Below are 259,380 nucleotides of genomic sequence, written 5' to 3' on the forward strand. Positions count from 1 at the left end.
GAACATAGAAACTTCAGACCTGTTTAACATTCTTCTACTCCTAGCTGACCAAGTTGTCCAAGCTTTGGTTTGGTGATAAAGTTGATTATTGATTAATCCATAGCCAATAAGTCTATAAAAACACTAATATTTCTGTATTTCCTCAATATCTTTGTAAAAAATGAACATAGAAACTTTGAACTTGTTGCACATTCTTCTAATACTAGCAGACCAAGTTGTCCAAGCTTTGGTTTGGTGATAAAGTTGATTATTGATTAACCTATAGCCAATAAATCAAGAAAAACACATTTTCCAATATTTCATCAATATCTTTGTCAACAATGATCACAGAAACTTCAAACTTGTTTCACATTCTTCTACTCCTAGCTGACCAGCTTGTCCAAGCTTTGGTTTGGTGATAGAGTTGATTATTGATTAATCCATAGACAATAAATCAATAAAACACCAATATTTCAGTATTTCCTCAATATCTTTGTCAAAAATGAAAATAGAAACTTCAGACCTGTTTCACAGTCTTCTACTCCTAGCTGACCAAGTTGTCCAAGCTTTGGTTTGGTGATAAATTGATTATTGATTAACACATAGCCGATAAATCAACAAAAACACCAATATTTCAGTATTTCCTCAATAACTTTGTCAAAAATGAACATAGAAACTTCAAACTTGTTTCACATTCTTCTACTCCTAGCTGACCAGCTTGTCCAAGCTTTGGTTTGGTGATAAAGTTGACTATTGATTAACACATAGCCGATAAATCAACAAAAACACCAATATTTCAGTATTTCCTCAATAACTTTGTCAAAAATGAACATAGAAACTTCAGACCTGTTTCACATTCTTCTACTCCTAGCTGACCAAGTTGTCCAAGCTTTGGTTTGGTGATAAATTGATTATTGATTAACACATAGCCGATAAATCAACAAAAACACCAATATTTCAGTATTTCCTCAATAACTTTGTCAAAAATGAACATAGAAACTTCAGACCTGTTTCACATTCTTCTACTCCTAGCTGACCAAGTTGTCCAAGCTTTGGTTTGGTGATAAATTGATTATTGATTAACACATAGCCGATAAATCAACAAAAACACCAATATTTCAGTATTTCTTCAATAACTTTGTCAAAAATGAACATAGAAACTTCAGACCTGTTTCACAGTCTTCTACTCCTAGCTGACCAAGTTGTCCAAGCTTTGGTTTGGTGATAAAGTTGATTACTGATTAATCCATAGCCAATAAATCAACAAAAACACCAATATTTCTGTATTTCCTCAATATCTTTGTACAAAATGAACATAGAAACTTTAAACTTGTTGCACATTCTTCTAATACTAGCAGAACAAGTTGTCCAAGCTTTGGTTTGGTGACCAAGTTGATTATTGATTAATCCATAGCCGATAAGTCAATAAAAACACCAATATTTCAGTATTTCCTGAAATATTGGTGTTTTTATTGACTTATCGGCTATGTGTCAACTTTATCACCAAACCAAAGCTTGGACAACTTGTTCTGCTAGTATTAGAAGAATGTGAAACAGGTCTGAAGTTTCTATGTTCATTTTTGACAAAATAAAAACACCAATATTTCTGTATTTCCTTTGAGGAAATACTGAAATATTGGTGTTTTTATTGATTTATCGGCTATGTGTCAACTTTATCACCAAACCAAAGCTTGGACAACTTGTTCTGCTAGTATTAGAAGAATGTGAAACAGGTCTGAAGTTTCTATGTTCATTTTTGACAAAGTTATTGAGGAAATACTGAAATATTTGTGTTTTTGTTGATTTATCGGCTATGTGTTAATCAATAATCAACTTTATCACCAAACCAAAGCTTGGACAACTTGATGATGATGTGCAACAAGTTTTAATTTTCTATGTTGATTTTTTACAAAGATATTGAAGAAACATTCTGTCTACTCTTTTACCCCGGTCCCTAAATATGACGCGGAGCCTGAACGGAGGTACGAATATGAATGTCTGTTGAATCTCGAATATGAAACTGATTTCACCTCGGTCCTTAAAAGAGAGATGGAAAAAGTACGCATCCTTCACTCAAGTAGAAGTACGGATACTCATGTTTAAAAAGACTGGTTACAGTTCAAGTGCTGACTACACTTTTTCACTCAAGTTCAAGTAAATGAGGGCTATGGGCTCTGATATATAATACAGGGCTCTCAGTCTTAAGTCTCACGGACTTGCCATGAGACACGCTTCAACCTTTTCTCACCTACACACCTTGTATTTCTCACGCTGAGAAGGGATAACTTTTTCCCACTAAATCAAATTAATGGATGAGGCGCTGAGGGAAGTTTTTTGCAGAGTTGATAGCTGTCTCGAGAAACGTTTTTTCGAAAATGTTCCAACCTTTAGAACATATATATTTTTTTTTTTAAACATACGTAGACATACTTGAAAGGTTCCTCTGCTAGCAATCTAGAATTTCTGAAGAGCAATACAGCAGTTTATGGCTCACACACACATCCAACCGAGCAGTTTAATAAAGCATTCATTGTAATTTATTTCAACATATGATACAACAACAAATCTCATAGAGATGTAAAACCGTGCTGTTCACCAGACCAGCCAGATTATCAGCTTAGTGTCAATTCAAGGGGGTTCTCAGTCATAATTAGCAGCCTCAAAAAGCTACTTCAGCCATCCCTGTCAGATGCAGCTGTGTGTCTCACTCCAGACGAGCGCCCCTGGCCCCTGTGGCGTTCACGTGGCAGACCTCCACATCTGCACCCAGGCTGTGCAGCTCATCCAGCCAGATCTGTTGCTTCTGGGACAGCCTGTCGCTGGGCCCCTTCACCTCCACCAGCTGTAACACAGAGAGCCCTCTCCAGTAAACAGTGTACAACAGACATTATTTACTTTGCACTGGTTGACATAAGTTGGGGATATAACTATCACTACAGGGTTAAACACAATGTAATTGTGAGCTCACCTTGTAGCTGTTGTTCGAGGTGTTCCACACCACCAGGTCAGGCAGACCAGCGCGACAGTGTCGGTAATCCTTTGCCATCCGAGCGATTATCCCTCCCAGGAAGGTTCCTCCCATACAAGACACAAGACTCTGCCCAGATGTAGGTCATTTAGAATTGGTTAAATCAGAACGTCTTCAAAGCGCTATGGTGTGTCACCTACCAAAATGTTACTAAATAACTGACACTATCATTACCGTGTAATTGACAAGACATGACAGGGTAGTCGTAAATCACTGTAACTACCTTGAGTACATAGCAACCCTGTATGTAATCATTCAAGAGGCCTGTTGTCGTTACCTGAGCTTGCTCCAGAGAGGAGAAGCGCTCCCAGCTGACCAGGGAACATTCCCTTCCTTCCTGTGAGGTCCAGGTGTCAAAGAGCAGGTTGTGGAGCGTATCCACAGACGCCTCGCGAAGCATCTGAACACGAGTCTCTACGGCCTCCCTCCGATTCTCATAGAAGTGGTCAGTGAAAAGGTCCAATGGACAGGTCTGTCATATGAGAAGGTTCAGACAAATTTCTGCACGGATATCTAGCTGGAGATGGCCATTAGTGTTGGACGTGTTTGTACCTACTTGGTAGGGGTTTCGGAAAACATCTGGAATCTCATCCATGAAAATGATGTCCCACATCAAGAGACCAAACAGGGTAGAGAATGTCGATCCCTCTCCATGAATGCCTACATAGAACGAAAACATAAATTAATCCACACATAATTACACTGACTAAAAAAGAAGATTATTACCAATGCATTTTTATACAAAGATGAACAACTTGCCTTGGTCAAAGCCTTTCCGCCTGTAGTGTGCCAGTGACAGCTCTTCCACAGAGCACATGACAGTCGAGTCTCCCCCTTCCTCCTCAGTTGGCAGGAGAAACACAGATTTCCCCGTACCTCCCTCATGAGGGAACAGCTGGCCTCGGATGGTCACCTAGTGGCAAAACGAAAACAATATGACTTGTTTTAGAGCAGTGTCTTTTTTTCTCTCAAGGAAGTTTAAAGCGTAGAACATCTCAGTGGGACTTACGTGAGTGACATCTTTGACATGGATAGTTGGCAGGTCTTGGAGTTCAAGGCGGTACTTCTTGAAGCTGGGAGACTCCTTCATTCTGGCGGCTCTTTGGTGGAGGGAAAGTTGATGACCTGTGCGCACCAGAGGGTCTGACAGACCCTCTCTGATAGCAGCAATGGCCTGGAAAACAGACATTGGCATTGCAAAAGTCTAACTAAGGGGGCTGGTATGCCGGGGGAGGGAGTCTGGACAACCAGCCAGGACTGCTTTTGTAGAGGTTAAAAAAGATTGCCACAAACCTGTTTAGGCTGTTTTAGGTGCTGCTGCAGGTTGAGCGCTATCCTGTCCCACCATCGCCCCCTGCTGTCAGGACAGTATACAGACTGGCCCAATAAGGAGCGCAGCTCCTCCACTGCTTCCTAACACAAGCATGACACACTCCAACAGTCAACAGAAACGACAAAAACATAATCCAGCGACTTTTTAACCCTTGTGCTGCCTTCGGGTCACGTGACCCAAAGGTTCATAACGAATCATTGTTGTGTTTACCCAATTTTACCCCATACAAAAACAAATAAAAATAATTTTCTTTTAACCATTGCAATGTGGGGGGTCTGAGACAGCCCAACAGTTAAAAGAAAATGCTTCACTTTGTTTTTGTAGGAGGTAAATTTGTCGCAATACGACGGTGGGTCACAATGACTGATGGGTCAGAATGACCCGAAGAGAACACAAGGGTTAAGACATGTTCACGAGAAGCACAATCACCTCTCTCTCTCTCTCTCTCTCTCACCTCATAGCGGCGCAGCCTCTGTAGAATCTCCACGCCTCGAGACAGCACGCGAGTGTACGCCCATCCTGTGGTGAAGCAGCGTAGGAACACCGGCAGGTTCTCCTCATGACTGCTCATACAGAAAGTCAACAGGAGTCAACAAGCAGCCCTCTGACGTGGGACTCTGAGAAAGCTCATAAGCACCTCTGGGTGAATACGAGTCGTGTGGTACCTGAGGTCGTGTGTCATCCTCAGCTCCTGCCAGACCGCTCTGGCTGAGGTGTAAAGCACCCGAGCGTCGTCCCAGTGGCCTGCCTGCATGGCTGTAATCACCTCCTGCAGGGTGCGCATGACCGCCTCGTACCTGACATGATGGATGGCAACGTCTGAACACTCCAAGGCACATTTGCAATAACAGAGGAAACGAAACGTGCCCTGACGTAAAGATAAGTGACAACAACAACAACAAAAAACTGACTGAAAAGGACATGATAGGGAGTCAGTTGGCTGAGCGGTGAGGGAGTCGGGCTAGTAATCCGAAGGTTGCCAGTTCGATTCCCGGTCATGCCAACTGACGTTGTGTCCTTGGGCAAGGCACTTCACCCTACTTGCCTCGGGTGAATGTCCCTGTACTTACTGTAAGTCGCTCTGGATAAGAGCGTCTGCTAAATGACTAAATGTAAATGATCACATTGCTGTCCGTGTCTCATCATGACCCATTCTTCCTCCGAATCTGACCTGATGAGGTCTTCTCTGTCCCGGAACAGCTTGGTGCGGCGAAGCACGGTGTAGTCAGGGAAGGCCAGGCGGCCAGAGTTGACCAGGAGGATGGTGTAGAGCTGACCCCCGGCGGTCATGTCTTCCTCCTCCATGGCGTCAGTCAGAGAGAACAGGAGGAGAACCCGAGAGAAGACAGCTCGAGGTCCTCGGTGGAGACGCACGCAGGAACCGGCCAGTTGCTTGGCCCTGTAGGATCAAATGAAGACAGAGGTGAGCAGAACATAGGTCGATCATGTAGGGACGCCATGATAAATAAATCACCAGAATCGCACGTTAACTAATTTTGATGTATTCACTTTTTGAGAATGATTGCCCCGGTGTTGTTCTGACCAGGAGCCAGAGCAAAGAGAGACTTCTGTCTGCTCAGACGAAGAAGCCCGTCCAGTAGCTGCTGTTTCGGAGTCCCAGACCCTCCCAGGCGGAAGCTCTTAGCCAGGTTCCGGAGCTCTGGGACGGGCAGCAGGTCCAGAACCTCCCCGAGCTCCTGGAGGTCATTTTCTGTCATACAGAAAGAAGGACTTAAGTATAGATTTTAAGTGATGGGAGTGACTTTCCAAAGTGGACAACCTCAAGTGACAGCCTCCCACCTGTCTCTAGGAAGCTGCCATCAACCAGCTCTTGAACAACAGGACTCAGGTCAGCGCTAATTTCAGCATAGCCTAGCTTGTTCACTTGGAGCCATTTCAGCTTCCTCTGGAACAGTCTCACGTACAGTTTCTGTCCAGGCACTAGAGGAGAAAAAGGTACAGCTAAGAAAACATAACAAAACATATATACCTAGGCAAGAATAGCCAATTAGAGAAAAACACATAGCTATAACATACACAATAAACAGATAAGTGACATTTCAACACACCTGAGAGCCTTTCAAAGATGTGTATGACAGACAGGTCATCCTGATTGAACAGCTCCCTGTCATCCTCATTCTCCAGTACGGCCTCCAGCACAGTCCGAAAGTTACGGAGGTAGTACGATAACCGCGGTGGGTCTGAGGTGTCTGCTTCCTCAGCCTCGCTCCCTGCACCGGGTTCAGTCAGATCATCACCGTCCAGAACTACAGGGCTTCCAACCAGAGCCTGCTCTGTTCCGCTCTTTAAAGAAGAGTCACAAGACACATCTGAAGTCGGCTCTGATCCTTGTCGGCTGCAGTCAGAAGCCCCTGTTGTGCGTTTGCTAGATTCAGCCTCAACTGGCTCACTGTTCTCCACATATCTGACTTTCTTACTGAGTGCCGAGGTCCTCTGTTCTGAACCGCTGTCGCCAGATCTCTCCCCTTTCTTCCTCTTCGTTAGTCTGGCGGCAGCCAGAGAAACCACTGGAGGAAGATGACCCCCATGTTTCTCTGATGGACTCTCTACTTCAATAGAACTGGTTGATTGAGTGGCTAATATAATTGTTTTGTTGTCACCTGTAATTCCATGGTTCTCCTTCTGTGAGCTGCTCAGCTTCCCAGAGTCTTCCTCCTCTGAAGAACAAAGCTCGATCACATTCGATGGCCGAGAGCCATCCGGAGATTTGAGGCCTTTACTGGATAACTTGGAAGACAAGCTGCCCAGACTGATAGTCCTGACCACACGCTTTCCTCTCACTTCTCGTGATATCTGCTTTTTGAAATAAGGGCTTGTCTTGGGCTCTTCCTTTGCTTCCTTGGAAAGGCATGTGACGTCCTGGTCTGGGGTCTTCGGGGTATTTCGAGGAGGTGACAATGGCAGCTTAGACACAGCAGTACTACTGAATGAATCCGCCTCGTCATTGTTATCCCTTTGAAAGTTCTGGCATTGTGAATCAATGTGCTCATTTACCTTAAACCTAGGGACCATCTGGCCACACAGAGGACAGGGCAGTTTAGAAGGTGGGGTATTGTTGAAGAATGAGGTGATGGTACTCTTTCCGGTCCCTCCATTTTTCAAGATTCCTTTTTTCTTTGAGGCAGATAGACTTCGCTGATGTTTAGTTTTGTTTGTGTTTAGTCTCTCAGCCATGGTGGCTCAAGCTAGTGCGCTGTCCCTCAGGTTTGACCAGGAAACCACTTGTATAGGCTTTCCATTGCACCGAGAGGCCCGGCTATTGTCTGCAGCTGATCTCTGCAGCCGAGGTTGACATGATTCAAAAGTAGTCACAGTAGCTATTTAGATTCGCTTGATGCTAGCTATAGCGGCTAAATCAGAGTAACTGTCGCGCGCCTATTAGCTAGCTAGCTAATCAAAGCATAGTGGTTACTAGTCTTATCATGTACATTACCTTGGCATATGGTATCACATTTTGACACTGTGCACTTTACAGTTCACTATAGCGAACTGTAAGATGTGTCGTCTTGTACAATGCATTTGATTAGCAATTAAAATCTAATGCTTGTCCGCCTTTTTTCGAGATTCTGCGCTCAGAAGGCTGAAGCAATCGATCAAAATCCGTCCGACTAGAATAATAGATCTCTGACGGATCGATTTCAATCGGTTCTGTTTCTGATTACCCCCCCCCCCCCCCCCCCAGTGAACCCGAAGGTTCGTTCTCATTAATGCTATTCGAAATATTGTACATTAAATCCAATCATCATTATTGTTATCCAGGAAAAACAGCCTACTGAATTGTCTTTTTAGTCTACGTTTTGCAAATCTATTCTTTTTTTATGTTAAATTTTCATGTTTAAAAATCAGCCACATTCTGGTTTGAATTGATGCGGAGTTTCTCATCTAGGCGACAAATGTTATATTAATCAAGTATGCCCACTCTGTGCTATAACTAGCATTTCATCACTTCATTATTGTAAATATTAATACTAGACTATTTTATTTAATTCAGAAAGACCGTTATGTCATTGTAGGTACGACATTATCTTACGGTGCTGTCCAGGGAAGAGAGAAGAATAGCGATGTGCCTTTCTTACACACGTTCCAGGGCTGTGAGTGTTTTCTTCAAAAACCACCAGATTCCGGGGCAATCTCTGTGATCAGAGATAAACCAGCGTTTAAAGGGAGCCATACCTTTACCCTAAGAATTGATGTTGGTAAGTATCCTATAATTATTTGATGTTCAAGGATAGAGAATTTGCTGTGTTGGCAGATCAATCTTTCAATTTGTTTTAGCTCATATCCAACGATGAGCTCTGGGGCACAAAAATTGCATCTCAGACCCAAGCCATAACATTCATCATCATCAAGACCCTTAGCATGGTGCAGTCTCAATGAGATATCATTAAAATGAAGGTCGTTGAATTTTTATGTTTGTCCATGTATCTGGTAAAACCGTAAACCTGGACCTTGGTAAGCTAAATGTGATGAAATGATGTGGATGATGGATGAATATGTCACTATGCGATAAGGTTCGAGACAAGAAGAAACGGTTATCTTCAGGTTATAAGGAATGTAAAATCGTGCACACTTGTGTGAGGGGGGTAAGGGACAGTATATCTATAGTAACACCCCCTGCAGTTGCGGCAAAAGTTTCGCGTAATGAATTATCATCTGATTATGTGAAGGGCTCTGGGACAATCCGTCGTGAATATGCATTCAAAATAGAAGTATATCTAAATCAAAGATGTTATCACAAAGCCCTGTGTGTACATAAGATAGTCAAGCTAATTTGACAGTTCAGTACCTTGGACAGTTCTGTTTTAGTGCGCATTTTAGTGGGTGGGGGATGGGGTTTAACGGAGGCGTGCTCAGGTGTTGTTGGGTAGAAATAGTTTGGCTAAATCATCTATTTCGAAGAGCACGTTCTCTTTCAAAATATTTTGCGTTGTTTTTCATCACAGAACATGTTGTTTATTTATATGCATGTTTAATGTGTAATTCTTTAATTGTAAAAAATGTCCATTGTGTCTCTAATCTACTGTAGGACCAAGAATAGAGGGGGGATTACCAGAGCCAACCATGGCTTATGGAAAGAGACCAGGGACTATTACCAAAATACTGGGTGCCAGTTCTCCCTCCTGCCCAGGTCCTGGCCCTGGATTCACAACGTATCCAGGTGAGGAAACACAGGATTTGAGGAGTGAATCCCCTCCGCCTCGCCACCGCAGAAGCACAGAGCTGTATCACAACAACCAGCCAACCCCCCCTGGCCTGGCTCGTGTCCGTCCTCTGGCCTGTGACCGGAGTACTGATGGCCTGGACGAGGAGGACACTTGTTCTGAGTACGACAACGTGGGCTCCGACGTGGAGCAGCACTCTGATGAAGTGCTGCACAGCGCCGGAAACGGAAAGGGCGTGGACGTGACGTACTACACTCACTTCCGCTCCGAGGAGGGCACGTATGTGGAGACCGTGGTGGACGGCACTGACGAAGGCTGCAGCGTGGTGGGTCGTCGTTCGCCCAGGGAACAACCCAACTCAGAAATACATGAGGGACCACCGCAGGACAAAGAACCTCCTCACTTCGACCGGCAGTTTAGTCCCTGTCCTGCCCCCGTGCCAAGAGGCAAAGAGAACGAGGATGAGCCGAGCCAGAAGCAGGAATATTTCCCTGATGAACCCGAGCAGGGAGAGCAAGATGAGGCCGGACACACAGAGGACGATACGGAGGGTACGGTTCAGACCTCCGTCACTCAGCAAGAGAATAAGGGAGAGAGGATGAGAAAGAGAGAAGGAGAGGATAGGGCTAGCGAGCCTAATGAGGTCTACTCTACAAGGAACTGTGTTATCCCAGAGAGCAGTAAGAAGTCAGCTTGTGAGTCGTCTCTCAGAAGCACTAAAGAGAAGGCGAGGCACAGCAAGGGAAGGGGAAAACTGGAAACAGGCGAGGATGTTGAGCTTACAGTGCCCTGGGCGAAGGGGTGTCCTAACAGCCCCACTCATCCAAGCCCAGAGGCCCTGAAGAACGGCAGACCAGCAGCCATCAGGCCAAAACCTAGATCCAACATCAGTAAGCCGCACCCTCCCCCACATCAGCATCCTAACAAGACCCAGATCCAGGCACACCCCAATCCACAACCCAAACCCCAGCCACAGCCACAGCCCAAACCCCAGCCACAGCCCAAACCCCAGACCAAGACCCAAAACAAGACCAAGACCCCTGCCCCACAGACCCACCAACCTCAACAGAGAAGAGGGGGTCCCACCAGACCCACGCCAGAGAAGAGCCAGCCCAGAGCTTCCAGCCCGCCTCAAACGCTGCCCCATATCACCGAGCTCCAGAGGGTGCCCTCTGAAGACAGGGAGGTGTGGGCAGAAACAGAAAGGCCATTGCACACTGAGTCCGAAATTCGTATCCGAAATGTTCGCACGTTAAAAAATAAATACGACCTCACGTTACGTCAATCGCGCTTGCACACTGCCTCCGAAACTTTCGTCCGTCAAAAAAAAGTTCGGATCGGGTTTGATTTTCTGCGTTTTTCGCATCCGTAGCCAGCATTTTGATAGTTTTTTTGGGCAATTCAGAGCCACCGAATGTTGAGGCTGACGATTGCGAAAAACCGCATACGAAAATTTCGGACTCAGTGTGCAAGGGCCTTTTAGTGTTACAAACGGGACGGGGTTTGCTTTGATATATTTGCCCTGCATGTCTGATCATCTGACAGTGTGGTCCCTGCTCACTCTGTTACAAATTTATGTCAGAGTGTCGCAGAGCAGCCAGAGATGCCTCCCTGCTCCCAGCCTAAACCACCAGAGGACAGCATTGACCAGGTGAAGGTGAATGCTGAGGTAATTGGAATACAGCTAACTAATTGTTTATGTCAATTATCCACATGTGAACGAATATCGAATGTTTGTTTTTTTCTTTCCAGCAAATGCAAGAAAAGGCTTCTTTTCCAAGCTTTGTGGACGGTAAATATATTTCTCATGTGGTTTATGGATTCCTTATGCTGTTTGGCGGATGAACAACTCATCAAGCTGGTTGTTTCAGTCCCAGGTCCCTGTGAACCAGAGGACCTGATTGATGGGATCATCTTTGCTGCTAACTACCTTGGCTGCACTCAGGTGCTGTCAGACAAAAACCCCTCCAAAGCCATCCGCATGGCGCAGGCCCAGGAGGCTGTCAGCCGTGTGAAGGTAGAGCACCTTGTCCCGGGGATTCACATACCAAATCCAGTTCTTAATGCAAGTGTGGGCTAAAAACGCTGAATGCGCAATCATTTGTCAAAACACAGCAATGCCGCATCATGTTTAATTGATTGCAGCCGCTGTTTTAGAGTACACTCTAGAGCCACATGGTAGAGCTCTAACATGTTTGTTTTTTTACCTGCCCACAGTGTCAAGACGAAGATTCACAGATGGTGACTGAAGTGGACCTGTTCATCTCCACCAAGGCTGTCAAAGTGTTAAATGCAGACACACAGGTCTGTAATGGTCAGCCCTGCATCATAAAATCTAAAAGGTATTCCGAAAGGGCAAATGTTTACATCAAGAACAATAGGATCATCATCTGTGTCTTTTAATCACGCAGGAAACGATGATGGACAGTGCCCTTCGTATAATCTCCTATATTGCGGATATTGGGAACATTGTGGTTCTGATGGCGAGGAGACGCATGTCTCAGGCCACCTCGCAAGACTGCACCGAGGACCCTCTGCCTCCTGTTGAGGGCCAGAGGCAGTACAGGATGATCTGCTACGTCTTTGAATCGGAGGACGTAAGAATTCAAACCCTCTCTCATAAGGCCTGGTGCCACATCCAAATAGAACATGTCACCTCAACCTGAGCGGTTTCTCATGACTGCATTGTTCACTGGAGCAAAAAGGTTAAGTAGTTCTTCCAAACCAACCCTTCCCTTCCCGCAGGCACAACTCATTGCCCAGTCCATCGGTCAGGCTTTCAGTGTGGCGTACAGAGAATTTCTCAGAGCCAATGGAATCAACCCCAAGGACCTGAGTCAGAAACAATACAGTGACATCATCAATTCCCAAGAAATGTACAATGATGACCTGATACATTTCTCAAACTCTGACAACTGTAAAGAGGTGTGCTATTTTTTTTAAATTGCATATAAAATTATAACGATGATGCATTTGTACGGAAACATTAACCTGTGTTGGCAGAGCCTAGAGCCATCTGTGACCATCCCTAACCACACCCGGTTTATACCACCCTTATGCTCATCCCTTTAACCCTTGTGCTGCCTTCGGGTCACATAACGAACCATTGTTGTGTTTACCCAATTTTACCCAATACAAAAACAAATAAAAATAATTTTCTTTTAACCTTTGCAATGTGGGGGGTCTGAGACAGCCCAACGGTTAAAAGAAAATGCTTCACTTTGTTTTTTGTATGCGGTTAAGTTGTCGCAATACGACGGTGGGTCACAATGACTGATGGGTCAGAATGACCCGAAGATAACACAAGGGTTAATATAAACACCTTTACGATGTCCTCTCTCTCCCTTCATGTGAAAGCTGCACGTGGACAAGCAGAAGGGGGAGAGCCTGGGGGTGGTGATTGTCGAGTCTGGCTGGGGATCCATCCTGCCCACCGTGATCCTGGCCAACATGCAGAACAGTGGCCCCGCTGCCCGCTCTGGGAAGCTCAGCATCGGAGACCAGATCATGTCCATCAACGACACCAGCCTGGTGGGGCTTCCGCTGGCCACCTGCCAGGGAATCATCAAGGTACGGAGCTCCGGTCAAGCACCGTCAGCATGTCAGTAAGCGATCTGACCTTTTCATCCCTGCTCCCTGTTGTGACTGGTATAGGTTAATGGGTTTTTACCAGACAGGTCTCAGGGTCACAGATCCATACTCTTGTTTCAGGGCCTGAAAAGTCACTTGCAGGTGAAGCTGAGCATCGTGAGTTGTCCCCCTGTCACGACGGTCCTCATCAAGAGGCCAGACCTCAAGTTCCAGCTGGGGTTTAGTGTTCAGAACGGCATTGTGAGTGGGATTTGCTTTACTCCTTTACTCTGTCTGTGTGCTCCGTAAAGGACAGTCCCTGAGAAGGGTCTGTTTACATTAACATTTAGTCATTTAGCAGACGCTCTTATCCAGAGCGACTTACAGTAAGTACAGGGACTTTTTCCCCCGAGGCAAGTAGGGTGAAGTGCCTTGCCCAAGGACACAATGTCATTTTGCACGGCCGGGAATCGAACTGGCAACCTTCAGATTACTAGCCCGATTCCCTAACCGCTCAGCCACCTGACTCCTGTTTGGCTCTGTGTGCAGATCTGCAGCCTGATGCGGGGTGGCATTGCAGAGCGAGGAGGGGTGCGTGTCGGCCACAGGATTATTGAAATCAACGGCCAGAGCGTGGTTGCCATGGCACATGAGAAGATTGTCCAGACCTTGTCTGTTTCAGTGGGTGAGGTGAGCAAACAAGTTCAATCATAATTGTAATGCCTAATCTACATTCAAAATACAAACAGTGAATTTCATTGTTTATCATATCTTATCTGGGCCCTCACAGTAACTCTGTGATATGTTTATTCATTTTTCAGGATTTGTAAGTCTAGGTAGTCTATAAGTAAGATTTCACATTAGTTTAAATGAAAACCAAAATAGCTCACACCTGTCCTCTTGTCTCTCTCCCCGTCAGATCAACATGAAGACCATGCCTGCTGTGATGTTCAGACTGCTAACAGGGCAGGAGACTCCCGTCTACATATAGAGTCTTCATGGAGCCTTACACGCCTTCTGCATGTCCAGAATGACCGAGTGATACATTAAGTAATCATTTCACTCTAGTGTCGTCTTACTATCCTGGAAGGAATCTCTTCAAGTTTTATCTTGAACTACCAGTACATTGTCACAGTGGATGATGATGTGTAAATAAGCTTCTGATAGTGTGTGTGGATGCAATACTGATGACCTGGGAGAATGTGAAGGGAATATGAGACCATGGTTATTTTCTTATGAAAAGAGATAAAGTAGTACATTTTATTTTTGATTTTGTCCTTATTTTTTATAATATACAATGTTATACAATGTTGTTTAATTACATATAGTTGAATTTACTGGCATTTGAACTATATCATTAGCATTGGGTGGGCCAGTCAATAATGGCAGATAAGTATTGGGTTTTCAAAGAAGGTATTGTGCTTTGCTGGATGAGGAAACCTAAATTATGAGGCAAACTAGGGTGTTAACATTTTGGCAAAACTAAAAGCCAAAGATTATGACTATTGCGATGTGTTCTAAGATAAACATTTTGCTGATTGCCTTCTACAGGTAAGAAGAATTTAACAATTGTACATTTGTTGTATGAATGTAATACCCCCATACTAAGACAGCATTGTCATGGCTGAACCCTTATAAAAGCATACAATTTCCTAAAGTGTTTTAACAAAGTACCCATATGACATGCAAAACTTAAAATAAAGAGATCAAGTTTGATATGTGCATGTATCGGAGGACAACAAGATTTTCTGTAATTAGCACATTTATTGATGCAATGGACTGGGAAACAGACAAATTGAGATGACAGCACACTGTTCCTTGGACAAAAACCTGGCTTGCTGGTTGCGTACTGCCTAGTCCTTGAACACAACACAGTATAAATCCTTCACATTTGTATGTGTTACATTATTGCGACATGCCAAGGACATGGTATTAAATATAAAACAACAAATTCATTAATAAACAAACATAAATGCTATAAAGTTTAGGCTATGTACATTATTCACACACTTAAATACAGGCTCACAAATGTCATTATGCTTGGTCCTTAATAAAGCACCATCTCTTTCTGGGCTGGGTGATCTTCATGTATTGGCGGTGTGCAATGGGCTGGGTGATCTTCATGTATTGGCGGTGTGCAATGGGCTGGGTGATCTTCATGTATTGGCAGTGTGCAATGGGCTGGGTGATCTTCAAGTATTGGCGGTGTGCAATGGGCTGGGTGATCTTCATGTATTGGCGGTGTGCAATGGGCTGGGTGATCTTCAAGTATTGGCGGTGTGCAATAGGCTGGGTGATCTTCATGTACTTCCTAGAACACAGAGATTTTTTTTTTTTTTTTTGACAGACCAATAAACTTCCTTATTGATCAATCAGATCAATCAGAGAGTCAGAGACTTACAGCAGTGTCAAAGCCGTACACTCAGGGTCATTTCTTCAAGGAAGCTGGAATTAATATATCCCTTGCCAAAATTAACCTCATCATCTTCAGAGCTATCCATGTCGACACTAAAAGCCTCCCTTATCTTCTCTGGGATCAAACAATCCAACAGCACCACCATAACACCAATCACAGCACACAGTACTCCTGGGGAGAGGTAAGAAATGTTGCAACAATCAAATATAGCATAATAAGATTCATTTTTCACAGTTTCACTTGACACAGTTTTCTATGTGTCAGTATTTAGGTATTGACTTACCTGTGGCAAGTGCCAGCCAAAAAGAATGGCTATAGCTTGTTTCTAAGGAGCCTGTCCCTATAGTAAAAGTGCATGAGGGCAAGTTCATGATTGTGGAGAAGGACGCCATGGAGAAGAAGATGAAGGCAGCAGTGGCCACCATCATGTACCCGGCATAGAGGATGACTGGCATAGAGAAGAGGATGTTGGCAACCAGCCAGCAACAGAAAGCAGTCCTGTGGAGGCAAAAAAAGCCATTGCCTGGATATTTTCATGCTGTATGCATTTTACATTTAGTCATTTAGCAGACGCTCTTATCCAGAGCGACTTACAGTAAGTACAGGGACATTCCGGCCGGGAATCGAACCAGTAACCTTTGGATTACTAGTCCAATTCCCTAACCGCTCAGCCACCTGACTCCCTATATGTATGTATGCTTGTGGATTAGAACAGAGAGTCAGGTGGCAGAGCGGTTAGGGAAGCGGGCTTGTAATCAGAAGGTTGCCAGTTCGATTCCCGGCCGTGCCAGATGACGTTGTGTCCTTGGGCAAGGCACCTCACTCTACTTGCCTCGGGGGAATGTCCCTGTACTTACTGTAAGTCGCTCTGGATAAGAGCGTCTGCTAAATGACTAAATGTAAATGTAAATTAGAACGAGAATAGCCTTCGTACCAGAGGGTAGCAGAAGCATAGCGGCCAGAGAATCTGTACTGGTAGATGAGGCCACAGGGGCTGTGGAGGGTGAATTTCTCAGCGATGTAGAGGATGGGGTTGGGCAGGCCCTTCTCCAGGGCCTCTTCGTAATACTTGTCGATGGTATCCTTCCACTCGAACATCTCATTATAGTCTATGGTCTCGTTGAGCTGCATCACAGGATTTCCTGTGAGATAACCAAAGATGAAGCTCATGCGTTCCTAAACAACCCCTTGACAAATATGGCGACCGTGTAAACTCATGTTTCGATTCAAGGAAATACTAGGCTTGAACAAGGTTATGACCCATCAAGAAAATGTATCTGTACTTGTTGACATAAGGATGGGGATATTTTATTCGCCCAGTGAACAAAGGTCTCTCTCAACATTATAACATAAAGTATATTGAGGCAACTGATAAAAAAATGATTTTCTAAGATAGCCACTATCTGTTTCCCCAGTACAGGACTCACCTTTCAATGTGATGTTGATACCATATAACCCCACATGTAGGCCCACCTCAGCATTCACTTCAGCATTGCTAAAAGACTTGTAGGTGGCATTGGTGACGATTCTGGCCTCAGCCCAGTCACTGGTAAAGTTTAGTGCTGGGAAGGACCATAAAATTACTAACATTTACATTTAGCAGACGCTCTTATCCAAAGCAACTTACAGTAAGTACAGGACACAACGTCAATTTGCACGGCCAGAATCAAACTTGCAACCTTCTGATTAATAGCCCGATTCCCTAACTGCTCAGCCATCTGACCCTTCAACAGGAGGTGAGACTGCATGTCAATCAACCAAACGTTAGTTTGGGTTTGAGGTATTTGCATTCATAGGTGATAGATACATAACTGAACACTCACCTACTATCACAACGCCGATGAATAAACTGATGATTATTCGGCACATCCAAAACACCCTCTGAAACAGGACAGAACAGTCCGGAAAAATCAACCTATTTCAGCCTTCTTTATCATCGATAAAATACACAGTAAGACACATATTACGTAATGGACTGCAGTTGCACTCACCGATTTCCCTCGTATGCCTGGCAGTATGAGAAGGAAACTGACTGTGATCACCAGGAAAACCAGAATAATGGTGAGCAGGTGGGTACTAAAGATGAACGAGGTTCTTTGTAGAGGGTAGAATGGGTAAATGTCATTGTAGAAAGTCATCTTTCCTCCAGATCTCACGCGTGAAGCTGAAACCAGACAGCATGACAGAGAAGACAGTGTTAGCCGTGGGGCTCTCAGTTACTTAAAGATTCAGAGATAGGAGTTCTCCCGCAATGCTCTGTGGATGTACAATCATTTAATCTGCACAAAATGCAGATGTATCACTTGAAACAAATATTAGACCTGAACATGAATTATGTAATTATAGGAAATTGCTGATTATTTAATCACTTGTAGGCTACATGTCAGATCACTTGATAACGAATCAGAACATCTGTAAGTGGATACTCTTGAACTCTTGACTTCGTGGGCCTAGACTATTACGTAAAGACCCATTTCAAGTTTGACCAGTAGCCTATTCTGTTCAGACAAAAAATGCTTTCAATTAACCATTTAACGGGGTCATACGTGCAGGAGTATGGCTATGTTAACATGAAAGGTCAATGCTTACCAGATCAGCAGAAGGATGAACAGTGCGAGTGAATCTTACGGGGTCAAAGCTCTTCTTTTATAGCTCCACCATCATCCTTGTGTTACTCATTGTTGCATTGATTGGTATTCTTTGGAAAGAGGTGTGTGAATTAGAGAACCATTCCCTCTTTGGGTGGGAAAGGGACATATCTCAGTTTGTGGCAGGCACGAGATCATCCTCTAGCTATTGTATTACTCTGATTTATTTGTCTTGGACATCTGTTCGCTGAATACATTTCATCCTCATAATTGGGTAAGTTGCTACTAAATATAGGATATATGGTAGCCTATATAAAATAACCAAAACAACGTTGTTTTTATATTTGCTAATATGATCCCATTTCGCGCACAAACATTTCAAGCTGATGTACAAAAACTGACGATTAAGAGACGCGATTACGCTACTCGACACCTCAAATAGATGCGCTCAATTAAAAAAATGATTTATTTTAAATGATCTCGATGCACATTAAAAGTTTCCCTACCGTTCTATTTCCAACGAGAACTCCTCCTCGACTACTCTTGACTGAGCGGGAGACTTGGCAGCTCAACCATCTCTCGCACCAATGGATTTACGTACATGGATCTGGAGTATCCTAAAACTGGTAGTGTTAGCGGCTATTGTTGAAGGTAAGTCTGTCCCAATACCTTATTTAATTAGACAAATAGATTTGTTATTTGGTGACGTAAAAGTGTATACTTTGCTGACAATGGACTGAATATCAAAAAGGACTGTTAAAATTCACCTGTACAGATTCCCACTCCAAAGTTACCTGGGAAGTTCAACGGCACGACGGTTGGTATAACAATGTGGCATATCACAGTCGAGGAGCTGTTGGTAAGTTTCCTTCGTTTTGTAAGCAATAACTATTTTAAATATTTCATAGTTAAAATTATTGCTTGAGAAACGAATTACAATCACCGCACTATTGACATTGACAGTTGGATTTACTGTATGCCTGCAGGTTCTCATCTTGTGCGTCTCCTGCCCGCGCGCTATTCTGACGGCGTTTATCAGCCTGTTAAACAGTTGCCCAATGCACGCAGTCTGAGCAATGTGATCTCGAACGGTCCATCAAGCCTACCGTCAAAACACAACCGAACTGTCCTCTCCGTGTTTTTTGGTAAGTAGGATACTGCACACCCAAATCTTTCAGATTTTTTTCAAGTCTACTTTAAAAAAAAATCACCGAATGTTACAGAAACTGCCCATAATGTTATCAACAGTCAATCGACTTACATTTTTCTTTTCTTTCACTTCGACTGTCTAGGCTACCATGTTTTGTTTGAAGTCCTTGACTCAAGACAACCTGGCTGCCCGCCTGAGTTTATGAACATCCCAGTTCCAAAAGGAGATAGTGTCTTTGATCCTACCGGCACTGGTGAAGTTAATCTCCCATTCCAGCGAGGTGTCTGGGACAAAGACTCCAGCCAGAGTCCTAACAACCCCCGCACACAGGTAGCCTACTGTTACACAAGTGCACTAGTATCAGTGTCAGTCCATTAGGACATTAACGGAATCCCTGTTATATCCCCATCATGTACCATACAGGTGAACCTAGTGACAGCATGGATAGATGGCAGCTCCATCTACGGACCGTCCAGTTCGTGGTCAGACACCTTGAGGACGTTCAAAGGTGGCCTGTTAGTGTCTGGGTCTGAGGGCAACATGCCCAAACGGGGTGGGCCGCATCTCCTCATGTGGAGTGCTGCAGACCCTTCAACAGGAGAACACGACCCACACGGGCTCTATGGTAAAACTCCTGCAGTCTTTACACAAGTTGACACTGAAGATTGACTGTTTCAAATCCGTAACGTAGCATGAATTGGTGTATAGATCTGTGTTACCAAATACACTGTAGAAAGGAATATCCCTTGGAGAGTCGCAAAGCAGTGCAACAAGCCGTGCGTTATGCATCTGTATTTTGTGGATGGATTGTTATCCTGAGAACTGTAAATCCTCCACACTTTGCAACACAGAGAATGGAGTTTGACTGTTGAGAAAGCAGTACTACCTGAACTTTGTTTTTGTCATGGGCGGTGCAGTCTCTCTCTCTGTGTTGCAACCTGGGAGGGAACCACTGCTGTATCTTCAAAACAAACACACAAAACATGACTCAATCAATGATCTTCCATGCACAGCGATCCTGTGCATTTCAGGCACGTTCTTTTCGGACAGTATTTTGTAGAACCTCAAGAAAGGTTTTCCTATCCTGGAGTTGTGAGGAAATGGCATGTGTCTTTGTTTAATTTCCAGAGTTGGGAAATGCCTGGGCCAACGAGAATCTGTTCACAGTGGCCGAGGGGATTATCTGGTTTCGCTTCCACAATCACCTGGCTTCCAAACTGTATGAGGACAACCCTGAGTGGTCAGATGAAGACCTGTTTCAAAATGCCAGAAAAACTGTTGTGGCAACGTTCCAGGTACAAGGACAATTCTCTTTTAATCCATTTTCTAGCCAGGTGTTCATTTAATTTATGCCCTGAAAAGAGTGCCGTTGCATCACCACCAGGTGGTTGTGATTGTATGGATGAAATGGTTTTAGTTTAAGGCTGAGTGTGTCAACTGTCACTGAGTTTAGAGCAGCAGACTGCCTACATTCCAGTCAATTAAAGTATCTTGTCAATAACAATAGTGTTATTTTTAACTGGTTATTCCACATATAATTGAATTGTTATTTGGAAAAAAAAACATCAGGATTTGTTTATTTATAATTTTGCATCTCCAACAGAATATTGCCCTTTATGAATGGCTACCTGGATACCTGGGAAACAAGACACTACCTTCATATCCAGGTGAGAGAGAAGAGTGGGTTAGTGTGTATGCACATGACTGAGAATGTGAGGGAGCAAGGTAATGCACTGGTGACCACAAGACAGCCGTTGTTAGGTGAGCTACCTCTTGTGGTGTTGTCCAAAAACACGCCTCGTCAACAGAGTGGCCAGGTGTTCTGTTGAATCAGCAGTTTCAGTTCAAGGAGGTTGGTGGACCATGAGCCGGAAGAAGAAAAATCTGATCAGATCAGATTTTAGTGTCATGAATCACATTACGTTATAGCTTCTTGGCGATTCCCAGACAATATAAAAATATATTTCCTGTACCGGACTAATTGGGATTGGCACGTAACCAATGGTATCATCCAGCTTTTCATAGTTATTTTATTGGGTGTGTTTTTTATGGCATATTCATAGGCTACCAGAAGTTTGTAGACCCGGGAATCTCCCCTGAGTTCCAGGCTGCTGCCAGCTTTGCCTCCACTATGGTGCCCCCTGGTGTCTACATGAGGTAACACCTAGCCACGACTTCACATGAATCTACAACTGTTGGATGGATTTTTCTATTTTCAACAGAATGTCCCAAATTCTGAAGATATTTTTCAGTGGTTTCATACTATAACAGCATGTATTAATTAATGTTTCATCCATTCCTGCGGAGCAGAAACAGAACCTGCCACTTTCGCGAATTCAACGACGACGGGATAACATCCCCAGCTCTGCGTATGTGCAACAGTTTTTGGAAGCGTCAGGTAAAAACATTTTAAAATATAAATGACCCCTGTGTACAGTGCACGGATATATTGCATGTATGAAAGGTTTTGTCGTGTAATACACTTGTCAATTCAAGAGAAGTATACAGTATTTATACACAGATACTTATGGTTTATTAATTCAATAACTAAAATAAAACTGGATTCTAGAGCCCCAACTTGGAGTCGGGCCAGGACGTGGATGACCTCATCATGGGCATGGCATCCCAGATTGCAGAGAGAGAAGACAACATCATTGTGGAGGACTTAAGGGGTAAATTGAACTTTCGGTCTTCATTTCCTGTACGAGAATGACATATCCAACATTAACATTTAAAATGAGTCATTTAGCAGACGGTCTTATCCAGAGCAACTTACAGTAAGTACAGGGACATTCCTCCGAGGCATGTAGGGTGAAGTTCCTTGCCCAAGGACACAACATCATTTTTCACGGCCAGGAATCAAACCAGCAACCTTCTGATTAATAGCCTGATTCCCTAACCGCTCAGCCACCTGACATCAGTGTGGTTCTTCCATGTCCCTCACAGACTACATGTATGGCCCTCTGAGGTTCTCACGCTCAGACCTAGTGGCTCTGACCGTCCAGAGAGGCAGAGACCATGGCCTCCCGACTTACACCCAGGTCAGAGAGGCCTTGGGCCTTGATCCGGTGCTGGCCTGGGCAGACATTAACCCAGAGCTCAACAGAACACATCCTCAGGTAACACAACCACAACCAGAGGGCCTCGAAGCACTAACCTTTAGCAGACGGATAGAACTAAGATGATTTGTGACTCGACCTAAATAAAAAAAACTTTTCTGTGTTCCAATGCTTTCACAGTTGTTCAAAGATCTGGCAGACCTTTATGGGGAGGACATTTCTAAACTAGAGTTGTTCCCCGGCGGTCTCCTGGAGTCTGTTGATGGTCCAGGTCAAGTTTTCACCTCCATCATCTTGGACCAGTTTGAGAGAATCAGAAATGGTGATCGATTCTGGTTCGAGAACAGGCAGAATGGGTAAAAGTGATATGCGAACAGCAAGCTAGAAAGTGTTTCATCATCTTTATAATTGATTACGGCATTGAAACATGCAATCATCATCCGACCATGAGCAACCACTCATTCATGTTTGGTGTCTTTGACATAGCTTGTTCAATGATACGGCTATCCAGGACATTCGGAAGACCAAATTTCATGATGTCCTATCAGTCACCATCGCAGAATTTGGGGGCGTGCAGGAGAATGTGTTCTTCTGGAAGGATGGTAAATTCATTCAGGATTGGTATATGACATCACATGTGTGATGTCATAATGACTAAATGTAAAAAAAAAAAAAAAGACTAAATGCGTGGTGTATTACATGAAGGTGTGACTGGTCTGTGGGATCACGTGTATGTGGTGTCTACCTTTCACCCGCAGGTAACCCCTGTCCCCAACCAGCACAAGTCAATGCCTCTATCCTCCACCCCTGCATCAATGTTACCACGCTCAACTACTTTGATGGACACAAAGTGGGCTTTGGTGTCACCATTGTTGCATTATTTCTTTTCCCTGTTGGTCAGTGTACCTACTTGATGATAGCAGTTCTGTTGAAATAGCATGTTGTCATTTAACCGTATTGCCGGATGTCTGTTCGGTCGGGATCACTGATAAGTGCATAGCAGGTGGAAATAATATTATTACATTATAATGAATTATTATTACAATACATTATAATATAATGCTGATATGTTTCCTTCTTTATAGTGAGCTTTCTAATGGCTAATGCAGTGGCCGGTTTCCGCAATAACAAATTTAAGAAGTTCCAGAGGAGAGGCAGGGCTGCTGACAGCGCTGAGGAGCCCGCTGTAGGACTCACGGGTGTGTTCACGGGGGCCCAACCGATGACACGGTCCTATCATCACCTACATCCACTGCCATCTAACTTGCTACATTCCCAAACTTTAAATGGCCCAGTTAACTTTGTTTGTTGATGTGCAGTCTAATGCTCTACGGCTGAGCTAGACCCATCCCAGCTTACAACGTTACTCTGTCTCTCTCTGTCCTGTAGCGTGTGAGTGGCAGGGACCAAAGATGCCTCTGCGCCCAGTTAGTGTGCACGTGGACGACAGGAAGAGGCTGCAGATGTTTGACGGCGACGGGCCTGCCCTTCGCTGTCTCAGTCTTGGAGCACAGACCAGCCTGGACGTCCTTCTGGCCAACGATCGATCCTGCAGGGCTCTGCTCCTCAAAGTCCCCAAGGAATACGATCTGGTGAGTGCCGTCAGAGACAGTGAACAGGAAGGATCCTCACCTTGGAACCGTTGAAAAACCACGTAACTCTGCTCCATGTGAATCAACTTCCTTTTTCTTATGCTGCAGGTGTTGTTTTTTGACGATGAGTTCAAGCGGGCAGAGTTTGTTAATCACCTGCGCTCTGAGGGGACTAACAGTGACAGACAGATGACAGTGACAGAGACAAGTGAGAAGGAGCTTCTCAGAGAGGCCGTAACCAAAGAGCAGAGAGCTCAAATAGTGGAGACCTTCATCCGACATGCCTTTGCCAAGGTAACGCTGCACCTGTGCTATTATATGACTGTAATAGTCATATGATATTACCTGTATTAGTCATATATTAACCAGGTTAGGCAATCCAAAGGAGATAGACTTCAATGGAGTTGCCAAAGGCAATAAGCTTCTGGTCACGATAATGGCATGCGTGACTCAAGTACTGTATATCTCGGTTGGCACCAGTCGGTATCCATCGTACGTGACAATCAGTATAATCAGAGATGTCACACAATCAAGATCAAGATCCGATTATTACATTTGGGTTGGGTAGGTCCTGGAGATTGACAGGTGTGATGCTGGTGATGTGAGAGGGACGTCCAGTAGAAAGACCAGGGAGGCCCTGCAGTGCGAACTGGCAGGAACTGAGTTTGCAGACACCCTCGGACTCAAACACGATTCACTCTTTGTGGACTCCATGTTCACGCTGGCCGACAAAGATGGCAATGGCTACCTTTCTTTCCAAGAGTTCTTCGATGTCATTGTCATATTCATGAAAGGTAATCCCAGTGGATTTCAAACACACTAACATCAATGCCATTCACTTTGAAGCATGCCCTCTGTTCGGTAGCATGTTACGACATGATGATATGAGTGCTTTTATCCTGTCTATAGGTTCCCCAGAGGAAAAATCCAAACTGATGTTCTCAATGCATGACATTGACGGCAACGGCTTCTTGTCTAAAGAGGCATTTTCCAGACTACTCAGGTTAGCCACTCAGGTTGTAGCGTCCCACCACACCTGTGGTTGTCCCGCTCTCACTCACCTCACCTGTGTGCTGCAGGTCCTTCATCGAGATATCAAGCGGTGCCCTTAGCAAGAGCCAGGCAGAGGAAGCTATCAAGGCCATGCTGGAGGCTGCAGGCTTCAACAATAAGGAGCGCATCACCTGGGAAGACTTTCACTTCCTGCTGAGGGACCACGAGAAAGAGCTGCAGTTTGCTCAGCTCAACATCAAAGGTGATGAAGGACGGGGGCAAATGGAAGACCTGAAATGAATTCTGCATTTTTTTCTCTCCACTGTATTTCCCTCAGCCCACGTACTGTATGTTGGCGTGTTGTGCCTGCAGGTATGGAGATGCAGAAGAAGAAAAAGATGAGTCGGGACCAGCGGGTGTCCTTTATCGTCCCTGCGAAAGCCAGGTAAGTGGGGGTCAGGTGGCTGAGCGGTTAGGCTATTAATCAGAACGTTACCGGTTTGATTCCTGGCCGTGGAAAATTACGTTGTGTCCTTGGACAAGGCACTTCACCCTACTTGCCTCGGGGGGAATGCCCCTGTACTTACTCTAAGTCGCTCTGGATAAGAGCGTCTGCTAAATGACTAAATGTAGGAAAGAGAACGGAGCGAAACAGAGAGAGGCTCGGCCTTGGCTTCTTTACAACCATTTCCAAATCAGAGGGCCATCCAAGTCTGTTGGTGTATTTAACGATCTTATCATCTGCACCTTCAGTCCATCTGAAGGGGATCAGCAGTTGGGAGACAGCAGCATGGAGAAAGAGGGATCGGAGCTTCGCAAACGACATGGGAAAATGTAGGTTTTTGCTTATTTGTTTTTGTGGTTCACCACAAAAGTGTGATGTAAGTGTGATGCAACCTGCCCTCTGTATGACCTAACATTTAATTGTCCTTGAGCCTTTCAAATATGAGGGTTATTGTATGCATGGTGTTTTAAACCAACTTTAAAGCACTACCTGTATTCTCCTTATCCTAGGCCAAGCAACCATCACCCGAAGGTCTATGTTAAACCCAAGAGGGACAAATACAACAGGAATCCAATTCAAAATAAAATCCAGCAGTTCAAGCGTTTTGTTGAGAACTACCGTCGCCATATTGTTTGCTCCACTATCGTCTATGGCATCACTGCTGGGCTGGCTCTGGAGAGATGCTATTGTGAGTTCTGGTGCTCAATCCCCCCCCCACCCCTCACCCCCTCAGAAACCTGTCAAGGACTGTTAGTGTCATGAGGGTTACCTGCTCCAAGGCATTGACAAGCCATTCCCTCATACAGTTGAAAACAGGCAATGCATGTTTGCCTCACAAAAGCATCTACTATTTGTTAAGTATGTCAATTCTTAGAAGTAACTAAATCTCAAATTGAATTTGAGTGAACTGCTTGAGCCTGCTTGAGAGCGAGCTTGAGAGTAATAGCCCCTGGACTAACATATACAAACCACTAGTTCTGTGTTTAGACTATGGTTTTCAGGCCAACTCGTCCGGGTTCCCAGAGACCTCGGTGGTGGGCATCATCGTGTCCCGAGGTTCTGCCGCCGCCATCTCCTTCCTCTTCCCCTACATGCTGCTGACTGTGTGCAGGAACCTCATCACCATGTTCCGAGAGACTTTCCTCAACCGTTACATCCCCTTCGACGCCGCCATCGATTTCCACCGCTTCATGGCCATGGCGGCCATCGTCCTCACGGGTAAGGTGGAGGCTCGCTGCCTGAAGACGTGGATGATGGGAAGGGTCTTTTAATGTTCGTTATAGGTACACCTATATGTCTCCAGAAGGTTTTCAGAACCTTTCACTTTGAGAATATTTTATTGTGTTTAGTTTTTTTTTACATTACACACTAAATTCTACACTAAATTAGCCATCATTACAAGGTTTTTAAATATAATTTTCGGTAATCTTTCATTTACGTGCCTATTCAGACCCTACAGTTTGGCAAATAGGTGTAGATTACTGGGCCCCAAAAACGTTCTGAAGCCACTCTGACTTCCTTGTCTCCTTTCTCTGAAGTTGCTCACAGTCTGGGTCATGTGGTCAATGTCTACATCTTCTCTATCAGTGAACTCAGCATCTTGGCCTGTCTTTTCCCCAAGATCCTGTCTAACAACGGGTAATGTCTTTATATTCTAACAGTTACTTTTTTCATTGAAATATAATTTAATTTAATATTTTTCCTGATTGTGGATAATTTTTTTTTTTTTTTACTATCTTCAGGTCTGAACTTCCTATGCCGTGGACATGGTGGTTCTTTCAGACTGTCCCAGGTACTCTGGAGAATAAACCAAAACGAATCTCAAAAAACGTAACGTTGTAGCACAGAAAGTGAATGGTTCCATCATGGATGCATCTGTTCTTGTTTCAGGCCTCACAGGCATTCTGCTTCTCTTCATCTTTGCCTTCATGTACGTGTTCGCCTCCTTCTACTTCCGACGAATCAGCTTCCAGGGATTCTGGCTTACACACAACCTCTACGTGCTTGTGTACATTCTGGTGAGCGCCCCCTCCTATCCCCCCCCCCCCCCCTTCCATCTGTCACTGTGTATAAAAATAAATAAATAAAATAAATAAACCCCTCGTGCACACCATTGTGGTGTTGCGCTGTTAACATGGTGTGGTGGATCCTGACGGAGGTCCCACAGTGGAGTGAGTCTTGGCTGTGTGCTCCTCCATGACAGACGGTCATCCATGGCAGCTTTGCCCTCCTCCAGGAGCCCCGCTTCCACATCTTCCTGATCCCCCCAGCCCTGCTCTTCCTGCTAGACAAGCTCATCAGTCTGAACAGGAAGAAGGTGGAGATCCCTGTAGTGAAGGCTGAGCTGCTGCCTTCAGGTACCCCCGCTTCTCCCAGCCAATCAAAGCTTAGTATAGGACTACAGTAGAGACTACACCACACCAAAAGACTTCTGTTGTAGTTGGATATTTGATGCGTGTTCTTATTATTATTGAAATAAACAAATTGATGAACAGTTTCTGTCCCACACACAGCCATCTAATTCCACAGTTATCATTTATTATGATCATCAACATCATCCTGTTCATCTTAATAATAATTCACAATCAGAGAGGGTTATCTTCTTCCGGTTCACAGTGTTTATAGTAACGTCACATGTTGGTTTCACCGATCCGTGACTGCTTTTCCGCAGGAGTGACGTACCTGGAGTTCAAGCGTCCGCAGGGTTTTGTGTACCGCTCAGGCCAGTGGGTCCGTGTAGCCTGCCTGGCTCTGGCCACAGACGAGTACCACCCGTTCACTCTGACTTCAGCCCCACACGAGAAAACCCTCAGCCTGCACATTCGCGCTGTGGGGCCCTGGACGAGTCAACTCAGAGAGCTCTACACTCCAGAGAGCCTTGCAGAGCTGGGCACCTATCCTAAGGTATGTCAGCACCTGTTTGTTTGTGTGTGTGTGTGTGTGTGTGTGTTCATGGATGTTTGTGTGCATTTGTGTGTTTGCTGTGTGAATGCTAAGCTATGTTTCCCTGACTGTTTAATGACACCTTCAGCTGTACCTGGACGGGCCGTTTGGAGAAGGGCACCAGGAGTGGACAGACTTTGAGGTGTCTGTTCTGGTCGGGGGGGGAATCGGAGTCACTCCGTTTGCCTCCATCCTAAAGGACCTTGTGTCCTCAAACAAGTCTAAGATTCAGTGTAAAAAGGTACAGTGCCCCTGAAACAGATCTTTACCTGACCCCTGTATGCCATCTCACGTCATACTAATCACCACACTGACTGATGTGTTGAAGGTCTACTTCATCTGGGTCACACGAACACAGCGCCAGTTTGAGTGGGTGTCTGACATCATCAAGGAAGTAGAGGAGAAGGACACTCAGGACCTTGTGTCAGTCCACACCTACATCACACAGCTGCCTGAGAAGTTCGACCTTCGCACCACCATGCTGGTGACTGACAGGAAATATTATTGTAGTGAACGGAGTGATTTGAGTCTTCTTGATGAAGGAACTGTGGTCTGTAGAGTATGTACCGGTTACGTAAAGTGATGTGTGTGTCTGTGTGTGTTTGTGTGTGTCTTTGTGTGGGATGCGACTGCAGTATGTGTGCGAACGTCACTTCCAGAAAGTGCGGAACCAGAGCCTGTTCACCGGCCTGCGGTCTGTCACCCACTTCGGTCGTCCCCCATTCGTGCCCTTCTTCAACTCGCTACAGGAAGTTCATCCTGAGGTCAGTGACTGGTCCCTCTCTCTCCATGCATGTCACTTCCTGCTCTGTCACTTCCTGCTGTCACTTCCTGCTCTGTCACTTCCTGCTCTGTCACTTCCTGCTTAGCAGCACCTCAGAACATTCCTCTGCTTCCTTCTATCTATAGACTAGTGAAATCATGTGGGGTGGTGCTGGTGGTGTTTGTGATTGGCTGGTAGGTGGCATGTAACTCTGTATAACTCGAGATGGCTATCAACTCTGTGTCTCACGGTGAATGTGTGAAGCTTGAGCACCTTTCAAAATAAAAGCGCACCATCTGAAGTTTTTTTGTGGGGGGTTGCGACCCACCAGGGCTATCTAGATATAGCAAGATGGTTGACAGTTGGAGTTTTTTTCTTCTCCTCCCTGAAGGTGGTTAAAATCGGTGTGTTCAGCTGTGGACCTCCTGGACTCACCAAGAACGTGGAGAAGGCTTGCCAGCAGATGAACAAGAGAGACCAGGCCCACTTCATCCATCATTATGAGAACTTCTAGCCTGCCTTCACTGTCAAACAGTCCCTTTTTTTCAGATGTGCCAGATTTTTTCTATTTTTATAAATGGGCCAGAATATTATACGTATAGTAATCATAGTATGTGGTATATGCGGATTTATTCAATTTAAAATAAAATTGTGATATACAGTATCTGTTTATGTAATGCATTGTCATCTATAATTATTCGGACAAACAAATACAGAATTTAAAAAGTCACATCCATAAGTCTTTTTGGTTTTTCTTGAACTGGGTCATAACATATTACAGTAAGGTAAAATATTTTGCCATAGACAATTATTCAGCTAAACGCCCTGATGCCAGTCAACAGTGTCGGACAAAAATGTACTGTAACTTGTAACTTAATCATGGATTAAGTTACAATCTTTCTCGATTGCTAACACACAAAAATGTGTAAGCCATCCTCACAAAACCATTTAGCCAACTCCCAGCAGAAAGACCATGCACCCCAGTCTTTAAACACAATTTACAATTTTTGACACATTTCTAAGGTTAATTCACACTTCTCTGCAAAAGTCTAAACACACCTCTCACTTTAAGACACAATTGTCACCATATGTTCAAAGGAAATAGTCTAACGATTCAGTGATAGTAAATCCCTGGGGTTGTGTAATTAGACAAACCTATCATAAGGGAGTCAGGTGGCTAAGCGGTGAGGGAATCGGGCTAGTAATCCGAAGGTTGCCAGTTCGATTCCCGGTCATGCCAACTGACGTTGTGTCCTTGGGCAAGGCACTTCACCCTACTTGCCTCGGGGGAATGTCCCTGTACTTACTGTAAGTCGCTCTGGATAAGAGCATCTGCTAAATGACTAAATGTAAATAAGGAACAGCAGATAAACCAAGTCATGACGCAGGCAAAAACTTGCCAAATTGATTGTGTGATTTATGGCAAGTGAATTTATCATTGAATCATTGGCCTTCCATTTGCAAAGTGTATCTTTTGTTTGTTTTTGTAACACACTATTGCTTGCAACATACTGCACAATGCAATCAGACTGATTGCTTCTTCTAGTGTTGATTCACAAAACTGAGTGTAAACATGGCTGTTATACTGTGTTGACAGAGGTAATCCGTTTCATAGCAGGTTGCTAAATGTTGTTTTCTGCAATGGCCTCATTCCCTCTTAATACGAAATTAACAAAGCTTACTGGCATGTGAACAATGGCAATTCTTAATATTGTTGGGGAAAGAGATTATAATAGAGGGACACTTATATTCTGAATGATTCATATGTGCTGGAAGTCATGCACGCACCTGAGTTGGAATGACCTTTATGAGAAGTTAACTGTTGTAGTCATGGGCTTGGGCTTTTATGTTGAACCCTCTGGGACTGGTTACACAAATATTATTTGATTTGGCACGTAGACACCTAAGTTAGTTAGAAGTTCTTAAATTACTTTACATCCCTTGTGTGTCTTTGGTGGCCTCTAACTAGATGACTCAACAGATTTCTGAACTTTAATGAGGTAAGGCACCACAGGATACAATACAGTACACCAGTAGGAAGATAAGCTGGCATCAATAAATATAATTGTGTTTCCTTGTATCAGACCTCCGGTTAGTAGATGAATAGCAGTTTACATTTACATTTAGTCATTTAGCAGAGTTTACCATAAATATTTGTTGTAGTACTGTAAACACACATACAAAGGTGTCAAAATGTGTAAAGTATGGAGTGGATGTGTAAACTATGCCCTGCACACACAAAAAAAACTAAATACAAGTGTTTAGGAGTTACTAACTCCCGTTAAGGAGTAGCGTCACACATATGTGATTCTGAACATTCCAACCGACTATTTTCCGATAGACAAAAACTATATGACAAACGCTATAGTATGGCTTCAAAATTTACAATTAGGAGGCTAACAAGTAACACAAGCAGGTAGTAGCATTGCTACGAGTATTATGCTAGGTTGCTAGGTAACGGAAGCTAACTAAAACTAGCTAGCTTCCGTTTTGGTAAAATAACTCACTCCTTAAAAGGTTAATGACACTGTAAGTGTGTAGTAGCTGCTTTGTGTGCTTATTCAAATGATGGTTTGTGTGCATCGTATTGACGCAAAGCATAATGTTTTCAAAGCTTTAGAAGAGTTTTCCAAGAGTTGTTGGTTTATTGTAATGTGTTCCTGGTTTGGTGTGAGGTTTTGTGGTAGAGTTTAGTAAAAATTGTTAATAGTTTCAAAGATAGTGCAACCAGACAAAAAACTGAAAATTGCTCCATCTACTGGTGAAGGAACAACAATTTACCTGGACAACATGGACTGAGACTCGAGGTCAAATTGTCTGAGCAGTGTAACTTTACAGTAATATACATTTCCACCATCCCTGTTAGAATAAACAGTACTGTGAAAGTGAAATTATAATTACAGATATTTTTCCTCCAAGTTATTAAACACGGAAGCAAATCAGTGACATAATGTTTTTAATTTTAAAAGGCATTGAATACTTAATATTGAAATTTACACACCTCCGAATTTGTTGGTTTTGAATTCACCTCTTTAAAATTGAAATATAAATGTATTTCAATGTAAAAAAAATTCTGATCCATTAAAATCAAGGTTCAGAAATTCAGGTTGCTCATATTCGAATGGTGAAATTCAGATCCCAAAAATTCGAGCTGAAATAATTTGAGGCGAAAATACCTACCAATCCCAGATGTTGCAATCTAAATATTTTCGGTTGCTCAAATGTAAAATAAAATTGCCTAAAAAATTCAGATTGCAACATCAGGGATACCAAAGATAGGTATCAAATTTTCTTTCGGCTGCCAAAATGCTTTAAAAAAATAAATAAAATAAAAAACTTTTTGTGTCACATTCTTTAGGCTCAAATATTTTGGGATCTGAATTTCACCATTCGAATTTGAGCAGCCTGAATTTTTTTCTATTTGAATTTCTCAAGCTAGAATTTTTTTGATTGAATTTTGGGGATCTGATCTTACTAACTGTTAGAATTTGAGCAACCTGAATTTCTGAACCTAGAGATTTTTGATCAGATTTATAAAAATAAATTCATGAATTTATAAAAGAGGTGAATTCAAAACCAACAAATTCGGTGGTTTTTAAATTTCATTATTAAGTATTCAATGCCTTTTAAAATTCAAAATATTATGTCACATTTGCTTCCATAAATATCTACTATAGGCATTATGTGTAGTTCTGGTCACAAACACTGGAGATTGACTCATTTATTTCATGAGCGGGGAGGAATTAATGAAGGCTAGAATCCCGAACTTTGACAATCAAAACATGAATGGATTATTTTTAGTGTCGAGGCAGTGTTTGAGAATCAATTGAGTGGCCCAGAGACAAAATGTCAAGTTGTCCAAGTACGTCTCCAGTGCAGTGAACAGTTTATAGTAGTCCAGGCCTACTTAGAGCACGGTAATCCTCTTAGCTGTCTGTAAGCACCAGCCTAGGAGTCTGCTGCGATCCAGACTGTCAATTCCTACCTCAGACACTCAGGAGACCACAACAAAGGGGGTTCTGGGACATTTGTGGCATGGTACCCTCACAAGAATGAAATATGCACCTTCCTCTTCTTGGCAACTTTGTTGACAGAGCAGTGGAAGAATTTTTGGTCGGTCTCCTCAACGTCAAAATGTTTGGAAGTGGTACCAGGAAGTGGTTTGTGAAGAAGCAGAAGAAGCCGCGCCCGGGCAGGAGGCCGTACAACAGGAGGAAGAAAAAACGAGCCACCAAGATCCTAAAGCAGCACAGAGAAATGATACTGAATGAACTGGATGTCAACAGAGTGCTTCCGTACCTGGTGTACGATAAAGTTTTCTCTCTGGGGGAGTACAAGGAAATACTAGGCCAGGACTCCAACGACAAGAGGGCTGAGATATTTCTGGACCAGTTGTCCTTGAAGGGGCCCGCTGCATTCTGTGCATTTTGTTCTGTTCTGGAGGAAGTATGTCCCCACCTGCTAACCTGCTTTCTGCTGGATTGTGAAGGTACAGACATTAATTAACCACTAGTTACACCTAACAAGCAGTTTACAGTAGGACCCTGAAAATGATATAAGAAACCAATGGGCCATAACTGGGCTGAGTGTGATGCTCTGCTCATTAGTCCTAAGGTGGCGTTCTGCGATCAATCACTGTGGTGTGTTTACATGATGCAACATCAACAGATTTCACATCTTATTGATCTGTAATGGCTTTTGGGTTGTTTAATAGTTTTTGTCATTGGATTTCATCCTGAACCTCACAATATTTTCAAAGGGCTTGAATTCAATCGTTGAAAATATTAACGTAGCTACTTTACAATAAGCCAATACCTCTCACTAAGAACCAGCAAAAATAACCTCCTAAATCTGAAGGGCTGAGGAGATTACTAACCAGCCGCAAACTGGCGAGTAGAAACATATGGCCACAACCTGGCTATTGTCTACTGTTTACACACCCTCTAGACTGAACAGTTAAAAATGAACATGTAGAAAATAATCAGTTCACTGTCTTAAATCGGTTGCTTCAATATTTTCTTGATTGTTCACAATTCTCAATCCAAGGACCCATACAAATCACATTTAAAATATTTTCAGCTAGTGTCTTTCCAGACACATAGTCCTGTCTAGACAGACTCTTCTTAAATTTACCCATATTCAGCACCTTAATCCTGTGCCCCCTCCCCTCTCGCCCCAAACACACACACACCACACACACCACACACACACCACACAACCTCCTGACCCATCCTCACCACCCACCCCTACTCCTCAACACCACAACTCTTAAAACAACACAACCAGCGATATTGTTGTGTAACAGATTAATCTCTCTCCCCAGATGGCCCCCCTGGGCGGGGCAGGAAGGGGGGGCAGGCTGTTCCCCGTCATTGTCAAGGTGGCTTGCTGTCCAGGGAGCTGGAGACGTTGTGTTGCCCTCCCATGTACACAGACCCCCTGTTTGACACCAGGTGAGTCACTTTATTCACACACTCCTCCATTTCTCCTCCAGTTTGTTACCAAATGGTAGAGAAATGCTGTTTTTACAAACACAAAGTAGTGATGAGCTGCCCCAAAGCGACACGTTCTCTATCAAACCTTCATGGCCACTCTTAGTCATGTGTTTCGTTTTTTTTGGGACAAAAACACCACAAATCTTGTTTTTTGCACTTCAACTTGTACTGTGTTGCAACAGAGTACTTAAGAGATGACAAATGAATACATACCAGTGAAAAAGAGTACTGTATTCTATTGGAACTCCCTGGGATCCCACTGAATGCACAACCAAGCAGGGAGCCCAGTGGCTTCAGACCACCAGCGCGTGTGCTGTTGTCCCAGCGTGGGGTGATAGGTGCTGGGAGGCAGGGGAGGGAGATGCCCAGTGAGCCGCCACTGAACCGATCTGGGAAGCAGCTTTTGTCCCAGCGTCAATTCCTGTCTGAGAGCGTGTCATTCTCGATGGTATCTTTCTGGGCGTGTGTAGACCCCTGGAGGGTATCCTTGGCTGGGTGCAGAGAGAGGGGGGGAGGGGCGGGGGTTACCACGCTTAGATGTAGTGCCCGAAGTGCAGGGGACGGGAGAGCGGATTGCTCTCTAGACCGTTAAGGAGGCCCTCTTTTATGTCTGACAGCCAAGTCAGCATGGAGACAGTCGTCCCAGCAGTCTGGCCCAGAGCTAGGACACAAGTGCACTGACACACACAGACAGGCCGTCAGAAACAGACCGACACACACACGCACACATGCACAGCACAGCAGCGTACACCGCCAACACGCTCACACAAGCCTCCACAAGGGATGCAGTACGCTAGCAAGGCAATGTAAGTCGCATTTGATTTTCCTCTCTCATTTTGGTGTCTCAGATTTGGAGTATTCACTGCTGAGCTTCACTTCTGAATTTAGGAAACTACACACTGGCCCTGATGGGTCTGTGCATTGATGAGGGAATGACTAATTGGGATAACTATGTTACTGCTGAAGGACTGAATGGGGACAGAACAGCACTTATAAGAGCAGGGTTTGGTTGATCTTTTCCTGAACAGTTTTCTGTTGACTGGCTGTTTTGAGAGCTTTTTTTGTGATGATCTTAAAAAGACTAACGTGCTAGTAAGGGAGTGTACCTTGGTGAAATGGCTTATCTGTTTGTTTATTCAGTCTGCAGAGAAGTAGGGCAGTCAGTGCCTCAAGAAATAGATGCTTGATTCTGGATTTTGTGTGCCTGTGCGTGTGTATTCAACTGAGGACTGAGAGTGGATGTGTGTTTAAGCTGCAAACACCAAAGAAGTTCTATCAGAATCCAAGTGTGGACCCAAAAGCAGACTCCAAAAATAAGCGTCTTAACTCCTTTTATTGGCAGTATAAATTATATACAAAAAGCAGATAGTCAAAAAAGCAAAATCAAGAAACTCTAACCCTGTGGCATGTGAGAGAAAAACTAAGCACAGAACTAAGAATCCAAGCCACTTAAAAAGCACAGAACAAACAAGGCACAGGTGAAAACAATATGTCATAATGACAACAGATTAACAGAACCAAAAACAAGAAAACACAGCGAGGGCTTCTGGTGACCAACAAAGGGTCACAACCCTGACAAGTTCGTCCTCACGCTGGCATTTGAAGCAAACTGTTCTGTTCATGTTCTGCCACACATGGAGGGGATGGAGTGTGTCCTGTTCCAATGACAGAGGGCTGCTGTGTTTATCAGGTTGGCTCAGTGCATCCGCCTCTGCTCAGTATCCTGCTGGCTGAGGATGAACATGCAGCACTTAATCACATCTCTAGGCTTGTGTCTTGAAGGACACAAAGGACCCATCCGAGTGAGAGCTGGATGAAATTGAATTGAAGCTGAATGTTTAAAGGGTCATTGAGAGTGACTGTCAAATACAGATTTTTTTTTATAACCTACAATCGAACAACAGTATACATCTTGCTTTGGTGTATCTTATAAATGTCATTGACACTGTTATAGTTTTTCTGTAAAATCTTCCAATGTCAGTGCGTCTGATGTGCCTATGATAGTAATGACCTCCTCTTGCTTTCACATATGGTTCCTGAATACAAGATTAATGAGTTGGTGTGCTTACTGTACATGCCTAATGAGACAAAAAAAATATGGAATTCATAATTGAGTCTAATGCAGAAATAAGGGTTAGTGTATAACATCAGTCACCCCTCAGTGGAACTGTGCCCTCATATGGCATTTGATTGGCTGGTCTAAGGAGTCTTGTGGATAGTGTGTTTGGATTGGTGTGGTTGTCTACATGCATAACTGCAGCGTTTCCGGAAGGTGCTATGCCATTCTGCTGGCGACAGATGAGGGGTCACATGAGAAAGTGACAGGGTTAAAGAGGATGGAGGAAACATCAGCTGCTGGGTTCTGCTTCCTTTTCTCAGATGACTCACCTCACGGCACACAGAGAGAGCACTGCGACAGCACTGAGGTGTGACTGTGTGTGTGGGGGTGTGTGTGTAAGGGTGTGTGTGCGTGTGTGTGTGAGGTGTTGCCCCTCCGATCCTCTTGGTGCAGTGCATTCACATGGAGAGGAATGCTACTGCTACTATGGCCCTGGCTAATAGAATGCTCTCCGTCTCTCTCTGTCTCTCTCTGTCTCTCTCTGTCTCTCTCTGTCTCTCTCTGTCTCTCACTCCCCCTGCCCCTTAGCCCCACCTGGGCAAGAACCCTCTAAGGACTGATCTCAGGTCAGATTCACGCCGCCTGAGCTTGCTGAACAGTGGAGTGAGGGGTGGGGGGTCAGCAAAATTATGCTAATGGTCGCTAATTATGACCTTGGAGACTAGCTTGGCTGCCAATTTATCTACTTAATAAAAGCCTTCTTTTTAATCCCTACATCACTACATGGAGAGGACTTTCTCTCTGAACTTCTTCTCTTTGTTTGCTGCAAAAGTCATAAATCACGCTGTTACAGCAGTAGTGGTTCTGAGGGCTCACGTCCAGGTTTGTCTCCTCTTGTCTCCTCGGAGAACAGACTCTGAGTCCTACAAACCAGGTTTGATGAGGTGTTTTTGTACTGGCAGTGGACAGGAGAGTGTATGAGAACACAGGAAAGAGGGCAGCTCTGTCTGTCCTATTTACTAACTGAAAAACAACCCTTAAGTGTGTTATTGGTGTGTACAGATGTTGTTTGGTCTATATGTTTCGGGAAAATTGCTTGACAGGCACACAAGGAAACAAGGAATGTGGTAGAGGGAAAACTGTTTATATGTGTGTTTGTGAGTGTGTGTGTGGGGGGGAGGCGGGTGGGTGGTTGCGTGTGCCTGCTCTTGTGTGTGTGTGTGTGTGTGTGTGTTTGTGTGTGTGTGTGTGTGTGTGTGCAGCAATAAAGGACGTCAGCAGTGGGCCCTCATGTGAGAAGGGTAATGATAGCCCAGGCTCCTGTGACCCATTACTACGGGGAGGCAGTGGGGGATGCCAATGTGAAATCTAAGTGCTGCAGTGGAGCACAAGGATGCAGCAGGCTCCAGACTGCAGTATCGTCACTGACCCACTGCTGTCCCATCCTTTCCCCACTGACACAGTCCCATGCACTGTTCCTGCTGTGCCGTGTGTGTGTTTGTGTGTGTGTGGGCTCAAGTGTGTGTGTGTGTGTGTGTGTGTGTGTGTGTGAACGTGTTTGTGTTTGTGTGGGCTCGAGTGTGTGTGTGTGAACGTGTTAGTCTCCCTCTGCTTACATGTGTTTTAGCCAACCAACGTCAGGCTCCCTGAGGACGCTAGTTTGGGTTTATATCTGCAACAGTAACATTTTTGTAAACGGGCTAGGGTGCGATGACAGCGACTGATTCATGAACGTTGTCGTGTCTCATCGACGTTGCTGTTGATCTGAGATGCGTCAGGGTGCGTTACTTGTGTTTTTCTTAGAGCAGAGGTCTGTTGACATGATCGTATTAGAAGGTGCATTAGTCAGCGTAGACTGGAGAGGAGCCTGCTATAGCAGGAAATAGTGACATCACTGCTGTGAGAAGCCAGGCCTCGCCAGAGGCCTTGGGTGAGTTCAAGTTCCTTATATGCCCTGGAGCCTTGCTGCTTACAGTGAGATGAAAGAAGCCGGGGAGCTGGAGGGTCGTGACTGCGTTCCAGCGAGGAGAGAAGGGGTTGTCACTGCCTCGTGCCTCCCTCTGTGCCCACGTGCTGCTTCTGCTGAGGAATATTTCAGAAACATGTTCTTGCCATTAGTCCACTGGGTGATCTACAGTATGATAAAGCCACCTGGTATTAGGTTTTATGTGATATTTTGGACATTGGTCTATATATTGTATCATGTGGAAAGATGTTACCATTCATATCAAACATGCTAGACATCATAATCATTATTTGTGCAGGGCTGGCTGGTGCTATATTGTTTACATTTACATTTATGCATTTAGCAGACGCTTTTATCCAAAGCGACTTCCAAGAGAGAGCTTTACAAAAGAGCATAGGTCACTGATCATAACAACGAGATAGCCCCAAACATTGCAAGCAGCCAAAACATGAAGCATACATTGTGGAAAACCAAATAAGTGCCAAAGGGAAGAACCATAAGAGCATGCAGTTAAACAAGTTACAATTGAACAACATGAAACTCCCCACAAGAGTGCAAGAGTGTACCTGTAGAAAAAAACAGTTGTTAATTGTTTCAACGTGAGGCATTACAGCGCATTGTTTTATTTTATTTTCCACATAGGCCTAAGTGTTCCGACTTATTAAGGCCTGCGGTAAAGCTTGTGGCTTACTATTTGAGATTTAAGATCAAGTGCCTAAATACGATTGAGTGACTGCTTCCCAAATCTGCGTTAAGCTGCCTAATTACCAGGAGGCTGTTTGACATCTTTACTTGAGGCTGTCTGATCTCCACGGTAGAACCGTCCATCTATGCGACTAGGTGAGCTGGAAGTTGAAGGTTTACGAAACATGGTCCTCTTAAAAAACAAACGCTGGACTAATCGACTTAATGAAGCACTCTCAGTCTATTGACTCGAAAACAAGCCCTCTGTTTTGCGTATATGTAAGACACAACGTAGCATTCAGTCTCTTCATCAAAAATAGGTTTATGCAACTTTTACATTAATGACACTACACATATAACGTACAGAATACCCGATGGTCTGCGTGTGAAATGACTGCATTGGCGTAGCCTATTGTAAGAAATTGTATATCTAGCATTTTTACACTTAAACAATTTACATAAAAACTGTAAGGAATTGAAATGTTCTTCTATCTAAATGATAAGGTTAATGTAAAAAGCCCATCATGTCGGAAACTCTTAAGCGTCATTTTATAAATCAGAGAAGTCTAGTTTGCCGAGTGTTGATTTCCAAGTGGCTCAGCTTTTTAACCCTCTAAGTAGATGCGACAAGAGAACATCTCAAACGTATTCATTAGTCCCTTTCAAGTACCCCCTCCCTCCGACTCTCTCTCTCTCTCTCTAGCCTCTACACTACACACACTCTCCGCTACCTCACGCACGGACGATTGGACGCTGCAGCGTTTTCAGAGTGTTTTCAGCAAAGTGCCGCGAGGAGGAAGAAAATAATGTGTAAATCCTGACTAAAATCAAATGGATTGGCGATCTATTGTGAGTGCTAATACGATTAGAGTGTCATTGCAGACATGGGTCGCAGCGGTATGGCACCTTTCATTCAGCTCCTTGGGGAGTGTTTTCCCTGTCAGTCCTTCAGCGCTGGAAATGGCGTTGTGATGCTGAACAAGGAAGACGCAGTGAAGGCGGATGCCAAGGAATAAAAAAAAATATATGATTACCTATGCTTTTCTTTGGGTTGGATTCTTAGTAGCGGTGGACAATACCATGGTGAATTACCAGAAATATATTACTGTTATGCAGCTGGCTTTGGGGGTGACCGCCTCCAACAAAGAACATTGTCTTCCTCCCAGGAAACGTATGTGGTGAGTATGAATCTTAGTGCGGATGATTATATGATGCAGGTTGAGAGGATGAGGGCACGAGCCAAGCTGTCGCCTCCCACATATTTTAAGATGAAAGGGTCACGGAGCTATGGTCCGGTCCCTTAATCTGCAAAGTGAACATATTCTCTGTGACATATTTTTGCTTCTGTAGCTCACCGCAACCACCTTGCACCATGTTGCAATCATCACAACCTACTGTAGTCGATACTGTAGGTAACTCCGCATGCTGTGAGTTTGTGTGTGTGTGTGTGTGTGTATGTGAAACACAGAGAGAGAGAGAGAGAGAGAGAGAGAGAGAGAGAGAGAGAGAGAGAGAGAGAGAGTGCCCGCGCTACCGTTACTCCATATCAAGGGCTGGTGGCGCCATATCAAAGGCCGATTAGTTTGGGAATCTGTTGAAGTTACATTTCGTGAACGCATAGGATGATGTAAGAAAATGTTCATTGCTTGTAGTCACTCAGGCCTACATGTGCACATTGCTGCTTTTTCATATACTTTCATTGAAACTAATTACATAGTCATGTGCTAAATCATTATAACCCCGTCTGTAATGTACATAATGAATAAACTTTTGAGCATGAAAAATGGCCCTCTCCTGTTTTCATTTTTTTCCATTCAGCTCTAAAGTGCGCAGGCCCTGTGTCCATCCTTCCTCTCATGTACATTTTCATTAAACGTTCTTCATGCTTCACACTATATGCGTGTCTGTCTTTTCATCCATTCAGTGTCTGTCCTTAGTGCGTGTGACGTTGTGTGATCACTCTGTTCCGTCTCATGTTCTCTGTTACATTTAGTCATTTAGCAGACGCTCTTATCCAGAGCGACTTACAGTAAGTAAGTCCTCTTTACTGTCCTGTTACTGTCCTCTTTGTTTACCATTTACATAAAAGTACTCCTCGCATTAATTTTTGCCAGATTGCCTCTTGGGCTGGGGTGGGACATTGTCACACTAATTACAACGGGATTATAATCGAGGGGATTACATTATTATCATTTAATAGAAAACAAGACTATCAGTCAATAGCAGCCACACACAGTGATGTGTCTGATGAACCCAAAGTGAACACGGAATCATATTTTCTAATATTATAGTCACAATGGCATATCTGATTTAGCCCCTATAAACCCATATTTCAACAAGGGTAGTATGAGATAAAAGTTCCCTTATGTAATGCAATAATTTTGTTAATAATCTGATAAAACTGAAAGAGTACAGATTAGAAATTAATCACCTAAAACGTGTACGATGCAAGCATATGAACGCCAACCCGTATCCTATAGAAAGAAAAACATAATAGGTCGCGTGTTGTTTCCTGTCCCATCATCTTGCTCTTGTATGGTGATGCCATCACTCATTCAATGGTGCATGACCTCCCTCATCCATAACCAGAGAGGAATGATGTCATCAGACAGCACCTTACGCCTGTCACAGGCTCACCAGGGGTCAGATGTTCCACTGTTTATACGCAGCTCTTTATCTGACGGCCTGTTTAGATAATCATATTCCTTAGTCATGTCCTTATTAGCCTGATTGTCCCCCTGAGGAGAAGAGCAACCTATTCACACGCAAAAAAAGAACGCTTCCGTTGTTTTGTTTTGATTCTCTAAAATATTGGTAGAGGCGTATGTGACAATACAATATTGTGTGCAATTATATTCCTGAATTTAGTTTTTCTGTGTCCTTCAGGATGAATACAATATTTCCTCTATAGCCCTCTTGCTACGGTTTCGTTTTTCCCTGGGACCCTAAGATGTTTGTCGTCCACCAGTGTTGCAGTCTTGCGTAACTCTTTTGGAGACAAAAAATATACTTAAAACCCCCCTACTCATTTTGCAGTTATTGTTAAGTAACTTCAGATTCTCTGCCGCTCATTGGTTGAATCATCACAGGGACCAACCTGTGTGAGGTGGGTGTACCTGGTGTTGGCTCCTCCCACCCCAGTCAAGCACTAAGCAAGTGACCCTGATGAAACGAAACCAGTGTGCACCAAAAACAGAATCACACCATTTATTATATCCTGTCTGTACTGTACCAATTGATATCATCCCATAATTTATGATATTTTATAATTTCATAAATTTCTTAGTAACAGTTTCTGTTACAAAGAACTCAACATTGTTGGTAGTTAAAACCTGGCAACACACAATGTAATGATGTGCTTTTGATCACACTTTAAAGGAAGAGCCAGCCCTAAACAGGGCCCCTACTGTGAATACATCTATGCAGAGACTGACAACAAGGAGAACTAAAGCAGATCAAGTAGATATCCAACGGTTTTTCAAGATCAAACGTCTCTCATCGACTAATCAACTCCTGGCAAAGTAGTTGGGAGATCCTGGAAATGCTATGTGTGCAAATGCCTGGTGGGGATCAGCTTAGTCTGCGCTATCAGTCCCTCATTATAACCCTGGATAAAGCAAACTGACCGTTTCACATTTGCTATCATCTCATGCCTCCATAGATCAATGCGTCCAGCTCATTCATTGGCACAAAATCCTTTTCGTTTTTTCTTTCTTTCTGTAACTTACACTCACGAAACGATTTAGAAAATATGGAAAAACAATTAGCAGATGGGGCTTCATTTAGTCAGATGAAACAACATTCAAATTCAAATATCTTGCTTCATTACACTCATTTGAGAGTAGGGGCCTCGCACTGACATTCACACTGCCTCTGAGGCACGGTGTTGATGTGGTGTTGCTCTTTAGAAAATCACAGACTCATTTGACTTGATTTTCTGTACTGTCCCTGTTCCCTTGGCTAGACGGGAGGTACATAGATAGACACTTCCTGTTCGGCTAATCTCACAGCCAGAGAACTGCCCACTCTCCTGTACCTGAACCGTACTGTCAACCACCTATACAGCAGCGCCAGAGGTAAAGATTTAAGAAGAGAGATGATATCTCCCGCAAATTAACCATCACGGAACCACAACCCCTGATGAAGAGGGTTTGAACCCTGGAAAAGCAGCAGATCTGGAAATCAAGATTAAAGCTAGCAGATGTTCCTCCACCTTGGAGTCTTAATAACCACCCCAAACACAACCAGAGATTAGCAACAACCTGGCTTAATCCCACTTTGTTGTCAGCCCCCAGGGTCAACGCCAAATGTTTGGATTTTGCAGTTTAGTCACAGTCCCCCATAATTAAACGGTTGAGCCTGAAAAGCAGTCTGCAGCCAGGCACATGACCCAGTGTTCAGGTGAGGTGAGTGTGAGTCAGTGTAGAGGGCCAACACTACCGCTAACCCAAGTTGGACCGTAAGGTGACACTTACCACTCGTGATTACACCGTCCATGCATGGGTGTGTGCTTGCATGCTCATGTGTATGGAAGTGTGAACGTGTGCGAGCGCATGCGTCTGTGCATGATCGCATGTGTGCATGCATATGTTTGTGTGTGGGCTTGTGTATGGTGTCTGTACAGGGAGGGGGGGTGGACAAGATTTCACACAACCGCAAGTAAAATTCTATATTAGCACTGTCCAATATGGGAGAGATGGAGCGTAGCATTGCTTATTGACTTGCTGATTAAGCAGTAACGGTTATTTGCTGTGACTGATGCCTGATGGTTCTGCAGGACACACAGAGACATAGGGGACAGGTTCGTTGCATTGGAAGGGCTTGATTTATGCAAGTATCTTGCCCCTCTTTGTAATAGCATTAGGCATCCGCTTGACCTTTCCTTTGAACTGTCAGCCACTGGACATCATGGAGTCGGCCATCATGACACTTGGCATCGATTGTCTTTAGTCTCTTGAAGTACTTACCTTCAGGCACTGATACTGCGAAAGATTTGAGGAACGTTCTGTGTTTAATGAAAGAGTTCCTTTCCACCTGCAGTCTCTCTGAACCTTTGTTTGATACAACAAGCTTATCCAGCATCACAACAACCAAAACTCACTGCCCTGTGTTTGAGGTAAATTGTTAAATTGCTGTACTGGTGGACTCGAGGTTGATGCCAAGACATCAACCATCACTGTATGTGACATATTATACATGCAGTGCCCGTGTCTCAACAAAATAGCCTTTTAATTAATTTAATGCAGTGTTAAACAGAGAACTTTTGGCTGCCAGCACAGTCGTAGAATATATTTTAGAATAGTATGTATTAATCGTCAAAGCCTTTGTTCCTGACTTCTGCATACAACGCCTCATTTTCTGACAGAAAGGCAGTGCAAGGACATCCTATCCTCACATTTGTCCGTCTCTGTGGTCATCGTTCCAAGCCTCCAGAGCTCAGGAGTTATTTCTTCATTTTGTCTGGGCGCCCTATTTAGACGGGATTTAACTTTTTGAGTGAGAGCCATTTAGGTAAATCCTTCTTAGGCGCTGTCCACCATGACACCATGAGAGGCTGACAGAAGGATCAGGATCATGTCTTTTTTACTAAGACGGAAAAGAGTCGAACAGAAATGAGTAAAATAGGAAAACTTCTCAAAAGAAGATTTAAGTTGCCATGCCGACAACAATGTTAGATATGGGAACCAGTCAAGAGAGCAAAAATCCAGTAAAATGCTGGTAACACTGTATTGGTTTTTGTTTGTCTAAGAAACTGGGTTACCCACGACATGTGTTTTGTTTACACACACAATCTATAGAACCTTTATGGGAACCATCTCCAATATGGATGCTGAAACATGGCATAGAAGAACCCTCTTCCTGCCTGCAAGGTGCCAGATCAGCCTGGGGGTCCCTCCCCAGGAGCCCCAGGGGTCCAGCTGGGAGTATACAGCACTGCTGCTCCCAACTGCACCCAACAGCCATCACTACTGATGTATAAGTATCAGTCCCACAGGGTATAGTTGACTCTAAACCAAATGATGCATATTTACATTTACATTTAGTCATTTAGCAGACGCTTTTATCCAGAGCGACTTACAGTAAGTACAGGGACATTCCCCCGAGGCAAGTAGGGTGAAGTGCCTTGCCCAAGGACACAACGTCAGTTGGCACGGCCGGGAATCGAACTGGCAACCTTCGGATTACTAGCCCGATTCCCTCACCGCTCAGCCACCTGACTCCCTATATATGCCTTAAATGCCACTTCATCGAATGGGGAAATGCGGCATTTTGAAAACAAGTAGCGTGACCATAACGATCTTTTTACATCCACTCTAGGCCCATCAGTCCACATTTCTTTCTCACTTTGTCGCAGGAGGCAGAATCATCGTGCTCTGAATGTGACAATCCTGACGTGTTGTTTTTGTTTTGTTGTCGTCTCTCTCCTCGCTGTGCGCGGACCTCAGGATTCACCCCAGCCCGACCACTGGGTCCCTCACTGCGTCCTCCTCTGTGAGCACCCTACACGGCAAGCCATCGCTGCGACGCATCAAAGGCCGCATTCACAGGAGCAAGAGCCTGGACAGCATCGACCTCCTCGACTCCAACGTAAGTGAACGCGTCACATGGTATGCACACGTCTCTCACAAGCCTCTATCGGGAAGTGATCCGGGACACAACACTGAGATAAAAAATGGGTCGAAGCATCATTGTTCACAAATCCATAGCATTTTCAATATAGGCTACTCTTTGGCCATTGTCCTTGAAGACCGATGAAGGTAATCAGTCCTGACAATTATGCTAGAAAGGTCTAAAAATCGAACAGTTGACCATAACCTTATTTGAGGTTGTACATTTCCTCTGAGTCTAAAAACATTTTGTCATTGCCATCTGAAAAAAAGCTCTGGAACTGGATTTGTTATGATAATCATGAGAAAATATGGCCCTAGATGGTCTTGGCCTTCCCTACAGTGTTGAGTTTAAATTTTGAGCACACAAACAGTTCTGGTTTGGCATGTTGAAATATCCAGTTTTTTTGTTAAGTGTATTGGCCATAGATCTTTGGTTATTGATCTTTTCCCTCGCTGCCTATTGTGTGAGCGTGGTCTGTGTTTAAGGGCAGACATGGGGCCAATTTGAAGGGTAGAATGACTATCCTTGTGCACATACTGTACATACTGTAGCTTTCCATGTTGGGCTGGTGAGGAAAACCAGGGACTGTATACACAATAAAATGATACAATTTGTCGCTTAGAAGGACGCTAACCAGACGAGATGCAACAGCCGGAAGTCTGCTGTAAATGCTGTGCCGTATGAAAATGGCAATACGCATCAATGTTACGGTCAAAGTTATCAAATTGCCATGAATAATGAAATCAAACTTGATCTTTCACAAATAATTAGGAGATCACAATTAAATTCTTATGCTGTAAGTCTGACACTGATATGATGGAGGTAAATTCTGTTACACTGTAATTGACAGGTTAACGGCGCTCTTGATTCAAAGCCAGGCACAAAGGCTACAGGCTTCGCTAGATTAGCCGATGCCCTGTGGTACCTGTATAGCCCTGACTGGAGGAAGTGACTTACTGCATCGTCGTTTTGTGGCTTTATGGGCCTGCCACTCAGGCCCAAGTTCAAAGAGCCCGAAAGGCCACCGTCTCGCTGGAGACTGAGAGCACAGTTGAGGGCTATACGACCCGCGACTCCACCATATATTTCCTTTGCACAGGCTGTGTGCGGAAGAGGGAAAAGTTGCTGACTCGCTCAAACCCAAATGCAGCTGATGGAAGTAACGGTCCGCCTTACAGTGAGTGATGAGGCCGCAGGACGCTCAGTCGACGGCCTCTTTCTATTGCATCTCTCTAAAATGTAGCAAAGGGCTGAAAAATAAGGCTGCTGCTGAGGTTGGGGAATTCATTGTAGATTTATACTCGTAAACAGAATGTGGCATGGTGGAGTTTTTTCTATTTTGTACTTCGTGTTTTGGTCAGATTGTGCACAACATAAGTGTTTTAGTGATAGTTACACATCAGGTTACAAGGGAATAATTTATTGTCATTCTTCAACTCAATAGTAGTTAAGGGTTGGTTTGTATGCATTGCCTTTTTTTGATTGCTTTTTGTTCTCGATTGTCAAGAGAGGACTTGGCGCTAGGCCTACTAGTCATTTAAGTTGGCAAGCGGCACACTCGTTCACAGAAAGCTGGAATCAGATATTAGTGCTAAAGCTGCAGGAAGCACAACAGAGATGGGAAAGGAACTACCCTATGCACCATCCCTGAATACAGCGCTCTGGATACTCTCTAGAAGAAGGGCCCTGTGTCCTTTTTTACATTTACATTTTAGTCATTTAGCAGACGCTCTTAAGTACAGGGACATTTCCCCCGAGGCAAGTAGGGTGAAGTGCCTTGCCCAAGGACACAACGTCATTAGCCTGGTGGGGAATCGAACCGGCAACCTTCTGATTACTAGACCCTCCCTAACCGCTCAGCCACCTGACTCACCTGACATTTCTTCAAACTGTCTATTTAGTATTTAATTCCTTCCGCTCTTTTCTTTTCTCTCATATGAACCCGTTAAGGAGTAGCGTCACACATATGTGATCGTTCGAAAGCGGGCCCCACAGTACCGTCACACATGTGTGATTCTGAACATTCCAACCGACTATTTTCCGATAGACAAAAACTATATGAAAAACGCTATAGTATGGCTTCAAAATGTACACTTAGGAGGCTAACAAGTAACACTAGCAGGTAGTAGCATTGCTACGAGTATTATGCTAGGTTGCTAGGTAACGGAAGCTAACTAAAACTAGCTAGCTTCCGTTTTGGAAAAATAACTCACTCTGGTAGAAGCGTCGGTAATATTTAGAACTCACTCCTTATTAATGAAGCATGACTTTTGTTCCTTACCATTTCTTTCTAAAATTATCAGACTAAAAACTTTTCTTGTCCCCAGCCTCTACAGCCTCTAGCCTCAAGCTTTTCTCTTCAGCCATTTTATATTTTCCCAGAGAGGACAACCTCAATGTCATGGGAAGATTACAAAAAACTGTAAATTGAAATTTTTTCACGGATCATCATTTTTATAAACATCATATTGCAGTATATGTAGAAGAATGTACATTGACTTAGAGCAAGACAAATGTAGACACTGAATTCTCAGTGCAGCCTCTATGCCCATCTGATTATGTTAAGACGGAAGGGCAATATTAGTACCCCCCCCCCCCCCCCCCCCCCTCTTCTCCACAAAACTGTATTTCTTGCCGAAACGTCCTCAGGCAGTATGGGTACCAAACAGGGGTTGTTCTTTTAAGGATAATTTCTGGCGAGTATTTAATGCAGTATTTTCCTGATTCAGCTGTTTTGAAAAAAATGTTTAATGAATGTTTGCTGCAGAGAGGCCACTATGAGGTGAGATGTTGAAAAAACTGAACTTATCTGTACATACAGATGCAGCTAAGCCAGGGAAGAAAAACGTAATTAAAATAATCACTCTTTGAAGATGCAGGAACACTAACCTATTGGTCTCAAGATTGACCTCACTCAAAGACTTAATCTGTTATTCACTTGTATAGATCTGCTCCTCCACCTCCATCCCCACCCACTCCAAAAATCCACTTTCCAGCAGCAGTCTTCTGTGGAGACACCCTCCACACCAAAAAAAAGAGAAAAAGAAAACACTGTAAGCATTAATTCTCTGCTCATTCTTGTGAAAGTGCTGCAGCTGCATATAGGGGAGCGCAACTGCAGCTGAATTAACCAATCTGCATATTCAGGCGCCTGTTGGAGGGAGACATGGAAGAGCATGAGTGTAGAACGCAGAGAGACCCTTGGAGGAAGGAGTGGGGGGGGGGGACCCTTGGAGGAAGGAGTGGGGGGGGGGACCCTGGGCTGCTTGCTGAGAGAAAGGAGCGAGGCATGGAGGGGGGGGGGACCCTTGGAGGAAGGAGTGGGGGGGGGGACCCTTGGAGGAAGGAGTGGGGGGGGGGACCCTTGGAGGAAGGAGTGGGGGGGGCCCTTGGAGGAAGGAGTGGGGGGGGGACCCTGGGCTGCTTGCTGAGAGAAAGGAGCGAGGCATGGAGTGGGGGGGGACCCTTGGAGGAAGGAGTGGGGGGGGGGACCCTTGGAGGAAGGAGTGTGGGGGGGGGACCCTTGGAGGAAGAAGAAAGGCATGGGGGGGACGACCCTGGGCTGCTTGCTGAGAGAAAGGAGCGAGGCATGGAGTGGGGGGGGACCCTTGGAGGAAGGAGTGGGGGGGGGACCCTTGGAGGAAGGAGTGGGGGGGGGACCCTTGGAGGAAGGAGTGGGGGGGGGACCCTTGGAGGAAGGAGTGGGGGGGGGGACCCTTGGAGGAAGGAGTGGGGGGGGGACCCTTGGAGGAAGAAGAAAGGCATGGGGGGGGGGACCCTGGGCTGCTTGCTGAGAGAAAGGAGCGAGGCATGGAGGGGGGGGGACCCTTGGAGGAAGAAGCAAGGCATGGGGGGGGGGACCCTGGGCTGCTTGCTGAGAGAAAGGAGCGAGGCATGGAGGGGGGGGGGGCTGCAGGAGATTCATCACGACTGATAAAGTAGGAGGCTGTTTTTGAAGTGGGGCCGGGAGGGTGGGTGGGAGTGGCCAAGGGTGGCAGTGCGGAGAGGACTTAGGGAAGGGAAGGACAGCCCAATGAAGGAAGGAGAGGAGGGTTTTCTCTAGGTGAGATTGGTCTGTTATGTAAGAAGGGGAGGTATGAGTGTGTATGTGGGAGGAGGAGGGGGTTGGGGCATTTGTCCTACGTGATGCACAGTAGAATGGAGGTCTTGTCCAAAGAAGGACAGGTTGTGCTAGATGAGGAGGATTGGGAGTGTGGAGGGAATGGAGGTGCGTGTCTTCCGTGACACTGAGCCACAGCCAGCTCTGCATCTCAGCATGGCTCACGTTTCTGTGCAAGCAGGGGGTGTGGAGCGTGCCCGTGGAGCGCGCCCGCGTGCGATACCCCAGGGCTCTTTAGAGATGGCAGATGTTGGATCTGTGCTGAAGGCGGTGAGTCAGGAGCAGGGTCTGTGTGTGTCCCTAAAGATGAGACATGTGGCACTTCACTGCATGCTCTTTGACTAAAGGAAAGAGTCGATTCTATTCTCTGTTATGCGTACAGCACTCTGTACTATAATGCAGTATAGATGTCGTCTTGAGTTGAATGTTATTGATTTTTGCTCTGTTAGCGGAGCAGTACTGTTCTTCTCCATGTATTTGCATCACTGCACACAGTTTGACTGCTTCTAAAATCATTTCTCAATTTTAAATAATCTGTCAGAGTCAGTTTACCTCCAAAACAACAAATATTTGATTGCGCTCATAAGGCCTGCTCCATTGTGGTAAGACTTTATTGTGGTGTGACACTGGCCCATAAAACAACAGTATCTTCAGTTGGTAGTAAGAGGTCTTGTGAAAGTGATTATGAAATCTCTTTTATCATTGGGCCCCTGTGTCCCTCCCTCACTGCAAATCATTTTGAGAGAGGGGGACTCCGTTCCTGCGCTCCATATAAATCCCAATGACTCTATTGACTTTACCTCTTGATTTACAATCCAGGCAAGATGTCGACGCTAAACACCTTCAGCCGCTGAGGATTAGGGAAGATCCAGCTCTAAACCAACACGGGATGTTTTCGTTTAGTCTCTATATTGACATATTTGTTGTCCAACTCATTGGATTACACATCGCTATTTCAGTTAGAATTACGGATCATTTTTCAAAGGAATATTGACACTAATTCTAGTCTTTGTTCGTAATGGCTGAGTCGGGGTCAGGTGAAGGACAGCCTGAACCCGGTGATGCAGTGCTTGCGGACATTGCACAAGATGGTGGCCGTTCTGTGGGAAGCTGTAAGAGTGGTGTGAAGCAGAGGGAGGACAAAATCATCTACTACAAGGATGGAGGGCCTAGAGTAGGGCTGCTCTTTAAAGACACAGTCACGACACAAATGAAAATCTGAAATTGCTCCCTGCCTCACTCTTCTGACAGTGTATGTCCCACATTTTAAATGATTTCAACTATAGAGCTTTGCTACGCTTAGATAGATTTATAATTGAAATGATAGCGATGTTGTTCCATGGCCCATTTGCAGCAATATAAATAATTTAGAGTAGTTACTGAAATGATGATAGCATTATTAACATGAATTGTTAAGTACCTGATTTATTGAATTGTCAGTGTCATACCGACAGCAGGCCTAAGCCCCCATTTCACAGCATCCGATAGAATGTTGTTTGCATACAATATGTGTTGTGAATGTTAATTTTGATTTTCACATCTGTTCTTGCGATAAGGTGTGTGTGTATGAGTATGCATTTGTGTGTGCTGCAGTACATGTGGCTGTATACGCGCATCGTTTTTTTGTGTAGGTCTGTGTGAATGCATGTACTTGTGTGCCATGCAGTCTGTGTGTTCCTGGACATGCAGGCTGTGTTTCTGGACATGCAGTCTGTGTGTTTATGGACATGCAGTCTTAGTGTTTCTGGACATGCAGTCTGTGTGTTTCTAGACATGCAGGCATTGTGTTTCTGGACATGCAGGCTGTGTTTCTGGACATGCAGTCTGTGTGTTTCTGGACATGCAGGCATTGCGTTTCTGGACATGCAGTCTGTGTGTTTCTGGACATGCAGACATTGTGTTTCTGGACATGCAGTCTGTGTGTTTATGGACATGCAGTCTTGGTGTTTCTGGACATGCAGGCACTGTGTTTCTGGACATGCAGGCACTGTGTTTCTGGACATGCAGGCTGTGTTTCTGCCTGCAGGCTGTGTTTCTGGACATGCAGGCTGTGTTTCTGGACATGCAGGCTGTGTTGCTGGACATGCAGGCTGTGTTTCTGCCTGCAGGCTGTGTTTCTGGACATGCAGGCTATGTTTCTGGACATGCAGGCTGTGTTTCTGGAAATGCAGGCTGTGTTTCTGGACATGCAGGCTCTATGTTGTTGCCCTGTGAGGCACCATATGCTGCTTCGGCTCAGGAGCACCCCATTAGGACAGACTCATAGTGAAACTGTATGCCTGAAACATCTACACACACGCAAACATACAAACATCCTCATCATAAAATCGCTATACTTAAACATGCGCAGATTATATCGATTGCTGCAGTATACATGCTTTGTAAGACCGTGGAGACCAAGGCCTCATGCATACAATATTTACTAATCAACGGTGGAAAGCAGTTAGGGTTGGTATGGAAATATAATGTACTTCATAGACCTGCAGAGGGCAGAGTTTTACTACTTAAAATACATGAACACACCAGGCTGGAGTGTTAAGGACTGCACATCTGACGCAATGAGGAATGTAGAAAATGTGTGTAAATCACGTCAGTGATGTAATGATAGGGTTCATGCCTTCATCGCAGTCTGTTTATGTTCGCCATGTGCTCACCAGAATGTCCTGGATGAAAGAACATACTCTGCTGTTATACAGTTATCTAAGATGACCTGTTATTATTTAGGATGATGGCAAGAAAGAGAACAAAGAGCTTTAAGTCTGTGTAAAATAAAGTTTTTTGTTAATGTTAATTTAATGTTGACTATCTGGGCCTACTAGGGTACTGCTACAGCTGCTACTGCTATAACGACAGAATAGTCTCTTACTCTGCTAACACCCCCCCCCCACCCCCACCCCTCCCCCGGCCCGCCCGCCCGCCACACACACCACCCCCACCCCTCCCCCGGCCCGCCCGCCCGCCCGCCACACACACACACACCACCCCTACCCAAACCACACCAGGCTGGGAGGCTGAGTTGGGCATGTGCTGAATGGAGCACACAAGCACACTTTGGGCCTGTTAAACCAACACGGTGGTTGATAGTTTTTCAAGAGAACATTTCTCCATAAATAAACTCAGTGGGAATTAACAAAATTGATTTCCTGTAGAATTGAGATGTGGTGAAGATTTATAGTATTGTCTGGCTTTTTGCGCAGTGCGGTGAATTAGCCCCCAGCTCATTTTCCTCCCTCACACTCCCTCTCTTACCCCAGCATCCCCACCCCCAAGTCCAATGGGAGCAGCTGATCCCACAACGCCAGCCCCTTTAATTGCTTCATGCTAGTCGCCACCGGCGTGGCCCTCTGAGTGCTCTCATCTAAAGACAAGATCCCTGTGTGAGTTAAACAGCCAGATATCACCAGCACATTCCACAGGGGAACCTGAAGGAGAGATAGTGAGACACAAAAGACAGAGCAAGACAAATGCAGAGACAGAGAGAGGAAGATAAGATGCAGGCAGTTAGTGGGGCAGTTGTTACAAAAAAAGCACAAAAAAACATTTAGTCTTTATGAGACAAGGTGTTCTCTCCACGACTGCGCTGTGAATGAGGCCACTCAGATGGCAGGACTGTGAAATATTTTAGTGTTGCTGTAAAACCGTTTAAAAAGGTTTCAAGCTGGAGTAGTTCCCTGGGTTTCAATGAAAGGATCACAAGCCTTAAAGGCTGTGACTAATTAATGTGGTTAATTAATCTGCCATCACCTTTCCCAGCTGTCTGTGAAATTACAATTGCATCGATCAGGATCCCTGTAGTCTAAAAGCTTTCATTCCCCGAAAGAAATGCATACTTGTACTTAGGACTGTAATCCATGATCTTGGCTCATGTTCAAAAGGAGAATTATTCAACACCCAATTTTGCGCTCAAGATCTCTCTCTTCCCTTTTCAATCTATCTTTCTCTTCTCATTCTCTCTCACTTTCTCTGTCTCTCTCTCTCTCTCTCAACTCCCTTTTTATATGTATACTATATATATATTTTGCTCTCAGAACATCTCTGTATCTACATTAACTGATTAGAATTGTTAATCTTTATTAGCATTTGTACTGTTCCCTTGGGATAAACATACTTAGGTGATTGTTTCTTTGCCAACCACACTAACTGTTAAAGTCATCCAACTGAAAAGGATCCTCTGCTAGGGGCCTGCAAGACTGTAACGGTTGTATTTGTTATCACATGATGTGGTGGGTGTAGGACTGTGTTATCACATGATGTGGTGGGTGTAGGACTGTGTTATCACATGATGTGGTGGGTGTAGGACTGTGTTATCACATGATGTGGTGGGTGTAGGACTGTGTTATCACATGATGTGGTGGGTGTAGGACTGTGTTATCACATGATGTGGTGGCTGTAGGACTGTGTTATCACATGATGTGGTGGGTGTAGGACTGTGTTATCACATGATGTGGTGGCTGTAGGACTGTGTTATAACATGATGTGGTGGCTGTAGGACTGTGTTATCACATGATGTGGTGGGTGTAGGACTGTGTTATCACATGATGTGGTGGCTGTAGGACTGTGTTATCACATGATGTGGTGGGTGTAGGACTGTGTTATCACATGATGTGGTGGCTGTAGGACTGTGTTATCACATGATGTGGTGGGTGTAGGACTGTGTTATCACATGATGTGGTGGCTGTAGGACTGTGTTATCACATGATGTGGTGGCTGTAGGACTGTGTTATCACATGATGTGGTGGGTGTAGGACTGTGTTATCACATGATGTGGTGGCTGTAGGACTGTGTTATCACATGATGTGGTGGGTGTAGGACTGTGTTATCACATGATGTGGTGGCTGTAGGACTGTGTTATCACATGATGTGGTGGGTGTAGGACTGTGTTATCACATGATGTGGTGGGTGTAGGACTGTGTTATCACATGATGTGGTGGCTGTAGGACTGTGTTATCACATGATGTGGTGGCTGTAGGACTGTGTTATCACATGATGTGGTGGCTGTAGGACTGTGTTATCACATGGTGTCTAAGTTTAATTTCTGTCCAAAATTCTTATTTGAAGCCATCTAAAGTCCCTGATCAAATAAAAGGTTGTTTTTTACTAAATACAGCCCAGACCACTACCATGTCAGAAACAGTACCATTCCTATTGTGTTGTTAGAGGATCTCCCAACCCTTTGCTGTATGAGCCCATTTAACAACTCAGAGAACTGCTCTAGGTCACAAAATGAGTGAGTGCAGACACGTTTGTAAAGATGAACTGAGACAGTTTAGAGGCTGTGAAAACTATCCTCTTGAAGCTAGAATTAGATTGCCCTGTGCCTATGCTCCACTTCCACTGCAATCAATACAGCTGTGCAATTGTCAAACATTATTCTCTGCGCTATCGTTATGGTAAGATAATACCAGCAGCAAGCTGATGAAGACATGAAGTCTTGTCTTTGGTAATGAAAATGGAATTGTGGTTAAAACTAAAAAAGATCAGACTTAATCATTCCCTTTGAGCTATTGACAGGCCAGGAGGCATAAAATTAGTCCTCCTCAAAATCAATTGCTTAATTGCTTTACACTTTGGCCACTGTATAAAAGCTGACTAAACAAAAAGCTTGTTTTATCGATACCCATGGACATTGTGTTTTAAAAAGAAAAAGATTGAATACACAAACTGCATGCTTTGCATCTGACTTCCTTGACTTGATCACATTACTTCATGACATACCGTAATCATAATCAAAATAAACACACACCCAAAATATTTAGTACAGTATAGGTGCAAGCTCTGCATTTAAATACAGCATGACCACTGCTAATCTGATTTTTTTTTTTATCTAACGCTACGTTGTATATGAAGGTTTATGTTTGATATGCATAATTAATTTTCTTTTTATCCTGTCCACTACACATTTTCACTGAGGTCACACTTTTATAAAAGCATCTCTTTACAAGTTGTTTGTTTTTCTGCTGACTTTACGAGGCAGCTCCCCGACACCTAATCTGGCTCTTTTTATCTCTTCAGCTCTGAATGCGCTAAAGCAGCACCTCATAATCAGGTGGCATTAGGAGTCCTTGTGTGAGGCATTAGTGGGGAGCATCGACTAGATGGTGGTTATAAACATCAGTCTGTTTCTGCACTCACACTCTGCTGGGCCCGGACTCTGACAGAGGAAAGTGTGAAGATTAGTGAGCCCCTGGCCTTTGCACAATGTCCATTCAATGATGGCTTCATGCTCATCGGCCCCTGTAACCAGTATATCATGCCAAGAAAAAACCAAACTCCTTGCACTGTCCTAGTTTTCAGTTTAAGGGGACTAGCTTAGATTGAGCACATGTTGTCCTTATCAAATGTCAGTGCATGCTATGTTTTGCCACTGGTGCAGGATCCATTCACAACTGTTTTGGTGTTTTTATTAACGGCCACTCCAGTGCTGTTGTGTCAGGTGATATCTTTTACCATTGGGGATAATAGACAGCTACATCAACCTTGGCTTTGCAAACTGTTAGCCTGAACGGTTAGATAGTGAAGCAATTCACTCACAATTAGTAGCAGTTCACTGTATCAGAGAAAGAATGCATTGAGTTAGTAATTAGCTTTTGCACTTGTGATTTATCTCTATTCTCAAATGTGCTGAGAAAAGGGTATATAGCTAATTCTGTTGGACTGCATGTGAAACTCCCTCTGTGCCGTTTGAGTTTTACACACATGCAGACATGACTTTAAAGCAGGACGTTTCAAGGGCCTCAGTGTAGAACACATTAAGCTCAATATAAACCAACGTTAAAGACGATGTAATTGCGTACAGATGTCAGTAAAATGTTGCTTTACATCTCCATAGAAATACTTTCGTGTTTACATTTTAGGGATTCATGGCAGGCTACTGTACACATGGAGGTAATAGATTGATTGCTCCACCAAATATGACCATCAATCATACTTGATGGTTTCATCTACTCTGTGCATCGCCTACTATGAGCTACTGTGCCCTGAGTATTATTTCTGGATTGCTATGGTAGGTACTATGCACTATGCAAAGACATAGGTATAGGGTTGTTCTGATTAATACACAGTAGACACCTTGCTCATGAACCGGTGTTGCATTACCAAGCTGGAAACATTTTCATGTTGAGTATTTGCAACGTTAGTGCTGTAGTTTGTCACATTTTTCATGGCATCTCTATGACTGCTCCTGTTTATCAAATTCTTATGACCTTGGCCAACTCACCCTCTTCATTCTAGATATCCCCCCTACCTCCCATCGTCCAATGGAATCAGCTGCAAGTCTCCTTACGTCAGCAACATTGCAGGACCTCTGGGCTCCTCTTGCATTATATTCATGCCCTATCTCCTCCTGTGCTCATTAGTGCAAAAGGTAGAGGTGACAGGAACCGTCGTGGAATTACAAAGTGACAAAGTGCACAACAGAAGGTGCTGCATAGAAATTAGGGACTTGTAACAACAAACACAATAATGCACTGGGAATAGAATCTGGGGTGCTGAGATTTGGTGCAGTGAAAAATTTACATTTTAGCGTATATTGATTACTTCCCTGTTCCTCTTGGGGGGGGATATCGGACTCAAAGTCTAAAGATGTTGGACTTTTTACTCTGTGTTTCGCATTCTGTTAAAGTACAGGATTTTAAGGATTTACTTTTAAGGTAATTTGCTGAAGTTCTAAAACTCAAATGAAAATGTTACCCTATTCCGTCTTTATTACCTTTTTGGTGTTTGGCATTGCTTAAAAGCGTCACATAAATCTCACAAAAAAAGGATTTTCTGCTTGTCCCAAAGAAAGGTCTTGTGGAAAACTGACATTTAGGGATGAACTGCAATTTTCTGCTGAAGTTGCAGCACTGCCCAGTAGTGTGACTGCACAGTGTAATAGATTGTGCATGCCTGTCTGTTGTCTATAGCTTCTCCACACCAAGACAGATATCAGGGACATACTGTATATTCCCTCTCATAGGGTTAGAGTGACAGACAGCCATTTGTTAACAAGCTCAGTCTGTACGGTAGGATTCAACTCTGTAAACATTTCATCTAACTCTGGAGTCAGATGGCTGAGCGGTTAGGGAATCGGGTTACTAATCAGAAGGTTGCCGGTTTGATTCTTGGCCGTGCAAAAATGACGTTGTGTCCTTGGGCAAGGCACTTCACCCTATTTGCCTCTGGGGAATGTCCCTGTACTTACTGTAAGTCACTCTGGATAAGAGCGTCTGCTAAATGTAAATGTAATGTAAGTCTCATAGTCTCACATATGTGGGCATGTATATCTCCAGTTTTTATTTTAAGAAATGTGTTGAGGCAGTTATGTAGTTAGATGTGCTGTTGATAGCATACATATTCATTCAGCACTAAGTGAACAGGACTTTTGCAGCACTAATACATTTGAGATTCAAAAAAGTACAACAAATGGTTAATTGACTCTCCCACACACCTTGTCACATACAGTACATGCTTAATGTGCACAGCAGTCTTATGCTTTGCAGATAAGCCCCCCAAAAATTAGCCTGACACAACATGGGACAAACTTAATTATTGAAGCAGAATCTCTCGACTAAATCATGCACAGACAAGAACTGTAACGGTGTTGTGTAGACTATTTACTGTCATGAATAAATCACACAAGTTACACGTTCGGTTTACTACAACAACAACTTCGTTTTAAACAGTTTTTACATGATCTCACATGATTTGGATATGCATAGAGTAGTAGCCACACATTTTCCATAGTAGGCTGAATATTCGAGCTATCAGAAAATCATTAGAAATTCTGTTGGTTGGTTTTCGTGCAAAAGCATATGTGCTCTAGGTTATCTCCTGGCAATGCTGCACAACCCCTTGTGAAAAGACATACATAATGACTGCAGTATTGTGCCGGAGGGAGATACTCAGTTTTTAGTGCTCATCACTTCAGAGTTCCTTTTGCTGCGACTATAATTCCCATAGTGATTTGGGATCGTTCTGTTGTCATGACTGATTTGAGGAGACACAAAGTTATGTTTGGGAAGAGACCACTCATTGCCACCAGATATCCACATTTCTGACATGTTTTCACAGGCCTTGTTAGATCTGAATATAGTTAGGTGTATTGTGCACATACATACAATTAATTGTAAAATATGAAATATTGATTTAATGTCTTTACATATATACGATTGGGTAGTTAAGGCCTTTTTTGTTATCTTTATAACTTTTAAAGGTTCAGGTTGTCTTGTGTATTCTTATCAGGAACTATTTTGACAGTTCTTTTTCATAACATGTATATCTCAACACATCCAACTCATCCAACTCAATTAAAAGTTAACTCATCCAACTTTTCGATAGCCCAAATCAGAGAAATCCACCAGTATCGATGGAGCTGTTTGTCGGCAGACACTAACATTTAAATAACAAATCCAATTCAAATTAATCTAATTATTAATTTGCTTAGAATCATGTGTAGAAAATAAGATTGTTATGGTCATATTACTGTAAATTAATAGGCTTTGGGCTACTAAATATGAAGGCGCGATTAACGAAATATACATTTGGATATCAGCCGGACCCCATTGCCCAGTGTAATTATTGTGTTCTTGTGGCCCTCGACCTTGTAGCATCATCGACGCTCAGACAGTGCAATGGCGCTTGATGATGCTGTGGCTTTTAAAGTCATTCCACCCCTGAAAAAATGCAATGGTCTATCCCAGACCAACCTGTCACTGTCACCGCGGTGTTGTGGAGGAAATCGAATTGGACTATCAGAGGGGGGAAGGCATCCAGTGCCTGCCGTTGCAGTGCGGCTGCTTTGGAGCCACGAGGACGGTCTATGCATTCCTTTTCTATAAGGCTTTCATTCATACATTTCAAGGACCAGTGCTTTGTGAAAGGTGAAGGAACTTCTGAATATATGATCATATTTTGCTTCATGTCAACGGGTTCCGCAGCGGGTGCGTTCGCAAAATGATTGTGTTAGCAAGCTTGCTAGCTGCTAATTAGCAAGGCAGTTCTTTTGGAAGATGCAAGTAGCTAACAGCTAGCCATCCCTACCCATATAGACAGTTAGCTATTTAGACATCTATTTTGAAGTGTGTTTCCGTTTCATTCGAAAGGTATGAGAAAGCGGTGTCGCGAGCTGACACAGTGGCGAGTTGGTTCAGAATGTTATACTGTAGCAGCTGTGTTGTTACTACTAGCTGACTGTGCAGAGCAATGCTAAACTTGCCTAACCGAGAGTAGGAACAAAATGTCGGCCAGGCAGGGTTCCTCTGACTAAGGTATGTTTAATCTTAGCTAGTTTCTATGGCAATAAATAATTCCAATATATTAAGTCGTCTAGAATTGTGTTAACAACAGCCTCTTGCTATCCCTATTAGCAAACTATGAATGTTTCCGTTTCATTCAGGGTATGGAAGGTCATTCCTATGAGGCGGGGTGATAGTTTCGCTAGCTAGCTACAAATAGATACTTGTACCGTTACTAGCTGGCCATAGGGGACACCTGTACATCGGGGCGTTGCCCTGTATACAGTAGGCAGTTTCTGTTGTGTTTAATGCAACACATGCCTTTACTGTTTTGGTATTTGTAATGGTTTTGTTTCAGGTGCAATTGGTTTAGGTGTGTGTGTGTGTGTGCGTGCGTGTTATTTATTTATTCCAGTCACTCTACCTGTCTTTATAACTTCCTTTTATCAGCAACAATATAGACAATCACATCACTTACATAATTTACTAATCAGAACGGTTGGTTGACAAGCTGTTCTTCAAAAACATAACTACAACTAGGATAACTGAACCCTTTTTCTCAGATAATAATTGTCCTTGAGAGTAGATTTGTTTGCAGTTAAGTTTCTTTAATTCACATTTTGAAGCTAAACATTGCTGCTAATTAACCAGCTTTAAATTATTTGAGTTAACCAGACACTTTCTGGCAAGTTGATTAAATAAAATATTATTGGAGAAAAAACATATTGGGAGTTTTAGATAGCATGAAGGGGATTTGTCGTTAAATAGTGAATTAAATATTTTATGACAAGGTTGTCTTCTCATTCATATTGAGTGTATACCATAGCCTGTTAAAAGCAGTTTTTAATTCTCTTACTAATCAGAGTTGAAGTTCAGACCTTTTAAAGGCCCAAGGTAGTCAGAGGTTTCACTGATTCCAAGTTAATGAGTCATATTTTGTTGTGCCCGATGTAGTATTTCCAACATGATGTCACCTGGAACACTGCCAATATTCAGCCTTGGCTTAGCACACTTTCAGGTTTTACTGCATGTACTGTGGTTATTTACAACCTGACGGATGGAAGAGTTCTGTCGACTGATAAAGCATTTGTTTGCTTGATTTTGAATTCCTATATAGTTGTGGGTCTATCCCCCTCTTACATAAGTCTACTCTGTAGGAAAAAAGGAACCATAGCCCTCAATACTGTAAATCAAGCATCACCATAAATATTTCCCTTATTTTTTAAGTGGCACAGAACTATCACATGCAAAGGGCTCTATGTGGATGCTACAACTACTATCAATCCCAGTTTTACTACGACCCCCTTTGTAATGGTGCAGACATGCCTCTTATCACAGTTTCTCATTGGTGCTTTGTCTTCACTTCAATCAGTGTAAAGGATAGATGGCAGGGCTCATTGCTGCTTATCAGCACATTCCTGCCCTGTGTGTGTTTTGTGTGGATCACTGATAGCCAGCATTGGGCTGACTGAGTTCTGGAGCTGATTTCCTGGCACAAGTGCCTCCCAGACAGTCTCCCATTCTCTGGTAATCATAACTTCAGCTAGAAACGTAGCAAGCTCCGAAACAAACATGGCTCCAGGCAATTTGGTCCCTTTAGTGGATCAATAGATGGAATGCATTGAAAATAAGCCAGTGACCTTTGAAGGTACAGTATTATAGAGTTTGAGTGTTGCTGTGCTCACAAATATACTATTATGGCATTGCGGTATGTCAGTTTTCACATACGTCTACCAGTTGGATTGTGGCGTTTGTAGAATCAGAGTTTGAAGTTTAAGATTCAGTAAGGGTTCTCATTCTATCTGCCTTTGTTCTAGGGTTTGATAGCTCAGCATCTGTTAACCTGGTACATGATAAGCAAGGCTCTGGGCCCTGCATCACAGTTCCCTCCACCCTCTGACGCTTGCCAGAGGACACAAACAGCCCCCCGTGCTAGCGTCATGCTAGCGTCATGCTAGCGTCATGCTAGCGTCATGCTAGCGTCACAGTGGAAAGTTTTGGGAGAAATAAGCTGCAGGTTCAGCCATGCCACTGATGGTTCTGTCTTCTTCTACACCACTGGAACTTGATACCAAATCATTATGTATAGGGCTCTTTATAATACTGAGGCGTCAGCAACCTTGGGCTATTTATAGACTATGATATAGAATAACTGCCGAGCCGGAGCATGCATGCAACCCCCAACCCAATCTTTTTGCATCGGGAGTCAGGTGGCTGAGCGGTTAGGAAATCGGGCTAGTAATCTGAAGGTTGCCAGTTCGATTCCCGGCTGTGCCAAATGACGTTGTGTCCTTGGGCAAGGCACTTCACCCTACTTGCCTCGGGGGGAATGTCCTTGTACTTACTGTAAGTCGCTCTGGATAAGAGCGTCTGCTAAATGACTAAATGTAATGTAAATGCATCTGTATTTTGAGATTGTTATGACATTTACATTTAGTCATTTAGCAGACGCTCTTATCCAGAGCGACTTACAGTAAGTACAGGGACATTCTCCCCGAGGCAAGTAGGGTGAAGTGCCTTGCCCCAGGACACAATGTCATTTGGCACGGCCGGGAATCGAACTGGCAACCTTCAGATTACTAGCCCGCTTCCCTCACCGCTCAGCCACCTGACTCCCATGAGAGAATTTAGTAATGCTGTTTTGTGTGTTTAATGGGCAATGTCGTTGACACAAATGCATAATATTTCAAAAAGGTATTGAGCCTGCATCGGGGGAAAAAATCACAGTAATACCACTTAAGGACGCAAACGCTGTAGGCTCCATGTGTAGCCAATTGGGAAATTATTCATTTTTGTCTTGGAAGCCAACGGTGGTGGAGAGAGGCAGGAATGTCTGGAATCTGTCACCACTCTCATGCTCTGCGCTGATGAACCCCTGCGTGAGAGACCCGGTGGCCCGTGAGCCACAGCAGAGATGGATGGAACGGCACTGCTCTCCTCTGTTCAGAACACCGGGCCCGCTCTGCTTAACATTGTAAGGTGAAGTGCCTTGCCCTAGGACACAACATCATTTTGCACGGCCGGGAATCGAACCGGCAACCTTCTGATTGGTAGCCCGATTCCCCCCCCCCCAGAGCTTAATGCTCTGTGCTGCGCACAGAACGTGCTGTGGCACAGATACAGATATGTGCTTCATTGTACCCCTGCACTCTTTTCATAGATTGTTGGTGCTCTCTGCATACTTTAGAGTCTAGACGAATGCCTTTTTATTACCTGACACTTATTCAATTAGCCTAGCGCTATTGTATGCTGTATATTTGGTTGGATTGTAAAAGTTTGCAGTTTCACTCCCCAGTATTCATCTTTCTGTTCCCACTTGACAAAGGGAACATCTAAAACGGCATGCTTTTGAGTGCCCTCCTGGAATGCTTCTTGTGGTTGTTGTCTGTTTAAATGGAAGTGAACCGTCTTGAACACCTCCCAAGCGGCTAGCCTAGTTGTGTGCATTGGATGCAGCTCACCTCGGGGGCATAATCTAATAGTTAGCCCACGTGTGGAGGGGCAGCATGTAACCAGCAGAATCGGACTAGCTTTAGCCTAGCTCTGATTCCCTGTGGCGATGCGAGGGTTAAATCCGATACAGCAGTTTACACTGCGGATGGATGCTCGCTGGTACAGAGCCGTCCCATGCTGTAGCGGAACTGCAGATCCCATACAGATCGCTGCCAAACGAGGGGGATTTGCTTCGATCCCGTGAGCGTGTCGAGAGAGAGAGAGAGAGAGAGAGAGAGAGAGAGACTGTTTTGATGAAGCACAGACACATGTGGGGCCATACAGTCAATTGAGCCGTAGCTGTGAATCGGCTTCTCTTAGATTGCAGTGAGTGTTTCATAACCCCTGTCACCTGTGCTACTAAGTCCAGCGGTTTCAGAGCCAGGTGAGGAGAAGGCAGGGAAAGGGCTTCTTCCTTTTGGATCTGATCGGGCACAGCCATATTCCGAGGCTGCTCATGGGCAGGAATCTCCTGCCGGATTTACTGAGAAGTAGCTGGAGGAGGGAGAGAGGCTGTTGTTTGTGTCCTCCGATGAACAGGATGGATGGCTGTAAGTACTTCACTGTTTAGCCTCTAAATCGTTTTGCTGTAGCAGCATGGGTTCAGGTTCATTCACGTGGTGCATCATGCATGTTGGTGCATGTTGAGGTTTCTGTTTTCGTCTGCAGTTGCATTTTATTTCACTGTGAATGTGAAACTGTGGCATCTCAATACTACTGTATCTGCTGTGCGTGTGTGTACGTGCGTGCGTGCGTGGAGGAGTGATCTGCAGTCCGCCAACAGTTTGTGCAGAAAGTGCCCTAGCTCTCAGGGGCCCCATTCTCTGGTGATACTACAGACCATCAGCATTAGAATACGTTTTCTGAGGCAGGACAGTTTTAGCAGTTGTCAGCACTCTCCGACGCATCGTTTTCAATCTCTGAAGTGATCAATCATCTCATTCCGCTTGTTTTCCGCTCTGCTGCCAGGACCCAAGTTGGAGAGCGATACTTCTGTTGTTTTCTGCCTTTGGCCGCAGTACAACTTACACAATGTTCTCCAAGTACATTTGTTTTTGGCTAAACAATTTATATTGCGTTTTGGCGTTCTCTGGTCTTTGTCATTGTATTGACCCCAATGTGTTGACAGTGATCTGAAGATGATCTTGTTTTCTTGTGCGTGATAGTGTACTTGTAACCTGTGCAGTCACAATAACAAGTCTGGATTGTCTCATTCCTCTGGCAATAACACAAAGCCTTTCACCAGAGACGTTCATCTCTTCCCTGTTCCGGCCAAAAGTACAGACTAGCTTTTGTTTGTAGCTGTGAAAAGTGACAGATTGAAAAAGTCACTTTCCGTCCTACTGCAGGAATTTGTGGAGATGACTTCCATGTCCCTTCCCACTGCAGAGGTCACTAATGAATCCACAGAGGTCCACAGGGAGGTTAACAGAGCAGGCTGTGTTGGCCTCGTCTCCTAGTATTCGTGGGGTCAGATGGCTGAGCGGTAAGAGAATCGGGCTAGTAATCAGAAGGTCGCTGGTTCGATTCCCGGCCGTGCCAAATGACGTTGTGTCCTTGGGCAAGGCACTTCACCCTACTTGCCTCGGGGGAATGTCCCTGTACTTACTGTAAGTCGCTCTGGATAAGAGCGTCTGCTAAATAACTAAATGTAAATGTATTCGATCACATTCACGTCCTTTGTTACTAGAATCTGAGAGTGCAACCCAAAGGGTGTTAGTTCCAGGCCTCTGTTCACAAGTTTCCCAGTAATCCAGCTTTTGCAGCATCACAACAGCAGAACTAATTAGCGTTATTTTTAGCCTCTTTCCCATGGCGGTCAAAATTGAATACGATTCTGCCTCAACCACACCACAGCACACAATCTGCTAATCAGAGAATTAAACACCCCTGTCGCAGTGCCTCAGTTCTGCAAGGGCTTCTGCTCCTACTCCTGGTGGAAATAATAGGCTTTATTAGTTACAAGCCCTGTTTTAATGAGGAGTGGATGGCGTAACTTGGTTATATAAACCCACAGTGCTTTCCCCTCCAGTGTTGTAGGGTTAGGCTATGGGCTGGACGAGGCTGTGGTTGAGATTCTGATGCCTCATCACGATGATATCCTTTCCAGGCTGGTCTAACAAGACTCTCAGCTCTCTGGCCTCATCAGTCCTCGACTGAGTCATGTGACCTTTTCAGTAGCAGAGGGTTACCTCCCCTGTCAAATCTGGCACAGAACAGTGACTGACTAAGCATGGATTGGCAAGAAGCTTCTTGACTTTCATGTAACTCGATGACGCTGATTGGTTGATTTGATAAAGGGAAAAGACTTGTTCTTACTGTTAGGGAGGGTTAGGGAGGAATTAGGCTAGTCGTTAAAGGACACCGTATGAAACATATCTCGTTAGACCGGCCTGGGAGGACTCACTTCCCTGTTGGGCATTATTGAGTCATCATCAGAATTGCTCTCATACGATTCTTAATGGAACAAGCATGAATTCGCGACAGCTACCATGGCCTGCCTCCACAGAGACAGCTACCATGGCCTGCCTCCACAGAGACAGCTACCATGGCCTGCCTCCACAGAGACAGCTACCATGGCCTGCCTCCACAGAGACAGCTACCATGGCCTGCCTCCACAGAGACAGCTATCATGGCCTGCTTCCACAGAGACAGCTACCATGGCCTGCCTCCACAGAGACAGCTACCATGGCCTGCCTCCACAGAGACAGCTACCATGGCCTGCCTCCACAGAGACAGCTACCATGGCCTGCCTCCACAGAGACAGCTATCATGGCCTGCCTCCACAGAGAGTCTGCTGCCAGCGCTGGATACAGCCTGCCTCGTGTTGGCACAGTCTGTGAGTGACCACAAAGGGTACACGAAAAAGGGCCACAAACTCATTGATTACTGGATACTGACACCAAATGCAAACTATGCACAAGAGCACTGCACTAACCCTCCAGGCACAATACTGATGGCCAACACATGTTTGTCTTGTTCACTCCCTGTGTTTAATCCTTAATAGGGGGTTAGTCTTCATAGAGATGGGTCTAATTAGCTTGTAGTCATTTAGCATTTCTCTTTTTTATCTTCAAAGTAACATGAGACAATTAACAAGTATCCTAGTTTCTTTAGAGATTTTCTGGTTACACTGGCTAAGCAGCGATGTGTTTATGTTGTTGGTGGGTTATGCAGTCAAATGTCATTTTCACTATGCAAACTGCTGTGAATGAATGCAGACATGGTTAAAGAGGAGGGCCTTCTGCATACTTCACCACAACACTACATTCCTTCACTGTTACCAGGGCAACATGCTCTGCAGGAGAAGGAGGGATCACTCTCGTTCAGGTTACGTCGTAATGTTTTGTACCGTGCCGTTGGGGCATAAATGTGTTTTAAAGTACTTAATATGGTCAAGAGAAGAAACTATGCCTATTCAAGATTTAGTGTCAACTGGAATCAAGTACCTTAGCTGTTCAGTTTAGCTGTAATCCCCTTCACCTCTCCCCCAACCATAAATTCAGACAAAATGGTGCAGAGTACATTGCATCAGCGTTTTTACTGCGCTGATCAGCCACTAGAGACGGGTATAAATCCTGCTCCCCGAGGAGCAAACTTCACCAGCAGGACTCGAGCTCTGTGTTTCAGACATCTGCTTATTCAGACGTCCCTGGTGCGGTGCATCCGCTGCAGAAGACCGGAGGGAGTTCCCTTGTTCAAACTTTTGTTTGCCCTCCTTTTGTGTCACCCCCCCCTGCTGCTTTAGAGGCTCCTCACTGTAGTAGAGCTGAGGACATAGTGTGGGCCCTGGTGGAGGCCTCCTCACTGTAGTAGAGCTGAGGACATAGTGTGGGCCCTGGTGGAGGCCTCCTCACTGTAGTAGAGCTGAGGACATAGTGTGGGCCCTGGTGGAGGCCTCCTCACTGTAGTAGAGCTGAGGACATAGTGTGGGCCCTGGTGGAGGCCTCCTCACTGTAGTAGAGCTGAGGACATAGTGTGGGCCCTGGTGGAGGCGTCCTCACTGTAGTAGAGCTGAGGACATAGTGTGGGCCCTGGTGGAGGCGTCCTGACTATAGTAGAGCTGAGGACATAGTGTGGACCCTGGTGGAGGCCTCCTCACTGTAGTAGAGCTGAGGACATAGTGTGGGCCCTGGTGGAGGCGTCCTGACTATAGTAGAGCTGAGGACATAGTGTGGGCCCTGGTGGAGGGCTCCTGTGGATGGCCTGCTCAGACAGCAGCACGGACACTTTGGCTGACAGCTTGGTCCATCCCCAGGAAAAATTGCGTCCTTCAATTTGCAGCGATCCTCGATGTGTTGGTGTGTTTTGCAGCGGTGGTTGGATCGTGGTCCAGCCTGTCACAGATGTCTTGTGACCGTGTCTGGCTGAGGCACAGCTCTCCTCTAAAGAGATAAGTACTGTATTCTCACTGCAGCACTTAGTTGCCATGGGAGCCGGGATGAGGGTTTGAAGTTGGCAGAGCTGTTTTTCGAGGTCCAGTCAGTCCGAAGGCTAACTCCCCCCCCCCCCCCCTCTCCTTAGGCCTGATTGGAGCTGATGCTGCTTTTAATGAAAGATTCATCCCTTTCATGCTTCGTTATGTTTTAATGGGGCTCAACATGAGCTCATTTTAGCCAGTGTGTTTTCTGCCTCGCTGGCCCTGCGTCTGGGCAGAAGGCTGCAGAAACTGCAGTGGGAGATGTTGGGCAGCCCCCCTGTTCACAGCTGGGATGTTGAGTCTCCTAGTCAAGCAGGCTAGCTAAAACCATTCCAGTACTGCAGCCTACCCAGACCTTTTCATCCAGCTGATAACCCGCGTGCTGTACAAACACGATACTGTCATCAGGCCCCCTGGTGTAGATTGTGGCGGTGCTTTGTCAGAAGCTGAGGTGACAGGGAGAGGTGACAGAGGACGGTGCTTGTTAGGGGGGGGTCTTTTGGTACCTCACGATTCGAATCGATTCTTGGGGTCACGATTTGATTAAAATTTGATTCATGATTTTTCCAAGATAAAAAATAAATTAAAAAAATACAAGATAAAAAATAAAAACAAATACATATATATATATATATATATATATATATATATATATATATATAACATTTAAAAATAATTTTAAAATGTTTTACATTTGTGAATCGCTAGAAGACTGAATCGCGATTCGAATATGAATCTCTTTTTTCCCCACTCCTAGTGCTTAGCTGACAGTAGAAGGGTTTGACCTGTGTCCCTTCTCACCTTGGCCTCCAGTTTACTGTGGAAGTTATTGACTGTTAACGTGCAGAGTCTCGTTTCATGACAACCGCTCACTTCCTCCAGCCACCTCTGCCGTGTTAAATATAACATACTTTTTATTTTACCACCACGACCATTGTCCTCTGTAGACTGTTAAAGCACATGCTGACTAGTCTGTAATACGTTCAGAGAGTAGCAGAAGTGTGTGGGTGTTAAAAGCAGAGAACTGTGACCGCCCACTCTAACCTCGCTAATTCATGTCGCTGCCGCTTAAGTCCCACACACTCCCGGGGTGGCTGTGGCTCAGGGGGTAGAGAGGGTTGTCTGTCAATCGCAAGGTTGGCGGTTCGATCCCCGACTCCTCCCAGGCCATGTGCCGAAGTATCCTTGAGCAAGACTCTGAACCCCAAGTTGCTCCCGATGGGCAGGCCGGTGCCTTGCATGGTAGCTCGCTGCCGTCGGTATGTGTGATTGAGAGTATGAATGGGTGAATGAGAGGCAAACATTGTAAAGCGCTTTGAGTGCCGCTAAGGTAGAAAAGTGCTATATAAATGCAGTCCATTTACTCCCGTCTCTTTGGAAGTGTGTGTGTGGAGTGTGTGTGTGTGTGGTCCGCTTGACAGGCAGTGACGGTGTCTCATGGCTGTGTTGATGTCGTTCACCCAGAGTGAACTGGACCTAAAGCCAAGTGTAAGATCCGTGCTTATTTATAGCCTTGGGCACCAAGCGAATATTGTAAAAGCACAAACGGCTGCTCGATCTGCCCCACCATGGCCATGACTGACACTGTATTCTCATTCAGTTTCTGGTTGTAACTAGTTGCAGTAGCATGAACACCCTGTCATAACTCAGGTCCAGTTCAATGATTGTCATTGTTGGCCGTCTCGCCTGCCTGCCTTCTGCTGCAATGCAGAAGTCATGCAAGTAAATAAAGCACCACCTCAGGTAGCTGACCATCCATAGGCTCCACGCTCTCTCCTGTCTCAGAGAGGGCCTCTGCGGTATCCTGTCAGGTGACAGTCCTTTGTGCCTTGGTGAAAGAAAAAACACATAATGATGGAGACTATTAGCGGTTCAGAGACATTTCCCAATCCTGCCTGAAAGAAAAAGCCATCATTCAGATCAAATGGGCGCACATGGAATTCTAGCGTGTGTTTTTTCCCCTCAATGCCTTGTTATTATTTTTAGCCAAGGCTGGGAGCGTTCGTCTCCAGAACTGGTAGCATCTAAGCCGAGGCTGAGGACTCTTAATTAGGGCTGATAAGAATCACACTGTTTCCCTCTTGTTGTTTTCCACAGAGCGCAGCAATGGAGGAGACTGTCATATGGGAACAGCACACAGTGACTCTGCACAGGGTAGGTGTCTCTCGCTCTCTTCTCTACCTTGGTCCCTTTACCTCCTCTATCCAGGCCCCTCCTCCCTGTATCTCTAGTCTGCCCTTGTCTCGCTATCTTTGTCCTTCCCCCACCCCATCCCACAATCTCTCCATCTCGCTTTCCACTTGTTCTCTCAACCAGTCAGGCTCCTAGCTGCACAACGTGTGGTTCCTGAGGAGAGGTGTGGAGGAAATCTCTGCTCTACATCCCCAGTGGGTCTTTGTCCCACGCACAAGAGAAATACATTTTCCCCATTTCAACCCTCCTCTTCTGTGAAGAATCCTGCGCCGCCTAGTCCAAACACGGGCCATTTCTGTTCCTCTAATATTCCTGTTTGTGTTTGTGCAGGCACCAGGGTTTGGCTTTGGGATAGCCATCTCAGGGGGACGGGATAACCCTCATTTTCAGAGCGGCGAGACCTCCATCGTTATCTCAGATGTCCTGAAGGGAGGCCCTGCAGAAGGCCTTCTGCAGTAAGACCCATTACCTCATTTTTTTTTCACGAACGCTATCGGATTACCGGTTATCAGTATTCGATTACCGGTTATCAGTATTCGATTAGCATGTTTCATCCTAGGAGGCTCCAGCGTGTCTGTGTGCTCAAGGGCTATCTCCGCTCCGCAGGGAAAATGACAGAGTTGTGATGGTCAATGCTGTCTCCATGGACAATGTGGAGCATGCATACGCGGTCCAACAGCTTCGGAAAAGTGGGAAGAATGCGAAAATCGTGAGTATCCGTTTTGAAACGGCGCATGGCTAATGCAATGCAGTTGAATTTCGTTTAAACTTGGTGATGATGAGATATTGTGTGGGAAAGACAGCGACACTGCAACGGTAAGAGTGTGAAACCTCAGAGACGTTTTGAGTTTAATGAGATCGGGCAAAGCCTCGAGACTTTCACAGAAAGACTAGGGTAACAATCCAGGCTAAAAAGCCAGTGGTGATTTCTGAATATCTGTGCCACCATAACTGGGCTGAGCCCCCTAGTCAGGCTGCTCTCTGTAGTAGCACACACACCCAGAGTGGGGATGTTAGTGATTCAAGATATTTATTTTCATGTATACGGTTTAACAAAGTTAGTCCGTACAATGAAATTCTTATAGCGCAATGTCCTCCTTCCACATAATTACAGTAAAAAACACTAAAAAGAGAGAAAAATATATAAATCTATGAGCGGCTGCTGACGCTCTCTCTCCCCGAGCCAGACCATCAGACGGAAGCGGAAGGTCCACGTCCCCATGAGTCGCCTGGGCGAGAGAGAGACCATGTCTGAGCACGACGAGGAGGAGGACAGCTACGACGAGGAGATCTACGAGACGCGGAGCGCCCGGAGCGGCCCCAGCGCGTACGGCGGCGCCACAGGTCGCCGCAGCGGGCGCAGCACCGGGCGACGGGACCGCGACAGGGAGCGCGAGCGCAGCGGCTCCCGGGACAGAAGCCCCTCCCCGCGCTCAGACCACCGCTCCATCAACCTCCCCCCGCGGCCCGCCAAGGTCACCCTCGTCAAATCACGCAAAAATGAAGGTGAGCATCACAAAGTCGGGACAAAGGCTTCTCTGTCCAGAACTGTCCTCTGGACTGGTGGAGGTTCCTTAAGCCCAATTTATACTTAGGTCGCAGACACTTTTGAAAAGGTCGCCGACAGAAATGACGTCTCGGTCGACACTTTTAACCGTCGCTTAGAAGTGTCGCCTACCAGGAGAAATTTCTACTGGCGCGGATGTCGTCACATAGTGAAAAATTAAAATTGTCAGTTTCTCCGATTGATCACCTAGGCTACAAAGCGTTAACAATGTAACCATAGCTATGAATGTAACGGTAAAATGATTCTGTTTACGTCACGCGAACCTTGAGCACAGGCGACTGTTTTCCGAAGTATAAATGCAGCTGCCTGAGCGACACTTTTTTTTTCTTCGTCGGCGACCATTTCAAAAGTGTCCGCGACCGAAGTATAAATTAAGCTTTACTGTTTCCGGGTTAGTCTTGTGAGAGCTGTGGAGTGTGTGAGCAGGCGGTCACTGGGACTCCTGTGCTAACATCCTCTTTGTTGCTGTCGTTCAATCTGTAAGCAGAATATGGCCTGCGCTTGGCCAGCCACATCTTCGTGAAGGACATCTCCCCTGAGAGCCTGGCGGCCCGGGACGGCAACATCCAGGAGGGGGACGTGGTGCTGAAGGTAGGGGGGGGCGTGGTGCTGAAGGTAGGGGGGAGGACAACGGAAGGAAGGAGTGAAGAAGGAATGGAGAGAAAGTTAAAGTTTTTTTCCCCTTTCAGATCAATGGCACAGTGACAGAAAACCTCTCCTTGATAGACGCTAAGAAGCTGATTGAAAGGTCAAAGGGCAAGCTAAAGATGGTGGTGCAGAGGGATGAGAGGGCGACGCTGCTAAACATTCCCGACATGGACGACAGTATCCCCTCCGCCAACGCTTCTGACAGAGACGGTAGGAGCGACTAATACGTTTCGTTCAGACAAATTGAATGTTGTACGAAGTTGTCCAATCGTACAAATAAATACAGATAAAATGTAACATAGTAAAAAAAGTATACATGGGATCAAATAAATGTTAACATAATGAATTATAGTGGACATTTTTATAGCTATGAGACACGATTTGGGTTAAATAATTATTTAAAGTAGCCTTCAAATCACGGCTCTGTTCTCGGATATTTCTTCTTTTTTTTTTTACCACAGAAATGCTTTTTGGTTAGGGTTTAAGTGACGTCAGCTTTTTAGCTAGTAAAAAATCAGTTTGACTTGACACGTATCTGAAAAGACTAATGTCTAGCTCTACCCACTGAGATTGACAGTTAAATATGCTCATTTCAGAAACAGGTGCTACCGAGTTAGCAGGTGAACGGTGTTTAAACTTGTGTTTTTGTGGTTGTTGAACAGACATTTCAGACATCCATTCGCTGGCGTCCGACCATTCCACCCGATCTCACGAGCGCCATCGCAGCTCCCGCTCCCGCTCCCCGGACAGACAGGAGCCCTCGGAACACTCCAGACACTCTCCTCCGCAGATCAGCAACGGCAGGTAAGATACCACAGATCACCACAAAGTGGACAGCACTCACTGCTCTTTAGCCAGGTTATCTCAAGTATTTTTTTTTCTCTAATTGTTTTTCATTGTCTTTTATTTTATTATTTCTTCCTGCCTCAGTTGTTGGAGACTACCGTAAGTTGGGTAGCCTTTCGCAAGATATATATATATATATATATATATATTATAGAATAGTTACTGTCATAGTAAAGTAGATTAGCTGGTGGGAAGATCCCCTTTGTAGGTCTGATAAAGACATTAATGTTCAGAATCTGAAGCCTTCTCTTCCCTTTTGTGAGCCTATAAGCCTTTTCAGTAAAAAGAATCCATCTTTATTTGGGACAGAAGAGATGGCCTCCTGGTGAGCAGGCAAATGTACATGTTCTTGATGCAAATAAAAATGTTCTTGTCGACGTTGAGTTCCACGTGGGGAATCACTGCTTGTTCTACCCCGCTGGTTTACGTGGTATTGCCGTAGTCACGATCTGTGACATAAATTATTAAGTGCCTTGTCTTTGGAACAACTCGGGGCTCCAGGGCCACTGTCACACAGGATCTGGCCTGTGTGAGTGTCACATGATCTCTGTGTCTGTCCAACACCGTTTTCAGCGAGACCGCATGTTTGGCACAAAGACAATATTGCTTTCTAACAATGGGCCAAAACAAAGGGCTGTTTCTGACGGTCACGGCTGCTGGTCGCCCTGTGCTGTTCAGCCGAGTCGTTGCTATGACTCCTGACTTCTGTCCGTGTGTGTGTGGCTGTGTCAGCCTGCTTGTGCCTGTTCTGCCAGTTTGTCTGATTGAGGTCAACAAAATTAGGATTTCTTAGGACTCAACACCATATTAAGATACACAAATTCCTTTTTTTTATGCCTGCCTAAACGATGCATGTAGGAAAGCGGTCTTTTGGCTCAGTGACATAATAGGGAATTGAGAGAGTTGGGGTTAATGACAGAGGGGAAAGTTCAGGCTAGATTGATTTATCTGGGCTTGATCTGTGACCTGTTTTCCCCAGTTCTGATTGGTTGGCAGTGAGGGCAGGGCCTCTTCCAGGACATGTTGATTAAGCTGTTTTCCTCCCCAGCTTGTATCAGCTCCTTCACAGTCACTGTGTCACTCAGTTCCAGACTTCCACCCGGTTAAACAAATGTATGTGTGTGTGTGTGTGTGTGTGTGTGTCTGTCAGGGAATGAGACTCCATCTAAAACACACACACACAAACACAGACTCACTTTCCCATCTTTGCTGTGACAATGACGTCATTTGGGAGTGGAGTTGTGTCCGTGTCCAGTCATGCAGCTGGGAGGTTGGAGGTCTAAGATCCCCAGGACACCAGGCTTGCTGCACTGTTTAGCACTGTTGCTGGTCCTGCAACTTGCACTTATCACGCAGAGCAGTCAACTAGCAATGCTTGAATTGAAAAAAGAAAAGAAAAATACAATTGGATGGATCTTAGAGTGCAGTTAACATCAAAGAAATGTCTTGGTGACCCTAAATCAGTCATTTTGACCTCAGTGGTAACAGCTGGCTTTTAAGGTTGAGCCGTTTGTCGGTCTTTGCCAGAGCCACCCAGTGAATTTCACCTGGAGGACAGAATCCTCTCTTCAGCGCTTCAGATAAGCCGCTCTATAAATAGACTACAAAAGAGAGGGAAAAACAGAGCGGTGACCTTCAAGACCACGGAGACGCCTCAGACTCAAGCAGCTACCTTCTTTTCTCCAGGACTCGCACATCCACTGCAGTTAACAGAGCTTGGAGTTCACATGGTCGGCCTGTGTTTCTAGATATGATTTTGGTTTTGTTTTCATAATACCCTCAGATCTGAGCCTCCACCCTCATTCTCTCTACAGCCCCAACCTGTTCTCTTTTCGCCCCTTCTCCAAATAGCAAAAAAAAAACACAAATGTAAGAAATGTACAGCATATCTTTTAAAATATATATTTGTTGTTGTTGTGTACCTCTAGTCACAGGAGTCGGGAAGATGAGAGGATCTCCAAGCCCATCCCCATGTCAGCCAAGATGGCCGAGGAGCTCCCTATCCCCAAGCCTCAGGAGCTGTCCGGGGGCCGTGAGGAGAAACTGCTTCCCCCCCTCCCAGGTCAGAGCCTCTCTCGTCGCACCCTCAACCCGCTTGCTTAAACCACTGCGACCACAAGCTCGTCATACAAACTCAGTAGGCAAATACTCAGAATACCCATATCGACAGTATCTACGTAATTCTTGTTCCCTGGTGTTTGTTACAGTAAATACTGCGAGCTCACCCCCATGACCTTGTCAAGGCATTCATGTTCTAGTGAAACGGTGGCATGTAGTGGAATGAAGCACCAAATGGAGCAGCAGTTGCCTGAGCTGTGTTTAATAGCCCAGCCACCAAATAGAGAAATTCAAAGTCCTGCTGAGCTTGGCTGAGATCGCCTGAAGTTAAGTGAAAACAAACAGTGTGAGCTGATTGGCTCTGACGTTCCTCCCCCGCCTACAGCCCCCCGCTGTCTGTCGTTCTGACCTCACTGCTCAAGACACACATCCCCCCCAAACCCCCCTCCTCCACAGAGAGCGTTCTGGAGAGGAGGGTGACCTCTGTGTGTGTAGTAGAGAGTGTTTGCGCCAGTGCAGGCTTGTTTTCAAAAAGGGGATTATGGTTTTGGAGTGCATTCAGATTTGCAATTATGTGTAGCTATACGTTTCAGGACAGGCTCTCGGTGAGTTCTACACGTACCAGGGCGCTGCTGACACGTATCTGACTAGCCTCTGCACAGGACACGCCTCTGTGCGTGTGGCCTTTTAACAGGTCTGCTCTTGCCCATTCCCTCAGAGCCCAAGCCAGTGTATGCCCAGCCCGGCCAGCCTGATGTGGACCTACCTGTCAGCCCCTCTGATGCCCCGGTGCCCAGCGCTGCCCACGACGACAGCATCCTCCGGTACCTCCTCTCCTCAGGCACCTCCTCTCCTCAGGCCTCAGTTTAAACAACCTGCGCTTCCTCTGCAGTCAGCTGATAACGAGATGGGATGTGCCCATGTAGAGATCCTGCTGATAACCTTGCAATGTCCACCAGTACTGATACCAATACTTTCCTTCTTTTTTCTCTCAGTAATTTATAGTAATAGTAAAACTATTTAATTGGGTTATTAAATATGTATGAATCTATTAAAGTACAATTCTCAAACTATATAAAGGAAAAAACGTTGAGTATGTAAATGTCAACCTTTTAAAGCTTCATGCCAGCAATTAAGCTTTGTATAATCATGCATGCATTTAGAAAAAGTAGGATCACAAAAGCATTAACGTCCATGTTACACCAGTGTCAGTGGTATATGTTTTTGAACGAATAAATAGGCAGTTACACATCGTTCATCGCTATTACCTAACCTTTGTCTCGCTGTCCCCTGTGTTCCCAGGCCGAGCATGAAGCTGGTGAAGTTCAAGAAGGGAGAGAGCGTTGGCCTGCGGCTGGCGGGGGGGAACGACGTGGGCATCTTTGTGGCCGGGGTGCTGGAGGACAGCCCCGCAGCCAAGGAGGGTCTGGAGGAGGGGGATCAGATACTCAGGGTGAGGCACGAGAGTCACAGCTGCACGAGAGTCACAGCTGCACGAGAGTCACAGCTGCACGAGAGTCACAGCTGCACGAGAGTCACAGCTGCACGAGAGTCACAGCTGCACGAGAGTCACAGCGAAACGCGAGTCACAGCGAAACGCGAGTCACAGAGATACGCGAGTCACAAAGATACGCGAGTCACAGGCACACAGAGATACACGTCAGCCTTCAGAGTCATCCCCGTCCAAACAACATTACAACTACGGTTAATTTCATTCCTGCTTGCAACCGAGTTTCACCCGGGGAGCACGTCAGGAGAAATTCAATCAGGTTTTCCAATTGAATTCAAGCAAGAGGAGGACCAAGTGTGATGTTGCCTACGCCAGCGAAATGTGCACAAACATTGCAAAACAGCAGCCTAAGCAAAGTGGGCATCAAGGATCAACAAGACGCTACAGAGGGATGATTGTGTGGCGTGTTGTTTTGCTTTACCATGAGTGGTTAACAGTGTATTTACCACCAGCAGTGCTTTTCTGGGAGGTGTTCCCGAGCTCTGCTCCCAGCTTCACTAGCACTCAGCTCTGCTCCCAGCTTCACTAGCACTCAGCTCTGCTCCCAGCTTCACTAGCACTCAGCTCTGCTCCCAGCTTCACTAGCACTCAGCTCTCCCCAGATTCCTGCCTTTCTGTGCTGGTCTCCTAGCAGTGCACAGAAACAGCCTCGGCTTGAACGTTGATAAGTTACCGTAAATGCTTTTCAGACAAAACAGCCTGTGTGCTTCCTGTCCTTTCTCCGTTTGTCCCGGCGGCAATACATCGTCTCCTGTCCTCCTCCCCTGAGTGACGTGTTACTGCCTGAATCCTCGAACTGCCGAACAACTCTGTGTTTTATAGTCACCATGGTGATGCTGAAGTCGGAGGGGGGTTATGTAAACGTAAAGACGTGTTGGCAGTGTCTTGTAATATTTTTTTTAACTTCTGGATACAATTTACTTTAATTCTTTACATGATAGCCATGAAACGTGTGAGAAGCTTTACCTGTATGACGTATTTTTCCAGCATGCATGTCATCTGTACTCTCCACTTAAGGGAAACAATGTCCCGGAACTTTCTCTTGATAAAGAATGTCACTCTAAACCTGCTCATCTCCTTCCTGGTCGTAGGTAAACAACGTGGACTTTGCCAACATCATCCGAGAAGAGGCGGTGCTGTTCCTGCTCGACCTTCCTAAAGGTGAAGAGGTCACCATCCTGGCCCAGAAGAAGAAGGATGGTGAGTTGGAACCAGACAGGCTGCTAGCAGGACGGGGGCCCCTGTCTGTGCGATCCTCTGTAACTGTAATCTAACTGTAATAAAATAATAAATAATAAAATAATCTAACTGTAATAAAATAATAAATTATAAAATAATCTAACTGTAATAAAATAATAAATAATAAAATAAAATACAAAAATAATCATAAAATATAATAATAAAAAATAAAATGTTTAAGTGTAATCTGTAACTGACCCTGGTTGCATTTCTTGTCCAGTGTACCGGCGGATCGTGGAGTCTGACGTGGGCGACTCCTTCTACATCCGCACCCACTTTGAGTACGAGAAGGAGTCACCTTATGGGCTGAGCTTCAACAAGGGCGAGGTGTTCCGTGTGGTGGACACGCTCTACAACGGCAAGCTGGGCTCCTGGCTCGCCATCCGCATCGGCAAGAACCACCAGGAGGTGGAGCGGGGAATCATCCCCAACAAGAACAGGTAACACACTCACGCACACACACACACACGTGCAGCTATGGCAGTTCATCCAGTGTATGTCTACCATAAGAATCAGGAGTCAGATGGCTGAGCGGTGAGGGAAGTTCGATTCCCGGTCATGCCAACTGACGTTGTGTCCTTGGGCAAGGCACTTCACCCTACTTGCCTCGGGGGAATGTCCCTGTACTTACTGTAAGTCGCTCTGGATAAGAGCGTCTGCTAAATGACTAAATGTAAATGAATCCACTGTTGAATAACGTCAGAACAAAATCTCCTCTTGTCCAAAGTCACACTGTCCCTCTCGAATGTATTTAACCAAATTTGTTATGATAATCATTGCTATGTAAGTGCCTCAGTGTTGGCAGTGTTTACTTTCGCTGTGCCAAGTTTACAGCACAGACACATTAAGGTGTGTGCTGAGAGCCTCTCTCTCTCCCTCTCTCTCCCTCCCTCTCTCTCCCCCCCTCCCTCCCTACAGAGCGGAGCAGCTGTCCAGTGTGCAGTACACCCTCCCCAAAACCGCGGGGGGCGACAGGGCTGACTTCTGGAGGTTCCGCGGGCTGCGCAGCTCCAAGAGGAACCTGAGGAAGAGCCGGGAGGACCTGTCAGCCCAGCCCGTCCAGACCAAGTTCCCCGCCTACGAGAGGGTGGTTCTGAGAGAGGGTGAGGCCCGGCCACGTGCCCCCGCTGCTGGCACTTCCTTGAGAAGCATGTTTAGGTTTTTAAGGGAAGGTTAAGTGACGTCTTGCTTGTTTTTGGTCCAGCTGGTTTCCTGAGGCCTGTGGTTATATTTGGGCCGATCGCTGACGTCGCCAGGGAGAAGCTGGCCAGAGAAGAGCCTGATCTGTTTGAGCTTGCAAGTGAGTGGCCCTGCAGCCTTCCAAACAGCTGTGTATGAGAGTATGCATGTGTTATTTTGGTAACATCTCTGTCCATGTTTCCAGAGAGTGAACCCAGAGACGCCGGCACAGACCAGAGGAGCTCTGGAATCATCCGTCTTCACACCATCAAGCAGATCATCGACAGAGTGAGTCGGCCTCGATACTTACACACACACACACACACACATAGTCTTGCACATTTTGAACCTCCTCCTTTCCCCCAGAGATGGAGCTTGTGCCTCGATATTAAACAGTCATTTTCGTTTCTTTTTTTTTCTCCTCCCTACGTCCCTCTTCCTTCCCTTGGTTGGCGGCAGGACAAGCATGCGGTGCTGGACATCACACCCAACGCGGTGGACAGGCTGAACTACGCCCAGTGGTACCCCATCGTGGTGTTCCTCAACCCCGACAACAAGCAGGGGGTGAAGAACATGAGGACCCGACTGTGCCCAGAGTCCAGGAAGAGCGCCAGGAAGCTGTATGAGCGCGCCCTCAAACTTAGGAAGAACAACCACCACCTGTTCACCAGTGAGTGAGAGGGGGAGGGGGGGAGGGATGGAGAGGCAGAGACGAGGGCAGGATGAGGGGCAGGAAGAGGGATGGATGGTGTGACCTGTGACTTGGGCCCTCTGTGATATATGTGGACAGGAAGTGATCCCTCTCTCCCTCCTCCCCTCTCAGCCACCATCAACATGAACAACATGAACGACGGCTGGTACGGAGCCCTGAAGGAGACGACCCAGCAGCAGCAGAACCAGCTGGTCTGGGTGTCCGAGGGCAAGGTGACACATCCTCCTGTTTTCTAGTTTGGGGAGGTATTCTGAAAGGAGGTCCATGTCTCGGTGTCCGACTCTGTTCTGTCCTTCCCGGCCAGGCGGACGGGGCGCCCGAGGACGACCTGGACATCCACGACGACCGCCTGTCCTACCTGTCGGCCCCGGGCAGCGAGTACTCCATGTACAGCACGGACAGCCGCCACACCTCCGACTACGAGGACACGGACACCGAGGGCGGGGCCTACACCGACCAGGAGCTGGACGAGACGCTGAACGACGAGGTGGGCCTGCCCACAGAGCCCGCCATCACCCGCTCCTCCGAGCCTGTGCGTGAGGACCCGCCCGTCATCCAGGACGCCCCCGGTTACCCCGGCTATCAGCACCCCGTGCAGCCGGACCCCGCCAACCGCATTGATCCTGCTGGGTTCAAAATGGCCGCCCCTCAGCAGGTAACGTGTAGAGCCAGTAGTTCACAGGCTGGACGGATCTCACAGTTCCGTTTTCTGCTGAGACCGTTTGAGTTTGTCATATCGAGTTTTTAATGAAAAACAAAATGTGTTTTTCCTCCAGTAATCGATCAATTCTTGTTGTATTACATGTTACGTTCTTAGCAAACCTTTCCTCATCTCTCCAGGGCTTGTGGGGGGGAGGGGGGGGGTGATTGTGCTTAAGGAGAAGGAGGCTGTGAGGAGAGAGCCTGCAGTACATGTGGGTGTGTGTGCTCTTGGCAGCCTGTCTTATAAATGTCTGTTAACGATACTTCACAGCAAGACGAGCCTGAGGCAGCTGTGGTCATGCCCTCGCCCCCTGGGGCCTTGGCAGCGCCCCCTGCTGTTCAGCAGCCTGTACTGCTAGAGGGTATGAGCCCAGAGGAGGCTCCCACTGGAGCGCCAGCTCCTCAGGCCCCGCCCCTTAGCAGCCCCGCCCCCGAGCTAGCCCCGCCCCCACCACCACATGAACCCTTCCCGTCTGGGCCGCCCGGGCCAGAACCAAAGGTACCCGATGCTGCCTCCCCAGCCACACCCGGAGCAGGGGCCCAGGCCCTCGCCCTGCCCTGCTCCGCCCCCGCCCAGCCTGCTCTTGTGTAACTGCCTGTCTTCTCGCACACGCTTCCCACCGGCTCTCTGCATGCCCCGCCCCGCCCCGCCCACGCTGTAAGCCCACTGTGTGCCTCTGGACCCCCCCCCCCCCCCCCCCCCCCCCCAACCTGGGACGGGTCCACACGCACCACAGTGGGCCGGGAGGGCGGGGCCACCAGGGGGACTGGTGCCTCTGGTGTGTGTCTGTGGCCGGGACGAGGACCACCAGAGCCAGCCCTAACTGTCTCCTCTTACCTCCTTCTGCATGGCTCCTAATGGGATTTAGGTTTACTTTCAGCTTGACTTCTGTGTAGTCTGACCTGTAGTAGCACCTGCAGTGGTGCCGTAGTGGTGGATGTCCTGTCTGTGTCCACTGTGCCGGTCGTGGTAGTCGCATTAGACTCAAACAGAATGTATTGGTTGCATGACAGAAGCTAACCTGCAGACAGTAATACTCGCTCTCACTCTCTTGTCTATCAATTCTCCCTATGGAAAAATGGAAGCGTGCATTCTAAGCGCCACAGTCTGTGTACCATTTTAGTTGTGTCATGTAGACTCTCACAACAAGCTTCTTCCATAGGAAGTGCTGTTCCTATTAGATGTGCTGTCTACAGGCTACACATCACACGTTTGAAACGAAGCCTTTCAGAGATGTCAAATTCATAAAAATGTGTCCTGATAATCAGAACCCTGTTCAGCCTGGATTTAGTGGACATTTACATGGATGTGTTTATTCATGGCTGAGAGGCATCTTGTCAAACATGCATTCAGAACAGGTTATGAGTAACCCAACAGATCTGCTTGTTAATATGCACTGTGACTTGTGGGTTTAATTCTTCATGAGTGTTTTCATTAGAAGTGTATTAATATATAGTACTATTAACCTATTTATATGTTTGACTTGGTAAAGTTTGTGTTATCTACGATGTAAGAAAGAAGAAAGTAATTGGCCCCATGTGTTGTTTCTGTTAACCTCAAATTGGAGGATTGAATTAACTGAAAAACGTTTCAAGCGTTTGAGCTTCATCCACTTTAATGCAGAAAAATCTGATAACTGTTGAACTACCCCCCCCCCCACCCCCCCTCCCCCCCCCACCCCCAGATGTACAAGAAAGATCTGTACAGCATGGAGGAGTCTGTGCGTGTGAACCAGGGCCTGAAGCCGTCCCTGAGCTACAGTCACCAGCCCTCGTACCCGGACAAACAGCCATACCGTGACTACGACCACCCGCCTTACGGATACAACGGGGGCGGCGGCTTCGCAGAACCAAAGCCTCTCAACTTCGACTCTCACCTGCACCACTACGACGACCAGTGGCCCCCCTACGACCAGCATACCTCGCCCCAGCCTCCGGGCTACCAGCCGGGCCCCCAGCAGCCCCCCTTGGGCTACAGCCCCCGGCCCCCCTACGAGGACGGCCCCGGGAGGGACTACAGCCCCCCCCAGCCACGCTACGACGACGCCCACCCGGTGGGGTACGACGGCAGGCAGCGGCACGGCAAGGCGGGGCCCGTGCGCTACGACGAGCCCCCACCCCCCGCCGCGGAGTACGACGCCCGCTCGCCCTACGAGCCAGAGAGCCACAGCTTCCCCATCAACTCTCCCCGCTCCCCAGAACCCCCCAAGCAGTATTACAGCGACTCCGCCTCACGGCCCTCCTACAACCCTGGGCCTCCTAACAGGGGCTACAAGCCAGGGATGCACGACCCCGTCATGAACTCTGAACCCCCCCTGCCCCCTCCCAAACCAGAAGCCCTGTCCTCGCCGGGAGAGCCGGGCGTGTCCGCCGGCCCTAAGCCCTTCCCCCCACCCCCGAGGGCGGAGCCTGAAGACGACCCCGCCATGAAGCCCCAGTCGGTCCTTAACAGGGTGAAGATGTTTGAGAACAAGCGCTCCGTGTCTGTGGACCGGGCCAAGGACGCGGGGGACGCCACAATCCTCAGAGTAGGTCCCGCAACACATCTGATTACCTCAAGACATGCATACAGAATATGAAAACACTTACCAATATTAGGATAGGAGATTCAACAAGAGGGGGAGAGGCAGGGGGAGGGGGGGTGTTGAGAGACCTAATTGATCCTTTTCCTCTGTTCCAGCCCGCCGATGCTCCCAAACCTGTGATGGCGCCTGGGCCAGTCCTCAAAGCCAACTCCCTCAGCAATCTGGAGCAGGAGAAGTCTTCTACATACAGGTATGTAATCAACACCAGTGTCCACACACCATGCAGAGCTGGGTGAAGGACGATGCCTCTGGGTCCATCCCTCACTGCCTCAGAGGGCCCCCTGGTGGACAGAGGCCACTTAGCAACTATGCAGCACTGGCTTGAGTACAGGCACAGGAGACTGCAGGATAACCCTCGAGTGTTTTTACTGTGTTGGTGATGTTGTTCCTCGCCATGCCTCTCTCTCACCGCCCTCCTCTCCTCCAGGGGCCCGGAGCCTCAGAAGCCCCAGTCCAAACCGCTGGACGACGCGGGGCGCTCCAACCACTACGACCAGGACGAGGACGAGGAGTACTACAGGAAGCAGCTCTCCTACTTTGACCGCCGGAGTTTTGACAGCAAGGCCATGAGCCAGCCTGGCCCTGGGGTCAACCGCTTCCATGAGCTGGCCAAACCTGCCCAGCTGACCTACCCTTACAATAGGTACGAACGTAGCTAACGCTACACCAAATGTTTTGTATCGGTACCACGAAGGGGCTTAAGCAGAGCCTGGGGTCACTGTCAAATTGGAATATCCCACTAGGGGAGATTTGGTAAAGGAAAAAAAAAACATGAAATCTGTCTGATCTTCGTAATGAAAAAGCTCTTGAGTGAATGTGCAACTGCCCATCCCTCGAGTGTGCGGTTACACTAACACCTGGTGCACGTGCACCTTTGTGTGCGGCAGGGCGGAGTCTGTGGAGAAGGTGAGTCCAGTGGAGAAGAGGTACGAGCCCCTGCCTCAGATCAGCCCCTCCTCCCAGTACGTGCCCCCCGCCATCCCACCCAACACGCTGCCCAAGCTCAGCGCCAACGAAGGTGAGGACACCCACCTCCACCCACCCTCTGCTCCACCCACATCTAAAGAGCATGGATAGGAAGGAGTTTTCAGTGAGACTTGGCTTCTGTCTTTCCAAGTTCAATAGGTCATTTTGTGGACTTGTCAGAGATCTATAAATATAACCTGATGCGCCCAGAAGAGATGTTAGGGAGCTAATAGTACCTTGTAGTATGTTTAAGAGTCATGATAATGGCATGTGTTTACATACCGGGCTAAGAGGTACCCTAGAAGGACATATTCCATGAAATCTATATTTGTACTTGTTTACTTCATGGTATACAAGTCGTTCTGTAACCTGTCCACTTCATTCATTCGACCACCAAACACTAGGCATGGAAGGACCAATGATTCCACGGCCGTTACAAATAAAATATTCTCATCAAACCTTGTTATTGATAGTCTTAGTTTCCCCCTCAGTCATCTGTTCTCTCTTTCTAGGAAAACATTAACAAGCAGTTCAGAGTCGCTCCGATAGCTGGGCGACAGCCTTCATGAGCTGTGACAGTGTGTTTTGGGAATTTAACAAAGTCTTTGTGTGGTCTACTAAAAGCATCTCTGTGTAGTTACACGGTACACCCGAGGCAGTTTGTCAGTTCTCATCTACCTCTCTTGACTGTCACCATCTCTGTGTGTTTCCAGTGAACTCCCTGCCTGATGCCCTCTGCTCCCCCAACCCCAAACTTGAGGGGGCCCTGTGGCCCCCAACCCGGGAGGACCCCCCCCAGGGGAACTACCTCTCCCAGAAGTCCCCCGTCAATGGCACAGACGCGCCCCCCAAAACCCTGGGCGCCCCCACACCCACCAGCTACAACCGCTACATCCCCCGGCCGTACACCAGCTCGGCCCGGCCCTTCGAGCGCAAGTTCGAGAGCCCCAAGTTCAACCACAACCTGCTGCCCAATGACACGCAGGCCAAGACGGAGCTGGTCAGCAAGCCCAGCCTGGTCAACAACAACAGCAGCAGCAGCAGCAAACCTCAGCTGTCCCCGCAGCCCCAGGACCACGACAGTGGCCTGGACACGTTCACTCGCACCGTGGACAACAGGCCCAAGTACCAGCACAACAACGTCAACGCCATCCCCAAGGCCATCCCTGTCAGGTAAGGCTGCCGGAGGTGACCGGGGCTGGATGCGTGGGAACTGGTTCTAGATATGTCTCATGTCCTCTGTGCATTACACTATACCTCTACCCCCTCCCCTCACCACCACCCTCCCCCTTCCTCCACCGTTTTGATGGATTGCTTTTGCCGTTCGCCGCTGTCCCTTAGCCCCAGTGCGCTGGAGGATGACGAGGAGGATGAAGGGCACACGGTTGTGGCCACGGCCCGGGGGATCTTCAACTGTAACGGAGGGGTCCTGAGCTCCATGGAGACAGGCGTCAGCATCATCATTCCCCAGGGGGCCATCCCAGAGAGCGTGGAGCAGGAGATCTACTTCAAGGTGTGCCGGGACAACAGCATCCTGCCTCCCCTCGACAAGGAAAAAGGTCTGTGTCCGCTCTCGTCCTCCGCTGGTTTGAATCGATAACAGCGAGCGCCCTACCAGACAATCTCCTTCCAGACTTTGTACCATCCGATAGCATCTATATACCTCGGATTGCTCTGCAAGTCTATTCAGACACTGTGTAGAGATATGATGGGTGTGTGTGTGTGTGTGTGGGTGTGATTGTTCTCACCGTCCACGTGTGTTGGTCTCCCTGCAGGAGAGACTCTGCTCAGCCCCCTGGTGATGTGTGGTCCTCACGGACTGAAGTTCCTGAAGCCCGTGGAGCTCCGCCTTCCTCACTGTGCGTCTATGACCCCTGATGGTTGGTCTTTTGCTCTAAAATCCTCCGACTCCTCGTCGGGTACGCTGTCCTCTCTCTGTCCTTTTTGGGGTCTTTGGGAAAGGCTGGGTGATTAATGGTCTGATGCAATGAGGGTCACGAGAGATTACGCTTCATACACACTTGAATGCTTTCATCTTCCGTTCTCCATATTTCCATTGCATGCCCTTTTTTTTTTTACGGGATTGTTCGTCAGTTTGTCCTTTTCAAACGTATTGTTTGGTGGAAGTTCACTCAAATTTGTGACTTTTTCCTTCACAATCAGAGAAGGTACACTCACTAAAAACAATTAGTACAATGATACACACTGCATTTGTCAGTGCTGATATTCTAAGGTTCAAAAATTATATATTTCATGAATCATTTTAAATAAGTTGTATTCTTTTTAAGGTCTGGAGGTCACTTTTTACTCCTCATTCCTGCAGGTGACCCGAAGACTTGGCAGAACAAGTCTCTTCCAGGAGATCCTAACTACCTGGTGGGCGCTAACTGTGTGTCTGTGCTAATCGACCACTTCTGAAGAGGGCAACAGCTGGTCTGTTACTGAATGTGAATATCAGGGGATCGCCGTTGCCCCCTCCTCCTGTGACCCCCCCCCTCCCCCCTCCCCTCCCACTTCCTCGGACCAGAGCAGTGGTGGTCTGCGCTGCTTGATGAAGATTGAACTTCTCTCTCACATTGTTTACTGTGCCCCGCCCCCCCCCCCCTCAAAAAAATTATATTATAAAATAAAACATTACAAGGAGTGGGAGGAGTCCACAAGGAGTGGGAGGAGTCCACAAGGAGTGGGAGGAGTCCACAAGGAGTGGGAGGAGTCCACAAGGAGTGGGAGGAGTCCACAAGGAGTGGGAGGAGTCCAGCTGTCCCAGGGCTGTGCTCTTTTTCTTTTTGTTTTTTGGTGCTTTAAGGCAAAAAATACAAATAAAAACAAGTTGTATAAAAAAATGGAACTGTTGTTGGAATGCATGACCCGTGCCACAGACTGAATAATCTCATTTTGACATTTTTAGCCAATTTAAAAACTATAAAAGAAGAAAAAACGGTCTGAGCGGTGCAAGAAAGGAAGAATCTTGAAATTTATTTAATATTGCTATGAGAATTGTACTTATGCACTCACAAACAGAAAAGTTGGTATATGCAAAACTTTTTTGTTTGTGAGGTCTGTGGTCATGTGTTTCTCTCTTGAAGGATCTTTAAAGACTTGTGAGATGCTAAGCCTGTCACAAGGGTAATGAAGGACGTAGGCATCATGAAGATACTGTATAAAAATAATGAAAATAATATACTATATGAAGATGGATGTATTGGAATTGGATGTCCCTTGTTTGTTCCCTATGGGCTCAATGTGTTTAGAACTGATCTTTTGTAGCTGTTTTACCGTAGATAAATGTACTGACTTGATTTACCAACTCCTGCTGTCTAGAGATCTATGCATGTGCTATGACTCAGGTCCAGAATCCTGCTACTACTAAGTTCAACACATAAGTCCCATCTTACACTGCAAGCAGTGATGCCTTATCTGCATATAAACTTTTCAGTAAAACTTAAAAACATCTGATCTTTTAAGTTGTAGAGGTCAATTATGAAAGAAATAAACAGTTGTCTGCATTCTTAACTCATTATATCAATGAACTTGGATTTAGCACACAAGAATAATTGAGGCTGATGAAAAGGTATGCTTTCTGTTACTGCTATGCATATGAAGTCAGAGGAAATACAAAACACTAGAAAATGTTACAATTAATTGTGGCTGTACATATTGCTAGCATATGGCCTTGGTTCTCTGTAAATGAACTTTTGTACATCTTTGTTATTTTGTATAAAAGAGGAAAAATGTTTCTTAAAAAAGACGAAGCATTGGTTATGTTTATATTCTGGTTATACCCCTGAGCCTTGGAACTGATCTAAGCAGTAATAAATTCAACTTTTCTACCACATATACACACTACTTAAAGGCATTTTTAACAGTCAGAAAACTTTTTATTCTTATTTACAAAATAGAAAAGTGCTTGGTTTAAAAGATCTGTACTCCAGAGGGGTCTGCTTTAAAGAGTCGGCCCTCCTTTGTGATACTGGATGCTGTATTGTGTGCCCTGAAATGTATTTTTGTACTAATAGACAATTTATTATGGCACATCAGTACTATTTTCTTTTGATATGATAACACTGCTTTAATCCAACACTAGTTTCTTTTCCTGTTTGGCTGGCATTCTCTTTATTTATTTTTTAATTTTGTTCGATGTTTTTCTTTCCTTTGCAACACATTTCTAAGTATACCACTGTATTAATAAATAAAATAATTTTTAAAGTAAGACATGGTTTCCTGTGATTGTTTTTTGACATTTGGGAGAAATTGCATTACAGAATGGAAGTAAGAACTCTAAAGTTCTGTAATCTCAAACAAGCTGGCCAACAATCAAATATAAAGCACTCGATGTCACAACAAGAGGATCCCCTTGGTCAACTTGTTCTCATAAATGGAAGATGATCTCTCACCTAAAGAAAACCAACTCCAGTCAAAAATGTAAGGGTTAGATTTTGCACTAAAAAGAAATACATTGTCAACTGGATCAAATCCAAGATCCAAACAAACTACATTGCTACTCTATTAATGTATTACATTTACATTTATGCATTTAGCAGACACTTTAATCCAAAGCGACTTCCAAGAGAGAGCTTTACAAAAGAGCATGGGTCACTGATCATAACAACGAGATAGCCCCAAACGTTGCGAGCAGCCAAAACATGAAACATACATGGTGGAAAACCAAATGAGTGCCAAAGGGAAGAACCATAAGAGCATGCAGTTAACTTAAACAAGTTACAATTGAACAACATGAAACTCCCCACAAGAGTGCAAGAGTGTACCTGTAGAAAAAACAATCAACAGTAAAATATTTCACATCGAGTACAAGAATTTGAAACCATTACAACTAACCAACAAGAGCAACAAGTCTCTCAATACGAGTCATTGTGATCCTGGAGGAAACTAACATCAGGTCCAGCCAAGCATTCCTAAGTGCCGTTGTACTCCCGGAACAAGTGCGTCTTGAGCCTTTTCTTGAAGGTGGGGAGACAGTCAGTGTCCCTGATGGAGGTGGGGAGTTGATTCCACCATTGGAATCAACTTTTACTCAACTATTACTCTATTACTACTTCGAAACATAAAATGTCAATTGGCATACTACCATAACACTTTGGACACAGTGTGTAGTTTAGGTATTGGGATTGATGGACAAAGTTAATAATTGTGAAGGCCTATCATTTAGGGTGAATGACCCCTATGGTTCAAAAGTTCAACACATAGAGATACATCAAACAAGGAAGCAGACATCAACCCTCGTACATGCTTCCAGTTGCTGTTGTCAGATACTGTGCTATAAAACATTTAAATAACACTTTTGCCACCCATTCACTGCACAATGCTTAGGTACTTCTTAGTAGCGGTCTAGCAACATGGTCCTGCTGTTAACCAAATGATCAGTCAAGGATTGAGTTTAAATTATTATCTATGCAGGACACAAATGCTAAATAATGTTGATACTTGTATGAGAAAACGCGGATATCTTGTAACTTTAGCTTAAGTATTTGACAAGAATCAAGTTTGTGTTTAAGAATCAAGTTTTAATAATCTTCTGATAAGTACAACATACTGCATACGTAAATGTTAGTTTATCAAGATTATCACATACTATAGTTTAGCTTCCATAGGATATTATACAACTATTGTTTTGCAATCAAAACAAACAAAGAACATGTATTATTAAGCATAACCATCATATACTGTATTTACTTTATGTTACATAATCAAATATATCCCTGAGATTAGTTGGCCATCCTACTTGTCGCCATGATTACAGTTTTATCATTCCCTGTTATGAACATGAAAACAACTAGCTTACATGGATCATTACCCATGTCAACAATTAGGATTTTTTACTTTACTGTTTATCGTACATTTCAATCACATTTTGACTACAACTTGATCTCCCTTGAAGCAATTGAGGAGTATATCTCTTCAGTAAGTGGAACATATGTTTTTTTATCAGAATCAAGAAAGTACAAACGATCTTGGATGGTAGACGGGTTGAACCCGTCCTCTACCAACCTCACTTTCTTCATCTTGAATGTTCCAGTCATCTCCAAAGAGCTCTAGAAAACAAAATGTCCTTTTTAAGCAAGGAGTACAAAGTTTTACTGTACTCACGGTGAAAAAACAGGCACACGTACAGCTGTTTGGAAAAGTGATTAGCAAAAAATACATAAATGTGCACTATATATTCGATTACTATTGTGATATAACACAAAGCAGTATTAATTCCACAACTAAAACCATCAAGTGGATAGGGATTAGCTACCAATTAAAATCACTTGCACATTTGACTTCACCTGTATTCTTATGAACCGTGGTCTTGCGTAGGCTGGGAGGTAGTTAGCGACTGTCTTGAAAGTGCCATCATAGTCGAATTCTTCCCCCTCCTCTAATATTACAGCTGCCATTCCAATCCTCCCTTCATGGCCTTGAGAGACAAAATAACCACAATTAAAAAAGTATTGGACACTGTAACAGACCGTACATATACAAATAGAAAAACTAGAAAAAAGAACACCCCCCCCAAATTAAAAATATGTATTTACCTTCTACATGTACCCCGTATACGTTAGCCTGTGCGATGCATTTAACCATTGTAAGAATATCTGCCACCTCCGTTGTGGCAACATTCTCCCCTTTCCACCTAAAACAGGAACATTCGCAGGAATGACACGTGTCTCACCTTATCCCATTCTATTGGTCAACGTCAAATCAGAGAAAACAATTACACCTGTGAGAGAAACCTACCTGAAGGTGTCCCCAACTCGGTCCTGGAAGTACACAAAGCTGTCACTGTCTATACGAAGCAAGTCCCCGGTGTTGAAGTACAGATCACCTTTCTGCAGGACGTCCCTTAGTCTCTTCTTCTCTGTTTGCTGCTGGTTCCCAGCATAGCCAACAAAGGGAGATCTCTTGGTCACCTTTCCAACCAAAAGCCCTGTCTCACCTGCTCAAAGAAAGCACAAAGTCCTTATTCCATAATAAACTAACATGGGGTCAAAGTTGCGGTGTAGAGAAAAGGAAAATTACATTTGCTTAAACATGGATGTGAAATTGTAACAACAACACAGTTGCCATAACAACAAAAACTAACCAGCAGCATCTGACTAACCTTTGGCTGCCTTAATGCACAGACCCTTAGCATTCCTCACAGGCTCTTCCTTCTCAATGTCAAACTTGATCAAAGTGTAGGGAAACAAATACTGAAAAACACAATTGCATAAAGGTTCCTTTTGTCACAAACAGCCAATTATAGATAGGGAAATCTTTCAGTTAATGCCGTAGTTAAGTAACTACCCACCCTGTGGAGAAAGTTGACCCTTCCCACCACACCTATCTTTGTTGTGTAGTTGATAAAGCCAATATTTCCTTCGGTGGCAGCATACAATTCCCTGACGTGAATATCACCAAATCGATTCAGAAACTCAGACCAAATGTCTAGTCGGACACCATTGCCAATGGCAATCCTTACTTTGTGGTCCTTTTCATTGTCTTTCTGAAAATAGAACAGAAAGGTTGTCGAAACTCACTTTGAGGGTCAAAGCCAATACATTTTGACTGGAACTTTTTAATGTGTGTAACAAAGTTAATAAATATAGCTAATCAATTAACATTTTCTAGGTCATAAGATTTTCCACTACAACAATGACATAGCTTGTGCACATACTTTGAGTACCTTGGCTGAGTACTAGGATTAAAAAATACTTTCATTCAACTCAAGTCGTACACAGGTGTGACTTCTAAGAGTAGACTTGTTAACATTACCTTGGGTGTATTGCAGAGGTAGCGCATGGTTTCACCTATGTATTGCATCACTGTTATATTGTGCTTTCTGCAGTCTTCCCAAAACTGAGAGGCCGAGAATTTTCTTCTCAGTACAACTGTTATGCCTGTGTAAGATACAGAAAATATAATTCTAACTCATTTTGTCTAATGTCTTCTTAGATGCATATTTGATTATCTTAGATTCTCTGCTATGATAATGATACAGTCGTGTATTTGCAGTTTCACAGGAAGATAGTAAGCGGTTCTACCTCTCTCAATGGCACCAGACAGTCCGATGAGGAACCCAGCGCTGTGATAGAGGGGCAGGTTGATGTAGAACACATCCTCTGACGTCACTCCTGATGCAGCTTGGATGAAGGATGCGGCCCAAACCCTCTCGTGAGTGACCAGGGCTGCTTTTGGTAGCCCTTGAATGAAAAGAAGAACGTGCAGTGGTTTAAAGATAATCTGTGAGGGAAACCAAATACGTAGCGCACAGCATGTTACATACCTTTTTTTCGAAGGTATGTACGAAGCGCACAGCATGTTACATACCTGTGGTCCCAGAGGTGTAAATGTATAGAGCGGCGCTTCTAAAGGTGACATTTGACCTCAGGTCGGGTGACAGAGGCTCGTCTGAGGCCTGGGAGATGTTGTCTGAGAGGGCGTGGATGCCCTCTACGCTGCACTCCTCTGAAAGCAGGTACACAGAGATTCCCTGCTGTCTCAACACAGGCAGCACTTCATCCACTGCACCCTTCAGCTCTGCAAAGACAGATGGGCCTTCAGCTCTTGTAACATCGTCCCATTGAGCAATTCAGCACGTGGTGGCCTATTTCACATTCCTGATCTCTTTATTTACTCAGGTGCCAACAGTTCAATACAGAATTGCAAGAAGTTATTGGCTTCGCTTTATATGCCATATTAGTTTAGGCATATGTCTAAAGTAATTTCATATCGTTTCATAACGGTGCAAAACTATTTAGAAGTGGAACTCAAACTGTTATTTACCTGCCGAAGCAATGATCACTTTGGCCCCGCAACATGAGAAACAATGTAAGAGTGACTTTGATCTGATGTTGAAGTTCAGGAGTGCTGCTGCACAGCCCAGTTTGGCCAGGCCCAGCCATGTCCACGCAAAACAAGGCTCATTCCCCAAGAACAGAGCGACGGTGTCCCCCTCTTTTAGACGGGCGTGAGTTTGCAGCGCTCTGGCGACTTTGTTGCTCTGTTTATCCACCTCCGAGTATGAGTGCGCTTTACCCTCAAAATGTATAAAAGTTTTGTTCGGATGTTTCTTCACCGCATCCAAAAAGCAGTCCAAAATACTATAGAACGGTTTCCTCTTGTATTTTGCCAATCTTATTCCAAGTACAATACATTTCATTATATACGAAAAATCTTGGCCAAAGTATGGAAACCATGTTTTCAAGAAAACAGGCAAAATTGCTATGCCGGCTAAAATCGTAAACCAAATGAGCATCTTGGAAAAAATTACTTGTCGCTACGACTTTACAGTTTTAGACTTAATACATTTAACTATCCGAATTGATTACGAAGTTCAACCACCCAGTAAGACCTGGGATAGCGTAGTGGGCGGTGGACATCGCAAGGTCCCTCCTCCCTACCTCCCTCCCGATAATCTCTTGGTTGCCAGAGTGAGTTTCAATCCACATTTACACTATTTTTCTTTCGTGTTCATTCTCACAGAGAATATACAGAACAGAATCAGCATCAAATGTTATCTTTTATGTTTCGTTTTATGTAGGCTAACTATGCCCAAGATAATTTTCCTAAAGTTAACTGCATATTAATAAACTACATAAAAATAAATAGTTAAACAACTGTAATACTGACTCACATCTCGTTTATTATTTTTTAACAATGAACATGGCAACCGCAGTGAAGTAGGCGTGTGTATCACGCAACCGCTTTTCCTTACTCCAATTGGGTGAGATTTACAAAAGCGTTCTTGATCCGTAGAAAAAAAACACCCTGAAGTGGACGTTTTAGATAACAGAATGAGGTCTTATGTGAGCATTTGTGCTCAGATTTCCTTGAGGAAAAGATTGCCTCTTTTACAATCAAAGCATGTCCCACTTGCTTACAGCTACTCATACAATTTACACAATACACACTTAATAAACAATAACAATTTAGGGATACAGTTAAATTGCATTCTTATATATTATATTATTATAGGCAATCTTAAACAGTGAACTAAAACCTATTATCTTTGTCTTAACTTCTTGTCGTCTAAATTCAGAGCAAATTCTGTCTTGTAAGAATCACAGTTTTAGTCCTCCAGATTCTACTGTATGGAAAATCTGTGGAGTGAGAGGTTGGTAACTTCTGAGTTTCTCATCCAGGAAGAACAGAGGGACTGTGACTCTGTCTGGGCTGAATCCTTCACCCACCAACTTCCCCTTCATCTGTTTAAAGGTACCAGTCACTGACAAAGAACTCTGTAAAAAAAAAAAAAAAAAAAAAAAAAAAAAAGGAAATTAACTAGGGCAATGTTAATGACCCAGAATTACATTATTCCTAATCCTATTGATGAAGCGATAGATTATCATAGGATTAGGTGAGATCTTACTTGAATTCTTAAGAATCGTGGTCTGGCATAGGCAGGTAAATATGCCTCGACATGTTTGAATAAACTAGCACCATCAAACTGTACTCCTTCCCTTAATGTTATAGCAGCCATTCCAGCCCTCCCCTCCTGACCTATTAAAGGACAAAGAGACAGAAGCCTTTATAATACACCTACAGTACAAAGGCACATATGTTGTAAAATGTTTGATAAGAGAAAGACAACAAAGGAGACAAAAAAAACAAACATGAACCTGGTATTTGAACCCCATAAACATTGGCCTCTTCTATACAATGGGCCATTGTAAGGATATCAGACACTTCATTAGTTGACACATTCTCTCCTTTCCATCTGTAATGAAACGAGAGCAGATTATAAGTAACATTCTTCCTCAGGAGTTTGAAATTACTGGACATTATCACCTGAGAATGGTATGATCACCTGAAAGTGTCTCCAATCCGATCTTGGAAATAGAGGAAACCCTCCTGATCAGTGCTCAGCAGATCTCCGGTGTTGAAGTACAGGTCACTCTTCTGAAACACGTTGTGAAGTCTCTTCCTCTCTGTTTGCTGTAAATCTCGAGCGTAGCCAATGAACGGTGCCTTCTGTGTTATCTGAGATATGAGGAGCCCAGTCTCACCTGAGATATAGACAAAAGAAACATTTCAAAGAAAAGTTGCGTCTGTGCCAATCGTGAATGTGAAGAAGTACAATTAAGAATTTGCGTTTTCTGTTATCTCAAAAGAGTACCTTTAGCAGCCTCCATGCAGAAACCTTTTGAGTCTCTTAAAGGGTCTCCTTCCTCTGTGTCATATTTAATCAGGGCATAAGGAAAGGCCCTCTATAGGAATACAAAATCAAAAACATTGTTGGCTATGAAGTCAAACAAATAATATGAATTCATATTGGACTGTGTTAAGACATATACCTTGTGGAAAAAGTTAACTCTCCCAACTGCACCAATCTTTCCAGCATAATTTATGAAGCTCATGTTTCCCTCTGTTGAGGCATACAGCTCCTTGATACTGATGTTTCCAAATCGGTTTAAAAACTCTTTCCAAACATCTGCTCGTATACCGTTCCCTATTGCAATTTTTACTTTGTGGTTTTTATCATTGTACTTCTGTGAAAGAATACAGGGTTTGTTGAGGGAGAGCACAGTGAAAGAAAACTGCAAATAACATGCACTTGCTTGCAGTTAGTGTGATCTTCCTTTAGAGTGATTGTGTAACACTGGATCAAAGTTCAGGTGAGCGTACCTTACCTCGGGAGTGTTGCAGAGGTAGCGCATGGTTTCACCTATGTACTGGATAACAGTAACATTAAACTTTCTGCAGTCCTCCCAGAACTGAGATGCTGAAAATTTACTTCGTAGTACAATCGTGATACCTGGAAGGAGAAAAGTTTTAAAACTTCAATATAACCAGCATTTAGATGTTTCAAGGATTTTGAAACATTCTGTTCAATCCAACAGTAGCAACATGCAACACAGTCTGAACAAACTCAAATCATACCCCTCTCTATGGCTCCTGTAAAACCCATGAAGCCAGCAGTGTGATAGAGGGGAAGATTAATGTACATTACGTCCGTGGAACAGACTCCGGCAATAGACTGAAGGAAAGACATTGCCCACAGCCTTTGATAATTTATCATGGCTGCTTTTGGTAGCCCTTAGGAGACAAAGACAAATAGCATGTGTGACAATATGAGGAATGGCTACTTAAACACTTTCAACATGCCGAGAGCAATTGGGAGGAAATCTTTGAAAATTAAATGTCAATGTCCAACAGTCCAGAAGAAAGAAATCTCTGCCGTGAGGTGTGTAACTTCTGTTACTGTTTCTCAGATAAATGGTTTATCGTACGAGACAGCTACTTAAACACATTGTTATTTTATGCTGAGTAGCAGTTGGTTACCTGTAGTGCCAGATGTGTAAATATACACAGCAGGACTCCCCAGTGTGACTCTGGACCTGACGCGTATGGGCAGTGGCTCGCCCGAGGCTTGACTGATCTTGTCTTTGAAGCTGTGCATGCCTGCTGTTGTACATTCATCAGTGAGGATGTACACAGAAACATTCTGCTCCATCAGAGTTGGGAGGATCTCTTCAACAGTTTCTTTCAACTCTGAAAAGACAGTACATCAGAAAACGTTCAAAAGAACGGAGATCTGAATTGTAATTCACAATGGCTATAATACCTTCAGCAGCGATCAGCACTTTGGCTCCACTGCATGAAAAGCAATGCAGCAATGATTTTGTCCTCATGTTATAGTTCAGGAATGCCGCAGCACATCCTATTTTTGCCAACCCTAACCAAATCCAGAGAAAGAATGGTTCATTCCCAAGGAAAAGTGCAACGGTATCCCCCTCTGTCAAAGGACTGTGCTCTAACAAGGCTCTTGCAACTTTGTTACTCTTCTGATCAGTTTCCGAGTACGAATAAGTTACGTCATTGTAATGAATAAAAGATTTGTGCGGGTGCCTTTTTACGGAATCTAAGAAACGATCTAGAATCGTGTAGTTAGTCTCTCTATATTTCGCAAGGCGATATCCGATTTTTGAAGTTCTCAGTACGAATTGGACATCCTTAAGAAAGTAGGGATAGAGGTAACGTAAGATTCCGATACACAAACATACCGCCAAGAAACCTATCCACATACTCATGGTTAGCCTGACAAGACGGTCAAATACAGGTAGCTACAATCGACAAGCTTTTAACGGCAACGTTTGTGCTTATAAAAGCATTGCATTGCGCCTTTTTTGTAGGCGTGGTTGTTAATGTTGAAGCCACGAGGAATGTCATAACGGGAAAGTATACCCCAAGTGGTAGTGGTACAAGTTACACCGTATCTTCATGGTTTTATTGTAGGCTAATATCTTTTAATAGTACTCAAATTGTGTTATTTAATAGATGACAACACTATCATATTGGATTTTTATTTTTATGCACAGCATATCTAATTAATTTATAAATATAAAATGTAAAAAAATAAATTAAAAAAACTACATAAAACCTCAGAAATCCATAAATCAACAATGACATTTAGAAATTTGGTAACTGAGACGTGTAACAAGGTTTCTCACTTGATTCCCACAACACTCAAACTATCATGTTGGCATTCACCTCACACACCACTCTATATTCAAGAGGAACGATTGTGCCCCTTCTTACACAAACGGAAGGCAGAAGCGGCAACATGACAGAGAATTAATCGACAGGAAATACCAAATTAATTTGACGCAGGGAAAATCCCTTAAAACAAGACCTCCCCTGGTGTGTATTCATCTCTCATTTCCGAAAGGTGAAAGGACTGTCGAAGCCACTGTCCTGCTGGCAGAGATTCAGCTCTGGGGACAGGCTCTTGGAGCACAGAGGGGCCAGTATCTTCCCCTCAGAGCCTGGAACAGGATCCCTGTGTGCACTCCTCAGAACACTGGTTAGCGTTGAGTCTTTGGTGTGGGGTGGCATGTTTGCTATCTCCTTATAAACAGTCATGTCAGAGTGGTCAGCGGTGAGGCTTCCAAACTCCCGCAGGTCAGATGAGGCAGCAGACAGAGGGAGGAGGGGGGTGTCCTCCCTCCTGCTGGAGTAGGAGTGGACCGGGATAAACACGTCTCCAGGTCCGGGGTTGCTGAACAAACTCCAGTCGCTCTGGCCGCCGTCCCTGACGGGAGTCTCCTGGATGAGAGTGGCTGTCCTCTGGGAATCCAGGGGGTCGTCTGCTGTGTCCACACCCTGCAGGTACACCTCTCTGCTCTGGTTCCGCAGAGTCACATTGGCGTCAGTCAAACCCCTGTGGTGGAACTCCCCCAGCGAGGCCTGCCCAGCCTGGGGAGCGGGTCGGGGAGAGGGGGGGTGAGCTGGAAGGAGGTGGGCTTTAGATGAAGCGTCTTTTGGTGTTTTCAGCTTTCCGCTCGTGAGGAGGTCCTGGTAGAGGGCTTTTCCCGTGGGCTTGGTCCTGGTCCTCGACATTGCTGGTTCTGTCCTGTCTGTCTTGCTCTCCACTGTCCACTTCTCACAGCTGGTTTCTGGGACGGAGGCTTCGGGTGACTGATGTTTACTGGAACTGGAAACTCCACCGCGGTTGTTTTCGATGGTAGCGTCGGTGTTTGATGATGAACCTGGCGACATGACATCATACCACATATAAGAAACTTACTTGTCAGCGGTCAAAATGTTCTCCTTCGAGTTCTTCTCCTGCTCACATGAATTAAAACAACTTACGCTGTAGGGTGCGATACGTCGCTGAGTTCTTCTTGGTAGGAGTCTCCAGGGCCTTGGCCATGGCTGCTAGCTTCCTTGCAGCATTGATAATTTTTTTCTCAGCTCTATGAGGGGGAGGACAAGGGAGAGGGACAACAGCGAAGAGGAGACATTAAGGCATGCTAATGCTTTTGGTAGCTGTCAGACGGAGGGCGCTCTGCCCGCTCACCCTGTGCTCTGCCCGCTCACCCTGCCCGCTCACCCTGCCCGCTCACCCTGCGCTCTGCCCGCTCACCCTGCGCTCTGCACGCTCACCCTGCGCTCTGCACGCTCACCCTGCGCTCTGCACGCTCACCCTGCGCTCTGCACGCTCACCCTGCGCTCTGCCCGCTCACCCTGCGCTCTGCCCGCTCACCCTGCCCGCTCACCCTGTGCTCTGCCCGCTCTCCTCCAGCAGCTCATGCAGACACGTCAGGTAGTACTGCCTCATCGTCCTGGCTGTGTCCCTCCTCTCCCGGAGCACCTCCACACGGATCCTTTCAGACGCTCGCTCTTTGCTGTCCTGGAGGTAGCGCAGCATGTCTCCTGACAAACACAACCCCCCAGGTGTCAGCGCGAGCCGGCAGCAACACGACTCACAGGTCCTGGGCCCACAGCCAGGGCCTGACACAGGAGACAAGCCACGGGACTGCGAGAAAACAAGAACTGATTTACTGACCTCTGATCTTTCCGATAGCGTTCATGTACTGTTCCTTCATCTCTTCAAGGCCAGCTTGAATACTCTGTGGGTTATCTGAGCCGCTGTTGAGAGAAGAGCTCATTTGTCATAAATCATCCAAATACACACATATCTTCAATACGACACAATAGGAGTCACCTTGTGAGTGGACACGTGACTATAGCATAAACTTCCTGATAGAAATGTTACTCACAGAGAGGATTCCTGGGGCTGTTTCTTTCCCCCCAGCTTCTGCAGGGCATCTTCTTCCCGCCGCATCCTGTCCTCGTGCTCCTCTGCAGGGGAGCAGAGTTCACCAGGTCAGGGTCATCTCACCCTTCTAACGTTGTACAGACATACAAGGGGGGGGGGCGTAAATGGGGGTGTGCGAGGGTCACCTTTGAGGCGCTGCATGCTGGCCTTGTTCTCTCTGACGGTGAGCTGGAGCTGGCGACAGGCCTTCTCCAGATGCTTCTGCAGGTCCTGGTTCTTCCTCCTCAGCTTGGCCACAGTCTCAGCGCACTGTTTACCACAACGCCCCTCCTGTCTCTTCTGGGCCACCGTGTCTGGAAGAGCGGTCAAGCTTGACATAAACCCTATTGTACTTTCATTAGGAGAATATACTGTGCTATTGAGTTTGAATCACGCTTTAACACACTTAAGGTTAATGGAGGAATTCATGGAGACATTTAGACAATGTTGGGGAATTCAAATGCCACATACTGTGGATCTGGCTGACTTCTCTCTCGTGACACTGCTGGGTGTCTTTCAACACACAAGCCAGTCTGTCCTCACTTATCTGAGGGGAAAACAGCCATAAAACAAGGTTAGTCAAAACTGGACTGTAAGATAGCCCCCCTGCAGATAAACACAGCCGTGGAGTTGGAGGATCGTGTTTCAACACAGATGTGGAACACTGATAAAAAAAAAAAAATATTAGACTCCACAGTGGAACACCAGAGTCCAAGTCAGTCTGCACTGTGTGGATTCAGCAAAACAATCCACAGCTACCAGTGCATTTTTTGTCTTCAAAATGAGCTTCCCTCGTCCCACAATGCGACGCAGGGTAAACGGTCGCAGCTGTTATGAATCAGCGCTTGTTACAAACTGGGACAAATACGTAGATATCCTTACCCTCTCCCACTCTTTCTTGGCCTGGCCCACAGCTCTGGAAATCATCTCTCTGCATGCCGACTGGAGGATGTGTCTTATACCCCCCTCCTGGGCAGAGCAGCAGGCCGGCCTGTCCTCCCCCCTGTTAGGGGGCTGAGTGGGGGCCTCTCTGAGGAGCAGGTCCTGGGCCTCTCTGAGGGCCTCAGCCAGCCCAGCCTGGAGCTCCTGCTGGGCCTCCTCTCTGCCCTGCCTCCTCAGTTCCTGGTCCCTGCTCTCCTGCTGGGCTCTCCACTCCTTCCGCCTGTCCCTCAGAGCCTGCTGAAGCTCCGCCTCCTTCTGCAGGACCAGCTGCTTCCTGTGGCGCTCGGCGTCCTCCCTGGCCCGCTGCACGGCCCGCTGCACCTCCTGCTCCAGCGTGACGCGCTGCTCCTGGATCAGAGCGTGACGCTCCCGCTCATGGAGGGTCTGGAGGGAGGACATCTCCTGCTGCTTGTCCCGGTTCCAGACAGCCTTGGCCCCGGCCAGCTCCGCCTTCAGCAGGGCGGGCTCCTCCCCCTTCACGCGCTCCAGCTGGCTCTGCAGAGACACCAGCTTCTCCTGGAGCTCCTCCACCTGCTGGCCCCCTGGCCCCCGCTCCTCCAGAGCCACACTCTGCCTCTGCTGCCACTGGTCCTCTGCCACCCTCAGAGCCAAGGACACCTGGCACACCCAGGAGAGAGAATCCACGTCACCCGGCGCTTATTACATTTACATTACATTTAGTCATTTAGCAGACGCTCTTATCCAGAGCGACTGACAGTAAGTACAGGGACGTTCCCCCCGAGGCAAGTAGGGTGAAGTGCCTTGCCCAAGGACACAACGTTGTGTGGCACGGCCAGGAATCGAACCAGCAACCTTCTGATTACTAGCCCGATTCTCTAACCGCTCAGCCACCTGACTCCCTATTAGGGAAGAGCCTTAGTACAGGACAGACCGGCGCACACGAAGCGTCAAATGCTTGATTTGTTGTTGCTACCTGCTCTTGAACATGTTCGTCCTGTCGTTCGTCCCATTTTTCTCGCTCTCTCTGGAGATTCGCTTTGTACTCTGGGAGAGAGGTTAGGTCTTCAAGCCAGCGGCTGTAGGCCCTGGTTACTGCGCCTTCCACCTTGGAATTAAAACCAGCGCATCAGTACCATGACCTGAGACACAGGCAAGTGTTTCCTTAATAAACATCTCAATGATTCAAGAGCTATAAAGAGCTCAAAACCCCAGGTGTGTTGGATGTTTCTAACCTGCTTGGTCATGTCCTCCAGGTGTATCTCCCGCATCTCTCTCTGAGTGTCCTGCACGGCCGTGTGTTTGTCAGAGTCAGCCTCCTGGAGCAGCCTCAGTCTCTCAGCCCTGAGCCTGTCCTCCAGCTCCTTTCTGCTGAAGCTCTCAGGGCTGGCCCTGCCCTCCGTCTGGGAGGCCTCCTCACGGCTGGCTCTGTGGGTCTGGACCCTGGCCTCTTCCCTGGCCTCCTCCCTGGCCTCTTCCAGCCTCTGAGCCCAGGCACGTTCCCTCTGTGGGGGTATCAAACACTGGTGAGAGAAACTAGATTTTTTCTATCTATCTATATAAACATAATGAAGATCCAAGACAATATGCAACAAATAACAAACAAGGCTACCACCATTAGACCAATTATAAAAAGGACAAAAAGAAAACACAGACCCAGAGCAGAGTTTCCCCAGACATGAGAATTTTTTTCCCCAAACTTTTTTTGAAAATATTTGTCAAGCCTTTCTAAACGTATTAACTTAATACATCTATACAGCCACGCCCATGTTATCACAATAGACAATAGTGAGCAATAACAGGATCCACCAGGGGGCAGTATTGGCACGATCACACTGATCAGGAGGATGATCTGGGAGGATGTACCTGTTCCTGCTCTTCCTGCCATGCAGCCTTGGCAGAGGTCACCTGATCCTGGATCTGTCTCTCTGTCTCACTAGACCAGACAGCCTGCAGCTGGTCCACTGCAGTCTGATGCTGCCTCTCCAGCTCGGCCCTCATCTCCTCCAGGGCTGTGCGGCTCTCCTCTCTCATCCTCAGCTAAGAAACAACACAACTCCATCACCACCTGGGGGTGGTGATGGAGTTGTGTTCGTAGCGTGTGCTACGCTCCACACCATGGGACAGATCAAACCTGCGTTGGTCACCTCGTTCTCCCTCATCTCAGCCTCTGCCTCAGATCCGCTCTGCAGTTTCTCTTCCAGCAGGTCTTTTTCCTTGCAGACCGAGATGTAGCACTCCTGCACAGCCACGATCTCAGCACTGACCTCAGACAGTTTGCATCTGTGGAGAAACACGTTTGGTGTGATCGAGGACAGGGGGAGGGTACAGAAGACGGTGTCATTACAGGATGGGTTCTCACTGTAGCTGCTGGAGCTGCTGTTGGTGTTCAGCAGTGAGCTGCTGGAGCTGATCTGCGTGCTCCAGGGTCAGCTGTGCTCGGAGCCTGTTCACCACGTCGTCCCTGTACTGCAGGTGGGTCCTCTCATACCTGGGGGGCGCGGTCACCGAGACAGACGACAGTCGTCAGCAGGCGGGAACTTGCCACAGTTTAGTTGCTTCCCTCTCTCTCTCGCTCTCCTCTCTCTCTCTAACTGCTCACCTCTCCGCGGCCTCCTGCTTCTCCTGGTCCAGCTCCTGGATCATCTCCCTCATCTTGGAGCACAGCTCTGTGTTGGCCGCCCTCACCTTCTCCTCGCTCTGCCTCAGCTCCTTGTTCTTTTGTTCTAGCAGCTGAAATGTTAGAAATAGATAAACAAACACGTTGGTAATAGATCCATAGGTAACAGATCCTTCACGCTCCTCAGCCAGACGCTCACCTGTACATGTTCTAGTAGACGTTGTCGTTCTTCCTGCAGTCTCAAGACGTCCTTCTGGACAGCTGTCGAGTCCGGAAGCTTCTCTGAGGCGGCTCCTCTGACCTGTACGACACAGACACCCTGATCCAGTCAGACCAGGCCGTGTCACACAGGGACACAGCGACACAGGGACACATCCCCAGCTGGTCCTCACCGTGGCGGTGGTGACCTGAGCCTGCTCCAGCTGAGCCTGCAGCTTGTCCAGGCGTTCCCGCGAGTGGCGGAGCTCCTCCTGGAGCAGGCTGATCTTCTGCCTCTTGCCCTTCAGGCAGGCGAGAGAGCGCTGCAGCTCAGCCCTCAGCTCCCTCACAGCCTCGTCCCGGGGCTGCGAGGGGCCTGACAGGCCGGCCAGGGGAGTGCTGAACAGGAAGGCAGTACGCACTTAATATTTCTGAGTGTTAAATATTATTATTATTATTATTATGAGAAGCTCATGGACCAATATGAAGCCAACACTTAATATTCCACACTCGTGAAGAATAATTCTGATTGGCCAGGGCCTACCTGTGAGCCCGGACGTTTTTCAAGTTTTTCTCCTTGATTCCTAAATCCACGTAAGACTCTGACAGATGTCTTTCCCAGTCCCTGTTGAGGTCTGGCGATATCACTCCATGCTTTACCACTGACTCATACAGTGTGATCTGCTCCTTCAGATCATTCAGGTCCTCCTGGTAAACGAGGAGAGAAGAGTTTGAGCGTCTTCACAGTCATGGAGGGATGTTTTCTGACTATGTCTGTATCAACACAGGACATGGAGAGATGTTTTCTGACTACGTCTATATCAACACAGGACATGGAGAGATGTTTTCCCAACCTGGAGGACTTGGTTCATGTTTTCACTCAAGGTCTTGGCTGACTGAACTTGCTGGAGTTTGATTTGCAACTGGCTCATCTCTTGCACTGAACCTAGAACATGAAAAGAGTTAGTGGCGATGACAAGTCTTCATATGCCAGTACGTCAATGTGTATTACTGAAGTATACACTGAAATAATACTTTTTCCTGCGTTTGTGTTGATTTGACAGGAAGTGAACTGGACAAACAGCAAGTCACCTGTTTGGAGCAGTTTGGCACACTGCTGCTGGCCCTCCTCCAGGCGCTGAGTAAGGGTGTTGATGACTGCAGCTCTCTCCACCTGCTCCTCCTCTCTCCTGCGCTCCAGCTGCTTCACCTGCTCCCGCAGTCTCTGGGCCAGCTCCGTCTGACAACACAACCATCAACTACTGTCCTCACAGACTCCCTCTGGGCCACTACAAAGGAGCTGTTTACCTTAGGGGAGAAAGGTCTAACCCTTTTTTTCCTACCCACAAAGTTTCGTTATTTGAACACACATCTGACACAATTTGTGATACTAAAGACGAGCACAACAACTGAATGAGTGAGTTGTTGGGATGTGTGTAAGCACTAACCTGCTCCTCCAGGGCCTGGGAGCAGGTGTCCATCTGCTGCTGCAGCACTAGCAGCTTGGCCTCGTGCTTCTCCCTCACGGCAGACATGTCCCGGTCGTGCTTCTCCCGCGCTCTGGACAGCGTGTCGGAGCGCCCCAGCTCCATCATCTGCTGCTGCATGCTGTCCACCGCGGCGTCCGCCACGCGCTGCTTCTTCGTGTTCTGTTCGGCACAAAACAGACAATCACTGACTCCCTGGAAGTAGACAGACTTGTGTTTCCCTTGACTGGGAAAGGCATGACCGATTTCATTTGGACCTGGATGCTTACTTCGTGGTCTCGTTCCGTCAGAGAATGAACCTTTTGCTCCAGGGACTTCACAGTACTCAGCAGCTGAACCTCTCGATCCTGTGCCTCTTCGATGAGCCGGCTGGACTCCTTCAGAGTCACCACCATCCCATCCTTCTCATCTGCAAGGTCAGGCGCGTTGTCAATACCGTACGCATAAGAGACCGTGTGCTACGCTCACGCAACATACCTTTCACAATGGCAAACTGATGCTCCAGGTATCTCATGTTGCGCCTTGAGTCCTCCAGTTTACGTTCCAGATCTTCCATTTGTCTCAGCTGGGCCTTGTTCAATATCTCCATCTGAGCAAGCTGTTGACTCTCAGCAGTGTCTGAAACGCAAATCAGTTTAGATCATTTTTTTGACCCCCCTCATATGCTGGCTCACAACAAAGTCAATATGAGAGAACTTACTCTGAGCGGAGTCCAAGAATTCCCTCTGCAGTTGGTCAAAATGTCCGCCTTCTTGGCAGGACTCTGAGTTGAACATCTTGGGCTGGCTGGACGGTTGGCAGGGCTGGTAGCTGGCTTTGTAATGATCCACCCTACTGTCCCCGGACTCCGCATCCTCAACGTTCTATAAAGAAAGTATATAACAGTATTACTTGGTGATGTTTTATATAGGCTATAATGAATGCTATAAGAATGCATGATTTTGATGGTCAAAGCACAAATACAAGCTTGAATTTCCTTTGGGATGATAAAGCCAATTCAAATGAAACTGCACTCACTTGAAACTGTTGCCGTGTGCCGTTTTGACCTCCATAGCTCTGTGTGTCCCTCTGCCCCTCCTCCCCTCTGTATTCCACTGCATGGCCGGCAGCTCCATGAGGGTATGGTTCATGCTCGTACTGCTCCTCTGTGGAGATACTAGCACAGGCTACAGGCTTCTCTGTACCCGCGCTGGCATACCTGTAGCCCACATGGTTGTACTGGTACTCCTGGCCTGGCTGGGTCCAGGTATGGGGCAGAGGCTGGCTTTGAGGAGAATTAGCATGGCCATTGATTTCCAAAACTCTTTCTTCATAGGAGTACTCAACATGATAGGGGCCTTGGTCGAAATTGTCCTCAGAGTTCTCCAAAGACACAAAGAATGAAGATTACAATTAATTAATAGGCACGCCCGTTTAATTAAGACATGGAGTGATCAAATATCTACCACAGGAAAAGAAACTGTGGTTAACCAACATCTTACCTCTACATGGGAGGCAGATCTTTGTTGTCTGTTATGATCAGACCATTCAGTTTGTTGGGGCCATTTTTGTTGTTGTCTGAGATGGCTAAAATAAAACAATTCAGTTATGTACAATAAACACCTTGTAAGGTCACTGAAGAGAAACAACATGAACATATAACTCCTGAAACCTAGCCTACTATCTGAGAAGTGTCCATGGACGTATGACTAAGCTACCTGTTACTGGAGTCTTGGTTGCTGCAGGCAGAGTAATCCAGCTCTGGAGAGGACTCCTCCCTGCTGTCCTCCAGCATGTCATCTGGAAGGTCTGTCAGCAGCTTGTGCAACTGAAGAATGAAGAAAAGAAAAACATGAAAATGACTCACCCGGGTTGCTTGGCAACAGGGTAATACTGAGAAAGTGTCACAAGTTCAGCTAAAAGAGGAAAATATTGACAGAATCTTTTAGCTGCAACTCAGACTCCTGACTTGAATGCTAAACTATTTGTTGACTAAAACATGCATTCCCTGGTCTCAAAACACTTAACAAAACCACAAGGACAGACTTGTCCAGACTTTCAACTGTCGGGACAAGTTTTCCTGACAGGCACTGATGAACTTTTAGTATAAAAAAAAGAAGCAACACCAGCTACACTTACTTCCAACAAGGACTGTTGAATGTTCCTCACAACCTTCACAGTGTCATCCACCATAGGACCCATGTCCCACTTCGACATTAACTAACTGAAAAGGCACAACCGCTTCAGCCACTAAGGCGCATGTAGGCTAGTCCTGTATACAGAGAGTCCTCTGTATAAAACATCCAAATCGTGTAAAGCATGCTCCTGGCTCTTGTGTTTTTGTCCCACAAACCCCCATTGTCTACATGGACCATATAGGTTGGTTAACTGGAGCAGAAACATTTTTGTGTAACAGTAACAAATATGTTCTACTTGACCGACTAGTTTAAAGTATGCAAAAGCCTTCAACATAAAATTAAATGTCCGATTTCAGTGGTAAATCCAAGTTTCCAGTAAAACTGTGTTCCACAATGAACCCATTTAATGGCTCACTATCCTGGTTTACAGATTTGTGCTAAATACAAAATTGGTGAGATGTGAAGCAACCAATAAGGAGCAGTGTGGGAAAACATTGGGCAGCTCCAGTTATATGGATGACACACCCAACTGCCTTTGACAGCCAATCACAACACAGGTTTAGGGTACAGCAGATTACTGAGCGGTGAGTAACAGCATGCCTACATCTGATTGGAGCAAGCGATGCACCTTGAGAACACACACTTGGACGATTTTCACTGCACTAACAAAACTTAAAATACAGTATCAATTCGAGGATTACAAGATAAAGCACAAGTACTTGACATGTCATGAACATGGTATGTTGAGAGCCTGTGTGACACACACACACACATATTGCCTACTGCTATAACAAAACCAATGTGAGTTTTGCAGTTTTGTCAGTTTTGCAAGAGTAGCATGCTGCCTGGCAACAAAAGCACCACAGAAGACACACATTGTTAAAATATGAATTCCGTTATCAACACACTTGTCAGTCTATACAATGTATCCAAGGCACACTTTGGATGGTTGCGAGTGTGGAAATATTTGGTCCGTACTGCTACAGGATGATACAACTAATAAAGGTAGCCTTCAAGCACCTCTTGTTCTCGTGCGTAGTCCTCTGGATCGTACTCCTCCTCATCATCATGTTGAGTTTGCAGGGCTGCGCTATCAAAGTCGATTGACATGGTGGAGGCCAAATTGAGATTTACTAGGACCTGAAGAAGCTAAGAAAATATGTTCCCTTAGATGATGGGACGCAATGACATCAACACAAAATAATATTCAGCTAAAAAGTTTTACTGATACACACGCAGTCCGTAGTACGCACTCACCGAGGTAAACTTACCTGCTATCAAAAAGTGGTGGATGTCAACTCCTGAGCTTCCTAAATAATCGCAACTGGTTAGCTAGACTAGCTATTAATAGGTGGTTGGCTCACTTAATTGTCCAGCAAACTCACTTAGCTTGCACACGCCAAACTGCTAGTTAATAAACTGCTAGTTAATAAACTGCAAATACAGATAGCTACGCGTTGGTTAGTATACATCTAAAGTCTTAGGTTGACAACCACCTAAACAACTCGATTTATAATTTTTGCTAGCTAACAATCAATTGACTAGCTTAGCTAGCTGCTCAGCTAGTCTGCTAGCTAGCTAGCATCATGGTAACCACAGTAAACAAAACGGAAAGCTTCTATAAAACCACCCTAAAAGTTCCCGTGAGCTTATTATTGAATTATAAAAAGGTGATATTAGTCTCACAACCATATCATGGTTGCATATAGAACGATTGGTTCGCTAACTAGAGGTAAATTGCTCGTTATTGTTAATAGTATTTAACTTATTGAGCTATTTAGCTGGTCTCCGGCTTACTTCCTTATTGTATGTCGTGGACTAGCCTTGTTGCTTTGAAAGGGCGCGCCGAAACAGCGGCAAAGCACTTGTCTGTGATTGGCTGCATGGCTTCGGAGTTCAAGATCGTGTCAACTACAGCTTCTGCATGGGTTTACCATAGTAAAACCCTTATCAATGATTAAAACAAACGGAGTCAGGCACACTGAACTATGCATTTAGTGGTATATTTATATTCAGAAACAAAGCAGAACATTGCCTCAAAAATATTCAATCGGTATTTTAATCGAGTAAAATGTTGAGCGCATTTTCTACAGCAGTGGCCTTCAGCCCATGATTGAAGACCACTGTTCTACAGCGTTCAAGTCTGTTTAACATATCTTGTATGAAAGTGGACATGATGACAAAACAAACATTTGTGTTCATTATAATAAATGCAAATTGAGGTTTACATTATCCATATTGTAAAATAAATAAATACAATACGTGTTGACAATCAGGAAGAAAAAAAAACTTGCCACAAACTCCAGAGTTGGCTTTTATATAGTGTCTGTCTATTACTATGTCAGAAATAAACATAATCCATCTTATTGTTGAAAACACTATGAATTGATTAAAATCTTTAGGCCAATTTGCTAACAATGGCCTGGTTAAGTGTGTTCAGTTGATTTGACCATTTATCTAACCCAATGTACAGTGCACCTCCTCTTTTCTGATGATCCAGCTCTAAAAGTTGGTTGACTTGGTCAATTCGGCCATTGATTGTGCTGGAAGGCGAAAATCCAAAATGTTAAAAAATTTCTCCTACGTCATCATATCAATGAACCACTACTTTTTGTTTATCAAATAAAAATATACATTATGTTGTTTTACAACATTCAACATCAACTTACCTGTCTAGAATGCACTGTACCAGCAAGCTCTCAACATCTGACACGTCAATGTTTAACTCCTTAAGTAGACAAGAAAATATTTTTTTTGCAATCAATTCAGTTTCAATGTTTCATGCTTTCAAACTGAAAAGAGATCTTGGAGTGATCTTACCTTTGAGATAAAAGGGATGTGTATTCTAGTGTAAGGCTTGATCACCTTGATGAGCACTTGTGTTCTAATGTTACGTAACAACTCTGCAAGACAAGTCAGAAAAAAGGACTGATCAACGGTAATACTAAAATGTATTTAAATTGACAAAATGTACACTAAACATTTGAGCAATATAAAAGTGAATGAAAATGACTAAAAGTATAACAAAATTTAAAAAACAAGAATACCTTCTATGTGTTCTCTTATAAACGGATCATCCATTATGTTGCTGTGATTCGTCTTCAGAATTGTCTCAAACTCTGTGATGTCATTGTTTTGGTAGGCACTAGAGAGAGAAAAGTATATTAACATGTGCAATTTGTTACATTTTTTGTTTGTTCAACATTTCAAAACAAAACTCTTTACCACAGAACTGTTTTTTTTGTTTTTGTTTTGCATACTTACCTTACCAAGTTTGTCATGGCAAGAATGTCTGGGTCATTTTTATATGGCTTGGCCTATGAAGAGAGATTTACATGAACAGATTACCAAAATGTCATGCAAATACAATTACCAAGGCACATCATAAATAACTAGCATTCCAGTGCCTGGAACACAATGACTTGTATGACTTAACCCATACATAAATGTTTTGGGGTGTAATGATCTTACTTCTTGAGAGTCAAAGGGGTTGATTCCAGATTTCATCAGCATATTGGCCAACACCAGGTATTTCAGACAGGTGGTTCTTCTAGGGCTTCCGGATTCGTCATAATTTTTGAAAGCTTCAAAGAAGTCTGTGTGAGCCTTCTCAAATTCACCTTCTCTTAGATGCATTTTGCCTCCACATTCTGAAGACGAGAAACAACACAGTTAGTAATTATTTCCTAAAATGATAATGCTAAAATGATAATGCTCTAAAACATACAACAGACATAAACACTGATCATGTGCTGTCTATGAGTTACTTTTCTGTATAAAACACTGAACCAAGGAGGTGTTAAATACATTTTTGGAGGAAGTGTACCTCTGATCACTCCCATGATAAGAGGATGTGGGATGGCAGATTTGATGTGCAGGGACTGTTCGTACAGGGCCTTCTGCTTCTTGTTGTTCTTCTGTGCTGTGTACATCTGAATCTCAAGGGCGTAAATCTCCAGTAGCTGAGTTCCTTTCTTAAGATCATCCTCCCCATCATCCGTCTATAATAAACCAGTGCATAGAGTGAAAGCAATCAAACGTGATTAAATCATCATTCGTGACTCATTTGACTTCATAACAATGCATCTTATGGGCTCAGGTGGCTGAGCGGTTAGGGAATCGGGCGATTAATCAGAAGGTTGCCGGTTCGATTCCCAGCCGTGAAAAATGACGTTGTGTCCTTGGGCAAGGCACTTCACCCTACTTGCCTCGGGAAAATGTCCCTGTACTTACTGTAAGTCGCTCTGGATAAGAGCGTCTGCTAAATGACAACAAATTAAAAAAAAAAAAATCTTTACCTGACATGACTGGTGAAGCTGCCTGAGAATCCTCTGAAGCTTCCCATACTCCTCTCTCTCCAGGTACAGCTTCCCAAGCTTGACAATCACAGAAACAGGGCAACTGAACGATCTGTCAATAACTTTACAATTGATCCCTTAATATAGTTTGCATTGTACAAAAAGGACATATGCCAACAAATAATGGTAAGAATAGGAAAATTATTCTGAGTAATTTAGTAGGAACTGGCTTTCTTGTCGTTATTTCTGTACCTTAGTGTTCGTCTTAAACCAAAGCCTGTCATTTTTGGCATCTTTTAATGCATCCAAAGTTGTTTCATAAAACTCCTGCAGCAAGTCCATCTGTAAGTAAACAAAGATCAGTAAAACAGGCATACTGCAAACAAACAGTTTGGATAATGACAAGAATAACCACACATAAGTTGTAAGACTGTATCAAATACCTGTTTTGATGTTGAGATATAATCAAGGATCGAATTAATGGACTTTTCTGAGTAGTTCCTTGTAACTGCACTCCGAATGTAGGTTAAAAGCTGTTTGTACCTATTCATCATTTCAGGAAAGTTTGTCTGTAGATAAATAAATACATATTAGAATAGTATTCTGGCACAAACGATGGGCTTTGAGTTTTTGAACGATGAGTTTTTGTGACAGCAGGGTAGAGAAATCGAAACACTGATTACCAGTTTAAAGTTTATCTTGATCATTTGTTTCAAGGCCTTGAACCCCCATTCTCCTTTTTCACCTTCAAGTTCCAGCACCTGGATATCAGAGACATGAACTTTACAGCAAGATGTGTACCAGTTTGCACACTACCCTATATATAAACGACCATCTTGCTTATACCTTTTGAAAGCTACTGAGAGCCGCCTTGGGGTCGTCTTCTTTCAGTGCCTTCGAGTTGTAATATTGATTCTCCAAATCAACATTGGGTTCGGAGTTGCTGTCCTCCGAATATTCCTGAGTGAGGCGGTATTATAGGACACACTGTCATAACATGATGTCACTATGCTGCTATACTCTGTTATACCCTGCTATACGCTAAGATCCTGCATCCCGGACATCACCTGCTACTTGTTAGCTAGTCAAAAGGGTTGAATAGAATTGTAACATTAAAAAACACACTGGTTACACAATTGTGTTAGCTAAACTTACAGAGCAAACTAGATGGTTTGCTAGCTTGCTAGCTTGCTGGCTAGGACTAGTAGTGCTAGTAAGTTGTAATTTGTGACTATGTGCATTGTAAACCTGTAGCTAGCCATATTTATCGAGACAATAACGAGCCATTATTTACTTACGCTTACCAGATCATAATCTTCCTCATCGTCGCACATGAAGTCATCTTCCATATCGGACATGCTTCACAAATGTAGCTAGGCAAGCTCGCGGGCCAGATCTTGCAGTCACCACTCCGTTCTGAACCACCTTGTTGTTCTCGACGTCGTGGGTGCGACGTCATCCCCCCACAGTGCTTTGCAGAGAGCATTCCTATTATTTGAACTAGCCCGGATTTCAGAGTCTTCCGCGTTATCATCCTCTCTGATATTATATCTAACAAGTGACATAGTGTCACCTATATAGATACAGTCGTCTCAGAGACTGATACTTTTCTAAACGGCTAGAATTTCAGTTTGCAGAAGTGATTTTCAAAGATTAGCTTTCGTATTTCCGGGATACTCTTGTGACAGTCAGCTGATACTTTGTTGTATTCATTCAGTCTCAGACATTGCAGCCAGCTTAGAGTTAAGTACATCTATTGTAACAATTAGTATTTTTTGAGGGGCAAAGTGATTAGATAAGAAATGGCCACACATCCACCGAAGTTACAAGTTGTGATGACTTCAAATGAAAGGTGAGTTAATCTTAGCTAAATTCACAGAACACAAAACGAATCAGCATTGATAACAAATATACCTTCAAGTAAGAGCGCATTTTATCAGTTGGCCAGAGCTGCTGTACTGATCCAGTCTGTTAAGCTACTCCCTACTTATGTATTTTCCACTGTCCTATTTACAGGTTGCAAAACTTAAAAAAGACCTTTCAAAAAATGTATGGAGAGCCTCCCCAGTTCTATGCCTGTGCTCCTGGGAGAGTTAATTTAATAGGTGAGAGGAGTAACAGGAATTTTGCAGTCCAAATTGTTAGTAAAACTTAACTGAGCCTCATTATATGACTTGATTATCAGGGGAGCATATTGATTACTGCGGCTATGCTGTTCTCCCAATGGCGATTGAACAGAATATTCTTGCAGCGGTCTCAGTCAACGATTCCCAAACAATTCAGTTGGCTAATGCAAATCCCAAATACAAGTAAGAGACATCATCAATCTAAATGCAGATGTTGTTTCTTTTGTTCTTCGTTCGTTTTCCAACCAAAATGTTGTGGATGTTTTGCAGGGATTTCACCGTCTCTAGCAAGGATATCAGGATCGACCAAGACAACCCACAGTGGCATTATTACTTTCTCTGTGGTGTTAAGGGCGTTCAGGTAAAGGGGTGTACTGAACAAACAAACATGAATATCATTCTGGTTTTACCATAAGAATGATCATAGAATTAACTTTATCTAATAGTAATCCAAGTCATTGTTTAATCATTACTAGGGCATTAAGTAGGGAGTCAGGTGGCTGAGCGGTGAGGGAATCGGGCTAGTAATCCGAAGGTTGCCAGTTCGATTCCCGGCCGTGCCAACTGACGTTGTGTCCTTGGGCAAGGCACTTCACCCTACTTGCCTCGGGGGAATGTCCCTGTACTTACTGTAAGTCGCTCTGGATAAGAGCGTCTGCTAAATGACTAAATGTAAATGTAAATTACTAGGATTACTTGGGGTTGTCTCCTCTGGCTGGGATGCGGTGTGTGGTGGATGGGATTGTCCCTCCTAGTTCAGGACTTTCCAGTTCAAGTGCCCTGGTGTGCTGTGCAGGTCTCCTAACAATGGAGGCTAATCACGAGTCTCTCTCTAAGGTAAAATGTGTGTTAACAGGGAAAGTTTAAGATCGATGCATAACAGTAGCCTACAAGTTGACTAAATGCAAAGGACCCATTTTGTGTCCTCCAGGTGGCGCTTGCTGAGATCTGTGCCAAATGTGAGGGCTACATTGGCACAGAGGGAGGTGGTATGGACCAGTCGATCTCTTTCCTGGCAGAGGGGGGAACTGTAAACAATCATTACAATTCACATATCTCATGACTAGCACAACACTTAAAGTCATACTACACATTTTGACTTTGCAGCTCATGTCCGTGCATGGTTTCTATACAGAGTTTTAACGTGAGGGAATTGAGTAAAGTCATGTTTAACAGAAATCTTGCAGTCAATTTCACTGTTTTGTAATAGAGTTGTTTGTCTGTTGTGTCTCAGGCAAAGTTCATAGAATTCCACCCTCTGCGGGCCACTGACGTCAGGCTCCCTGAAGGAGCGGTGTTTGTCATCTCTAACTCCTGCGTAGAGATGAACAAAGCCGCTACATCTCACTTCAACATTCGTGTCGTAGAGTGCCGGATAGCCACCAAGGTAATCTGGTGCTGTTCCCTTAATCCCAAAAGTCACGATGCCAGGAGTTCAGTCAGTGCTCCGAAACTATGTGTAAAGAAAACACAAGACAGAGAATATTGGCAAGTGCCAGACAGAATATTTAACACAGGTATAGATGAGTAAGAAGTATGAGTAAGTTCGAGTAATCAAGTGTTAGAGGAGTTAGAGTGCAGCGTTAACTGAGGAGGCTGGTGTGAACTCAGATACTGGCCAAGGCCCGGGGCCTGGAGGGGAACAACCTTCTGAAGCTGGCTGAGGTCCAGACGCAGCTAGATGCCTCCCTGGAGGAGATGCTGGGCCTGGTGGAGGAGGTGCTGCATCCGGAGCCCTACAGCAGAGAGGAGATCTGCAAGGCCCTGGGAATCACCTCTGAGCAGCTGTGTGTGGACCTGCTCAGTGCCAACACCCAGCATGGTGAGAGACTGTCAAAAGCAATGCTAGCCCGTCTCAAAAGAGCATAATCAGTTCATATATTGAATAAATGGATTTGGGCTGTCCAGGAAGTAGCATGTCCACCTGTCACTAATCATCTCACTATTGTGTGAATATAAGACAGATTTGATATGCATGGAGCTCTCCTCTCCCCTGTGTTTGGCAGTGACCCACTTCAAGCTGTTCCAGCGTGCCAGGCATGTTTATGGTGAGGCCGCTCGGGTGCTCCAGTTTAAGAGTGTGTGCGATTCTGCACCAGCTGGGGCCATTCAGCTCCTAGGAGACCTGATGAAACAGAGCCACGCAAGCTGCAGGGACCTATACGAGTGCAGCTGCTCTGAACTCGACCAACTTGTGGACATATGTCTGTAAGTACAACAGATTGACTCCCTTTTTCAGCTGTTAAAACGAAAGGTAACAAATGAATGCAGCCGACTCATTTCATATTTAAAATTGACGTGTCAACATGCTATATGTATTCATGTTGAGAATAGAAGTGCTTCTTTTGGCTCCAGGAACTCGGGGGCTGTGGGCTCTCGGCTTACAGGGGCCGGGTGGGGAGGCTGTGCCGTCTCCATGGTACCCAGTGAGAAGGTGGAGTCCTTCCTGCAGAAGGTTAGGGAGCAGTACTACATGCCAGATTCCCGACGAGGGGCTCTGGAGAAACAGAGTCTGTTCGTGTCCAAGCCTGGAGGAGGAGCAGCCATTTTTCTTGAAGAGTGATGTGGAGGAAGTGATGTGGAGGAAGTGATCTTTTCACCTGCTTTTGACCGGATGATGTGCTAATGTCTTGACGAAGTGGATGACCTAACTTCATGCCACACTTTTAAAGATTTTTCATAATTAATGGTGGGTAAAACTGTTGCACAACATAAGGAAGGGAATTCAGCTTTTATACTTTTGTGTAATGTTCAATTATTAAGTGTTGAGGTCAAAATTGCTATTGACAATCAAAAGCAGTTATAAACGTATAATTTATCAGACTAGTAATTACAAAGGGAATTTAGTACTTTTTCTCTGACACTGCATCTATTGCTGCATTCTTGGAATTACATTTTAAAGGGGTTCTCTCATGACACTGTGTACATTCCAATAGTAAAGTATACAATTTACATTTACATTTATTCATTTAGCAGACGTTTTTATCCAAAGCGACTTCCAAGAGAGAGCTTTACAAAGTGCATAGGTCACTGATCATAACAACGAGATAGCCACAAAACATTGCGAGTAGCCAAAACATGAAGCACACATTGTGAACAACCAAAGTAAGTGCCCAAAGGGAAGAACCATAAGAGCATGTAGTTAAACAAGTTACAATTAAACAATATGAACTGCTATAAGTGCAAGTGTACCTGTGGAAAAAAAAGACAAGCAACAATAATAAAAAACAATATATCACAGCGAGTACAAACAATTTTAAATCAGTTACCACTAACCACAAGAGCAACAAGTCTCTGAGCAAGAGTCATTGTGATCCTTGAGGAAACTAACATCGGGTCAAGCGAACCATTCCTAAGTACCATTGTACTCCCGATTTATAATGGTTACAGTGATGTATGTTTGCTATTTGGGGTGTAATTTCAATAAATAGTTTATGTATGAAGAATATCAACAAGAAGTTTATTTTGTGCAGTATATAAATCTATACCCATCACAAAAGAAAATAAGTAAGTCATTGAAATTGCTTTGCTTGATGAGAATATGTAGAAGCAACATACGTGGAAACAAGAATCCATCTTCGGCTTTTCGAAAATATAAATGTACGTAATAAACATTTGAATGGTAGCACTTAAGGTGTAAAGTACAGGCAGGCAATAAAAACAGCAAACCCAGGAAGAGTGTGCATTCAGCACATTGGGAAATTAGGTTAGAAAGTGCTGACTGCAAGAGCATCAACGTTATCCTCAACATCAAGCTTTCACCATGTTTGGATTTCCACTGAGTAGGTGCAGAGACTGCAGAACACCTTTAAGGAGAGTCTTGATTCTTTATATTCTTTATATTTTAACAAAGACAAAGGTTTTTTTAAACTCCTACATAAAATGAGCTGCAAAAGGAACAGCTTGTCTCCATTCACTGTTCTTCTTTTGTTCATAGGCTGAGCGTCTTTCGTTCTCTGCTTCCTGAACCTGATCCTGGTTGAGGTATCCATATCAAATGAAAGCACTGTGCATTGAGAATAATTTAATATAAAAAGTTGGCCTGAGACAACTTTGTTTCATTCACTGTCAATAGCAAAATGTTGTCAAACATATGGATATTCAATACATATTCTACCAATAATTCTGTTTTTGTATATACAGACTGTAAATCATTACATTTTACAAAGACGTACAGTTCAGTACACAATTCATCACATTGAGTATGCAGTCCATTTAAGTCTGTAGCACATGGTCGTTGACCCGAATCCACAGGGACTCACATCATGCAACCCTGCGCTGATTCCTTCGGGATTCATGCGCTGGTGATGTTTGTGTGCGGTGATAATCAGTCAGGTGTCAGGTGGCTGAGCGGTTAGGGAATCGGGCTAGTAATCTGAAGGTTGCCAGTTCGATTCCTGGCCGTGCAAAATGACGTGTCCTTGGGCAAGGCACTTCACCCTACTTGCCTCGGGGGGAATGTCCCTGTACTTATTGTAAGTCGCTCTGGAGAAGAGTGTCTGCTAAATGACTAAATGTAAATGTAATCACACAGAGAGTCCTTCCTCAGTGTGCTGCTTGTCCAGAGGATGGTCCGCGCTCAAATACCTACTCTCTGAACCCCCAGTACCTTCATCAGAGACACTTGTTATGTCATTCTTCCTCAATCCGGTACTGAGGCACCTGGGGCTGTCCTGGGGCCCTCCGGCTGATGGAGAGGAGGGGTCAGGGGTCACCCTCATGTTCTTCCCTGAGGTGATGAGCTCCCCGTACCCTTGCTGATGAGCGAAGGCGTAGGCTGAGCGCCGAGAGCTGGTCCTGCGTACACGCCGCAGGTTCTGCTGCTGCGGCGCCTGCTTCCTGCTGGCCTGCTGCAGGCGGCGTACCTGCGGGGACACAAGAACATCACGTGGAACCCATGTGTAGTTTATTTAGCAGACACGTACAACCAAAGTGATGTACAAGGGGAGTAAGTAACCTGTGGCCTTTAAATCTGCAGTGACATGCCCTCCCACTGAGCTACACCCACCCCCAGCACCTAATAGCACTGCGAGTCACATCTTCACTGAAATTCCCTGTACTACAAGCATGCCTTTTCACAATAGCAATGTACAGGATATTAGAAAGTTAAATTACATCGAATTGAAAGGATTTCTGAGTTTTCTTCTCTCACTACAATTGTAAACCAAGTAAAATATTAGAGTTTGCTTAAAGTTCTCTTTACCTTCTCAGTTTGTGTGGGATGAAGGTCGGCCCTTAGGAAGCGAACAGCCAAACCCGGCATAACACACACCACAGTGGTGAGCAGAATGACCAGCCACACAGTCTTCTGACTAAGGCAGTGCCTGGCAGCTCCTGTTGACACATTAGAACGACACAAACTAGGTCACCAGTTTCTTTATAGAAACTTGAAACTCTTCAAAGAGTTCATTTGAAGAGTTTTACACTCACCAATAAAAGAGAACTGGCTAGGAAAAATGCCAAAAATGCCATCACTGTGCAAAGCAAATAATATGGCAAAGTAGACGGCCAGACTACCCCACACAAAGAAGTGATTCACACCAGTCCAGTAGTTCGTGATCAGTCCAATCTGTGAGAGGAAAAAACAATAACGTACTCTAGACATACGTACTGTATCAGTGTATGGTTTTAACAAAATTCACTATCTGTGAATAACAAAGATTACTGACACAGTCCCTGTAGGTTGAAACACTGTCACACCCCTGCATGAACAACAGGTTTTACTTTGAGAGCCACTAAACAATGAGAGGACATGTAAACAAACCCATCTCCTTCTCTTTGACATAAAATAGGGCAAGTACAGCACGGCACTGTAATATTTTGATCTTACCTGGACACTAACCACAATGACTAAGGACGTCGCTATGGTGACAGCAAATGCCTGCTGGTCAGAGATGTGGGAACCATCATCCCCCACTGAGATGGAGAAAGCTCCGTAAGGGATGAAAAATAGCAGAAAAGAGGTGCACATCCCCTGCAGGGTGCAGAGAAAAAACTCCCTCTTGTTGAACAGGAGGTTGAGCTGTCCAGGCCTGTATAAACTTGGGTATCTGCGGCTGTTCTGCTCATTGACGTCCTTAGAAAAACAAACGTACAGTCTATTGTGAGCAACGTCTGTTTGTTTGACCTGATTATACGTTATCAACTAATGTGATGTATTCTAGGTTGGATGGAGAGGAGTGTTAGTTATTTTAGGAAGATTTAGGATGGATGACGCACCATAGGGTCCTGGAGGAAGTGTATTTTGAAAAGGGATGTCTAAAAAACATTACATGGCATGTTCGATATTCACCTGTCTTACGGGACAGAATCTTGAAAAGAAAAACAAATAGGAAAGTAAAAGATGGCTCAGGAAGTTGCCATAGGAACTGCTGAAAGATAAATGGACTTTAGTCCGGTGTGGAAGAAAACAAAAATTGTTTTGAGAAAAGCCTGATATCGGTTCTTATTATCATCATTTACATCGTTATCCTAAATCCTAATGAATTGAGTGAACCTGTAAATTATAATAATTACAATATCAAAAGTATTATAGAAAAGGTTTTACCTGATCAAATATGCCCACAGCAAGGACTGGCAGGGATGTATAGACTATATTGAAGAGGGTAATAAACCACTGGTCATAAATAGTCTGAGAAAATAAGGGATAAAGGGATTAATTTAATAAAATGCTAGTATTACATTTGTCTGACACAAATTCTTACCTAAATGTGAAATATGAAAATGTCTCACCTGTGCTGAAAAACCACAGAAGAACCCAAACCAGAAATGCACCAACGTGAAGGCAAAGTTCTTGTAAAAGAAATAACACAGGAAGTTGCACATACGAAAGTAAGACCAGCGTCCGTGCACCAGTAGGAGGCGCTGCAGGAAGCGGAACTGGGCAAAAGAGTAGTCAGAAGCCAGAACAGCCTGCATGCCCTCCTGTCCACTTATGCCAACTCCAATGTGGGCACCTGCGGGCACAGCACTACACAGTCAGACAGGAGATTGTACAGATATTCAGTGATCTCCATGCTTAGTATTTCAATTATCTTGCAACACAAAAAAAAACAAAAACGTGTCACGCCAGGAGAAGGCCTCACTCTTGATCATGCTGACATCATTGGCCCCGTCTCCTATCGCCAGGGTGACGGCTCTCCTGGACCTCTTCACCAGCTCCACCACCTGGGCCTTCTGCATGGGTGTGACCCTGCAGCAGATGACTGTCTTACACATGCAGGCTGTGTCCAGCAGCAGCTGGTCCAGCTGAGGCAGGAGAGCATGGGCCTGCGGGCAGTCACATTAGACCCTGTTAATGATCATCATCACCACCCTGAAGCGTCAGAGCCGAGCCCCCCTACAGAATCAGCCCGCAGCAGAGCTGCGTGGGGCAGAAGCAGCCTGCAGCAGAGCTGCGTGGGGCAGAAGCAGCCTGCAGCAGAGCTGCGTGGGGCAGAAGCAGCCTGCAGCAGAGCTGCGTGGGGCAGAAGCAGCCTGCAGCAGAGCTGCGTGGGGCAGAAGCAGCCTACAGCAGAGCTACGTGGGGCTGCTTTAGCAGACGTTGTTCCAGGATTAGCGATACCTAAGGGAGCAGCCCTCCTGCAGGGAACTGGGTAGTAATTCGAGGCTGTCACTGGGCTGGGGACTCCCAGCACGCTAAGACTATGCTTCATTACCAACCAGCACAGTGAGCAGCCGGCACAGGAAAACATGACACTGTGCATGTTGTACACGCAGGTCAATGAGTCACATATGAGCATATGCAGTGTTTCCACAAACACGACTAAACCCATTATGAACATGTAGGCAGAAAACAATAGTAAAGGAACACAAAATGACAATGAGATGAATTTGTTGGTTGACTCATTAGATCGGAACACTTTCGGATACTGTGGGAGACCCTTACCAGACTGTGTCCATTGAAAATTAAGGCGTACTCTGCAATAATGGTTTCCTCAAACACTGAGTCATCAAAACACGCATCTGTCTTCTCAACATCGATTCCGTTGCCGACTCGGCTCAGCCCAAGGATGTGTTCCTTGGCACTTCTGAGGAGAGAGGAAAACAGATTTGCAGTTATCTCCCATATATACTACACTGTTAGGGCATTTCTCATAGATTACTACTGGGACCAGTTGGCATAGAGATTGGTACTACTACTAACCTTACTAATCTAACCCTACACCTCTAGGGGTGACGTTTATTTGGGAATAAAAATATCTTGTGCCGGTATAAGACAAAGGAAGGTGTCTTGTTGGGCTCACCTGAGTTGCTGCTGAACCTCCAACAGCGTGTCACCTGAGATGATGAAGACCTCGTTCATGTCATCGCGCAGCATGTTGCAGGAGTAGCCGATGTTCATGGCAGTCTCTGCAACCACACACCACGAAACAGAAGTTCTTTTAGGAGTTAACAAGGATAGTTTGAATCATATAAGTATTTATATTTATGTGTTTACCTAGTTTGTCCCCAGTGAGGACCCATATCTTAATGTTAGCCAGGCTTAAACAGGCAATGGTTTCAGGTACTCCGTCCTGAAGTTTGTCCTCCACTGCTGTAGCACCTAAGAGCTTGAGACAGTATAAGGGATCTGAATCAATAAATGTTATGAAATCTGTTTAGAGCTACGATAAAGCTGACAGTTTGGCAGATCTTACCTTTAGGCCTTGTTCGATCTCCTCATAGAGTCCAGTAAGGAGATCCTCCTGGTTCTCTATCACAGTCCTGGCACTGTGGAGTTTCTTAATCCACTCTTCAAAATAATCTTCATCCAAATCTTTGTAGGCCAGAGCCAGTGTCCTTAGCCCTTCTCCAGCAAACTCCTACAACACACGTATTCTGATTATTAAATACTCTGAACATTGTTGCATGGTAAACATAAAGTATGTTGTTGTGTGCTAATTGGAAAACAGAAAATATACTCTTCCTTTGATTTGTATTTTCTATTTAAACTGTAAAGAACATACGTTTAGATGCTCTGAGGTAGTGTACATTAAATCTTCATTTGAAGAGTCCAGTCGGTCAAAAATGATGGTGTCAGCTCCTTTAGTGTACAGCTTGATGTGTCCCTGTGTGTTCCTCACTAGATAACAAAGGGATTCAAACATAACTTCATGACATTTTCAGTGACCACCAGCTGATCAAATAACAACCTTATGCCATTGTCTATATGGGAGAGGGCTAGAGAGCATGACTGCATTTCAAGGGGTTGCAGATTCAAATCTCACCCTCTTGTATGTTGTTATGGATAAAAGCATCTAATAAATGAATATGTTTTGTCTTATCTTAAGAGTATACTTTCTACAACATAAATATAATTTCTATGTAATGAAGACTTGGAGGGTATTCCAAATATTTAAGAAAAAATACTGCAAATCATCTAAATGCTTTACTCTTAAGTTTAAATGTAAGCAAACGAGAACCTTGCTTTGAAAAATGAAGACCTAACCAATGACACTCATTCTCTTGCGCACGTTGTTGAAGTCCAGTATAGCCAGGAGCTGGTAGGTGATGGCTCTGCCCATTTCATATAGAGTAATGGTCTCTGGCGTTCTGGATCGGAAGACAAACCCGAAGTTGCGTGCAGCCGTGACCAAGGCTCCTTCGTCAGGTGACTGGGCCTGGTATACCAGGTTCCCTTTGTGTGACACAAACAATTCAACATGTCCATCACAAACAACATAGTGAGTCAGGGCTGGATTTACATTTACATTTAGTCATTTACATTTAGTAATTTAGCAGACGCTGTTATCCTGTATTCCGTGTTCTGGATGCTACATCGTGTACTAAAGCAAGAAACCAAGAGAGGGTGTGGTGTGTCACCAAATAGCCCCTGGGTGGGTGCAGTCATATGCACGTAGCCCAGCCAACGTGATACCTTTGGCACAGTTATTTAAATCAGCTTGTTTCAAAGGTTATCTTTATTAATGTCATGCTGACTAGCTAACTAGCAGCAAGACAATATAATGTTGATACTTCATTTTCAGCAGAGATGCAGTGAATTGTATCTAAGTGTTAAGGAATGAAAGAGTTTACTAATAATCCATGTGGATGCGCAGTAATATCCTTAATCGAACTATGAAAAGGTTTGTCATCCAATAAGATTTTGAGGTGAGAACTACCTGTTGCCATGGCAAGAGATGATGCGGTTGATATCAGACGTGAGCGTGCGTGTACCTTCAGTCCTCTCCTCTGACATGACGGTGTGACACAAGGCCAGCAGCCTGAAGAACTCCTGCACAGCGGGCTCCTCTAGTTTGATGGCTTCCACCAGACTGCTGTCATGGAACCTGAATCTCTTGTCACTGAGTGGATTGAAGGAGAAGTCCACACAGGCGGTCTTCTGGAGGTGTATAGACCAATACGGAAGGTTAGTATTTGATGGTCTTCCCACCGCACGTTCATGGTATTCTACCTGCTCAAGTTCTCCAGTGTTACCTCCGTTATTTCTACTCTCTGGCCAAATTCATCGTAAACGTCACCTGAAGGAGGACAAGGATTACAGCCTGTTCAAAGGACAGACACATCTCAGAGCAGCCTCGTCTACATGACGCGCAGCCTGACGTACCATAGGTCCTCCCATTGATGGAGCACTTGTTGAAGACCATGATGTTCTGGGTGAGGGTTCCTGTCTTGTCAGAGAAGATGAACTCCACCTGGCCCAGCTCCTCGTTCAAGGTGGTGGTGCGAGCCTCTGCCGGAGTGTCATTCTGGGCATAGTACATCTTCCTGTCCCAGTTAATGAAGTAGCTGTGGCCCAGTCGAAGAACCTCAACACTGAAAATGAAATGAGGAACTGTTGGACTGCTGTGCTTTTAGGTAACATTTAAGTATTAAACAAGGCCATCGGGCAGCTTCTGTGTTTATTAAATTGTTTGTGTTACCTCTGCTATTACTTAATATGTAACTTATGTACGTAAACTGAATACTTGACTTGTCGTCTGGATTAATAAAGTGAATTGAATTTACTGAGTTGAACAACTGTATCATGTCTATACATTTGAATTATTATTTTTATTGTTTTATGTTGTTTCTGTTCTAAGTTGCCACCCTTACCTGACGTAGAGTGAGATGGGTACGACTGTGTTCAGGATGATTACATAAGACCAGAAGGTGAGGAAGCCAGAGAACACAACGTTGTTCAGGGGCTGATCCCAGAGCAGATACACCCGGAAACTTCTGCCAACCCTCTGCTCCCAGATGGTGTTTCCGATTGCCAAAACGACTCCCATGCAAATAAGAAAGCCAAAGATCTGAAGGCGGAGATCAATGCATTTGTATTAAAAACACACTACATTCAGAACTGAGCTTGATTTCTTGCATCCCTTTGTACTAAATGAATACATACATTTCTCTAGAGAATACAAGAAATATCTCACCCATAAAACTAAGGTGTTCATCAGTTTATCAATACTGGTCCTTTTGAATGTAGTCCTCCCACAGTTCTGCATCAGCTTAGTTTGCAGTCCTAAATTAAGCAGATATTTCAGGTATCCAGACAAAAAAACAATATATAATGGTATGCCGTTGTAATAGATAATGACCTCAACATACCAGCAAAGATGACCATTCCAAAGCACCACTCTGTGTTTCTGAGGACGCATCCTCGGAGAAGCATTTTATCATTATCCAGTGGATACTTGTTATCTCTCCAGCACAGCGCTCCTGTAAACTTGTCCAGTTTGTTATTTGGAGGTTCGCATATTACTTCCCCTGAGGAACACAGATGACACAGATTCACCACAGGAAACCCGACACTAAAGCTTCATGTGTACTGTACATCAGTGCTGTTCAGAATAATCACCTAACAAGAAAAATAATTATAGGAATGTTTTTTCACTGGTGATGGTAAAAAAAAAAATCACTATGAATTAGTTAGATGTGTGATAACTTAAAAGAACCTTGAGAGAGAGCAGCTCTTTCACCAATTAATAATAGCTTAGAGAAAGCAATGGAAATATATCACTAAGCATCGGGACATAAAAGTGCATGAAAAGCATTAAAGTACTGTATATCAAACACTTGTAAATTAATTGAGTAATACAAGCAAACCTAAGGTCAATAGAATCACACAGGAAGGGTGGGAGCCAAGGACATTTGACATTCATTGCAAAGGTCTGCATACACAGAATACATAGGGAGTCAGATGGCTGAGTGGTGAAGGAGTCGGGCTGGTAATCTGAAGGTTGCCAGTTCAGTACCCTACTTGCTTCGGGGGGAATGTCCCTGTACTTACTGTAAGTCGCTCTGGATAAGAGCGTCTGCTAAATGACTAAATGTAAATGTGAATACTGTGAAAGCATCACCATCAAAATCAGCCAGCTTTGAGATGTCTTCTCCCAGGTCTGAGGTTGCCGTCAAAGCCTGCCGAACCTTCAGATTAGTTTCTCTGTGTAGACAAACACAGAGACCTTACCGGTGGTAACATACAAGGATAAGCGTTCCCTGACTGTGGAGTTCGGTTTGTGTTGGGGATTCGTGATTCGTTTGCACAGGACAGAACGTGGAGAGACGTTTACTGAAGACGTGTTGAGTAATCACTCAAGACGGTCAGAAAAATACGAAGCGACTCGACCTCAAAACAGAAATGAGTTCACACAGTTTACCCCTTCAACACTTCACTGTTTCTACTGTGACGCCTGTCCCATCACAACGCATGACACACTGGCGTCAGAACTGGACACTTACCCATCTAGTTCTGCAGTCTCAATATAGCACAGTCCATAAGGCTCACAACTGGAGAGCAGCAATATGTCTGCCTATGGAGACCAAAAACAATAAACCATTACTTCAATGAAAGTCAAATGTAGCAGAATATAATCGGATGTAAACATGGATCAAATCAACCAAATCATGGACAGTGATGAATCTATGTGACTTGTGAATATTCACTATGTGAATCTTTGCGCGAAAGGTTATGTTGTGCACTCACATGATAATGTATCTATTAAAATCAACTTACAGCTACAAACTGGTTATTTTCCATCTTGATGATATCTCCAACACGCACATTCATCCATTTTTCCTTCTGCAAACTAGAAAAAAAAGCTATTTAATATGGAGTTTAATCCCATCACATGTGATGAACAACTTTGTTATATTATAATTAGTTTTATTAAATAGATATCCACAACAGGAGTGATATCCAATTGAGAATTGTAGCACCAGTCTAGCTATTTGGCCAACTTCTCCACTGCAGTACATCTAGTGAAGTTTGGACTTACCTGCCCCTGACGAGCACCTGGGACTGGCGGTTGTTGACCTGTTGATCACTCTTATGGCGGAACTTAAATCATGTGGTGTAAAGGCATACAGTTATTAATAACCCGGTTAGCTGGTGAAAGTGATTGACAGTGCATCAGCGTGAACAAGTTAAGAGTGTCAGTTTAAATTGTGTGATGAACTCACATAGTCATCGGAGGCATCTTTCACTGCTGTGATGACCAACACTAACACCAAAGGCACAATGGTGGTGAACCAGGAGAGAGAGGAGATATCTGGAATTAACTACAAACACAGACAACTGTCTTAATTTAGTTTGAAATAAAAACAGTGTTCGAATTTTCAGTTGGGAAATTAATTCCATGTTCATAAAAAGTATGCATCCAGGTATATGGGAAGCAAGATGTTTTCTATATAGAAAGGTTACATTCCCACCTGTAATATCAACAACACAAAGAAGTACGCATTCGCAACCCTCTGGAACTGCTCAAACAAATTGATTGGCAGGAAGGTAAATATGTTGTACTTTGAGGTTTTGATATGATTGTCCTGGAAAAAAGAACATTCAGAATTAATACATTTTAACCCAATTACAGATTAAACCCACAAGACAAATCTCAAGGCAATTTCCTAAGGCCTCTTCCATAAAGCGAGTTCACAGAATAAGACAGGTTTTTGTCAGTTACTTTCCTTGACATAATCCTGGTTCACTCTGTAAACTCGCTTTTTTGACAGGTCCATGTTTTCCTCTAATGGAGTTCACTCACAGTGTATGAAAACTTCTCATTGTAAGCCTGATCATTGGCTTTTACATGACGTTCTTCCTCTGAAAACAAAACAAAAAACGCAGTCAAGACAATACCCTCAATTCAGCTTTTTAGGTAGATTATTTTTGGTGCTCAAGAACAATTGTGAATTTTACCCATGTACTCTGTTCCAGAGAAGAATATTTCCTAAATGTATGCACACTTTCAGGAGTCTTAAACACAAATCTACTGCACAATCGAGTAGGCCTGTTATTTTACATACTATCAGTCCTTAACTATCAAACAAAACACAGGACTCAAGAATATGAAGCATCCAAAGCCAGAGGATCAGAACAGTAACAGCTGCTTGGCTCTATGATAGTCCATCCACACCTTTGAAGTATACAGTAACCTGGCAACGGCAATCTGTCAATTGACTCTATAACTCTACAGTGTCCAGCATTTCTACCATGCAAATTCCAGCATTTTCTCTGTTACATTAACATTCTCAGCTACCTCTATGCCATTACATTTTGTCACTGTCAGTTAACATTAGTTAGCCTTTTCTTGACTGGTAGACCAAAAGCAGACCAAATGCTAAATGCATGTCCAATGTCATAAATACAACAGTATCTCACTGATGTACAAACTGCTTGCACAAAAAGTCATGAACCCACACTGCATTAGCTGATTGATCTCTCTGGTGGTTCCACCCATGTGAGAAGTTTCCGGTATGTGGAAACTGTCCAGACTTGCCTTGACGTTACAGTCACGGTTTTGGAATTAATCTCAGTGAAGATTTTCCAACAAGATAAACAAATGGAGATTACATTGATTTCAAGTATAACATACCTCTATGGATTCATCCAGCCTCTAAACAATCAACCAACAATGTATGTAAAGACATCTGAACAACAGATGCGTTTTACACAAACACTTTTTAGAGCATTATTACTGTTATTAGACAGAGTTAAAGGAAATCCAAGCACTGATAATAATATATTGATACTCTTTCTTACATTTCCAAGTGGGCAAGCACACATACAGACTTTCCACAGGAGCAAGTTCCACTAACAGAAAACAAAACTGTGTTTCACATCAACCATGGAATAGCCCCGAGCACAACTCCAACCCACACCTGCTTTTTGAAGGTTGGTAAATCATTCCTCAATGATACATAATAGTTCATCCAAGAGATGGACAACACATTCGCAAAGCACAGTGTAACATGAGAAAGGGAACTGCTCATTCTCCACTCAGACTTCCTCAAGCTATCCATTTCTGTGGATAAAATTAATAATTGATTATTCTTGAAATTGGTGTGATGCCTCTGTTCTGTTTACACATTTAGTTAGCTGTAAAATGTATAAATCCTCATAGTGCAAACACAGAAACAAACATCAACATAGAAACCAAGCTATGGATGTATTCATCAACAGATACATTCAAAATCATTATTTTAAGCTGTCCTTCCATAATAATTTACTTGACAACATGACTAAACAAATTCCGTGACACTATCAACCTATAACCATAAATAACATTCAACATTTTACATGTTACCTTCTATCCTATCTTGCTGTGAATTAAAAAAAAAACTAGCATTCGACAACCTTGGTCCAGACATGGGTTCCTAACTGAGAACATTAAGAACTACCCATGAGAACATAAAGATGGCTAATGTAGCCTACCTGCAGGTTTCACCTTCATACCCTCTCTTCTTAAAGAAAAAGGTTTATCAATTGCCACCACTTCGAGCGCACCAGTGAGAGAAATGTGAATACATGACTACCTGGTTTTGGATGCCTAGGAGTTAGTAAGTAGTCTAAATGATGCATAGGTTACAGAAGGTCATGCAGACGTGGGTATAGAGCCAGATACTGTTTACAAGTCCCTCCCCATAACACACACACACACAAACACACACACAGGCATCTTCACTACGGAAGATCTCCCCAAAGAAAGACTGATTAAATAAAATTAAATAAAAATAGTCACTAGTTATTTCATGTTAAATGCACAGCAGAGGATACAAATATTAAAATACCCTGAAGTCTGAAGTGCAACCATTGTGTTATCTGCTCTAAGTGTAATTTCAAGATGAACATTGGAAATCTGTTCTAAAAGTTATTTTTTATTGTCATACCTACCAAAGTAAATATTTCTTCTCCAAAAGGCCATTATATCAGGTGACAACCAGCTGCATCCATAGGGTTTCCTGATAAACATTAAGCAAACCATTAGCAAATATCCTTCACAATCATCTTGATATGAATCTTTAAATATTGAAACTTTTTTGTGAAACTGAGCTTCAGACAATCACAGTTTCTGAGAAGGAATTAGACATGATCCGTGTACAAATGTACCTAAACGCTCTGAAACATGTAGAAAAACCTCGTTTTAGATTCACAAACTTGCTTATGGGAAGAGGTATCAGGCTACTAGCAAATGCAGCGGGATATGTCTAAAACGTAATATTCAATCATGTAGATATTAAGTAGCCTAGTTAACAATAACCTCGGATAAGTAAGAATTTAAATAATCATTCACCACCAGTATATATCAATATTTATTATATGTATTCATTTTTCATACTTTAGTTTTCATTGGTTTGGCGGCCCACTTGTATTACCCTCGCGGACCACAGGTTGGGTGAACTCGGCCATGATACAAGTTACTGTGCTCCTTTGACAACTGTAAGCAGACGTATTCAATAGACTGTAAACCTGTGTTGACAGGTTCCATTCTACTCACGTAAAAGCGGAGTTTATTGCTCAATTTGAAAATGTGTCTTGGAGGAAGCTAATTAATGGATGTATCCCATATTCAAGTATCTATCCTTGTAATTCATATTATTTGATTAAATATTTGAAAAAACCCTGTCACCTACTGCTGGTTATATCGTCGTTTTCAAGCAGATACGAGTGTCTGATATATGTAGGCTATACTGAGCGTTTTCCCATGTATTTTCAATAAAAACCCACTTTCAGCTATGTTAAACCTTTTCACAGACATTGATCCGCAAGGAAGAACCTCATTGATGACAGCTATATACAATCACTGCAATCTATAGCCTAAATCGACGCATACCTTCAGTCCCTTGACATTTGAAGCAGAATAAAATAGCCCGGGCTACTCACCGACCGCATTTTCCATGGGATCTATTGGCTAAACTCATCAGGGTGAAGCCGCAGATATATAACCAGCGTGAAGTGCGAGGATTGTTACTGAGACGATGCTTCCTCTCTCTCTCTCTCTCTCTCTCTCTCTCTCTCTCTCTCTCTCTCTCTCTCTCTCTCTCTCTCTCTCTCTCTCTCTCTCTCTCTCTCTCTCTCTCTCTCTCTCTCTCTCTCTCTCTCTCTCTCTCTTCTTTCTCTCTTCTCCGTCTCTAGTGCCGCATCCATCCTATCATAATTGGCCAACGGTAAAACTGCTGTTTTAGGACACGTTGATTTTCATTCAGTTAATTATTAATCATCAAATATAAATCATTCATACAAACACATTTGTTTAATACGGAATTTCAAAATGTATTATGTGGCGTTTTACATCTCCAAATAGTGTGTATTAGATGGATTGGGGAAATATATAATAATATAGCCTATATATTGCTATTATTGGTTAATACAGGTGATGGAGGTTCTGATTGGTATATTATAACCGCCCACCGGAGCGGAGAAGAAAACGACCCAGAATGGTATGCATACTGTACGTGTTCGTGTTGTTATATAAAAGCCATTAAAGTAATATCTGATTACCCTGTCGTGCTCCTTTTATCACTGAACATTAAATTTTGGATAACTTCATTATGAAAAATCATGGCAAAAAAAAGACTGTAATGCACATTCATGCACTTATTTCACTGCATTCACCGGGTTTTCATTGAGTTTACCTATAGCCAGTATAGGCTTAATTGACGACCTTTAGTGGTTTGCGTCCAACCGTGACCCTATCTTTTGCTATTTTAAGGCCAACAATAGCCTACATAAATTACCATTTCGTAAACAAGAAACTCAGACAATTGACACCTAAATTACCAATAATGGCCATAGTGTATATCCCAATTTGCTTCCATGGAGCCACAAGAGCTTTAGGCAGGTTGCACTGGTGTTGGGTGAGTGGTTAGTTCTTTGTCAAAACCATGACAAATAGTCCCCATTGTTAATTGAAGGAGAAACAAAATAATAAGATTGCCTTACAAGCGGGGTCAGTACAAGGCTGTCTACTTCGGCAGTAAAACTCCTCAATTGACCAGAGGGCCGTTATGGTACATTAGTGACACCTTGTGTTCATAGCGGTTAGCCAACTGTTTCTGAAACTATCCAAGTTTATCTTGATTTGTTTGTACAGTAGAGATGACTATGCATTTTTGGGTGTGTGTAATTTGATTGTGTGAAAGTTGGCACAACTGTGGGCTTGTTTTACAGTTGGGAAGGCCGTTGTGAGGCGTACTTGAATCGGGCGTCTTTTGGAGCTGAGGTGAGCCATCGTTTGCTGGTGATCGGGTATAGATCTGCGCGCATGGTCAACTTGGAACACGGACTATTGAATTTGCGCAAAATTTTCACAAGAACGTGATTGCACGCGCCGTTTCCGCATAGCCCGCAGGCTTCTTATGTGTGTACTGTAGGCGGTGTGTCACTTTCGGTCACCTTAAGTTAAGGTTTCGAGGTTGACGTTCCGCGTTGGTGAGTTCGTAACTGCGACACAATCTGTCAGGAGCTCCTTTTTAAAATTTGAATGCAAAACACAATCGCCTATTCGGTTAGGTTTAGAATGTCATGTTTACGGCTCGGTCCCGGATAGATAGGCTACTCTATTGCGTAGCCCTATGGCAAAGTGAAAGAGTTGTTTGCTAGACATATTAAGTCTAGAGAATTTCACCAAACGTGTTGCCATATTTATACCTTTATGTATGCCAATTCAAAGTATATAGACTACGTACTGTATAGAGTCAACAGGCTGTTGTCCTTATGTTAGAGGTCAATTCTATTTATGTAAAACTGATTTAAAACAATAGTAGGCTAAATTATTGTATTCTCGCACTGTTGAGAGTGATTGAGACTAAACGAATCGGTTAAAGAAGAACGAATTTTTGTAAATTAATAAATGATTAGTAGGCTATAACATAAATCCTTCTCCAAGATATTACTAGACGTTGCCTAGCTTGATCTATTGAGCTGTCTAATAATAGTCAACACACGTGCGAACTGTATGACAGTGTACAGTAAGTGCATGTTGATAGAATTATTAGGTGTATTCAATATCAAAATGTTCCATTAGATTTGTGTCGATAAATGATACATTGCTACATGTTGAATAAATAGTAAAGGTGTTAGAAGTCCAGCCTGTTAGATTATGTCCGATTTAGTCTATAGTCTAATCAGTTTCTTCTCGCCCTAAGGGACTCTTAAGGCAAAATGTCCACACTCTTACGCTGCCGACTTGCTTTTTGGAACCAGTGCCAGAGTAACAGTATTGGCATTCTTCATCTTCACACCAGCAGTAATACATGCTCCAAGGAGCATTACAAGATGCTTGTTCTGGGAGGAGGAAGTGCAGGAATTACTATGGGTGCTCGAATGAAGAGGAAGTTTGGTGCTAAGAATGTGGCCATTGTGGAGCCCAGCGAGGTAACCAATTCACAAACTGGGACCCTGTCACTGTCACTGTGGTGTTTTGAAAGACATAAAAGACACTAAAAGACTGATAGTGAAAATACTTTGCACCGAACCAATGTCATAATTAACTGAAAACATTGTGTTAATGACAGAATTCTGGTTATATTACATTTTTCATGCACTATCATGTAACCTTTTCAACGTTTGTTTTCAGATGCATTACTATCAACCGATATGGACATTGGTTGGTGCTGGAGCTAAGACACTAGATTCATCTGGTCGGACCACTGCAAGTGTAATGCCATCTGGAGTAAAGTGGGTAAAATCCAGTGTTCAGGAGATAAGCCCAGACACAAACACTGTTCGCACAGACAACGGAGTTGAGGTATGTCAACAGCACAAGTCAGGATATATTTACTCTCTCGGCCACCACCTCCCCCTACAACCCTACAGCCGGCACAGATTTATTGGTTCTAGTTCACGTGGCTAAGTTGTTTCTTTAACATAAGCAACAAAAATGTTCAGTATGTTCAACTGAATGTGTTCACTGAAGCTTAACTATTCTGACTAAAAGGGTTCCTGAATAAAAGTGTCTGAATAGTATTCTTTTCAAGAGACCATAAAAACCATAACAAAAAAAACTGGAACAAGTTTTAATTGAGGTCCAATCGATGACTTGACATATATTTATTTCTTATAGATCACATATGAGTACCTGATTGTGGCTCTTGGTCTAGAGCTCCATTTTGACAAGGTAATTTACCTGTGGTTGAATGTACCATATAGTTTGGTAAATAAATGTAATAAATAATTATTTAATTAATCTTCTGCTCTGCCTAATAATTACATTTTGTTTTTCTTGATGACTAAAGATAAAGGGTCTACCTGAAGGTTTTGAATATTCAAAGATTGGTTCAAATTATTCTGTCAAAACAGTGGAAAAGACATGGAATGCCTTGCAGAACTTCAAAGAGGGAAACGCCATCTTCTCTTTCCCCAACACTCCTGTGAAGTGTGCAGGAGCTCCACAGAAGATTATGTACCTCACTGATGCATATTTGAGAAAGGTACCAGGCCTTCTTCTAAATAAAGCTACACACGTCACTTGGAATTGACATGTTTTGATCAATATCTTTATAAATATTAAACACAGTACAGCATATGTGATGCATAGATGGATACATTTAATTCCTTTAAAGCTACTAAACGACATGTTAAATGGATCCCTTTTTCAGACAGGTAGACGGGCAAATTCCACAGTGATTTACAATACATCACTGCCAGTGCTGTTTGGGATCAAGAAATATGCTGACACCTTGTGGGAAATTGTCAAGAGGCAAGATCTACAAGTGAATCTCAGGCAGAACCTCATTGAGGTACGGGCTGACAAACAGGAGGCTGTGTTTGAGAACCTCGACAAACCTGGAGAAACCAAAGTGTTTGAGGTAGGCATTTTTTGTCTTCTTGAATAATCTGTCTTTATATAGTTCCAGCTCCTACTTTTGACATTGTTATTCTACAGTATGAGATGTTGCATGTGACACCTCCAATGGGACCCACTGCAGTGCTGAAAGGCTCCTTATTGTCGGATGCTTCTGGGTGGTTGGATGTCGACAAAGACAACCTACAGCATAAGAAATACCCCAATGTGTTTGGGATTGGAGATTGCACTAACCTGCCCACAGCTAAAACAGGTGCTGCTGTTGGTAAGTATTTAGATTCCTGATCTTTACTGTGCTTGGACAATAGCCACAAGAGTATTTTGTAAACATCAGTTTAATAAAGTTGAAAAAAATCCCCCAAAAGTTGTATACTTTATTTTGGACATTGGATATACAGATCATATAGAGGTGGATAGAAGGGATCTTTTTCAAAGCTCATTTATAAGATAACGTCTGTTTAATGACATATATTTTTTCCTTTTCTTTTTTTCGTTTATCACTGAGCCATAAGAGGACATAAAGTACTGTTTGTTGTTTAGCTGGGACAAATAGCAATTCAATTTACTTTTTTCCTAGCTGCTCAGTCGTCTGTGTTGGACAGAACCGTCACGAAAGTGTTGAAAAAGGAAAAGCCAGATAAGAAGGTGAGTGCCATAAAAACGAACAACTTTTTTTGTGGACTAGAAATACCTCAGTGATGCTGACAACTTATTATGTCTACAGTATGATGGCTACACATCATGTCCATTGGTCACAAGCTACAACACAGTTGTCCTGGCAGAGTTTGATTACAATGGGCAACCATTGGAGACTTTCCCCATTGATCAAAGCAAGGAGAGACGAATTATGTACCACATGAAAGCAGACGTCATGCCTCATCTATACTGGCATGGTCTCCTCAAGTAAGTTGCCTGATCAGAATGCCTTATAAAGGTATACTCTCTCTCTCTCTCTCTCTCTGCTCTCTCTCTCTCTCTCTCTCTCTCTCTCTCTCATACTGACACAAGGTTATAAAGGAGCCCTGCAGTATTAAGTACTCTTAATTCTCTTTTTTTTCTCAAGGGGTTGGTGGGGTGGACCAGGACCTTACAGAAAAATCATGCATCTTGGGATGAAATAACTTTGTTAAGTAGGTTTTTCTGTCCAATTTCCATCATTCAATTAGTCACTGATTGTGAGTACAACATGTTAAACAGAACAAATTATATGATTAGTCAAATGCACACTGCACCAATGTCTGTTTAGTGATAGAAACGTGTGTGACACCGGATTACAACCTTTTCAAAGTCTAATACTAAGCTTAACCACTCATCAACCCTATCATACTTTAGTTACTGTGTTTGTACCAATCACATATTTTTCCTAGCGTGTTGTTCCCACTTTTGACACTGTGGTGTATATCTTATCAACTATCAGCTATTTCACAATAGTTTTTACAAACTTATTGCAAACTTTTCTGATATAATTTACCAATCGTAATGACATTTAAGAGTTTTTGTCCCTTTTTATTTTTGTTTGCATGTTTTAGCCAATACTTTTTTACTTTCATTTGTGGAATAAAAGACAAAGGAACAACCACATCAAGAAGCCAGGAGTGTCTTAGCAAGACTCTCTGAATCAGAAGGTTCAGAGCTTTATCCATAAACAGTACAAACACAAGGCAATTGCAACACACAATGGTGTACAAAGGAAAGTTGTATAATCTATGTGTCACAAGGTGGGAACAACATGTCCTTTTCCCCCTTAGTACAGTTTTTAGGAATGCAATTGTGTGATTTGACCACTAGTGAGCACCATTGTCCACTTTAGCCCAGCTGTTTAGAGTAAACTAAATATGATGGTTTTCTGTCCCAACAAGAACACTTTCACTGCAATTTACTGAGAAAAAGACGAAAGAAACCGAAGATCTTACAAAAAAATGATACAAGCTTTAGAATTGATCTTTGTCTTAATACCACATCCATCATAGCAAATGTGTGCATCACGGTAGGAGGAGCTCATCCTGATAGCTGAGAATGGTAACTGTTCAATAATAAATAAAGCTTATACATGTCAAACTCATAAAGCTGATTTGTTGTCCTGTGTTCTCACTTGGAAGCCCGTGCCTTTTACCTCTGAGGTGTCTCGTGCCAGCTGACAGAAGCAGGAAAGGTTCAAACCTCCCAAGTGTCTGCATGAGCCGCTGTCCGTGGCAGTGATGTCCATTCCTCACCCAGCTGGCTCTGGGCATGGCACAGTGTGCATGTTTTGGGGTGGGTGGGGGGGGGGGGTGCCTCTGTTGTTATGTGGCACGCGTTGTTTTCACTGTCACATCCCACCGCGGAACTTGAGACGTGGAGACTGATCCTAGAAGGATTTCACATTGTGAAAAACAAAGGGGGTACAAGCACTGGGAGTGAGTGAAGTCACCTCTGTTGTGCACTTCTCTCATTTGCTTTTGGATGGATGAACATGTGTATTGTATTCTCGTGTCTGCTGTTCAGAACAGTGTGGAAAGTGTACATTTACATTTAGTCATTTAGCAGACGCTCTTATCCAGAGCGACTTACAGTAAGTACAGGGACATTCCCCCGAGGCAAGTAGGGTGAAGTGCCTTGCCCAAGGACACAACGTCAGTTTGCATGACCGAGAATCGAACTGGCAACCTTCGGATTACTAGCCCGATTCCCTCACCGCTCAGCCACCTGACTCCCACCTGAGTGTAAGGGGCGCCTGTAGGATCTTGCTGTCAGATGTCAAAGGCTTGGAATCTAGTGTGCATAGTTTGATATACAATTCAGTATTTTTTTGTCTCGAACAAAAGTTAAAATAAAAATGTTTCTCAGACCCATACCAGGAATTTACGTTGGATGCCTAGTAAGCCCCCACCCTCTCTTTCTCTCTCTTTCACCCCGCCCCACAAAAACAATAAAAAAATAGGAATCAAATACCATACACATGGAATTAAATTGTACAAAATGAAAATCCCAGGAATGTATTTTCATTTTACATCCGATAATCCACTACACAAATGTCTTGCTGTAGATCAAACTTGCATGTGTCATCTGTGTCGCATCCGTTTGTAAATCAAGTGCACCCACTGTGTTTGTTATGAGGCGGGAAATGGCGTCCAAACATCCAGTGGATGGTCTGTATTTGTGATCCAGTTCTACACAGCTGGCAGCGACAACGACGGCCCTACCTCTTTCGGTGGCGGCTCCGTTGCGGCTACCAGTTGTCTGGGCACTAGCTAAGAATTTCGTTTCTTAGATTGTCGGTAAGTAATGAGTTATAATGACGTGTGTTTGATTCAAAATATATTGCCCTTCTTCCAGTTAGCTAGCAAGCTAGCGAGCTAATGTTAGTCTTGCTGAATAGCTTGAGTGCTAGGTACAAGCTAAGTAGCTTGTACCTAGCCTGTCCAGCTTCCTACAGAATGTATAGCTTGTATGGAACGTTCTGAGAAAAGCCGAAATGGACTCTGTATGATGTTTTAGCTAATGTAACTACATATACAGGTGCTGTTTAGTTTCAAAATCAGAATTCATGTTTATCAATATCAAAATGCGTTCAATAAATATAATAGCATTAATCTCAAGTCCAAGTTCTGCTCTGGCAACATTAGACTACTCGATATGTGAACGGTTGTCTGTTAGCTAGCCGGTCAGCGTGTCCGACAAGCTCATCTGGCCAACGAGCTAACTGAAATAGCTACGTTAGCATTAGCTAAATAAAGTAGACCAGTTGCTTGTCTGCCTTGTGGTGCATTACTATACTTGTGCTTGGCCCACCATGTAAAAATGTTGGTAATGCAAATATATTTAGGTGAATTGTCTGGTGTTCTAGACAGCTGTCGAGACTGTAAACAAACTGGTACTGAAGCGCTCTACAAGAACTAGGCTAGACGATTAATTTTAAACGGGGCAAGCTACAGTCAGCTCACTTTTCGTCGAGTACTGTAGTTAGCCTAGCTTGCTAATTCAAGCAGGTGAGGTAGCCACTAGTCAATGTACACATGATCCAGCCTTGGAGCTGAATAATTTCCCGAACAGCAACGCCCCCTTTGTTAGGTCAAAAAGTTCCTGTATTATTGTAGTGTTCTGTATTAACACCGCCTCAACAGCTATGCTGCTTGCTAGAGCTAGCTCTGACTATAGAGAGCAGACTAGCACAGCAGCAAGCAAGCTGTATACAGGACGTACTGTGTACTAGCACCGCTAGTTGCAGATCTTCAACCATGCTAGCCAGCAATTAGACTGATCCTGATTATCATAAGCTCGAGGTCTACAACTGTGTTGTCTATCTAGCTACCTTGATATATTTGTGTATAAGGCAGGGTGTTTGTTATTCGTTAAACTTGTATTAGCGCTATATGTACGTACTAGTTAGCTCAGGTATCCACCGATGCTAATGCTGTTCCCTCGCTCGGTACTGTAGTTAGCAGTCTCTGTTCAGTGTTAGACTAGCTGACATGTCTGGATACCTGGCTTTATCTCACTGAAGAAAACGTGATTTGTCTAGACTACTTTTTGTGTCAAACTAACCAGTATGCTCTGTGAATATTCAAGGTTAGTTCGTTTACTACTTCTACGGTTTGCTAATGTTTTGTGTATGTTGACTCACTGACTTAGCCAGAGTACGTTTGCCTGAAAGCGAACAACGCCCACTTTTATACACAGGCCGTTTAATCCTCCTACCAGTTGCTTCTATTGAAGGACGTCCTATGGTATCAATGTGTTATATTCCAACTAGAGCCAGCTACATCATTAAGACATTCTCATGATAGACAAGTTGTCTGTAAATTGTAACAACTGACTGCGTTATGCAGTGCGGCAGTGGTGCTTGACTAATTGTGTCAAGATATAGCACTGGTGTTAAACTATCTTTTAACACTTACTCCTGTTTAGTTGTTACAGTTTTATACGTTGATTACTTGACTATCTGGCAGCTCGGATATAAAATTACTTAACCTATCATGTTGTTTTGTTCATTGTACAATATTATCTCATGCAGTATTTACAATTTGTTGACTTTTCTCTAATAATAAAGTGATAATACTCCCTCTTCTTTGTCAGCCATATATGTGACGATTTTAAATGATGAAGCTGAGAGTGCGTGCAGCTTCTCAGCAGCCAGACCCAGGGCGAGGCCGGAGAGCCCGCGCGTGCCAGGCCAAACGGAAACACTGCAAAGTGGAGTCCACTCCGACCAGAGGCAGAATGCAGAAGAATGAAACGGGCCTGTTCTCCACCATCAAAAAATTTATTCGGGGAAATGCTGTCAAGGTGCGCGTTTGTGTTGTCACAAGGTTACACTGTAGTACTTAAAAATATATAGATTTTCTTAGGGCAGTGCTTACTCAGTGCTCTTTTAACTATAATTTCCCAGGTGGAACATGAAGTCCCGGCTAAAAGAAGTCGTATTGAGTGTAGTCTTGACAGCAACCTGATTACATCTACACATCCGACTGGTGCTCGGGTTTGCCAGAGAGGCACTAAAGGTAGTGAGGAAAATCACGTGTCCTTGATGATGCTTGTAGCACAACTTTGTAACAATTAAATCTCCCATGAAAACAATACGTTTTCGTGGTCTGTTTTAATGTGTCAGTTGATTTCATAAGAGATAACAGTTTTTTTATGTATTTCCTCAGAAAAGATGACTTGCAACAGCAAACCCTTAAAGGCAAATGGGAAAATGGAGGCTCCTGTTGAGGCAGCAAGCAGCCCACCCCGAACCTCCCTTCTGGGGACAATCTTCTCCCCCGTCTTCAACTTTTTTTCACCACCGACCAAGACTGGTAAAAAAAACAAAACACGTAGTAGTTTCCCCATAGATTCAACTTATAGTCTTGGGTAGATGGTATGCTCATGAGATGTTTCCTGTTTGCATAACATGCTTTACTGTTTGGGCCTGTGTGTGTGTATTTCCCATTAGCCACTCCTGAGTCTCCTGGGCAGGCAGTGGAGGCTGAGGAAGTTATGAAGCAGCTTGATATGGAAGAGGTGGATGAGATTCCCTCCAGTACGCCTACATGTGCAGAGGGCATCTCTCTGTGTCCTGCAGACCCTCATCTTTCCCCGGATACAACAGTTGACGAAGGAGAGATTGTGACTGAAACGGATATGCCCCCACTGACTTGTAAGCACGGCCTTCAGTTTTTTCGGTTCATCAAATGCACAAGTTATTCTAGAAGGGTTTGCTCCGTATTTCGTCGACAGTATGTTTAACCAGACACTTGTTTGTTTATAAGCTCCTGGAGTCACCCCCAACACCGGTTACCCTCATGCCCCACACTCTGCCCCTGCCCAGGGCTCATATGAGGAGGACTGGGAGGTCTTTGATCCGTGAGTAGCCTTGTGCTTCATTTAGTAAGATGGATACTTCTGGAACATATAGAAATATATACACAAAAAAAAATTGTCTGTGACAATTGTAACCCTAATTTTCAGGTACTTCTTCATCAAACACGTGCCTCCGCTGCCTGAGGAACAGATGACTCGTAAGCCAGCGCTGCCTTTAAAAACACGCAGCACCCCAGAGTTTTCCTTGGTCTTGGACCTGGTTAGTAACAACATTTTGTGCAAGTAAAATATTTCTAGCAAGACTTTATATTGAAATACTTTCATGCCGGTATAATCTTTATAAGATTATAGTACTGTACAGGCATTTTTATATTCACAACTTGATAATAAATGGGAAGAGGCCCCGGGGAAGACCCAGGACACGCTGGAGGGACTATGTCTCTCGGCTGGCCTGGGAACGCCTCGGGGTCCCCCAGGAAGAGCTGGTGGAAGTGGCCGGGGAGAGTCTGGGCCTCCCTGCTTAGGTTGCTGCCCCCGCGACCCGACCCCCGGACAAGCGGAAGATGATGGATGGATGGATGGATGATAATAAATGTGTTCTGCATTACATTTAGAGTTTGATATGTTTATTGAATGTCAGTGTCATGTCATCTAATAGTTCTCTGCTGCTTTATCAGGATGAAACGTTGGTGCATTGTAGCTTAAACGAGCTTGAGGATGCAGCGCTGACCTTTCCTGTACTTTTTCAAGACGTCATATACCAGGTACTTACAACTGTGCCTTTTTCCCCCCATTACCACAGGAAATGCAAATGTATCACTGAGATAAGGGGATATCAATCCTAAACGGGTTTCTTTATTATTTGTAGGTGTATGTTAGGTTGAGGCCTTTCTTCAGAGAGTTCCTTGAGCGCATGTCTCAAATCTATGAGGTGAGATTTAATTTTATTGTCACGCAATCCACGCATACCAGTTTAGGATTTGAAAGGCCGTGCTCATTCAGAGACGGTCATCAACAATATTTTACTCTTACTGTCGTAGTTCTTCAACAGTGGTAGTAATTGCATGAGCTATGCACTGATCTTGTTGTATTCTTATTCATAGATCATTCTCTTCACTGCCTCAAAGAAAGTGTATGCCGATAAGTTGCTTAACATCCTGGATCCCAAGAAACAGCTAGTCAGGTCAGTGTAAAAAAACAAAACAAGGATTTGTGTAATCCCCCCCACCATACACTTTCACTAACTGATGAATGTGCATAGACAAATTGTAAGATTTGTCTATTTGTTGGTAGAGCTGGGGAACTTCCTCAATGTTCCTGTCACTGACTTGGGCAAAACTAGTCAACCAAAACAACTACCTTTTCACAACTGAAATAAACTAAAAATGTAAATTGTAAGTTCTATCATACTTCCATTTGCAGGAGACTGAATTGGCTAGGAACCTAAATCTTTATGTAAAAACTGTGCCAATCATGTTCAGAAGCTGGCCCACTGACCATTTCTTGTGTCTCACAGACACCGCCTGTTTCGTGAGCACTGTGTGTGCGTGCAGGGAAACTACATCAAAGACCTGAACATTCTTGGAAGGGATCTTTCAAAGACTATAATAATTGACAATTCGCCTCAAGCCTTTGCCTATCAGGTAAGGCTTCATTCAGTATGTACTTTTTAACCTTGTAAATTTAACATTGGTCATTGTTAAATTTGACTCCCAAACGTTTGCATAAAACAGCTTTCTAATGGGATTCCGATTGAAAGCTGGTTCATGGACAGAAATGACAACGAGCTCCTAAAGCTGGTTCCTTTCCTGGAGAAGCTTGTGCAACTGGTGAGTGGATGATATCAAACTTCTACCCAAGTGCATTTCAATATGTGGTCATGAACTTTAAACCACACTTTAAACCATTGCCATATATTGCACCCATGTAATATTTGCACTAAGCACCCTATTTGTATTTTTTTATACCGTACATTATAGCTATTTTACACTTTATATTTATTTTATTCTACTTACCTGTCCCCTTAGTATTAGTTAATTAAACTTTGCACCTTTTGTATAGTATAGTTAGACTTGTTTAAACTTACACCACTTAAGATGTACTCCTGTTGTTGAATGTATGCACCCTCCTGCCAAGTAAATTCCTTGTCTGTGAAAACTTTCATGGCGATTTAAAACCCATTCTGATCATCGCTTCTGGACACCCCATATGCATATGCATAGTTAATTGTCCTTCGCGATGGGGTTGGTTAGCTGTCGTTTGTGTCCTTAAGAGTGAGTTATTTTTCCAAAACGGAAGCTAGCTAGTTTTAGTTAGCTTCCGTTACCTAGCAACCTAGCATAATACTCGTAGCAATGCTACTACCTGCTAGTGTTACTTGTTAGCCTCCTAATTGTAAATTTTGAAGCCATACTATAGCGTTTGTCATATAGTTTTTGTCTATCGGAAAATAGTCGGTTGGAATGTTCAGAATCACATATGTGTGACGCTACTCCTTAACGGGTTAATTTGTATCAATCCGCTTACAGAATGAAGATGTAAGACCACACGTCCAAGACAGGTTTCGTCTCCATGACCTTCTACCTCCAGACTGAGCTCTTAGAAGGAACTCAAACCTTATAAGATGGATGAGGACATTGTTGAAAATGAAAAGTAAGACTAATTCAAGAATCAAATTAGGCAGTTAAATGGGTTCCAGCATTGCAATTACCTTTTGAAAATAAGTGCAAAGAAACAGCTAGATCTATATTTGAGTATAGCAAATGTTTTATGTACTGAAACCGAACTGTAACAGCACCAGAGAAGTCTTCTACATTTTGCTGGCTTTCCAGAGAGAAGTTTTAAAATGAAATGTGTCATTTTATAAGATTAACACTCATATTGCAGCTACAGTTTTGGACTGATGAAACTGAATGTCTTGCGGAATTTGAGAATTTGGAATTTGTTGCTCAAACGCAATCTCATTGGAATGGCCAGTCAAATTGTATAATCTACACACTTTCAATTACATGTATATATGACATGTATATATTTTCTTCAAGGTTTTTAAGTCTTCTTTCAGTTTCTGACTTAAGTATATTCTTTTTAGTTTAGCTGTTTGTTTGTTTTTTAGACCTACAAAAATAAATCATTTTGTGTGAAGTTGATGCTACAGAGTTTACTGCTTGCCTGCATTTCTTCTAGTCTCCTTTAATCCATTAAATGCAGTTATGTAGTCTCTGTTAAAAAAAACCCAGTTTGATGTATGTTTTGGGGAGAAATGTTTATGAAATCATGATGTTTTAAAAGTTATGTAATGTAATCTAGATTAGTATTTCAACTGAATACCATTAAGCCAAACAAATGGCCAGAAATTCAACATTTATATTTGAGATTCCAGTTTTCAAAAGATTCTGCACTTACAAGATTATTACAAGACATTCAACTCCATGTAAGTAAATGTAAAATCCTGTCAATTTTGTACACAATTATAACCTCAAATTGTCATGTATGGCAGTTTTGGAAATGTAGCACCAGCAATTGGCCAACATTTTTAATCTTTTTATTTTATTTTTTAATCTTTTTTATTTTATTAATGATGTTTTCAGTCTTGTGTAAGAAATCTATTATGTACGAGTCATGTTTGACAGAAGACTCTGTGTTGTTGACTCTTAAATGGTCACTCCTGTTGTATTCAGTGTTACTCCATGGTTTCCTTGATCATAAATACATTTTTATACAACGAAGAGAATACGTATCATGGCTTTTTATTTAGTACTAGAAATTATTTGATTAGACTGGACATTTGTAACCATTTGTTGGCATGACTGTTTGCCTTTTAATGTTAGTTTTGTAACTGCTTATAATACTACGTACCTCCTAGTTTTAGTTTAGAAACTAGGAATTTAAGTAAAGGTTGGTACCGTCCTCGCATTTGCACCATTCTTCTGCGGAACCAAGTGGTGAACTACTCGGACATGAGGAATTTAGTACGTAGACGCACAGTCAAAAATGGCGGAGGAGGATTCTTGGGGTAAGTTTCTACCTGTCAGTGTTTGGCGCCTGTTAATCTTAACAGTTTATGTGGGATAAACAAATCTGGTCACTACAAAAAGGGTGATATTGCAGTCCGAAATTGACATTTCTGTTGATTAGATGCTGACACTTTCGAAGCGGATGAAACGACAAAGAAGGCTGCTGTATTGGACAAATGGGAAGGCGAGGACGAGGAGGAAGATGTCAAGGTAGACAACCTGCTAGCACTCGAGCTAGTAAAATATAACTCCATTGGCCAACATCTGTATGTAGCTTTAACCAGTTTTCTGTTGCTCTAGCTACAGCTAGATAGCAAATCCGTAATGTATTGCAGGAACAATTCTAGCATTGCATGTACTTACTGTAGATTACCACTACATTTACTTACAGTTTAGTAAACTAGAGCTTGTTTGTTTAGAAACTCTAGCTACTTAGTTGAACGTGAAGTGTACAGCTACTCGTCCCTTGTCATGTTACAACAGACTAGCTAGCATTAACTCAGTTTTCTTAATGTAACTAATGCGAGGCTTGAACCAGTTTTATGCATTACTTAGCCGCACAGCTATCCCGCTGGGGTTTCCTTCTCTGATGCTGCGGTGGTTAGCTAGAAGTTGTCGAGTTCAGTTGAGGACTTTTTTTTTTTGTGTATTTGAAAATTGAATTTAGCTTCCCCGATACTACAGTACGTTGAGGTCCAATATTCCCAGCGCAGCAGGTTCGTTAAGTTTTCTTCTTACCCGTTGCAGGACAACTGGGATGACGAAGAGGAGGAATTAAAGCCTCAACAACAGAAAACAGGTAGGCCTACTTGCTAGAGTTCAAACTATAGGTTCCCACAAGTATTGGGAAAACATACAAATATGAACTCTTATCAATTTAACAAGCATGTAAATCTGTTCAAGTTTCAGAAGCAAAAAATTCAGAAAAAAAGAAATTAAGTGACAAAATCAAAGAAAAAGAAATGGTACAAAGAAAAAAGCAAGAGGAACTGAAGAAACGGGTGAGTGGATTTATAGCTTCTAAATATATAGTATGGCTTAATTTTTCTGTGAAAATTATTTAGATATTATTTATTGGATTTTTAGTTACAGGAATCCCAAGAAATAACTGAACTAACACCAGAAGAGGAACTGGCTGAGAAACTCAAAGTCCAGAAACTCCAAGAGGAGGCAGACCTTGAACTTGCAAAAGATGCATTTGGTGAGTAAAATAAATCGGCTTGTGAGATAGTGATTAGACTCAGACTATATAGTAGTCTCAAGTTAGAGCTTGATTGTGAATGGGAGGTCAATAATGTGAACATTTCTCTCCTAAGGTGTATCAAACAGCGTAACAGGAATTGATGCCATAAGTCCCTCGTCTAAAGATGACTTTACAGAATTTGAGAAGTTGCTGAAAGACAAAATATCACCATATGAAAAATCCATACATTACTCCAACTTCCTGGATTCGTTGTTTCGAGACCTCTGTCTTTCATGTGAGTATGCCTGTAATACCGGCACTGTTACCGGGAGAGGGTGTCATGGATCCCAACTATTGTTAGATGGTTACAATTTGTGTAGTTTAATTGATCTTGTTCACTTTGCAGTGGAAGTGGAAGACTTGAAGAAAATAAGTGGCTCGCTCACGGCCTTGCTCAGTGAGAAACAGAAACAGGAAAAGGTTGGTCCTTTTCAAGAATATATTCCTTTCAGTTCTTTAAAACAAACGGGAGTCAGGTGGCTGAGTGGTGAGGGAATCGGGCTAGTAATCCGAAAGTTGCCAGTTTGATTCCCGGTCATGCCAACTGACGTTGTGTCCTTGGGCAAGGCACTTCACCCTACTTGCCTCGGGGGAATGTCCCTGTACTTACTGTAAGTCGCTCTGGATAAGAGCATCTGCTAAATGACTAAATGTAAATGGAATGTAAATGTCTAATAATAAATTGGGTGAATGACCATCTGTTGTTTTACAGCAACTAAAGAAAGGAAAGAATAAGAAGAAAGGAGTGGTTCCTGCAGGGGGATTCAAGGCTAAGATGAAAGACGACCTTGCAGATTATGGCGAGTTTGATGGAGGATATGCACAGGACTATGAGGACTTTATGTAACACCATTTGTCCATTCCTCACAGCTTTGCTAAAATAATCCACTGAACTGATCCGAACCATCCTTGAAAACCCTTAAGTTGCATCCTATCCCTATTCAATAGTTTTAAGACCAAACAATTTGATTCATGATGTCATTGAATAGACAAACTAGTTACTGGAAGACCATTCCCTGTTTGTATTATTTTGTATTTTCTTTTTTATTACTTTGTCTGACAGCAACATCCTCACTGTTTGCACAACTCCATTGTTAGTGTGTTCATCACAATGAGTTATGCAAATCAGTTTGTCAATATGCATCACTAACTTGTAGGTAGATATTCCAAAACTGCATTCGTTTAATTAATGTAAACCAGCACATTTTGTCACAATCAGTTGGGGTTTCAAGCCATGATATATGCACAGATTAATGGAAGAGGTTCTAAATGATATAACTGCATTGGTATTATGGATTTAACTTATGTTTACATGTAGGGTGTAATGATTCATTTGATTACACCTTGTTGAAGAGATGGGGGAAAAGGACTGATAATACAAAGGTTTATAAATGTTTTAACTTTGTTGTACTTGAAAAGAAAACCATGCCAGGTTCATCAACCTTACTTAAAGGTATGAAAAAAAAAAAAAAAGACAGATTAAAGTTACTCAAAATGAAAACTTCAACACGTTATGTTGAAATTGATCATTTTGATGTGTTCAGATGAAACTTAATCTCTAATGCTGAAGAGATTCAATTGGGCTGATGCATAGATCTGCATTTGTTGGTTGACAGTCTTGAATATGGAGCTGCACTGATGAGGAATGACCATATTTTAATGTCAAGATATAAAGCTGGCAGCTCTAGTGGCCCCTGAACCACCAATTATGGACATGTAACATTATGTAGCCGTATGAAGTGTCACTGTCGGACAGAGTTTGTAATTGCTGTAAGACCAGCCCTTATTACATGTTATCATTCTCAGAGTTTGAGAAGTTGTAATTGGTCTATTTGGCATAAATTTGCATGGCTTGTATCAAGTAAGGCAAGAACCAGCTCTGTATAGAATGGACCAAATTTATTATTGATGTGCTATGTGATTACAAAACCTTTTGTGTGTTCTGGGTTGGCGATTCATTCATTGAAGACTGCGGTGTTATTTTATTATGCTCCTAATTTAATAAATGCATTGTTAAATTAGGGAAGATTTGGTTATTTAAAGTCAAATGTTTTTAATATTTGAAAATAGACATGGGTCTATGGTACCATCACAAACGCAAAGACAATAAAATGCATGCATTTAATGAATTATTTTCTAAAGATTTTGTGGTATTTTACTGTAGCAAAATTAAGGTCTGAGGTAAAAAAAATTCTGTGATGTAAAGAGTTTCTTGTGGTCAAGTTTTTCTACTTGGATATTTTGAATAATTGAACATTGATTCTCTGAGAACAGACCCCTAACTACACAACAAAGATTAGTTTGACAATTTCTGACATATGTAGGCCTATTCCGTTACATAACAGCCTCAGACTTATAAAAAGTCTTGAAGGTACTTGTCATATCCTAATCTTTCCTTTTGTTCTTGTAAAAACAGCATTTAATGTTGCTAGGCAACTTCTATTTCCTAAACCGATTAGATTTTCTGAGATGCCATTATGACATAATGGAATACAGACAAATCAGCGAATCACTGTATGTTGTGTTCAATCAGCCCTGCCTTCAAGGGACAAATAATGTTGAAGCTAAGGCTCATATTGTTCGCCAAACAAAATCTGTGACTTATCACACGTTACAGAAGAAAATCTGACAATTTCCACTGCAAGGAAAAGTTTTAATCACATTTTACAACAAACCTGATTTGTAAATGTTCGAAGTACAAAATAACAAGTCGCAATATCATCACAATTCATCTATAAAATAAAAAAGCACATTCAGCTTCAACACGTGACAAACAGTATTTACAGTATATTTAAGAACTCGATGTGAGCGACATGTAAGACTAACCCTCACAGTCAGACGTGACACAAAATGCCACCAATAACAGTCCTTTTAATTTACCAATACAAAAATAATCTTCCATTTAAATCCAAGCTGTTTCTGAAACTGACAGAGAAAGGAGGGGACATTATGACGTGGTGAAGGTGCCCCATGTTGAAGAGACCTGTGGAGGTCTGGGCCAGGCCTGCGGAGGTCTGGGCCAGGCCTGCGGAGGTCTGGGCCAGGCCTGCGGAGGTCTGGGCCAGGCCTGCGGAGGTCTGGGCCAGGTCTTTGGAGGCAGGCAGCTGCAGTTACTGGGCCTGTAAACGTCTTCTGCTCGTCTGATCCACCAGCTTGTGGTAGTCATCTAGCTTGTCCCGCAGTCTGTTGTAGATCTAGAAGGGAGCAGAAGGCCGTAAACACAGGGTGTCTTCACGTTTCATGTCCTCACAACAGGCTCAGTCACATTTGGATTGCGTTGAAACGAAAAAGTATTGTAAATGACAAAATAACATGATTCTGCATGTTTGGTTTTAATTGTAAAAGGAGGGTTGCACAAATACTTAAACTGAGACATGAGTGGTGGATGGAGGTGAGCTAGGCTAGTTAGATGCAGTGTGTGGTGGATGGAGGTGAGCTAGGCTGGTTAGATGCAGTGTGTGGTGGATGGAGGTGAGCTAGGCTGGTTAGATGCAGTGTGTGGTGGATGGAGGTGAGCTAGGCTGGTTAGATGCAGTGTGTGTGGTGGATGGAGGTGAGCTAGGCTGGTTAGATGCAGTGTGTGGTGGATGGAGGTGAGCTAGGCTGGTTAGATGCAGTGTGTGGTGGATGGAGGTGAGCTAGGCTGGTTAGATGCAGTGTGTGGTGGATGGAGGTGAGCTAGGCTGGTTAGATGCAGTGTGTGGTGGATGGAGGTGAGCTAGGCTGGTTAGATGCAGTGTGTGGTGGATGGAGGTGAGCTAGGCTGGTTAGATGCAGTGTGTGTGGTGGATGGAGGTGAGCTAGGCTGGTTAGATGCAGTGTGTGGTGGATGGAGGTGAGCTAGGCTGGTTAGATGCAGTGTGTGGTGGATGGAGGTGAGCTAGGCTGGTTAGATGCAGTGTGTGGTGGATGGAGGTGAGCTAGGCTGGTTAGATGCAGTGTGTGTGGTGGATGGAGGTGAGCTAGGCTGGTTAGATGCAGTGTGTGGTGGATGGAGGTGAGCTAGGCTGGTTAGATGCAGTGTGTGGTGGATGGAGGTGAGCTAGGCTGGTTAGATGCAGTGTGTGGTGGATGGAGGTGACTTACGTTGGCATTAGTTTGGGTCTCGTTGAGCGACTGGAGGAGCTGGTCGATGGAGGTGTACGGGAGCCAGACAAGAGGCGCTGTGGCTGACAGAGGTCTCTGGCAAAACACAACACAGACATTTTATTTACTTACCAGGCACACTGCAAAATAGATACATGTCAGATACCAGGTACTGTGTGTGCACTTATCTATAAAAAGAGCCTGTTAAATGAATACATTCAAAGACTAAAGTTGAACAATCCCTCTTCTGTCAATTGTCTCTTTGAGAAGCACCATGTTAACGACACCAAATTCTCTCGTGCGTTGCAGAGGGGGAATTCAAACCCGTCAGTCCCAATCCTGTACCTCTATTCCAAAGTACTGGTGTCCCTTCCCCAGGAGAGCATCCACATACTCCAGCACCAGCTCTGCGGCCGCATCAAGAAGGTCAAAGTTCAGGTAGAGACGCAACAACGCCGCTGCGTCCACGCCCTGGGAGGGGAACAGGAACTGGGTGACGCACGGCACCGTTTTGTGACCCACAAACACCGGCCCTTTCATACCACCTTGCACTAGTACACCTTCTGTTCATCATCCTAGTGTACGTTCTAGTGAGCTCTAGTACAGAGCTATACTTTTAACTCTTGGCCACTTTTGACAAAATTTGTTGTAGAAGTTCATGAATAAAAAAAATGTAGGTGACATGTTGGTACTTTACCAAATGTACCAACAAGTTATAGTTATTATTGGGTAATTGTGACTGCTTCAACAATCAATTCTAACTCGACACTCACCTTATAAGCGTTGACCAGCCAATCAGGCAGAGGCACGCCATGTGACAGCAGTTTGTTGATGACGCAGTGGTGGTGCAAGGCATTCTGGGTAGGGAACCTCTCCAAGTAGGAGGCCAGAAGCCGCCAGGCTTCATCTGTGGCACTGAGGACAGGAGGAACACACAGCCTCGTATGAGACGAGAACTACAACCAGATATCAGCTTTTTAAATCCAGGGATTCATTTCCGACACCCAACTTGCAGAATTCAGAACCAACCTTGACTCTTTGGTAGTGATGACGGTGGACAGCTGGTTGGCTGCCAGCCAGTTCCACGCCTCGTTCTGACTGTCGTCTCCTCCGTACTGCAGCTTGATGCACCTGTGGAAGTTTGGGAGGTTTGTGAACCCATGGGAGGTTTGTGAACCTGTGGTTCAACTGAAACTGAGGATGCAGGTTCACATCCCCTCCCTGTACACTGCTTTCGATGAAAGCGTCTCATGTTAGATGAATCACAATCACGTGACCCTCCAACACCTCTGGTCAGCTGACTAACAAGGCACCCCACAGGGACCAGTAAACATCTCCCTGCCTGTTAGGTGAGTCACGTAACTTACTTGAAGGCCAGCCCCTCAAAGACGGAAGTGAGGGGGAGTTTGAAGGTCTGGCAGAGAGACAGAGCGCAGTCGAACAGTCCTGTTTGGACCAGCAGGGACACCATCTCCACTGCAGAAGCACTGCCTGAGGGACAGACAGACAGACAGACCACGTCGTTTTACACAAACTAGAAGGTTTAGGAATGAGTCATGATGATGGTATCGTAGCTGGTTAGAAGTGACTGTGTGAAGGTGTTCAGTCCGACGGTTCGTGGTGGTGATACTCTGGGCACCCGGTGGAGGTACCTGCGATGGCTGTGGAGGGGGAGTCCTGCTCTGCCAGGGTGAGGCGACTGCGAGCCAAGATGTACTCTCTCTCCAGATCCTTTAGCTCCAAAATGTCGATTTGCCGACTCACTGTAAACACACAGACACAGAGTAGAACATTAGTCTCCTCCTTTGCTATTCAGACTGAACAGCAATACATGTATGATACAGTGTTGTATTATGGCCATTGAGAAACATTGACACGTTATGTTAAAACGTGACGCTGCTAAACCATGTGGCCATCGAGAGAAACTTTATGAAAAAATTATGGTATTATAAAACAATGTTATTGGAGCACAGTTATGTTAATACAAACTGTCATTGCAGTGTTGCCATGGGGCTGTAAAAAGAAGGCCTACTCTACGGTGTCACATCAGACAAACCTGGACCGGTAGCAAACTCGCCATCGTAGTTCCTCTTAGGGGAAGCTCCAGGGCGCTCATACTGCAGAAGGAGAGCCACAGTCACAGTGGTGTTCAAGAAGAGGACACGGGTACAGGGGTGTGTGTTTGATTCAGTGGAGAAGTATACAGTGGTGTGTTTGCGATTTAAGAGAAAGAGAAGTACTGTTGTACGAGAACATGTCAGCTGTGTGTGTGTGTGTGTGTGTGAGAGAGTGAGTGAGTGTGTGAGAGTGTGTGTGTGTGAGAGTGTGTGTGTGTGAGAGTGTGTGTGTGTGAGAGAGTGAGAGTGTGTGTGTGTGTGTGAGAGAGAGTGTGTGTGTGTGAGAGTGAGAGAGTGTGTGTGAGAGTGAGAGAGTGTGTGTGTGTGAGAGTGAGAGAGTGTGTGTGAGAGTGAGAGAGTGTGTGTGAGAGTGAGTGTGTGTGTGTGTGTGTGTGTGTGTGTGTGTGTGTGTGAGAGAGAGAGAGTGTGTGTGTGTGTGTGTGTGAGAGAGTGTGTGTGTGTGAGAGTGAGAGAGTGTGTGTGTGTGTGTGTGTGTGTGAGTGAGTGAGAGAGAGCCCGCCCCTCCTCACCACGGCCCCGGAGGTGGGCTGGACGATCCAGGCGTATGCAGGCTTCATGAGCCGCAGACAGTTGAGGGCGGCCAGGTAGCAGTTGACCTGCTTCTGCAGACCCTGCCTGGTCCTCACCTCCCTGCCAAGACGCATCCCGTACTCAAACATCACCGTGCCCGCTGTACCACACACACACACACACACACACGTTCAAATCCTCCCGTATGTCGCTTTGGATGAAGCCTCAATTAATACAAGGTCATTATTATTGTGATGGAGAGCCTACCTTTCCTGAAGTTGTGTCTGTTGGTGTGGAAGGCGTAGAGAAGCTCGTAGTAGTTATGGGTCATGAGGTCCACAGCCCTGGCTCTGGACTCGATGATGCTGACCACCTGGAGAGACAACACAGTCAAACAACACCAGGACATCGAGCCAACTAGCCTGGGACTAAACATACAGTTGTTCTTCTAGTGACAAAGGTACTTTACGAGGTAAAGTCAAGGGCCAGGTTTACCAGGCACAGTGCAACAGTAATATCATCTCAGCTAGCAGGCACAGTGTACAGTAATATCATCTCAGCTAGCAGGCACAGTGCACAGTAATATCATCTCAGCTAGCAGGCACAGTGCAACAGTAATATCATCTCAGCTAGCAGGCACAGTGCACAGTAATATCATCTCAGCTAGCAGGCACAGTGCAACAGTAATATCATCTCAGCTAGCAGGCACAGTGCAACAGTAATATCATCTCAGCTAGCAGGCACAGTGCAACAGTAATATCATCTCAGCTAGCAGGCACAGTGCAACAGTAATATCATCTCAGCTAGCAGGCACAGTGCACAGTAATATCATCTCAGCTAGCAGGCACAGTGCACAGTAATATCATCTCAGCTAGCAGGCACAGTGTACAGTAATATCATCTCAGCTAGCAGGCACAGTGCAACAGTAATATCATCTCAGCTAGCAGGCACAGTGTACAGTAATATCATCTCAGCTAGCAGGCACAGTGCACAGTAATATCATCTCAGCTAGCAGGCACAGTGCAACAGTAATATCATCTCAGCTAGCAGGCACAGTGCACAGTAATATCATCTCAGCTAGCAGGCACAGTGCACAGTAATATCATCTCAGCTAGCAGGCACAGTGCACAGTAATATCATCTCAGCTAGCAGGCACAGTGTACAGTAATATCATCTCAGCTAGCAGGCACAGTGTACAGTAATATCATCTCAGCTAGCAGGCACAGTGCACAGTAATATCATCTCAGCTAGCAGGCACAGTGCACAGTAATATCATCTCAGCTAGCAGGCACAGTGCACAGTAATATCATCTCAGCTAGCAGGCACAGTGCAACAGTAATATCATCTCAGCTAGCAGGCACAGTGCACAGTAATATCATCTCAGCTAGCAGGCACAGTGCACAGTAATATCATCTCAGCTAGCAGGCACAGTGTACAGTAATATCATCTCAGCTAGCAGGCACAGTGCACAGTAATATCATCTCAGCTAGCAGGCACAGTGCACAGTAATATCATCTCAGCTAGCAGGCACAGTGCACAGTAATATCATCTCAGCTAGCAGGCACAGTGCACAGTAATATCATTTCAGCTAGCAGGCACAGTGCACAGTAATATCATCTCAGCTAGCAGGCACAGTGCACAGTAATATCATCTCAGCTAGCAGGCACAGTGCACAGTAATATCATCTCCGCTAGCAGGCACAGTGTACAGTAATATCATCTCAGCTAGCAGGCACAGTGCACAGTAATATCATCTCAGCTAGCAGGCACAGTGCACAGTAATATCATCTCAGCTAGCAGGCACAGTGCACAGTAATATCATCTCAGCTAGCAGGCACAGTGCACAGTAATATCATCTCAGCTAGCAGGCACAGTGCACAGTAATATCATCTCAGCTAGCAGGCACAGTGCACAGTAATATCATCTCCGCTAGCAGGCACAGTGCACAGTAATATCATCTCAGCTAGCAGGCACAGTGCACAGTAATATCATCTCCGCTAGCAGGCACAGTGCACAGTAATATCATCTCCGCTAGCAGGCACAGTGCACAGTAATATCATCTCAGCTAGCAGGCACAGTGCACAGTAATATCATCTCAGCTAGCAGGCACAGTGTACAGTAATATCATCTCCGCTAGCAGGCACAGTGCACAGTAATATCATCTCAGCTAGCAGGCACAGTAATATCATCTCAGCTAGCAGGCACAGTGTACAGTAATATCATCTCCGCTAGCAGGCACAGTGCACAGTAATATCATCTCCGCTAGCAGGCACAGTGCACAGTAATATCATCTCCGCTAGCAGGCACAGTGCACAGTAATATCATCTCCGCTAGCAGGCACAGTGCACAGTAATATCATCTCCGCTAGCAGGCACAGTGCACAGTAATATCATCTCCGCTAGCAGGCACAGTGCACAGTAATATCATCTCCGCTAGCAGGCACAGTGCACAGTAATATCATCTCCGCTAGCAGGCACAGTGTACAGTAATATCATCTCCGCTAGCAGGCACAGTGTACAGTAATATCATCTCAGCTAGCAGGCACAGTGCACAGTAATATCATCTCAGCTAGCAGGCACAGTGCACAGTAATATCATCTCCGCTAGCAGGCACAGTGCACAGTAATATCATCTCCGCTAGCAGGCACAGTGTACAGTAATATCATCTCCGCTAGCAGGCACAGTGCACAGTAATATCATCTCCGCTAGCAGGCACAGTGCACAGTAATATCATCTCAGCTAGCAGGCACAGTGTACAGTAATATCATCTCCGCTAGCAGGCACAGTGCACAGTAATATCATCTCCGCTAGCAGGCACAGTGCACAGTAATATCATCTCAGCTAGCAGGCACAGTGCACAGTAATATCATCTCCGCTAGCAGGCACAGTGCACAGTAATAACGGTAGTTCACACTAGGGAGGAGGAACCAGGGCATACCTCGTCATGCAGGTTGATGTAGGAGAAGCGGACCAGGTCCTGGAGCTGGGAGCGCTCACACAGAACCACCACCAGCTGGCGCAAACAGTCCAACTGCCTGGAGAGGAAGAGGAGGAACGGAAACATACTTTAAAAGGCAGAGTAGGTACGTTTGGGAAACTAACAAGTGAAACTAGCTATTTTGGCTTGAGTTTGAATGTTTATGTGTGTGTGGTGAGTGTGTGTATGTGAGTGTGTGTAGTGAGTGTGTGTACCTGCTCGAGTCTGGGTTCTGGACCAGAGCCTCGTAGGCCTCACTGTTGTGGCCCAGGTCCAGGTGGTGTTTGAAGATACGCGTCCACAGAGCCGCCTGGACACACAGGGAGAGGAGATCAGGGTTTCACAGATCAGCACCTGTGACCAAACTAAACCCTCCTAGAGGTGATGGAGTGAGGTTCGTACCAAGCTAAACCCTCCCAGAGGTGATGGAGTGAGGTTCGTACCAAGATAAACCCTCCCAGAGGTGATGGAGTGAGGTTCGTACCAAACTAAACCCTCCCAGAGGTGATGGAGTGAGGTTCGTACCAAACTAAACCCTCCTAGAGGTGATGGAGTGAGGTTCGTACCAAGCTAAACCCTCCTAGAGGTGATGGAGTGAGGTTCGTACCAAACTAAACCCTCCTAGAGGTGATGGAGTGAGGTTCGTACCAAGCTAAACCCTCCTAGAGGTGATGGAGTGAGGTTCGTACCAAGCTAAACCCTCCCAGAGGTGATGGAGTGAGGTTCGTACCAAGCTAAACCCTCCTAGAGGTGATGGAGTGAGGTTCGTACCAAACTAAACCCTCCTAGAGGTGATGGAGTGAGGTTCGTACCAAGCTAAACCCTCCTAGAGGTGATGGAGTGAGGTTCGTACCAAGCTAAACCCTCCCAGAGGTGATGGAGTGAGGTTCGTACCAAACTAAACCCTCCCAGAGGTGATGGAGTGTGGTTCGTACCAAACTAAACCCTCCTAGAGGTGATGGAGTGAGGTTCGTACCAAACTAAACCCTCCTAGAGGTGATGGAGTGAGGTTCGTACCAAACTAAACCCTCCTAGAGGTGATGGAGTGAGGTTCGTACCAAACTAAACCCTCCTAGAGGTGATGGAGTGAGGTTCGTACCAAACTAAACCCTCCTAGAGGCGATGGAGTGAGGTTCGTACCAAACTAAACCCTCCTAGAGGCGATGGAGTGAGGTTCGTACCAAACTAAACCCTCCTAGAGGCGATGGAGTGAGGTTCGTACCAAACTAAACCCTCCTAGAGGTGATGGAGTGAGGTTCGTACCAAACTAAACCCTCCTAGAGGTGATGGAGTGAGGTTCGTACCAAACTAAACCCTCCTAGAGGTGATGGAGTGAGGTTCGTACCAAACTAAACCCTCCTAGAGGTGATGGAGTGAGGTTCGTACCAAACTAAACCCTCCTAGAGGTGATGGAGTGAGGTTCGTACCTGACTCCTCAGGTCAGTGGTGGAGACGGTGATGGCCAGGCTGGCTAGCTGGATCACCAGCTCTGGCAGTCCCACATCCTCCAGCAAGCGCAGCACCTACACAGTCACACACCAGGGATGAACACAAACTGTACACACTGAGATACCTTCTCACACACACACACAGTGATATTTTCACACACACACCTTGTTGTAGTACTGCAGGAGGGGAGATGAGGCGGCCTCCTCCTCGTCAGCTCCTGCCACCCGCATGAGGAACTCCTCCTTCTCCACCTCCGGCGACGCCTTCTTGAAGCACTCCAGAGCCTGAGGACAGGAGACACATTACCCACCATGCAACACTCCCCACTGACAGCACTGCGGGATATTCTGAAGCCCTGACACGTGTGAATCTTTGGCCGATGGTACAATATATGTTGATAGTGACACACACACACCTTCTGCCCCTCTCCGTTGGCCAGGTAACACTGGCCTAGCATGAAGCTGCAGGAGCCCATGTTGACTTGACACCAGGGCTGGATGAGTCTGATGTACTCCTGGGAGGGAGGAGCGAGAGACAGAGACACATTCACATCAAAAACCTGTTAAACAGTAGCACAGCTGGGATTACTCACCTGTAGCTGTGTGTACTGACAGTAGGAACGCTCACCTGTAGCTGTGTGTACTGACAGTAGGAACCCTCACCTGTAGCTGTGTGTACTGACAGTAGGAACGCTCACCTGTAGCTGTGTGTACTGACAGTAGGAACCCTCACCTGTAGCTGTGTACTGACAGTAGGAACCCTCACCTGTAGCTGTGTGTACTGACAGTAGGAACGCTCACCTGTAGCTGTGTGTACTGACAGTAGGAACCCTTACCTGTAGCTGTGTGTACTGACAGTAGGAACCCTCACCTGTAGCTGTGTGTACTGACAGTTGGCCATTAGACATTCAGGGAACTGGAAGCCTGGGTTGCTTGGCCAGCTAGCGATACAATGTTAAGGTAAGTGTCCTTTTATACCAAGTTTCAACCCTGTGTGGTTTTGTACAAGCTCGAGTATGAGTGGACGTTAATTAGTAAATAGTCATCAACGTGTAAAACACAGGATTTAGAGCTAACCTAGAGTTTATAGAGGTCAAATCTGACATGGCTTTGCCAATGACATTAGCTTCAGAGCTAGCCTAGCATGTGGTTCCAAACACCGAACGTTAAATCAAGAGCTTCTTGACATTTGCCGCTTACAAGCTAGCTTAGCATATGCTAACCCAGCTCTTTGTGTGTGTCTATGGAGGATACAGCTGTTGCGCTAGCAGCTGGACCACGCTGGAGACCATGTGGGGCCAGTGGAGCACGGCCAGGCCTGCAGTGGGACCCTGCTGCTGGGAGAACAGCTGGGAGATGATGGACTTCCTCGCTACGCCCTGGTAGAACAACTCCACCACCGTCTGGGGACTCAACACTGGGGGGAGACAGAGAGACACAGGCAGGGGGAGAGAGAGAGAGACAGACACACAGGCAGGGGGAGAGAGAGACAGGCAGGGGGAGAGAGAGAGACAGACAGGCAGGGGGAGAGAGAAAAACAGGCAGGAGGAGAGAGAGAGACAGACACAGGCAGGGGGAGAGAGAGATAGGGAGAGAGACAGACACACAGGCAGGGGGAGAGAGAGACAGGCAGGGGGAGAGAGAGAGACAGACACACAGGCAGGGGGAGAGAGAAAAACAGGCAGGAGGAGAGAGAGAGACAGACACAGGCAGGGGGAGAGAGAGATAGGGAGAGAGACAGACACACAGGCAGGGGGAGAGAGAGACAGGCAGGGGGAGAGAGAGAGAGACAGACACACAGGCAGGGGGAGAGAGAGAGACAGGCAGGAGGAGAGAGAGAGATAGGGAGAGAGACAGACACACAGGCAGGGGGAGAGAGAGAGAGACAGACACACACAGGCAGGGGAGAGAGAGAGAGACAGACACACACAGGCAGGGGGATAGAGAGAGATAGGGAGAGAGACACAGGCAGGGGAGAGAGAGAGACAGGCAGGGGAGAGAGAGAGACAGGCAGGGGAGAGAGAGAGACAGGCAGGGGAGAGAGAGAGACAGGCAGGGGAGAGAGAGACAGGCAGGGGAGAGAGAGACAGGCAGGGGAGAGAGAGAGAGAGGGAGAGGGACAGGGAGAGAGAAAGAATGATGGGGAGACAAGCACAGACAGGGAGATGTAAGACATATGGACACACTGATGCTTCGAACTACAATCAGATCCTAACCAGTATCACCTACAGCTATGAACTCAGGGGAAACCAAACAGCATGTGTATGTTGCTGTCGAGCATAGTAACAAACACACACCTGATCTGTTGGTGGCCAGGGAAAGGGAATCTGACATCTCAAGCACAGAGAGGTGCTGCAGGTTAGCATCTCTGAAACACAAAAACCCCACCCATTACAACCACAATCCACACATTTAGAAATGGGAGTCATTATAAAAACACAGCAGGAACGTAGAGTAATGGGGGGGAGGGGGGGGATCTGTATAGGGTCTGATCTATTCTACCAACGATCTATATCAGCCTCTCAGTCCTGCATGTTCTTCCACCACGCCTGATTCAGATGCAGTGTTTTCCACAGAATGTGAAAATATTTGTGGCAGTAGTCAGGGGCGGAGCCTGACGTTGTAATAAATGTTGGGCTCAGCCCAAACCTATGGAAGCAAATCAGTGACAATGTTGGCGGGCCGCCACAAATAAATCAATGTGTGGGAAACACTGAGAGGACCGTGTTGTCATCAAGCTCAGCAGAGGACCAGGATTGAGAAAGCATGATGTACAGAGGAGCCAGTCTGGAGGGTCTTATCTATTCTACCCATGCTGTATGTAACAGGGGGTCATATATGCTGTAGGTAACAGGCGGTCGTACATGATGTCCAGGGGCAGGGCGCAGGCCAGGCTCTGGCAGGTGTGCTGGAGGAGCAGGTATGAGGACAGCAGGTGGGAGGTCCTGGGGATCAGATCCTGCTGCAACTGGAGCAGCTGGGCTCCTCCAGCCAGGAACACCTGACACACACACACGTGTTTAAATGACTGACAAATAGAAAGGTAAATGTGGGTAAGAGTCAGCGTGCGCACGCTCACGTTGTCGTCCAGGCGCAGGTAGAGGTGCTGCAGCAGCAGTAGGTCCCTGCAGCACAGCGCTCTGGTCATGGCTGTCTGGCTCAGCGCCTGGCACACCACCGACACTGTCACACTGCTGCCGTACAGCTGGGACAGGCTGATGCGCACGTTCAGAGACTGGCCTGAGGACACACACACACACACCATCTACATCACTCTTCCCACACACAAACATTTAGGAACTGGTGGTTGAACTTGGTTGACCTCTGACCTGCGGTGAGCGGTGGGTCGGGGTTGGCCTCGGGGTCAGTCTCCAGGTCCAGCTCTCTCAGCAGGAGGCCCATGGCCGCCAGGGGGCTCCTGATGTCCTGCAGCTTCGACTGGATGTTCTCCACCACGTCCTCACTGCAGGACCACGACAAGCACGTCCAATAAGATGCTAACTCTCTTGATCTGCAGTCAAACTCTCTACCACGTACCATGTCGTTGTTGGATTGTCATCTAGTTAAAATGACGTATTGTAGTTGAGATTGTTATTCTTGCACTGGTCCTGGTACAATACAGACTGGTCCTCGACTCTGACTACCAGAAAACCGTCAGACATCTGCACTTCTGATCCTTCATTTCCCGTTGTATCTGAACTTAATAAATGCACTTGTAAATTGCTTTGGATAAACAGCTGTGCTGTGGGGTACTGCAGTGTCAGAGGGCTGTGCTGTGCTGTGGGGGTACTGCAGTGTCAGAGGGCTGTGCTGTGCTGTGGGGGTACTGCAGTGTCAGAGGGCTGTGCTGTGCTGTGGGGGTACTGCAGTGTCAGAGGGCTGTGCTGTGCTGTGGGGGTACTGCAGTGTCAGAGGGCTGTGCTGTGCTGTGGGGGTACTGCAGTGTCAGAGGGCTGTGCTGTGCTGTGGGGGTACTGCAGTGTCAGAGGGCTGTGCTGTGCTGTGGGGGTACTGCAGTGTCAGATAGCTGTGCTGTGGGGGTACTGCAGTGTCAGATAGCTGTGCTGTGGGGGTACTGCAGTGTCAGAGGGCTGTGCTGTGCTGTGGGGTTACTGACTTGTCGTGGTCCAGCAGGTGGTCGAGCACCTGCTCTGCTGTGTTCTCCGGGGCTTCCAGCTGATCCAGGGCCCGCTCCATCTCGTAGGCCACGTCCCCTGGTACGGCCTCGCTCACCAGCCTCAGACACTGCACCAGCTGGAGAACATCCCGCGCCAGCTCCGGGTCTGGGTTAGGAGGAGGGCAGACAGGAAGAGGGGGAAACTGGGATGAATGGAGGAGCCTCAAGGAGCCAAAATGGCTGACATGGGGATGAACATGAGCGACTCCAAATGTAGCCAATTAGAACCATAGACGTCAAAGGTCCACAAATCCAAACAAGCCCAGTAGGAGGAGAGCCCCTGGGACCAGAATGAGGGGGAGGGCTTCACCTTCCGTGAGGGGGGTCTCCACCTCCGAGGAGAGGTACTCGTCGCAGTAGAGGTACAGGTGGTCCACAGCAAAGCAGGGAAGCAGGAACGACACCAAGCCCTGGACACGCACAACCCAGTCTTGCATCAGGTCAAGGTGAGTGTGTGCGTGTACCTTCTTGAGCAGGCAGACCATGCTGGTGTGTGTGTGTGCGTGTACCTTCTTGAGCAGGCAGACCATGCTGGTGTGTGTGTGTGCGTGTACCTTCTTGAGCAGGCAGACCATGCTGGTGTGTGTGTGTGCGTGTACCTTCTTGAGCAGGCAGACCATGCTGGTGTGTGTGTTGACCATCAGGCCCAGAGGAGTAGACAGAGCCTCCTGGTACTGCAGACAGCAGGCGTAGAACTTGGACCAGAACTCCACCTGCAGCAGCCTGTACTCCTCCTGGGAGAACTCAAACTCTGTCACACTGCCCTGCAGCTGAGGGGCAGGGAAGAAGGGAGAGTTTAAAAAAAACAATTGTTTCGGCGAGGCAAATATCAGGAAAAATAAGAAGGGAAACTAGGAGGGACTCAGGGGTGAAGAAGGGATAGATGAGAAAGAGAGAGAGACACGGAGAGAGGGGGAGACAGAGAGAGGGGGAGACAGAGAGAGAGGGGGAGAGACACGGAGAGAGGGGGAGAGACACAGAGAGAGGGGGAGAGACACGGAGAGAGGGGGAGAGACACAGAGAGAGGGGGAGAGACACAGAGAGAGGGGGAGAGACACAGAGAGAGGGGGAGAGACACACAGAGAGGGGGAGAGACACGGAGAGAGGGGGAGAGACACAGAGAGAGGGGGAGAGACACGGAGAGAGGGGGAGAGACACAGATAGAGGGGGAGAGACACGGAGAGACACGGAGAGAGGGGGAGACAGACAGAGTTACAGAGAGAGTCCGGGCTGTTACCTCGTCCTCCACGGCGATGGTGACCTCCTTCTTCAGCGCATCCCAAGACAGATCCACGGTTCTCTCGGAGGTTCGTTTGTAGATCTGACAGAAGACAAGAACCCTCTTTAGAACCTGTGCATGAGAACCCTAACAGTGCGTGTCCACTGCAGCGACGCGAATCGCTTGCCATCGCTCGCCTTCCCACAGTTCACCACGCTCGGGGGCGTTTCAAACAGATTAATGTAGAATGTAGTTCTCTAAAGTCACTGTTGTAGTTGTCATGGCCAAGTGTGCAGACTTGGGTTTACGTACTCGCAACATCGATCAAAATACAACTTGTATACAAAATACAAAACTGTTTAATAGACACACGTTGACATGTGTAAAAAACGTTTTATTATATTACTCAAAGTCTCTGCTAATCTGTCGATACGATAGGGAGTTCCAGCCGGGCTAGCTAGCTAGTTACCACAGAACGAAGTTACGTAATGTGACTAGACTGAATTTGAAAGTACAAGCACCAACAACTTCGGCAACCTTGCGCCATGCATCGTTTTTTTTGTATTAACATCTCTGTACGAATACAGCTATGTATCGTACAGGACTGGGTAAGCAGCCACACAAACGATTAGTTTCTCCTCCACCTTGAAACCTAAAAAGCTAGAAATGTTTACCATGGTTGCTACGTTACGAGAAACAAGAAAACACTCCGATTGGCCATCGCTAGCGAGAATCGCTCCTCATTTGCATAAAGTTGAGAAAATCTCAACTCGTCGCGTCGCTACTCACAATGCACCACGCAAGCGATTCGCCTGGCTCCATTGAAAATTAATGGAAAACATGTCGCTCGCATCGCGTCGCTGCAGTGGACACGCACTGTAACACCACGTTAGCAGAACAGCGTCGCTGACCTCTCTGCCTTTCATTCAGCCCCCCGCTGATCCTCGATGCTGTACGGTGATATGACGCCATTTTGACCCCAATTACAAATGTCTCACCTGGAGGGCTTTGACGATAGCCGAGGCAGTGAATCTCAGAGGAGAGAACAGGACGTCCAGGTAGGTCTCCTGCAGACACCACAACCACACCATCAATCACCTCTTCTACTTTACATTCTAGTCACTTAGCAGTACCTTTAACACTAAGCAACACGCTTGCTGCATATTGAAAGAACAGCAGAAAAGCAGCGATCAGTGGTGCCTGGTTCTAAAAGTATTTTGGTGGTCAGAGAAAAAAGTTTTAACGTGTCTTACACATCTCAGTCACTGTAGGAATGGGATTGGAGGGTTTCAGGGTGACTGACGAAGTGTTAAAGTGTTTTTGCTAGGTTGTTGCTAGGTAAATATTCTTACTCTGGGATCCTGGTCCACTCCTATGCTGACCTCGTCTTCAGGCAGAGGCTGAACAAACACCTGGTTCCACTGACTCCTTTCTGAGCTAGAACACACACATATACACACAGGAGTGGACACACACACACACGCACACACACACGCGTCAGTCACCGAACACCAGCGCCCTCCTCTCTCTTGGCCTGGAGACTTGGTGGTCCTACTCACTGCTCGTAGCTGATGAGCTTCACCACGGTCTGGTTGGAGTCGTCCAGCCACAGAGCCCAGATGTCTGAGGGGGTGAGCATGAAGTCCACCAGGGTCTCCTGAGGGGAGGAGAAACATTGAGATCACACACGCACAATTCAAAGTACAACCCTGTCCCCCACACACACACACACGACCCCCGCTCACCCTTCCCTGACCTGCGTCACACCACCCCCACACACACCTGCGTGTCGAACAGCGTGGAGATGTGGTCGAGGCCGTAGCGGTTGTTGTACCCGGCAGCCAGCTGCAGCACGGTGAACTGGCTGTGGCTGGGCGCCGCCAGATACACGGCCAGGCACAGCCCCGTGGCCGGGGAGAAGGACAGACGCAGACGGTGACTCTGGCCCGCCAGCCGGTGCACATCCGTACCAGCAGGGACGTACTCCAGCATGTCTGCCTCCATCAGACACGTCTGGTCCTGGAGGAAGGGGACACAGGGTTGGAGAGAGTTTGATGTGAGGGAGATAGGTTATAAATATGACTCGACTGAGTGTGGTTGTAACCCCAGTGCACCCTGTTCTCAGGGCTGCAGCAGGCTCACCCTGTAGGACCACATGCGCAGCTTGTTGTCGTGACAGAGCGCGAAGATGAAGGTGTCGTCCTCAAACTCCCTGGCAACCAGACAGAGGGCCAGGTCACCTGGGCTCTGGTCCCCTCTGGAGAACACACACACACCATGAACACACACACACCATGAACACACACACGGTGAAACAAATGGTGGTCACACAGCACCACTAAACCACCAAACCCCCCTCGCTAGCTGAAGTAGCTGTTGAAACACAATCAAGTGGTCTGAAATGTGACTTCAGGAAGTGCTTCAGGGACAGAGGAAGAGCTAAAGGAAAAGAGGAGGTGTTGGGATGGGTATAGGTCAACAGTCGAGCATTTGACTGCAGGAGGTCATAAGGTTGAACCCCATGCATCGCTTTGTATAAAAGCTGAAAAAAATACATTATTGTGCCGTTATTCTTGTTCATGATTGACCTCTGACCTGATGGCGGAGGGCATCCAGCCAGCTAGCCTCTGCATGACAGAGCTTCTCTTCAACTCCAGGACCGACACAGTACCTGAGGAGCACATGGACAAACGGTTACTACACAACCACGACACGAGCAACGACATTCAGTTACTACACAACCCTGGCATGAGTAACAACATACAGTTTCCTACGCTAAGAAACTGTCAACAAAGACTGTACCCTCACCATTCCTTGCAATATATGTCAATAAACCTGCAACTTGTCCTCTTAATGTACTCCATATTACATTTACATTTAGTCATTTAGCAGATGCTCTTATCCAGATGCTCTTACAGTAAGTACAGGGACATTCCCCCCAAGGCAAGTAGGGTGAAGTGCCTTGCCCAAGGACACAACGTCATTTTTGCACAGCCAGAATCGACCCGACAACCTTCTGATTAATAGCCCGATTCCCTAACCGCTCAGCCATCTGACCCTGATATATTACTGCGCTGGTTCGCGGTCAGGGCCGGTGGCCTCCTACCCTGGGTGTCGGACGGCGGCAGGGTGACGATCATGATGCCCCCGGTGGGCATGGCCAGGGCGTAGTGTGCTTCCCCCTGTTGGCCAAGCCAGGCGGCGGAGGTGCTGGGGGTGGCCGCGTGCCCCGCCCCGCCCCCTGCCACGCCGCTGGGGATGACGGCGCTGTGGGCGGGGTCCTGCAGACTCAGCTTGCCCATGTCGGTGAATATGGACTGCATCTGCTCCGACACCAGCTCCTGGGGAGGTGATATTACCTTGTTACGCTTACATGTGGTACATGAGCTTACACTGCGGTACATGAGCCTAGCGTTAGCTTACACTGCGGTACATGAGCCTAGCGTTAGCTTACACTGCGGTACATGAGCCTAGCGTTAGCTTACACTGCGGTACATGCGCGTGGGGTGCAACAGCACCAGGCGGTGCACAGTCTGGTTGGTGACGATGAGGATGATGACATTGTTGACGGTCTCCTGGATGTGCACTCCTCCAGGCAGTAGGGGGCAGTGTGGGAACTTGAGGCGCACAGCGTTGTTCAGGAGGTTGGTGTCCAGGGACTGCTCCACCAGCTGCACGGAGTCTCCCGAGGTGGACCTAGAGGCGAGAGGGAGGCCGAGGTAGAGGGTGGGCAAGAGGGGGAGAGCAAGGACAAGGGTGGAGGAAGGAAAATTGAGAGGGGGAGGGGAAGGGTGGAGGGATGTTGAGAGGTGGAGGCCAAGTCACAATATTGTTTTTGTTACACTGTACAAAGTATTATTGTAGTTATTGTTGATGTTATTGTTGCAGAGCTATTATTACTGCATTGAGCGGTAAAATGCAAACAACGTCCCTCACCAGTGTATAAATCTGTTGCTTGTGATGGACAGGAGCTTTCCGCTGTCCTCGTAGTGAAATCCGCCTGCGCTGTCTGGGTATTTAACCCCACCTGGAAGAGCATTCAGACCTGGAGGAAAAAAAAGAAGTTAATCCATGATAGACATGAAGACGAAACTTTTATGCTATCGACAGCAAGCAGACTGAATTCGACTTCGAGGTTTGCGTCTGAGATCATATGGGTGTCGTTCAAGTGTGGGGGAAACACTAGTTGACAGCTAGTTAGACAACTTGTTCACTGCCCAACTACTGCTAGTTGTCTAATGTTCTTTGCTAGCGCTGGCTAATATATCTGCTTAAGTGACTAAGTAGCACGTAAAGTACATGCTTAAGAAACTTAAACAACTAGAAAAGTGTCTGTACAAACAATGAAGGAATTGTCTGACATGAAATACTGACTAGCCGCTTAATAGTGGGACTTCAGCGCGCAGTTCAGATTGGAAGCATGGACAACGTGCGAGTATTTGAAGAAATATGACAACGAGCCGGATAATGACAGTCCATAAATATCAGACAGGGTGTGAAATGTATTTGAAATATGGGCGAAAGAAACCAAACATTACGTTACGCTACGCTAGCAAACTAGCTAAGTCATTAGCTAGCTAGTTGCGTGCACAACACACTGACCAACGAGGCCCATCTGATTCTGAAGAGCTCGCTAACATGCAGCTATGCTAGCTAGACTACCAACATGGGGAGTCAATACCTCATTCCATACACAGCGTAATTTACAAAACCGAGTGATATATGATTATAACTTTACCGAGATTTACTGTTATTTCTCTGAATCTTGGAAGAGTTTCCCTCTCAAATCCACATATTTCTATGAAACTCCTTTCCATGACCGCCGCCATCTTCACTGCATTGACCTGTGATTGACAGAAGAAGCGACCGCGTTCTGCTCTTTCAAAAATTTAAAGCGGTACTACCTAGCACAACATAGGCCAGTCAACCACCGCTTTTGCTTGTTCGGTTATCACATTTCAGTGAAACTATTAGCCCTTATTTTGAAATACCACCAACATGTTTTGAACAACATTCAGTTTTTAATTATGGAAAGCATCTCGTCTACCCAGTGGCGGTTCTAGACAAATTTTACTGTGCGGGGGGAAAGGGGGGGCCAGTGTTTAATCAGAGGGGCACATAAAAAAACGGAAACAAATGATATTTAAACATTAAATACTTTATTTTTTGCTTTACATTAAAATCATACAAACGGCTGTGGCTCTCCCTCTTCCAGCTCCTCAGCTCTCTCAATACTTTGATATGTTTCTCAAACTTTTTAGTTTACTGAGGCAAAAAAGGCTGCAATGTCCCTTCTTCGTTTCATGATGACTACTAGAAGAAGAAAAACGTGTAAAAAGAAAAATTCTGTCAGCTCAGGGGGGCCACAGGGGGGGCCAGGGACATTTTTACAGGGGCACTGGCCCCTGTAGGCCCCTGTGTAGAACCGCCCCTGCGTCTACCAATAAAATGAATAAGGTCCATTGGTATTCTAAATCATCAACTGTCACATACTACACGTGGGGTCTTTCGGGGGTAATACAAGTGCAGGTGAAACAAAGTGCTAATTTAACCCTTGTGCTGCCTTCGGGTCACATGACCCAAAGGTTCATAACGAACCATCGTTGTGTTTACCCAGTTTTACCCAATACAAAAACAAATAAAAATAATTTTATTTTAACCTTTGCAATGTGGGGGGTCTGCGACAGCCCAACGATTAAAAGAAAATGCTTCACTTTGTTTTTGTATGAGGTAAATTTGTCGCAATACGACGGTGGGTCACACGGCTGATGGGTCAGAATGACCCGAAGATAACACAAGGGTTAACACATAGGTTTGTGGTGTGCCTTCCTCTTATAACCGCGCTTCAGTGTCGGGCTCAACTAAGCACTTTTGGGTTATAAAATGATTAAACGAGACCCAGCGATGTTTCATGAACTGTTAACATGTTTTATTTCCACCTCCTCCCTCACACGTGAGTGGGGAATAGAAGAAGTCAGAGAGGTAACCGTGTGTGTATCCCCGTCTTGCTCTTCCCTACAAGTCCCAAAGGACATGTAGCCTCTTTTCACACGACGGTCTATGAAAGGATGAGCATCATGAGAGAACTGTCCGCCCGGTGTCTTGTGCTGGTTGAGTGAGGCTCTCTAGTGGCGTATTTCCACACTGCAAATAGACACACGGGAGACAGGCTCTATCTGCTGGCCACTACGGGTATCGCAGCTTCTTTGTTTCAGCTCCACCCATCCTCACAGTCACACATGAACACGAGGGAGAGAATATCTCACCAACCCAGGGAGAGAAAGATGGAGGAAAGAAGGCTAAAAAGAGGCAGACAGGGTAAGAAGGGATGTGTAAAAGAGGAGGGCAGACAGAGGCTCAAAACCACTTTACCTGAATGACCTATTTCTCCCTGCGCTGAAATGAAAGAGGGATGAGGAGAGGAGGAGTTGATGAATAATAGATGGAGAGAAGAGGAGAGATGGATGGGGTTACTGTTATACTTACAGCAGACGAACTGTCTTCTCTCTCTTCCCCCTTTATCATCACATCCCCGACCCCCTTTCCCTTATTTTACCTCTGGAAAAAAAGCCGTCTGTTATAAATAACTTAAAAGTGACTTTTTTTGGGCTCAGTGCTGACGTGGTGGTGGTGGGGGGGTGTTCTGTGTTATCGTCAGAAAGGCGTCAACGGTCCCGTGTGTGAGTGTGCGCACATGACGATGCGTGTGTGTCAGAGCGAGTGTGAGTGTGCGTGGGTGCGTGCATGAGGTGTGTGTCAGAGTGTTTGTGCCGTGCAACGTCACTAGTTAGTTGTGTTATTCCCTTACCTTGTTTATCTACTCATTAACTAACCCTAGTTAACTAGTTCAAGAGCAGCGAGACGAGAGGAGACGGCAGGAGAGGTGAGGGGGGAGGAGAGGAGACGGCAGGAGAGGTGAGGGGGGAGGAGAGGAGACGGCAGGAGAGGTGAGGGGGGAGGAGACGGCAGGAGAGGTGGGGGGGAGGAGAGGAGACGGCAGGAGAGGTGACGGAGGAGGAGAGGAGACGGCAGGAGAGGTGACGGCAGGAGAGGTAAGGGGGGAGTTTATTTTCATTAATGTAGCAGACACTTCCATCCAAAGTAGCAGTTTGTGCAGGGGGTGAACGTACAAGGCTACGTCCTGTGGAGTGGAGCCAGCAGGGAGAGAAGAAACAGCACCTCTGATAGCATGGACACACTGCACTGCACTGCACGAGGGAACTCTCATTCCTTGGGCTCACGCAGGATGTGAACAGACAATGTTGTGTGTATGAGACGTACTATTGTTAGTTAAACTGACATTATCGACACTGGTGGTGTGAAGTGTGTTGTATTAACACACACAGCCACCCCACACGCACACATACACACATGCATCCTTTCTGAACTCTCTCTCCCTCTTTCTCTCCCTCTCTATCTCTCTTCTCCATCCATCCTTTTCATTGAGAAGGCGGGTGTCAGGAGACAGGCCCAGTCTACCTCCGCCCTTCCAATGATGAGTAGAATTCTAAGTTGGCATTGCAATGGCGACCCCTCCCATCTTATCCCCTCATCTCCTATCTCATCCTCTTCCCTTCCAGTCCCTTACTCTCTCCTCCTGACAGGCACAAACAGACGGACAGACAGACAGTCAGACAGACAGGGTAGAAAGACCAGATAGAGGATTCAATAACCACAAACCAGGATCTTTCTTTTAAACACTTTCATTATTTTCTCCACATAACTCAAAACAGACCCCAAAAAGTAAAGAAATAAAAGAGAGAAAAAATAAGAAAAGAAACAAGTGAGCTTGGACATGCGGTCTCACCAGCCAGCATGGGTATCACTCCCCCTGACCCTGACCCCTGACCCCCGACCCTATAACTTCCAACCGTCTCACAGAAGCAGCCACCAATCAGGCCTGCTCTGGGAGCGAACGCTGCAGTTCATCCAGTGAAGTCAGTCCTGTGGTGTTTGCCGGTCCGTGTGCAGAGGAGAGGCGGATGAGAGGAGGCAGAGAGGAGGAAGAGAGGAGGCAGAGAGGAGGAAGAGAGGAAGCATGTGAAAGAGGGAGTCTGGGGAGAAGTGTGGTGTTAGGGGTGGTGTGTGTGTGTTGGGGGAGGGGGTGAAAGGAGGTAGGGTGGTAGCTACACGCATGGTACAAGCCCACAACAGACATGCTAACAAAAGACTTCATGTTCCTGGACAACTCCCTCCTCGAGATTGAAGTATCCCCCCCCCACCCCACCCCTGCCCGGAAAAGCTGTTCTATAGAAAGCTGAAACATACCAAGCATGCACTTTTGGGTTTTTTCCAGTTTTGCTCTATAAAACAAGGCAGTTGGCATGTTATCTTGCAGTAGCTATAAAAAGTTTTTTTTAATTTATTGTTCTTTGTCTCGGTAAATCACTGTTTTGAAAGCAGCAATTGTTAGTAACAGTCTCTGAAACTTGCACTAAGGTGAGCCGTAGTCTGTAGTATCATCTATACAGCAATGTCTGCTCATGTCTGGGACTGCAGAGAGAGAGAGACAGACAGACAGACAGACAGACAATGTCTGCTCATGTCTGGGACTGCAGAGAGAGAGAGACAGATAGACAGTCAGACAGACAGACAATGTCTGCTCATGTCTGGGACTGCAGAGAGACAGACAGACAGACAGACAGAGAGAGAGAGAGAGGAAGGGCATGGATAGACAGAAAAAGGAGACAGAGAGAGAGAGAGTGAGAAACAGACAAAAAGCGAGAGAGAGGGAGAGACAGATAGATAGAGGGAGAGAAAGAGACAGAGAGCTAGACAGAGGGAGAGAGAGAGAGCTAGACAGAGGGAGAGAGAGAGAGCTAGACAGAGGGAGAGAGAGACAGAGAGCTAAACAGAGGGAGAGAGAGAGCTAGACAGAGGGAGAGAGAGAGAGAGCTAGACAGAGGGAGAGAGAGCTATACAAAGGGAGAGAGAGAGAGCTAGACAAAGGGAGAGAGAGAGAGCTAGACAGAGGGAGAGAGAGAGAGAGCTAGACAGAGGGAGAGAGAGAGCTAGACAAAGGGAGAGAGAGAGAGCTAGACAAAGGGAGAGAGAGAGCTTGGCTCAGCAGGGGGCAGATGAATGTGAACGGACAGGATGTCATGTTAGGCTCTTCTTTTAAAGTTCAACAAGACATGATACCGGCCAATAAGGCGACGAGGAAGTCAGCTGGTCGGAATGTCCATGTCTCCATGGTGCTGTGCCATGGTGACAGCTGAATGTGCTGACAGGTCAGCGCGGTTACCACGGTTACCGGGCGTGAGTGCGACGCAGCCTGATGTTGTCACCATGGTGACCAGAGTGCTGATCTCCATGTGTTTGGTCTAGTAGCCCTAAACATGTTTTATATACATTATTAATAATTATATCTACTTTAAATTATCTGTGTATAATATTCTTTTATATACATACTCTAAATTATATTTCTATAATTATATTTTTGTACGACATTTTGCCATGACATTCTGTGGTCTGTTTAGGAAGAGATGAAGACAAGCTGGAAGTCACATGACAGGAGTCACGTGACTGGGCCATGAGGCATGGAACACAGAGACATGTCCATGCTGGGATTTCATGAGGTCAGTCTAGTGTGTAGTAAGAGTGTGTGTGAGAGAGATATCATGCGTACATACTGTTAGTGTGTGTATGCATAAATGTGAATGTGTGCGTGTGAGTGCATGTGTGTGTGTGTCTATGTGTGTGAGTATGTGTGCGGCATGGTTGAGTTGGTGTATATGTGTATGTGTGAGAATGTGTGTGTGACTTATACTATGGTATGGCGCCTCCACACCACATGCCATACCATAGTATAAGTGATGTCACTGAGAGGGGTGTGTCCAGGAAGCAGAAGAGTGTGGGGAGGTGGGGGGGGGCTGTTTCACTTCTCTGGTTCCAATCATAGTCACATGACCTGAAGAGTGTGGGGAGGTGGGGGGGGGGGCTGTTTCACTTCTCTGGTTCCAATCATAGTCACATGACCTGACATACTAGCATCCCCTTCCCCAGAGGCTTTCTGCAGGCTACTTCACCTTTGACCTTTGACCTGCGCTCCCCTCTGTGACCCTGTCCTGGTCGCCCTGCTCTGCTCTGTCTCCTGGGTAAGCGTCTTCTCCAGGATGTAGACAAGACCTACACCTCTGATTGGCTGGCTGTGACGGATGCCATCTTTCTTACACCTGTCCTCTCAGATCAGTGCAGGTGTCTGGGCGGTCGGGGTTTCTGTCAAACACAGTCATGTGATAACAGTCATGTGATCCCCGGATCATGTGATCACAGTCACCTGACTTTCCTCGCTACCCAATCGTCAGCAATATCATCACACAGAGAAAAGGCAAGTAAGGAATTAAAAAAGAACGGAATTAGCTATTAAAACGAGTAAAACTATTAAAACAATTAAATGATCATACAGGGGGGAAAAAATGTTTTGAATTTCAAGTTAAATTATAAGTCACACAAGTCTCCTTTTTAAATAAACTATTATTTTAAAATGGAAAACAGGTGAACTGAGAGAGTTCAGACTGCAGACAACTGACTGTTGCAGGTTGTACTGGTAAACAGTACTCACATCATCCAAGTCATCATCCAGCCTCTCTTTACACAAACATGGTTAACAGCTGTATAATAAACATAATAATACTCAGCAATGATAGCATAGATAATCTGAATCAATAATCAATAATCTTTAAATAAAAAAGTGGATGAACAAAATAGCGACTCCAATGTTGAGCAAAATCACCATGACGACCAGAATTGAGCTGGCGCCCTGCGGGGGAGAGAAGAGAGAGTGTGATTAAACACACATACACAAACACACACACACGTTCACACACACACACACACCCATACAAACACACACACACACACCCTAAGACAATAAGCGCTACCTGCATGTGAACACAGACACAACCAATATATTCTTTTGTGATGTTGCTAATTACTCTGTATGACAAGATCACTGGAAACAGAGTCAGAAAGTATTGTAGATGGAAATGACTATATTGTTCCGGTCCTGTTACTGTATTAACAACTAAAAAACAGTATTTTATGTAATGATATATTGTTTGTAAAAAGCCTCAAAATAAAGGAAATTACCACCAAAACTCTAGTGATGTATGATAAACAGACCAACATAGCTACAATTCTGTAACAGGTCAATAACTTTGGTGGACTGGAACAAATATTGGCAGTATTGGGGTATTTACAAAGTAAGTTGATTTACCAAGATGACCAAGTTGTGATACGGCAGAGATATAAACAGTCAATTTCAATGGAAGTGCTACCACCATATCCATAACCAATAAGCATAACCGTTGGCGCAGGTGGGGTTTGGATATGAAATGGGGTTTGTGTTGGGCTCATTTACTCTCTTGGACTCAGGTTGGGTTCAGACAGAAATATGCAGCTCGAGCCCCCTCTATTGTCTGTGTGTGTGTGTGTCAAGTTCTATGTGTTTATCTGTTAACCCGTCTTAAGTCCTCTGCATTACTTCTGGCTCTGCAGTTGAAAACATTCCCCCTCTCTTCCCTCTCTCTCCACTCTCTCTCTTCCCTCTCTCTTCCCTCTCTCTCCACTCTCTCTCTTCCCTCTCTCTTCCCTCTCTCTCCACTCTCTCTCGCCTCTCTCTCCAGCCTCTCTCTTCCCTCTCTCTCCACTCTCTCTCTCTCTCTCCTCTCTCTCTCTCCTCCCTCTCTTTCCACCCTCTTCTCTCTCTCTCTCTCTCTCTCTCTCTCTCTCTCTCTCTCCTCTCTCTCTCTCTCTCTCTCTCTCTCTCTCTCTCTCTCTTTCTCTCTCTCTCTCTCTCCTCCCTCTCTCTCCACTCTCTCTCCACCTTCCTCCACCCTCCTCCCTCCTCCTGCTTTCCCCTGCCCTCCCCCTCTTTGCAGTCACTGCCACACGCCCACTGATTGGCTACCAGCGAAGCAAGGCATAAGCTGTTCCCTAGCAACAGACCGCAGATTGGCCAATGAGGGGGCAGCATTGTGAAGGAGCTACTTTGCCAATCTGCTGTTACTAAGGTGCTGGGAGTGTGAAGGGGGAGAGATTAGGCTGTGTGTGTGTGTGTGTATCAGTGTGTAGTGTGTGTGTGTGTGTGTGTGTGTGTGGCTCAGTGTGTAGTGTGTGTGTGTATCAGTGTGTAGCGTGTGTGTGTGTCTCAGTGTGTGTGTATCAGTGTGTAGTGTGTGTGTGTGTCTCAGTGTGTAGTGTGTGTGTGTGTCTCAGTGTGTGTGTGTGTATCAGTGTGTAGTGTGTGTGGGTGTGTCTGTGTGTGTGTGTGTGTGTGTGTGTGTGTATCAGTGTGTAGTGTGTGTGTGTGGGAGATCTAGAATGCCCACATGTCCATCTGGATATCACTGTAATCCAACATTACACAGTCCTGGTGGGTTTCACAGTAAGACACCAGTAGCCATGTGTGTGTGTGTGTGTGTGGGTGTGTGTGTGTATGTATGTGTATGTATGTGTGTGTGTGTGTGTGTGTGTGTGGCTCAGTGTGTAGTTGTCTGAGTGTTATTCCTGAGTTTGGTTTACATCTTAATATCTGGATGTGGAATAGTTCTTGTACTGCAGACTTCCTCGTCTGTTACACTATTTGGTGGGAGTCTGCCCTCACAGGTAGTTGATGTTGCACTTATGAAATGTTCTTTCTGATGCACTGTACTAGGTACTACTGGCATTGAGACGTCATTGTTAGATTGTAGTAAGTATCAAAATGATATTGTTATATACTCTGGTATTATTATTTTTGCTCACCATACATTGATAAGCTATATACTGCAATTGAGGTCTAGTTGAGAGTGACATTATTGTTGCATTGTAGAAAATAAATCTAAATATCATTCCCAGCACCTGTTAAATGAGACGTGGTTTTAGATGAGATTTTAGTAGAGCTCAGTAGGGTAGAGTTTAGTAGAGCTCAGTAGGGTAGAGTTTAGTAGAGCTCAGTAGGGTAGAGTTTAGTAGAGCTCAGAAGGGTAGAGTTTAGAAGAGCTCAGAAGGGTAGAGTTTTGTAGAGCTCAGAAGGGTAGAGTTTAGAAGAGCTCAGTAGGGTAGAGTTTAGTAGAGTTCAGTAGGGTAGAGTTTAGTAGAGCTCAGAAGGGTAGAGTTTAGTAGAGCTCAGTAGGGTAGAGTTTAGTAGAGCTCAGTAGGATAGAGTTTAGTAGAGCTCAGTAGGGTAGAGTTTAGTAGAGCTCAGAAGGGTAGAGTTTAGTTGAGCTCAGAAGGGTAGAGTTTAGTAGAGCTCAGTAGGGTAGAGTTTAGTAGAGCTCAGAAGGGTAAAGTTTAGTAGAGCTCAGTAGAGTTTATCTTACCGAGCTGGCTTTGAGTTGCGTCCGACTCTTGTCGTGGTGTTCTAGTGCAATGGGTGAGGATTTCTGTGGGGGAGAGAGAGTGAGATCCCTCTGCATGGGGTGATTGTCCAACTTCTCCCCCCTCCGACCCCCGTCCACCTTCAGCCCTGCCGACGAGGAGGAGGAGGGACGGGGCTCTGAGCCCTCCCTCCCCTCCCTCCCCTCCCTCCCCTCCCTGTGCTCGCGGTTCTTATGTCTCTGTCTCTGCAGCGTGTGCGACTGGCCCCCTCCCCTGGCATGCCCGGGAGCGTGACCAGGCCGCTCCTCCCCCTGGCCATGGGGCTTGTGGGTAGTGGAGTCCATGGGCTGCAGGGGCCTCATCTCCATCTCATAGTTACTCAGCTTCTCCTCATCCTGCTCCATGAGTCTGGCCCCGCCCTCCCCTCTTCTCTGCACGCGCCCAGACGGGCACTCCGTCCACCTGTCCCGGAGGGCTTTGTGATTGGACGAGCCGTGCTCCCGTGACTTGTGATTGGAGGAGGCGTGCTTCTGTCCGTTGGCGGCCCTCCCCCGCCCGTCGTCCTGGACGGAGGGGGTGGTGGAGCGGCTGCCCCCGCGGGACACGGAGCTGCAGCTGTTGGCCCTCAGGTACTCCCCCTGGGCACCCCCTCGGCCCCCCTCCATCTGCACCTGCACCTCCTTCCCTCCCCCCCCTCCTCCTCCTCCTCCCCCCCGGTCGTCATCCACGGCGGTCTGGCGCAGGAAGCGGGAGCTCTTGGTGCGCTGGGAGGGGGGCGGCGGGGGGCTGAGGCTGGGGGTTCGGCTAGGCGGTAGGGAGCCCTTCATATAGAGGTCTGGACTGTCTGCCGTGCCGCTGGAGAACTGCTCCATGTCGTTCTCACTGGACGCCTGCTGCCTGGGCCGCTGGCTCTCCACTCCTGGCCAGACAGACAGACAGACAGGTGTCAGACAGACAGACAGACAGACAGGTGTCAGACAGACAGACAGGTGTCAGACAGACGGACAGACGGACGGATAGACAGACGGACAAATGTCAGACAGATAGTGTCGGTTGAAATGTGAGAGATTTACACGTTGTTTTTTTACTTTTCAAGGTTTAACAAAGTCAACATGAGAGAAAGAGAGATGAGAGGGACAAAGGGAGAGAGAGCTAGTTAAGTATTCTTCTCAAGAACATCCACTCCTATGCTTTCTCTCACACACACATTAACACACACACTAATGCACGTACACATACACACACACGGAACATAAAACCCTTACCTCGTCCCTTTGATGTCATGTATCATGCTAATGTAATGATACCCTCTCTCCCTCCATCCCCCTCACTGTTCCCCCTCTCTACCTCCCTATCCTCTCACTCTTTCCTCTCTCTCTTTCTCCCTCCTTCTCTCCCTCCATCCCCCTCACTGTTCCCCCTCTCTACCTCCCTATCCTCTCACTCTTTCCTCTCTCTTTCTCCCTCCCTCTCTCCCTCCTTCCCTACCCAACTGTCTCCCCTCCTCTCTCCCTCCCTCCCCCTCACTGTTCCCCCTCTCTACCTCCCTATCCTCTCACTCTTTCCTCTCTCTCTTTCTTTCTCCCTCCCTCTCTCCCTCCATCCCCTTCACTGTTCCCCCTCTCTACCTCCCTATCCTCTCACTCTTTCCTCTCTCTTTCTCCCTCCCTCTCTCCCTCCTTCCCTACCCAACTGTCTCCCCTCCTCTCTCCCTCCCTCCCCCTCACTGTTCCCCCTCTCTACCTCCCTATCCTCTCACTCTTTCCTCTCTCTCTTTCTTTCTCCCTCCCTCTCTCCCTCCATCCCTACCCAACTGTCTCTCCTCCTCTCTCCCACCCTTCATCCTTCCCTCCAAAACCATCCGTCTCTCTCTTTCATCACCTTTCTTTTGTCCTTCCCTCTCTCTCTCTCCAAGGAGAGGGGAGCTAGGGTACCAGTCACAGGGATGCTCCAGAATGTCATGACATTAAAACAGCCAGTCAGGTGTACACCGGAGAGTACGAGAGACATGTCATCAAGAGTGCTCCTCTGTGTTGATATGTTGGTGTTTATGCATAATGTGTGTATGTGTGTGGGGGTGCGTGTGAATGTGTGTGTGTGTGAAGGGGGGGGGGGGGGTGCATGTGTGGGTGTGGGTGTGTGTGCCAGTCAGATGGTATTGTGTGGGCTCCCAGAAAAGGTCACTGTTGACCTCCCCCCAGCTTCCTGTTGCTGCCTCCATCATTCACATGTTGCAAGGCACCATGGGTAACATGCCCTGTGGTGCCTGAGTACGCACTGTACAGAATCCACTCTGTTCTCCAGACTCACGCACACACGCAAACACACACACAAACAAACACATACAAACACACATACAGATGTTCCTACATGCTATCCTGGCCTCCTTAGTTAAGGCACCAAACAAGTGAACAAACTCAAGTGTCCAAACAACAACTCTGCTCTCAAAACAACGTCATTAACGACTCCTTTACAGTAGATGAACAAGCAAACACAGACTACTTTGAGGGCAGGGATTGTGTTGATGCTGGTGGTTGCTATGAGGACAGTTCCCTTGGCAGCTGTGGGCAGCTGTGAGGGAGGTGATGGAGGAGAGGGGAGGGAGGAGGTGGACTCACCGTTTCCACGGTGCTGGAAGGACGGAGAGAACTCCTTGGCGGTGAGCCTGGCGAGGCGACACTCTTCCTGGGACTTCTCTGACGCTGCCATCGCTGCGTCCGCCTTGCCCCCGGCGTGAGCCGTCCTGGGAGGGGGGGGCGGTGAGGGGGGGGGTTGAGAAGGGGCATGGAGGGGGTGGCAGGCAGGGAGAGAGAAGGGGTCGTTGGTTGGTCCATTAAAACAAGGTAACATTTACACTAGGCAACTTCCTGTCTGTCAGTACGCTCGCCTTGCGTCTCAAATCGCATACTGTACTTTTAGTACGTACTACAGCTGCCCTTACAAAGTATGCACTACACACTACTGGGACATGCTACTTCGTCATAACATTGCGCCTTGAACTTTGACCCTCTTGCTCATACGACAAGTTTTTGACCCCCCCCCACCCCCTCCTCTCAGCCCCTCACCTCTCCTCATCCCTCCCCTTTCTAGCAGGCAGAGTCTTCGTCACTCTAACCTCCTCTCTCCACCCCCATCGCAGCTCCTTTCGCCTCTCACCTACCTTCAACTCCTCTCACCTCCTCGAAAAAGAGACAGAACGACAGAGAGAGAGAGAGCTAGAAAGAGAGAGAGCTAGACAGACAGAGAGAGCTAGACAGACAGAGAGAGAGAGAGGGCGAAAAAGATTCACAGAGAAAGATAGATGTACAGAAAGATACAAAAAGAGACAGAAAGAGAGATTGAGACTTGAGAGAGAGAGACAGACAGACATACAGACAGACGCCATCTAACAGGATAACACACATAAGCATGTAATAACTTGCATCTCAGTGGAGCAGGTGATTCACGGCTGTTTCCAATTTATCATCCAGTACGTCATCCAGTATCATCGTGTGTGTGTGTGAATCCTCCCCTGTACACCTGGGGCCAGGTAATGCCTGCAGTTTGTTACTGCAACTCTGATCATTGTTGTTTGCCTGTCTGCCTGTCTGCCTGTCTGTCTGTCTGCTTGCCCTCTGTCTGAAGGAAACTACAGGTTTGGGTGGAGTGACACATTGCTAGCTCAGTGGTAGAGCGTAAACTGCAGCCCTCTCCCTGTGGCGGAAGGCTTTTTGTTAACGTTAGCTACTTAGCTCTAGCTTGTAGGGCCAGAAGAGTTTGATGAGATTAGCAGGAATGAAGGGACCATATATGTATAGCAAATGCCTACCCTTGCATGTATGTAGCCTACCGTGTATTTGTGTAGAATTGTATATGTAAATATACAGACACATACAAACTAACGCACAACACATTATCCAGAAGGTTCAGTTCTCACTTAGAAATACCTGCACTGAACACACCAACTACATGTCCTACTGAACACTTCATATTACCTTGACAAGTGTGCAGTATGCAGCTAGTATGGACAGAAGTATGGACAGACCAGGTCTGGACCCAACACCCTCCATCCTGGACAGACCAGGTCTGGACCCAACACCCTCCATCCTGGGCAGACTAGGTCTGGACCCAACACCCTCCATCCTGGACAGACCAGGTCTGGACCCAACACCCTCCATCCTGGACATACCAGGTCTGGACCCAGCACCCTCCATCCTGGACAGACCAGGTCTGGACCCAGCAGCCTCTATCCTGGACAGACCAGGTCTGGACCCAGCAGCCTCCATCCTGGACAGACCAGGTCTGGACCCAGCAGCCTCCATCCTGGACAGACCAGGTCCGGACCCAGCACCCTCCAGCATGCTGCTGTAGTAAGTCCTACTCTATGTTGCTCTGGATAAACTCTGTTCTAACCTGGACAGGGCGATCTCTTCCTTCTGCTTGGAGATGTCAGCAGCCTTCTCGGCAGCCTCCACACAGCGGTCTACCTTCTCCCTGATCTTGCTGGCTCGGAGCGGGATGAGGTTTTTCTTCTTGCCGCTCACCTACGGTAAACACGAGGAGTTAGACCCAACTGAGGTTCAGAACCGTTAACAGACGGGGGGGGGGGGGGTGTTTGGGCCCTTCCCTCCTACCAGAATGTTCTGCTTGTACTTCCCCTCCTCCTTGGTGCCGTCGGGGAACGTGGTGCATCCGTAACCGTGGCGTTTGTTCCCCAGCCACTCCCCCGCGTACTGCAGCCCGTCGGACCGCCGGCTCACCCCGAAGCCGCTCCGCTTGTCGTTCTTCCACTCCCCCGCGTACGTTTCCGTCGCCGTGGCGTCCACGTCGTCCTCGGCACCGGCCAGCTCGGCCTCGCCCTCCCCCAGGCTGATGGTGGAGTTGATGTCCGAGGCGGCGGAGCTGACGGTGCTCATCCCCGCCTCGCTGCGGAACGAGCTCTGCTTGGAGCGCTGGGACGCCAGGGAGGATTTGGACTCTGACTTGCGGAGCTTGAGGCTGACGAGGAGCGAGCGACGGAACAGGCCCTTCTTCTTGCCCTTCAGGAGCTCCGCCTCGCTGTGGGCCGTCAGGACGAAGCCGCCGCGCGACACGGCGGGGCTTCCCACCACCGTGACCCCGCCCCCCCCCGTCCCGGAGGCCACGCCCCCGCGGTCGGCCAGCAGGGCGGAGCCGTTGCTGTGCTCGGAGCGCAGGGAGTTTATGGAGGTGCGCAGAGGCGAGCGGATGACAGCCGCCATGCCGTACGGAACACTCTGACGTATGCCGTATCCATGACGCATCCCGCCCACCCACTGGCCCTGGTATGTACCTGCGGATGGGGGTGGGGGCGGAAGGGGGGTGGGTGGGGGTGGAGTCGGAGGGGGGGGGGAAGGGAGGAGAGGGAAGGAAGGAAGGAGGGAGGGATGGAGAAATTAAAAGGAGATGAAACTATGTTACAGGAAGTTGTTATATTAACTGTTGTCATGTTGTCCCTAGGAGCTGTCATGCTGTGTCATCACTCCAGGCCTAGACACTAAGTGACAGGTGTGATACAGTGTTGCTAGGATACGATTCCTCCCCCGCGTTCTGACATCCTGAAGAATGACACACCTGGACACTTGTGCCAAGACCACTATGCTGGAGAACTACAGTACTGAAGTGAAGTGAAGTACAGTAGAGTATAAGAGAGAACAGTACAGTAGAGTACAGTAGAGTAAAAGGAAGTATAGCACAGTACAGTAAAGTACAGTACAGCTGGGCAGAGCAGATGAGTAGATCAGAGGAGAGGAGAGCCTCCTTAAAACACACACACACTAATCTGCCCTCTAGTCGAAGTATTTAACCTGGTGTTTATCTGGCTCCCTAACTCTCTATCTACACATCAGCTCTCTGACCGACCGCCTGTTCTCTCTCCATGGTGCTGAAATCTAGGACAATTCACTACTCCACACACACACACACTCACACACAAACAGTTCACATGAACACAAACACACGCACAAACGCACAAACTTGTGCAACGCATGGATGAATCTAAGCGTTGCGTATGTGTACAGTGTGAGTCTGTCTAATCCATATTCTGTCCTTGCCATGTTACCAGTGACTGTGCCAGCCCTGTGATGTAACTTCCAGCTTGGTGATTCATCGGTGCAGGCGTTCTAGAACATGCTGGACACACACGACCATATATGGACACTATCTGCTTTCTCTGTATCTCCATCCGTGTCACTTCCTCCCCCACCGGCCCAACCTGGAACGTAGGCACATATACTGTACACACACAAATACACACACATGCACACACACAGACATACATAAATGAATACACACTTGTAGAGGTGCCAGTAGGAATTATAAGATATTTATCATGCAAGAGATGACCATGTGACCATGTTTGTCATCTTTGTTTTATCCTATATTTTCGAAACTTTAAAAAAATATTTTTTTTCAAACTTTTTTTTCACGCATAAGAAAAGAGTTTTCAACCTTTCGATCGCTAAATTTCATGTTTTGACAAATATGGCTTTCCATAAGGAATAATATACAGAACACACAGGTTTGTTGCAACATAAGGCCTACCTGCTTCAGATTAAACACTTGTCACAATGAAAAGTCAGTCTAACCAATATAACATATAACAAAATAGTCCAATCGTCATCCAAATCTTTACAAACTTAAGCACTGGCTACGTCAGAAATGTTTTGTAGACGCTCTGCGACACGTGCATTCACTCAGATCGACCTCTGGAGCTCTCCGCGGTGCTGAAGCCGAAACGTGCTTGTGCTTGGTGTGTAGCCGATCCTGTGATCCTACAACCGGATGCAGTATGTCGCCTACATCAACGCCCACTCAAAACTGCTGTATTGGTTAAACCGGGCGTGCTACAAACCGTAATCTCGTCAAGTTTGTGCTAATCAGTCAATTAACCTGCAGTGCTATCCGCATTTACAGAATCTCATAACCTTGGCCTAATTGCTATAAAAAATCTAAAACAAGTCACGGTTTTCTAAAGGCCTCAAAAGAAAAGAAATTCAAATGACCACCACAATCCTAACTCAACCAAAGACAAACCAGGTGTTTCATGTTGTAGCCTATATTTGACGGTTATAGACCAACATACCTACAATCGTGTGACAGGTGTAATAGCTGTCACACGGAGCTGTGTAGGCCTACTATAGAAAACCTTGCTTGTGCATCAGTAGACTCAGTGTCGTGGTCTCCTAGCCGACCAGCTCACACAAGCCCACCCAGTAGGTCATTTACATATCCTATTGGTTTTCTATGGGCTGTGCGACTCATAGGCTATGTCCCAACGATTTTACCCGGAGTTTTTTTCTGTCTTCCCGCCGGAGGCCTGACAAGTGCGTTGCGCGTGAAGCGAAATGGGGAGCAGTACGGAAATAGTTAACGCGGAAAGATCAAAGACGCGGAAACATCACACACAGAGCACCCTGATTTAATCACGCGCCATCCCCCGGGCTAAATTCATAATCGTTTCTTTGGCAACATGCCGTTTCTAGGTTTAAACGCGGTCCGTGTGTAGTTGCATAGGTTTAATTCCCTCCATCAAGACTGGTTTCAGCCATTATTAACCTGTAATCAAATGGCATGTTGCGTGTATAAAGGCCAGGCTTACTATAACTTTTTTATTGGCTTTTATTGACTAGTGTTTATTGAACAATTCATATATTTCACAAACTCAGCCCTTTTGGGGCACACGTTGGAGACCGGGTGTTTGTGTGTATGCGTATAAGCGACTGCGCGTGTCTGAGAGAATATGAAATAACTCGATGATTTCGCTCAATGCAGCATTGTTTTGTGTGAGAGTTCTCTCTCTCTCTCTCTCTCTCTCTCTCTCTCTCTCTCTCTCTCTCTCTCTCTCTCTCTCTCTCTCTCTCTCTCTCTCTCTCTCTCTCTCTCTCTCTCTCTCTCTCTCTCTCTCTCTCTCTGTAGCTGTAACAAGTAAGCACGAGCGTTTGTTGGACACGGTGCGTATAGCTGTTTTTACTGTCGCGAGCTCCGTTTCTGACCAAACCAAACCGTAGGAATATCAACATTAGAAGCGATCTGCTATTACAGTAAAAGCTAAATCTATCGGTATAAGCTTAAACCGAGTACGATGTTATCCGGTTCAGGGATTTTTTTGTTTAGACTTTTTTCAAAGACGCAACGATTTACCAATGAGTCTTTGACATCTTTTTTGATAGTATTTTGCATTATAAAACGTTCTAGGACTCACATAATTGTCTGGCTCAAACTTTGCAGGTTGAATATACATTAGGCTTCCTATAAAAACTTCATAGCCGTCAACAAGGTTACAATAAATCCCACCAACCCTGGTCCATGTTCAAGCATTGAACAGGTGCACACATCAGACCTGGACAGACCTGTGCATCAATCACACATCCTGAGCAGTGTGTGTACTAGTCTGTAAACTACCCCTCAGTGTGTATACTAGTCTGTAAACTACCCCTCAGTGTGTGTACTAGTCTGTAAACTATCCCTCAGTGTGTATACAAGTCTGTAAACTATCCCTCAGTGTGTAAACTAGTCTGTAAACTTCGCCTCAGTGTGTATACTAGTCTGTAAACTATCCCTCAGTGTGTAAACTAGTCTGTAAACTTCCCAGCAGTGTGTATACTAGTCTGTAAACTACCCCTCAGTGTGTGTACTAGTCTGTAAACTACCCCTCAGTGTGTGTACTAGTCTGTAAACTACCCTGCAGTGTGTATACTAGTCTGTAAACTACCCCTCAGTGTGTAAACTAGTCTGTAAACTACCCCGCAGTGTGTAAACTAGTCTGTAAACTACCCCTCAGTGTGTATACTAGTCTGTAAACTACCCCTCAGTGTGTAAACTAGTCTGTAAACTTCCCCTCAGTGTGTATACTAGTCTGTAAACTACCCCTCAGTGTGTAAACTAGTCTGTAAACTACCCCTCAGTGTGTATACTAGTCTGTAAACTACCCCTCAGTGTGTAAACTAGTCTGTAAACTTCCCCTCAGTGTGTATACTAGGCTGTAAACTACCCTTCAGTGTGTATACTAGTCTGTAAACTACCCCTCAGTGTGTATACGAGTCTGTAAACTATCCCTCAGTGTGTCTGTAAACTACCCCTCAGTGTGTATACAAGTCTGTAAACTATCCCCCAGTGTGTATACTAGGCTGTAAACTACCCTTCAGTGTGTATACGAGTCTGTAAACTATCCCTCAGTGTGTATACTAGTCTGTACTCGACATCCCACTGTCTGAAAACTAGTCTATACTAGTCTATTTGTGACTGCAACAGTATCTATCTATCTATACATCTGTCTCAGTATGTCCTTATATGTATCTCTTCTGTTGTACGGATAGTATAGTAACCCTGAGGGTTCTCTATCTCACCAGTTTTTTCCATGTCCCTCACCTGTTGGCTATAGTATAGTAATACTGAGATTTCTCTTTATCCTCCCCTCTCTCTCTCTCTGTTATCTTTCTGCTGTTCTCTCTACCTTTCTCTCCCTTTCTCTCTCTCTCCTTCCCTGTCTCCCTGTCTCCCTCTCTCTCCTTTCTTCTCTCCCTTTCTCTCCCTCTCTCTCCTTCCCTCTCTCCCCCTCTCCCATTCTGCACTGTGCATCTGATTAAGCGGCTAGATTAGAGCCCGGCTAAGTAAACACCATTAGCAGGAACAGCCGGCCAATCAGAGGCGGCGGGAGCCCTGAGTCCCTGGTGACACACTGACCTGCCGCAAGTCTGCGAGCGTTGCCACGGCAACCCCTCTGCATGGGGAGGCTCCTCAGCCAGGATGCTGCAGAGCAGCGGAGCTCACGGCAACCAGGGTGCCACGGCAACCAGGGAGCCAAGGAGTGAATCGCAAACAACCATCGGAGAACGAGAGGGTGAGAGGAGAGAACACAGTGACAGAGAGAAGGAGGAGATCGATCATCCTCCCATTCTTAAACCTCCCGGACAGCATTGAGGTGGTGCAGAGAGGAGATAGTGGATTGTGATGTGTTTGAAAACCGCAAAACACTCCTGAGAGCCTAAAGTAACAGTTCAAAACCCTTCCTTTTACTCTAAACTTTCTAAACTGTTGTGTATGTGTAAATATAACCGCTACATTACTACATTTATTCATCTAGCAGCAGTGTGAGGTGGGGGGATGAATCTGCAATCTCGTGACTTGCAGTCAAATGCTCTACCACTGAATAATACCCATCCCCATGCTCTACCACTGAGATATACCCATCCCCATGCTCTACCACTGAGATATACCCATCCCCATGTTCTACCACTGAGATATACCCATCCCTATGCTCTACCACTGAGATATACCCATCCCCATGCTCTACCACTGAGATATACCCATCCCCATGTTCTACCACTGAGCTATACCCATCCCCACGTTCTACCTCTGAGATACACCCATCCCTATGCTCTACCACTGAGATATACCCATCCCTATGCTCTACCACTGAGATATACCCATCCCCATGCTCTACCACTGAGATATACCCATCCCCATGTTCTACCTCTGAGATACACCCATCCCTATGCTCTACCACTGAGATATACCCATCCCTATGCTCTACCACTGAGATATACCCATCCCTATGCTCTACCACTGAGATATACCCATCCCCATGTTCTACCACTGAGATATACCCATCCCCATGTTCTACCTCTGAGATACACCCATCCCTATGCTCTACCACTGAGATATACCCATCTCCATGCTCTACCACTGAGATATACCCATCCTTATGTTCTACCACTGAATAATACCCATCCCCATGCTCTACCACTGAGATATACCCATCCCCATGTTCTACCACTGAGCTATACCCATCCCCATGTTCTACCTCTGAGATACACCCATCCCTATGCTCTACCACTGAGATATACCCATCCCTATGCACTACCACTGAGATATACCCATCCTTATGCTCTACCACTGAGATATACCCATCCCCATGCTCTACCACTGAGATATACCCATCCCCATGTTCTACCTCTGAGATACACCCATCCCTATGCTCTACCACTGAGATATACCCATCCCTATGCTCTACCACTGAGATATACCCATCCCTATGCTCTACCACTGAGATATACCCATCCCCATGTTCTACCACTGAGATATACCCATCCCCATGTTCTACCACTGAGATATACCCATCTCCATGCTCTACCACTGAGATATACCCATCTCCATGTTCTACCACTGAGATATACCCATCCCCATGTTCTACCACTGAGATATACCCATCCCCATGCTCTACCACATGCAAGTGTATCTGACTGTGTCATGTATTTGAGTACTTGCATTCACACACATCTCTCCTCCATGAACTCACCCTATTGCTAAGACCCTTCTTGGCTCACTTCCTCACATACGGCCAATCACACGGTCACAGAGCAAACTTTCCTCAGGACACCTCGTACACCACAGCCAAAGATTAGATAGAACACACATTGAATGGCGAAGCTCACTTGTATTCATAATGTATCCATCTAGCAGATGCTATTATTCAAAGTAACAGACGACACGCATACATGTATGTGTGTGTATGTCCATGTGTGTATGTTTCAGAGTGTGTGTGTGTGTAGGGGGGGGGGGGGTGAGGGTGCATGTGTGTGTGTGTGTTTGTGTGTGTGTGTGCGCTCCAGAGTGACTTATAGATGTCCTATCCTCAGTACTTGGTCTAGGGGGACTAGGTGTCTATTCTGTCTGGTAGGGAACAACCCAATGTTCCCTACTAGGGCTTCCCTCTGCAGGTGACCTGGTATCTCTCTCTCTCTCTCTCCCTTCCTCTCTCTCTCTCTCTCTCTCTCTCTCTCTCTCTCTCTCTCTCTCTCTCTCTCTCTCTCTGCGTGGGCCTGCAGAGTCCGGATGGCCTTAATTTAGGGCCTCCAAATATATCTTTTACTGCAGCTGGAGAGAGAGCTGGGGCAAGGAGCTGGGCAAAGAGCTAGGCTGGGGCTGGGGCTGGGGGTGAGGCTGGGGCTGAGGGCTGGGGCTGGGGGTGAGGCTGGGGGTAAGGCTGGGGCTGAGGGCTAGGGCTAGGTGAGGTGAGGGCTAGGTGAGGCTAGGGCTGGGGGTGAGGCTGGGGCTGGGGCTAGGGTTGAGGCTGGGGTTGAGGTTGGGGCTGGGGTGAGGCTGGCATTTGAGGCTGGGGTTGGGGCTGAGGTTGAGGATGGGTTTAAGAGTGGTTCTGAAGCTGGGACTGAGTGTGGGGCTGAGGCAGGATAAAATGCCTGCCAACACTAATGATCGATGGGCTGAGATACACAACAGAGAGAAGAGCAGAGAAAGAGAGAGAGAGAGAGAGAGCAGGAAAGAAACAGAGAGAGCAGCAGAGAGTGAACAGGAGAGAAAAAGAGATAAAAAGAGATAAAGAGAGAGAGGAAAAAGGAGCACAATAGAAAGAGAGAGAGAGAGACAGAGTGAACAATAGCAGTCAAAGTGGTTTGGGAGAGGAGGTTTCTCTAGTAAAACGCTTGTCCTCAAAGAACCCCGAGCTCCAAGCATCTGACATTATACCAGGAAGACCTCTCTCTGTTCCACATCCTGGATCTCAGAGGCCTCAGAGGACATTCAAGCTGAGTTTAACCTCCTCTGACCAGGTTTGACCAGGTCGAACAACATTATAATCAGGTCTGACAGGTTCTAACCAGGTCGTACCAGGTCTATCGCACCTGCATCAGAGTGGGTCTAACCAGGCTCTAACCAGGCTCTAACCAAGTCTAACCAAGTCTAACCAAGTCTAACCAGGTCTAACCAAGTCTATCCAGGTCTATCCAAGTCTATCCAGGTCTAACCAAGCATAACCAGGTCTATCCAAGTCTATTGTGATGGCATTTTTTGATATAGTTACTAAGAGTGTATTTTTAATAGACTGAGGTTGTGTTTAAAAAAATGGATGTTGCAGTTGGTCTTAAGGTATTTATGGTGTTGGTTTATGATGCCTGATTGAGAAGCTAGGGGCACGGAGGTTGGGGGATGTTTGAGTTCTGTGGCCTAAAGGGAGAAGGGTAGATGGATCAGTTGATCTAGCAGCTCTGACCTTTTGGCCAAGGAGATTGTGTCCTGTGTCCTGTGTCCTGTTTGTGTTTCATTAAGGGTATCCTTACTGTCCCCATTTAGAGAAAGAGCCGTGACATCAAAAGACTTTGGTATCTTGACCTGGGGGGTTATATTGTCTTAACTGTCACTGACCAGTGTTAACCAATCACAGAGACCACTGCATTGATGAATTGATCATTTATTAGGGCATCTGTTTTAAGTGTATAAAAGCACAAGCTTTATGATTGTTCTTCATCACTCTGGCGAACGACCTGTGGCTAGCACCTCCTTCGTTATGACTGATCACAAAGTACTTTGTTACTTTGTACAAGCAAAATAAATTTATTGAAACCGCCATCTCTTGACTATTCAAATCTACACAGTGCGACTAGAATGTTTCCACTACACTATCCAGGTCTAACCAAGTCCATCCAGGTCTAACCAAGTCTATCCAGGTCTAACCAAGCATAACCAGGTCTAACCAAGCATAACCAGGTCTAACCAAGTCTATCCAGGTCTAACCAAGTCTATCCAGGTCTAACCAAGCATAACCAGGTCTAACCAAGCATAACCAGGTCTAACCAAGTCTATCCAGGCCTATCCAAGTATATCCAGGTCTAACCAAGCATAACCAGGTCTATCCAAGTCTATCCAGGTCTAACCAAGTCTATCCAGGTCTAACCAAGTCTATCCAGGTCTAACCAAGCATAACCAGGTCTAACCAAGTCTATCCAGGTCTAACCAAGTCTATCCAGGTCTAACCAAGCATAACCAGGTCTAACCAAGCATAACCAGGTCTAACCAAGCATAACCAGGTCTAACCAAGTCTATCCAGGTCTAACCAAGTCTATCCAGGTCTAACCAAACATAACCAGGTCTAACCAAGCATAACCAGGTCTAACCAAGCATAACCAGGTCTAACCAAGCATAACCAGGTCTAACCAAGCATAACCAGGTCTAACCAAGTCTATCCAGGTCTATCCAAGTCTATCCAGGTCTAACCAAACATAACCAGGTCTATCCAAGTCTATCCAGGTCTAACCAAGAATAACCAGGTCTATCCAAGTCTATCCAGGTCTAACCAAGTCTATCCAGGTCTAACCAAGCATAACCAGGTGTACCGTACCTCCATCAGAGTAGGTCTCTGTGCCATATCCGTCCTGCAGGCCGTTGTTCCAGGTCCCCTCATACTTCCCGCTGGTGCCCGTGCTCTCTCGGAGGCCGTATCGACCCTTGAAGCCGTGTGTCCACTCCCCCTTGTACACCCACTTGCCCTTGTTTTCCACCCCCACGCCGTGCCTCTTGCCCTGGGCCCAGGTACCCTGGTAGGTGTTGCCGCTGGGCCAGGTGTAGATGCCCACCACCTCGAAGCCGTGGCTCCAGGATCCAGAGTACTCTCCCTGGCCCTTGGGCCCGGTACAGATCCCGTGTCCATGGGCCTTGCCCTCCTCCCACCCTCCGCAGTATGACCCCCCATCATCAAAGTTGAACCTGCCCCCAGTGGACATGCATGAAATAGGTTTTGGCAAATCCCCCAAACCTCGAAAAGAAAAAAGAAAAAAGGAAAGGAAAAGGATGGAGAAACAGCGTGGAGGGAGTGATGGAGGCAGCTCTGAGGGGCTGGAGCGGAGGCCTGATGGGGAGGACGGAGGAGGGATGGTGTGAAGGGAGGGGGGCACTGGAGAAGAGGTTACCCCCAAAACAAAACAAGTCTTCCCCTACTCTGCGGCGACAACAACAACCCCAAAAAACTGAAAGAAAATAAATAAAAAGGGAGGGGGGGGGGGGAAGGGGTAACAAGTTAAGTAGCCTCCCCAAGATAGTCCAGAGTCTTGAGAGAGGCCAGACAGGGCCAGAGGCAGTCTCCTCAGACCATCCTCTCCGTGTGTTGGAGCAGGTTAGCAGTCCCACTGTCCCCGGCCTCCGCAGCCAGCCAGCAGCACCAGCACACTACCCTGCGCCATGGGTCCTCTCTGTCAACTCACACAGCAACAAGCAGACCCCCCACCTCCTCTAGACTTCAGGTTCAGCTCCCCCTCCTCCTCCTCCTCCTCCTCCCCGTGGATCCAGACAGGAGGCTCTCCCCCGGGTGCACCCGCCTGCCGGAACCCCCTCCTCTCCGGTGCTGTGGGCCTCGTCGTTCCCCCTGGGCTGGGGAAGACCAGAAGGTTCCACAGAGGAACCCTGGTTCCCGGCGTTGGTGGACCAGACAGGCTGTCGGCTTCCCCAGCCTCAGCGCTCCATCAAGCTGGGTGTCTGAGTGCACAGCTGCTTCCCCCTCTGCTCTGCCAGCATGGCCCTGCCGCTCTGCAGGCTGCCCAGGAGAGATGGAGGGATGGAGATTCTGCTGCGCTTAGCTCGTCCTCTGCTCCCAGTGAGCGGCACAGCAGTCTCTCCTCCGACACGCAGCGCGCACACACACACGCTCAGCCACAGCAAGTGCGTACGTACAGCACGGACATAAACAACTGAACTGATTAATTTACCTCTGCTGTATTCGCTTCCCCTCTCTCTCTCTCTCTCTCCCTCTCTCTCTCTCTCTCTCTCTCTCTCTCTCTATCTCTTGAGCACGCTCCCTCGCTCTCTCTATCTCTTCACTGTCAGGGGTCTGTTTTATCCCTGATCCTAAGTGGTTTATCTGGGTTGGTTGTTATCTTGTTTTCTTGTCCGTAGAAAATAAATCCACCTTTATTGCCTCTCTTTCTGCTCGTCTCAGCGTGTTACGCTCTTCATTTTCGTGTCATCGCTGTCATGGGCTGTTGCCTTATTTCCTCCATATCTCCTTATAGTCGTCTCTCTCTCTCTCGCTCTTGCTCTCTCTCTCTCTCTCTCTCTCTCTCTCTCTCTCTCAAATCTGCTCATTAGTGAAGGACTGTTTCAATGCAGCCAGCAACCCCTCCCCCTCCTGCTTTTAAAGAGACAGGGACTGCAGCACTGCTAGCCTGTACCCCTCTCTCTCTCTCTCTCTCTCTCCTCTCTTTCTTTCTCTCTCTCCTCCCTCTTTTCCTCTCCTTCTGTCTCTCTCTCTCTCTGTCTCTCTGCAGTCTCACAAGGATATCGGTCCTTTGAACGTTGTCAGATTGATTTACAGTACAACACATTCTAGTAATCAATCAGTCGAAAGCTTCAAGATCCTTCAGATGAGGCTCAACAAGTGACAACGGGATGTGAGAGAACAACAGCTCATATTACCGTAAATATGCGTGTTCACACACAGGTGAGCGATCATGTTGAATCCGCTTCCTGTGTGAAGTGTCCGGTGGTGGTGTGCCAGAGTGTTTTACCTCCACCTGAAGAATGCCGCTGACCTTTGCCCTCCTGCGACCCACACACAGACACACTCGCACACATGCTTTCACACTGCTTCTATATGTATCAATGTGTGTGCTTGTGTACGTGTAGATGTGTATGAGTGTGCTTGTGAATACGTAGATGTGTGGTGTATGAGGGTGTGTTTGTGTGTGGCCTGTGTGTGTGTGTGTGTGTGTGTGTGTGTGTGTGTGTGTGTGTGTAATTACCCTGGATGGGATCAGGATGAGCTGGTTATAATTAGACTGTTCTGACATGCTCCTCCCCACAGGTAAGCACTGCCTTCTCCCTCCACATGGCAGCCACGCCTACAGAAGCCCACTTGGGACAAACTGTGCACCACTGCTGCTGCTACTGATTATAATGAAGATGGTGATGGGCCCTGTTCCTTGACTGTGACTACCAAAATACTATTAGAACTATGTACATCTGAAAACTGATTTTCTGGAATAGAAGCCTCCGCTGAATTAATAAAATGTCAAATATGTACGCCTAGTGACTGACAGTGAAACAACAAAGCTGAATTAATCTGTTAGTTAGACTGGAGTCAGAGAGAACAACATGTTTTGATATGTGTATATACCAAGGAAATGAACCATGCAGAGGTACAACACATTTAGTTTATTGTTCTTAAAGAATACGCGAGGGCCTTCTCAAAAATGGTTATACTACCGCTTAACGAACTTCAGCGTTGATACCCAAACAAGGAGCCTTCGCTACACGTACAACTCAATGTGAACGGATAATGACATCTACCGGTCATTTGTAGGAAATACAATGTTCTATAACTAAGAATATATAACACAATTAACATGGTGCTATGGATGTGAGTTTCATTATTGTGTTGACAGATGATTCAATATTCGTTCAAGGACCTTGTATGTTACAGGGATTCATAAACACTTGCTTGTGCTAACTGATTTGTAAGGCACTAAACTCCTAGCATGACTTCGGCTCACTCCAAAGGCAAAGGTGTATACACAGTGCCCACCCTCCCCCACCACCAGCACCACATAGATGCCACGAGATGATTATTAGTGATTACAAGTCAGAAAGACGATTCCTCTGTCTGCCGTTTAACTCGGATTACAATCAACGTAAAGTAAAATGTACGAGGATTAAAAGTCTGAACACACGGGAAACTGTTCTGGAGGTGTCTACCTCTTTAAAACGTACAGTAAGAACTTAGCCGACATCTCAGACACGGAACATATGAGAGATGGCAAGTAAGCCTGCAAAATATCTTTACAGCCAATGACCACATCAACTTTAATGACAGACACGAAGTTTATCCAATCGAAGGGGGGAATGCTAGATGATGGGCAGGATTTGCTGCCAGAGTGGGATAATATTCCTCACAGCTGTTTTTCTCTATTCCAGAACTGTAGCAAGACCCTGGGAAGGGGGCGGAATACTGGAACTGCACTTAAAAAACTTTTTGTAATCGTCCTTTTCTTAGGCTATATGAAATATGCATGTGCCAAACTCTTAAAACTGTCCACTTTTAGTTTATATGTAAGCTTTGTGCGTAGAGTTTTAGATTAATATTTTTTTACATCAAGACTTGAACTTGAGACTTGGTTGAACCCACAAAAGTACAGTTTCTGGTTTTGTTTACTGACCGACGTTTCCTCCTATCTACCCGAATGCCATGAGGATTGCAACCGAAGAGATTTATTTGCGCCGGGGAGACGGGGAGACGACACCGTTCGTGGAATAAGTACAGTTTGCGTTTCTATTTACCGAAGTTTATGGATATTCTTTTTGGTTCCAAGCTACTTTATAGTTAACTCGGTACGCTTCGTTCTGTAACCGTCTGACGTGGGGGACCGTAGAGGTCTGTATGCACGAGCAGAGATGGCCACGGAGTGCTCGGAAGCTCGTTGTACTACAGTAAACACAACGACTCATGCTTTTGTGTAAACCAAAGCGTAGGTTACAGCGCTATAAATACAAATCGCCACATATCACTCGCAGCTGGTCTGCGAGTAAAAAGACAGGAAGAGCTTAAACTTAAAGTTACCCAAAGACTAAACCTCAAACACTCAAGTTATCCTTAAAATTATACAGCGCGTTTAAACTTTGTTGCCAGATCTATATCCCGTTATGGACTCAGGTGAAAGTTAACAAAGTGGTGGGCACTCAAGAGGAGCAGCTATGTTCCAAGTGCTCCTACTGTATTTTAAGGTACATGCCAAAAGCACTTTTTAAAACTATACACAACTCCCTCAAAGGCCTCCTATCACAACACCAATAACGTCAAAGGGATTCAGGCTTAAACCTGACGGTGACTGTTGAAAATGGTTGAGAACCGGTGTTCTGTGCAGAAGGAGGAGGTTTACCGCTGGTTCTCGGTCCTGAGCTCGTCTCAGAGAGCGGAGTTCCTCTGCGGCCTCCTGGACCTCTGCGTCCCCATCGAGCTGCGTTTCCTGGGCTCCTGTCTGGAGGACCTGGCCCGAAAGGACTACAACTCCCTCCGCGACGCGGAGATCAAAGCCAACAACCCCGCCGACCTCTCTGGTCTCACAAACGTCACGGACGAGGTGGTGAGGAGCAAACTCCTGGTGTCCCTGGCTCTGCTCGGCTCCGACAACCGCGAGGCGGCCGGGGTGCTGTTCCGGACGCTCACGCACATCGACGCCGTCATCAGTAACTACGGGCTGCAGCTGAACGACGGGCAGACGGAGCAGCAGTTCCTCCTGCTCTTCACCATGGCCTCCAACCACCCCGCCTTCAGCTTCCATCAGAAGCTGGTGCTCAGGCAGGAACTGAGCCACGTCCAGGAGATGCTGCAGAGCAGCTGTGCTGGGGAGGCTCTGGGAGGAGGCGGGGGGACCGGAGGCCTGGCCTCTCCAACCCCCCTGCCCTGCCCCATCCCTGCCGCCCCTCTCTGTCTGCTGAAGAAGGAACTCTGCCTCAAGGTAGGTACCATGGGTCCTTCAGAGGGCACGGGGGGTAGGGTGGTGTGCGTGTGTGTGCACACGCACACTCAGACAGACATACACACTCGTGAGTACACGCGGACACACACACACAGCCATGATGGTCGAGAGTTGTATGTTGGGTTGATCCTTTAGTTCAGAGAGTGAGGTTGTACCATGTGACCTGTGACCTGTGACCTGAGCGCTGTCCGAGACCAGCTTCACAAGCCACTGGAAAGGCTCCTGACACCTGGAGGTGAGAGGTCATAGGGGAACCTATCACCATCATGGCTATAAAAAGGTCAAAGGTGAGGAACGCCCAGCCTGCCACTGGTTCCGTAGTTTGGTGTCCTGAGTCGACCTGGTTCACACACACACACACACACACACAAATAAACCACACACACACACACATGCATACACACACATGGACTCATACACACACATACTGTACATGTACACACAAACAAAATGAACACAAGCACACACACACTGTGACAGGGTGGGTCCCGGCGCTCGGTGCAGACTGCTTTGGGTTAATATCTGACAGAGAAACGTCTGTAATGGTGGTTATAGCTCTGTGTGTGTGTGTGTGTGTGTGTGTGAGGGAGAGAAAAGTGTGAGATAGAGGTCACGAAAGAAGGGGAGAGTGAAAAAAAGGAGAGAGAAGAGAAAAAGAGAGTGAGAGGAGAGAGAGAGAGAGAGAGAGAGAGAGAGAGAGAGAGAGAGAGAGAGAGAGACAAAATAAGTGTTTAATTTCTAGATAAATCAGAATCAGACACAATCACAGACAAAGACTCATCGTGGTCTTTGTTTCTTAAAGAATCTGAGTCACACACGCACACACACAGATTAACACACACACACACATGTGTACATGTGTAAGGCATGTGTACACACACAAGTGCACACACACACTCACATTAACACACACACACACACACCTGAACACAGGCACACACACACACACAGAGCTTCCTGACTGTTCAAACATGTTGGGGCTGTGTGGGGAAAGTCCCCAGCTCCGAGAGAAGAGCTGTTCTGTTGGTCTTGGCCTCTGTTCAGTGCAGGTCAGCACATTTCTCCATGCTGAAATCAACCCAGTGTGTGTTACGAGTGTGTGAGTGTGTGTGGCATGAGTGTATGCATGGGGTGTGTGTGTGTGTGTGTGTGTGAAAGAAAGAAAGAAAGAAAGAAAGAGAGAGAGAGGGAAGGAGGGAGGGACTCTCCAGTGAATCACCGGGAGGCTCCGACTTGTTGCTCCGAGTGGAGTCTCAGACAGTAACGTGCTGATTATGTTCAACTGAGTTTACGCAAACCCCAACCTCAGAGTAGGTAATGAATGTTCCAAGACCTGGGTTTGCGATAGAAGAGAGAACAGGGTTGGAGAGAGGAGAGACCAGGGTTGGAGAGAGAAGGAGAGACCAGGGTTGGAGAGAGAAGGAGAGACCAGGGCTGGAGAGAGGAGAGACCAAGGTTGGAGAGAGAAGCAGAGACCAGGGTTGGAGAGAGAAGCAGAGACCAGGGTTGGAGAAGGAGAGACCAGGGTTGGAGAGAGGAGAGACCAGGGTTGGAGAGAGGAGAGACCAGGGTTGGAGAGAGAGTACAGTATGGGCCACTATCCTGAAAGGGAAAGAGGAAGACAGTGCCTGGCTGGAGGTCTCATCTGACTTAACAAGGTAGTTACAGGCAGGGACAGACCATAATAACCGTGTCTCGCCTCAGTTCTCACTCATCCCTAAGGTAATAACAGAGCACACACACACACATGCACACACACATGCAGGACGTCACTCATACCCTATGATGTAACGAAGAGAGCAAGTGCAGGAAAGATGACCAGTCCTGTACGTGTGGAGAGAAAGACTGGACAGACCATAATAATAAAAACAATGAGATCGTGTAGCTGACACTTTTCTCCAGTGATGAACAGCAGGGGATGTGAACCCGTGACCCCTTAAGCTTCTGTCAAATGCTCTAACCACTGAGCTGTATCCATAATTAACAACCGTGTGTGTGTAGAAACTCACTATGTTAACAGTGCTGTGAAGTATGCCTGATTTTTCATTCATTCATCATATGCACAGGTTGTGCTATTAGAAAGTACAACAGAAGATGAGGAGGTATCAGAAGTGCTTAGTTCTAACAGTATTTCAGTGGTCAGAATCAAAAAGTAGGAGAAAGAGGAGAGATAAGGAGAGAGACAAACTGGAATGCTGCTACTGTATGTGAACACTGACTAGACTAGTCTTGACCTTGACATCAACTCTTGACTTTTAGACTGACCTTTCACTTGTACCCTCTGTTCCCCAGAACCAGCAGCTAGGAGAGATCCTGGCAGGCCCAGGCCCAGGCCCAGGGGCTGGTGAGGAGGCCAGACCAGGAGACCGGGAGGGGGGGCCAGAGCCTGTATCTCTCCCCTCTTCAGTTCCACCTCCGCAGGCACTTGGCATGCTGCACCTGGGAAAGACAGGCAGAGGTGGGTGTCCAGTCTGGGACAGGTTCGGTTATGCTTTGTCTATATATCTTATGATATATATGTCATTTTATGTTATGGTCTATGCGTACAGAGTTCCTGAAATGTCTATGTGCACAAGAAGTTCCAGTGATAGTTGGGGTCAGAGTTTACATCAGACTGTGTAAAATCACTGTGTGTGAGTGTGTGTGTGACAGAGAGTATGTGTGCGTGTGTGAGTATGTGTGCGTGTGTGAGTATGTGTGCGTGTGTGAGTATGTTACAAGATTCCACTTGCTGAAACGTCTGAGCCAAGCCATCTTAAGGAATGTAGCGGAGCCCTCGGGCATTACAGACGAAAGAGAGAAAGGAGAAAGGAAGGAGGGAGGGAGAGAGCGAGCGAGGGAGAATTGGGGAGAGAGACAGAGAAAGGGAGGCGGAGAAAGAGATATAGAGAGATGATGGGGAGAAGATGTAGTTCACACCTAGCGGTGTGTGTACAGCCTTAGTGTTTGTTCTCTGTTTTGGAACACGCCACAGCAGTGCTGTTAACAGTATCTCTTTCTAGAATGTTCTTCTCCTCCCCCTCTTCATGGGGCAGACCAGAGCAAGGTAGAGCCCCTGTAGGGGGGTCTCTAGGACGGCAGGGGTGGTTATATCCAGACAGCCTTGTTGAGGTCACTGAAACGGTCTTCCTCTCTTACATGTTCTGGCCTGAGTGGAGCTGCTGTCAGTATGGTGACAGTTTCTCTCTTTCTCCTTTCTCCCACCACCTCTCTCTTTTCTCTTACTCTCTCTCCGTCCTACACACCGTTCTCTCCCTCCCTTCCTCCCTCTCTCTCTCTCTCTCTCTCTCTCTCTCTCTCTCTCTCTCTCTCTCTCTCTCTCTCTCTCTCTCTCTCTCTCTCTCTCTCTCTCTCTCTCTCTCTCTTTTGGTGCATCTGGACTGAATGCTCCTAGTGCATTCAGTGCAACAAGGCCTGCAAACATACAGTACTGACGACTAAACAAGCTCAGACACTATACGGACACAGTAGTACACACACAGAGTATGGCAGCGGAGATGTTTCTTTGTTTGTGCGTGTGCTCTTTCCTTGGCTGAGTCCGGGAGGAGATGTTTGTGTGTGTCTGTATAACATTAACAGTGTTTTTGTTGTTGTGTGTGCCCAAAATATTTGTTTGGGAACGTGTGTGTGTGCCCTGAATCTCATTCAACATTCAAAATGTCACTGGCAGGATCCCTGAAATGGTTCACTAATGCTCTCATAAATCTAGCTTTAAATCTCTCTCCTCACCTCATCTCTCTCTCTCTCTCTCTCTCTCTCTCTTCTCTCTTCTCTCTCTCTCATCTCTCTCTCTCTTCTCTCTCTTCTCTCTCTCTCTCCTTCTCTCTCTCTCTCTCTCTCACTCCTGTCTCTCTCTCTCTCTCTCTCTCTCTCTCTCTCTCTCTCTCTCTCTCTCTCTCACTCCTGTCTCTCTCTCTCTCTCTCACTCCTCTCTCTCTCTCTCTCTCTCTCTCTCTCTCTCTCTCTCTCTCTCTCTCTCATCTCTCTCTCTCTCTCACTCCTGTCTCTTTCTCTCACTCCTGTCTCTCTCTCCCTCTCTCCTCTCTCTCTCTCTCTCTCTCTCTCTCCTCTCTCTCTCTCTCTCTCTCTCTCTCTCTCTCTCTCTCTCTCTCTCTCTCTCTCTCTCACTCCTGTCTCTCTCTCTCTCTCACTCCTGTCTCTCTAACTCTCTCTCTGTCTCTCTCTCTCTCTCTCTCTCTCTCTCTCCCTCCTCTCTCTCTTCTTCTTGTTGTTTCAGTGAATGTAGAGAGGATTGAGATGAAAGGCGTCCACTACAAAACTGACAAACTCAGTGAATATGAGGTGAGAAGGGATCATTTTTGTACTTTCTCACACATACACACATATACACACACACACACTCACACACATATACACACACACACACACTCACACATACACACACACACATCACTGCCCAGTCAGACTGGTTTGCAGTGATTAAACGAATTTACTAATAACCACAATTAAAAAGTACATTTTTTATATTGTTTTTTATTTTATACACACGCACGGCATCGCATTCCTACACACACACAACACACAACACACACACACACACACACACACACACACACACACTCTCCAGGGTTGCTTGACACCCTTCTCCTGGTCTTGCAGGTGAGCTGGTCCGACTCCTCCACAACCACGGTGGTGAGGAAGCACCAGGAACTGATGGATCTCCTCTCTCAGGTAGGAGGAAGAGGAGGGAGAGGGGGGGCTGGAGGACGAGGAAGCAGAGGTTGGAGAGGGGTAGTAGGAGAGGAGGAAGAGGAGGGAGAGGGGGGGCTGGAGGATGAGGAAGCAGAGGTTGGAGAGGGGTTAGTAGGAGAGGAGGAAGAGGAGGGCTGGAAGACGAGGAAGCAGAGGTTGGAGAGGGGTAGTAGGAGAGGAGGGGGAGAAGGGAGAGGAGGGGAGGGAGGAGGGGGAGGAGCGAGAGGAGGGGTAGTAGGAGAGGAGGGGTAGTAGGAGAGTAGGGAGAGGAGGGGAGGAGGGAGAGGAGGGGGTAGTAGGAGAGTAGGGAGAGGAGGGGGAGGAGGGGAGAGGAGGGGTAGTAGGAGAGGAGGGGTTTGATGAAGTGGAGGGGAGGATGTAGCCTTAGGGAGAGGATGACTGGTATTAACCTGGGTGTTTCGGATGAGGGAGGAGGAGAGAGAATGGGTAGTAGGTAGAGGATGAGGAGGTGAGGAGGAGGGAGAGGAAGGTGAGTGGGCAGGGGAGGGTTAGATGAGGATGGACAGGGTGAGGGGAGGAGGTAGTCGAGGAGAAGGAAGAGTAAGTAACCAGTTGTGGGAGAAGGAGAAGGAGAAAAGTGAGGATGAGGAGAGTAGACTCACCTGGTTGAGGGAGTAGACTCACCTGGTTGAGGAGAGTAGACTCACCTGGTTGAGGAGAGTAGACTCACCTGGTTGTTTTCTTGGGTCTCCCAGCTTTCCCAGGTGTGCCCAGATGAAGGCCTGGACAAGCTCCTCCCCAAGTCACACTGGCCTGGACAAGCTCCTCCCAAGTCACCTTGCCTTGACTCGCCCCCGAATTGGACAGGTAGACCCAAGCCCCTTCCTCCCTGACCTCTGAACTCTAACAGGATATGTGCTTATTGTAATATTAACAGATTATTAAACGAATGATGATAAATGTTAGACTGGGAGAGACAAGGAGGAAGAGAGAGGCTGCTCTTTGAACACCACCACTTGTTCTCTCTCTCCCTCTTTCTCTCTCCCTTTCTCTCTCTCCCTCACTGTCTCTCGCTCTTTCTCTCTCTCCCTGCTTCTCTCTCTCTCTTCTCTCCATCTCTCAATCCCTTCCTCTATCTGCAGGTGGCTCACCTCCCTTCCACCTCACATCCTCAAACACCAACAAGTCACACTCTTCTTCAGCTCGGCCCCCAGCGGGCCCCCCGGCCCCCGCGGGCCCCCCGTCCCCCGCGGGCCCCCCGGCCCCCGCGGGCCCCCCGTTCCCCCCTGGGCCCCCCGGCCCCCGCGGGCCCCCCGTCCCCCGCGGGCCCCCCGGCCACCCCTAACAATCCGTTCACCCACAGTGCAAGTAAGAACCCTGGATCCTTTTCTCCACTATGTTTAACTGAGGTATCAGTTGTGTGTGTGTGTGTGCTTGTGTGTGTGTGTGTGTGTGTTAATGTCTGGGGTTTAGGGGGTGGTGACTATTTTGGTCGTGTGGGAATTCAGGCTGGCATGTTTGTGTAGGGAGGCCTAGAGATTGGTGACCTCATGATAGAATGTGTGTCTGTGTGTGTGTAGGTGAGAGACAGAGAGAGAGAGAGAGAGAGAGACAGAGAGAGAGAGAGAGAGAGAGAGCGCAAGAGAGAGAGAGAGCGCAAGAGAGTGTGTGTGTCTGGGACCCTGAGCCAGACAGTCTCTCAGTCCAGTGAAGGATATTAGGAGTCCTCTGGGATGCAGGAATAAAACCAGTCTGCCTGGGCAGTGATGTGTGTGTGTTAATGTGGCACCACTCTTTAAACCCACCATGCTGGAGCCTTGTGTAGAGGGCTTCTCTGCACATGCTCGGACGTGGGGGCTGTGTGGAACCATTGACCTCTCTCAAAACCTTTTTTCAGAAATATTTTCGAAACTTTTTGAAACTTTTTTCACACACAGTGAAAGGAGAGGATAGAGGAGAACAGAGAAGTCTGAAACAGAGTAAAGCAGAGCAGAGTACAATAGAGTATAGTAGTATCCTCAACAAGTCCTCAATGATGCAAACTTTTTGTTTGATTTTTTTTTTCAACATTTCCAAAAAATGGGAAAGTTCTTTTTTAAAGCATTTTTTTCAACCTTTTGGAAACTTTTTTCCCAAAACATTTTTGGGAAAGGTTCTACCTAGGAACAGATAGAAAGGAGGTTCTCTGTGTGTGAGGCTGAAATCTCATCTCTGCTGTTCCTCTCTTCTGCAGGTCTGGGCTCCCTGCTGCAATACAGAGGGTCCAACAGGTAAGACCTCAATCTCTCTATCTCTCTCTTTCTCCCTTCTTCTCTTTCTCTCTCTTTATCTCTCTCTCTTTCTTTCTCCTTTCTCTCCCTACCTCCCTCCCCCCCCTCTCTCTCTCTCTCTCTCTCTCTCTCTCTCTCGCTCCTCTTTGACAATCTCTATTTCTCTCTGTCTCATTCACATCAATCTCATTCCCCCTCTCTTCATTCTCTCTCTCTCATTCTCTGTCCTTCTCTCTCTTACTGTCTTTCCATCATTCACCCCCCCCCCTCTCTCTCTCTCTCTCTCTCTCTCTCTCTCTCTCTCTCTCTCTCTCTCTCTCTCTCTCTCTCTCAGTTCAGTTCAGTATGCTTTATTGGCATGACAGTTCGGGTTGAGCAGTATTGCCAAAGCAGTCCATATTGAATGGACATTTTAACATATATATCATAACATTTTACAAGATTTTACAAGGAGTCTTAACAATAATAATATGGCAAAATAACAGTAACATAGTAAGTTGAGGACTGTAGAAAAGTAACAGATGAATGCATGTTACAGTAAGATATAGAAAGGTATTAACAGTCATACAAGGTTGATTCACTGTCCCTCAGGTTGTGACATTTAGATACATATCTAGTGGCAAGGCTTGCAGTAGGCCCTTCGCCCAGAGATATCCTTAATTTCTCATTAATGTCAAGTTCTGTGTAGTTTACAATTAACTGGTTACATTTTTCCAGATATTGATCTCTTATACTTTCATACTTGTAACACTTAAGTAGGAAATGTTTTTCTGTTTCAATTTCCCCTGATGTGCAGTGCCCACAGATTCTGTACTCTTTAGGTAACCATGTTTTCCTTTTTCGATTGCAAGGGTGTGGTCACTCATTCTGTATTTTGTGAGAAGCTTTATGTCCTTGACAATATATAGGTATTCAGCCATTTCATATTTTCTATTTAGGTCCCGATAGCAGTCTAAATTGTTTTGTGTCTTGGTTTCTTTTTCCCAGTGTTCTAGGTAGGAGTTTTGTTTTCTGATTAGTTTTATTCTGTTTGGTGTTAGTAAAGGGGAAGGAGGTGTGCCGGGCAGTAACTGGTTTGTTAGTCTCATAACCAGCTGGCACAGGGGGCTCCTTTCAGGGTTACCTTCATGGACTGCAAGGGCTTTAGATTGGATTGATTTCTCTCTCTCTCTCTCTCTCTCTCTCTCTCTCTCTCTCTCTCTCTCTCTCTCTCTCTCTCTCTCTCTCTCTCTCTCTCTCTCTCTGTCTCTGTCTCTGTCTCTCTCTGTCTCTGTCTCTCTCTCTCTGACAGGGCTGTGTGTGGAGTGGCCAGTATCCAGCCAGTCATGAGTGTCCACAGCTCCATGCAGCCTCATCCCCCTCCCCACCTGCCCCACCTCTGCCACCTGCCCCCTCACCTCCCCCCCCAGCTGCCCCCCCAGGGCCCCCTGGTGGGCCCCCACCCTGCAGGAGGAGAAACTGCAGTGCCCCCCCTTGGATGTCTCCAAAGCGCCACCCTGGCCCCGCCCACCAGCCCGGAGCAGAGCGGCATCTTGGACTGGCTACGGAAGCTCCGCCTCCATAAGTACTACCCCGTCTTCAAGCAGCTGACCATGGAGGAGGTGGGTGGGGCCAGGGAAGATAGTGGGCGGGGCCTGGGGCGTATGTGGAGAGGGCAGTGCATCCCTATCCCTCTCTCCATCCCTCTCTCCATCCCTCTCTCCATCCCTCTCTCTATCCCTCTCTGTCCCTCTCTCCACCCCTCTCTTTATCCCTCTCTCCATCCCTCTCTCTATCCCTCTCTCGGTCCCTCTCTCCACCCCTCTCTCCACCCCTCTCTCTATCCCTCTGTCTATCCCTCTCCCTATCCCTCTCTCTATCCCTCTCTCTATCCCTCTCTCTATCTCTCTATCCCTCTCTCCACCCCTCTCTCTATCCCTGTCTCTATCCCTCTCTCTATCTCTCTATCCCTCTCTCTATCCCTCTCTCTATCCCTCTGTACAGCCCAGTCTCTTCACCCATCTCCCTCCTTCCTCTTCCACAGTTCTTAGGTCTGACTGAAGAGGATCTGAATAAGTATGACCTCACACAAGGAGCCAAGAAGAAGCTGAAAACCCAGCTGGAGCTGCAGAAGTGAGTCCTTCACATGGAACAAGAATCACAATCATCAGAATAATGTGTTCATTTAGCACACGCTTTTATCCTAATCATTATACGGGGGGAATTTTAATCTGCAACCCCTTGATCTATAGTGAAATACTCTACCACAGAGCGATACCCATTCCTGTATGCTTCAATCTATGTAACATAGATATAAGTAGTGTTTAGAACAGTTAAGAGTTGTAGAGGAGGACTTTTGGACTGGACCTCTCTCATCTACCTTCTGCCCCCCAGACACATAGAAACCACCCTGTGTGTGCTCTCTGCACAACTACACTATGTAGTCATACAGCCAGACATGCCCTGACATAAAGCTACGTGTGTGTGTGTGTGTGTGTGTGTGTGTGTGCGCGCGCTTTAGTCATGCACCCAGACATACAGCTGCAGAAGAGTGAGAAGTTGTTTGTTTAATTATCCATTAACCTGAAGAGAACCAATCACTGCTGCTGTTCTGTGAGAGAGAATACAGGACTGGAGGTCATCAATGGTTAACTGGGCTGAATAGTTAGTTTAGATAAGTTGTACTTTAAGCGAGATAAGTATATTGTTTGTATGTGTGTGGAGCGTGTGGAAAGGGAGAAAACACTATCAGCTCAACCCTGTTTCCAGTCTCACCACCAGCTGGTTTAGCTGTGTCATGGCCCCCCCCCCAGGTTGTCTTTCACCCTGTCACCCTTACTCAGCCATAACCCCAGACCTGACATAGCCATACCCTGTCACCCCTTCATTGTAGGTTATACAAGACCTCTAGTGGCCATGTGTGGAACTGCCTTCATCCAATGCAGGGTACACAAGCCCAGTACCATGTTAGTAGATCAGGTTATTTTTTGCAAGAGAAGCTGTGTGCATGTACACTAAATATGTGCATGCATGTGTGTGTGTGGCCAGCAGGGAGAAAATGGAGAAGAGGTACATGGTGTCACAGTTTCCAGTGTCCTGTAGTGGAATCGCCAGAGTAACCCCCTCCAGCCACATCGGCCCCATGGCACACCTGCAACCTGCCAACACAGGTAACACCTACCACCTGCACAGGTAACACCTACATAGGTAACACCTACCACCTGCACAGGTAACACCTACATAGGTAACACCTACCACCTGCACAGGTAACACCTACATGGGTAACGCCTAACACCTGCACAGGTAACACCTACATGGGTAACACCTAACACCTGCACAGGTAACACCTACACAGGTAACACCTAACACCTGCACAGGTAACACCTGCACAGGTAACGCCTAACACCTGCACAGGTAACACCTACATGGGTAACACCTAACACCTGCACAGGTAACACCTACATAGGTAACACCTACCACCTGCACAGGTAACACCTACATAGGTAACACCTACCACCTGCACAGGTAACACCTACATGGGTAACACCTACCACCTGCACAGGTAACACCTACATAGGTAACACCTACCACCTGCACAGGTAACACCTGCACAGGTAACGCCTAACACCTGCACAGGTAACACCTACATGGGTAACGCCTAACACCTGCACAGGTAACACCTGCACAGGTAACGCCTAACACCTGCACAGGTAACACCTGCACAGGTAACGCCTAACACCTGCACAGGTAACACCTACATAGGTAACACCTACCACCTGCACAGGTAACACCTGCACAGGTAACACCTGCACAGGTAACGCCTAACACCTGCACAGGTAACACCTGCACAGGTAACGCCTAACACCTGCACAGGTAACACCTACATAGGTAACACCTACCACCTGCACAGGTAACACCTGCACAGGTAACGCCTAACACCTGCACAGGTAACACCTACATGGGTAACGCCTAACACCTGCACAGGTAACACCTACATGGGTAACACCTAACACCTGCACAGGTAACACCTACACAGGTAACACCTAACACCTGCACAGGTAACACCTGCACAGGTAACGCCTAACACCTGCACAGGTAACACCTACATGGGTAACACCTAACACCTGCACAGGTAACACCTACATGGGTAACACCTAACACCTGCACAGGTAACACCTACATGGGTAACACCTAACACCTGCACAGGTAATACTGGATAAAACTCTTTGTTGAGAAACGTGACCACCTTATTTACATTTTACATTTAGTCATTTAGCAGACGCTCTTATCCAGAGCGACTTACAGTAAGTACAGGGACATTCCCCCGAGGCAAGTAGGGTGAAGCCTTGCCCAAGGACACAATGTCAGTTGGCATGACCTGGAATCGAACTGGCAACCTTCGGATTACTAGCCCGATTCCCTCACCGCTCAGCCACCTGACTCCCTTTACTACCTTATGTGTTTGAGCATGAACATGTGTGTGTGTGTGTGTGTGTCTGCAGAGTTGCGTGTGGATGTAGACCCAGGGTCTTCCCTAAACAGAGACAGCAGCTCCTCTTCAGGGTACTCCAGCGCCCCCTGCAGTCCCCGAGATGTGGTGTTTGACAGGCCCAAGGACACACACAGACGTAAGACCTTCTTACAGCTGCCACGCATGTAAAGCCCTCCATCAGAAGGCCTTTTAAATCAAATGTAGCACTGTCACAATGCCACTAATTCTGATTAATCTTCCACAAATCTCCTCTCCTCAGGTATGGAGTTGGGTCTGGACCTACCTGGAGCAGACAGGACTTGTGTCCTCCTCAGTCCCAGCCTCCCAGCCGGGTCCAGCAGACCCACAGCTCAGGTCCTCCCAGTCCAGAATGACCCTACGTCCTGTCTCTCTCACCCCTCGCAGCCTCCCCCCTCCCTGCCCCTGGTCTCCCCAGCCCCAGGCTGGGTCCAGACATCCCCACGGAAGCCCCGGCCCCCTCCCCTGGGGCCTGGGGTGAGGCTGGAGAGCCTGTTCTCAGGCCTGGGCGTGGACAGCCCCCCTCCTGGGCTCCAGGACCCCCATGGCCCCAGAGGCCCGTCTGCACCCAGCTCCCTGTGCTCCCTTCCTGGGTTGGTGGTGGAGACCAGCACCTCCCTCACCTCCACCTCCAACACCCTCCACCATGTGTCCCACCCTCCCCTCTCACTGCAGGTGTCCTCCTCCCTCCCACTTAGGACCACGGGACACTACCCCTACCCCACCTGCCCCTCAGTACCTTCTTCTTCCTCCTCCTCTTCCATGTCAACTTTCCTGTCGGGCAGCGTGGCGTGTAGCAGCAACGGAATTCCTGTGGCAACGGCGAGCAGTGTTCCCATGGCAACGGTGGTGCCCGGACACACCTACAGCGTGACCAGCGTAGCGGCTGCGGTCCCGCCTAGCTCAAGCCCCTCCCCCCCAGAGGTCTGCTTCGCCCTTGCCCCTGGCTCCTCCCCCTCTTCCTCCTCCTCCTCCTCTTCCTCCGTCTGTGTGTGCAGCTCCTGTGGTTGCCGGGGGAACTGCGGTTCGTACGGGCCCCTCCCAGCCAACTACGCTGGCTACTTCCAGCACCCGTTCTCTGGGACGTCCGTGTTCACGCTGGGGCCCTTGTTCCACCTCAGCCCCCTCCTGGCCACCGCCAGTACTGCAGGAGCCTTCTCCTACCCTCTGGTGGCACCGCCTCTCTACAACAGCAGCATGTCACATGACCCACAGCAGCCGCAAGGCTTGGTCCTGCCACCCATGCAGGGCTTTCTGGGGGGCGGGGGCAATGTGTACCAGCCGCATGGCATGCTGGGTAACGGAGTCGGGCAAAAGCGTTCAGGGAACGCGTCGTGCTACAACTGCGGGGCAAGTGGTCATCGAGCCCAGGAATGCAAACAGCCTCCCATGGATTCACTACAGCAAGGTGCTTACAAGTGCAAATGTGGTCATTTAGCAGACGTTTTCATCCACAGTGTGTTTGTGGATGTTGAATTGATCTCCACTCACTGCAGTGCTTACTGTGGTGGTGGGGATTCTACCAGGAGCAGGGTGGCAATGTAAACTTACAGTGTAGTGTATCTCTCCAGGAGCAGAGTTGGAGTGTAGATAATTGCTTGTAACGAGAGCTTAGGAAATAGCAGTGTGTCTTTGCTGAGAGAGCCTTGCTAATGAGCGTGTCGACGGTCTTTTCTGTTCTTCTGCCTCTCAGGGATCTTCAGACTGAAGTACACCCCCCACGCTGACAGCCAGGACTCTGGAGACTAACGCAGCACACATCATGGGCCTAGAACATGCAACCTCCTGGTACTTCACAGCACACATCATGGGCCTAGAACATGCAACCTCCTGGTACTTCACAGCACACATCATGGGCCAAGAACATGCAACCTCCTGGTACTTCACAGCACACATCATGGGCCTAGAACATGCAACCTCCTGGTACTTCACAGCACACATCATGGGCCTAGAACATGCAACCTCCTGGTACTTCACAGCACACATCATGGGCCTAGAACATGCAACCTCCTGGTACTTCACAGCACACATCATGGAGCTAGAACATGCAACCTCCTGGTACTTCACAGCACACATCATGGGACTAGAACATGCAACCTCCTGGTACTTCACAGCACACACCATGGGACTAGAACATGCAACCTTCTGGACTACCTTCAATGCACTACAGACAACCAACACAACCTTCTAACTTTGGACATGGACTTCATCTGGTAATCATCTGAATCACAATATTTAATATGTGACAGTCAGGATGGTGAAGTGTCAATTAATCAGAATCAGAATCAGAAAGGGTTTTAATTGCCATGAAAATGTGCACAGACAAGGAATTTACTTTGGCAGGAAGGTGCATACATTAAACATAGGAATACTGGGACATAGGAATCTTAAATACAGTAAATGTAAATACAGAATGAGGAAGAGGAGGTGAGGTGATGAGGAGGAAGATATGGAGTAGGAGGAGGAGGAGAAGGGAGGTGATGAGGAGGAAGATATGGAGTAGGAAGAGGAGGAGAAGGGAGGTCGAGGAAGATTGGGAGGAGAGACTCAGAGGCCGTATTCACAAAACATTTTATCTTACCTAACAAGTAGGAACTACTTTTAGCCTGAAGATGTTTTGTGAATACGGTTCCAGGTTTCTTATTGAGTTTCCTCTGCATGTGAGTCCTCGGTATAGGAAGAAAAACAAAATGTTGCCAACTTTGCATTGCCAAAACTCATGGTTTCTTTTGTATATTTGTTATTTTTCCAAACAATTGGCACGGTTGAAACAACCGTATGTCTATTACACAGTTTTGAATGTTTTAATCATCGAATGCAATTTTATGAAAGTTTGATTTTGTCATGTTAGTAAGAGGATTTTAGTTAGTGTTATCTGTTTATGGATGTGTGTAACCTGTTCGGTACGATCCTTCAGTCATACTAGGAGGGAGCCTGTCTCCTGGGGGGTTAGGGCTGGTGGGGGGTTGTTGAAGCACTTTTCAGCTCAGAGCGAGCAAAAGGCTCCGGGGTGGAGGGTGGGGCCCAGAGCCAAGGGGGGCGTTGGGGGTTCAGAGCTGTGGGGTCCTAGGGTGGGAGGGGGGGGGGGGGAGGGGGTGCCCCGGGATGAGGGTGCCCTGGGATGAGGGTGCCCCGGGATGAGGGTGCCCCGGGATGAGGGGGCCCAGGGATGAGGGGGCCCAGGGATGAGGGGGCCCAGGGATGAGGGGGCCCAGGGATGAGGGGGCCCAGGGATGAGGGGGCCCAGGGATGAGGGGGCCCAGGGATGAGGGGGCCCAGGGATGAGGGGGCCCAGGGATGAGGGGGCCCAGGGATGAGGGGGCCCAGGGATGAGGGGGCCCAGGGATGAGGGGGCCCAGGGATGAGGGGGCCCTGGGATGAGGGGGCCCAGGGATGAGGGGGCCCAGGGATGAGGGGGCCCAGGGATGAGGGGGCCCAGGGATGAGGGGGCCCAGGGATGAGGGGGCCCAGGGATGAGGGGGCCCAGGGATGAGGGGGCCCTGGGATGAGGGGGCCCAGGGATGAGGGGGCCCAGGGATGAGGGGGCCCAGGGATGAGGGGGCCCAGGGATGAGGGGGCCCAGGGATGAGGGGGCCCAGGGATGAGGGGGCCCAGGGATGAGGGGGCCCCGGGATGAGGGGGCCCAGGGATGAGGGGGCCCAGGGATGAGGGGGCCCAGGGATGAGGGGGCCGGGCTGGTCCCGGCCGGAGGAGAGATGACACCAGGACACAAGTCCTCAAGAAGAGACTTAGCTGAGGTGACTGAGGATCACCATGAAGACATGAGGGTCGTGTATTTAACCGGGTGAATGTCGTGTGTATGAATGCTGATCTCAACTTAAATGATGTGGAGTCATTGAGTCCAATTTACTATGGTAATCATAACTTGACTATGGTAATCATAACTTGACTATGGTTATCATAACTTGCAGGAAAGTGAACTGCCATTTTGGTTGCTATGAGAGACATTGATGGGTTTTCATTGGTGAAAATGTGTCGTCTTCAGACGATCAGAACCAATCCCAGGAGTGTTTGTTAAAGACCCACCCCTCTGTCAGGGACGTCCGTATGAAACGAGAAATGTGCCAAGCACAAGACTCTAGTAGACAGAGGATTTAGGATCTATATTTTTATTCCGGCTGGACTGTAGTATTCCTCATGTGAGATAGGGCTGAATATTTTATATGAGCTCAATCGGCAAGTTTCTGAAAACCTTTGTTTCATCCTTCTTCTCTGACACCATGTTGAGCCAGACAGGGATCCAGGTCTTCAGCTGATCCGTATGAGCTAGAGCCCCCTAGTGGCCAGGATGAATGAATGACAGGACAGGTGTTCAGTGTAACTACCATCTCTGTATCCACAGCTATGCATGTTGCTTAATCTTTACAACCAAAACAACAAAAACTGCAGATTTTGAATTGTTGGTGTAGAAACATGAAAGCCAGTAAACATGTTTCTTTTTATGTCATTTTTCTATTGTTTTAGGAGTTATGTTTTATAAAAATCGCATCACAACCTTTGAAAAAAATAATAATAAAATGTTTTGATTCTGTACTGTAATTGCAAACATTTCAACTGAGTGAGACAACATATCAACTATGTCATGGCTGAATTGTCAGCATTCTCTTCCACTGCTATTGTACACAACCATACTGTTTCAATGTATTTTATTCATAAAATAGCAACATAAATACAGGAAGAGGAGGTTGTGTAATATTGCTGTAATTTTGAAGACTGAGGGCATCAACAAGGGGTCATGGCTGTTCCAGGAACACAGAGCAACCCCTCCACTACGACACGTTGTATGACAATGTTATTACAACCCTAAATCACATCTCCATAAAGGACCATGGTTTAGAATGCCCAGAAGAAGCTTATGGACACATATTTTACAATAAAATATAATCACATTAAATAAAAAGAGCAAAAGGAAAACCGAGAGTAAAAAGAAAAGAGAAAAAAAAAAGCATCTAAACATTTATGTTGTTTAGAGGATTGAAAGAGAGACACAGGGAGGGAGAGCAGGGAGAGCGGGACAGCACATTCTAAAAGTGTAAATGCAACGCTAACCTTTTAGACAAACCTTCTAAAGGCATCCCAAACAGAGCGTGTGACAGTGAGGCCTAACACAACGCTCATCGGGGGGGGGGGGGGGGTTTATCGAGTATTTCAAAAGAGTTCCTGATCCATCCCTCCCTTCTCCTATCATAGAATCTGTTAAGTCTCCTTATATCGTCCGCATCACTGATTTCTCCATCAGTCATGCTCTTCATCGTAGTGTTCAACATCATAGATTTATAAATTCAGAAGTAATTATTCTATCTGTACACTGAGGCTTAAATCTCTCTACAATCATCACGCAAGATTCTAGAAGCATAGCAAGCAGCAGTCCTCTCCTGAAGTTCCACGTATCTCCCAGCTTGTGAGACGATGCTTGCAGCAAGGCGGGAAACAAACTAACTGATAAGGATCATGGATGCTTCAATAAGGAGATACATCTAAACAAAACCAAAGAACTTAGAAGGTCATCCCATGAGCTGAGCTGAACAGGGGTGGTGGAAGGAAACTACAGCTTGCCTGGATGAATCAGTACACAATGAGGAAGTGGAAACAAAAATTCCTTTATGGCGTTAAAGACCTAAGCCTTAGTCATTCCGACAGACGCCACTGTGTGATCTATCACATGCCCTGGCACTGCGTGTATCAGAGAAGATTCAAACTGGAGATTCTTAAAAGGAACCCTGAAGGTTCCTAAGCAGTTGTTGATGGGTTTGTTCTAGTTCCTCCTGGCCTTTTCACTTACCCAAGCTCAGCTTACCCAACACTACTGCACACTGGGGATGTCTCGGGCTCCACGCAACGCAGACGCTGGAAGTAGGACCCAAACATGGCTTTAAACGACTGACTGAGGTAGCAATCTAAACAGCCAATCGTGGTTCTGCTATTCTACTCCACCAACAGAACAAGCCACCTTAAGAGGACAACGTAAGATCAAGTGTATGGAGGGGAAAAGATGGGGGCTGGCTGGGGGAGAAATGGGGAGTGACGGGTGAGAAGGGGTGTGGGCTGGGTGGGGGGAGGCTGAGACAGGGAGGGCTGGTTGGGGTAGAGGGGGGTGGGGTACAGAGGCAGGGCTGGTTAGGAAAGCAGGAATATTCTCATTTTTACAAAAGGTTTTGAAGCATGAAGAGGAGGGCACCTATCAGCTCCTTGAAGTCTTGGCAAGGGGTTTACAGCAAGCAGGAATGGAGGGGGGCTGGGTTGGGTTTGAAGGGGGGAAAGGACGGGAGGCAGAAAATCACAGGAGGGGGAATGGTAGTCATAGTATCATTGTCCAATCGCTGGTCAGGTGTCGGCGGGACGGAGTCTCATTGGTCGGCTGGGGTTCCGAAGGTCTCCTGGGAAGCGTAGACCATGTAGAGGAAGCCGTCGTCATCCTTCTCGCGCTCGTACACCTCGGAGATGGCGCTCGACACGGACACCATGCTGTGCCCGTTCACCAGCAGGAAGAAGGCTTGGTTGGAGTTCAGCTGGAGGCGCCTCCTGTGGGTTGGAGGGGGTATGACAGGTCAGGCTCAGTTTATGAATAGCTCCGTGTTTTTGAATTCAGATCAAGAGCTCGCAGGTTCAACTCCCCTCCCCCCTGCCCCCCCCCCCCCTCCCCCATTCGAAAAAGCACACAAATGTTTTAGAAATGAAGACCAGGCTTCATGCGTTTAGGTTTGTGTAAATATTAACCATAGAGGTTTTTAATTCCAAAAAGAGGTTCCAATTGATAGATACAGAGAGACAGCAGCCTCTACTTCAGATGTAGTTTCCTGACACAAGGCGTCTAGATCATCTTTCATCTGTCGCCCACAATGATCTGAGCACAACAGAGCCTGCGAGAACCTGATCTCTGCTCAGATGTATTCAGAAGGAGCCAGCAGGTCTGTAGCTAGCAAAAGGTGGATTTAATTCATTGTGGATGGCGCGTCCTGGATATCAATAAGGCAGAACATCCAACGCATAGTTCTCTATTCTGATGACACTCTGCTTCTATGTGAGATAACACAAGGGTTAAACACACATATGTGTTAACACACAACAATGTGTTAACACGCGTATGCTAGCTAACAAACACACACACCCTCAGGGTTGGGACCATCCAGACATACCTGATGATTTTGATTAGTTCGCTCATGTTGACGTGGTCGGGGACGAGGAACTTGGTCTTGTCCAGGATTGGAAGTTGCTTCTCTCCCTTGTACCTCTCGATGATCACCTGCAACCACAGCAGCGTCTTATGACATGGGCATTTATGCAGATGAATTATTTGTTAGAAAAATAAATAAAACGTGCGCAGCGTTGTGACACACGTAAGAAGTGTGGTGGCACACGCATCTAGAATGGCGGAAAATGTTTGTAGTGTGACCTGTAGCATGTGAAGCACATGTAGTGCGTTGGGTGCATATAGTGTGTAAGGGACATGCATGCAGCATGTAAAGCAGATTTATGTAGCCTGTCAGGGACCTACTGGGATCTTGTTGGGGTGCTGCTCTCGGATCAGCCTCACATCGTCTACCCTCTGCTCTGTTAACACACAGGAAATGGAACAAGGTTAGCCACTTCCTACTTCCTGCCCCAGTTAAAATGTATCTGTCAGGTATAGCGAACGTGAACATATCTAAAAGGCGACCACAGATGAGTTTTTGGAGGTCTGTTAGGCAGTGCTTGGCATAGATATATATATAAACACAGTGTTTATATATATATATCTATGGTGCTTGGTCCCACAGAGACCACTCTCCCTGCTGAACTATGACCCGTCCCTGGTGAACTTTGACCCCTGCAGGTGTTTGTCCCCAGTGTTAAACAACAGCAACCTCAGCAGCTGATAAGATCTCAGCATTAGCTTCTTTGTCCTCTGCGGCCATAAAGGATGAACACGAAAATTATAACTTTTATGGATTTTTCTGGGCCAAGTATACTTTTCAACATGTCTTTCACATTTTGCCTGAGTACTTGTTTGCCTAGGAAGATAACATTTTTTTTTGCAATTAGTTTACAATCTGCACGGTTGTTTGCTGTATTTAAAAGACTTCTGAGCCAATGAGGAACAACAGTGGTGTCTGTCTGTATTGAACTGTTTCCCAGGAAGGTCATGGAGACAAGGGATCTCTGTTTGAGAGCTTTACCTCAGACCAGCCTGTCTCACTGGTCACTCCAACACAATATTTTTATTTTGTTTCACTGAATCGGCTAGCTAGCTAACAATTTTTAGCTACATTATAATGTAGGCCTAGTCAATTATCTGTCAGCTTCCTTGCTGGTGGAAAAGGTCCTGAATGGCTGTTGTAGAGGTTTGAAATTAGCTGGGAACTTGGAAAAGCTGCCCACAGAGCAGTGTTTGCCGACTGTCACTAAGCAGTTGCAGGCACATGGAACTCAAAACTCACTGTCTGACAGAGAAACTAATCCTTAGATTTGAAACAGGATCTGGACTGCCTATGGCCCCATATGTCAAACTTGGATAATAAATCGTTTCTGCTTTTCTCTGTTGGTATTGTCCACTGACATAATTAACATAATAGACGCGGCCTTGGGACAAAGGAGTGTGCATCGCATCTGTACTGTAAAACAAGACGTTTTACTCGTGGGCTAAGCTAATGCAGTACCCTAATGCTACTCTGGCACCGCTGGTTAAAGGCCCTGTGGGCTTAAAATCGAGAAAAAGGGATATGAAACTAGCACAGTCGGGATGACACGACAAACTATAATTTATTAGATTAAGAACTTTCCTGTCAGCCTAGTACATTATAACCCGTTCGGCTGCCTGCCCGTCAGTCTCCCACCCCCACCAACCCGTCCCATCCCCCAATCCTGCAGCGCACAACATTTCGACACAAGCGATTTGAAGCCTAGCCTACTTGTTTTTCTCCTAACTGCCCTGGCACAAATCAACAGAGTAGGCTCCAGCGAAATTATCTGTGTCGCTCCGGGCGTATGTTCGTATGAATCAATCGTTGACATTTTATAGACGCCTTATTTTTTTGTTTCGTTTTATATTGTTAACAGGCTTCGTAAGGATTTGGTCTTGTGTGGTTTACGTTTGTTACAGCCACCACCCCTGAACCCAAAATAGTAAAACATTGGAGCTAAACTCAAAACCATAATTGTTGTGCCTTTTTATCTCCTCTCCCGAAAATCCTCTTGAGTTGTGTTTGTCTTTTTAACGAGAGATCGATGTTTAAGTGACGAACACATTTGGGAGAATTAGGTAACCATCTGCTCTGTAAACAAAGAACATTTCGGGCCTCTAAAACAAACTGAATTGGGTCAGTATATTCTACAATATAGGCCGACTTATCAAGAATAAAAAAACAATGTCATGACAATGTAACTCTTACACACAAAATAAGACAACTTTGGTTTACCAATACCTACCAAAGGTCCTTCTTTGTTTGAAGGTTTTTTCTGAAGGCATTTTTGCACACAGACCAAACACCCGCGTAGTTGAAACTATACACTTTTCGGATTTTTAAAAATAAAATTTAAAACAGAAATTGTAAAGTTATCGGTGGCCGACCAAAGCATAATTTGTTCGGTAGCTAGTCCTTCGAGTCCTCTGATGATCCCTTCCTTCCTTGAAGCTGCGACTCAGTCTGAAGCCAGCAAAACAAACGTGTCAGCTGATACATGACGTCATTACACCATTCGATCCGATTCGTTTGAAAGAGAGAGCGAGACGGAGAGAGAGAGAGATATTAGTCATAAAAATAAAAGATGATCGGTCTCACCGAGTTTATACAGCCTACCTAACTAGTTCCATACGCGCACGTTGGCCTACATGATCGTGCATTTTTATGACGGTGATGACACCAAATGTATAGCGTCATGGTAGACAATGTAAATGAAATACGTAGGCTGTAAATATAGTTTACCTTTTTTGTATCCATTTTTACACAGGTATTCCTGATTGTTTTTCTATTTTTGTTTAGATAACATACGCTAACTGGACTCAAATAATCAGCGAAAAGCTCAAGAATCAAAATTATTTTTCCTTTCCCTCATTTCTACAGCTGAGGTGTCATCTGGTGTGTGGGACGAGGTTAAACCAACCTGGCTCATATTTAAGTTATTACAGTATGTCCAACTGCAGGGAACATCTGGCGACGCACAGGTCCTATTCCACCACTAGGGGTCGCTCTCTCATAACCTGTTGCGCCTTCAAATAGAGACACCCAGAGCCAGAGAGAATGTCTCTGGCTCTGGGGACACCATGTCCAGATGACAGCTGAATCAGAAGAGGTTTTAGAGCCGCTTTGATCTACGGTCGTTTCGCTGCATGCGAGTTCTTGACGCCAACCACCGAAATACTGGTAGAAGCTTCAGTTCTGGTCCACGATTTTGTGTTTTACTTTCTAATCTATAACCACTTGTATGTATGTATGGAAAAAGTCAACAGAAAACTGAACAGAAATATATAAATAGGCCTACAGAAATAAAGGAAATTAATGAATATACATTACCTGAATATTTGTATACAAATATGAATCGATCAAAGTTCTTACAACCTAGGATCAATATGCCTAATATTATCTCCTCTTTCTCTTCATCAGCTTCAAATCAAAAATGACCTCTACAGTTAAAACGAAGGGCAATTACAGTGTGCCGTGTGCTAAAGGTCTAAGTATAAGTCTATATAAAGGTATAAGTCTAGGTCTAGCCTACAAACGTCTGTTATGGTCTGTAAGGTCCAGCATCCATACCTCTTTAAAAAAAATATGATCTGTGAAAGATTCAGTTGCCATAAGGAGTGTGTCAGGGACCAGGGTGCTCTCGTCCACACTTCACTGGTCTTCCTGTCCTGAGGAGGTTGTGTTTGAGGACGGAAGCAGCCCTCTCAGCGCTCAGTAACGCTCGCTCCCTTTCATTCGCTCAAGGTGAAAAACCTGTGCTGCACTGCACAAAGACACAAAAGGCCCACGCAAAAGTAAGCAAAGGTTCTTTCTTATTCATTTATTGATATGTTTTTACGTTAGCCGTGACCATGGGGTCCACTTATCTTTCTTGGGGTCCGACAGACGACAAAGGCAAACATTTGCTTTGAGACGACAGTGCTCGGACTGTGAGAGATGGCTGCTGTAGCCAGCATGAGCTCTGTTGCCTGGCTTGGCAGGACCATAGTAACAGGCCTGATCATGCTATCATATCATATATAGCTCTAGCCCTTCAGCCTCCAACAAACACACACATACTCCACATAATGAGTTTTTAACTCATCTGAAGGACATGGGGGAGTTGACCCGGTTGAGTGATGAGAGACAGAGCAAGAGTGTGTGAAATACAGTGGAGAGAGAGAGAGTGTACGAAAAAAAGAGTGAGATGCAGAGAGAGCTAAGTGTAGTCAACAATAGCCCTCAAGGTCTGAGGATCCACAGAGAACGTTGTCAAGCTGGGTTAGCTTCGAGCTAACCATGCTGGCGGTGCAGTGTGGGTTGCTATGGCAGTCGTCATGGAAACATCTCACAACGTTCAGTGGGAGTCGGGAGTTAACACCCCCTCGTATTGTTTCCTACTTCTTAATGCATATTCATACCCACAGACAAGCCATTATGACACGCTTTTATTAGTCTACAAATCCATGAATTCATTCACCCATCCGTCTATCCATCCATCCTTTTACCGCACAAAGCAATTGCATTAGCGATTCTTCACGGATGCACTCAGTCATTCAGTGGGATTAAAATGGATTCATAACCTTGCTTGATTGAATTGATGGTGATAGTTTAGCTACAGTAGAAACATAATAGTGTAGCTTATTACGAACAAGGAACAAATCAGTTTGCAACCATTTCAAATAAAAAATCAAATCAAATTTATTTGTATAGCCCTTTTTACACGCAAGCATGTCACAGAGGGCTTCACATATGCCCATAGAACTGCCCCTCAACCAACCTAAATCCTCAAGGAAGACAAGTTAACACTCCCAAAAAACTCAACAGGAGAAAAAAAAAATGGAAGAAACCTTGGGAGGAGCAATTCAGAAAGGGATCCCCTCCTCCAGAGACGGTTGGTGGGAGAGAGGAGCAGAACACAGGCTAAACATAGTCATACAGTGTCGATGGGTTTTTAAAACACCAAAATCCATTATTCAACTTTATAGATGTAGGACAGGACCGGGAGACTCGCGACCAGGTCCAGCGTTGGCTGACCGACGACCAGGCAGGTGCTGACAACTCAAACCCCCCACACCACAAGGGATGTGTGTGGGGGGGACAGAGATAGGAGAGCAGGGATTAGAGAATGCCAGGAGCAGCTAACAGTTACAGTCATAATAGAATGAGATCCCCACCGGTCAAGTGTGGACTGGTGCAGCAATTTAACAGAGCAAAAAAGGGGAATTTGATGCAACCCCACACACCAAGACAGCGACAGCCCCCCTCATTTGGAACATGAAATCTGTTCCAGGGGAAGAGAACTCTAAAATAAGTTATACTTAAAGAATAAGGATGGAAACAACCCGTCCCCCGTTGCCTCCAACTAGTAACATACTTACCTTTAACAGTCGTAGAATTGACTAAACAATAACGTTTTTAACCTAATTTTAAACGTTGAAACAGTATCAGACTCCCTAATTGAGACGGGTAGTTTATTCCAGAGAAGAGGCGCTCTATATGAGAACGCCCTACCTCCAGCTGTTTTTTTCTTAATTTTGGGAACCACCAGATAGCCGGCATCTTGAGATCTAAGTGTCCTTGCGGGGCAATAGGGTGCAAGGAGACCGGAGAGGTACAGTGGTGCCAATCCATGCAGAGATTTGTAGGTTAGTAGTAGAACTTTGAAGTCAGCTCTGGCTTGGATAGGGAGCCAGTGTAGAGAGACAAGAGTAGATGTTATGTGATCAAACTTTCTTGTTCTGGTCAATAGTCTAGCAGCAGCATTTTGCACCCGCTGTAAATTTTTTAGGTGGGTAATTGGGAGGCCAGAGAACAACACATTGCAATAGTCCAATCGGGACGTAACAAATGCATGTATTAGTTTTTCGGCATCATCCTTTGAGAGAAATTTTCGTATTTTGGTAATATTACATAGATGGAAAAATGCAGTTCTAGTAATTTGCTTAATATGGTACTCAAACGAAAGGTCTGGGTCCATTGTGACTCCTAAATTTTTTACTAGCTGGCTTTGAGAGACTTTGACGCCGTCTAGGTCTAAGGTCAGATTGGAAAAAATATTTCTATATTTTTTAGGACCGAAAATTTGAACCTCGGTTTTATCCGAATTTAGAAGAAGGAAATTTGCAGTCATCCAAGCTCTCAACCTAGAAACACATTTTTCCATAGCATCTGAAAATTCTCCAGACTTTATAGACATATATAGCTGAGTATCATCTGCATAAGAGTGAAAATTTACCCCAGAGCTTAGGTTTCCTAAAGGCAGCATATAGAGAGAAAATAACAGAGGGCCTAGAACTGAACCCTGTGGTACTCCGTATTTTACAGTGGAGCTCCTGGATGAGCAGCCATCATAGTGGACATATTGTGATCTATCGGATAGATACGATCTAAACCACTGAAGTGATGTACCAGAAATCCCAACATAGTTCTCCATACGTTCCAAGAGAATCTCATGATCCACCGTGTCAAAAGCTGCACTTTTTTTTTTTGCAACCATTTAAAAGCATTTTATTTAAATCTACATCATTTACAGTTATAAAAAAAAGAACCTGGATTGGCAGAAAGATCCAGCATCATCATTATCAACCCACAAAACGTCAAGGAAACTGAAGGAGCCATGAGATACAATTACTGCAGATCAAAAGGTCATAGGTTCCACTCCTGTATGTTGCTTTGGATAAAAGCATCTGTTAAATGAATACGTTCACAGAATTTAGAGCAAGCGTCTTTAAATCATGTACTAGTTAGTACATGTTCTAGTCTTTGGTGCAGCTGCATGGGTAGCTTTTGAGGATACTTCAGCAGGGCTGGGTCAATTCAATTCTGAAAACTGTTATAAATAAATAGCTTTTGTATATTTCATATCTATTATATTTCATATGTATTTTATATCTATGCTGCACTATTTGAATAGACTGAAATGAAACTGACTTGACACATACCCGGCTAACACACACAATTTTACTGATATAGAAGGAGACTTTCAGAGACTTACCGTGTGAGACTATTTGTAGGCAAGTACCTCCCTGATTGCAAGGCACTTTGAGGCTTTTAGGGGGCATGACAAATATCGCAAAGTAAGACCCAGCTGGAGTAATGTTGAAAAGGACCTGTCCACTGAGGTAGACTGTGACTTGTTGTCAGAAAGGTCAATTTACAACAACAAAATCACTAGTCTTCCACAGTGTGCAGACCAGAGGGCTCATTTCCTGTCATCCTGAAAGCTGTCTTCTGTATTTTCTGTTAGCATTTGAGGGAAGAAGAGAGATATATGTTATTTAGCAATCATATTCACCTTAACACCACATCTTATTGAAAATCAGTGTTAAAAATGGAAACATAATCCTTTTTCGGCATATATTCTCATGCTGTGTTCATAATGTTTATCTACTGTGTCTCAAACATCTCTGCAAATATCCTTCTAGACAAATCAACCACCAGCTCATCTTACAGACACTGTAGTAAGCACCTACAAAATCCCTTTGGGATCCAGTAACAGTATAATAAAATCTGAATCCTTCCTGGCCTTTCCAGAGAGCATCTCACACACACCTAAATCCTTGTCCCCTCATATCTAAAGGCTAGCTGTCTGGTGGACTCAGGGATCCCCTGGCCCCTCAGGGATCCCCTGGCCCCCAGTCTCCTGGACGGTAAAGCACACGTCTGGATGAACACACAGACTTCCAGTTTTAATCAAATTAAGACAAGTAAAAACCGTAATCTAAAGGCTTCCTTGAGGCTCTGCCAATAGAGACATGCGTATCTTTAGATGATGAAGGGATCAGAGAGGAGGATCAAACCCTAGCACTGCCTTTTCTATGAGCTAGGATGTTGACTATAACACACACAAACACCATGTAGCTAGAGGCTGGCATTGTTTCTCTATTGCCTGTGGTAAACTAATCGCTGCTGATTTCTGCATTACCACCACCACCACCACCCCCCATCCAAATGAAAGCCATTCTGTCACATCTGAGTGACATGATCTTCTACTGCCAGGCAGAAGGTGACAGTAAGTGGGTGAAGGAAAGCATGCGTGCCCAGGACAGGGTGTTGGTCGTGGGCTAATGACACCATGATGAGGCCATGGAAATGAGTGATTATAGAGACTTCAGCCAGCAGCAATGTGTGGATCACTGACTGCTATCCCTGGCAGCTCTCTCTCTTTCTCTCACTCCCTCTTTCTCTCTCTCTCCTCTCTCTCGGTCCTCTCACTTTAATTCCCTCTTCTCCATTTCCCTATCCTCCATCTCTCTTCTCGCTTTTCCTCTCCTCTTTCCTTTCTCCATCTTTCTCTCCCCCCCCCCTCTCTGTCACCGCTCATTCTCTCTTTACCTCCTCTGTCAACCCCTTTCCTTCTCTTTTTTCCGTCTCCCCTAGTCTCTATCCCTCTCCCTCGTCCATCCTCATCAACATATAGCTCAGCACTACCCACCATGTGTGCTGCATGTACAGCAGATTAGTCTGGCTGGGGGCACACTGGCACAGAGCTGCAGTAACAAAGCTAATGCTGTATTTGACACCTGGGGGTAATCATGTAGTTACTTTAAGTATAGTATTTAAGTACCGTCTAAAAAGATATGTAACACAATTAGCCGTCTAATAGACATGCTCGATTCTCCACACGCTTGTCTTGGAACAGATTGAAATGACATAAATAATTTGTTAATGCATATCCTCTGCAATGACATGAGACATAAGCGCATGTGTGTCCTCTGTAATCTTTAACTAAATACCAGGTCACCGTGGGGTTGGAAAATATAGTGGATCTGGAGATGGCCCTGAGGCAGAGTGGCCTCCTCCTGCTCAGGGGACACACACATACAGGTGCACACACACACCTACGCACACACACACACAAGGAGCCGAAGACCTTTCAGTGAGATCAACAAAGGCCTGGTGACATTTGGAGGGGGTGAAAGAACACAGGGTCAGTGAGTGCTCTTGCTCAACCCAATCCCATAGCTTTACTGCTATGCCAACCCTGCTGCTGTTAGCTTCACAGCTCACCCAACCCCGATTTTTAATGAAAATTGGATGAATTTTGATTTTCTTCGACTGCTATTCTATTTTCTTCCTGCTTATGTTCATACATCCAATTTTTGTGTCTGTAAACTGGTACCCTAAAACACACCATGTGTATACTTTACTTTTCATTTGATTGGTGGCAGAAACCCTCCTAGTGTTCGGTCCTAGTTTTTCCACAAATCTAAAGGTGTCATCCCTACATACTACCTGTTAGCTTAACTGCTAACCTGCTGCTTTCATGTGGACGGATTTGTAGGGGGTAGTGTTGAAATAAAGAACAAAACACAGAACCATTCAAATTCCCTAGCCTGAATGACAGTGATTAAAACCTGTGAACTATAATAACACATCCATTTGCCATGAGTCATACACAAGCTCTTGTTACGCATTGGCTTTTAATGGCGGTTTTAAACCATTTCAAGGTATTATAGCATTTATTCTTTTCTCCCCCAGGTGTATTTCTATGCCACAATAACCCTGTCAAAATGCCCCATCGCCTACAACAGCACATAGACCGACAGCTGCTTTGAGGTTTCCAACGTCTTTGCAGCTACGAGTTACATTGGCCATTCATTTTATATAAGGTTGTGCTTGGGTTAAGTCACACAATGAGGGAGCACCTATATAGCTTCATTGTGCAGGTCGTGGCACTGAGCACCAGTGACAGGCACACGCTGGGGCTCATTAGAATCATGGTCTGGGTCCACACTGAGCTCCACACTGAGACTCAGCGCTGAGTCACACAGAGAGGAAGTGGACTTGAACCCTCATCAGCTCTGGTTCTCCCATTCAAATACATAGAAATCAGGTTCCTGTTAATAGGAATAACTTTCTTTCTCGCTTTCCCACAGGTAGCCTTTCTCTCACCCTCTCGCTTTCTCTCGCTTTCTCTCGCTTTCTCTCGCTTTCTCTCTCCCTCTCCTCGTTCTCCAACCCATCACTCTACATCTCTGCCTTGCCCTCCCTTCCTCTCTCTTCCACCTATCCCTTAGTCGTGGATCTTGTCTCTGCATGCACTTATACATTCACTCAAGAGTACTGGGGGAAACGGGAGGCTGAGCAAACAAGGGGAGGTGAAAATGCAGTTTCTATTGTATCTCCGGACGGGAGTTCCGCTCCAAAATAATGGCGGGGATACTGAATAGGAATACGGTATGAAAGCTAGCTTAGTCCAGCTCTTTACCTCTGGACCATAGGCTTTTACTGGGTACATTAGTGAGATGACACACAAACGTGTACAACGTAGCTTGATGATCGTCAGACAGGAACTCTTTTTACAAACTGCTCTACCATCGTGGGAAGGAGAAGATCATGCAAATGTTCCTGTGGACATCTCTCCTCTGTGGAGAGAAAGCTATTCTGCTGTTCATATAAACCACGTCCTCTGCACTGGAATAGTACTGCAGTGTGCTTAACATCAGCCACAGGTGCTATCAGTTAATTCAATCATTAGCTTGTCGTTGTTCACAATTATTGAGTTCGATTCAACACAGATGTCATTGGGGGTTGGTGCCCCAGTGAAATTTAAAAAAATATATATAATTTTTGACTTCCCTGTGCCTTGGAATCAAATTAACAAGAAAAAATTTACCTTAAATGTTTTCTAATGCTGAAGCCAATTGACTACAAGGAGACTGATGATATTGAGCTGCATTTTATTAAAAGCAACTTATTTTTAAAATGTGTCTGCAGGAAGGTCCTTCAACAAAATCCTAATTACCGTTAAACACATGTACGTTATGGGTTAACACGCACAATTACGCACACACAGCAGACTTCTTTTACCGTGTCTTTGTCCAGGATATTAATTAGATTCCCTCTCATAGAAATCCTGGGATCACGCCACCCTATGTATTCTTCAGTACAGCTAGGCTGAAGCTTGAGGAGGCGGGGAGGACTGAGAACACACTCTGCTGAAGGACACACTGTAGTGTGGAGGAAATTAAATCAGTTACTTTCATAAGATAATAAAGGAATACCAAACCCAATGTCTCAATTTACTCCTCCTCCCCCACACATAACACACACACACATTACAGGAGAAGCGTACTGCTACGACCCCCCCCCCCCCCCACACACACACACACACACACATATTAGTGAAGTGGAGCACCACTGCATGGGCACTGGGGAGTACAGCCGGATATGCTGGCTTGTCTGGCTGTCAGGACTTAAGCTATGACATCAGCCCTGATGTACTCACACCAGGCAGAGCATATTGACCAGACTACTGACCCAACACCAGTCTACTGTCTCCAATACCAGTCTACTGCGATGGAAGGGGGGCATAGGAGGAGATAGAGATGGATAGACTGAAAGGGGGGCAGGAGATGGAGAGAGATGGAGAGATAGAAAGAGAGTAGGGAGAGAGGGTAGGGATAGGCAGAGAAAGAGAGACCCAGCTGGTTGGTTTAAACATCTCCTCGACCAACAAACTTGACAGAATTCTAGTGCCTCTTAAATTGTCATGGAGACGTGATAGAAGGGATATTGTTTTGTTGTAATGTGTTTTCATTAATTTGATAAATTAACAAACGCAGTGTTGGTTAAGTTGTAGAATCACTCAACTGTGTTTAATCTTATACATGAGAAAGAGAGCCCAAGAGAGAGGGTACGGGTGACAGAGAGGGGGCAGGAGAATTAGGCCAGCAATGGAAACCATAGACCTCTCTCTCTCTGGAGGCCAAATCAATTCTGCCCTCCCTCCCTCCACTCCTCACAACCCCAGTCTTTATGGCACACTGCTCCACAATCCAATCAGGTTCCCCATAGAGGCAGCAATCCAATACCACAGAAGAAGCAGTGTTCAATCTGGACATGTTTAACGTCAATCACAGCTCTACAATCATATCAAAGAGGCTCAGTTATTTCTAGACAACTGGGGAAACATTTCATCCAGCAAGGTGAGCATTGTTTAACAAAATAAAATAAACGATAAAACATTCTCATCAAAAAAAGAAGAAAAGTATTGCATGCTCAAATTGGAGTTCTGAGAACGTGGAACAGGAGAACCCTGGAATCTTTAGAACTGGGAGGTTCCGTGTTTTGTCAGACCCACAGATCAGAAGCTTCACAGCTGTTCTGGTCCTCACTCGGGGGTGAGCGGAGGGCCCATGCCAGGGGTCAAAGATGGAGGCAGGGAGGAGCAAGATGGAAGCAGGGCGCCCAGTAAGGTGGGGGCAGGGAGGAGGAGGGTTGGGTGCAGGGCGGAGTAAGGTGAAAGCATGGTGGAGCGAGGCTGTGGGGGGTGTAGGAGAGGCAAGCGGAATCAGGTGCGCGACGTCAGTGTCGTTGCTAGTGTGTGTAATACCGCAATGCCAGCTGTCTCTTTTACACAGACGTCGATTTGGCTCTGTGACTAACTTTGTTGCTGGCTTGTTGCCGGGACAACAATGACCCCTCAGTCCGTTCCTTTTAGGAGAACTGAAGGAGAACTGGAGGATAACTGAAGGAGAACTTCAAGGAGAACTGAAGGAGAACTTCAAGGAGAACTGAAGGAGAACTTCAAGGAGAACTTCAAGGAGAACTGAAGGAGAACTGCAAGGTGGCACGAAGACACAACATCCCTGCCTAAAAGAGGGTATGTAAAAGCGGTTTGTGTCTCTGATGTGGAACATCTGCCTCGATCCAGCTTCCATCCCTCTGTTCCTTTGACCACCCCTACATCCATCCCTATGTCCCTTTGACCACCCCTACATCCATCCCTCTGTCCCTTTGACCACCCCTACATCCATCCCTCTGTCCCTTTGACCGCCCCTACATCCATCCCTCTGTCCCTTTGACCGCCCCTACATCCATCCCTCTGTCCCTTTGACCGCCCTTACATCCATCCCTCTGTCCCTTTGACCGCCCCTACATCCATCCCTCTGTCCCTTTGACCGCCCCTACATCCATCCCTCTGTCCCTTTGACCACCCCTACATCCATCTCTATGTCCCTTTGACCACCCCTACATCCATCCCTCTGTCCCTTTGACCGCCCCTACATCCATCCCTCTGTCCCTTTGACCGCCCCTACATCCATCCCTCTGTCCCTTTGACCGCCCCTACATCCATCCCTCTGTCCCTTTGACCGCCCCTACATCCATCCCTCTGTCCCTTTGACCGCCCCTACATCCATCCCTCTGTCCCTTTGACCGCCCCTACATCCATCCCTCTGTCCCTTTGACCGCCCCTACATCCATACCTCTGTCCCTTTGACCGCCCTTACATCCATCCCTCTGTCCCTTTGACCGCCCCTACATCCATCCCTCTGTCCCTTTGACCGCCCCTACATCCATCCCTCTGTCCCTTTGACCACCCCTACATCCATCTCTATGTCCCTTTGACCGCCCCTACATCCATCCCTCTGTCCCTTTGACCGCCCCTACATCCATCCCTCTGTCCCTTTGACCGCCCCTACATCCATCCCTCTGTCCCTTTGACCGCCCCTACATCCATCCCTCTGTCCCTTTGACCGCCCCTACATCCATCCCTCTGTCCCTTTGACCGCCCCTACATCCATCCCTCTGTCCCTTTGACCGCCCCTACATCCATCCCTCTGTCCCTTTGACCGCCCCTACATCCATCCCTCTGTCCCTTTGACCGCCCTTACATCCATCCCTCTGTCCCTTTGACCGCCCCTACATCCATCCCTCTGTCCCTTTGACCGCCCCTACATCCATCCCTCTGTCCCTTTGACCGCCCCTACATCCATCTCTATGTCCCTTTGACCGCCCCTACATCCATCCCTCTGTCCCTTTGACCGCCCCTACATCCATCCCTCTGTCCCTTTGACCGCCCCTACATCCATCCCTCTGTCCCTTTGACCGCCCCTACATCCATCCCTCTGTCCCTTTGACCGCCCCTACATCCATCCCTCTGTCCCTTTGACCGCCCCTACATCCATCCCTCTGTCCCTTTGACCGCCCCTACATCCATCCCTCTGTCCCTTTGACCGCCCCTACATCCATCCCTCTGTCCCTTTGACCGCCCCTACATCCATCCCTCTGTCCCTTTGACCGCCCCTACATCCATCCCTCTGTCCCTTTGACCGCCCCTACATCCATCCCTCTGTCCCTTTGACCGCCCTTACATCCATCCCTCTGTCCCTTTGACCGCCCCTACATCCATCCTTCTGTCCCTTTGACCGCCCCTACATCCATCCCTCTGTCCCTTTGACCACCCCTACATCCATCTCTATGTCCCTTTGACCACCCCTACATCCATCCCTCTGTCCCTTTGACCACCCCTACATCCATCTCTATGTCCCTTTGACCACCCCTACATCCATCCCTCTGTCCCTTTGACCACCCCTACATCCATCTCTATGTCCCTTTGACCACCCCTACATCCATCCCTCTGTCCCTTTGACCGCCCCTACATCCATCCCTCTGTCCCTTTGACCGCCCCTACATCCATCCCTCTGTCCCTTTGACCGCCCCTACATCCATCCCTCTGTCCCTTTGACCGCCCCTACATCCATCCCTCTGTCCCTTTGACCGCCCCTACATCCATCCCTCTGTCCCTTTGACCGCCCCTACATCCATCCCTCTGTCCCTTTGACCGCCCCTACATCCATCCCTCTGTCCCTTTGACCGCCCCTACATCCATCCCTCTGTCCCTTTGACCGCCCCTACATCCATCCCTCTGTCCCTTTGACCGCCCTTACATCCATCCCTCTGTCCCTTTGACCGCCCCTACATCCATCCCTCTGTCCCTTTGACCGCCCCTACATCCATCCCTCTGTCCCTTTGACCACCCCTACATCCATCTCTATGTCCCTTTGACCACCCCTACATCCATCCCTCTGTCCCTTTGACCACCCCTACATCCATCTCTATGTCCCTTTGACCGCCCCTACATCCATCCCTCTGTCCTTCCACCCCTTTCCCCCAGCCTGCAGTACTGCTGTGCAGCCTACTCTCTCACCCTCCCCCAGCCTGCAGTACTGCTGTGCAGCCTACTCTCTCACCCTCCCCCAGCCTGCAGTACTGCTGTGCAGCCTACTCTCTCACCCTCCCCCAGCCTGCAGTACTGCTGTGCAGCCTACTCTCTCACCCTCCCCCAGCCTGCAGTACTGCTGTGCAGCCTACTCTCTCACCCTCCCCCAGCCTGCAGTACTGCTGTGCAGCCTACTCTCTCACCCTCCCCCAGCCTGCAGTACTGCTGTGCAGCCTACTCTCTCCCCCTCCCCCAGCCTGCAGTACTGCTGTGCAGCCTACTCTCTCACCCTCCCCCAGCCTGCAGTACTGCTGTGCAGCCTACTCTCTCACCCTCCCCCAGCCTGCAGTACTGCTGTGCAGCCTACTCTCTCCCCCTCCCCCAGCCTGCAGTACTGCTGTGCAGCCTACTCTCTCACCCTCCCCCAGCCTGCAGTACTGCTGTGCAGCCTACTCTCTCCCCCTCCCCCAGCCTGCAGTACTGCTGTGCAGCCTACTCTCTCACCCTCCCCCAGCCTGCAGTACTGCTGTGCAGCCTACTCTCTCCCCCTCCCCCAGCCTGCAGTACTGCTGTGCAGCCTACTCTCTCACCCTCCCCCAGCCTGCAGTAGTGCTGTGCAGCCTACTCTCTCCCCCTCCCCCAGCCTGCAGTACTGCTGTGCAGCCTACTCTCTCACCCTCCCCCAGCCTGCAGTACTGCTGTGCAGCCTACTCTCTCACCCTCCCCCAGCCTGCAGTACTGCTGTGCATCCCCTTCCCCCCTCCACCTTCAGGACATATTAACACAGAACCCCCCCCCCCCCCCCCCGCTCTGCAGCACACCCTCAGCACCTGGGAGCCACAGGAACAAAGCTGACCTAGCAACCAGTGAGCAGGAGGGGTCGGCAGGAACCACACCTGTTTGATCCGCACGGCCACTTCCTGCGTGAGTGGCCGCCGTAACCACGGCAACCAGGAGGAGGTTTGAAAGGGCTCATGCAGTTGAAGATTTCTTTGGATTTACTTCACGCAGCAAAATAATGCTAATCAGACACACAGACACACACAATGCTTGTATGTGGAACATACTACAACGTGTTCACAGCATGCACACACACACATTTAAGTGCCAACTTACATACATGAAAGGCATACACACACACAGTATATTGATAGTTACTTACAGTACAAAGACTGAATAAGGGAAAAGTATGGCCATACGTCTCTCAGCACAGTGAAATACCAGACCTTGAAGGATAGAAAGAGTGGAGGGTGTCGTGCAAGGAAGGGTAAGGCAGTGATTCACTGAAATATCTGTTCAAATCGCTGTTCTTCGAAGACCATATAGAGTAGCTTAGAGACGTAAAAAAAAATCATAACTGCTTTTAGAATGGAGTACCTACTTTACATACACACAGAACTACAGTTAACAAAAAGTTTCCATTTGAAAGAACCCTTTCTACATTTGTCCCAGTTAGAATACAAATGTTCCGCATAATCTTCAGGGTTCCAGGTAGAGCTCTGATGTTCCGGATGGAACACAGATGTTCCAGATATTACAAAGAGGTTCCAGTTAGTACACAGATGCCAATCAGCACTGTACTGGTCTGTGCTCACATCCATCTCTGCAGCTACCAAGCTGTCTGCTCAGTCTAACACATTTTCTAAGCCACTTCCTGACTCTCAATTAAATTTAATTGCACGTGCTCACAACCCCCTTCGCAGGGACTCAGTCTATAGAGGTCTCAGAGGGAAGGAGACAGCGTTTACCTGTTCTGCTGCCACTCATCAAGAGGTGCTGACAGACAGAACGTCACAGCAAGAGGTGGGGAGTTGCGTGACTTGAATGAATCAAATTTATTACGTTCCCGCAATCTAGGTCCTATGTAGCAGCAGTACATCTGCTCCATGTGCTTACACCCCCCCCCAATAGATCAACACTGCCATGTTTGCTGTAGAGAGAGAGGCTGGCAATTAACAAGCTTTATTTAGACAGGTAGGTCAAATTAAAAGCGATTTCTTATTCACAATGACACTGTGCAAAATAGTACGGCATGAACACAATAATACACGAAACACAGCACACAGGCAAAACAGCAGTGTGTCTCCTGTCTCCTTCTCAGAAGCACCTTGCTCTCGTCTTTCACCCGTCCTTTCTCTCCCCCCATCCCTCCCTCCCCCCATCCCTCCCTCCCCCCATCCCTCCCTCCCCCCATCCCTCCCTCCCCCCATCCCTCCCTCCCCCCATCCTTCCCTCCCTCCCATTGCCAGTGCATTGTAGCTGCCACTTGTCTGCCTTCATACGACCCCCAAATAAAATTTAAAAAGAAAAAATACATTTTTGTCAAGAAAGTTTTAGTGTTTCAGAAAAGCTTCGTCGCCTGTTGTGTGTATGTATGTGTGTGTGTGCGTTACTGTGTGTGTGTTACTGTGTGTGTGTGTGTGTTGTGAGTGTTAGGACTTAGGGGTGTAACTGCTGTCAGCACCATCCATCCTGATTGTGATTGGCCCTTAGAAATGCCCCCTTTCTGACTCCAGCCGCCTGTCACCCTGTTACTCAGAAACGACCCTCGCTTTAGAACCAGCCCGCCAATTAGCCCACTCTCCACCTCCACAGAAAGCAGTAATATTATAGTGTGATTCCGTTTCATATTCCCTGCCTGAGTTGTCTGTGGTCCCACAAGCAGAATACAGATCATGGTCACATTAAATCCCCTTTTTATCAAGTCTTCAAGTGCTTCTTATACTGCAGAATTATTCATTTATTTAGTATCCATGGATAGCTGTGTTAATAATTTTACAGAAGGAGACAAAATGCTGGAAAAAAGTGAATTCACATAGAAGACAGAAGTATAAACGATAGACGAGCAGCAGCCAGCTCTCTGAGAGACACAGATTGTGTAAACACGCGCAACCCTCCCCGGAGTGTCTATCTCCGACAAACAGAACAGCTTATGTTCCAATCTAACTGCCCGGATTTGATATTGAATACATTTGTTTGCAGAGCAGAACAAAGAAGACTGTAGTGGGAGACGGTCTGTGGAGGCAAATGTTCTCCTGTGTTTATGGTAGACGTTTCTTTTGTTTCAGACGCGTGTCACTTTCACACATTAGCGGGTTACATTCAGACAGGTCCCTCTCCCTCTCCCTCTCCCTCTCCCTCTCCCGCTGCAGATAACATCGTAGGAAGAGTCAACACTGGCGAATCTATCCTCTCTCCCCCGCACTCGTCCAACATTATTAAGTCGTAACCAAGCTGCATCTAATTGCATTAATTGGATGGACGCACACGGGGGATTGTTTAAACACCTGCTCTAAACGGTTTTGTTTAATTGCTACAGGCAGAAGAAACATATGTAGAACTATCTTTGAAAGAGTTTATCCATGTGACCGTGTGGCCCGGCGGACTGCCGGTCACCCTGAGCTCGCCAGCTAACCGCGAGAAGAAGCTGACTGGCACGAAATGAAAAATTATAGGCCTGTGATAGCTATTCACCATATTTTACACACTTTACACTTTGAATACAAATAAAATAAAACTTTATTACGCGAATGACATATTGACCTAGGCTATATGTTCCGTGTAAATTGGAATTTGTATGAATGGTGGAAACAGTGACTAAAAGTGAACTGTAGGTTTTACCAAGTCAATTTTGAAATTTTTGAAAAAAAGCAACGCTTTAAGCAGCCTTTTCTGCCGTTTGAGGTGGTGGGCACGGACCTTACTGTAAGGCCTATTGCTCGTAATAAATGATTAACTTGCTTCAAATGCCCCGTGAAATTAGAATTTCACCGCGGTTGGCTGATTAGAGACGCAAGGAGACTCCTTCATGCGACCACACTGGAGCTGTCCAACGCTGTGGTGCTGATATGTAATTGGCGGTTAAGTTTAAAGTAAATCTCTCGATTTAATTCGTCATGTACTTTATTTGTTCCCTACACTAAAATTGAACAGGCTGCAATTAGTTTCAAAGCATAGAGAGTGTCTTTTCATAATTATTTAAGGACCCTCTAAAGTAGTAGTAAAGTAGTAGTTCATACGACTAAAGTAGCCAAGGCCTTTATCAAAAGTATAGCCCATGTATTTTCCATCTCATCTCATCATAACCCTCAACCCTTCAATCTTATGCAACTTTTGACACGCGCAACCGTCTCTGGAGCACCTTGAAAATAAGCGGTTGACTTTTCTTTAAAAGAACAGACAACCGAATCACGATGACGAACGGGAATAGACCGCCACGAGAAGACTTATCCCATTTGGCGTCATGAGAAGTCCATGACTTTACGTTACTTTTAAAATGGATCTAAATTTCGTTTATTTCAATACCCTGTAGGCTTACATTTAGCCTAGTCCTATAGAAAATAAAATAATCTTTGTAAGATAGCCCCAAAGTAAAGGATTTGGAAGGAAAGGGACACGATAACTAGCCTACATACCAGAGTCCGTATAAAGCCATTTTAGAGGCTCCGTTTTGGAGGGCTGTCTGGCACATTATCCCCAGGAGACGTGAGGAGGAAGAGGCTGATGAGGTGATATTGGATTTGTCAAAGATAACTATAATAAAGGGATGTTTAAATCTAATTAAAGCCATTATGTAAACACAGCGACAGGAAAATTATATTTCTACGCGGGGGGCTTCTCATATAATAATCGATAGAATTACACAACTGGGCATAAACCAGAAAGTACGATAATTGTATATGTATACCTAATTTATAAACTCCGTAACCTATAGCCAAATACACACAGCAACAAAATGTATCCTACACATTATTCAGGCATCTATATTAGAAAATAGGGTACATTGCATATATGTAGAATAACATTCAAGTGAATTGTTAAAAGGTATATCTAGAGTTCTCTTCCCCTGGAACAGATTTCATGTTCCAAATGAGGGGGGCTGTCGCTGTCTTGGTGTGTGGGGTTGCATCAAATTCCCCTTTTTTGCTCTGTTAAATTGCTGCACCAGTCCACACTTGACCGGTGGGGATCTCATTCTATTATGACTGTAACTTTTAGCTGCTCCTGGCATTCTCTAATCCCTGCTCTCCTCTCTCTGTCCCCCCCCCCCCCACACACATCCCTTGTGGTGTGGGGGGTTTGAGTTGTCAGCACCTGCCTGGTCGTCGGTCAGCCAACGCTGGACCTGGTCGCGAGTCTCCCGGTCCTGTCCTAAATCTATAAAGTTGAATAATGGATTTTGGTGTTTTAAAAACCCATCGACACTGTATGACTATGTTTAGCCTGTGTTCTGCTCCTCTCTCCCACCAACCGTCTCTGGAGGAGGGGATCCCTCTCTGAATTGCTCCTCCCAAGGTTTCTTCCATTTTTTTCTCCTGTTGAGAGTTTTTTGGGAGTTTTTCCTTGTCTTCCTTGAGGGTTTAGGTTGGTTGAGGGGCAGTTCTATGGGCATATGTGAAGCCCTCTGTGACATGCTTGCGTGTAAAAAGGGCTATACAAATAAATTTGATTTGATTTTTTTACTTACATTTTACATTTAGTCATTTAGCAGACGCTCTTATCCAGAGCGACTTACAGTAAGTACAGGGACATTCTCCCCGAGGCAAGTAGGGTGAAGTGCCTTGCCCAAGGACACAACGTCAGTTTGCATGACCGGGAATCGAACTGGCAACCTTTGGATTACTAGCCCGCTTCCCTAACCGCTCAGCCACCTGACTCCTCCTACTTATATAAGATAAATCATAAAACATTTTCACTTTTTAAAAACATTATTGATCACATTTCATAATACTGAAGTACATTTCACCATAAAAATGGCAAGATAGGTGACAGAATGCATATAGAAGAAGGAATACCTTCTAGGATGTTTTCTTGTGTCACGAAGTTGTGGTCGCCCGGTCTACCTGTTGATCAGCGGCGGAATCTCATCTGACTCATTGAGCTCGTGCTCCTCTCCTTTCAAAGGCTCCACCTGGAAGCAAGGCGCGAGAACAGCCTGAGACATTCACCGATAGGAAAAGTCAAACAACACTCAATTCAAACGTATCAACAAACGTTACATATTGACATGCAGCAAGTTAACCTCTTAAGTCTTTGCTCGTTGTTAGGAAAATCCCACCTATTTAGACGATACAAGCCGTATGAAGCATAGATGCCCTAAAGCCAGTTTACGAAATACCGTTGCCTAGTTATTATAGTTTAAATTAAAGTTAGTTCTTTGTCTTTCTTAACCAGAAGCGGAGGCAGCTTGTCCGAAGCGGTGAACAGGTTTCAGTGAACATTGAAGTAGTGTAACTACATCATCTTACCCATCTCTCCATCGCACCGAATGTTCGCACTCGTTCAATTGGTGACTATATCTATAAAATGAATAAGGAACATTTTAAGAACCACGGTGGCGGTGGACAGCCAGACGTACCTGCAGGGGATGTCTGGCGGCGAATTGGCGATTGACACATCATCTTCGTAGAGCCAGAGCCTTATGGCAGCGTAGAAACCAACCTCCAGTTAACCGACGACTGGCCATTTAAATCCCCGTCCTCCCCATTAGTGTTCTGAACTTGACGTCACCGATCGGGAGGAGAAACTGTGATCTCTCCTTCATAATAAAAGTCCCATCGAATAGTTTTCAGAAAATAAAAGCAGCTTTTGGACGACTTTCAACTAGACATATGGCCTGCAGAGCCTAACCCAAAAACACACTTTTTTAACAAATGGAAATGTAATGGCAATTTTTAAAAACGCGATCTACCGCGGGCCTACTATCAACTGCAAGCCTGATCATTTAATACTGGGCCTTCTGGGCTGAGATGTACATCAAGAGACGGTTCCGTTCCCAGATCAGTATTTAGGGGGTTCGACAAGGACTGAGGAATGAGGCTAAGGAAGAATGATAGACTGGGAAACGTACTAGAACAGTGGTTGTCAACCCCTGTCCTGCCTGTTTTAGATGTGACCCTGCTCCAACACACCTGATTCAAATGAATGGTCGTTATGAAGCTAAGAAGGAGAACGTTCTACAATGTTCTGATTTTTTATGTTCTAGAATTTAGAACAATGGTTTTGGCATGAAAAGCAAGCACTCAAACTGACTGTAACACCATAGTGAACACACATGATTACATAGGAACCCTGTTGATCAAGACTCTCAGTTGATTGTGACTCTTTATGTCACAGTCTGTTTCCGTGGAAATAATTCTATTCAGAGTATTCAAAATGCAAATAGAACACAAAAATCTCTACCCTGGAATCCTCGAAAAAACATGCGGTATTGAAGATTGGTGTTTGTATGCGTGAGTGTGTGTGTGAGAGTATGTGTGTAGATTATTCTGTTGTCTAGTTTGTCATTCATTACTCTGATATGTTTTGTTTGGACCAACAACAATGATTTCCATCCCAAGACCACTTTGCATGTTAGACTCTGACAAGAGAGAAAGAGAGAGAGAGAGAGAGAGAGAGAGAGAGAAAGAGAGAGAGAGAGAAAGAGAGAGAGAGAAAGAAAGGAAGAGAGAGAGACAGAGGGAGGAGAAGGGGGGAGATAGTGAGAAAGACAGATATGAAAACAGAAAGATACAGAGAGAGAGAGAGAGAGAGAGAGAGAGATGTAGGGAGAGAGAGGGAAAAGAGGGGAGAGACAGAGAGAGACAGATTAATACACAGAAAAAGAGAGATGGAGAGAAAGATGAATAAAAAGTGTGTGCTGGTAAGCGAGAGGGAGAGAGAGACAGAGAGAGAGAGACAGAGAGAGAGAGAGAGAGTCAGCAGTTATGCACTACATCTGAAATAAGTGTGGATAAATCACTGTCTATGCTCAACAAAGAAATTGGAAAATTACGTTAGATTTAACTTTAGCATGAATTTTACCCACTTAGCCGATGGCAGCTGTGACAAGCGCAATCTTTCTTTGTGCATGTCCATGATTTTGAGGGGGAAAAGCAGAGAGGTGTATTTTCAGACACAAATGTGCTATTTGTAACCCGTCTGTGAGTCCTGGAAGCCATTGTGCTCTCTGCTTTCCCCAGATTCCGAAATGATCATTAAACTGCCTGCTTCATTGTATTTGTGTTCTCATATTTTTTTTTTGTTTTGCATTCTTTCTGTGTGTGTGTCTTTTTGTTCATTCTGCCATCTAATGTGTGCGTGTGTGTGTGAACAGTGTGTGTAAGCACAAATGTCTGTGTGCGTACAATGTGTGTATATATATGTGAGTGTACGTACAGTGTTTTCTTTGTGATGTGAGCCTGGACGAGCCAGTCTCTACACTGTCCTTTGTTTGAAGGCTGAAGGAAGCTGGACTGATTGAAGCCTGACTGAAGCCATAATGAAGCCTGATAGAAAACCTAAATGAAGCCTGAACCAACAACCTTAGCTCAGAGGATGGTTCAAATAAGGCTTGTGACTCCTGTTGATTTTAATCAAAGGGTGGTTGGGGTGGACTTGGGTGGAGCGAGGGGTGTGTGTGAGGGGGGCTGGGGTGGAGCTGGGGCGGTCATGTGTTTAATCATCAGCAGTGGACTGATGCTGTGACGGGGACAGTGATAAGAGTTCAGTTACCTATAGGTAAAGGGCACCTGGGTTCAGGTCTTCTGCTGGCAGATGTCCCTATCAGTGTTATACAAACCCGGAGGAACCTCGCCTGTTTGCCTAAGCGGTCCATAAGTAATTCATTGTGTTTAGTGAGACGCAGCATCTGTTCTCCTGCAGCTTTGTGTGTGTGAGTGAGTGTGTGCGTGTGTGTGGGGAGGGGGGCGTGGTCTCTTTCCCAGGTAACTGCCATCATTGAATAATGACCTCGGCATGGGCTAATACTTATGACCAGGGGATGTGTGTCTCGCCAAGGACTGCCTGAGCTCTGAGCTTCAGCAACACAGTTAGATGACAGAGTGACAGCGGGTTGAGTGGAAACGAATGGAAGAGGCGGATAACAACAAAAAAAGAGATATGCATCTACAACACCACACCAACTCTGGAGAGATGGAGACAGAAAGAGACCAAGGGACAGAGAGATAGATACAGAGGGAGAGAGAGAGGGAGGGGGAAAAAGAGAGAAAGAGAGCGAGAGCAAAAAAGAAAGTATGTGTGTGGAGTGGGGGGTGGGGGGGTTGAGAGAGTGTATGAGTGATCGACAAGTTCTCTTAGCACTAATGTTTCCTAAGGGGAAAGGCAGGTAATAATACAAAAGTGCCCATCACTCTCCTTTCAGCAGAGCGTATTCAGAACTGGCAGAAATGGCTTGCCTCTTTCCCCCCTGTGGAGTCTTGGGGCGGCCCTTAGCCTGTTTTGAAGGGGTAAGAGGGTAATTCAGGCTCCGCTGGGCTTTGGTGTTTGACCTCTCCACGAGTCTCTTTTTAAAGGGAGTTTTTCAAGAAAAACTGCGATTTCATTTTGTGCCAACTTCTTTTCTGTCTCTCTGTGACCTGGATGAAGACAGATGGAAACCTCCTGCCATCTCAACTTCTCTCTCTGCTCGACTGAGTTCAATTCAATTTCAAGTGCTTTATTGGCATGTTGGCATGAGATACTTAAATATTGTCAAAGCAAATATACTGTACAGTATACATAACATATACATATATATAATATATAACATAAACATACATGCACATCTACATTCAAACATGTATAAAAATATGCAGATACAGTACAGACATGAATATACATAAACACAGTACATATACAGTTAGGTCCATAAATATTTGGACATTGACACAATTTTCATCATTTTGGCTCTGTATACCACCACAATGGATTTGAAATGAAACAATCAAGATGTGCTTTAAGTGCAGACTTTCAGCTTTAATTTCAGGGTATTTACATCCAAATCAGGTGAACGGTGTAGGAATTACAATACATTAAAGTAATTGGACAATTGGCTGCTCAGCTGTTCCATGGCCAGGTGTATGTTATTCCCTCATGGGAGTTCGTTATTTCATTGACAAGGAGCAGATAAAAGGTCTAGAGTTCATTTCAAGTATGGTATTTGTGTTTGGAATCTGTTGCTGTCAACTCTCAATATGAAGTCCAAAGAGCTGTCACCATCAGTGAAGCAAGCCATCGTTAGGCTGAAAAATCAAAACAAACCTATCAGAGAGATAGCAAAAACATTAGGTGTGGCTCAATCAACTGTTTGGTACATTCTTAAAAAGAAAGAACGCACTGGTGAGCTCAGCAACACCAAAAGACCCGGAAGACCACGGAAAACAACTGTGGTGGATGACAGAAGAATTCTTTCCCTGGTGAAGAAAAACCCCTTCACAACAGTTGGCCAGATCAAGAACACTCTCCAGGAGGTAGGCGTATCTGTGTCAAAGTCAAAAATTAAGAGAAGACTTCACCAGAGTAAATACAGAGGGTTCACCACAAGATGTAAACCATTGGTGAGTCTCAAAACAGGAAGACCAGATTAGAGTTTGCCAAAAAACATCTAAAAGAGCCTGTACAGTTCTGGAACAACATCCTATGGACAGATGAGACCAAGATCAACTTGTACCAGAATGATGGGAAGAGAAGAGTATGGAGAAGGGAAGGAACTGCTCATGATCCAAAGCATACCACCTCATCAGTGAAGCATGGTGGAGGTAGTGTTATGGCGTGGGCATGTATGGCTGCCAATGGAACTGGTTCCCTTGTATTTATCGATGATGTGACTGCTGACAAAAGCAGTAGGATGAATTCTGAAGTATTTATGGCAATATTATCTGCTCAGATTCAGCCAAATGCTTCAGAACTCATAGGACGGCGCTTCACAGTGCAGATGGACAATGACCCGAAGCATACTGCAAAAGCAACCAAAGAGTTTTTTAAGGCAAAGAAGTGGAATGTTCTGCAATGGCCAAGTCAATCACCTGACCTAAATCCAATTGAGCATGCATTTCACTTGCTAAAGACAAAACTGAAGGGAAAATGCCCCAAGAACAAGCAGGAACTGAAGACAGTTGCAGTAGAGGCCTGGCAGAGCATCACCAGGGACGAAACCCAGCGTCTGGTGATGTCTATGGGTTCCAGACTTCAGGCTGTCATTGACTGCAATGGATTTGCAACCAAGTATTAAAAGTGACAATTAGATTTATGATTATGTTAGTTTGTCCAATTATTTTTGGTCCCTTAAAAAGGGGGGGGGGGCACATATAAAATGTGTTGTAATTCCTACACCGTTCACCTGATTTGGATGTAAATACCCTGAAATTAAAGCTGAAAGTCTGCACTTAAAGCACATCTTGATTGTTTCATTTCAAATCCATTGTGGTGGTATACAGAGCCAAAATGATGAAAATTGTGTCAATGTCCAAATATTTATGGACCTAACTGTATATACATGCCTAAATGTACTGAACATACACTCAGGATATTCAAATAGTAATTGCATAGTATGAATAAAACTGTGGATATATGATTAAAATAGAAAACTGTAAATAAGTTACACCTCAGCCTACTCTGTGCTCTCTCTCTCTCTTTCTCTCCCTCTCTCTCTCTCTCTTTCTCTCTCTCTCTCCCTCTCTCTCTCTCTCTCTCTCTCTCTTTCTCTCTCCCAGCAGCAGCTCCATGTCTTCCTTTTTTGTGAATCTAGGAGGAAAAATACTTTAAAGAGCAAATCTATAACTGGGGAAAAACCAGCAGTGGAACATATTCAAATGACTGAGAAAGAGGAAATTGATATTTGCTTTCTCTCTCTCTCTCTCTCTCTCTCTCTCTCTCTCTCTCTCTCTCTCTCTCTCTCTCTCTCTCCTTCTGTCTCTGTCTCTCTCTCATATTCCCCATCATCTTTACGATGATCTCTCTTCCCCCTCATGGTGAGATGTCCGCGGTAACCAGCATTCTACATTAGAACACACTTGATGAAAAGTCTAATAGCTCCTTCAGGTTGTCATGGTACAGAAATTAAGCTTGCAGAAATTGAATTCATTTTGAAAGTAGAAAATCGGTTCCATCTAAACCATAGACCAAGTGAAGTCAGTTTAACGGTTATCCTGCAGGGCCCACAGAGTTGAGCACTCTATGTAGAATCAGAGAATTAGCCATTACTCTGTCAAATTCAGCCTGCCATGAAAAGTTAAAAGCATTTTTGTTAAATGTCAAACATAGCCTTTTAGTGAAAAAGACAGACAAGATGGCTGAACAGTGTGGCTCTATCTGTGGTTGTTGCCTCGAGTGACCTTTTCAATCTGCTATTCAAATCGAAACACAAATGCAGAAAATTGACTTGATAAATTGATTAATTACATGTCTTTCTCTGCAATTGTCTTCACTGAAATGTCCTTTTTAAAATGTGCATCTATATTCATGTAAGCAGCATGAAGATCGTTCTCATGAAGCCATCTACCAAAACGTCTGTCCAGGACCCTCACCCCCAGTCCAAGACCCTCACCCCCAGTCCAAGACCCTCACCCCCAGTCCAGGCCCCTCACCCCCAGTCCAGGACCCTCACCCCCAGTCCAAGACCCTCACCCCCAGTCCAGGCCCCTCACCCCCAGTCCAGGACCCTCACCCCCAGTCCAGGCCCCTCACCCCCAGTCCAGGACCCTCACCCCCAGTCCATTCTGTAGACAGGCTTGGCAGGCAACACTCGTTGTGGGGTACAGACTGCAAACAAAGAAGCAAATGGACTTAAAGTGCAACTCCATTCCTCCTGAAAGAATGGCCAAAAAGCCCATGAATTGTCCATGCCACTGTTTCATCTCCATCACATGAGCTTAAAAGCTCAGGTGAAAAGCAGGGTAGAGAGAGAGAGAAAGGGGGGGGGGGGTAGATGTGTGTGAGAGACAGGACAAGGGAGACAGTGGTAGGGAGTAAGAGAAAGATATTGAAAAAGTGAGAGAGAGGAGAGAAGATGGAGAGAGAGAAATGGAGAAAGAAAGGGGGTTGAAGTGAGCTTGAGATGTTTGAAACCAATAACTGAACTTGTTTATCCAGTAAACAAGTAAAGTAACTTTAACATCCTCTATCTTGCTTGCTTGTGCTACACACACATTCAATCTGATAAATACAGAACCAGATATAGTAGCTATACAGGACAAAAAATACCATTAGGCCTACTTTATGAAGTGGACAATTTAATGTAATGTTCTTTCTCCATCTGTTTTCGAGTCACTTTTTCATGTTCACTGCAAGTCTATCTAACACAATTACATGTGCCGTTTTCCACAGTTAGGTCAGGGATAATTGCACATAGAGCCATTATCAAGCTTAGGAGGCCAGGATAGAAGACCTCCTTGTCTTATAATTTTCTGTGTTACAATAGTAATTTTGGGGGTCTGTATAGAATGGAATCCATTTTCGTGTAGTCTACAAAACGAAATGATTAAGCCTGACTAGTCCACCGAGGTAGTCATTAAAATGTACAATGCTTGAGAAATCTTACGACCAAACATACAAATGGCGGTTTCAAACAAATCAATTAGCTAGTACCAGAAACAAACAGCGGGTAGCCCTAGCTACACAAACACACCCACACCTTGCGGCATCAATTTCTTCATTTAGAGACCAACTATTATGACAACACAGCACGCCGACAAGGTGAACGATGCTGCTGAATCTCTCTTGACTGCATCTTTTCTGTTTGTTTCCACATCAGCGGAGGTGTCTGTTCAATGTAGCCGAATATAGGCCCATTGTTTATGTAACAGACGTGGCCGTGTCGCCGTCGGAGGTTACATGGCTGCGTTCGCCCGCACCCGGGATCGAAACCGCCAACAAGCGCGACAACTACGCCAACGAAAAAGCGAACGTTTCGTTTGCGCGGGTGGCCTTTAAACATAGCTACCTGAGGAGTGAGTTTAACCCATCTACACCGGCTACACGTATAAACTAGGATGAACCTTAAAACGTTGAAAACGCACGTGAAAGAATACACAAAGGTTGCTTCTTTCAATCATAATTTAAAGAGCGTAGAGAAAGTTCTTCCATACAATCCAAGAAGAAATTGTTTTTGTGCTTAAATGATTTGACATTTACAATTATTTTCTAAACTGACGTGTGATTGGTGTTATTGTTCTCTTGTCCTGAACCTCCATGTGGCGCTGTGACTAGTCAGAACGTTTGAGTACATACAATGCTCGTGCATCACTTTTTTTCTTCTTCCTCTTTAAGCTTGGTTGCTAGCTAGCACCTCTACATTTTTATATGATTTGTCTTTTAATTTACAATCTTGCTACGTTCAAAATTTGAACTTAATCGTTTATGAGACATTTTCGAAGTTAACATTAAGTTTAAAGACGGACAACCACACATAGCAACCCTTTTAGCAAAGTTGTGAGGCTAGCCATCCAGCTAGCTATAATCTTTTAAGGTGGTGGAGAAATGCGATTTTAGCGGTCTGTAAAGAGGTGAGTGGCTAACTAGACGATATTAAACACGTTAATGTTTATTGTTTAGTCTTCATGCTACCGTATAAAGCCAAGCTAAAATGTAGCTTGTCAAAGCAAATCTGAATATGGCTGAGCTAGCTATCTAGCTGAGTCTGTGTGAGTGTGCGCGAGGAAGAGAGTGGCAGGATATGAACTAATCTAGTGAAAAGCCATCTGTTGTTTCAAACTTCAATCTAGCTAGCTATGTGCAACATTTATGATTTGGTTAAAAGTGTATATCTGCTACATAAACCCAATGATTCCCAGCCTTCACTGGGAATCAATGGGTTTGCAGACATGTTAGACTTATGAAAAATTCAGCAACGTAAACAAGACACTATTTAAGTCAATCAATCATAAATAGCTCAGTGGTTAGAGCATTTGACTGCAGATCAAGAGGTCGCACGTCGTAATCTCCCCTGTTGCTTAGGAGAAAAACATTTCATATAACGAATATGAAACTATGATTAATGTAAAACAGTTCTCTGATGTTTTCTCCTTCTGCCTTCCATGATGACGTACAGGTGATGAAGCCCACTCACCCTGACCCTCCCTCCCTCCCTCCTCCCTCCCTGTAGTGGTTCTCCAAGCCCTAGAGATGGACGACGACTCCCCCACCCTGAGGCCTCGTCGTATCCAGAACCAGAACGTGGTCCATCGTCTGGAAGGCCGGCGTATCTCCTCGGGCCGGCCCGGAGCACACTGGTACCGGGTCCGCTGCCTCCACCAGAACCTCTTCCCCAACTTCACTGTGGTGAACGTGGAGAAGCCCCCTTGCTTCCTGCGCAAGTTCTCCCCGGACGGACGCTGCTTCATAGCCTTCTCCTCCGACCAGACGTCCCTGGAAGTGTACGAGTACCAGGGCAGCCAAGCGGCCGAGGACCTGCTGCTGGGCCAGGACGGGGAGACCCTCTCCAACGGCAACGACCAGGTAGGACCAGGCAGGGACCAGGACCAGGCAGGGACCAGGACCAGGCAGGGACCAGGACCAGGCAGGGACCAGGACCAGGCAGGACCAGGCAGGGACCAGGACCAGGTAGGGACCACGTAGGGACCAGGTAGAACCAGGTAGGGACCAGGTAGGGACCAGGCAGGGACCAGGCAGGGACCAGGCAGGGACCAGGCAGGGACCAGGCAGGGACCAGGTAGTGGTGCGTTTAGGGCTGGGTGGTGTGGCCTAAAATGTATATCACTGTATAATTTGAAGCACGGACAGTAAACTTGAAACATGTTTGTTTTTGTCTTTGTTCTTACAGCGTTCCCTCAACATCCGCGGCCATCTGTTCCAGCGCTTCTTCTCTCTCCTGCACGTCACTAACGTGGCGTCCAACGGGGAGCACCTGAACCGGGAGTGCAGCCTGTTCACCGACGACTGCCGCTACGTCATCGTGGGCTCCGCCGCCTACGTGCCTGAGGAACCCCCGCCGTACTTCTTTGAGGTTTACCGGAACAACGAGGCGGTGACACCCAACCCTCGCTCGCCGCTGGAGGACTACTCACTGCACATCATCGACCTGCACACGGGACGCCTGTGTGACACGCGCTCCTTCAAGTGTGACAAGATCGTCCTGTCACACAACCAGGGGCTGTACCTGTACAGGAACATCCTGGCCGTGCTGTCGGTCCAGCAGCAGACCATACATGTCTTCCAGGTAAGGGCTGACACACACACACACACACACACAGACACACACACACACACACACACACACACACACAGACACACACAGACACACACACACACACACAGACACACACACACACACACACACACCCTAACCCTAGGATATAATGGCACACGGTAACAGGAAGTGCCCCTCTCCTCTGTGGTCAGGTGACACCAGAGGGCACGTTCCTGGACGTGAGGACCATCGGGAGGTTCTGCTACGAGGACGACCTCCTCACCCTCTCTGCCGGGTACTCTGAAGCGCTGGCGGAGGGCCAGCCCGGCTTCCCCCGCCTCTACACGGAGAAGACCATCAACTCCCTGAAGCACCGGCTGCTGGTGTTCCTGTGGCGGCGCGCGGAGCAGGACGGCAGCGCCACGGCCAAACGCCGCTTCTTCCAGTTCTTCGACCAGCTCCGGCAGCTCCGCATGTGGAAGATGCAGCTGCTGGACGAGCACCACCTGTTCATCAAGTACACCAGCGAGGACGTGGTCACTCTCAGGGTCACTGACCCCTCCCAGGTGAGCTGCACCCCCCTGCACAGTCTGTATAGTCACTGACCCCTCCCAGGTGAGCTGCACCCCTACAGAGTCTGTATAGTCACTGACCCCTCCCAGGTGAGCTGCACCCCCCTGCACAGTCTATATAGTCACTGACTCCTCCCAGGTGAGCTGCACCCCTACAGAGTCTGTATAGTCACTGACCCCTCCCAGGTGAGCTGCACCCCCCTGCACAGTCTGTATAGTCACTGACCCCTCCCAGGTGAGCTGCACCCCTACAGAGTCTGTATAATCACTGACTCCTCCCAGGTGAGCTGCACCCCTACAGAGTCTGTATAGTCACTGACTCCTCCCAGGTGAGCTGCACCCCTACAGAGTCTGTATAGTCACTGACCCCTCCCAAGTGAGCTGCACCTCTTAAGAGGTGCTAGCCTTGCTCGTGTGGGAAGTACACTGACTTCATGATGGGGCAGTGATATTGGTAAGCCTATTACCTTATGCATTCAGTCTGCAATTTATTACAAAATTTCCTTCAAGCCTTTGGAAGCGGCAACATTGCTTTCATCCTGGATTATATTTAAAGTTTGTAGTTCATTGTTTGTTCATCTTGTGTGATACATAGATCATGGTGGTCCGTATTTCAACTGGTCATGAGGAGCAAACAGCGCTCACGGCTAGAGACACCTGGGCAGCACCGTCCAGACACTGCTTAGTGTGATTGTAGTCAATCACACTTGTCAGGCTTGGTGAAGCCAGCTCAGTAAAATATGTTCCAGGACATGTTGAACCTGCTTTGTAGTCCTGGCCCCAGTTCTCTGGCTGTAGTGCGTGTGCGTGTGCGCGCGTGTGCGTGAGAAGGCTGTGGTTGGGTTTGGGACAGGTGGTAGCATTGTCCTCCCTCTGACAGCCCTGAGTGAGCCCTTTCTGTATTGATCAGCCCCATTACTACAGGTGATCAATTCCCAGCTCCTCTCTCTTTAAACCACCGCAGAGCTAATACAAGGAGCCATCCATTTCAAGTGTTGAAAATTGCTATAAAGACTTCATGAAAGTGCTTGATGACAGGGTGAGAGAGAGTGAGTTTGAGAGTGCTTTATATGAATTTACCAGTGTGTTTATAAAATCCTCTCTTCCCTGCCCCCCGCCCCTCCAGCCGTCCTTCTTTGTGGTGTACAACATGGTGAACACAGAGGTGCTGGCTGTGTTCGAGAACACGTCAGACAAGCTGCTGGAGCTGTTCGAGAACTTCTGTGACCTGTTCCGCAACGCCACGCTCCACAGCGAGGCTGTCCAGTTCCCCTGCTCCGCATCCAGCAACAACTATGCCCGGCAGGTCCAGAGGAGGTAGGCAAAGGCGTTGGCTTATTGGTTACGTGATTCCTTGGTTCGTTTATTTATTCATAAAAAAAGGATATTCCTGTTATGGTCAAATCCCCCTGGTTGTGCGTCTTGTCCAAGGAAATTAAAGAGAATTTCAAGCTAGTGTGTGTGTTCTCCGCTTGTGTGTGTGCTTGCGCGTGTGTGTGCTTGCGTGTGTGTGTGCTTGCGTGTGTGCTTGCGTGTGTGTGTGCTTGCTTGCGTGCGTGCGTGTGCTTGTGTGTGTGTGTGTGCGTGCGTGTGTGCTTGCGTGTGTGTGTGCTTGCGTGTGTGTGTGCTTGCGTGCGTGTGTGTGCTTGCGTGCGTGTGCTTGCGTGTGTGTGTGTGCTTGCGTGTGTGTGCTTGTGTGTGTGTGTGTGCTTGCGTGTGTGTGCTTGCGTGCGTGCGTGTGCTTGCGTGCGTGTGCTTGCGTGTGTGTGTGTGCTTGCGTGTGTTTGCTTGCGTGTGTGTGCTTGCGTGCGTGTGTGCTTGCGTGCGTGTGTGCTTGCGTGCGTGCGTGTGTTCTCAGGTTCAAGGACACCATCGTGAACGCTAAGTACGGGGGCCACACGGAGGCTGTGCGGCGCCTTCTGGGGCAGCTCCCCATCAGCGCCCAGTCCTACAGCAGCAGCCCCTACCTCGACCTCTCGCTCTTCACCTACGACGACAAGTGGGTCTCCGTCATGGAGCGCCCCAAGACCTGCGGAGACCACCCCATCAGGTAGGACACAACAACAACATCCCATAATCAACAGCAACATCAGAGCTGTGGGCAGAGGAAGGCCTGTGTGACTGTGAGGTGTACATGGAGACTGTGTCTCTCTCTCTCTCCCATGCCCTCAGGTAACCAAGGCAACACGGGAAAGCTACAGGGTTCATCTTACAGGGTGGATAGGTTCATTTTACAGGGTGGATAGGTTCATCTTACAGGGTGGATAGGTTCATCTTACAGGCTGGATAGGTTCATCTTACAGGGTGGATAGGTTCATCTTACAGGGTGGATAGGTTCATCTTACAGGCTGGATAGGTTCATCTTACAGGGTGGATAGGTTCATCTTACAGGGTGGATAGGTTCATCTTACAGGCTGGATAGGTTCATCTTACAGGGTGGATAGGTTCATCTTACAGGGTGGATAGGTTCATCTTACAGGCTGGATAGGTTCATCTTACAGGGTGGATAGGTTCATCTTACAGGGTGGATAGGTTCATCTTACAGGCTGGATAGGTTCATCTTACAGGGTGGATAGGTTCATCTTACAGGGTGGATAGGTTCATCTTACAGGGTGGATAGGTTCATCTTACAGGCTGGATAGGTTCATCTTACAGGCTGGATAGGTTCATCTTACAGGGTGGATAGGTTCATCTTACAGGGTGGATAGGTTCATCTTACAGGCTGGATAGGTTCATTGCACAACTTATGTTCATTATATCATGGCCTGAGTGATTACTCGATTCAGATTGGATGATGGGGTGTGCGTTATTTTTCAATATACTTCTTGGCCAGATCTTTATTGTAGTGCAATATTACTGTGCATCCATGTTGATCAGTAAATGTGTTCATTTATTAACTAGTAGATACAATTCACTGCATTGCTACTGGCTGTATTACGTTAAGTAAAGTTTCATTATTGGTTCATTATAGATTTCTTAGGTTCATAATATGTTGAGTATAGGGTTCCTAAAGTTACCTACTCATCTGAAAAGAAAAGATGAATCTGGAAAGGTTCATTCTAGGTTCATCATGCCATCATGATGGGCTCATCTTGCCTGTTGATTAGGTTATGAAGCTCTGTAAGGGTAGAAGCCCTGAAATCTAAGGAACACTCCAGGGGATCTGTGTCTCTGACATGTGTCTAACCTGTCTACAGACACCATTTCCTCCAGCAGAAAGATACATATTTCTATATACCTGTGCACCGCTGGGTGCAACATGGCTTTCACTCTTTCCCTTTTGTCTTCTACTCATTGCCTGCATCCATCCTCTTTTCTATAACACTTTTTTTTCTCGTTCCCCCTCCCCCCACCTCCTTTCTCCCCCTCCCTCCCCTCTGCCCCCCTCTCCTCCTCTCTCTGCCCCCTCTCCTTCTCCCCCTCCCCTCCTCCAGGTTCTATGCCCGGGACTCAGGTCTGCTTAAGTTTAAGATCCAGGCAGGCCTGCTGGGTCGTCCCATCAACCACACAGTCCGCCGCCTGGTGGCATTCACCTTTCATCCTTTCGAACCCTTTGCCATTTCCGTGCAGCGCACCAACGCAGAGTACGTGGTCAACTTCCACATGCGCCACGTTTGTGTGTGAACGTGTGTACGTGCGTGTGGGTTGTAGGAGAGATCCTCCCAGACCCACTAACTTTTTACTGCTGGAACCCTGAAGAACCACAGAGGACCGGTCCATTGTGCAGAACCCTGGAGAACCCAGATGTCCATCCCCCGGCTGGGCTGAGAGGGCCTGCAGGCAGAGGAGGGGGAACATGGCCGACCGAGGGGCTGAATAGGGAGGAGCTATGGGTGGCTTGTGGAGGGAGGGTGGGGGGTTTGGACAGGATTCTTTGTGCGAGGCAAGTCCCCGTCTCTCCACCTGCAGCTGAACTTTTCAGCTTTTAGGTTCAGTTTTATACTCTTACACATGTACATCGATATTTTATGTTGCTCTTTAGATGTGTATATATTTTGTTTCAATAAAATGATTTAAACTTGGTTCTTGTGTTTGGAGCTACATTCCTGCTGGATGGGAGGGTGATGAAGGGAGGGCAGGGGCAGGGGGGAGGGCAGGGGCAGGGGGGAGGGGCAGGGGGGAGGGGCAGGGGGGGTGCACTGTGCTGTCAGAGTCGGGGGGTTTCAGGAACAGAAATGCGACTGGAACAAAGGGAGATGGTCAGAATTCCTTAGTTCATCCTGGCTGCTAACACAGCCTGGGAGTACAGGAGGAACAAGTATGATGAGAACACAACAGGTCCTCGTTAGTGAGGCACTCAGAGACTGAAGCTGCATTCTTGGGATTCTCTACTAGTCTGTCTCCCTGCTGGCCTGTCTGCCTGCCTGCCTGTCTGTCTCCCTGCTGGCCTGTCTACCTGCCGGCCTGTCTGTCTCCCTGCTGGCCTGTCTACCTGCCGGCCTGTCTGTCTCCCTGCTGGCCTGTCTACCTGCCGGCCTGTCTGTCTCCCTGCTGGCCTGTCTGCCTGCCTGCCTGTCTGTCTCCCTGCTGGCCTGCCTGCCTGTATGTCTCCCTGTCTGTGTCCTGTCTGTCTCCCTCCCTGCCAGCCTGCCTGTCTGTCTGTCTCCCTGCCTGCCTGCCTGTCTGTCTGTCTGTCTCCCTGCCTGCCTGCCTGTCTGTCTCCTTGCCCGTCTCCCTGCCTGTCTGTCTCCTTGCCCGTCTCCCTGCCTGTCTGTCTCCTTGCCCGTCTCCCTGCCTGACTTCTGGCCTGCCTGATTGTCTGCCTCTGTTTGCATAAGGAGACCAAGATGATGATGTTGGATTGTTCTGGCTTTTAGACCGAAACGTGAGCATTCACCATCGCAAGATGGTCTGCATGAGGAGAGGAAGAGAGGGGATGGGGGAGAGTGTGCGTTGGTGTGTGTGACTGTGGGAGGGCGCTTGTGCACACACACTCAGGCCCAGGTTAGTGTTCAGGCAGACTAAGGGGGGCGTTCCTGACGGGAAAGAAGCAAAACCGCCTCAGAAATCCAGAATCGTCATCATCCTTCCCGTGTTCGCTAACACAAGGCTTCCCCCACTGGTGTTTCTGATCGAGAAGATGAAGATGGGCTGGGAGATTAGGAGGTGTGATTGATTATATTATCCCCCCCCCCTCCCCTCACAGGATCCTCCCCAGCTGCATCTCTGGTTCTTCTGTCTGGCTTGCTCTCTCATGTAGGAAATGATTCTGCTGTCATGTGTTGAGTGATTCCAGCGAGTCATTCTGCTCTGTGTCTGAAGAGACCTATTCTGTTTGGTGTGAAGAGATCTGGGTCCATATTCACGAAACATCTTAAATCTAAAAGTTTCTCCCTACTTGCTGTGTTAACCCTTGTGTTATCTTCGGGTCATTCTGACCCATCAGTCATTGTGACCCACCGTCGTATTGCGACAAATTTACCTCATACAAAAACAAAGTGAAGCATTTTCTTTTAACTGTCGGGCTGTGTCAGACCCCCCACATTGGAATGGTTAAAAGAAAATTATTTGTATTTGTTTTTGTATTGGGTAAAATTGGGTAAACACAACGATGGTTCGTTATGAACCTTTGGGTCATGTGACCCGAAGGCAGCACGAGGGTTAAGAGAAACATTGAAATATAATGGTTGTGTCGTTCCTAATATTATGACTAAGGTCTAAGAGTATTTCCCAGAATGCTGAAATAAACCATTATATGGTAGTTCCTTCCACAATATTTCTATGATGAAATCACAGACCCATCCATGATCAGCCAATCACTGGGTATAGTAAGTAAGCTTGTTCATGAAACATTACATCATCCCTAGCAACAAGGTCAACTCTACCCTTTCTCTAAACTCAAGATTATCAGTTTGTAAAAGTTGGTCTCAGCAGCTTTGAGAATAGGTTTTAGAGATAACTCTTAGCTAGAAACCTTTACTGCTATTTGGGAGACTTCTTAGTTGTAAGATAAAATCTCTCCTGGAGTAAGTTTAGACTGGAGCAATCTGCTGTGAGTCTGTATGCTAACACTTAACACCCTGCAACAGGATGTCATGGGACACATTGATGAGGGTTGCCTAGCGACGGGTCATCCTGTTGTTCAGGCGATCTCAAATCAGATAGAGGCAGAAGAAATCCCTGCCAGCTGGACGAGGGATCAGGAATGACACCCTACCTATCTCTCCACTCCACCCTCCTCTCTCCTCCACCCTTCCCTCTCCTCTCCCCCCTCTCCTCTCCACCTTCCCTGTCCTCTCCCCCCTCTCTCCTCCACCTTCCCTCTCCTCTCCCCCCTCTCTCCTCCACCTTCCCTCTCCTCTCCCCCCTCTCTCCTCCACCTTCCCTCTCCTCTCCCCCCTCTCTCCTCCACCTTCCCTCTCCTCTCCCCCCTCTCCTCTCCACCTTCCCTCTCCTCTCCCCCCTCTCCTCTCCACCTTCCCTCTCCTCTCCACCTTCCCTCTCCTCTCCACATTCCCTCTCCCCCCTCCCCTCCTCTCCTCAGATCTCTTTTCTCCCTTTCCTCCCTTTTCTCCACTCTTACCCCACCTCACCTGTCCTCCCCCCCCCCCCCCCTGTCTGGGGTTAAGTGGTGAACAGCAGCAGGTGGATGGGATTAGGTGTTCACCTGGCGTCCTCTTCAACAGGCTAATTGAATATCACATCCAGTCCCTGAAAGGAGGGCAGATGGGTCGGGGGTGGGAAGGGGGGCGGAGTGGGGAGGATATGATTGTGGGTGAATGGGTCATGTGGGAGGAAGGGGGGGGGGAAGAGGGAGGTGTTGTGCAGAGATGAGGAAGGGGGGAGGTACAAAGAAAGGATGAAATGAATACAACTGCAGAGGAATAACGAGATGGTGACTTGTGTGCTTAATTCATGGGGGTGTTGGAGGGGGTGGTTGTGGGGGAGGTGGTGGGGGAGGGGGTGGGGGAGGGGGTGGTGGAGGTGGTGGGGGAGGTGGGGGTGGTGGAGGGGGTGGTGGTGGAGGTGGTGGGGGTGGTGGAGGTGGTGGGGAGGTGGAGGTGGAGGTGGTGGAGGGGGTGGTGGAGGGGGTGGGGAGGTGGAAGGGGTGGTGGAGGGGGTGGGGAGGTGGAGGGGGTGGTGGAGGGGGTGGTGGAGGCACAGATAGAAGGGAAAACACACTATCATAGTGATGTGTACTCTTCCGGAAGCTCAAGGCACAATACATTCAGTATCTTTCAATCAAGTGTTTTTGTAATTCAAAAATATGACATTTTGTCTGGCAGAACGATTGCTCTTGAAGAGGAGGTACCCATCTCCTCGTGTTGTATTTGACATCCTGTCGTACTTTTTCAACATTACCCATCTCCCCGTGTTGTATCTGACATCCTGTCGTACTGTTTCGTGAGAGAACGCACTCACCTTATTGTTTGAACAAGATTTAATTGTGTTGATTCAACTGTAGAATGGTAGAAGTAATAACACTGTTCTCATAAAGCTGACTAGCGCCGCCACCAGAGGGACTCGTCTGATGAGGTCGACTTGTTCTGCTACAAAAGGTAAAGTTAAACTCACTTCTCGGTGTAAACATACTGCTCACCTGTGCCAAATACCGACCACCCTCTCCACCGAATTGCTTGCTATTTGCTGTGGTAGCTGGGCTAAAGTGATGTTTGTGGAGGCTGGTGGTTGTGTGTGAGAGTCAAAGGACCCAGATCGTCCCCAGAGTGAGTGTGTGAGGGAGGAGGTGATAGTGACGAGCATTGTGATGACACCTGTAACAGGTGGACTGGACCTGGTGCTTCCGTACGGGAGTGATGTCCTGGTGTTTCAGCTGCCTGCTTCTGGATCGCTGCTGGCTGCCTGGCTCTTAAAAGCCTCGGTTAAAACAACCTTGTTTATCCCTGAAGTGTACCAAACTATTTCAGCCGTTCACCTCTTTATATTTTCATTAAATTATTTCTGATGAAAAGCAGTGCCTGGGGAAGGGTTAGATGAACAATGCCAACACCTCCCTGGGATTTGTCAAAGTACCTTGAAAAAGCAATTGTATGTCACGGATTTCTTAAAAAGAAGTTGGAGTTTAGTTAGACAAACTAGGTTTTTTATGATTTGTACCAGCAGAGCTACACCCCAGTACTTGCAACAGAGTGTGTTCCTGTGCAGGTTAGAAGACCTGGGCGGCACACACACATGCCTATTGCGAAGCCTGACCTTGGTTTTCCTGCAGATGCAGTATCTGTGCAGAAGCCTTTGCTGTGGTCTGCCTGGTAACCAGGCACCGCTAATTGCTGTAGTCTTGGCAACGTCGCAGCCAATGTGATCCTGGGAAAGGGCAACAATCATAAATGCTTCCTGGTATTTCAGCCTGAAGGACTGATGCTGTTACTGAGTGGGCCATGGAGAGCAGGGGGAGAGGGAGGGAAAGAAGGAGGGGGGGGGGGAAGCGAGAGAACAAGAGAGAAAGGCAGAGAGAGAGAGAGAGAGAGAGAGAGAGAGAGAGAGAGAGAGAGAGAGAGAGAGAGAGAGAGAGAGAGAGGTAGCGAAAGAGGGAAATAGAAAGGGGAAGGTAGAGAGAGAAAGACAGAAAGAACAAAGAGACAGAGAGAGAGGGAGCATAAGGAAAGAGATACAGGAGAGAGAGAGAGGTCTGGTGTCATTAGGGATGGGAAGCAGGGAGATCTGACCACAGCATCAGGCCATAGATTATATTCACTAACCCTCAAATCCATCATGTGTGAACCTTGACCTCTGTCTGTCTGTCTGTCTGACTGTCTGACTATCTGTGAACCTTGTCCTCTGTCTGTCTGTCTGTCTGTCTGACTGACTATCTGTGAACCTTGTCCTCTGTCAGCTTGGCTGCCAGCTGATGCTCCAGACACCAGGAAATGACCTTGTTCTGACATTCTCAGGGCTGGGGTTACTTCACAAGTCCGCAAGTATACACCTCCTCTGTGTACTGGAGCAGTGGTCGTTAGCCCTGGTCCTCAGGGTCCCCCGGGCCCACTGCCCTGTGTGTTCTAGATGTTTCCCTGCTCCAACACGACTGATCATAATGAATGGGTCGTTATCAAGCCCTGCTGAAGCCTGAATCAGCCACCTTAATCTTTTTCCCTGATCATAAGTACCCGCAAATTTGACATGCAACGACAATCGGACACAATTCACAGAGCGCAGTGGAATAGGACTCAGGTGGAAGGGAAAGTCTCTCAACACGCCATGCTTCAGAATACCTCACTACTGTGATTACCCCCAAACCCAACCCAAGGAGTCAGCTGAATGACGCATACCGCAAAATTAAGGTGGCCTTGTAGGAAAAGTAACTCTTAGCTTTCTTGAGTGAACATTAAGAAAAAGACCTTGAGTAGCAAAGAAGATTCCTCTCAGTCAAACTGAAGTAATGACTGATGAATGTGATGCAAGTAGGCAGCTTAGATCTGTTCCATAGTCTCATGGTCATGGTGATCATTCTTGCTCTGCCCTGGGTGTCGCTCAGCGGTAGAGCATTTGACTGCAGCTCAAGACTTATTGAATACCCCCTCATACATCTTTCTTGATAAAAGCATATACGAGCTATAACACTCTGCCTTCTCCCCACGGCCAGTCCATGAAGACAGCAGGAGAGTCAGAGATGGAGGGCGCAAGAGAGAGATGCGCAGAGGGATGGAGGGCGCAAGAGAGAGGGGGGCGAGAGAAACAGAAAAAAAGAAATGTAATTACTTACCTAAATGAGCCACTCTGACTCCAGAGCATGCCCCAGCGCCTGACGCGTGTTCTGCAGAGGTATGCTGTGAAGCCTGGTCTGAACACTCCACAAAATCAACGTTAGATGACAAGACAAGCACAGATCTTGATTGGTTGATTTGCGTAAGGTCAGTGTCACCTGTTACCATACAGAACGAGGAAGAAGTTTTAGGACTTAGAGCACTCTACTCAAGATGTGCGTGCACACACAACACCTCAGTGAACATGTGTGCACGGACGTGTGTGTGTTCCTTTGTTAGTGTGTGCTCCTTTGTGCGTGTGTGTGTATTTGTGTGTGTGATATGCACCAAGGTATAAATGAACCGAGCACATCTAGAACGTGGACAAACTTCACATGGGGTTGGTTTGTGTGTGTTTGTGTGACCATGTGTGTCTTCACTACTGTACATCTCCTCTGATATGCCCTGTTCTGTTAGGGTTAGCTGGTTACGTTATGTTGTTCACCATGGTCCTCCATCACTGAGGGTCACATGATCACTGAGGAGTGATCTGTAACTGGACATCTTCTCTTCCTGCTTCCTGTCTCCACGGTTACACTGTAGCATTTGACGTGATATACGATACGTGTCTCTACGGTACGAGTTTGAGTGCAGTGTCAACATTTAATAACAAGCAGCTTACCACCCTACCCTCCCTGTTCTGACGGGCTGGGGGGTGGGAGGGGGGAGGGCTTGGTGAGGTGTCGGTTTGTGTCCCTGGTGGAAATCGTAAAAAATGAAGACACACTTCATGAAATTGGTTTGTCAGTAGGAGTGGGAAGGTTAGAAGACAACAAATATTTGATTTGATTTTACAAACTAATATTTGATTTGATTTTACAAACTAATATTTGATTTTCTGTGGGAGGGGGGGGGGCAGGAAGGAGGGAGGAAGAGGAGTGTCAGAAGGGAAGAGGGTGACAGAAGGGGATTGTGTAGTTCTCTTACATGTTCATAATTATGTGTTACATTTACATTTAGTCATTTAGCAGACGCTCTTATCCAGAGCGACTTACAGTAAGTACAGGGACATTCCCCCCGAGGCAAGTAGGGTGAAGTGCCTTGCCCAAGGACACAACGTCATTGGCCTGGCGGGGAATCAAATCGGCAACCTTCCGATTACTAGCCCGATTCCCTAACCGCTCAGCCACCTGACTCCCTTAGTGTTAATAATGAGTTGTCCCTTCACTGTGGACTTTGGCAACCCTGTTAAACCTGCACAGTCCTGCCAACAAAGCATGTATAACAATAGAAATTGAGAGAGATAAATGATAGAGAGAGAAATGAGAGTCCAAGGTGAGAGAAAAGACACAATATAGAGAGTGAAAGAGTGAGAGTTCAAGGCAAAACATGGCAATCTAGGCAAAAAGATTGCCGCGATTTCCTCTCGACCCCCCCCCCCTTCTCGCTCTTTCTCTCTTCTTCTTATTTGGGGGTGGGAGAGTGTATAGAGGGTGACGAACACATTTTGGGGGATGTGTTTAGCTAGACGTGTTGATCTACATATGTCACTTCGTTCTAGAGTCTGTGGTTGTTAACCCTTGTGTTATCTTCGGGTCATTCTGACCCATCAGTCATTGTGACCCACCGTCGTATTGCGACAACTTTACCGCATACCAAAACAAAGTGAATCATTTTCTTTTAACCGTTGGGCTGTCTCAGACCCCCCACATTGCGATGGTTAAAAGAAAAGTATTTTTATTTGTTTTTGTATTGGGTAAAATTGGGTAAACACAACGATGGTTCGTTATGAACCTTTGGGTCATGTGACCCGAAGGCAGCACAAGGGTTAATGTGTGATTGGTGTTGGGTTTGGTGACGCTGCCCCCTGGTGGTGAGATTGTGTTTAGACAGACACGGAGCAGTTAGACAACACAGGGACGGAGAAGGCCATGCTTACAGGATCACAAAGAAGAACTGTTGGTAAACATATAAAAAAGTATTTTTAAGAAAGTTTAAGCTAAATGAGAAAATTGTACCCATGTCTCTGGTGTGGGTAGAAGTGGAAATGTTTGGTATATGTTTACATTATAGACTCGATCTGTGTATGCTCTAAATAACAGGGTGACTTGATACAATACTTTTTAATATTTATTTAAATCAGGCACCTGGCCCATATGAACAGATACAGACACATACACAAAAGTAAAATACATAACAGCTAAAATAATTTACCTAACATACGTGTCACCTAAACTAAACTTGACCCCCCCCCCCCCCCCAAAAAAAAAAAAAAAAAAAAACTACCTCTTGAAGGCCATTTTTACATAGAGTCTCCAGAAGGAGCTAAGATTGTAAGAATCTGAGTGGACAAGTGTCTGGATGATGGCATTATTGGAACAGAGTAGTCGAGTGACAAATGCATGTCAGTTCAACATTCACCTGTTGTTCCACTAACGGCCACTGGAGGGCAACAGAATGACATGAAACAGGAGCAAACAGGACGTTCACCTCCATGTCCTGCTGCAGAGGAGCAGTCAGAAGTGTTGTGAGGTTGTTCTGTGTTCCTAACAGACCTGCACATACAGTCTGATACATACTGAATCTAAAATATGTGTATATACATGCCCTCGCTCTGCCCAGGGGAGTTGTGTCTGGTGATTAGGGTTAGGGTTGGGTGGACAGATTGACAGCCATCTTTCCACATCTCCCCCTCCTCCTCCTCATCCTCTTCCTCTTCCTGCTCTTTCTCATCTCTCCCTCGCTTTCTTTCCTCTCCTCCTTTTCCTTTCCTTCTCCTTTTAATCTCAGAATCAGAATCAGAATGGGATTTATTCGCCATGAAAGTTTGCACAGACAAGGAATTTGCTTTGGCAGGAAGGTGCATACAATAAACATATACCTAAAATTTAAATATGTGGACTATCTATACTAAGGGTACATAAACTAGCAGTACTAAGTGGGATTAGAATATAATTAAATATACAATAAAATAAAATATAAATTGCCGTAAATTACAATATAAAAATACAAATATTACAAAAAATACAAATGTACAAGATACCATTTTGTAATGCAGTGCAAAAAGCAGTGTGTTTTAAGCAAGAAGTCATTAGAGTCAGTGTGGTCCCTTGGCCTTGTTGAAGAGGCCAACAGCGGAAGGGAAGAAACTGTTTTTGTGGCGTGAGGTATTGGTCCTGATGGACCGCAGCCTTCTGCCGGAGGGGAGTGACTGAAACAGGGAGTGTCCAGGGTGGGAGGAGTCGGCCACAATCTTCCCCGCTCGCCTCAGGGTCCTCGAGGTGTGCAGGTCCTCGAGGGTAGGCAGATTGCAGCCAATCACCTTCTCAGCAGTGCGGATGATACGCTGCAGTCTGCTCTTGTCCTTGGCAGTGGCAGCAGCGTACCAGACGGTGATGGAGGAGGTGAGGACTCAATGATGGCTGAGTAGAAGTGCACCATCATTGTCTTTGGCAGGTTGAACTTCTTCAGCTGCCGAAGGAAGTACATCCTCTGTTGTGCTTTCTTGATGAGGGAGCTGATGTTCAGTTCCCACTTGAGGTCCTGGGAGAGGATAGTGCCCAGGAAGCGGAAGGACTCCACAGTGTTGACTGGGGAGTCACACAGGGTGATGGGGGTGAGTGGGGCTGTGTTCCTCCTGAAGTCCACAACCATCTCCACTGTCCCCCCCCCTATGCTTGCTGTCTATTCCTCCTACCCCTCTTCTTCGTTCCTCCGCCTTCTCATCTTTCTCCTCCTCCTCCTGACAGATTCTGGATAGAGTTGATAGGCCTGAGTGTAGGTGTGTGTGTGTGTGTGTGTGTGGGGGGGGGGGGGATCTGTGACTGTGACGTGTGTGTGTGTTTGGCCTCAGCACTCTTAACAAGGAGCCGACTGCCAAACAGACAAACCCTTAAAATAGCCTCCTGTCAAGGAGACAGAGAGGGTAGCGGCCTCTGACAGAAATAGCAGTCAACAGTATTCTGTTGTTAGAGGGAGGGGTAGTAAAGTCTCTACGGGTGCAGGATGGAGAGGGGGAGCGGGCTGGAGGTGGGGGGAGAGGGGTGGAGGTGGGGGGAGAGGGGTGGAGGTGGGGGCAGCTGGCCACAGGCAGCAAGGCGGTGGTGGAGGGGGGCAGGGAGATGCACTCAATGCAGGATGAAGGTCTCTCTGAAGGCAGGGGCATGGGGTGCATGGGGGCAGAGGAGGGGGGCGGCGAATGGAAGTGGTAGTTAGAGTCCTCACATAAAGTGGAGCGGAGCGGAGAGGATCAGAGAGGGAAGGAGAGGAGGCGGAGAGGCGGAGTGGAAGGGTGGGTGGAGAGAGGAGGAGGAGACGAAGAGAGGAGGGAGGAGAAGGATCAGAAGAAGTATAAGGAGGAGAAAGGGGCTGGAGGAGGAGAAGGAGGAGGAAGAGGAGGAGGAGGAGGAGGAGGAGGAG

General features: G+C 46.0%; 19 protein-coding genes across 29 annotated transcripts in view; 9 read left to right on the forward strand and 10 right to left on the reverse strand.

Annotated features, from left to right (window-relative positions):
* Positions 1-2,462: 2,462 nt before the first annotated feature.
* fan1 (FANCD2 and FANCI associated nuclease 1) lies at positions 2,463-8,058 on the reverse strand. The gene is made up of 13 exons (XM_062462636.1): positions 6,410-8,058; positions 6,141-6,281; positions 5,850-6,051; positions 5,512-5,739; positions 5,006-5,137; positions 4,795-4,903; positions 4,301-4,420; positions 4,017-4,181; positions 3,767-3,920; positions 3,564-3,667; positions 3,285-3,479; positions 2,948-3,076; positions 2,463-2,821 (listed from the first exon to the last, which is right to left on the reverse strand). The coding sequence occupies exons 1-13, from the start codon at positions 7,533-7,535 to the stop codon at positions 2,684-2,686; spliced, it is 2,943 nt and encodes a 980-aa protein (XP_062318620.1). The 5' UTR covers positions 7,536-8,058; the 3' UTR covers positions 2,463-2,683.
* A 1,330-nt stretch (positions 8,059-9,388) lies between these two features.
* Positions 9,389-14,995, forward strand: apba2a (amyloid beta (A4) precursor protein-binding, family A, member 2a). The gene is made up of 12 exons (XM_062460845.1): positions 9,389-10,755; positions 10,896-10,987; positions 11,106-11,192; positions 11,276-11,315; positions 11,395-11,540; positions 11,741-11,827; positions 11,935-12,120; positions 12,269-12,448; positions 12,881-13,093; positions 13,235-13,354; positions 13,643-13,783; positions 14,013-14,995. The coding sequence occupies exons 1-12, from the start codon at positions 9,423-9,425 to the stop codon at positions 14,082-14,084; spliced, it is 2,697 nt and encodes an 898-aa protein (XP_062316829.1). The 5' UTR covers positions 9,389-9,422; the 3' UTR covers positions 14,085-14,995.
* A 36-nt stretch (positions 14,996-15,031) lies between these two features.
* duox2 (dual oxidase 2) lies at positions 15,032-19,115 on the reverse strand. Of its 2 annotated transcripts, none has more exons than XM_062462638.1 (9): positions 18,892-19,115; positions 18,604-18,766; positions 18,099-18,207; positions 17,501-17,673; positions 17,333-17,390; positions 16,937-17,071; positions 16,444-16,651; positions 15,793-16,007; positions 15,032-15,680 (listed from the first exon to the last, which is right to left on the reverse strand). In XM_062462638.1, the coding sequence occupies exons 4-9, from the start codon at positions 17,645-17,647 to the stop codon at positions 15,502-15,504; spliced, it is 942 nt and encodes a 313-aa protein (XP_062318622.1). In that variant the 5' UTR covers positions 17,648-17,673; positions 18,099-18,207; positions 18,604-18,766; positions 18,892-19,115; the 3' UTR covers positions 15,032-15,501. The 2 variants fall into 2 exon arrangements, with proteins under 2 accessions (XP_062318622.1, XP_062318621.1); XM_062462637.1 differs by having other exon boundaries at positions 18,604-18,714; positions 18,865-19,115.
* Positions 18,260-29,800, forward strand: duox (dual oxidase). The gene is made up of 34 exons (XM_062462639.1): positions 18,260-18,371; positions 18,622-18,748; positions 18,873-18,956; positions 19,084-19,242; positions 19,390-19,577; positions 19,671-19,872; positions 20,376-20,542; positions 20,851-20,914; positions 21,311-21,404; positions 21,558-21,645; positions 21,817-21,919; positions 22,194-22,366; positions 22,487-22,662; positions 22,793-22,908; positions 23,065-23,202; positions 23,392-23,505; positions 23,696-23,898; positions 24,007-24,192; positions 24,467-24,692; positions 24,808-24,901; positions 24,978-25,153; positions 25,264-25,336; positions 25,645-25,725; positions 25,906-26,084; positions 26,384-26,614; positions 26,935-27,034; positions 27,139-27,188; positions 27,287-27,414; positions 27,600-27,753; positions 28,068-28,300; positions 28,428-28,580; positions 28,668-28,823; positions 28,975-29,103; positions 29,494-29,800. The coding sequence occupies exons 2-34, from the start codon at positions 18,685-18,687 to the stop codon at positions 29,614-29,616; spliced, it is 4,605 nt and encodes a 1,534-aa protein (XP_062318623.1). The 5' UTR covers positions 18,260-18,371; positions 18,622-18,684; the 3' UTR covers positions 29,617-29,800.
* A 3,285-nt stretch (positions 29,801-33,085) lies between these two features.
* Positions 33,086-88,579, forward strand: tjp1b (tight junction protein 1b). Of its 2 annotated transcripts, XM_062462640.1 has the most exons (31): positions 33,086-33,591; positions 34,426-34,555; positions 45,753-45,894; positions 70,262-70,318; positions 70,688-70,812; positions 70,964-71,066; positions 71,545-71,863; positions 72,409-72,515; positions 72,614-72,782; positions 73,235-73,376; positions 73,503-73,517; positions 75,347-75,480; positions 76,195-76,300; positions 76,779-76,929; positions 78,078-78,186; positions 78,446-78,665; positions 79,144-79,328; positions 79,430-79,525; positions 79,610-79,692; positions 79,864-80,074; positions 80,228-80,328; positions 80,421-80,771; positions 81,090-81,317; positions 82,504-83,346; positions 83,499-83,593; positions 83,831-84,046; positions 84,291-84,421; positions 85,083-85,542; positions 85,711-85,928; positions 86,145-86,288; positions 86,693-88,579. In XM_062462640.1, the coding sequence occupies exons 1-31, from the start codon at positions 33,162-33,164 to the stop codon at positions 86,785-86,787; spliced, it is 5,916 nt and encodes a 1,971-aa protein (XP_062318624.1). In that variant the 5' UTR covers positions 33,086-33,161; the 3' UTR covers positions 86,788-88,579. The 2 variants fall into 2 exon arrangements, with proteins under 2 accessions (XP_062318624.1, XP_062318625.1); XM_062462641.1 differs by lacking the exons at positions 33,086-33,591; positions 34,426-34,555 and adding an exon at positions 40,035-40,484.
* A 1,431-nt stretch (positions 88,580-90,010) lies between these two features.
* Positions 90,011-93,700, reverse strand: zgc:101540 (hsFATP2a_ACSVL_like domain-containing protein). The gene is made up of 10 exons (XM_062462643.1): positions 93,136-93,700; positions 92,680-92,889; positions 92,394-92,552; positions 92,125-92,249; positions 91,661-91,855; positions 91,472-91,562; positions 91,108-91,306; positions 90,906-91,003; positions 90,657-90,787; positions 90,011-90,419 (listed from the first exon to the last, which is right to left on the reverse strand). The coding sequence occupies exons 1-10, from the start codon at positions 93,605-93,607 to the stop codon at positions 90,243-90,245; spliced, it is 1,857 nt and encodes a 618-aa protein (XP_062318627.1). The 5' UTR covers positions 93,608-93,700; the 3' UTR covers positions 90,011-90,242.
* A 274-nt stretch (positions 93,701-93,974) lies between these two features.
* Positions 93,975-97,435, reverse strand: LOC134021622 (long-chain fatty acid transport protein 2-like). 2 transcript variants are annotated; one of them, XM_062462645.1, is made up of 11 exons: positions 97,356-97,373; positions 96,917-97,027; positions 96,634-96,843; positions 96,232-96,387; positions 95,982-96,106; positions 95,646-95,840; positions 95,468-95,558; positions 95,159-95,357; positions 94,971-95,068; positions 94,721-94,851; positions 93,975-94,589 (listed from the first exon to the last, which is right to left on the reverse strand). In XM_062462645.1, exons 2-11 carry the CDS (start codon positions 96,981-96,983, stop codon positions 94,413-94,415), a joined length of 1,449 nt encoding a protein of 482 aa, XP_062318629.1. In that variant the 5' UTR covers positions 96,984-97,027; positions 97,356-97,373; the 3' UTR covers positions 93,975-94,412. The 2 variants fall into 2 exon arrangements, with proteins under 2 accessions (XP_062318629.1, XP_062318628.1); XM_062462644.1 differs by having other exon boundaries at positions 96,917-97,435.
* A 206-nt stretch (positions 97,436-97,641) lies between these two features.
* Positions 97,642-109,033, reverse strand: cep152 (centrosomal protein 152). 2 transcript variants are annotated; one of them, XM_062462646.1, is made up of 28 exons: positions 108,486-109,033; positions 108,235-108,363; positions 106,795-106,904; positions 106,579-106,654; positions 106,115-106,459; positions 105,798-105,960; positions 105,575-105,715; positions 105,367-105,506; positions 105,059-105,259; positions 104,703-104,850; positions 104,465-104,556; positions 104,155-104,318; positions 103,805-104,009; positions 103,612-103,713; positions 103,395-103,525; positions 103,155-103,283; positions 102,940-103,075; positions 102,659-102,832; positions 102,028-102,297; positions 101,769-101,900; positions 100,775-101,452; positions 100,364-100,439; positions 100,039-100,206; positions 99,855-99,936; positions 99,641-99,723; positions 99,351-99,507; positions 98,944-99,047; positions 97,642-98,840 (listed from the first exon to the last, which is right to left on the reverse strand). In XM_062462646.1, the coding sequence occupies exons 2-28, from the start codon at positions 108,322-108,324 to the stop codon at positions 98,008-98,010; spliced, it is 5,130 nt and encodes a 1,709-aa protein (XP_062318630.1). In that variant the 5' UTR covers positions 108,325-108,363; positions 108,486-109,033; the 3' UTR covers positions 97,642-98,007. The 2 variants fall into 2 exon arrangements, with proteins under 2 accessions (XP_062318630.1, XP_062318631.1); XM_062462647.1 differs by lacking the exons at positions 108,235-108,363; positions 108,486-109,033 and adding an exon at positions 107,216-107,430.
* Positions 109,034-109,203: 170 nt separating this feature from the next.
* Positions 109,204-113,040, reverse strand: cops2 (COP9 signalosome subunit 2). Of its 2 annotated transcripts, none has more exons than XM_062462652.1 (13): positions 112,817-113,040; positions 112,359-112,472; positions 112,196-112,273; positions 111,956-112,081; positions 111,765-111,854; positions 111,513-111,590; positions 111,041-111,215; positions 110,686-110,864; positions 110,479-110,531; positions 110,262-110,359; positions 110,035-110,117; positions 109,884-109,942; positions 109,204-109,757 (listed from the first exon to the last, which is right to left on the reverse strand). In XM_062462652.1, the coding sequence occupies exons 1-13, from the start codon at positions 112,868-112,870 to the stop codon at positions 109,613-109,615; spliced, it is 1,332 nt and encodes a 443-aa protein (XP_062318636.1). In that variant the 5' UTR covers positions 112,871-113,040; the 3' UTR covers positions 109,204-109,612. The 2 variants fall into 2 exon arrangements, with proteins under 2 accessions (XP_062318636.1, XP_062318635.1); XM_062462651.1 differs by having other exon boundaries at positions 112,811-113,040.
* On the forward strand, positions 112,975-117,163 carry galk2 (galactokinase 2). The gene is made up of 10 exons (XM_062462649.1): positions 112,975-113,364; positions 113,529-113,617; positions 113,698-113,821; positions 113,909-113,999; positions 114,329-114,475; positions 114,570-114,668; positions 114,873-115,025; positions 115,250-115,460; positions 115,645-115,846; positions 115,994-117,163. The coding sequence occupies exons 1-10, from the start codon at positions 113,315-113,317 to the stop codon at positions 116,199-116,201; spliced, it is 1,374 nt and encodes a 457-aa protein (XP_062318633.1). The 5' UTR covers positions 112,975-113,314; the 3' UTR covers positions 116,202-117,163.
* Positions 117,080-130,862, reverse strand: atp8b4 (ATPase phospholipid transporting 8B4). Its single transcript, XM_062462648.1, has 29 exons — positions 130,728-130,862; positions 129,738-129,805; positions 127,609-127,667; positions 127,277-127,390; positions 127,028-127,126; positions 126,844-126,905; positions 126,582-126,654; positions 126,308-126,378; positions 125,926-126,008; positions 125,174-125,332; positions 124,999-125,087; positions 124,676-124,872; positions 124,188-124,396; positions 124,058-124,101; positions 123,797-123,962; positions 123,069-123,257; positions 122,587-122,702; positions 122,278-122,442; positions 122,079-122,190; positions 121,885-121,990; positions 121,527-121,668; positions 120,724-120,907; positions 120,371-120,594; positions 120,186-120,269; positions 119,469-119,714; positions 119,069-119,207; positions 118,842-118,972; positions 118,173-118,503; positions 117,080-117,973 (listed from the first exon to the last, which is right to left on the reverse strand). The coding sequence occupies exons 1-29, from the start codon at positions 130,763-130,765 to the stop codon at positions 117,966-117,968; spliced, it is 3,708 nt and encodes a 1,235-aa protein (XP_062318632.1). The 5' UTR covers positions 130,766-130,862; the 3' UTR covers positions 117,080-117,965.
* A 1,063-nt stretch (positions 130,863-131,925) lies between these two features.
* Positions 131,926-136,715, forward strand: sqor (sulfide quinone oxidoreductase). Of its 2 annotated transcripts, XM_062462653.1 has the most exons (11): positions 131,926-132,066; positions 132,218-132,279; positions 132,975-133,220; positions 133,423-133,593; positions 133,909-133,962; positions 134,081-134,275; positions 134,444-134,653; positions 134,731-134,914; positions 135,227-135,294; positions 135,374-135,552; positions 135,713-136,715. In XM_062462653.1, exons 3-11 carry the CDS (start codon positions 133,008-133,010, stop codon positions 135,768-135,770), a joined length of 1,332 nt encoding a protein of 443 aa, XP_062318637.1. In that variant the 5' UTR covers positions 131,926-132,066; positions 132,218-132,279; positions 132,975-133,007; the 3' UTR covers positions 135,771-136,715. The 2 variants fall into 2 exon arrangements, with proteins under 2 accessions (XP_062318637.1, XP_062318638.1); XM_062462654.1 differs by lacking the exon at positions 132,218-132,279 and having other exon boundaries at positions 131,927-132,066; positions 132,992-133,220.
* A 1,018-nt stretch (positions 136,716-137,733) lies between these two features.
* ctdspl2a (CTD (carboxy-terminal domain, RNA polymerase II, polypeptide A) small phosphatase like 2a) lies at positions 137,734-144,661 on the forward strand. Of its 2 annotated transcripts, XR_009930524.1 has the most exons (14): positions 137,734-137,906; positions 139,705-139,914; positions 140,018-140,129; positions 140,280-140,426; positions 140,564-140,767; positions 140,880-140,973; positions 141,079-141,190; positions 141,609-141,695; positions 141,800-141,862; positions 142,035-142,114; positions 142,448-142,574; positions 142,665-142,760; positions 143,460-143,583; positions 143,818-144,661. XR_009930524.1 is itself a non-coding variant. In XM_062462655.1 (13 exons), exons 2-13 carry the CDS (start codon positions 139,726-139,728, stop codon positions 143,523-143,525), a joined length of 1,377 nt encoding a protein of 458 aa, XP_062318639.1. In that variant the 5' UTR covers positions 137,734-137,906; positions 139,705-139,725; the 3' UTR covers positions 143,526-144,661. The 2 variants fall into 2 exon arrangements, 1 of the variants encoding a protein (XP_062318639.1); XM_062462655.1 differs by having other exon boundaries at positions 143,460-144,661.
* Positions 144,662-144,819: 158 nt separating this feature from the next.
* On the forward strand, positions 144,820-147,688 carry eif3ja (eukaryotic translation initiation factor 3, subunit Ja). Its single transcript, XM_062462656.1, has 8 exons — positions 144,820-144,943; positions 145,066-145,154; positions 145,692-145,743; positions 145,848-145,945; positions 146,031-146,145; positions 146,261-146,422; positions 146,534-146,607; positions 146,900-147,688. Exons 1-8 carry the CDS (start codon positions 144,922-144,924, stop codon positions 147,032-147,034), a joined length of 747 nt encoding a protein of 248 aa, XP_062318640.1. The 5' UTR covers positions 144,820-144,921; the 3' UTR covers positions 147,035-147,688.
* Positions 147,689-148,826: 1,138 nt separating this feature from the next.
* On the reverse strand, positions 148,827-167,625 carry nup160 (nucleoporin 160). The gene is made up of 35 exons (XM_062462657.1): positions 167,479-167,625; positions 166,677-166,785; positions 166,226-166,436; positions 165,847-166,081; positions 165,336-165,411; positions 164,883-164,997; positions 164,523-164,759; positions 164,300-164,397; positions 164,093-164,177; positions 163,739-163,807; positions 162,759-162,842; positions 162,121-162,291; positions 161,832-161,931; positions 161,462-161,627; positions 160,674-160,807; positions 160,424-160,584; positions 160,209-160,345; positions 159,642-159,712; positions 158,599-158,761; positions 158,216-158,285; positions 157,761-157,859; positions 157,510-157,629; positions 157,324-157,419; positions 156,112-156,206; positions 155,858-155,954; positions 153,189-153,294; positions 152,921-153,081; positions 152,330-152,390; positions 151,926-152,036; positions 151,641-151,764; positions 151,303-151,404; positions 151,047-151,188; positions 150,619-150,744; positions 150,274-150,369; positions 148,827-149,381 (listed from the first exon to the last, which is right to left on the reverse strand). The coding sequence occupies exons 1-35, from the start codon at positions 167,567-167,569 to the stop codon at positions 149,298-149,300; spliced, it is 4,203 nt and encodes a 1,400-aa protein (XP_062318641.1). The 5' UTR covers positions 167,570-167,625; the 3' UTR covers positions 148,827-149,297.
* A 4,903-nt stretch (positions 167,626-172,528) lies between these two features.
* jph3b (junctophilin 3b) lies at positions 172,529-191,861 on the reverse strand. Of its 2 annotated transcripts, none has more exons than XM_062462659.1 (6): positions 190,174-191,861; positions 180,782-181,332; positions 180,435-180,565; positions 178,661-178,785; positions 176,045-176,961; positions 172,529-173,502 (listed from the first exon to the last, which is right to left on the reverse strand). In XM_062462659.1, exons 1-6 carry the CDS (start codon positions 190,553-190,555, stop codon positions 173,422-173,424), a joined length of 2,187 nt encoding a protein of 728 aa, XP_062318643.1. In that variant the 5' UTR covers positions 190,556-191,861; the 3' UTR covers positions 172,529-173,421. The 2 variants fall into 2 exon arrangements, with proteins under 2 accessions (XP_062318643.1, XP_062318642.1); XM_062462658.1 differs by having other exon boundaries at positions 180,656-181,332.
* A 1,855-nt stretch (positions 191,862-193,716) lies between these two features.
* zcchc14 (zinc finger, CCHC domain containing 14) lies at positions 193,717-208,658 on the forward strand. Its single transcript, XM_062460846.1, is given in 14 exon segments — positions 193,717-195,277; positions 197,591-197,756; positions 199,536-199,600; positions 199,919-199,990; positions 200,728-200,849; positions 201,115-201,189; positions 201,192-201,340; positions 202,206-202,242; positions 203,534-203,843; positions 204,266-204,354; positions 205,270-205,391; positions 206,724-206,849; positions 206,973-208,139; positions 208,425-208,658. Coding segments are annotated over 14 exon segments (3,177 nt in total). The 5' UTR covers positions 193,717-194,656; the 3' UTR covers positions 208,481-208,658.
* Positions 208,659-211,383: 2,725 nt separating this feature from the next.
* On the reverse strand, positions 211,384-216,401 carry map1lc3b (microtubule-associated protein 1 light chain 3 beta). Its single transcript, XM_062462660.1, has 4 exons — positions 216,158-216,401; positions 214,248-214,303; positions 213,889-213,995; positions 211,384-213,274 (listed from the first exon to the last, which is right to left on the reverse strand). Exons 1-4 carry the CDS (start codon positions 216,195-216,197, stop codon positions 213,100-213,102), a joined length of 378 nt encoding a protein of 125 aa, XP_062318644.1. The 5' UTR covers positions 216,198-216,401; the 3' UTR covers positions 211,384-213,099.
* A 26,391-nt stretch (positions 216,402-242,792) lies between these two features.
* det1 (DET1 partner of COP1 E3 ubiquitin ligase) overlaps positions 242,793-259,380 on the forward strand; it is a 283,926-nt gene continuing 267,338 nt past the window's right edge. Inside the window, exons 1-7 of one of the 3 annotated variants that reach the window (XM_062462674.1) lie at positions 242,793-243,102; positions 243,702-244,054; positions 244,380-244,775; positions 244,958-245,311; positions 246,444-246,634; positions 247,176-247,367; positions 248,752-248,943. In XM_062462674.1, coding sequence (XP_062318658.1) covers positions 243,722-244,054; positions 244,380-244,775; positions 244,958-245,311; positions 246,444-246,634; positions 247,176-247,367; positions 248,752-248,941 — 1,656 coding nt within the window. In that variant the 5' untranslated portion in view covers positions 242,793-243,102; positions 243,702-243,721 and the 3' untranslated portion in view covers positions 248,942-248,943. Of the gene's footprint in view, positions 243,103-243,647; positions 244,055-244,379; positions 244,776-244,957; positions 245,312-246,443; positions 246,635-247,175; positions 247,368-248,751; positions 249,340-259,380 lie in introns of those variants that run through there. The other 2 variants (XM_062462673.1, XM_062462672.1) reach the window with 2 other exon arrangements.

The sequence above is a fragment of the Osmerus eperlanus genome, chromosome 5 (genome assembly GCF_963692335.1).
Source record: "Osmerus eperlanus chromosome 5, fOsmEpe2.1, whole genome shotgun sequence".
Classification (NCBI taxonomy): Eukaryota; Metazoa; Chordata; class Actinopteri; order Osmeriformes; family Osmeridae; genus Osmerus; species Osmerus eperlanus.

Excerpts from the sequence above, each read along its gene's own strand:
- jph3b (XM_062462658.1), bottom strand. The coding sequence starts at position 190,555 with ATGTCCACTGGGGGCAGGTTCAACTTTGATGATGGGGGGTCATACTGC. Across the intron at positions 181,333-190,173 it reads AGAGACCTACTCTGATGGAG|GTACATACCAGGGCCAGTGG; the intron begins GTACGGTACACC and ends CCCCATCCGCAG. Across the intron at positions 173,503-176,044 it reads CGCAACTCAAAGCCAGCTCG|GGCGCCAGCTCAATTCTGGT; the intron begins GTAAGATAAACT and ends TCTCCCCCGCAG.
- duox (XM_062462639.1), top strand. The coding sequence starts at position 18,685 with ATGGATTTACGTACATGGATCTGGAGTATCCTAAAACTGGTAGTGTTA. Across the intron at positions 21,920-22,193 it reads CATTGTGGAGGACTTAAGGG|ACTACATGTATGGCCCTCTG; the intron begins GTAAATTGAACT and ends TGTCCCTCACAG. Across the intron at positions 28,581-28,667 it reads CTAAGATTCAGTGTAAAAAG|GTCTACTTCATCTGGGTCAC; the intron begins GTACAGTGCCCC and ends GATGTGTTGAAG.
- galk2 (XM_062462649.1), top strand. The coding sequence starts at position 113,315 with ATGGCCACACATCCACCGAAGTTACAAGTTGTGATGACTTCAAATGAA. Across the intron at positions 114,476-114,569 it reads ATCACGAGTCTCTCTCTAAG|GTGGCGCTTGCTGAGATCTG; the intron begins GTAAAATGTGTG and ends TGTGTCCTCCAG. Across the intron at positions 115,461-115,644 it reads CAGTGCCAACACCCAGCATG|TGACCCACTTCAAGCTGTTC; the intron begins GTGAGAGACTGT and ends TGTGTTTGGCAG.
- LOC134021622 (XM_062462644.1), bottom strand. The coding sequence starts at position 97,382 with ATGAGTATGTGGATAGGTTTCTTGGCGGTATGTTTGTGTATCGGAATC. Across the intron at positions 96,844-96,916 it reads AGTGCTGATCGCTGCTGAAG|AGTTGAAAGAAACTGTTGAA; the intron begins GTATTATAGCCA and ends CTGTCTTTTCAG. Across the intron at positions 95,559-95,645 it reads GAGTTAACTTTTTCCACAAG|AGGGCCTTTCCTTATGCCCT; the intron begins GTATATGTCTTA and ends GTATTCCTATAG.
- cep152 (XM_062462646.1), bottom strand. The coding sequence starts at position 108,324 with ATGTCAATCGACTTTGATAGCGCAGCCCTGCAAACTCAACATGATGAT. Across the intron at positions 104,319-104,464 it reads ACATGAACCAAGTCCTCCAG|GAGGACCTGAATGATCTGAA; the intron begins GTTGGGAAAACA and ends CTCGTTTACCAG. Across the intron at positions 103,284-103,394 it reads AAGCAGGAGGCCGCGGAGAG|GTATGAGAGGACCCACCTGC; the intron begins GTGAGCAGTTAG and ends CGCGCCCCCCAG.
- atp8b4 (XM_062462648.1), bottom strand. The coding sequence starts at position 130,765 with ATGAGTTTAGCCAATAGATCCCATGGAAAATGCGGTCG. Across the intron at positions 124,873-124,998 it reads TGAACACCTTAGTTTTATGG|ATCTTTGGCTTTCTTATTTG; the intron begins GTGAGATATTTC and ends CTCCGCCTTCAG. Across the intron at positions 124,102-124,187 it reads CATCAATGGGAGGACCTATG|GTGACGTTTACGATGAATTT; the intron begins GTACGTCAGGCT and ends GTCCTCCTTCAG.
- zgc:101540 (XM_062462643.1), bottom strand. The coding sequence starts at position 93,607 with ATGCTCATTTGGTTTACGATTTTAGCCGGCATAGCAATTTTGCCTGTT. Across the intron at positions 92,553-92,679 it reads TTACACCTCTGGGACCACAG|GGCTACCAAAAGCAGCCCTG; the intron begins GTATGTAACATG and ends TTTTCATTCAAG. Across the intron at positions 90,420-90,656 it reads CACGGTTCATAAGAATACAG|AGCTCTTTGGAGATGACTGG; the intron begins GTGAAGTCAAAT and ends TTTGTTTTCTAG.
- cops2 (XM_062462651.1), bottom strand. The coding sequence starts at position 112,870 with ATGTCCGATATGGAAGATGACTTCATGTGCGACGATGAGGAAGATTAT. Across the intron at positions 110,360-110,478 it reads GCCATGACAAACTTGGTAAG|TGCCTACCAAAACAATGACA; the intron begins GTAAGTATGCAA and ends TTCTCTCTCTAG. Across the intron at positions 109,758-109,883 it reads GTACAGTGCATTCTAGACAG|CACAATCAATGGCCGAATTG; the intron begins GTAAGTTGATGT and ends TTCGCCTTCCAG.
- eif3ja (XM_062462656.1), top strand. The coding sequence starts at position 144,922 with ATGGCGGAGGAGGATTCTTGGG. Across the intron at positions 145,155-145,691 it reads ACGAGGAGGAAGATGTCAAG|GACAACTGGGATGACGAAGA; the intron begins GTAGACAACCTG and ends TACCCGTTGCAG. Across the intron at positions 146,146-146,260 it reads ACTTGCAAAAGATGCATTTG|GTGTATCAAACAGCGTAACA; the intron begins GTGAGTAAAATA and ends TTCTCTCCTAAG.
- tjp1b (XM_062462640.1), top strand. The coding sequence starts at position 33,162 with ATGCACCTTCCTCTTCTTGGCAACTTTGTTGACAGAGCAGTGGAAGAA. Across the intron at positions 70,813-70,963 it reads CCTGCAGAAGGCCTTCTGCA|GGAAAATGACAGAGTTGTGA; the intron begins GTAAGACCCATT and ends TCCGCTCCGCAG. Across the intron at positions 80,329-80,420 it reads TCTGGGTGTCCGAGGGCAAG|GCGGACGGGGCGCCCGAGGA; the intron begins GTGACACATCCT and ends CTTCCCGGCCAG.
- map1lc3b (XM_062462660.1), bottom strand. The coding sequence starts at position 216,197 with ATGCCTTCAGAAAAAACCTTCAAACAAAGAAGGACCTTTG. Across the intron at positions 214,304-216,157 it reads CAAACAAAGAAGGACCTTTG|AGCAGAGGGTAGACGATGTG; the intron begins GTAGGTATTGGT and ends GTGTGTTAACAG. Across the intron at positions 213,996-214,247 it reads AGCACCCCAACAAGATCCCA|GTGATCATCGAGAGGTACAA; the intron begins GTAGGTCCCTGA and ends CTGTGGTTGCAG.
- ctdspl2a (XM_062462655.1), top strand. The coding sequence starts at position 139,726 with ATGATGAAGCTGAGAGTGCGTGCAGCTTCTCAGCAGCCAGACCCAGGG. Across the intron at positions 140,427-140,563 it reads TTCACCACCGACCAAGACTG|CCACTCCTGAGTCTCCTGGG; the intron begins GTAAAAAAAACA and ends ATTTCCCATTAG. Across the intron at positions 140,974-141,078 it reads GACTGGGAGGTCTTTGATCC|GTACTTCTTCATCAAACACG; the intron begins GTGAGTAGCCTT and ends CCTAATTTTCAG.
- nup160 (XM_062462657.1), bottom strand. The coding sequence starts at position 167,569 with ATGGCGGCGGTCATGGAAAGGAGTTTCATAGAAATATGTGGATTTGAG. Across the intron at positions 164,998-165,335 it reads TGGATGCCCTCCGCCATCAG|AGGGGACCAGAGCCCAGGTG; the intron begins GTCAGAGGTCAA and ends TGTGTTCTCCAG. Across the intron at positions 160,585-160,673 it reads CGACCCACCGCTCACCGCAG|GCCAGTCTCTGAACGTGCGC; the intron begins GTCAGAGGTCAA and ends GTGTGTCCTCAG.
- sqor (XM_062462653.1), top strand. The coding sequence starts at position 133,008 with ATGTCCACACTCTTACGCTGCCGACTTGCTTTTTGGAACCAGTGCCAG. Across the intron at positions 133,963-134,080 it reads TAGAGCTCCATTTTGACAAG|ATAAAGGGTCTACCTGAAGG; the intron begins GTAATTTACCTG and ends TGATGACTAAAG. Across the intron at positions 134,276-134,443 it reads CTGATGCATATTTGAGAAAG|ACAGGTAGACGGGCAAATTC; the intron begins GTACCAGGCCTT and ends TCCCTTTTTCAG.
- apba2a (XM_062460845.1), top strand. The coding sequence starts at position 9,423 with ATGGCTTATGGAAAGAGACCAGGGACTATTACCAAAATACTGGGTGCC. Across the intron at positions 11,316-11,394 it reads TTTTCCAAGCTTTGTGGACG|TCCCAGGTCCCTGTGAACCA; the intron begins GTAAATATATTT and ends TGGTTGTTTCAG. Across the intron at positions 13,355-13,642 it reads TTAGTGTTCAGAACGGCATT|ATCTGCAGCCTGATGCGGGG; the intron begins GTGAGTGGGATT and ends CTCTGTGTGCAG.
- fan1 (XM_062462636.1), bottom strand. The coding sequence starts at position 7,535 with ATGGCTGAGAGACTAAACACAAACAAAACTAAACATCAGCGAAGTCTA. Across the intron at positions 3,480-3,563 it reads TTTTCCGAAACCCCTACCAA|ACCTGTCCATTGGACCTTTT; the intron begins GTAGGTACAAAC and ends CTCATATGACAG. Across the intron at positions 2,822-2,947 it reads CCTCGAACAACAGCTACAAG|CTGGTGGAGGTGAAGGGGCC; the intron begins GTGAGCTCACAA and ends TCTGTGTTACAG.
- duox2 (XM_062462638.1), bottom strand. The coding sequence starts at position 17,647 with ATGACTTTCTACAATGACATTTACCCATTCTACCCTCTACAAAGAACC. Across the intron at positions 17,072-17,332 it reads CATCGGCGTTGTGATAGTAG|CACTAAACTTTACCAGTGAC; the intron begins GTGAGTGTTCAG and ends GGTCCTTCCCAG. Across the intron at positions 16,652-16,936 it reads TATCAACATCACATTGAAAG|GAAATCCTGTGATGCAGCTC; the intron begins GTGAGTCCTGTA and ends GTTATCTCACAG.